Source organism: Canis lupus, chromosome 29, assembly GCF_003254725.2.
Source record: "Canis lupus dingo isolate Sandy chromosome 29, ASM325472v2, whole genome shotgun sequence".
NCBI classification, from domain to species: Eukaryota; Metazoa; Chordata; class Mammalia; order Carnivora; family Canidae; genus Canis; species Canis lupus.
Window position 1 is genome coordinate 10760292 of NC_064271.1, and position 288358 is coordinate 11048649.

The 288358-nt window shown below is 39.2% G+C and overlaps 1 protein-coding gene and 3 long non-coding RNA genes across 5 annotated transcripts; 2 read left to right on the forward strand and 2 right to left on the reverse strand.

Annotated features, from left to right (window-relative positions):
- Positions 1 to 3661: 3661 nt before the first annotated feature.
- On the forward strand, positions 3662 to 16909 carry LOC118352740 (uncharacterized). The gene is made up of 3 exons (XR_004810382.2): positions 3662 to 3759; positions 15714 to 15893; positions 16780 to 16909. It is a non-coding gene; the product is annotated as an uncharacterized LOC118352740 (long non-coding RNA).
- An 80442-nt stretch (positions 16910 to 97351) lies between these two features.
- Positions 97352 to 182285, reverse strand: CA8 (carbonic anhydrase 8). Its single transcript, XM_025477803.3, has 9 exons — positions 182127 to 182285; positions 180980 to 181171; positions 170788 to 170912; positions 138936 to 139031; positions 133256 to 133318; positions 130783 to 130831; positions 129269 to 129381; positions 117877 to 118046; positions 97352 to 98374 (listed from the first exon to the last, which is right to left on the reverse strand). The coding sequence occupies exons 1-8, from the start codon at positions 182224 to 182226 to the stop codon at positions 117912 to 117914; spliced, it is 873 nt and encodes a 290-aa protein (XP_025333588.1). The 5' UTR covers positions 182227 to 182285; the 3' UTR covers positions 97352 to 98374; positions 117877 to 117911.
- On the forward strand, positions 182079 to 230550 carry LOC112678495 (uncharacterized). Of its 2 annotated transcripts, none has more exons than XR_007407076.1 (3): positions 182079 to 182217; positions 202078 to 202207; positions 230428 to 230550. It is a non-coding gene; the product is annotated as an uncharacterized LOC112678495 (long non-coding RNA). The 2 variants fall into 2 exon arrangements; XR_003147614.3 differs by lacking the exon at positions 230428 to 230550 and adding an exon at positions 220030 to 221194.
- Positions 206610 to 217862, reverse strand: LOC112678494 (uncharacterized). The gene is made up of 3 exons (XR_003147613.3): positions 217699 to 217862; positions 207132 to 207379; positions 206610 to 207041 (listed from the first exon to the last, which is right to left on the reverse strand). It is a non-coding gene; the product is annotated as an uncharacterized LOC112678494 (long non-coding RNA).
- Positions 230551 to 288358: the final 57808 nt, after the last annotated feature.

Here is a 288358-nt window from a genome sequence, read left to right on the forward strand (position 1 = left end):
TCCCCAGAGCCAGGCATGCTCTCTCTCTCTCTCTCCTGACAATCCCCGTCACAGCCTGTATTTTCCTAATTCAGGGCTACCCATTAGCCTGTGTCTAGCTATTGGGATTATTTGGCTGATCTCTGAATTTGCGTTTCCAAAGGACAGGCTGTACACCTTGCAAAGCTCTGGAACAGAAACAGTTGCTGACATTTATGAAGTCGTTCAAATATGATGGACCTTCTGCTCAGTGCTTTGGGTGGTGTATCTTGCTTGAGCTTCATCATAAATCTCTGAAGTTACTTTAATCACTATCTCATCGTCCAAACAGATAACTGAAGCTTAGAAGGGCTGAGAACTGGGCCCAAGATCTCTTGGCTGGTGGCAGCAGATTTTGAGTACAGATACCTTTCTACCTGCTGTACAATACCACCTCTACATGGTACCTGCTGTTTGTAGACAAGGCTGCATTCATAATGGTGTTCAAGTTCCTTGCAGGCAGAAATTACAGGGCATCAACTATCACTGAGCAGAATGACTCTAAAGCAAACTCCTAGATTGAGTTAGTGTCTTCTCCATCTCTTACTATGTAAGTCTAGGTGGGCCAGTGAATCTCTCTATGCCCCAGAGTTTCCTTATCTGTGAAATTAGTATTATTATTATATATTAGTATTATATAACAACCTCTATCGTACAGTGGTAATATGAAGATTAAATAAGTTAGTGTTGGCCAGTGCTGAGAACATGGACTAATCTGACATAATAAAGATTAGCTGTTTTTCTTTTAACTTTTATTCAATTGCCCAATTATTATGAAAGTGCCTGTATTTCCATACATTACATATGTGTGGGTTTGTGTATGAAATTAGATAACTAAAGTGCTTTTTGATGGAGATGAGGGACACACAAACTCATTCACAAACAGTTCAGTGAGGATTAATACACAAAACTATTATAGTTAACTTCATAGTTTCTGGATTAAATTCAAGTTGAGATAATACACATCTTCAGGAGTCATGTTTGGAAATGCAAGTAGCTTGCATTTCCTGAAGGGCAAAGAACTCCCTCTTTAACTTCTGTTTGGGTTATAGCTTCCTCACGGAAGCTTTCCATAGTTATATGGAAATAGATCAATTGAAGAAAAAATGGTGATATTCTTAGTCTCTTTCTTTTCTTCAGGCTATTGTTCCTTCATTATTTTACTCATTAGTGACCCCCCATCCTGCCTTGCAAAATCAAATTTTACCGTCCAATATTGGTTCTCTTACTCACCATCCAACCTCCTTGCTCCAAAAATTGCCTCTGTCTCAATAAAATTGGAAAGTTCTGGATGGCAGTCAATTATAATTCTTCACTGATTTAAAAATTATTTTTCAGTGTGAATAACTTTCAATATATAAGTTTATCCAAACCATCAGTCTTAACTAGTAAAATGAAGGCTTCTTTTTCAGATTAAAAGAAATTCCAAAAAATGACACCATAGAGAGGAAGCATAATCAGAAAATTTTTTCCAGAAAAAGTAGTCAACAAAGTACTCTGCGTGTTCCCTACAAAAACGAGATGGTTGAGTGGAATTCTACCAATTCTTCAAGAACCAGATGACCTCAATGTTTCTTAAATTGCTCAAGGTAAAGAAAATAAAGGAAATTTTCAAGATTTACTGTCTGTGAAATAAGTACAACATATATACCTAAAGATCCTGACAAATATCACATACACATACAGAACAATCTCACAAATATCAGTGAAAAATTACTAAATAAAACATTAGCAAACAGAATCAAAGGGCACATTTTTAAAAATTATAATACTCCACGACCAAGTAAAATTCATTCCAGGAATATAAGAAATCATATTAATGTAATTCACCTTATTATAAATCCAAGTAAGAAAATCATCTAATTATCCTCATAAATGCTAAAATATCTTCAAAAAATTCAATGCTCATTTTAAAAATACATTATATATATATGTTTACATAAATAAGAACAAACTAGATGCCTCCCCACTAAGCCAGGAATAAAGCCACATCCCCCACCACTACTACAATATTTAGCTGCACTAGAGTCATGAGCCATGGCCATCTAAAAAAAGGAAAACAATTAAAAGCATAAGAATTGAGGGGAAATGAACTAATATTACCTCTATTTTGTAGATGACATTATAGTGGACCTTTAAAACCCAGAACCTAGAGAACCAATGATAAAACTAACACAAATATTAAAGAAATTAAGCAATCTATTAGGACATAAAATTAGTTCACCAAAAGTAAATAGCCTTCATAAAATTAAAAATGATACCATTTGGAAGATATATTGAAAGAGAAAAATCCAATTAAAGTAACAAAAATAAACTTGAAAAAGAAAATTCTATTAAAGGAAGGAAGGAAGGAAGGAAGGAAGGAAGGAAGGAAGGAAGGAAGGAAGGAAGGAAGGAAGGAAGAAAAAGTAAGAGAGACTAGAACAAATGGAAAGACATTATCTCTTGTAGGACCCGGCAATTTAGTATCATTAAACATTTGCTAATTCTCCCCAGGTTAGTATACTAATCAGTGAAATTCTAAGAAAATTATCAATGATTTTTTTTTTCCTGAAAGCTCCATGGATTAATTCTGAAGTGTACATGGGAAAAAAATCCCAGAATCCTGAAGAGGAAGAATAATAACAGGGGGTTTCTGCTACCAGATAGTAAAATTATAAAGATCAATAACTGAAACAACAGAGTTCCTGTATATAAATAGATAAAGCAATGGAAAATGAAATTTACAAATTTAAACCGGAACATCTTGTAACATAAGCAAGAAAGTACTCAGAAACAAATGGGACAGACCAAAACAACAAAGAAGCCAGTTTGCAAGAGTTCCCATAGATCAATTTTTCTAATGATTGGAGCACAATAAAGAATGATTCTAATATAAGAGTCCATAAGAATATTAGAAGGTCATAAGGGGCAGTTAAGGAAAGATCTTCTTTACATAAGAATTTGTAGTTTGCCAACTAACAAACTCAAAAGAAACGATAAAATAAGAAAGCTGCCATTTTCCAGCTCAAATGTAATAATTTATTTAGGTTCATTAGTGGGTACAAAAATCAATATGTAAAATGTGATTAAGGGACATAATATTCACATGTTCTCAATGTATTATCCCACATTTTGACAATTGCAAAACAAAAAAATAGATTGGTTCCACTAATAGACGCTACTTTAACCAAGTGATCTTGGTTAAACTTAATACAGTAGTCCCTTCATTCATTATAAAGTTTTAACTTCTACTTTATTCACTTTAAGGTTTTTAATTTTTATAAAGTATTGCCTTTATAGTTTTATCCAAGATCCCCAGTGGATACCTGAAACAGCAGATAGAGCCAAACTATATATATATATAAAATATATATATATAATATATATATACTATATTTTTCCTATATATACATACCTCAGATAAAGTTTAATATATAAATTAATTACAGTAAGAGATTAACAATAATCAAATAGAACAATTATAGCAAAATACTATGATAAAAGTTATGTGAATGTGCTCTCTCTCAAAATATATTGTACTCATCTCTCTTTTCTTATGATGATGTGAGATGATAAAAGGCCTTCATGATGAGATGAAGTGAGGTAAGTGACATGGGCACTATGACATAGTGTTTGGCTTCTATTGGCCACTGGATGATATGTCAGAAAGAGGATCATCTCCTTCTGGACCATGGTTGACACAGATAACGGAAACTGTGGAAAGAAAACTTGCAGGGAAGACTATTATATCACCAATAAGTAGGTGACAATTTCCCAGTTTATCTGGGACATGCCCTATTTTCACCTCGTATCCATTCTTTTTTTCAGTCTTTCTTTTTTTTTTTTCTCTGTTTGCTTTCTTTAGGATTCTAGGATTTCAAGTTCATTGATATGTCCTTGAAATCTGTGGATTTTTCATATCATCCAGGACAATCTTTATTTCAAAAACTGTATTTTTAGTATCTGGAAATTTTATGTGGTGGTTTCATTTGTCTGATTTCTTATTTCTTTTCCCATCATATGTGTATTTTCTTTTAAATATTTATACATTGTTATCAGAGTTGTTCTATCATCATTCTCACTTCTGGAGCTGTTTCTACTGACTGATTTTTCTCCTGATTTCAGGTCATTTTTTTTCCTTCTTCCTGGCCTATCCAGTAGTTTTATTGGATCCTGGCCTTTGTGAATGCTATGTGGTATTTTATTGTGTCCTTTAAAGAATTTGTGGCTTTTATTTTCACAGACAGTGCTACCTGTACATCAATTTTCTCCCTTCAAGACTTTTTTGTAAAATTTTCTATGACAGGTCTAGAGTAGACTTTACTCCAGGAATAGTTCAGAATTACTAAATCATAACCTATCTAGGGTCTGTACTGAATGTCCTAGTGGAGCAACTCTACTTTGATTAGAACATGAAATTCCCCTGCATTGATTTTTTTTTCTTTTTAGATTTTATTTATTTATTCATGAAAGACACAGAGAGAGAGAGGCAGAGACATAGGCAGAGGGAGAAGCAGGCTTGTAACAGGGAGCCCGATACAGGACTCGATCCCAGGACCCCAGGATCACGCCCTGAGCCAAAGGCAGACGTTCAATCGCTGAGCCACCCAGGCACCCCAATTCTTGTGATTGTTCATCTTACAGTTATCTGGTCATGTTTGGTCAGCCCTGTGAGGCATAGTACTCAGCCAAGTGTTAAGAAAAATCATTATACATATTCCTGGATCTCTTTTTCCTACCTTTCTGCAACTTCTAGCAGAAACAGTCCCGCTAAACTCTAATCATCTCTTCAACTCAGCATGTTTGCATGGTTCTTTTTAAGTCCCCCCTTCCTGTGTCTTCTGTCCAGAAATTGGTTGTGGGCAAAAGAAACCCGGAGTGATTATAGGGCTTATTTTGTTTGTTTCTTCATTCTATAATAATATTCCTGTGCTATCTGTTGCTCAATTTTTGAAAGCAGTTGTTCCATATATTTGGTCCATTTTTTAAGCTTCTGTAAAAGAATAAGTCTAGCCCTTGTTACTACATCATGACTGAAAGTGGAGAGCTATGTTAATACGCTTAGGAATGAAGTGTCATGATAACTGTAATTTAATGTCAAATAATATAGCAGAGAAACAGAGTACAAGAGGGAAAAAGCAAATGTAACAAAATGTTAACTAGTAAATCTAGGTTAAGACTACAAAAGTAGAGTGCCTGGGTGGCTCTTGGGTAAGCATCTACCTTCAGCTCAAGTCATGATCCCAGGGTCCCGGGATTGAGTCCCACATTGGGCTCCCTGCTCAGTGGAGAGCCTGCTTCTTCCTCTCTCTATGCTCCTCCGCCCTGTTCATGCTCTCTCTCTCTCAAATAAAATCTTTTTTAAAAAACTGCAAAAGTATTCATTTTATTATTATTTGGTTCATTTTATAGGCTTAAAATTTTTCAAAATAAAAATTTGGGGAAAGAAATGACAAAGCTATGTTATTGCTCCTGGCAATAATCTGAAAATTTTCACAAAAATATTTTAGATTTTTTTCTTACTACAATTTATTAGCTCTGTACAGAGAAAAACATAAGGAGAGTTAACTATGGTTTTCCTCATCAAATAATACCACCTCACTTGCCAACAACAATATAGGAAAACATTTTACATATAGATTATTGCCTCTTCCCTGATAGAGGCCCAGGTCTATATCAACAAGAAAACCTTGAAGCCTTATTGCCATTTTGTAAGGGGAGAGGGTGGAGGGAGTGGGAGTAAGTGTAAGTTAGAGTACTCCTTTTTTTCTTTCTCACCATTCATCTTTTTACAGCAATTCAGTAATTACAGCTCCCCAAAACAAAAGGAGAGCAACAAGGGAGATTTGGTAGGAAGCCTTGCACTGAATTTCTCAATACTAAAGCATTTATAGGCAAAAACAAAAATGAGGCCAGTAATGCATGATGAAAAATACAATTTTTAATAAACGTATTGCTTCTGCATGCCAGGGAACACGGATGTAAGGATCAATGCAGAGAGTTGGTGGTGATAGATAAAGATCTCATATTTGTACAATAGAGCTCTTTCAAAGAAAACTAGAAAACTAGTAAACCTAATATCCTGGGATCTAAGCTGTCCTGCTGGCCATCCACCTACAAAATCCTAGAAAGAAGTTCATCCTGCAGTCAAGAAGATGAATAGAAGACAAGAGAAATTGGAATGATAGTTTCATATTTTTTATTGCTAAATATAGAATAAATCAAATGACCTATGGAAAAAAAAAAAAACATAAGAAGGAAAAAGAAATATCATTATGAAGGTCCAGAGAAGAAAATGTCTTGTAAAAAACTTTATCGGGCAGCCTGGGTGGCTCAGCGGTTTAGCACCGCCTTCAGTCCAGGGCGTGATCTTGGAGACGCTGGATCGAGTCCCACGTCGGGCTCCCTGCATGGAGCCTGCTACTCCCTCTGCCTGTGTCTCTGCCTCTCTCTCTCTCTGTGTCTCATGAATAAATAAATAAAATCTTAAAAAAAAAAAAAAAAAACTTTATCACAGGAAAGAGAAGTATATACTTTCCTTAACATATAACATCTTCAATAAAATACAAGCAGACATCACCTCCATAAAGTGGTAGAAAGGGCCATAAGGGACCAATAGAGTGAACTGATTGGAAAGCAGGATGAGATTAAAACAGTAAGATCTAGAAAGGAAACAGAATGAGATGAGATAAAGATGTGTTTAGAGAACATTAAATTCTTGGGCTTTAACTCACATTGGAAGCTGTTTGGAAGAAAACAAAAGAAAGTCATTATTTCTACAGAAGACAAACCTTAGAAGTGTTGTCAAAATATAGAGAACAAGAAAAAAAAAGAAGCACAATAAAATGAAAGACTAGATATTGAGGAAAATAACTAGGACAATAGGAAACAAATAAATGGAAACAAAATGAAATAAGACTTCAAGAGAGATCAAAAGTGTTCATTGTGATACAAAGAAAATGAATGTAAAGAAACAATACCCTGTCATAACACTGGGGAAAAAATTAATTTCAAGAATAGGAATTATTCCATAAGCATTGTTTCAGGTGAAAAAAGTTGCCTAAAACCACAAGATAACTTTTTACATTTCAAGAGAGGAAAAATTTTATGATGCCCTGGTCAAGGGCATAAACTTTAATGGAATGTAACTATGAATTTAGATACTGGCTCTGCCATTTTCAAGCTGAGTGATGGGCAATATATTTGTATCCTTGTCTTGGTTTCTTCATCTGAAAAATGGGGCTAATATAGTGCTAATTACATACAGTTGTTGGAAAGAATAAATTAGATATTTTTGTCAAGTGGTGGTGCCAGTTTATAGGAAGTCCTCCATAAAAGGTAATGATTAGGGTTATTCTACTTATTCCTGATGAGGTTGTGGTAAAATGGGCCTAACCATTTTTTTTTTAAAGATTGATTGATTGATTGATTGATTGATTGATTTGAGAGAGAGAGCCTGAGTCAAGGGATGGTAAGAGGGAGAAGCAGACTACCCACTGGGCAGGGAGCCTATGTGGGGCTCAGTCCCAGGACCCCAAGATCATGATCTGAGCTGAAGGTAGCCACTTAACTGACTGAGCCACCCAGGCACCCTAGGCCTAACCATGCTGTCATCCAATTCTGAAATGTGGGGTTGGGGAGCGTGCACCACCAACCAATTCTCAGATACTAGCTGGGTGTCCCACCACTCAACTCAATTCTGACACTGTCTACCAAGAGACAGCATCTGATCCCATAAGCAAAAGCTTAGGGAAATTAAAATTAAAAATTAAAACTGCTCTCTCCCTCAGATGCCAACCAAAAATGTAGTCTGTTACCTGTGCTTCTGACAGAATGGCTATAAATCAGAGTTTCCCACACCCCCCTCCGTGGATTCCATTAATTTGTTAGAGTAGTTCACAAAACTCAAGAGAAACAGTTCACTTAATAGATTACCACTTAAAAGGACATAACTCAGGAACAGCCAGATGTAGGAGATGCATAGGGCAAAATATGTGGGAATCAACACAGAGCTCCTGTGCCCCCTCAGGCATGCCACTTTCCCCACACCTCCACGGGTTTACCAACCCAGAATCCCTCCAAATCCATCTTCTTGAGGTTTTCATGGAGACTTCATTACCTAGGCATGATTGATTACATCATTGGCCATTGGTGATGTAATCATTCAACCTCCAGCCCTTCTGTTCTCACAGAAGTTCTGGGGATAGGAAGAAAGTTCCAATCCTCTAATAGAAAACTGGCTATACTGGCAACCAGCCCCCATCCTACCTGAGGGGCTTTCCAAAGCTACTAATTAACATAACAAAAAGCACCTTTATTGCTCAATCACTTAGGAAATTCCAAGTCTTTTATGGAGCTCTGTTCCAGAAACAGGACAAAGATCAAATATCAATATCTCATTATAAATCACAGTGTGACAGTCCTAACATACCCTAGCGGTTAATGACAATTTATTCATAAGTATCATGAACTTCAGAGTCTTTGAAGTCTTAAATCTTTCAGTTCCTGGGGTGCCTGGGTGGCTGAGTCAGTTGAATATCTGACTTTTGATTTTGGCTCCAGTCATGATCTTAGGGTCCTGGGATTGAACGCATGTCAGGCTCCTGTTGAGCATAGAGCCTACTTAGGATTTTCTCTCTCTCCCTAGGCCCCTCTCCCTACTTACTCTCTCTCTAAAAATAAAATTTAAAATAAACTTGTAGTTCCTTTAAAACATCTAGCCCAAGGAAGTAATGGAAAATGAAAGATTCATGTACAAGGATGTTCATCACAATATCTCCTTTTTAAACATTTTGATGTATATTAAAAGTGCATACAAGTTAAAAATACTCTTTCAATAGGTATTAAATATTGTTATATTTTCTGATGGATTTTGTTTTATCTTTCATTCACCATTATGTATAGCTAAAGCTCCCTAAGTTTTTTCCCTTTCCTACCTCTCCAAAGGTATCACTATCCTAAGGTGGCTGATGATCACGCCCATCTGTGTCCTAGCTTTCTTAATAGATAATATATTCAACAGTATTGGTTGGGAGTCTAACTGTTGCTGCTGGGGCTTGTTCTAGGTGTCTGAGATAGGTCAGTGAACAAAGAGACAGCAATCCCCACTCTAATGGAAGCTTACTATCTAGGTGCCGGAGGAGGCAGAAAATAAAAAATGCACATTAACAAATATATTCAACAGTACTTTAGAAGGTAATGGGCAAAATACAGCAGGAGAGGGATCTGGTGGGTTATAGACCTAGTTAGAGAGAAGAGTGTATTTAAAGTGAGTGTCACTAGGATGATAACATTGAGCAAAGACTTAAAGGAGGTGGAGCCATGTAGGTATAAAGGGAAAGAGTGTTGCACACAGAAGGAATAGTGAGAGCAGAAGCCCATACCTATGTGTTTAAGAGGGGCTTGGTGCAGCTGTACCATAGGGAGCAAGGAAGTCAGTAGTAAGAGAATCAGAATGCAAGAAGGGGCAGAGGGTGGAAGGGCCTTAAAGCCCTTGTAAGATACGTGTCTTTCAATCTTAGAAGGACAAAAAGCCATTAGAAGATTTTGAGCTGATGTGATAGGATCTGGCCTATACTTTAAAAAGATCAATCTAGTTTCTTACTGTGGAGAGGCAGGGTGGAAACGAAGGTGCCAGATGGGAGGCGGACCAAGTCAACCAACAGAGAGATGGCAGTGAATTGGAACAAGATGGTAGTAGTGAAGGTGGTGCATGTGGTCAGACGCTGGATGTATTTTAAAGGTCAAATCAATAAGATTTCCTGCAAAAACTGAATACGGGTTATAAATGAACAACTGGGAAAATGGACTTACTGGTAATTGCAATGTAAATGACCATGGGTAGAAGATATCTTGGGGAGATCAGGGAAACTTTTTAGACATGTTCAGTTTGAGATGTCCTTTAGCCATCTGAAATGTCTGGTAGGAAGGCAGACATACAAGTTTTCAGTTCAGGAGAGATGTCTGAGCTGGAAAGTCCTTTTGAGCAACATCATCAGTGTAGAGACAGTAATTAAAGCCACAGAACTGGAAGAGAACAAAAGGACCAAGGCAGAAGTGAGAGAGAGGACCTGGGATTGAGGATGAAATCACTCCAACCTGGAGAGGACTGTGAGTAGAGGAGGAACTGCAGAGACACCAGATCAGTAGGGAGAAAGACAAGACAATGAGGCTTCTTGGAAGCCAAGTGAAGAAAGTGCATCAAGGAGGCGAAATGATCACATGAAGCTGATAAAGCCAACCATGGGATCTGGCAACTGGGAGGTCACTGATAGCCTTGAAAAGAGCTGTTTTAGTGCAATGAGGACAGTGAAAACATGACTAGTCAATGGGAGGAAAGAAGTGAAGGTTTCTATGGATTTTGCCTCAAAGGGGAGCAGAAAAATGAAATGTTCGCTAGCACGGCAGTGGAGGGAGGAGTAGGGTAAGCAGAACTGGGTTTTTTGTTTTGTTTTGTTTTTATGTTGGCAGTGGTCCAGGAGAGCAGGAAGCAATGATGATGCAAAAGAGATTGGGGAGAATTACTGGAGCAGACTCCCTGAGGAGGCAAAAGAGTTCAGGTCTTGTGTACAAATGGGAGGACTGGCTTTATACAAATCATACACATTTCATCTCTAGAATTAGTCAGGAAGGCTATTAAATATCCATAAACAAGATACACTGTATTTGTGTTTTAATTTTTTTAAAACATTTTATTTATTTATTCATGACAGAGAGAGAGAGAGAGAGAGGCAGAGACATAGGCAGAGGGAGAAGCAGACTCCCCATGGGGACCCCGACTCGGGACTCCATCCCAAGACCTTGGGATCATGCCCTGAGCCAAAGGCAGACGCTCAACCACTGAGCCACCCAGGTGTCCCTAAATTTTTTTATAAATGATATACTAGGAATTCTTTGTCACTTTCTTCTTGATCCTAAACTTAAGTTTTAGGGATTCATCCACATTAATTCACTCATCTGATTTGTTAATTTTATATGTACTGTACTGTACTACTGTACTACTGTTTCCTATACTCAGTAAACAAGTCTATGCATTATCCCATGCTATAAATAAACCCTAATGTATTATCTATACCCTATTGACAGGACAATTATACTGTAAACAGTGCAGCAACTTTTCCTTCTACAACACATAGGCAAGAATGTCTTTCAAGTATATAATTAAAATCACACTACAAAGCTCTAGGATACGCACAGCTCAGATGTTATTAGATACTGTCAAACTCCCACAAAAAGATGAACTGGAGCATCATTATATACATCAAAAATTTATAAACTTTGTAAGTTTCCCAAAACAACAAAATTAATTGAAGTTTATACATTCACAGAATGAGATGTCACATAACCATTATAATAATTCTTTTAAGAAAATAGCTAATTAGGGGATCCCTGGGTGGCGCAGCGGTTTGGAGCCTGCCTTTGGCCCAGGGCGCGATCCTGGAGACCCGGGATCGAGTCCCACGTCGGGCTCCCGGTGCATGGAGCCTGCTTCTCCCTCTGCCTGTGTCTCTGCCTCTCTCTCTCTCTCTGTGACTATCATAAATAAATATTAAAAAAATTTAAAAAAGAAAATAGCTAATTAGAATGTTTATTATATCACTTTATATTTAAAAAGCAGAAAAGGAAATAACATGGTAATTTATATCATTAAAAATTTGATTTTTTAAATGTAGCTTTGCATAGAAAAATGAAGGTAAATATTATCAATGTTTTAACAGCCGTTATTCCTGGATGATGAGATAATGAATAACAACTTTTTCCTTAATTTTACTTTTCTGTATATTCTAAATTTTCTGCTCAAACATGTATTCCTTTAAATAAAATAGAATGGGGGCAGCCCGGGTGGCTCAGCGGTTTAGCGCCGGCCGCCTTCAGCCGGGGGCATGACCCTGGAGACCCCCAATCAAGTCCCACATCGGGATCCCTGCATGGAGCCTGCTTCTCCCTCTTCCTGTGTCTCTGCCTCTGTGTGTGTGTGTGTGTGTGTGTGTGTGTGTGTGTGATGAGTAAATAAAATCTTTTTAAAAATAAACTTATAAACTAGAATGTTCATATTGTTATTAAAAGAATTTCACAACAAATATTAAAATCTTTAAAAACAAAACGAGTATAAACTAAGGCTTATAATCAGGAAAATTTCAATAAAAGCTCCTTTTGAAAACTCTGAGGGGAAGCCTCACCCATTAGCTTCCACCACCTTTGGGTGCCATACTGTACCATGTGAATATAACATAGCTGGTCAGCTTCAAAACTTTATAGTATTAGAGATCATCCACATTAGATCTAAGAATAAAAAAAGCACTTTCTCTCCCAAGATATAAACACCAATTACAATTATTCTACGCTTGTACCAACTACTACCTCCAACGACATTTGTACTAGCTGTGAATCCTTTTTGTAACCAGTGACTCCTCACCATGTCAAAACATTCAGGTGGCAAAAATTATGTCAACTTGTTTAGCACTTCAGAGCTTCACTAGAAAATAGAAATTGGTCAAAATATAGCTGATTCAGGAGGACTTTGTGAAAATCTTGGGTGCTAATGCTGTCTCATTTGATATTCTTCAGAATCAAAGTCATAGGGTTTTCATTCTGTTCTCAACAACAGAATAACATCCTAAATATGAAATGATACCAGGGAGTTGAGATATTTCAGCTGTTTGCATCTTTCTAAAGTGTGTTCTATCCTTTAGTTCTTTATGAAAAGGTCATACAAACTCACCATCTACCAAAAAAAAAAAAAAATACAAGTACTACTTGTATTTCAATTCTATTTTTGATATATAGAATTTAAACTATTTTAAAAATCATCTGAAGTTTGGCAATGTTGTCTCTTCACCTTTATTTCCCAGCTTCCATGAGATAATAAAAGGAAACCTCTCTATTTTTATAGAAATATTTACATACAATTTTGAAGTGAACAAGATGGCCACAAAGTCTATTTCCATTACAGCAAGAAACAAAGAAGTGCTTTCAACCTAGAAATGTCAGGCACCATTACTTTCTGTATGGTATGAAAATGCTACATCTGTTGATGTCAAAGATAGCAATATGTCTATCTACATATGAACATTGATGATTGTGGTATGCTTCAACAGACTCCTGGCAGGCCACAGATAGTAATTGTTTTCATAAGTGGCCAGCATAAAAGTCAGTGTAACATGGACTTTTAACAACAAAAATCATCTAACCTGACTTTGAAAAATTTACCATTGAGCTTGTATTTATCATTAGAATATTTTACAAAGAGCCGGTGATAAGTGGAGATGATTTAATTTCAGTAATAGCAAATTGCATTATTATGGATTGATTGCAGGAGTGCGTGTGTGTGCGCACACGTGCACGATGTAATATATATTTTATGTTTCTACATCACAACAGATATATGTAGCACAATAAAATGCCCAAGATACAAGTCTAAATCCTTGTTGGTTATCATAACAGGAATTCTCTGTATCAAGATAAAACTATATAGAATGAGAACTGACAGACCAGAAATGCACAATAAAAAATTTAAAGGTCATATTTTAAGCTGCCTTTCATACAGCTTGTTCATTTGTGATTTCAGCTTATGTCTAAAATGCCTACTACGTAGATAGCATATTAGTTGCATCTGAATGTAGACAAATATAAATAGATACTTTAAATCATCATGAATATATACAAATAAGCAATTGAAGTACGGAACTTGACCTGAGAAGATAAACTTACCTTTGAGTTTTTCAAGATTTCTAAATCAGTATGAAAAACAACAAAATGAATATTGTCCAGCCTCTGCAATCAGAGATGAGATGGATGCTATCTTATCTCAAGATCTAGATTTTAGGCCTTGGTCATTGGAGCAAGAAACAAAGAAAGGCTTTCAAAAAGCCCTCAGCCAAAAAGACAGTCCCAGCTTCAACTACCTGAAAGAATGTGGAAAGGACTGGATTCAAGGACAGCTGGAACCAGGAGCGAGTTCAGGATTCTCACCCTGCTTTTCTTTTTTTCTGGATATTCATTATCTTCTATGCAATCTTACCTTCCACACAAAGTATGTGGCCTCCTACAATTGTTGGCCTTCAAGAAGGACTACTGTTTATTACTCCAATTTTTTTAAAAAATGGGAGGAGACTCTGATTTGAGTTAATTTGGGTCAATATGCCTATTCCTAAACCAATGCCTATAGCTGTGAGATTAAGTACCAAGGCTGTCCCAATTTGAAACAGTTGCCTCCTCTTCATCCAGACCCTGTGGCCAGAAAGAAAAGGTTCTTTAAAAAAAAAAAAAATTAAATGGCAGCCTCCACTAAATCTCATAGCAAAGGAAACAGTAGAGGGAGGAGGGATGATACTTTCCTAACAAGAGGGTGAGTGCTTCCACCAGAGGTTAGGAGAGGTATTGGCAAATCTAGTCATATATTCCAGTAGATAAATATATCCCTGCCAAGCCAACTTCAACTCATCAAAATAAATATTCATACAATATGCTGAATTATATTTCCTTCCAATTAGTCAGGCTTTTAAAAAAGTAAGGAAATTGAAAAATATCTAAAATTCATTGAACACAAATTAGTCTTGCCTAGGCAACTCTTATAGGACCAGTTTTCATAGAGTCCAATTTAAACGGAGTCAGATCATAATTATCTGGTCTAGAAAAGTATAAATCTCATATCTTCCCTGCTCCTTAATCTTATTTACTTCAATTTTCTTCTTTATCAATCTATTTCAACAAATCTCATTCTCACAGTTACCTTGAAAATACAAAATCATAGATGCATTAGATACTTTTTATGATGTTTCATAGACATTACTAATAAATGTGTTTATTTTGAAAAAAGTAAACTGTCTTTGATTTCAGGGATGTTTATTCCCATTTGTTGCAAACACATTTGATGAATATAATTGGCACCATGACCACTAGTCATATCATAAAAAGATTATTTATAGCTGTGAAATCCATCCTCTCCAAATGAATTGTAGATTCTTCATTTTAAATATACTCTACACCCTGAAAATTCTTGTAACACAGTTGTGACCAAAAAGTCAATAGGTCTTATTATTTTGCAGGTAAGGGAGAGAAAAGTAAGTGTTCGAGAGAGAGAGAGAGAAAGAGAGAAATATGGTATAGTATTGATGAAAACATAGCTAAACTTGATTCCTGTTTAGAAGCTTGAGCAATCCTTAACCAGCAAGACTCTAGTTCTGACTAGCAAGTGTCAGTTAAATGCCTTCCTCAAACAAAAGGAAAAACAAGAAAGCCACATTTTACTTCACAGCTGGTTTTTGTTTGCTTACTGTATCAAGGGAGATTTTTAAATCATTGTTTTGAGTAGTGAGAGCTCATAAATGAGCTCCAGCCTTACTTTTCTGATTTTCTCAGAGATGAGTTGAGGTAGTTAGGAACATCTGTGAACATATTGGGTGTGGGAAACTCACTTTCAACATTATGGGCCAACTTCCCTCCCATTACAATTCTATCTCAGGATCAAGGTCATATGGGAAACCCAGAAGGTGTGACTCTTCCTCTCTGATCAACTCACTTTGTTTTTCTATTTCTATGCTCTCTTGAATTCTACATAATTAACTTCCTTTAAGGTTCTAAAACTACTAGGTAAATAGGTTTAATGAGCTCCTACTCATTGATAGGAAATATAACAACTATCAGATCTGTTCCCAGGAATTATTATTATACTAACAGGTTATTGATAAAACTATCAATCTACTGCATTGCAGATTCTAGGCCAGTTTTGACCACCCGCTCTAGCCTCTTAAAGAAACAAAGATGGTGATGAAGGAGGAGCAAGCTGCAGCCATTTATGAGAAGTTCAGAGGCATTTTTTTACCTCATGTAAAGATCATAACACAGTGTAACCATGGCCCCAACCTTTCATGCTCTGCTGAAAGTGGAAGCAGGTAGGTAAGATCAAATCCTTGATTCTATCAGCAAGCATTTTTTGAACACTGGCCATGTACTAGAACTGGTCTAGGCACTTTCAAGGAATTTGTTGCAAAACCCTCCATCAGTCTTCCATCTCATTCACAGAGAGGATAAGATCAAAGTCTTTTCTGGGACCTAGAAGGGCCTCTGTGATCTTTCCTCCACCTCGCTCCACTCCAGCTACAATTCTGTCCTTTCTATTTGTCCAACACACCTTGCATGTTTCCTTCCTAGAATCCTGGCAATGGTCCTCTCTATTTGGAAAGCTCTTACTCCAGATATATGCCTGATTTGGCTCGTCCTTCCTTCCTTCCTTCCTTCCTGCCTTCCTTCCTTCCTGCCTTCCTTCCTTCCTTCCTGCCTTCCTGCCTTCCTGCCTTCCTGCCTTCCTGCTTTCCTTCCTTTCTTATTTCCTTTTCATCTTCTCCCAAATATAAGCTCAGGAGGTCTTTCCTGGCCATAATTCCAAAGTTACATCACTTCCTAATCCTTTCCTCCACTTTATTTTCTTCCTTAGCATTTGTCATTGTCTTACATAGTATATATATTTACCCATTAAGGCCTTTCGCGATCATTAAACAATAAGCTCTAGGCAGCTGGAGATTCTGGCTTGTTTTGCTCAATGTGTTTCCCAAAAGGGTACCTTGCAATAATAGTCACTTAATAAATGTTTTTAAATTAATCAGCTGATGAATAAAGTTTTATTGCTTAACAGCTCTCTGAGGTTGGTATTGTTTCTTCATACCAATGAGTAAAAAAAAGCTCAGAGATTAGTCTACCTATGTTTCCAGAACACATAAATAGTAAAGCCTCTTGTTATCTCCAGATGTCTGGTCAAAGACTCTTTCCTCTCTGCCACAGCTTGCTGGGAAATACAGCCCAAAGTCAAGGTGGAGGAGGTGAAGACAAATGTTGGAAATGAACAACCAGTAGTTTTCATGTCCTGCAGAGAAGGTGGGCCTTCACATATCATGTGGTAAGATGGAAAGGTAGGCCTCCTGCGCTTAGATCTTGTGCTTATTGGCAAATGGCTGCTAATGGTTTGAGTTTTAATCTTATAAATTAAGTATATTTTTAAAATTATAAGTGATTAGCAACTATCTGCATATAATCTAAGATTGCTCCCATGGGGGGAAAAAACTGTTTTGCCTCTCATCTATCTTGCATAGTATGAACTCCACTGTGGTATGAAACAAGTGCTTGCTTGAGTAACATACCAGTTGCGTTAAATTTCTTATGACTACTGGCACATAAGCCTTGCTTGAGTTTTGCACCAATTGAAGAGTTTCATGTGGCAGGATAGGGGAGGGAGAAAGCTGAAATGAATAAAATATTAATCTGGCACATGTAGCAGGCTTTTTAATTTAATATTTTTTCTAGATCTATACAGCACATTCATACAGACACTAATCAGGTTTCTAATCACACTCTTACTGTGTATCTAATATTTCTCAGTGTAGCACTCCACTCAAATAGGCAGGCCAAGTTTTTTGTAGGAATGCAAGCTTTTTGCTTTAACAGAATTGACTTTAGGTGCCTGGGTGGCTCAGTCAGTTAGGTGTCTGCCTTCAACTCAGGCCATGATTCCAGGGTCCTGGGATTGAGTCCTGCATTGGGCTACCTGCTCAGCTGGGAGCCACTTCTCCCTCTGCACTACCTCCCCTTCCCCACCCAGGCTAGTGCGCTCTCTCTCTCAAATAAATAAATAAAATCTTTTAAAGAAAATTAACTTGTTTGTTCTAATACTTCTCCCTAGTGCATATTTTTCAGACAATGAATCAAGACTTCTTTGCTTGAAAGTGACAGAAACCCAATCAAACTGGCTTGCGCCAAAGAGGAATTTATTAGCAGACATGTAGCAATAGAAGGATCGAAGTATAGTTAGGCCTGAGGTGTAGCTGGAAACAGAAGTTCGTACCCTTCAAGGCTCTCCCATCTCCTGTCTGTGCTTCTCTCTACAGAGGATATGTTGGATATGTGTTCTCTCTGAGCAGCATCTTCCATATTTTGAAAATATAGCCACCAGCTGCTTCTGTACCTAATATGTCATGGCTTTGCTACCATCTAGGGACCCATCTCTTCCCCTGTTTGTGTTTGTAAAACCTCCAGGGAAGGATTCTGATAGGGCTGGGTTAGAAGCCTGTGCCTAGGTCTCAATCATCTGTGGCCAGGTTGGAGTTAATAATAAAATGGCCACATCATTCAGACTCCACAGTTGGGAGCATTTCCTAGAGGAAAGGGTGGTACCATTACCACAGACCTCAGGAGAGGGAGGAGCAGCAGAGAAACTTACTGAGTTACACAGTAATTGATGTTGCCCATAAAGGCCTTCCTTTCTAAGTCCCATCACATGCTATGAACTCTCTCAGTATCATTAAACTTTCCCCCCAAATTTCCTACAGTCCACTAAATTATTTTTCCATTAGAGTACAAAAAAGGTTTTATCAGAGCCTATTAATAAATTGTCATTAATAAATTGAGTTACTGCAAAGATGTTCAACAGCTGATATTCAAGGATGTCAATTTTACTTGAGGCCAATTAGTCCATTTTTGCCAACCTTTGGCACAAGTTAATTAGAATGAAGTAGACATGACTGAGTCTAAACATCTCACCAAAACAATCCTTTTATGGAATTAATTCACTGGGATGTTTTTATATGTCTACTCCTTTACACTGTGTGCTTCCCTGTATACACAAAAGCAAACCCAGCTGGTCTCCTGACATTTGCCAGTACAGGATGTCAGTATCTTAGTGGCATACTTTCATTTCTCTGGTACATATTGTAGGCTGAGAGTCACCAGTGAAGAGTTTAATAATCACCACCTCTTTGGAACGCCAAAAATGTGTAAAAATTGGCCCTTGCCTTAGTATCATCTTCCTTTATGACTTGTGTGGACAATATCTGATCCAGAAAATTGAAAAGACATGCAAAATTGCATTTTATTTTTCATCAAAAATAAGCCACAAAGTAAATGGCATTCATATATACTTACACACACACACACACACACACACACACACACACCGCTACCTCTCTGTGTGCTTCACAATAACTACATTAAGAAATTTCAGATTAGCTTGGAAGAAAATCACTGTTTCCAAGCAGAAGCTTTGAGAACTTTTTTCAGATTAAAAAAAAAAAAGTCTATGAACATGCTCAGCTTCTGATAAAGCTAGAGTTGATTCTATTCAATAACGTGATTCACCTTATCCCAGTACATATAAGAAAAATCACAGTCCAACAATAGCTACAGGTTTATAGAAGATGGTATAACACACCAACTGCACACCAATTTTGCACACCAAAATTGCACTTGCTGTGCTACAAATGACTATTCTTCAGAATGCAGTAACTTTCCAAATAATGGCTAAAAACAAAACAAGGAAAATTCCATTTGTTAATAAATACCAAAAAAATGCATTCCATGTCCATCTTAGCCACAGAAATCCTTCTATTAGAAGGAGACAGACACAGTCATTGGTGAACCCATCACTATTCACTAGTATTCATTGTCATTCATTAACCTCTGGACATGATACATTTGCTAGAAATTGCACAAAAGAAAGTCTGACACAGTTCCCACACTATGGGCTTTCAATAAAAAAAGAAATGGCAAGGAGATCTTCGGTGAGACAAAAAAAAGAGGTAAATGGCACAAGGAGAAGAGAAATTCAAAAAGAAAATCTAAACCATGGAGGAAAGGGTCACCGAAATTTGAATTACTATTTGGGGTTAAACACACCATCAAATATTAGAAAATAGCTCAAATGCTTTAGGAAGTATAATATTCTGGGACATCTGGGTGGCTCAGGGGTTGAGTGTCTGCCTTTGGCTCAGGGCATGATCCCGGAGTCCCAGGATCCAGTCCTACATCGAGATCCCTGCAAGGAGTCTGCTTCTCCCTCTGTCTATGTCTCTGCCTCTCTTTCTCTCGGTCTCTCGTGAATAAATAAAATCTTAAAAAAAAAAAAAAAGGAAGTATAATATTCCAGTGGACCAGAAAGAAAACGAAAAAAAAAAAGAAAAAAGAAATTATAAATCTTTTCAGATCAGAAGAGATAATTTATTCTTTTTATTCTCCACAATCCCTAACAGAAAAGTAATCAAAACACATAGTAGCATCACAATAATACTAAATAAAAGAATGAATTAAATCATTTTTTGAATGAATTCATTCTTTTTTTTTTTTAAAGATTTTATTTATTCATAGAGACAGAGAGAGAGAGAGAGGCAGAGACACAGGCAGAGGGATAAGCAGGCTCCATGCAGGGAACCCAATGTGGGACTCTATCCCAGGACCCCAGGATCAAGCCCTGGCCTGAAGGCAGGCACTAAACTGCTGAGTCACCCTGGGATGCCCCCCCCCCTTTTTTAAATATTTTTTTTATTCATGAGAGACACACACACATTGAGAGAGAGAGGTAATGAATTCATTCTTTAAAGCAGGGTGGCTTAAAGATTTCTGTAAAGTACACTATACTAGCTGGAAGGTCCTTACATGAAGGGTTTCATGGTCAATTAACTCACCAGTGCTGTAAGTATTAGTTACAAGATGCATAAGGCCCATAAGTAAAAACCCTAGAAGAAAACTTAGGGAAACAGATCCTTGACATTTGTCTTGGCCATGATTTCTTGCATAAGACACCAAAAGCATAGGCAACAAAAGCTAAAATAAATAAGTGAGGCTATATCAAACTAAAGAGTTTCCATGCAGGAAGGAAATAATCAAAACATTGAAAAAGCCACCTGTAGAATGACAAAAATATTTGAAAACTGTATATAAAGGAGGGGTTAATATACAAAATATGTAAAGACCTCTTACAGATCAATAGCAAAAAAGTAATCCAATTTTAAAATAGGGCAAAAACATGAATAGACTTTTTTTTTTCAAATAAGACATATACGTGGCCAATAGGTACATGAAAAAGTTCTCAATATCACAAATCATCAAGGAAAGGTAAATCAAAACCACAATGAGATATCATCCTACCTTTATCAGTGTGGGTATTGTCAAAAAGATAAGAGATAACAAATGCTGGTGAAGATGTGTAGAAAAAGGAATCCTTATACACAGTGGGAATATAAGTTGGTTCTGCCATAGTAAGACAGTTCCTCAAAACATTAAAAATTGAACTATCATATGCAGCAGTCTTACTCATGGGTACATATCCAAAGAAATTGGAATCGGTATCTTGAAGTTATGTGTATATTCCCATACTCATTGCAGCATTATTCACAATAACCAAGATACAGAAACAACTAAATGTCCTTTGACAGATGAATGGATAAAGAAAATGCATATATACACATGAACATTTCATAGAAACAGAGAATAGAATAGTGGTTGTCAGAGGGGAGGGAGAAATGGGTGATGTAGATTAAATGATACAAATTTTCAGTTATAAGAAGAAACAAATTCTGAGGATCTAATGTACAACATGGTAACTATCTTACTAATATTGTATTCTAGAAAGTTGCTGAGAGTAGATCTTAAGCATTCTCACCAAAAAACAAAAGAGAGAGAGAGAGAGAGAGAGAGAAAGAGAGAGAGAGAGTTAACTATGTTATGTGATGGATGTGTTAATTATCTTGATCTTGGTAATCATCCAACAATGTATACATATATCAAATCATCATATTGTACACTTTAAATATATACAATTTATATTTATCAACAATTCCTCAATAAACTTTAAAAAAATAAAATAAATGCTCAGAGAAATCCAACAATAAGGAGAATGTTTAAATTTTATTAATCCTATTTTTCTCAACTCAAATGATCTCAGAAACTTTGTTTTGCTTTGTTTTTGTTTTGTTTCATTTAACACCTATTGGCAACCCAAGACTATTCCTCTGTTCTAAGGCACACAGTTTGGGAAATACTTAAAACGTCAGGGGAGAGAAATATAAGAAATGGGTGGGGTGGGAAGAGACTTGAGTCCAAGAGATTAGGGTTTATTTCCATTTGACTTAATGATTATATCTCCAGAGCCTAAGGGAATGGCCAGACACATAAAATTCTAAAATTCATAATTCAATTCCTCCATGAATGAATGGAGGGAGAAGGGGGAAAGGTTAGGATCATTTGTTTAATCTCAGGAATCCTGGTTCAGTTGGCCAAGATAAGGAAGATAATGAGTCTAGTATTTGACAGGTTGAGGTTGAGTCAACCAGGAAAATTATATGGAAATTTCCAGCTGGATGGCTGGAATTCAAATCAAACTCAAGATCTGGGATGAATCTAATGTTTTAGGAGTTATCAATGCACAATTACTGTCTAAAACCTTAGAATAGATGAGATTACCCAGGAGAAAAGAAAAATGAATGAAAGAGATGCCTAAAGAAAACTTTCCATTAGGTGCTAAGAAGTGGTTAATATCATAGGAAGGGATCCATGCATTGTCTTCCCATATGTTGTCCTACTTCTAGCCCCCATCTCCCCTTCTGCTTTTAATCTGTTTCCCCTAGCTCAGAAAATGGTCCACAACCATCCTGTCCAATAGTGCAGAAACTTGAGAATCATCCTCACTGATCAGGCCTCCCTCATCTGGCCTTCCAGCCAGAAATCTGTTCGACATTGAATGAATGAGAAGAACCACTAGATAGAATAAGTAATACCCATGACAAAATCATTCTGTCTTTACATAGTACTCTGCAGGGCATTTTCAAAGATACCACCTTATTTAACTCTCACAACAACCCTGTATTTTCCACCATTATCTCCCAGAGAAGACAAATGAGTATAAGCCATGTCACTCAGATCACAAACTAATAAAAAAATTTTAGGGATGGAACCAGGGTGGTAGGTTATTTTCTCTTTCAGAATTAATCACGAGATGTCCACTTAGCACTTGTATCATAAAAAACAAAGGAATGAAAGAAATATAATCACATTAAAGAAATTTAAATCAAAGAAATATAAGCCTAACTAACCACTTACTGAATCCCTAAAAACATCAACAAACCAACCTGAAGTTAAGGTAAATAGAGATGATTGTCTACCATAGCAGAGCTGAACACAACCTTGATAAAGTTATAGTAGCATCAAAAGTCGGGATATTTATAAAGTTTTGGAATCTAGTTTAAGACAGATCTTTCCATGTGGGGGCTTGGAAGGAATTAGGTAAAGATCATCCTATAACAGTTTAGGTTTGGTGGACAAAGCTAGAAGAGGACATTGATGCAAAGTAAGAAAGTCTAGGAGGAGTAAACATTTGTTTGACACTATTCAATAGTTGAACAATGTGATGTTCATTTAAATGGACTTTTTCACAATGTCCCTGCTGTGACCAATAAAATTATTTTTTTTTCTACCTGGGCAAGAGTTTCTTAGAATAGTAAAGTCATGTTGAGGAAAGCTGTGAGATGATAGTTAAGTTCATGAGCACAGCCAAATAGTACAATCATGTTAATATAGAGAGCAAGCTATTTGAATATAGATGGTTTTGGTTCTCAGCACCAAAACAGTATTGTACAGTGAAAAGTACAAATATTTTGGAGTCATCCAGACCTTAGGTTTGGAAGAACAATAGTCACATGTTAACTCTGTGGGCTCAAACAAGCCGCTTAACCTCCTTGAATACCACCACACAATGTAATCATCTTATGTAAGATGCTTTGTAGAAAAATATAATCCATCTGAAACTAGCAAAGGAAGAAAATAATGAAATCCTGGAGTATTTTGAGACAAAGGTGGAATGCAGAAGCTGATTTCATTGCACACTGTGGTGAAGGAAGCATAAAAAAAAAACTTTATCAATAAATCACAAGTTTATTACTAGATATCCGTATCTTTAATTTTGTTCCTTTTGATTCCATTTTTTGGTGGAATAGATTAAGAAATAATCCTTTAACTATCATCAAATAGAAGGAAGGGGCAGGCAATTCATCAATATTTACTGATCAACCATTTTTTACCTTTTTTGGCAAGGTTAATATTTTAAATCAAATGTTGAAATTAATTATAATCATAATAAGGACCACTTAATTACTACAGGGTACTGAGCCTCTAAACTGAAAAATAAAGTTCTACACTATTGAGAGAGCCAAAGTTTAGACAGAGATTCACTGCACTGATTGGGCAAAAACTCATAGTCTTTGTCACAACAGTAAGGTCATTAAAATGGAAACTGATTGGAATTGAAATAATGCAGGTCCCAAGAATGAAGAAAACATTATAGAAACTAAGAACCAAACTTTTCCCTGGAAGAAGTGGAATTGAAGTGAAACAATGAGAGAGATTGATGTTTGGAAGTATGTTCAAGGACCTTTTTTATCCTAAGGAAAAAAGGTGGGTTTTTTTTTTAAGAGTTTATTTATTTATGAGAGACACACACAGAGAGGCAGACACGTGGGTAGAGGGAGAGGCAGGCTCCCTGTGGGGAGCCCGATATGGGACTTGATCCCACAGCCCCGGGATCACAACCTGAGCCAAAGGCAGATACTCAGTCACTGAGCCACTCAGGCATCCTGGGAAAAAAAAAAAAACAACAAAGTTTTAAAGACTGTTTAGTAGACTAAAAACATCAATTTACTGGAAAGAGATATTCCCTGAAAACCAAAACACGTTTTTTATGGCAGTCAAGTGTTGATTAGCAGTAAGAAGTGATCACCTGAGCTGCCAATCTGAATAAGGGTTTTTAAAATTTAAGTCAAACAGAGACACCTGGGTGACTCAGTCAGTTAAGCATCTTTTTTTTTTTTAATTTTTATTTATTTATGATAGTCACACAGAGAGAGAGAGAGAGAGAGAGAGGCAGAGTCACAGGCAGAGGGAGAAGCAGGCTCCATGCACCAGGAGCCCGACATGGGATTCAATCCTGGGTCTCCAGGATTGGGCCCTGGGCCAAAGGCAGGCTCTAAACCACTGCGCCACCCAGGGATCCCAGCATCTGACTCTTGATTATGGTTCAGGCCATCATGATCTCAGGGTCATGAGATTGAACTCACATCCCAGCTCCCTGCTCAGAGGGGAATCTGCTTAAGGATTCTCTCCTGCTGCCCCTCCTCCCACTCACCACTCTCTCTAAAAATTAAATCTTTAAAAAAATTAAGTTAAGCAAAGTTTCAAGAGACATGAGAGTGAATGCTAACTTACTTCACACATTGGACAGTTTAAAAGGAAACACATTCTGTTTCTCCCCATGGAGTTAGTCTTGCCCGGGGCTACCCCTATATTAGCAGAATTGGTGCCCAGCCCCATGATCTAATCCAAAGAATAACCGAAGTCCATCTGACAAAATAGCCCTACTGTCTGCCATCACCTTGTTTTTCCATTTTCTTTGGCCTACAATTATTTCCCTGACATTCACAGCATAAATTCATTGATTTTATGGCTTTTGGGGGACATGTGAAATCATTTTACGTAGGTAACTCCAGCAACAGAAGTAAATGCAAAAGATGAAGAATGTTAACAGTGTGTGGTTGCTCTCATCAACAGTGCTTAAATATTTGAGTATTTTATGTCTTTGCACAAGATACTCTATCCTTCTCTGTCCTTTCCATGTTACTAGCCTCTCATACCCATCTCTCTTCTCCTAGATGACTGTGCCACATTCCGTCCTCTCTCCTCGAATCCCCAACACAGGACAAGCTTCAGAACAGTTCTAGAGTTTTTAATTGGCTGTGGTCAGGTTCTAATGCAATGAAAAATATGATTCCAGTAAAATGTATGGAAGGCAATTTGACTACCACTATTATGTCATCAGACAACAGCAATGTTTCACAGTTTCCCTGGAGGAAGGAAATTTGCAAGAATTCTATGACTGTTATTAAGAAGGCATAGTCTTCATGATGGTTTTTACAAATGTACCACTTTACTGGGCCTACCTAGAAATGGTTTGAAGGTCCAAATCATCACAGACTAACAGCAGGGAACACAGTGACAGTCAGAGATCTCAGACATCTCTATAAATACACTTGAAATCTTTGGTAACCTCTCTGGATATCATCATAATCCATTTACATCAACATAAGAATGATCTGAGAATTGGTTGTAGTAAATCAAATCTGTAGTATCAAATTGTAGGGACTCCTGTATTTGACAAATCTCCCAATCTTTAATTAGAGCAAAGTAAGAATTATTTAAAATTGTCATTTCTCTGGCAAGCTTTTTAAATTCAACACAGGTGCAAGAATGTAATATATATATGTATATATATATATACACATTTATACATACATACATATATATGAAATCATAGCTATGCCAAGAGAAACTATTTTCTTGGCAATTGAACATAAAGAATTCATTCTGAAAATTGTATCTGTGGAAAGTAAAATTGTATCTGATATAGATAGTGTAAGTGAAATCTTGTGAATTGCTGTCTAAATTGTACACATAGAAAAATGAAGGGGACAGGCATAGGATTATTTCCCAGCAAGCTAAATGCACAAACATCAGGAATAAACGAGGACAGGAATAGAAATATAGTAGGTAAACACATGCAATAAAGCCATACAGAAAATAGCTTTAGGTAAACCAAATTATATGGTTATAAAATTGAATTCTACTGTTAAGAAAAAATTTTAAACTGATAGCAATAAATTTAAGGAGTAGTAGAAGAAAGTCCACCTGGAATTACCTAAAGCCAGATCTTTAACTTAAGTGACCTAATTTTCAATTAAAAATATTTAGTGTTTATTGGATAGTCCCAATTTTAGTCAGTTGGGAATAGAAAAAAAAAAGATACTATTTTAAAGCACAGGTTGCTAACCCTCGAGGACTTTACCCACATAGAAATACTGAAAATCTCTGCACAAGAAGATAGAATTGGTCTTACTTGTTTTCACATTTATTTCTAATTAATTCTTGAGCTATTCTTTTCTTCCATATTGGAAAAAACTTTCTAGAAAGAGACTACTAACAATGTTAGCAGGTTAGCATTCCAAATATCTCATCTTTAACATTTTTTATAGTGCACAGTAAATCAGTATGGACTGACCAGCCATGCTCAAACCAATATTTTTTATGACAGCATTTTAGAAATGGTAGTGCAAGTCTCCAAGAGCTGGCTTGACACCACAGACAACATCATAATGTGCATTTTATGACAAGAAAATCGACATTTTCGGGATCCCTGGGTGGCTCGCGGTTTGGTGCCTCCCTTTGGTCCCGGCATGATCCTGGAGTCCTGGGACTCTGCCTCTCTTTCTCTCTCTCTCTCTCTCTCTATTATGAATAAATAAATAAAATCTTTAAAAGAAGAAAATCAACATTTTCGATGCTTTTGACACTCCACAAAACTGATCACATACCTTTTCCTTAGAAATGTTAGGAACCAATGTGCACTCAGTGGTTTATTTACCCTGAAATTAGGAGAACTTCTCTTTTTTAATTGCAAGTTTTATGATTTTACTTAGGCTTTGGTATTCTCTCCATTTGGTTGCAAGTTCAGGAAAAGTATAACATTTATAAGCACACACACAAAAAAACATTTATAAGCAAGAACAGCAAAGTTGGCATTGTGAAACCAAATAGCCACTCACTCTGATACTTGATAGAAGCAGGGTGTTAATATAGAGCAGTCTGTATGACTATTGCTGTGAAAGCAACCAATCAGAAGAAAAAATAAACTCAGAAAACTTTCAATTGCCGTTCTCATTCACATCCACTAGGGGGGAAGGTACATTAGATAAATAGACCATTGTCTTTCTCTGCCTCTGGAAATATCCTCCCGGGAACCAAAAGAAAAAAAAGGGCCCCATGGAGCAGCTGATGTGTTATATGGCTCATAGCAAGTGCCACCGCAGCCCAGCTGGTGACTTCTCAGAGTTTTCGAATCAGTTTCACAGACCAGGGAATTAACCCATAGCAACAACAGAGAGCAACTTTAGACAAGGGAAGGACCTAGAAGCTGAAATGCCGAGTCTTTTATCCTTCAATAACAGGATGCTGGCGCTATAGTCAATTCAAATGGAAAGCAATCCCCCTGACCAAGATGAAAATAAATACGTAAGCAACACACATCAAGATCATTTTTGTAATAGACGGATAAGCATCCATGACAAAATTAATCTTTGTGAGAAAGAGCAAAAGAACTCTTTCTGTAAGAGAATGAATGAGAGATACTGAAGAAAACACTTCCCACAGCATTAGCAAAAGAAAAATAACATGTAACAACATCAGATACAACAATGTATGAAAGCATTTATTACAGTCACCTGGAACCTAGTAGATATTTAGCAAATGTCATTAAATCTCCACACCAAGGTGAAAGATATCAATGAAAGTTGACATGAGCCAAAAGATATCAATGAAAGTTGACATGAGCCAAAGGACAGTTTTTCAATCCTTACTCATTTGTAATTGTCATTCTATCTATTTAAGTCTTTCTTTTAAAACAAAACTCTGTAGGAAATACAGGCTTCCCTTATAACTCTTTCTCAGCTCAATCTGCATCAGATTAAAAACCCATTGCCAAAAATAAAATAAAATAAAAATAAAAAAAAAAAATAAAAACCCATTGCCAAGTATGATGAAGTTCTAGAACATAAGCCAGTCCTTAGCAGGTACTACTGAAGATGATAGAAGCAACAGACACTCTGGATTACTGTGGATGTAACACCATGATGATTATTCATTTGCTCACTCACTCATTTATTCAACAGAATACATTTATTGCATGGTCATGGCTGGCTGGTAGCAAGAAGAAACATAGAACATATAATGAGATAACAGAAGTGAAAATCCTTTGAAAAGTGTAAGGCGCCATAGAAATGACAAAGTTGATGGTGATGATGATGCATCATAGCCTATTGGAGAAAAAGCAACATAGTTTCTTTAAATAAAGGAAAATCATGTCTGTCTACTAAGTATAGAAAAGGAATCATTTGTTCTCATAAATTATTTAGATTTTCAAATACAAATTCTGTAAGAAGTCAATTTTTTTCATTCAAAACATTTAACATAGGATTGATTATGGGGAATGTTTTGTTTGAGTGAGAAACAGGTAAAAAGAAGACATTCCTAAGGGCATCTGGTTGGCTTAGTCAGTTGAGTATCCAACTCTTGATTTCGGTTCAGGTCATGATCTCAGGGTCATGGGATCAAGCCCTATATCAGACTCTGTGCTGAGCATGGAGCCTGCTTAAGATTCTCTCTCTCCCTCTCCCACTGCCGCTCCCCACCAACCTCCACTTACACGTGTGCACTCTCTCTCTCAAAAAAAAAAAAAAAGGAGAAGAAGAAGAAGCCATTTCTTGGCATAGAGAAATATTAATTAGAATCATCTTAAATCATCTTATTTAAGAGTTTTACACATATTCAGGAGAAGATTTCAGAGTAAAGTTTTCCCATCTGCAAACACTCTCAACTTCCAGGCAACTAAGTAACAAGCTGGCTAGTATCAATTAGATCCTCTGAAGCTAGGGCATGGAAAAAAGTCTAATTATCAGGAATGAAAGGGGACGTGTAAAGAGAAAATCACAGAACAATAGTTTTGAGAGGATGGGTTTCATTGAAAAAAAAGACAGAAAAGAGCCTGTTGTGACATTATTGTCTTTGCTCATTTGTGCATGAACTTGGTCATGGCTGTTCACACTGTCCTTTTTCCATGTGAGTTATCCACATTGTTGTTTTGACAGATGTTGTCAAAATGTTTTTAAATGTTTTTGGTTTGCCATCAAATGAAGGTTCTTTGAACTCAAAAAGACACGGAAACATGGAGTGCTGAGTTTGACAACAGTGGAACCAGTATCTCTTGTTGGATGAATGACTACAACTTCATGTTCCCTGGAAAAGCAACAACAAAAATGCACTTTGCAACATAAGAAAGGAAGATACTCACAAGTGGCTGAAGCTAGGATATGTTTTGTAACTGAGGAACATGGGAAAGGTGGTTCATCACACACCAAGTAATGTCCCTAAGGGGACCAAACACTACCTAATCCTTTCCAATGTAAGAAGTTTTAGTGCAGAGGTAGGCTGAGGAAGTCTAATGTTGCATTATCCAGATGTATTAAGATACCAAGTAATCTTTTAATAGCCAGCTCTTTTCCTTTCTTGGGAAAATAAGGACATTTCTTACAATCAGTTTATTAGATTTAATGAAATTCAGTCTGTGAATATTTGGGGAGAAGAGCACGTGAAAAGCATTGCAAATGTGCAGAGAGAAGGCCAAGGCAGGTGGCATAGAGGCCATAGATGAACCGGCAAGAGTGCAAACACACATCCAGCCCTGCAGGGCCACATGGGAGTATCATTGTTGTCCTCAGAGCAATGGGAAGTCATGACATGTTTCCTGCAGTAGTGGGTGTTAGGGTGGAGGTCATTGTTAAAGCTTATTCTGGTTGCAGTGTGGAGAAATGGCTCCCATGCTGTACAATGTCAGTTACAAGCCAGAGATGGGATGGTCATGATTTGGGAGGTGACAGTGAGGAGTAGATATTGTCAGGAAATATTAAAAGTATCTTACTATGTGTATGTAATAGTTTGGGTTGTTTTGTTTGTAATAGTTTTTTAAGTTTCTATCTTGACCCACGTTTGAGACCCTGACCAAAGGCTGGCCAGTTCTTCTTAAGCCTGCTAAGTCCACATCCCCAGTCACTCCCTTTACTGGGTTCTCACAGTCCAGGCCACTCACACAGCTGCCCTAATCTCCCCAAGGTAGGTACCAGACAACCAGGGACACCCTTAGGCCCCAGAACTCACTGAAATGATTTACACTGGCCAATCCTAAACCTGCTTGCCTTGCCTCACCTGCTCCTTCCTGCAGAAAACACAATAAAGGCACCTGCCCACATTTCCCCACCCCCAAACCCTCCCTCAATGCTTTCCCAACAGATGCTGTGTTCTCCCCAGGGAACTGTGGGCCTGCCAAGCCATAAACCCCTTCCTAGTTTTTCTCCCTTGATCTGCATCTGGCCTCAACACATCTCAGTCCAGGTACTTTGGTTAAAATCACATGACCCTGCTACAATCCAAAATGTAAATTTAAATAAATAAATAAATAAATAAATAAATAAATAAATAAATATTTGAATTTAGAAAGTCAAAATATTAGATGATGATGGGGCAGGGAGGACAGTAGAAATCTAAATGTTGCTTATTTACTGAGTCAGACATCAAACTTACTAAAAATTCATTAGAAGGAGAGAACAGCAACCACAAACAAAACAAAGCAAAACAAAAAACAAAAACCCAGTTACAATGTCCTTTCCTACCAAACAAACTTGCACACAAGTAGCAGTCACTTGATCGAATTTTTATTTCATTTTTTTCTCCTGTCCATCATCTGGTAGAGATGCTATAGAACAATGAACATTTACATGTTCCAAAAGCAAGCAGAGAAGAAAAGAGGAAGAATAAAAGCTCTGTTTAATCCTAAAATTAGATAAGTAATATTTGAATAATTGGGCTTTGACTAGAATAATAGCATAGCTCCTGTCCATAACAATCCTTGATAAATGTTTGCTTGAGTGAATAAAAGAACTGACAGGATTCTTTAATTGCAAAAAGTCATTAAATTAATATTAATTATAGGGTGGAAAAATTCACATAAAATATATAACTCAAAAATGTATTGCATTCGAGAAAATAAGACATGTCCCTTTGACATGTGTTCATCTGTTAAGATTCCTAGAGTGTGTTCACAGTTTAATCCAACTGCCTGCATAGATCTACATATATACATATTCATACAGTTGAATAATTTTGCACATATTCAGTTTGGGATGTATTTATCCAGCCTGATCATATTGCAAAGTCTGAGGTATTTGATGAGTATAAACCCAACAACAGCACATGGAAGATAAAGCCCATATTTCTAAATCTGTTTGCGATTCCAAGAAGTTCTGGTTAGTTCAAAAGAGTTACTTCTGTTGACAGGGATCCAACTGGGGATTAAGATATTATGACATATACACTCTTAACAGATAAAAGCAGGAAGAAAGACAGCAGAGCTAAATAAGAACGTCAGGATGAATTGCACACCATTCTTTAGGATAAAATTTCGTCTTACCTGTGGGGAATCATCTCTAATGTACAAGGCAAGAGAGATATGATTCAAGATTTTAAACTAGAGTTTCTATACATAAAAGAAAATAAAGCTAAAATTGAAGTACCTCGTGTTTTGAAAGAAACTCAAAAAAAAAAATGGCACAATTAGCCTGATTTCTTTTTATAAAATGTTTAAGTGTCAATTGGTACTTAGAGTGCTCGTGCAAAAGGCAATGACCCTGGCCACATCGGATTATAAAATCTGCTTTTAACTTCATCATCAAAATTAAGATTTGCACACCTGTTGGCTGATACTATAGGTGCCCATCTCCAGTTAGCTCAGTTGAATAGACTACCCTGCTAATAAGGGCCAGGGGGCGGGATCTAATTTCCTTAAGCCATTTAACCTTACTGTCCTTGCCACAGACCATAGCCATCCCATAAACTCAGGCCTTGGGTCATAAGCTAGTTTGGCTAGAGTCTAGATAACAACTCTACCAACCAATCATTAAAGCAGCTCAGAGTTTATCTCTGCTGATAACAATGATATCACCTAACATGTAGAAGACAGCTCAGCATGGCAGCCGCTCTTGTCATCCATCCCCCCAGGAAACTTTGCAGGAGGTAAATTGGATCCATCTCTGCTTTAGCCCCTCAGAGACTTCCTATTGCTCTTCAGATGATGAAGATAAGAACCACGACCTTGCACCTTCTGCACCTCAGCTTCATTTTCCACCATTTCTTCCTGATTCCATTTGACACCCCCCCCATTCCTTTCCACCTGAGCCCCTTCCCAGCCATAATTGTCTGTCTGTGCTCCTTAAGCACATGGAGCCCCACACTCTCACTTCCAATGTGCCTACTTCCATGTCAATGCACTGTATGATTTGGGGTTTAGCGTTAGCTTCCCAGAGTAGCCTATAACCCCACTAAGGTGCGGAAAGTGTCAAGATCTGTCTCTGCCATATTTCCAGGACTAAGCAGAATTCCAGAAATTTAATAAAAGTTTAATACATATTTGTTAAATGAATGAATGAATAAATGACAACAGTTTCTTAGGAATAAGCATCACTATTAAATTCTTGTTTCTCTGTGAGGCGTGTCTTCAGGGCAGAATGTAACATGCAAAACTGTCAAAAAAAAAAAAAAAAAAAAAGGCTTGCCTCTCGAGGTCTTGTCCCTGCTTTATCCAGACTTATTTCTCACCACTCTCCCATTAATACTCTATATTCAGCACCCACTCCCCCCAGACACACAACGGATAATTCCTTTCTCTTGATTTTACTCATACTCCACTTTCTTCACCTGGCTACTTTTTACTTATTTTTCAGAACCTTATATGAAATGTCTTCTCCCTGGGGAAACCTTGGACAATCTAAGGCCCCTTCTAGCTGACTCCATATCATGTTGTACATACATTTATTTTATCACTTACCAAAAATTATTGACGTGGTTTATTTTCAAGTATAATTTCAGCTATTTTATGGGTAGGAATATATTTCATTTCCCAGAAAAGTACATGGCAACCTTTCAATAATGCGTATATAGCTCTTAATAAAACTTTAAAAAATTCATATCTTCTTATAGTCTATTAATACTAAAATATAAAATACAATCTATAATACAACATAAAATCTAAACCACTCAATAAAACTGGGTCTTTGAAATGGGTTTCATGGCATTTGATCCTATTTGTGAATAAATAACATCAAAGGCTCTACATTGACATTAACATAATCAATCACACAGTCAAGTCATTGACATCCAGTAGGTATGGAGATGACCTGTCAACAGCTTTCAATAATCAAAAATTTTATTAATAATTATTAATGTAATTTATTAAGATTAGTCATTAATTAAAATATTAATAACACTCAAAACTTCAGTCAGTAAAGATATAAATAGCTCCTTCATATCTGCAAAAATCAGATAATCAACCATTCCACATGAGCTGGCATATGCCAGCAGATAAAACATCCAAGTCAACTCCCAAGTGATATTTTTCATTTCCTTGTTAAATATACAGATATGACGTGGAGTAACAGTGTTCAGAGCTTTCCAATAAGACCTGAGGGATAATGCTCATATTTCTGATTATTGGGTCAATTAAAATGTTTGTATACAACAAAAGTTAAAGTTATGATAAAGACTAAGAGCCATTAAGTGGAAGAAAATAATACAAAGATAAAACAAAGTATAGCGTATGAAAACTTTTGAATAGGAAATAACATTTTGAACAAACTAAGATAAGACAAAATTTAATAAAAGGCGGTAGTTTAAGACAAATATGCTGAGCAAGCAGGATTGAAACCACCCCAGATATCCAACAGGTATGACTTTTCTCTGCCAAGATTCTTTTAAACTATCCTTGTTAATTGAGGTCCCCACAGACAATCTCAAAGCAAAGATGTGATGTATAACTTCATGTAATGGATGAGCAAGCATAGTTTTATTCCCTTTTCATAGCAAAGTCATCCCACTATTCAAGAGGTATAGGGATGTGGTCATAAGCACCACTGCTCTATCCGAGAATATATACTTATAAAAATCTCACATCTTGGGACGCCTGGGTGGCTCAGGGGTTGAGTATCTGCCTTTGGCTCAGGGTGTGATCCTGGGGGTCGGGGATTGAGGCCCACATCGGGCTCCCTGCATGGAGCCTGCTTCTCCTTCTGCCTGTGTCTCTGTCTCTCTCTATGTGTGTGTGTTTCTCATGAATAAATAAATAAAATCTTAAAAAAAAAATCTCACATCTCTCACCAACAGCCTTGGGACAAAGTTTAGGCAAGACTTCCAACACATACTAGAAATTAATCTCACCTTTTCTTTCATTGATATTAATGTTGATAACTGCAATGTTGTAATATAAGAAATAATACCTGTTAGCTTAAGAAACTCAAAATTCAATTTATTCTTTATTTGGAAGCAAAATAACATATTTGTCAAAGGTCTCAGATAGCATAGTCTTTTTCTAGCTTTTTGGTTTGGAAACTTCGGGTTTAAGAAAATGTTTAAGTAAAATGCAGCCTTTGGCATGACTCTTCTTTCAATTTCAAAGTCTATAGACTCTAAGGTTTTAGACAAAATTACCTTTTCATGGGGTTAAGAAATTGATAGGTTCTACCCCAGCTTGAGCTGGCTGTGCTCAGAGAGGACTGATAAATATACCCAAGGGTGGAGGGCTCACAGCCCGGCAGGCACAGCCCCACCTCCCACCCCCTGGGATGTGATGGCACCGTTTTCAAAACACACTGGCTCTATTAAAATATGTCATGTTTCTTCCCTAAGGGTCTTGGTGATACAATACAAAGAACAAATATATCTCTAAACTCAGCTGATTAGCCTATTTCAAATCAAGATGTTCATTTGCAGAAAAATACACAATAATTTCTGTATAATGACTTTCTTGTTTAAGATTATCATAGCAATTTCCCCAACAGTTCATTATTAAGTGTACATACCCATACCAGTGGTTAAAAGGAAAAATGTAACAGTGTGAACATTAGATCTCTTACCTGCCCTCCAACCGCCTTAATTTACACAACATCAATGATGCTGAAGACTTATTATTTCTGAAGAAGGGAAATAAAGCCATAAAATAAAAATATCCATGTTTGTTTAAGCCACTTAAAGCCTTAGCCACTTAAAGTGTCTTTAGCTCTGACTCTTGCTGGCTTTCTCTACTGCCTCTTCGTCCCAGGCAGCCCCTCCCACCCTACCTTGCCCAGGCCAGCTGGCTAGCACCCAAGATGTTCTACATCTTGCCCTATCGAATCAAGCAAGCATGACAGAAAGCCATGGCCTCCTCCACTGACACATCTGGGGAGACAGTGGTCAAAGAGCCAGCCAGGTGGCCTACATGTGGCAGTAGAGAGGAATGGCAGGAGACGGGGACTCCAGTAGCACAAACTGGTGGCAGCAAGAAGTTGAAGAGGATCACTAGAAACTGTGAATTGAAAGTGAAAGGAGTATAATCCCCAAGATCAATGAATGGAAAGATAAATGGAGCTAATCCAGATGGGATACTCAAAATTCAGCAATTGTCTTCCTTTGTTTAAATGGTAGATTGGGGGGCATCTGGGTGGCTCAGCGATTGAGCTCAGGGAACTTCAGGGCATGATCCTGGGATCCTGGGATCGAGTCCTGCATCAGGCTCCCCATGCTTCTCTCTCTGCCTATGTCACTGCCTCTCTCTGTGTGTCTCTCCTGAATAAATAAATAAAATCTTTTTAAAAATAAATAAATAAGTGGTAGATCAGTATGTGTATGCTCTGTGTGTACACCGTTGTCTAGCATTTTTAGGGAGTAATCTGTTCTAAATTAGTAACTTTCCCAAATAATTCAAATTCTACCTCTTCGATCAGCAAATTTTTTTTGTGTTAACCATTTGAAAAAGTATTACACTCTGTTACCTTTTTGAACAAAGCACATGGAAATACCCATCTTTTTGAGGACATGGGGCAATCATCATTAATAACACTGGACCTCTGCCTCTAACATGAATAGACCTGTGTCCTCATTGAACCTGCACCCTAACGTGGCTTCTGCACAAGAAGCCCAGCCTGCCTTGCCTCTTTTGTCTCCCTGGTCTTCCTTCCACTTGGCTCTGCTCTTATTTGGGCCTGACAGCTACTACCCTACTCTGTAATTACATACCTGAATCTACATCCCTGGTTCTGAAGACGATTCTTGGCCTGATATAGAAGAAAGAGCAAGGTGATTTTGACAGATATTCTCACTATGGCTTGGCTTTTTCTCTTACCTCTGGGGTCACTGCTGTGTCCCAGAGACTTAGAACTAATGAAATTCCCAATGCTCCACATCAGTCTATCTGTAAGCAAAGTTCTACTTTATGAAACCCTCAATAATTTGGTTTTAGTTTAAGAGAATAAAAGTAGCCTTTTTTCTAAAAATATTTTTCCAGTGGCCTAAAAAATCCACCCTTGGAGACGTTCATTTAGGTCAACGCGTTCTCTCGTATCAGGTTATTAGCTCAGAGCACTGCCCACCATCAGGGAACAAAGTTCTGAAGGAGAGAAAACAGGACAGCTGCGTTTGAGGGGAAAGATCCACAATGTTCTAGAAAAGGACAGACAGAGAGAGAATCTGAATGGAAGCCTTTAAGGGGTGAGGGCAGGTGCTGTGCATTTGGGAGGAAGTTCAGCAAAAGGGTAACAGGAAACAAAGAGTCAGTGAGGCTGACCTCTCCCCATCGCCATGCACCCATGTGGGGTTAGTCCTGGTTAGGAGGAGCAGACACAGAGAAGGGATGTCAGAGGAAGCCAGACCATGCATGCCTCTCATTGAGGCTCTGATATTTGCACTCTATCTCGACAAACAAGTAAGCGGGAAACAATGGGTTAAAAGATGATGGGGTTGTTTAAGTCTATGTCTGTGTTCACCCCAATGGACTGGAGGCAGATGTAGTAAGAACTTTGTAGCTGGAAGCATCACTAATAGTTCTCTTTAGGAGAAATTATTGCTTAATTTCAACCACAGTTTATTATTTAAAAAAAATCCAATTCACTCACAAAATATAAAGTCATATTTTTGGCCTTGTAAACAGCTAGGTAAATGTTGGGGGAGTGCTGGCAGCAAGAACTTACCTTCAGTATTTTGATTAGTTCCGCTTGGCTTGTGCAAAATTGCACACGTTAAATAGAGCAATGCCTTCACAGTGACTTAGCAATTACTCTGCCATTATAGTGGTCCCCCCAACCTTCAGGTTTTACCAAATAAATATTTTAAAGAGATCATCATTAGATCTTAACAATTTTATTCCCAGTAAGTGCTGTGAAGGCACTGCTGTGAATACACCTCTAAAAACATTGCATGGCTAGAGATCATAAGCAATATAATTGTTCTTGGGCTCTCTGAATAGAAATTTTCCCCCAAAGATCACACTAATCCAAGGAGGCATAAAACAAAATCATTCCAGACTGAAAATTGGAGATTTATATGTTTAAAAATGAGCGCAGGTATGGGAATAAGTCTGTTAAGGGGAGAATAAAATTAAAATCTGATAGATATACAAGTGGACTAAAGATAACACATTGTGTGTATGACTGAAAGCCTGTCCTCATAAAATTCTACACACAGTTTCTTAGCATTTCATAGTTTCTCAATGAAAAACATACAAATACAATCTACCTGAGTGTTCCAGTTATCAATTGCTGTGTAACAAACAAACCTTCCCCCAAAACTTAATGGCCTAAAACCAAAACTGATCATTGAACTTGATTTTGTGGCCGGCCTGTGTTTCTTCTCTCCCATGTTACAAAGGCTACTGTCACTCCTGGGCTGGAAGGTCTAAGAAGGCTGGGATCTCCTCCATATGGTATGTCTCCCTCCGAAGCTTCTTCAAGTGGCCTGTCTCTCCAGTAGGATAGCCTGAGCTTCCTCACAGCATGGCATCTGGGTTCCTGAAAAATAAAAGCAGAAATTTTTAGATCATAAAAGAAATGCACAGCATTACTTCTGCCACAATATGGAACTTGCAGATTAGAATGCAGACTAATGAACTCTTTTTTTTTTTTAATGCCTTATACAACTGCCTTCTGGTATATAAGAAAGCAAACTGATGGGAATCAGGAATCCACAATAACACCAAAAACCAAGGACAAGCAATGTGCTTTCCTCAGGATCAAAGAAGGGTTGTAGAATGTCAATGGAAGTAAATGAAAACAATGCCAGAGATGGCTGATGCACCTTCTACCTCCTGGATCAAAATGATGAGCCAGGGAAATGAGAGATCCTGATTCTTAGTGCCAACCCCTAAAATGGAAAGAAGAAAGCTGCACTAACCTGGAAACAATAAGAACAAAACACAAAAGAGAGAGAGATAAATCTAGTGAAGTGGCATATTAACATAACTCAAATTAAAGACTTTTCTTTTGTTTTCCACTATCTTTCTCTGTGTCAAATTTTGCACAGTGCACCGAGCACGTGACAAGTGGACACGGATTATGGAGTTGTGGGAGGAGTACATTTTATTCAGGATAGCGTTCAAGATCCTCAGGAACGGGGAGGGGAGGGCAGCCACGGTATGCTGAAGACTCCTCCTGATTGGATAGGCACCGCAGAACATCCCGTGAGGACATTCCTGCCTGAGATGAGGCTGATTGTCTGGTTTTGGAGCAAGACACAGGAGTTGAGGCTGAGGACTTGACCCTTGAGTGGAAGGGAGTGATGTTAGAGATACTAAGAAGATAGAACCCATAGGACCTGGGGACGATGCAGTAAGAGTTCATGATCACCGGCATCATAACGATGGTGGAGAACTCTAATAATTGTCTGGGTAGCCCCACTACACCAGTGAGGAAATAGAGGCACAGAGAGATCACATAAGATTTTGGTTGCACAATGTAAAAGTGCAAAAGGCAGAGCAGAATCGTGGCAGGTAGTCCAGAATCTTTCTCAAGCACCTCATGACTTTGTGTGTAGGTAAATGGCCTTGACCCACGGCATATGCTTCAGCTGCACTGACTCACGGATGCTGAATTCCATTGATAGCAGGTGTTGTCACACTCCTTCCTGGTACTTCGGATGTTCTTCTTCTAGAATGTTCTGACTGCCTGGCCAGTCTCACCCATTGTGCAGGGCAGCTGCACTTTCCTCTCCCTTCTGCCACCTTCTGAGCTTTAAGCCCGAGTTTCCTCCTTCCTCAACAGACCTCTGTTGAAGCAATGACCAAACTACTGTGCAACTATTTGGGAGAGAGGGGTTTTTGATGTTTAATGGTGAAATATTTTGGCTTTCTGGAAACACAAGGAAATATAAGTAACAACCGTCCATGAATGTATCACTCACAAATATAACTGAGCCCTCCTGAGTGCAGCTCCCGGATCCCATTTCCTACCTTCTACCACCTTTCCCTGAGACAATGGCTATCCTGAACTTGACATTTACCCTTATTATGCATGTCCTTATATCTTAGCTACATACCCATTTCCAAAAATAATTGAGTGATTTTACATATTAGTAACTCCATATAATTGGCATGCTATAAAAATACTTTTGCACCTACCTCTTTTTTGCTCAGCACTAGGTTTCCACATTGATCTATGATGATTCATGTGATTCTACCTCATTCATTTTTTTTCTTTCTTTTTGGGAACAGAGGCAGAGGTTCACTCTGAATTTAACAGATTCAGTGTGAGATAATGCAAGCTTCATTAATAACAGCTCAATATTCTATGATCCGTACACTCATAGATGGACCATCTCTCCAGAGTAAGCCACAGGATTTGTCACGTATATCCTATTTTCAGTGTATTGGCATTCCTTGCCTGTTAAGAGTCTACAAGACAACTTTCTTCTTTTTCACCTGGGGCAATGAACTCCAGAGGTTGTAGGAGTAACAATTAAATAATTCACCTCTTCATGAATATTTAGATATTTTTGTTATTACAAACCATGAGAATGACTGGCCTTGTTAACGGCTTTTTGTGAAATTGTATCAGTATTGTTCAGAGCTGTCTCATTCACTTTAACGGCTGCATAGTGTCCCATCATGTTATGCTGCCACAGTGTATTTTCTCTTCTACTGATGGACAGTTCCACTGTGTCCAGTATTTCACTCTTCCAAACAATGTTGAAAGGACTTTTTTTCATGTTTGGTTGTGCTTGTGGGAGTTTCTCTGGTTGCATGCGTAAGTCACAGACACTGTGCTAGCAGCCCTTAAGGTTCCCCATGGCTTTACCTACTTGCCAGCTCTTTGTATTCTGGAACTTTACACTTTTTTCAAAATGATAAAATTGTATTTTGTGGTTACTTTAATTTTCATTTCTCTGAAAATTGAGTTTGGAGGCACCTGGGTGGCTTAGTAATTTAAACGGTTAAGTGTCTGCCTTTGGCTCAGATCATGATCCCAGAGTACTGGGATGGAGCCTCACGTCAGGCTCCATGCTCTGGAAGGAATCTGCTTCTCCCTCTGCACCTCCCCCTGCTCATGCATTCTCTCCCCCACCCCCCCCGCAAATAAATAAAATTGTTTTTAAAAAATTGAGTTTGAGCAATGTTTTGTCCATTTGTCAATTACATTTCCTACTGTATGAATAACCTGTACTGAAACTTAGCCAACTTTTTGATAGAGCTGTTTGATTTTTGTTTACTGGTTTGAAGGAGTCCTTTATGTTTCCTGGACAATAATCCATGAAGTTATATACTTTGTGAATATCTTCTGGCAGTGTTGGGGGCTTTTTTTTTTCAGTATTGGTGGACAGAATTTTTTATTTTACTTATCATTTTCTGTTTTTGCATCTTGTTTAAAAAAGACTTTTCAAAAAAAAAAGACTTTTCAACTTCAAGTCCGTAAAATTACTCTCCTATTTTCTTCTTGAAGTTTAATTTTTTTTTTTAATTTAAATTCTAAATCTACCTGGAATTAGTTGTTGCCTATGATATGCAATGTGGATTCATCTTTTCCCTTAAAAATGCTGACAGCAACATTCATTGAATAGTCTAGTTTCTCACCACTGATTAAGAATGCCACTTATGACCATTATATTATTTTAACTTCTCTCTCTCCTTACTGGTTAACACTTACATGTTAACGGTGTAGTAGGTACCATTCTAAACACCAAACAAATACTAATTCACGGAGTCCTCATTCAAGTGAGGAAACTGATCATCAGAGAAATTAACTGAGTCGCATGACCCACCTACTAAGTGATAGAAATGGGATTCGAATCCAGTCTGTGGTTCTAAGTTAAGAGTCCATACTCTAAGCCAGTAGGATATTTATGATATTATACTATAAAGGCTTTTTTTTTTTTACTCAGTGATCAATTTCTTCTGGTTTCAATTTTCTTCTTCAAATAATGTTCTCTAGTACTGCCTTCAGCAAAAGCCTCCTCATCTCTCTCTCTTTATCTCTACCCTCACCCCTCATATTTGTTAGACTGAAAATGTCTTCATTGTCTTTCATACTCATCTCTTTTTTTAAGTTTTTTATTTTTAAGTAATCTCTACACTCAGTGTGAGGCTCGAATTACAACCCCAAGGTCAAGAGTCACATGCTCTAACAACTGAGCCAGCCAGGCACCACTTCAGATTCACCTTTTGATGAAAGTTTAGCTGGTGCAAAATTCTAATTGGACTATTACTTTCTCTTAACGTTTTAGCAATATTCCATTATCTACAGTTTTCTTGTAATACTGCCCATACGTCATTCATCAGTTTAAGTGTTTTATTTAAGAGAAAAATATTTCTCTTTATCTTTGAGGCTATACATTTTTACCAGATTTGACCATGTGTGTGTTTTTATCTTCTTTGCAGTTCATTATGATTCTTGAATATGGAAATCTGTATTGTTCAGAAATTTACAAAAAAATCACATCTTAAAATCTACTTCCTCCAATTCTCTCCAATCTCTCTGGAACTCTACTAGACATATTTTAAAGTTTTTATTCATCTTATCATGTCTCCACATATTCTCTGGAAATGTTCTTTAGAAAAGGGTCTGGTGGGACGCCTGGGTGGCTCAGCGGTTGGGTGTCTGCCTTTGGCTCAGGGTGTGAACCCAGAGTACTGGGATCAAGTCCCACATCGGGCTCCCTGCATGGAACCTGCTTCTCCCTCTGCCTGTGTCTCTGCCTCTCTCTCTCTCTCTCTCTCTCTCTGTCTCTCATGAATAAATAAATAAAATCTTTAAAAAAAAATAAAAGGATCTGGAACTTTCTTATAAAACTAAAAGAACATTTGCTCTATGACCCAGCAAAAGAAATAAAAATATATATCCACAAAAAGACTTGTACAAGAATGTTCATAGCAACTTCATTCATAATAGCCAATCTAGAAACAACCTAATGCTCATAATAAGAAAATAGATAAATACATTTTGGTATATTTATACAATAGAATGATGATATAATCAATATAGATGAAATCTCAAAAATATTACTAAAGTAATCTACATTAAAGAGTACATACCATAAGATTCCACAAAATGATATTTTAGAATATAAGTAAAATTTATCTATACAGAAAAACAGAACAGTGGTTGCCTCTAGGGCTGGGGTTCAAGGTGGGAGTACGATTAACTGGGAAGAGTATAAAGTAAAGGAAATATTCTATATTTTAGTAGGAATTTGAGTTTCACCGATGTATACATTTGTCAAAATGTGTAAATGTGTCAAATGTGTCATTTAAAATATATTAATTCCACTAAAGGTACATGTTACTTCAAAGAACCATAAATATTTCCACTTACAATATAGTTAATGTTATTTACAAGAATGAATAGAGTTGATTTTTTTTTGCAATATACTTAACAATTATGGTTATATATGTATATCAAATTATTAAGGTATGAAGATATCTACAACTCAATTGAAAACACCAAGGAATAAGATAAATTGATGGATAGGTAAATGAGACATGTTTTAAAGCAAATGTAACAAAATGTTTACAGAGGTATAGTTTTAGATACTCATTGTAAAATTCTTTCAACTTTTCTCTGTGTTTGAAAATTCTTATAATAAAATGTTGGTGAAAATTTGATTGCTTTTTTTATGGCATCTTGTTACTTTCTTGTTTTAATTCCATATTTTATGTCTGCAAGCATTTTAAAATGTTTTCTTTCATGTTTTCTATCTGAACTTCTAGTTGAAGTTCCTAAGGATCAAATTCAATAGTTTACTATGTCTGATGACTCTCACTCACGGTGAATTGTTTCCTTGTGTGTTGTAATTATGTATAGTAAACTCATATCAGATGGGCCTGGCTTGAGGATGTTTTCTGGGAGGCAGATTTCCCTTTTATTTCAGTCTCATGTGTGAAGATTATGTCCAACTTAGAATGTTTTTTTTAAATGTCGATTTGCAGTATAAGATCTTCAAGATCAAGCAATCTAAGTTCTTACCCAAATCTTAACTAATTTATTTCTTCCTATCTCATCTCTATGCTCAGGCCAAGAAGAGCTTTCATCTTCCTGTGTGGCAACCCTTTATTTCCCTGTTCTACTCCTTAACTAAGATATAAGACACCCACAAATTCTTAACTTTATGTTGGGGTTTCATCCCAACACCCTACCTCTTTTAGACACAGTGGTCATTCCCTATCTCCTAATGGACATAAACCCAAAGCCTTTGGTTACCAAGCCAGACAACATCCTACTGGAGCAAAGAATTTCATTTTTTGTACTACACTTATTTGGGGCCCCTACAGATTTAGTTTACTTTTCTATAAACTCTAGAATTTCTAAATGTTTTATGGCAGGAGGATTTTTGTACTTTTAATCCCTCATATTGCCAGAAATTGAAGTCATTCATTGTCCACATACTGTTCATCACTAATGTGTGTTCTTAGATTGGGTCTGACTGGTGTCATTGAGAGCTTGCATAACAGTATAAGGCATATGATCAATAAATACTTAGTTATTTGATTGTAAATTATAAATATATTTAGAAAATGTGAATTAAGTATTACTAAAATATATAATTTTTATATTTAGGATCTCATTTAATCCTCACAACTATTTGTTACATAACAGGAATCTAATTTAGAAACTTGAAAACTTGGGCTTAACTTGGGAGTTAAATAAATTTCCAAAAGGCACATATCTCGCAAACAGTAGAATTGAGTCTCAAGCAGACAGTTCTTTGATTCAAGTCTACACTATCACATGTTATTTAAAAGCACTAAAACTAGAATAATTGAATAAATGAATAATTAAGATGTAAATTAATGCAATTATTAAGATATCCATGAAAGACTCCTGGCAAAGATGGTGTTTTCAAACTCTCTAGTAACAAGTAATTCCCATAAAATGTAAATTGTTCTTTTATGTTTCTCAAAAGGGCAAAAAGTCATTTGAACAAAATATTTTCAGCAAATATCACAGACTTAGGGAAATAGATGTATTATATAAGGAACCTTATACTCATTAAAATAAGTAAAGCTTTGTACCTAGCAATCACACAAAGGAAAACAATCTCAGATATGGGGTGAATGGTATATTAAAAAAATTAAGATGTCATTTATAATTTCAAAAGTTTTTTAAAATCGTTTAAATTTTTTAATTATATTTTTTATTTTTGAGAGAGAGGTTAGGGTCAGAGGGAGAGGGAGAAAGAGAATTTTTTTAGTATTTATATTTTGGAGAAAAAGAGAGGGAAAAGGGGCAGAGGGAAAGGAAAGATTCTCAAGCAGACTCCCCACTGAGCACAGAGCCTGATGTGGGGCTTGACCCCAGGCCCCTGAGATCATGACCTGAGCTAAAATCAAAAGCTGGCCACCCAACCAACTGAGCCATCCAGGAGCCCTCAAAAGTTGTTGTTTTTAAAATAACCTAAATATCAACAACAGAGTAATAGTTAAGGAAACTGTGATATGTCCATTCATTGAGCTACTATGCTGCTAAAATAAGGGATAAATTAAAAATAAAAGAATGTTGGAAAATTCTTATTGAATTAAAGAAGTGCAACATAAAAATCCAGAGAAGGTTTACAATCTGTAATATAATGTATGTGTCTGATTCTCTTGTTTGGTCATGATCGCCTTGTTTTATCTACTCTTACCCTTGGCAGAACCATTTGTGCTGTTGTAATAGCAAGGCCCTACATGAATCTGGCTTTGAAGCAAATAATATTCTTCAAAGTCACCGGGGTTTTTTATTTGGTTGGTTGAAATTTTGTTTTGCAACCTCAATGCAAATTTCTGCCTTTGTCATATTCTTTCCCAGTCAACAATTTGTTTGTATTTGGGATAAGTGTTCTACATAATATTCATCACTCTTTTTTCACAATTCAATTTTTTGATTGATCTCTGTTGCTGTTATAGGCCATACCCTCTATTCATACAGTTCCATTCCAGAGGTCATCAGAGGTCTGGACATGTAGCTCCCCATATCCATGCCAGATATCCCTCTTTTCCTCTCCCTGAAATGCATCAGTGGGGCACTGATCAGATTATCTTGTAAGGGCCTGAGCACTTGTCTGCATCTCCCTCTGAATGTGGGATATGGAATTTTCTCACTCACTAAAGTATCTCAAGCATGAACGCACAGAGAAAATGTTTGTTAAACAGAAAAATGCACTTATGGCCACTATGAACCATAGTTGAGTTCAGATTAGTTGAAACTCTTGATTATCTGCTTGGTCCAACTCTACCTAACCCATGTTTACAAGAGTAAGGAGGCACAGGTGATGCTCTTGCTGGGAAGTGATGCCACGGGCATGCCACTTCCTTTACAATCATTTTTTTAAAAATCTGACATCTATTTCAATAGCGTTTTTATATCATGTGTCCAAAATACAATTTCTAACTGTAAAATTCATGTTTACATATCTTGTATGGTTTTCACAAACTGTATTTGCTTAAACTCAAAGCAAGAATGAGCTTATAAATAAAAGCTAAGTGCTCTCCATTCTATAGTTCTTCTGGGGGAGGTGTTAGTTCACAATGGGAGGCCAATAGTCTTCTGTAGCACTTAGGCGTGGAGGAAAGCCCTAGGGGTGGTGCAGATAACTGTACAAACGACAAAGCTGCCACTGTGTCCTGTCTAACCCTAGCTCCTTTTCCCACTGCCCCTTGTCCCTTTGATTGTCTGGCACGTGGTGCATTACACATAGGAGGTACTCAGTGTGTGTCAAACTGCATTTTTCATAAACTGAACTGGGCAAAGATCACTAGCAAATTCCGACTCTTAGCAAAGCAGAGCCCTTAAAATTAGAGATCTCCTAAGATAGTAACTAAAATACTAACACCAAAGTCTTGAAAACAATAATTTTTAATTAGCTTCATTTTTTATTTTTAGGTTTTTGGTTTTGGGTTCGCTTGTTTGTTTTTTGGCATGTTCACTGAATGGAAAGGATCCCACAGAGAGTCAAGAGGCCCAGGTAAACTGCCATCTAAACGTGGCCAGAGTAAAGCCCCTATTTCTGTAACAGAGCCACACTGCGTGAGGGTAAAGGCCATGTTTAAGTGTCATAGCAGATCCCATTCTCTTAATACAATCTGTCCATCAGCCAAATCCGTATTCAGGATGCTCAAAAATGGCAGTTTTGGGCTTCTCAGTAATCAAAGTGTCTGCAATGTACTTTGTGCAATGAAATAAAACGTATTTTTAATATTTGGCCGAGACTTACATCCTCAAGAGCCAAGATTCAGAGCAAATATTTCCACATTAATTGAAAATTTTATTGTCAAATATATTTCATGGTTTATTCATGCAGAGTGGTGCTTCTTGTCTTCTCCCATTCATTCCAATGATTTCACGGAGAAGCCAGAGGCTATTTTCAAAATTGGGGTGACATTTAAAATCAGGGTGACATTGTTTTTCTCACATGCAAAAGTAATGATTTCTTCCTTTATGCTACAGATTCTGCTGATAATAGTATCTTTCCTTCCTAGCTCACAGGATAGTTATGAGGATCCAAAAAGAGATAACACATGTGAATCTGCTCCATAAACTGTAGAGGGTTTTATAAATATTGTAGATTATTATCATCATTATTATTATTCATCCGAAGTAAGACTCAAGCATCAAGGACTCAAGAGGATATGGAACCCAATTGAGGAAATTAATTTTGAAATGTACACAGAAAGGAGAAAGAGAGAGAGAGAGAGACAGCCCTCTGATTAAGGCGTTGTTCTGGGATAAGATTGCCTGTGTTCAGTTCTGCTTTCACTCATTAACAGCATTTTAATCTTGTGCAACTGATCTAAGACCCAATATTTTTAATTTGTAAAACAGGGTGCCTAAGAGTATTTTATCAGATTTCTATATGAGTTAGATCATTTATATGAAGTATTTCCTATGTGGTAAATGCTCACTTGTTACCTATTATGGTTTCACTAGGATATAAGAACACTTTTTTTTCAGGCACTCACTTATTTCTTCTCTAAACAAATGCTTATTACCAGGTTCTGTTCTAGGCATTGAGTATCCAGCAGTGAAGACAGACAAGTTCCTTGCTCACAAACAATAAACAAGTAATTAAAGTCACTTTGGGGAGTGAAAAATACTACAAAGAAACTAGTACAGAGTAATTGCATAGAGCTACAGAAGCGCAGAGCTGGAAGCAGGTGCTTTAAACAGGTGTCAAAGAAGGCCGTCCAAGATGATGGCAGATGACCGAGGCCCTTGTCATCATTCAGGTGTTAAACAATATGTGGCAGGCCTGGGAAGATCTGAGGGAAGAGAACTTCAGACTGAGGAAATAACATTTGCAACACGGCTGGGATACGAACTAGCTTGTTGTGTTCAGAAGGCAGAGGGTCCCCAGTCTGTTCTGAGCGTGATGAACAAGAGGAGGAAGTAATGACAAGAGGTGGAGACATCAAGAGCAACCACATCACATGGAACCTGAAAGGCCATATTTATTTATTTATTTTTGTATATTTTTTTTATTGGAGTGCGATTTGCCAACATATAGTATAACACTCAGTGCTCATTCCATCAAGTGCCCCCCTCAGTGCCCGTCACCCAGTCACCCATCCCCCCGCCCACCTCCCCTTACCCCCCTGTTCTTTTGGAAGGCCATATTTAAAAAGCTGATCTGTGTTCCAATTGCATTATGACTTGGAACCCCATGTCTCCTTGCATATATATTTTTAATAATGTAACTAATATATGCACAAAGTATTTTTTAAATAATTAAACTAATAAGGTATTTAGGGTAGTTAGGGACTTTGAAGCTCTCAAGAGAGACTTTGTCTCAAGGAAAAATCAGAAATTAGCCATGCCATCCGTTCTTAAAAGAGTGATATCTATTTAATTAGGCAGAGGGTTTTTTTTTATTTTATTTATGTATTTATTCATGAAAGACACATAGAGAGAGGCAGAGATATAGGTAGAGGGAGGAGCAGGTTCCCCTCCATCTGCAGGGAGCCCGATGCAGGACTTCTGGAACCCTACCCGGGATCACACCCTAGCCAAAGGCCGATGCTCAACCACTGAGCCACCCAGGTGCCTCTGTTTCTCTTAATTCAACATCTCTCCTTTGTCCATCACTTTCAAGAAAAGTGGCTATTCTGACCATACTTCACTGGGCAAAGGTGAGATTTTGCTTTGGACCTGAAGCAAAGATTATCACATGGGAGATTATAACCAGATGGTTTATATCCATAATGATATATCTATGTGTGTACTGTCCAAAGCGTGGGTCTTGAACCCTTAATACATGGCCACTGTGATTGAGGAGCTCATCTTTAATTTTACTTAATTAATTATTAATTAATTCTAATTGAAAGAGCCCTCTGTGGCTTATGGCTACTGTGCAGGGTGAGTAGCGCAGGATGTCTTGTTCTCTGCTTTTGCCATTTACCTTCTGGAAGTAGCCCATCAGCCTCCTACAGCTCATCCCTCCCAATGTGTCCTCCAACTCTCTCTTAGCATGTGCTGTGGTCCATTGGCTGAGCTGTTTCAAAGTCTAGTCACAGATAGGGTTCCTATGGGAGCCAGTTATACTCCCCTGCTCTTTGGTCCTTATTCTGCCCCAATCCATGGCCATCTCTCATGTCTGTGGGACCTCATGTGACAGAAAGCATGCTCACCTCTTCTGTTCAATCAGTAACCCTCAACTGCTAAGGGGCATTTCCCTCTTTTGGCAAGGGCAGCTTTATATGTCATGAAGTTCTTTTGCCTGGTATAGGAGGCACATCTATTTCAGATCAAAACAAGATGAGAGATGTTCCAGAACTAGCCTGAACTTTGTCACTCCAAAGTTCAAAGAATTCTTATATTCTTTTCAATCATATTCTCAGTATCCCTAATGGTGAAACTACTGGATAATGATTCTTTTAAGAAATGAAAGAGCTGTTTGAATTTAATTGCAAATAAACCATCTCACTTTTAAATATAGCACTCCATTGTAACGTCAGTGGCAAGGCAGGAAAAGAATGCAGGGTTTTTTTGGCTTTTGGACTCAAGTTTGCCTCTATCCCAGGAACGAGTCACTCACAAAGATGATTACAAGGAACCTCGCAGCAGATTATCGAAGCAATATTCAAGGCAGTTCAAATTGGCTTGTTCATGTTTTATTTTGTGCTGCAAACACTATTTCCAGACTTAAACATTTTTTACCAATGTTATTTCGTTTCCTTGGACATCAAAGAACACTTTCAAACAGATTTTGATGAGTCAGGTGTAAATAAATCAGAGGCATGCAGATTAACTGTCTATGAAGGAAACAAATCTAGAAGAAATGTGCTTGAGGGGAAATTCATTTGTGATCATCTTGAAACAGACCATTTAAAAAATGTTTATTTTTCAAAATTCACCTATTATAGGATCTAAAATTAAAAACTTCTTTAGATACTCAGATAACAGATTCCATTGTTCATACACAATAATCTCAAGGCACCCTGCCTGTCGTAGCAAAGCTCTTTTTGGTATGTATAGAACCCCTAGTGACTGAGTTGATAACATTGCTTTCCAGAATTTCTATGGCAGATGTGATTACTTCATTCAACAACACTAAAGCCATTCTTATCCAGTTAATCTCAATAGCAGCATCTTGAAGCATCTATGGTGTTAACAATTTAAGTTTCTTTTAATGAATCTTTTCTCTTCACAGAGTAAGCAGTGGATAGTGGTTCTCTTACCTAAGAGGATTGAGGACTTCTTCACAAGTGCTCTATTCTAGAGTGATATTTTTCAAGTTCATGTATTGAGGAGCAAGTAGTGTAGATCTCCAGAGGGGCAAGATTATTGGTGTGGAAATTTTAGTGTTATTTCAAATATAAGTATACTCACAGACACAGAAATGTTATCTAAAAGAGCCTTATGTTATTATTTTTGCTTATATTTTAAATATCTTCGTAATACAAACACAAAATAAGAAATGTCTTAGAGGAGTATTGGACCTTAGGAAAGAGAACCAAGACCCCCCAGTTCAAGAAACAACATTTCAGAAACTACACATTAGTCAGTTACAATTTAGTGAGACTCCGCCTTATCTTAGGATAAGATAATGTAAACTTATCACTGCTGTATCCTCATTAGTTATCATAGAGACTGTTAAATAGCAATGAATTTTTGTCTCCATAAACTAATAAGTTAAAGAGGTAATTAATTTCAAATGTATAGTTAGGAATAAACCCGCTGACAGTCTGTCCATCATTAACCATTTTGCAAAGATACAATAATCTAATCATCACATAGTTCTTAGCACAGACTATCAATGCGCTCACTGAGTTTTCTGACTTGTGAAGGTGTGTATGATGTCCTTCTCTTGCCCGGTAAACAGAAGGCAATGTTATTCTATTAGAAGATGTTTTGACCACAAGGAAATCTTATCAGGAAATTCAGATCTATGTGGTCCAATCTAATTCTCCACAATTTTTATCATGGAGATTAACACATTGACTCTGAAGATAACTAGGGTCAACTCTGTTGACAGAACGAATAAGTTCATATACTTGTGGAATCTTGCTTTTCAGCCAATTCTTCAAGGTAAGACAATGGATTCATTTAATAAGAATTTGTTGGGTGTCTATTATGTGCAAAGCAATATGCATGGATACTTAAAGGATGTGAATATGTATGAGATAGCACATAGCCACAAGAAACTCACTAAGTGATCATGAGTGATTAGAATTCTAGGCTAAGACATGGACAAAATACCTTCAGAATATCTCCCAGATGCCTCTTGGTAAATGTGTGACCTTTGGACCAAGTAACTATATAAAGTTAATGCTTGATGAACTCTTTCTGGAGAAAATTAATTAATTGTACCAAACACAATCTCCTGAAAGTTGTCCTTCATTAGACATAATTTTCTTTTTGTTTAGTCCTATTATATAAACCTCATATTAAAACAGTTCAAAAACAGAGAGCACTATATTTCATTTTGAGTAATTAACTCAATAACTTCTGCTATTGAATATTGTTGTTCCATAATGATACAGATACTGAAAAACTATGAATAATCTATTCTATAGTCTTATAGAGGTTATTTTATCCAGAAATATCAATTAGCCAAGGCTTGCATACATGTACAGTACAATGGAAATTGATGTTCATAATTATGTCCTAAAGGCACCTGGAGATCTCAAAATACCTTCTAAAAAATGTTATCCAAGTACAAAGTAATTAATCAGTCAGCAAATTTGTATTAGTCTCTATTATTACAGATAGAGACAATACAAAAATGAGTTAAGATGTGGTTTCTGTTCTCAGGAAGCTTAGAACCATAGAGAAACTTATAGCTCACCCAACAAATCTTTAATAAAGACAATGCAGAATATTAAAAAGGAGGATGTGGGCTCCTATACCAATGTCATTTCCTTGCCCTTCTGCCCTCAAATGAAAAGAAGTTGCTGTTGGCCAAAACATGTGACTTTCATTGGACTTTGTTTTCCCAATGGGAAGGACCAGCACCCATGCAGTGAGGCCATCTTTCATTTCACTCCCTGCCCCAATGTGGTAAGTGGATTTCTCAGATCCAGTCATCCAAGATTCTGAAGAGAGATTTCAAGCCTGAGCCATGTTCTCCTGCATAGATATTACCAAAGAGGACAGTGTTGGAAAAGAGGGAATGATGATCAGCTATTAGTAAATCTGTATTTTATTAAGAATTATTATGTATAAGTCTCTTTGCTTGAAGCCATGAAGGAAAGAAGAGTAAGTAAAAAATCTACCAAAATTGTACTTTGAATTGTAAACATGGTATTAGGCCAGAAAGCAAAACTAAATTTATATTTATTTGTGTTATCATAAAGTTACTATATGCATTTAATTTTTTCCCAGCTTTACTGAGATGGGATGGACATATAACATTGTGTAAATTTAAGATGTACAACGTGTTGATTTTATATACTTACATGCTTCATTATGATTAACGCCATAGCCTTAGCTAACACCACCATCATGTCACACAATCACCATTTCTTCTTATGGTGAGAACATTTAAGATCTACTCTCTCAGCAACTTTCAAGTCTGTGGTACAGTATTATTAACTATATTCACAATGTTGTGTATTAGAGCCCCAGAATATATTCATCTTCTAACTGGAAGTTTGCAGCCTTTTATTAACAACTCCCCTATATGCATTTAACTTTACTTTTAGCATTAGTTGGAAAATATGTGTGATTTCTATACATTACCTTTGTAAACAGTATGTATGTGTGCTTTTATATACACACCTACCCTATATATCTTAAGAGGAAATGCTAGAAAATGAAAGTAAGATTGCATGACAAAACATGAATGCTTATGTAATCCTACCTCTCTTATTCTTTCTCTTTACTGTGGGCAGCTGGAGGGCAAACGTGTCATTTCAGTACTTAACTTAGTTGCTGACAATTAGCAGTGCTTAAAATGGCTTGTTGAATGAATGAATGAATTTCTTCTAACCAGGGTTCAGAGAAAATTAGCTGGGGTGCTTGCTACCCAATATCCACTGTCCGGGTAATCTGACCATCTTTCAGGGCCTATTGATGAACTAAAAATTAATTACTGAGGTGTCTTGGTATGAATGCATCTGCAGCGTCTCCTTTCATCAACAAGTGAAAGATGATGTTACTAGATTCCAAGATGTTTCTGACTTATAGTAGCTCTGTGGTATAAAAATGGCCTTAATGCATACTTCCTAATACCACCTCTTTCTCTCTCTCTCATTCTCTCTCTCTCTCTCTGTCTCTCTCCCCCCTCTGCACATGAATGTGTCAAACAGTTATCAAAATCAAAAATTTTAGGATTAATATTATCTCATTGTTAGCCCATGTTCAAATTCTCCAATTGTTCTAATGGTGTCCCTTATAGTTTTGTCTTCCTTGCCAGTGCCCACATATTACATTTAGTTTTCCTGTCACTAGTTTCCTTTATTCTGAAATAGTTATTCAGTCTTACTTCCTGCTTCTTGACTTTCAAAGTGGAAGGGTATAGGCAGTTATTTTGTAGCATTTCCCTAAATTTAGGATACATGTATATCGCCAAAATCAAACATTGAATTTTAGCACATGCTTAAAATCAGCCTCTAATTCCACCTGCTGTGCATACCCAAAGTCCACATCTGCTCTTAGATAAAAGATGGAGAGTGGTTCTGTTCTGCCAACTTCTAAAATGTGAGCTTATTCCACAATCATTTTGACAAATTTTCTTCAGGGAAAATTTGGAGCTTTGGAAATGGGCCAAAATGAAGGGTCACATCCATGAGTACCCAGCCAAATGTTTTGCCAACAGCAATGATTTAATTGACAGGCCATATTCAAATACAAGCATGTGGCTATTGATGATATTACTGACTGATGACTGAGGAAAAGAAAATCTTCTACTTCTTTTTCTTTATAGGTTTTTATTTTGCCATAACTTTAAACTTAGAGATTTCTGGTTCCGATTCACCAATTGTTTACATTTCACTCCATTTTGCTTTCTCATTCCCTTCTCTCTCTTTCTGTGTGACATGTGGTATGCATGTAATATATGCATGGATTTGTATATGTATATATACATTTGTATATTTTTTTAGAACTTTGAATAAATTGCAGACATCATGATGTTTTATTTTATTTACTTATTTATTTATTTATTTATTTTAGATTTTTATTTATTTATTCATGAGAGACACAGAGAGGGAGAGAGAGGCAGAGACACAGGCAGAGGGAGAAGCAGGCTCCATGCAGAGAGCCCGATGTGGGACTCGATCCCAGGACTCCAGGATCAGGCCCTGGGCCGAAGGTGGGCACTAAACCACTGAGCCATCCAGGGATCCCCATCATGATGATTTAAACTTAAATATTCAGTGTTTATTTTCTAAGAATAAGGATATTTTCTTATATAACTACATCACAGTTATCAAAATCAAGATTTCTAGAATTGATATATCTAATGGATGGTCCATGTTCAAATTTTATCAGTTGTTCCAATAATGTCTCTTATTGCTTTTTATCTTGTCCATGACCCGACATTGCATTTAGTTTTCTTGTCGCTTTAGCTTCCTTTAATCTGAAATACTTTCTCAGTTTTGCTTTGTGTTTCTTGCTCTTTATACTTTTGAAGTATACAGGTAGTTATTCTGTAAGTATTTTCATACTGAGTTTGCTGTTTATGAGATCGCAGTTTAAAAAGTGGTATAAGACCCCAGTTGCCTGAATAGGTCTGTTCTATGAACATACCTGGATATCTGGGATGTATAATATTGGGATAATTGCTTTAAATTGAGCCATTTTTTCCTGAATATTCCTAAGTCATTTATATAATCTTGAATCAATGCTTTAGAACCCAGTATAGCACTCTGTAATTATATTAGTTTCAGAATAGGCTACACAACTATAACAAGATGCAAACATGGCTTAAACTGAACTTTACTTCTTGCTTATATAGCAGCCCAATGAAGAGTTTTCTAGAGCTGGTTGGATGCCTCAGCCATGTTCGGTGCACAGCTTCTATCACACGTCCAGAGCAGTCACTCTAGGTCTTGCTATTGCCCAATGGTGGAAGGGCCAGAGGTGTGCACAAACATCCTTTTTTAGGGACATGTGCTGGAGATATGACTTCGCTTCTGCTTATACCCCATTGTGCAGAAATCAGTCACATAGAACACACCAACCTATAAGAGAAGCTAGGAGATGAGGTCTCCAGTGAGTGGCCGTGTATCCTATAGTCCTATTACTACAGACAGGGAAAAGAGTGCTGGTGGGCATCTGATAGTCACCTATCCAGAGACTACACATTAACACTTCCTGATTAGCAGACTGTCATTGACAGTATCCAAAGGTACAATATTAGGAAAGGGGAATTTAGTGAAAAGCCCAATTTATATAAAGTCTGCCTGTCCCCAAATGAGAAAATGCAAAGGGAATACCTTAGATGAGAAACTTCTTTGAGATGCATTAGATGCTTGGAAAAAGAGTTCAGTTGGCCATGTGTCTTGTGCTTCTCAGTCTTATTTCTTACCAACCATGTCCCTTGTACATCATACTCCAGTGATACAGTCACTTGTAGCTTTCCCTACATGCCTGTGGCTTCATGCTCTTTCCGACTTAAGTCTTATTCAGACCTCTGTGTGGAATGTCCTTCTTGCTGCCACTATTATCCAGCTGGCAAATATCAACTCATTGTTAAGCAGGCATTCATATCTTACCTCTGAGAAAGCAGTCTTGACTCATTGACAGCTTACCCTTACAGCACTGAAAGTCCCAGTGCAGTTATATAGTTTGTCTCATAATACTGACCTCTAAGCTTCTTGAAGGCAAGGCTGTCTTCCTACCTTTGCACCCTTGTGTTCTGCAGTCCTGATGGACAGGCCCAGGTTATTTATACTGCCAGCATGTTGGAGGGTGACCACAAGGAGTAATCTCGGAAGCTGCAAGACCAGTGGAAGGCATTCTAGGGCATTAAGACAGTAAGTTTGAGAATAACTGATGGCTGAGGGAAAGAAACCAAGGATGACAGAAGGACTATGGATGTAGAAGAGAGAGAAAAATTCAGTCAAGAAATGAGAAGGCAACAGAACAAGAGTGTGGGGCTTGTCAGAGAATATCTAGACTTGAAAGTGAGAGTAAAGGAAGAGGTAATAGAGGAAGTCACAGAGAACTGCTGAAGTAGAGAGAAGGCAAACTGAATTATTCACTGTGTTTTTACTATATATATTATGAAGCCATGTACCAAATTCCTTTCTGCTTTATGTATTTATGTTAAAAAATCAGGTTTTAGGCTTGATTCCCTACAAAAATACACTTAAACAAAGTAATGTCTGTCCTTAATTTGAGACCCAAATTATTTTACTGTAGCAATTTAATTGGAAACGACCTTCACATGGATTTCTGGCAAAATCTAGCAACTTTTGGTTGCAGTGACTTAATTGGCATAATTTCAGGAAATAAATTAAAGAAGGATGTGACATGAAAGACTTGATAAATGCCTTTGTTTCTAATAAGTAGTGACAAGGTTCAGATATTTTCTCCAGATGGCTTCTTAAATACTTTTTTTTAGAAAACTGAGTTGTTGGGATGCCTGGGTGGCTCAGCAGTTGAGCATCTGCCTTTGGCTCAGGCGTGATCCTGGTTCAGGGATCAAGTCCTGCATGGGGCTCCCTGCAAGGAGCCTGCTTCTCCTTCTGTCTTTGTCTCTGCTTCTCTCTGCGTCTTTCATGAATAAGTAAATAAAATCTTTAAAAAAACTGAGTTGTTCAATAATAATAAATATCGGCACCACAGTCTAGTTGGGATACCAATTCACAATGGGCAGAGGGGAAGTTTATTCTATTATTTCCCCCTTCCATTTCACTCCTCCTACAACTCCTATCAAGTGCTCTGTCATTTAGCATGTTTCCTAAAATCTGTGCTGCCTGACACCAGCACTTCCTGGATGATCCTCATTCAGGCCTATTTTGCCATGGACTGCCCCCACTGGCCCTAATAAACCAAGATTTTCTGCTGTTAGTCACCTTTGATAGAGAGATTGAGGGATGTTAATATCCCTTTGATTAAAATCCACCTATCCTGAATCATTAGGGTAGTAACAATTAAATGATACTATCAGTGATTCTGGTGAGATGTGCTCTAGGAAGGAGACCAGAAAGGTTTCTCATGGGACTTTCCAATTAATTCACGCGATTCTTCAAATTTTCCAAAGATGAGGGTTTCTGTTTCCCTTCCAAACTCCATGGAATTTGGGTTTTTAGTGTATAACTCTGGCTGACAAGAAATAGAAATAATGAAATAATATCAGTTGACATTTATTCAATGCCTACTGTGAGCCAGGCATTGGCCACTCATATGACATTTTCTATTTCCTTCTATTCCCACATTAATCATGTGAGCTCTGACAGTCCCCTATTGTCTGCATAGTCCATGTTTACATAATAAAGAAATGTGTAGGAGGTAGCTAGAGTGGCAGTGTAACTCCAGAGACTATATTGTTTACCTGTCCCCCAATATTTCTAAGAAAGTATTTGCAATTCCATTCAAGTCCCATAAGATTGCAGCCATGATCTTGACTTGTACACAAAGTCCACCTGCCTGTTATGTTCCATGCCTATGGGAGTTTATTTGCCAATTATTTTTGTTATACAAATAGTAGCTGTCACTACGAGTTATACAAATTATTTCATTATTTTACTATGAGAATCTTATAAAAAAATAAATCAGAATGTTATAATAATATATATATATATTGCAGCTCTGTTCACAATAGCCAAGATATGGAAATAACTTAAAGGTTCATTGATGGATAAATGGTTAAAGAAAATGTGGAACATGCATACAATGAAATACTATTCAGCCTTAACAAAGGACACCCTGCCATACGTAGCAACATGGATGAGTTTTGTGGACATTATGCTAAGTGAAACAAGTGAAATAAGCTCAAAAGGGCAAATTCTGCATCAATCCATTTACATAAGGCATCTAAAGTAGTCAAATTCATAGAAGCAAAGAATAGAATGGTGTGTCAGGGTCTTGGAGATATGGGGAGATACGGGAAGTTGCTAATCAGCCAGCATAAACTTCTAGTTATTCAATATGAATAAGCTCTAGAGAACTGCTGTATGATATTGTGCCTATAGGCTATAACAACACTATACTGGGCCCCTAATAATCTGTTAGAGAGTAGATCTTAAATATTCTTACCACAATAAAAAATAAATGTGAAAAAAAAATATTTTTATTAAAAGCAGAGAATGAGCTTTAAAATATTATATTAAATCACCCTTAAACTTGGAAAACATTTTTTGGGCTTTTTAGTGTTATGTATGTTCATGCACACATATGCACACAAATAAATGATTTACTTTTAACAACATATTACATTTTATATTACATATTTTAATTTACATCACATATTCTCAAGTATTATTGAAGCATGTAAAAAGGATGTAATTTCTATAATGAAGTAAACTGATGGGAAACACATTGCTTTTCAACTTAACTATATATCCTTTGAGCTGACATGAGATCAACTTCTAAGTAGTTTTTGACATTTGACATTTGATAGCAGACCTTGCTAAGATTTCAGTTTTTTTTTTTTTTTTTTTTTTTTTTTTAGATTTCAGTTTTTAAAGCTCTTATCTACAACAGGTGCTCTCACCATTCTTTTGATAGTATTTTATAGGTGATTTTTCCAGTGAATGTAAGGTATATTTCTCTATCCTTACCTCTTCTATCTAAGGAACACTACACTAAAATTCCCCTAAAAACATATTTTTTCACTTCCCTGTGTCTCTTCCTACCCTGATCTCCCCACAAGAATTACAGTAATCATCATCATCATCACCATCTAACCACCAAAATGGCTGCTTTCCCAAAACTCAAAAGAATTGTAATCTGGGTAGCCTAGCTATTTTCTCTATTAACCATGTAGTCAAGGACTAACTCTGACAGATTTCTCAGGAATATCTCTGCTTATCAGTATCATGGTAATGATTCAAGAACAGTTAGGCTAAATGCCTCAGACTTTTCTAAACACAGTGGATCCCATGTTCTTTTCCATTTTATAAGCTGCTGTTGACATTGAGATTTTCCACATCCTCAGAGCTGTTTTGCTATTTCTGTTGGAAGGACTGGCTATTTTAGTCAGTTGTTGCTCTGACAAAAACGTGCCTAGAACATCCTCTGGTGGTGATAGTGTGAATCATCAGCTTCCACACAACTAAAGGTTCACTGCCAGCCCTATTCCTCACCACCAGCACTTCCCAGAAAACATACATAATGACAGAGAAATCTGCTGCTTTCAACACATTTCAACTACCCAGCCACATATTTTAGTCACTCTGCTGTCAAAGTTCTTAACACATGGTGGCATCATCCTGCCACAGGGCTTGCTTTTCACTTCTTTCTACCACAGGTATAAATCTGTAAAGAGATTTTACAGGTCTGTTTTTAGAAAGGCAAATTCTCATGTGATACTTCTTTACAAATCTCCACAAAGATACACAAATTATTATTCTACAAAAGTTAGTATTTAAAGTTATTCTGTACTGAAAAAAAAAAATTCTGGGATGCCTGGGTGGCTCAGGTGTTGAGCCTCTGCCTTTAGCTCAGGGCACGATCCTGGTCCCGGAATTGAGTCCCTTGTCGGGCTCCCTGCAAGAAGCCTGCTTCTCTCTGCCTGTGCCTTTGCCTCTCTGTCTGTATCTCTCATGAATAAATAAATAAAATCTTTAAAAAAAAAATTCTAACTCATGAAAACAGCAAACAGAATGATGTTGCCAGGGCCTTAGGGGATGGGGAGAAAGTGGAGACACTGGCCAAAGGGCATAAACCTTCAGTTGTAAGACAAATGAGTTTTGGAGAACTCAGCATGGAGTGTATAACTATACACTGCATGGAGACTATAACTAAAGAGCACTATAACTAAAACACTGTATTGTCTACTTGAAATTTGCTAACAAAGTAAGTCTTAAGCATGTTTATCACACTCACACACACACAGTAGCTATGAACAATTTCATTACAGTTATCACTTCAAAGGTATACATATATCAACCCACCACACTGTATATTTTAAATACATACCATTTTATTTGTCAATTATATCTCAATAAAGCTGGAAAAAAACTAAATTTTTATGAATAAAAATGAAAAATTATTCCACAGAAATAAACAAAATACATTATTTGGATTTCCTTGTCACAAAAATGAAAGTTTAATAAAAGCTGTGCAATCATCACCGTTGGGGATTCAAAAGCTGCAAAGTGACATTTCCTCACTTGATGATTGTGGTCTTGAGTGCATTGCTTCAAAACTGCAAACCCCACAGAGACTGTGGGGTTTTTTTCCCAAGAGTAAATTATAGAAATCAGTAAACAATGACAGTCTTTCCAGGAATGGGAGGGCTAAGGTGTCAATTATGAATTAATTAAGCTTATGTGGCAATTGAAACCTGTGAATTAGGTGAGAAGCAGCCTTATTTAAACCAGGATGAGAGCTATTGGGATCATCAGGCCTCCTGATGCAGACCACGTGTTCTTTGTATTTTATTACACACCATAGAATGAATTAGAACTAATGAGGCTGGCTTGTGTTGCTAATTTCATTAATGACTTTGATTAATGTAAAGTTTAAAGGATGTGGCACATGACTAGCTGTTGAATGTCATGGCATTGACAACATTTTTTGGGCCTCTGGCTCCCAGAGATGTTGTCATCCAACTGAATTACTACTTTGTAAATGTTTCCTCTGTAAATTCTTTAGGATGTAAAGAAGATAAATGTGAACATGTGTTCCTGATTCACGGACCAGAACATTATTAAAGTAATCATTGGTTGAAAACAACAATACTATGACAGCAAAGATGGAACTCTCCCTTGCTCTATTTGGAACAAAATAGGTAAGTGACAGTACATCCTAGACAACACAATGCCCCCTACCACTTATGCTTTCTACTGGTTGGCATTTCTTCAATCTCAAGCAACAAAAGTTGAACTCTGGCTAGATGCAGCAAAAGGTAATTTATTAGAAAAATCTGGGAAATCTCCCAAGTCTGGAGGACAGACTGAAAAACCCAGGTTGGAAAAGTCAAGAAAAGGCAGCTCTGCAGTTGGGCTTTTGGGTTTACCTTTGCCATGTCCAGGTTGATGGTGACAAGGACTGGAGGAAAGAGACACAGGGACCTCACTGGCTTCCCTCACAAATGGCAGGCACCTGAATTTATCATCTCACTCAGACAATGCATACTAAGGGAGAAACATTTCTCTAAAGAGAAATTGAGTGAGAAAGGGTAATGTATGGCAGAAAAGATGGCAACTGCCCATCACCCAAGCCATGGTGACCAGAAAAGATGGCAACTACCCATCACCCAAGCCATGGTGATCCCACCTTAGCATGTGCCTTTCCACTCTTCAACTGGTATTAGATTTGGAGCACCATGTCCATGACTCTACTGAAAATCCTTTGTGTGTACATTTTCAATGTTTTGCCTTTTTTTTAATTGTACATTTTCAAAAATGTAATTTAGTTTTTAATCCTAGAAAGAAAAAGATAAATAAAATTCTCAGCTAAGGCTTGCTTCATAATTCAGGGTGTCAGGAAGAAGTAGATAGGACAAAGATGACATCTCCCATGATTGACAAAGCCAACCAGTCCACAGCACGTTGACCATGCCCCTGCTTAATCACAGGGATGATACACAATTCAAATAAAGAATTGAGCCTGGCCTAGGGTCCCAGGCAAGAAAGACAGGATTTATGAAAAGATGCCCAATCCACCAGAGAGCCAGAGTACATACCATAACAAAGTCTAGGCACTGAGCACACACAGAAAGCCAAGAGAAAAGGACACACCTTTCATACCAGATACTGAGACCAAGTGAAGAACATTAAAGTTAGAGCACCCCTGTTGGAAGGACTGCAATTGGAACACACTTCACAGTGTGACCTATAGTGGCTGGACAGGACTGCTCAGAGCTGAGCTTGTGGAAGGCAATTCTTTAATGTTAGTAGCTAAAAATAATTAAATTTACAAAGTTATAATTCCCCATGTGATAACATCTCCAGAGGTAGGTGACATATCAAATGGGTGCTATCATCTTGCCCGTTCACTAGTTATTTGTGTGGCCTGGACTGATGAAGTCATAAAAAAACACAACCATGGTGTCTCTTTAGCCTTACTCTCCCCAAGCCTCCCATCACCCCCAACCCAAGGAACAAGAAAAGCATTTTAAGTCCATTGAGGGGAAAGAGATCTCATAATTTTCTAATAAGTAAGAGGTAGATGTGGGAATCAATACCTATCCACCAGTTATTACTAGGTTAGAATGAATTAAGTGTCTTTAATATGTCTTTCTGTATTACTTTTTTATTATTATTATTCCCTTAATAACCATAAATAATATTTATAGGGGTCAGTACATTTAATCCAAACATTGATTCCCTTGTCAAGCCTCATGGACATTCCTTTGTGTGCCTCAGAAAATTGTCCCTCAAGGCTGGGGGCAAAATTGTTGTATAAATGTAAAGCAAAGTGATGGAAGAGGTTTGCCATGGAAGAAATGAAGAAAATGTTAGGAAATAACCAGAACTGACCATATTAACTTCTGGTGGGCAGAAACTATGCCTATTGTCCTTAGTGTTATTTATCATAATCTGCCATTGGGCCTGATAATAACACAAATGTTCAGCAATGGTTATACTTTATCTCGATCTAATTAGCTAGTTGTCCTCAATTCAGATCATCCAATATGTATGTACCCCCAATCAAATAGGGGCTGTAAGGATGTAGAGATGAGGTCACATGATTCATGTCCTCAAGAAGGTTATAGTCTGGAACAATAGGTATACATCATAACTACGAAGTAGAATGCCACAGGTTAACCCTTTAACTGCAAAGTGTTAAGGGAACAAAGAGAAGATGAGCCATATGGAATATGATATCCTCAGAAAACAAAACAGCTTGTTACAAATATTCCATCTGGTAGGAAGCCCTTTTTAATTGAGAACTTCATGCCTCATTCTTATTCTCCTTCACATATTATAAATAAAACAATGGTCTTCATACTAGTGGACCTTGAACTTTGGTTTACATAAGCTAAGGAGATGGTAAACATGCAGACTCTGCCCCCCATTCCTAAGCATCTAATTCAGTGGGTCTGCATTTTAATGTGTACTCAAGGTGATTTTGATATGGATCCTTGGCCTATACTTTAATGTCATCCACATGTTGACATTTTGTTCAGTGTCCTTTGAAGTTTGTATTCCTTTACCATTGCTAAAGTGAATGGTAGGGATATGGGAGAGTTTTATAAAATATTTTATACAGGTACTGCCCTTCCCTCAGGTGACACCCATGGGTCACAACCATGCTAACTTGGCCTACTCTGTACTTTAGGAAAAAATGGGGCTGCATTTTAATGGGGCTATAATAAAGAATTCTAAGGTGTGTTAAGCAACAGAAGAGCAAACGTCATACACTATTAAGGCCTACATATCATTTGCCTACAAATCATTATTTAGAAAGAAGTAGACATATCTGACATAACAAGATTTAGGAGAGACCAACACAGACATTTTCACTTCTTTGCATTGCAAATTTTATGTCCTACCTTATCATTATATTGAAAAAAATATTATCAGGTTTATATGACATTGATTTGTTCTTAATAAACCCATGCTGTTTATGCCTCAATTCATTTGATTGTAGAATTCTGAATAGACTATAAAAACAAATTTCTAGAGTTAATGAGCTAAAAAATTGCCATTAATTGAAGTACAAGCATTTATTTCAATTAAAGAATGTCACAATATTTAGTTTACATCTCATAGCTACCACCGTAAATCTAATCAATGGAGTAATTTATACCGAAGAGCAATTTGAATAATTTAATACACTGTACTTAATGTTGGTCATTAGATGTAATTGCAAATTTATACTATTATAAATGCAATATGTACTGTTCTTTACTTTGTTTATTTCCTGTCATAGTACTTATTATTACTATTAATAAACAACACATAAGAAACCATCTCTTTTTACCAATAGCCTCAGAGAGAGTTTAACCAGTGTAATCCTGTGGGCAAAATCCATCTTTTCTAAATAAACAAACAAACAAAAAAAAACCTCCGACTTTATAAATATTAAACATGCAATTACTTGGGATTATTCAAAAAACAAGTATCTATATTCCAATTTCTCCTTTTGTGCCAATTAGTTCTTGCTAAGGTGAGTCTCAATTTCTATAGATGGAAAGTGAAAAGCAGGCTTATGGTTGCAAGTCTATGATTCACCTAATACCTCCTACTTAAAACACTCCCTCCTCCAGGAGATTAAGGGTAAATCATAATGAGAGCCTGCACCATTGAGAGGATGTGGTGTGATGACACTTCACCTCCGTGATCTTCTGTGATCTTCTTCCCCAAATCACAAGCCAGCCAAACTATGAGAAAACACCAGAGAAACCTGAACTGAAGGACAATCTACCGAACACCTGACTAGTCCTCCTCAAAACTGTCAAGGTCATTAAACTGTCAAGAGACACATATCAGAGGAGGCTAAGAAAACTTGACCAGTAAATGTAAGCTGGAATCCTGAATAGAAGCTGAACCAGAAAAGGGGGGTTTGCAGAAAATTTTTTTTTAAGATTTTATTTTTTACTTATTCATGAAAGATACAGAGAGAGAGAGCCAGAGACAGGCAGAGGGAGAAACAGGCTCCCTGGGGGAGACTGATGCAGGATTCGATCCCAGGACTCCGGGATCACAACCTGAGCCAAAGGCAAACGTTCAACCACTGAGCCACCCAGTAGCCCCAGTTTTGGAGAAAATTAATAAAATGTGAATTTAGCATGGGCTTTGATTAATGGTGATGTATCAACACTGGTTTGTTAGTTGTGACAAACGTACCATAACGGTGTCAAATGTTAATAGGAGGCGGGGTTTAAGTGAAGGGGGTATGGGAACGTGTATTATTTTGGCAACTTCTCTGCATATTAAGCACTACTTTAAAATCAAAAGATCATTTACAGATGAAAAAATAATAATAATATTAAAAGACGACCTGTTAGAAAATATTTGTAGCTTGATAATAAACAAATAATTAACATCCAGAATATAGCTTCCCAATTGATTAGAAAAGAGACAAAAAAAAAAAAAAAAAAGAAAAGTGAGAAGAACACCAGGAGAGGTAATTGCCTGAAAATACATAAAATATCCAGTAAACATAAAATGATGTTAAGCGAAACACAAATTAAAATGACTACTTTTTATCCATTTTGTTGGCAAATGTAAATTAACTACATCTAGGTCAAAATTAGAGAAACTCCATTGCCACACGCTGCTGGTAGATCTGTATATTATGACCTCTTTGGGAAACAATTTGACAGTATATATAACAATTATAAGTGCTCATGCCCTTAAACCCAGAAATTCCAAATGTCATTATTTATCTTAGGCACGCAATATGGCCAGAAAGCAAGTACAAGGCCATCCACTGGGGCAGTGTTTGTAGTCGTAAAAAATTTAAAACTATGCACATATTCATAAATGGAGCGATCATTACATAAATTAAACAATGTGATAGTATATGCAGCCTATGTGTATGCTACATGATCTATCATGATGTAAAAAATGAGGCAGACCTATGTAAACTAACATGGACAGATGTCCAAGATCAGATCTTGCTGAGGGGAAAAAAAGCAAACTACAGAACAGCAAGTTTATCATGACACTTTAAAAACTAAAGAGGAAAAATGCCAACAAAATTATATGTTTTACCTGGAACCCCCAAATACATAAATACATGGAAAGTAATCTGGAAGATTCATACCGTATTGATAGTGGTGATAAAGCTTAACACTGACAGGTATGACATTTGTTAAGGAAGCTTGTCCAAGAGAAATCTAGTTGGTGCTGTGCTGATAGAGGTTTGTCACCAGCTCTCTCATGGTAGTGTCTGCTGATTTCTGAGGAGTAAATACAGACTTCACAAAATTCCTAAAATGTTAGCTGTTTCTTCCTAGCCAGTCCAAGCCTGCTCTAGCACATCACTGACTCCAGACCTAACCTCTTTTTTTTTTTAAACTTAGAAGTTATGTAGTTTTCTCAATAAAGAGAAAATATTCTATTTGAGTTATTCAAGGACTTTCCAAAGGCAGAAATTTCCTGAATTATATTAAAACCTCTAAATGCCACAAAGTACTCCGGATGTCATTGAAAATTTCTGTGCCCACAAACAATGGCTTTGGGGTGTTTTGGGTGGTTGTCTCTCTCACCTAGTATTATCTGCTTTTCATCATTAAGCTTCATGAATGACAAGATACTTAAGGCTGTTGTGTTAGTTTCACACTTCCGCTGTAACAGATCACCACAAACTTAGTGGCTTAAAACAACATAAATTTATCTTATCGTTCTGCAATTCACAAGTCTGAAATGGGCCTCCATGGGCTAAAATGAAGGTGTCAGCAGGGCTGTATTCCTTTCTGGAAGCTCAAGAGGAGAATCCACTACTTGCCATTTTCAGCTTCTAGAAGCCACCTGCATTCTTTAGCTGGTGGCCCCCGTCCTCCACCTTCAAAGCCAGCAATAGCAGCCCTTCTCACCTTGCATTCCTCAAACTTCTCTCCAGTCTCCCCTTTCCACATTTTAAGGACTTTAAGATTGCACTGGGCCCACTTGGAGAATCCAGGATAATCCCTCCATTTCAAGGTCAGCTGATTAGCAGGCATAATTCCATTTGTGACCTTAATTCCATTTGCCATGTGACATAACACATTCATCAGTTCTGGGATTAGGACACAGACATCTTTGGGAGACTATTGATTTGCCTAAAGAGTCAGGAAGAGAAGTGTTGGAAGAATGCCACCAATGATCAGTATGACCTTCCTGCCTCCTATTCCAGCCAACCTGACAGTCCACAGATTTGCTGCTTCCTTTTCAGTCTTGGATGAAGGGTTACAAAAGTGATTGTGCAGGGGTTGCCGACCATTTGTAATGAGAGGATTAGTTTCTCTGGGAAGATGAAGTTGGTTGGAACTTTGTGATACAAGGTTTCAACCAGACATGGATAGCAATGGTAACCCCAACAACCAAGACTTTTGTTTCTGATGAAAGCAATGATAGCAATGCAACAGCAGTATCAGAATTATCTCTGGAGTCATTTGGTACTGACATTTTTTTGGTTAATTCACTCAATAATACTTAAGAGTCAAAGAGAAGCAGTGGTCTTGGTCTGGCTCCCACAGATGCTGGGTTGAATTAGCGGGCACTTCCCACCTTTGAATCTATCCTATGAGCACTTAGACTAAATTGCTCAGTGGAGATCTTAAGCCAGTGAAGTGTCGAAGCCTGTATATTCCCTGCCTGTTAATTATTCTTTAACACAATAGAAAGAAGGAATGTTTTGTTCAGATTTTAAGTACCAAAGGCATTATGATGCTATTAACAATGGGCTCTACAAAGACAAAAATTAAACAACAAAAGCTTTAACTGCATGAAATAGGAAATCAATGTTGTATTTATGAAAGCACCAAGGGGAACAGGATATAATTGAAGGTTTCAAGACACGTTCAGTACCAATATGATGAGTACACACTGACTTAGACAGTAGGTAGGATACAGGGAGCTCAGTCACATAAGAAGGAAAAACCACTAATATTATTCCTTCCACAGAGAGAAGGAATTTGGTTCTTTAAAATACTACTTTAGCCGGCTGTGTGGACGCGTTCCTCCCAGGGTGGCCGCAGCACAGCCTCTGTGCTGTGCCCAAGGGGCTGGTGTCAGCCCCGAGCCCGCTGCTCCACCTGCCGATGCCCCGCGCGCTCCACTCCTCTGCAGGAACCCCTTGGCGCTGCAGGTGCCGCTGGTGCGAAGTCCACGGTGTGGGGGCTCATGGGGCCCTTGCCCCTGCACGGCTGCCTCCTGCCGGGCCTGCAGCCTGCTCTGGGGTTCAAGACCAAGGGCGTCATCAAGGAGAACTGTAGGGACTGTTACCCCATGAAGAGGCACAGGCACTGGTGCATCTGCTGCAAGACAAACCCAAAGCACAAGCAGTGACAATGTAGCTTCCAGTACTAAAATAACATGCAGCACTGCATCGCTTCTTGAGTAATGAAAGAAAAAATTTATACATTGCCTAAAAAAAAATAAAATAAATAAAAATTAAAAATAAAAAAATACTATTTGATATTTTTGGCTCATTGGTACATACACCATAATATAATCTAGGCCTTCTGATGAGTTGTTTGTTTGTTTGTTTGTTTACCTAATTTAGTGTGGTAGTAGTTTGGCTAAAATACTCAAAGTGTTTTCAGTTTAGTTGTTGGATGGTGAGGATCAGATCATGAGCTCAGGAGCTGTCACATGGTGCTGAGGCTCAGATGCTTGACTTGGCATCTACTCTGCCGACCCAGGGCTACAGGTGTGGCTTTATCCCAAATACTCAGGGAAACTTACACAGTTACAGAACCTAAGAGAAGGGCACCTGGGTGGCTCAGCGGTTGAGCATCTGCCTTTGGCTCAGGACTGATCTCGGGGCCCTGGGATAAAGTCCCGTATCAGGCTCCCCACCAGCAGCCTGCTTTTCCCTCTGCCTATGTCTCTGCCTTTCTGCCTTTCTCTCTGTGTCTCTCATGAATAAATAAATAAAATCTTAAAAAGAAAAAGAAAGAAACTAAGAAGACTTATGAAATATCATCTTAGGTTAAAATGATTTGGATTTGTTCTCTTATTCCCCCTCCTTTTTGTACCCCTTCAAGCTTTCTGGGGAATCCTTGTTTTGGGAAAAACTAAAGTATTAAAATTATCTTAAAGTACAAACTTTGCAACAACAAAAAAAGTACTTAAATGTTTGAGAAAGCTAATGCGAAGATGTTGTGACTTATCTCTACTTTAAAAAAGACCGTTAAAGTCTAAAAAACACTGAAGTGAGAAATTTCTAGACTATACTTCAAATAAGGAAATATAATCAAAGAAAAGCTAAATTGCTTTCTCCCCAAAGCAGATCAAAATACAGGGGGTTTCGTGTATGATTGAGGGGAAAATGTATTTCTGCATCTACCATGTCATTTTTCTTTTCTTTTCTTTAAACATAGAGTCTCTATGAAGAAAAAAAGTATGGGGCAAAAAGGTAGATAATAGATTCAAAATAACTTTAATTCCCTCGTGTATACTTATTCTTCTATCTAAGTCTGAGTATGATTTTTTTTCCCCTGTGAAAAAAAGAGAAATAGATCTGGCAATCCAGTTGTAAATAGAGCAATATTTATCCTCTCATTTCAGAAGATATAAATTTGAAGTAAACCGATATTCATATTACTTATTTGAGTAACATTATATTCCTAATCCTGGAAGCATTTGGAAAAATAGTATACTTCAAAGCCTCACTTTCCCCAAAGGGACAATGTTAAAATCCGAGGGATAACTATAAGATATTTATGGTTAGAAATGAGGGTGAGAAAGGAAAAGGAATTCTTATGACTTGCTGCAGTTTGGTTTTATCTTCTTGTTGGAATGAATATTGAATTTAAGAAAGTACAATATTAGAAGCTCTTAGAAAAGAGTGAGTTCCATACTTAACAATTAATGTACTTAAATTATTTCAAAGTAACTTTTAATGCTATTTTTTAAATCTAGTTTGTAATATCAGACAGGTAGCTATTGGATAGAGCTTTTCAGGGACCATATTACTGTGATCAAATCTCTCAGATTCTGTCAATATAATCAGGACAAATTATAGTGTAGTATCTGTGTAGCTATTCTTGTGCAAAAGCACTGCTAATGTTTCATTACTTGTACCCCAGACTATCTTCTGAAGTAGTAGAAACAAATAGAGATCACATATAGAGCTTTCTTAAAAAAAAAAAAAAAAAAAAAGATATTTTTAAACTCAGGCAATATACATATTAATCAATTAAAACTCTAAAAGTCATATGACTCAAAATACTAAATCTAGAATAATTTTATTTAATGTTTAAAATATACAACAAGGAGCTTAAATGGACATTAATCAAATAAGTTTTAATCAAATACACAAAATACAGGACTATAAATCCCTGGCCCAAAGTTAGCTATAAGATCAAGTTAGCTTCCCCAAATTAACAGATTAAATAATATGAATAGATATAAGCAGATGCACATATACATTTCTTAACATCACAATGGAATCTCAATTTGTAGTTCACTAATTAATTCAGATAAATATCACAGAATTTTTTTTAAGATTTGTTTATTTATTTGAAAGAGAGCAGGGAGAGAGGCAGAAGGAGAGGGAGAGAGAGAATCCTCAAGCAGGGTCCTCACTGAGCTCAGAGCCTGATTCAGGGCTCGATCCTAGGACCCTGAGATCATGACCTGGGTGGAAATCAAGAGTCAGCCACTTGACTGACTGAGCCACCCGAGTATCCCGATACCACAGAATTTTATAATCTATAAAGACCCTAAAGATATTCAAGAAAATATTTTATCATCTGGAGTCTCAAATTATTCCTATGACTTTGGTGTCCAATAGAGTCAAAGACAACTAAGCATATAAAAAATAAGACCCCATAAACAAAAATCAGCAGAAGCAACAGAAAACTGAAACAGATCCACAAGAATTATAGACAGTGGAATTATCAGACTACAGAAACAACTAGTATTATAATAAAGCCAAGTTTAAAATTATCAGCACCAAAATGGAACTACTAAACAGTGACATATATGATTTGGAGAAAATCCAAATAGAAATTATAAAATTGAAAAATTAAGAATTCAATGGAAGAGTCTATCAGATTACATTCAGGGAGAGTGAATCAGAAGATGGAAGAAATTAAAAAAAAAGAAGATGGAAGAAATTAGCTGAAAGAAACATGAAGAAAAGATAGAAGATATTTTTTAAGTGTGGGATACACAAAAGTGTATATACTATGTGTTTAGTTGGAGGCTCAGGAGAGAACAGGAAAAATGAAGCAGAAGCAATAACCAAAAAAAACAATGGCTAGGGACACCTGGGGGGCTCAGTGGTTGAGCATCTCCCTTTGGCTCAGGTTGTGATCCTTGGGTCCTGGTATTGAGTCCCACACCAAGCTCCCTACCGGGAGCCTGCTTCACCCTCTGCCTGTGGCTCTGCTTCTCTCTGTGTGTCTCTTATGAATAAACAAATAAAATCTTTAAAAAAATGACTATAAATTTTCCATTTTCTGATGGCAGATATCAGCCCACCTATTTGTGAGACCCAGTGAATGCTAAGCAGGAAAATATAAAAGAAATAAACATGTATACTTATAGTGAAACTGGAAGAAACCAAAACAAATCTACAATTTTTAAGAGAAGCCAGTGAATGAAGGATAGGTTTATTTATTTATTTATTTATTTATTTATTTAAGATTTTATTTATTTATTCATGAGAGACACAGAGAGAGAGAGAGGCAGAGACACAGGCAGAGGGAGAAGCAGGCTTCATGCAGGGAGCCCAACGTGGGACTTGATCCGGGGTCTCCAGGATCACACCCTGGGCTGAAGGCGGCACTAAACCGCTGAGCCACCTGGGCTGCCCATAAGATAGATTTATTTAAATGACACATACAAAAGAACAAATAATCAATGACTCTCAGTTTTTATTGGTCTGAGAAGTTCTTTATTTTGCCTTTATTTTTGAAGACTATTTTGCTGGGTATAGAATTCTGGCAAAGGTTCTCAAAGGTGAAAATGCTTCTGTCAGGAATACAGCAATGACATCACAAAAACCTCTACCTGGCCATTTGGGGATCCTTACATTAATGAGCCAATAGATAAAAAAAGATGTTGGTTTACAAGTTGAAGTAATTATTCTCAATCACCAAACGAATATTGAGACAGTGGAGGCAAGGACAATTATGTCAAATTATGTCAACAACCCAGGGGATCCTCAGTGATGCCTCTCAGTACTTCCATGCCCCATAGCAAAAATTACTTAGAAAATGCAACAAGAAGCAGAATGGGTGAGGTCAAGCCATTCAGGAAAGTTTGTTTGGCTCACTTCACCTGATAAAGAACCCAGGGCAGCTGAGAGTCTGGCTGAGAGCAAGGGAGATACAGAACAGGCAGTTGAAGAAGGAAGACATAGCTAACAACCACAACCTTGTGACCAATTACAGAAGTGATGACTGTCAGAGCTTTACATATTTTCTCTTTGTTGTTGTTGCATAAATTTGTATAAACTCTAGCCACCTACTTCTTTCTTCCCATTCCTATTTTATATATGTTATTAGAAATTGCATTTAGATTTCGGTTTTTCAAGAATAGAACCATCTGTAGTTAAATTTGAGGAGGAATTAATATAGTCAGCAACTGATGCAATGATTATTGGGACTGTGAGGTTTTTCCTTTTCAGGAAAGGATAGGAACTTTTATGTGTCAGATGGATGGAGGTATCTTAGGTACAAAGAATCGTTTTGATGATGTAAGAAAGCTCATATGTACATAGAAGAGTGCATATGAAAGCTCAATAGGTAGTCAATAGGTGGACTGTGCCAGTTATCAATTATTGTCTCTCAGCTCCAAATTCACATTTCACTGTCTACTCTGGAAAAGAAAAGGGATCTGGACCCTTTTTTTTTTTTCCTTTGGCAATGGCTGTTAAGTTTTGTCTATAAAGGGTGCTAGGAAAGAGGAAGGGGCTTTCCATCGGGTTCTGGTGTGCTCATTTGGCAAGACTCTGCAGTGCACGAAGGCGGCAGCAGTCCATTGCCAGCAACTTCCCCTGGCACCTTACTCAAGTGGTTTTGTAGCAGAATGCCTTCAGTGAAACACCTCCCCATGAACAGCTTTCCCCAGTGCCCTGGAGTATGGAATTTTAGCAAGTTCTCCAGAGGGCACATTTCCAGTAAGTTCCATAGCATGGCACCATGGTGACTTCTCTGCCATCAGTGAGCCACAGCTGTGCCTCTGCATCAAGATCTAGATCTCTATAGATCTTGGAAACTAGCCCTTTATCTGATATGTCATTTGCAGATATCTTCTCCCATTCTGTAGGTTGTCTTTGAGTTTTGTTGACTGTATCCTTTGCTGTGCAAAAGCTTCTTATCTTGATGAAGTCCCAATAGTTCATTTTTGCTTTTGTTTCTTTTGCCTTCGTGGATGTATCTTGCAAGAAGTTACTATGGCCGAGTTCAAAAAGGGTGTTGCCTGTGTTCTTCTCTAGGATTTTGATGGAATCTTGTCTCACATTTAGATCTTTCATCCATTTTGAGTTTATCTTTGTGTATGGTGAAAGAGAGTGGTCTAGTTTCATTCTTCTGCATGTGGATGTCCAATTTTCCCAGCACCATTTATTGAAGAGACTGTCTTTCTTCCAATGGATAGTCTTTCCTCCTTTATCGAATATTAGTTGCCCATAAAGTTCAGGGTCCACTTCTGGATTCTCTATTCTGTTCCACTGATCTATGTGTCTGTTTTTGTGCCAGTACCACACTGTCTTGATGACCACAGCTTTGTAGTACAACCTGAAATCTGGCATTGTGATGCCCCCAGATATGGTTTTCTCCAAACTGTGGAAGGAGCCTCGGTGTCCAACGAAAGGTGAATGGATAAAGAAGATGTGGTTTATGTATACAATGGAATATTACTCAGCTATTAGAAATGACAAATACCCACCATTTGCTTCAACGTGGATGGAACTGGAGGGTATTATGCTGAGTGAAGTAAGTCAGTTGGAGAAGGACAAACATTATATGTTCTCATTCATTTGGGGAATATAAATAATAGTGAAAGGGAAAATAAGGGAAGGGAGAAGAAATGTGTGGGAAATATCAGAAAGGGAGACAGAACGTAAAGACTGCTAACTCTGGGAAACGAACTAGGGGTGGTAGAAGGGGAGGAGGGCGGGGGGTGGGAGTGAATGGGTGACGGGCACTGGGTGTTATTCTGTATGTTAGTAAATTGAACACCAATAAAAAAAAATAAATAAAGTAAAAAAAAAAAAAGATGAAAAAAAAAAACTGATTAAATAAAAGAGAAAAAAAAAAAAAAAAAAAAAAAGATCTAGATCTCAACCCTGGAGAGCATCTTCCTTGAGCACTCTACCCTAGGGGTAGCAGCTGCTCCTTACACTACTGCTCCTGTATTCCTTAGAATCCTCTTTATTCCTTCCTAGTGAATCTCTCATTATGCCAATCCCCTATTACAGTTCCCTTTCAAACTCTTTTTCTTTTCAAATTACCATGTGGTTTCCTTCTTCTAATTGGACACAGACTGACACATGTGGTTTTCTCTATTTTCATTTTTCCTGGGGTTTGTTGATTTTCTTGGATTCTAAAATACTACTCTGTACCACCCTCTATTTCCTCTAACTCTGACACCCTAATTGAACATACATTACACTGCTTGATATTCTCTCTCACGCTTTATTCTGGATCCTTTCTATTGTTTATTCTTCAAGGCCATTGATCTTCTGCAGTGTCTGATCTCATGTTAATCTCATTCAGTCTGTTTTTCTTTGTGGATATTGTATTTTTCACATCCCAGTTGCTGTTGGTTCTTTATCATATCTACCATTTCTTTCCTCATCTTTTTCATGTTTTCTTTTACATCCTTGAGCATACTTAAGATTTATAAATGTTGTCTTAAGATCCTTATCTCCTAATTCCTTTATCTCTGTCGGTTTTGATTCTTTTGTACTGATGGATCTGGGTATCAGGCATATTTTTCCTACTTATTTGCAAGCAGAGTGATCTTTTTAAATCATTTCCTGGCCGTTGTGGATTTCATGTCACTGGGTGTTGGATTTTGTTGTTTTTCTTTAGTATTTGGCTTTGATGGAATTTTACTTGCACGTCATTTTGATCTTTTCAAGGCTTGCTTAAGCTTTATCAGGGATGGCCTAGAGCACTTGCTTTAGAGCTAATTTGCTGGAAACAATATTATGACTTCTCTGAGGTTTCTGCCTAACTCCAAGTCTTATCAGATTTCTTCACCCAGGGTGGTAAGAGTGCAAACTCCCTCAGACCCATTTGAACTCTGGGAATCATTTGGCCCACTGCCTTCAACTCACATTTGAGTGCAGACTCTGCAGATCTCCAGAGCTCTCTGCCTGTGCGGCACCCTCTCTGCCTACAAACTGTGACTACTTGCTGCCTCTCCAAACTAGTCTCTGTCTCCTCCAGTCAGCAAACCACCAGAACCACTTGGGTTCTCTGTCCACGCCACAGCCTGGAAACTGGCCCTGAGCAGCAACCTGAAGGTGGTTGTAAGGCATGGCCCACTCCATTGTTTTCATTCTCTGGGGATCACAGTTCCATTTTCTAGATTTAACAGAAGGACAGCAATTTCCAAAAGCATTTGACTCTTCAAGGGCAGAAGTGGAAGTCCTGCATTAACTAATATTTTATGCTTTCTTGGGAGTTAATAGTGCAAATGCAACCCACACTTAAATCTAGTTAAACAACATACACCAACAGATATTTAGTTCCAGGATTATAAAAGTCATCACAAATCATGTTTTCCATCTAGCAAAGCATCTCTAAAAAAGATATCAGACATATTCTGTTATTTGTGTAAATGTATTCATCTGGATTTTTTAAATTATCCTACAAAGCTTTCATTCATTCACTCAACCCCAACTTTTCTAAATACCACTGATTTTTATGCCTGAAACTTCAACTACATTTGCTACTTGTTGGAGTTCTATAGGGGGAAAAAAAAGCCAGAAGAAAGGACACTGATGTTTGGCAATGGTGAAATCTGAGAGTTTCGTGTGTGTAATACTAGCTCACTTATTGATAGGGAAAGAGGAGTACTTGCCCCAGACCACCTGGCTAATTAGAGACCATGATGATTCTGACTGCAAGTTCAAACTCTTTCTAAACCATCATGTTGTCTACACTGAGTGCTCTGTGCTCCTGTTCATGCAATGACAATTAGCACTTAGAACGTGCTCAGAAAAGTGAAGTATTTCTCTTCTAAGACAACTGCTACAGCCCACGTAGTCATGCAATGGGGAGAGCTCTGAACCTGGAACACTCCCATGCATTCAGTGTCATCTTGTCACTGGTGAGATCTGTGTGGCCTCTGTTCAGGCCTTGGTTTCTACCTCAAGAACCATGCATAACCAGAGAAGTGAAATATAAAAGTTCCTCATATGTACAATACTGCTTCTAGTTATGTCATAAGAGCTTTAAGCTAATGAAATTCCAGGACATAAGATGCGAGCATCTAATGCCTCTTTCCCTCCTCCTCATCCTGTCACTTGACCCTTTTGCTCCTTCAAATATTTGTTTAATTACCTGGCTATCATCATAAAATATTCACAGGTGAGGCTTGATATATGGAGGAATGACTATGCATTGTACTGAGTAGGCTGCCTGCTGCCCTCATTTACAGACTAACAAGGAATCTTACCTGTGATGATCTGGCTGGTCAAGGGTTAAGGATTAGTAATTTCTGTTTCAAAAATGACAATACATTCCTTGTCACTTCCTAAATCTGAGTCATTCATATCACCCTGAGAGGTGACATTTTAAAGAATAGATCTTTCTCTGTGATTATTTTTTCCACTGGACTTATTTTTGCTATTTCTAAGGAAAGTGTCACAGGAAAGCAATATTATGTACATCCTCTGAGCCACCACACTGGATAAAGCATTAATGAGATGTTGGCTTATGAGTAGATCTGTGAGGAGAGGCAGGAGATAGGTGGAAGGGTGCAGATAATCAAGGGGGAAGAGAGAGAAAGAAATTTTGAAAACTTGGCAAAACAAAGCAATGCTATCAATGTGGAAAAAGTAAGAATTCTGGCATCAATATAACTCTATCACAGAAAGAATTCTAAGATTTTAACACTGCGCCACAGTCTTTCCTATAGTACAAAATTTACAAATGCTATATGTTAGGGGCCCCTGAATGGCTCAGTTGGTTGAGTATCTGACTCTTGATTTCAGTTCAGCCCATGATCTCAGAGTCCCGGGATCAAACCCCACATTGGTCTCCCCACTCAGCTGAAATTCTGCTCAGGGATTCTCTCTCTCAATCTCTCTCTCCCCCTGCTCGCGCTCTTTCTCTCTAAATAAATCTTTTAAAAAGTCCTTTAAAAATGCTATATGTTAGAAAAGTCTCATACGGTTACAAAGATGGATATTTCTGACATCTTTAGAGAGAGAAGCAATCTAAATGGCCACCAAATTGTGAACAAATGAACACAATAGAGACATAAGATAGAACACTCTACAACATGCAGAGACAACAAAAACATAATATTGGGTAAAAAAAAAAAGGCAAGATAAAATGATACTAACATAATAAATGTGTTAATAAAAACATGCAAAAGTAATATTATGTAGTGATATATATCTATATATATAGATATATGCGTTGAAATGAATTGGAAAACTACATACTAATTGTAGCAACTGCCTCAGAAAAACAGGTCAGGTAGTGGGACTGGTTACGTGGTCAAAGGAGATGTTAGCTTCATGTTATGCTTCACATCTTTAACAAGCGGGGAACACAGATATGGCAGATTTTTCTTTTATAAGAAGTTGGTATTCTTGGAGCAGCCTGGGTGGCCCAGCAGTTTAGCACTGTCTTCAGCCCAGGGTGTGATCCTGGAGTCCCAGGATCGAGTCCCACACATCAGGCTCCCTGCATGGAGCCTGCTTCTCCCTCTGCCTGTGTCTCTGCCTCTCTCTCTCTCTCTGTGTCTGTCATGAATAAATAAATAAAATCTTTAAAAAAGTTGGTATTCTTAATTTTGTTATCATTGTTTTAGCTTTTTATAAATTTTAAATTTATAAATTTATTGTCTAAAATAAAAGCAAAATAAAAAGAGACTGCAAGCCTGAGAATAAAGCAGTAGTTTTCAGCAGCTTGCTTGGAGTGGTGATGGAGACAAGACACAGGAATCATGAGTGGATCAGAGGAAATGTGACTTTATACCATCTCCTTCTCAAGCTGTGGTACCATGTACCCTGAAATCAAATCAAATATATTTGTCTTATATATACTATACATAATATATAATATATTTTATATATATTTATGTGTATTATGTGTACACACAAAACCGGTATGCTGAGATGTGCACTGTGAACCGCCAAAGAAAATCTTGGCTAAGGGGATAAAAAGCCATTTAAAAACCAACATTTCAGTAGTGCGGGATGGAAGTATTTGTACAATTTATATACTTCAGCAGGGCTCTTTAAAAGAAACTCCAGGGATCCCTGGGTGGTACAGCAGTTTGGCGCCTGCCTTTGGCCCAGGGCGCGATCCTGGAGACCCAGGATCCAATCCCACGTCAGGCTCCCAGTGCATGGAGCCTGCTTCTTCCTCTGCCTCTCTCTCTCTCTCTCTCTCTCTGTGTGTGTGTGTGACTATCATTAAAAAAAAAAAATAAGAAATCCATTTAAAAAAAAAAAACTCCAAGGAAAGCAGCAGCAGCCAACATTTGTTTTACGGGGGGCCTATATTTATAACACTGACCAATAGTAGTTTAGGACACAGAAGTTAGACACCCTTAGTTGGAGAGAAAGAAAGGTGAGAGGAGGAAGGCAGGAAGAACTACAGAACTTGGAAGTGGTCAAAACAATCAGAACAAAATAAATAGAGGGAAAAAATATTGTAAATGTTCCTAACTTTTTAGACTTCCTTTTGAAGTTTAAAAACTCTAATAAGTCATATATGGTATTATTTATGCACTTAAAATCCACTGATTGAAAAAAATAATTGCAAAAAGCTGTTTTGAACTAGGCAATATTTCTAAAGAGGATTTATTTAATTAGTAATCCAAAATTATCTTTAGATACTTGAAAAATAGCATACTATTTTTGCTTATAGGTAATATTTGAAGTATCTCTGATTCTGTGGAGCCCTATAACAATTTTGTAGAGCCTTTCCTCCTTCCTTCAGATTGTGGCAACATTAATCTGAATATAACCTCTGGTTTAGGTGTAAAATGATTAGAATAAATGGAAAAACAACTCTACAGAAATTTGTGACTTGAGTTCAGCCGAGATTTCTGTGGACTTAGAAATGGATTAAGAAAGCTTAGTTGCTAAATGCTAAGTGGCAGGGCCAGGACTCAGATTAATCTGATTGATTCCAAAGCTTGTGCTCCTTCTACCCAACACACAACACTACTTTTTGAACACTGCATTTTGTACCCAACACTAGAATGAGTAAAACACAGTTAAAGCCAACCTCGACACAAGTCCTAAAGTGAAGACTTAAACTTTAGATAAATCAGTTGATATATTAAACTGGTAGAAAATTATTTTTCATCAATCCAACCAAGATCTTTCCTGGGAATATATGGCTGAGCAAACCAACCTGGTACATCAGTGAGGCAATCTGGCAATGTAGGCAGGGCACTGCGGAATGGGCAATAATCCTTGTCTTACTCTTCTGTATCTATGGATGCCTCACTCATGGATCCTAAGACCCACTGTAAAAACTGTCTTTCCATTTTTCCAATTTTAGCAAAAAAGAGAGTCAGGGTAGACCTGGATCAAATGTACAAATATTTAACTGAAGAAAGGAATCAAGTCACCCGGTGTTTAACATCCTGACCAGGAACATGAGCAGCTAAGCAATGAAAGTGAAATCCTTAGTCATATTTCCAGGATCCAAATGCTGACTCTCATTTGGAGTATGGGTACAGTCCTGCATCTATATTGAAATGCAAGCACCATGGGATTCACATATCCCTACCGCTATATCCCCAGCACCAGCATGTGGAACAGTGCCTGAGACACAGAGGCACTCAAATATTTGTTAAATAAATGGATACTAGTAGCTGTGGGGATTTTATTCCTGTCTTGTTAGTATAAATTATAAACATAATTCACTTGTAATAATGATAATACCTCTGAGCAGAAGACCAAGATCCATCTTAAGAACTGCTAATCTCACTAGAGTATCTGAGAGCTTCAGGATTAGCGGTCACTCCCTTACCTTTTCCATCTCAAGGCCGAGGCCTTTCCGAGTCCTTCACCTATGGTCAGTGATGCATACCATAGGTAATGTATATGTTTTGCTTTCACCTACCTTACCTCATTCAATTATCACAATGAATCTTTAAGAAGAAAAGCATCACTCCAATTTTACCAATGCAGAACCAAAATGTTCTTGTCAGGACTCAAACTAGTCTAATCAAAATGAAACACAAAAAGGTTAAAAGAAAATTGATTCCAAATAACTGAAACATCCAGAACTGGATCCAAGTGAAGTTTAGAGTCTGTGACTCAAAACATATCAGGGATCTCTCAGGTAAGCTCTCTCCAGCTCTGTGGGCTTCCTTCTCTGTGGGTTAAAGTTTATTCTTGGGTAAATTCATATCTGGAAACTAAGTTAATACCATCCATTATAGCTTATGATCCTGGGGAAGAATAACTCACTTATTCCTCTTTCCAGGAAACTCCAGGAACGTTCCCAGGTGGCCCACTTTGAGCCACGTGTCCTTCCATCCTATGCTAATCACTGTGGCAAGTAAATTGAGTGTTTAGATTGCCCCATCCCACATCATATTATGGAGGAGGTCAGATATTGGCAACCTCGTTAGGCATGCTACTTACGAGCTCATAATTAACTTGCATAGGTAGAACAGAGTTCCTACAGAAAACTGCTGGGAAGACTAAATGTGATAGACTATCCAACATACCAAAGCTTAAAAAATTGAGTTCCATACACAAAATTCCATAGCCACTATGAGGCTGAGCGCCTGAGTGCTTAACATGTATTTCCTGAGTAACGAAAATAAATATGAGCCTGTGTTCTAACCCCTAAACCCATAACCTTCCACTAACTACACAGGGAGTCTCCTGTATTTTTTTAATATTTTATTTAAATTCATTTTGCCAACATACAGTGGAACATCCAGTGCTTATCCCATCAAGTGCCCTCCTTAGTGTCCATGTCTCCTGTATTTTAAGCAAAATACAGAACTATCCCCAAATTCTCAAAGTGAATAGGATTCACCTTGTGGATTGACATAGAAAATCGAATTACTGTCATTCTTAGAAGAACAATGTTACATAATATTGCCCTATGGTCCAATGTTTTCTATTACTCTTGGTTTGTAAGGATTTGCTAATTGATCTAACACTTTGAAAATGTTTCATTTTCTGTGAACCTAGTCAGCCAACATCAGAGGTAGTTTAGCTCGATAGGAATGATAGACAGCCCTCCTTTAAGAGAGGAGGAACAGGACCATCGTGTCACTACTATTTCTTTCATCCATTATGTCTTATCTCTTCTCCTTTTCTGATTGATAAGACACTTGATTTGAATTAGTGAGAAAATGAGTGGCTGGTGTCTGTAAAATGTCTTTAAACCTCCCCTTTATCTTGCAAAAATCAAAATTATTTTTATTTTCACTTCAAGGAGAAAAAGAGAGACAAACTAAAAAGCATCAGGCACAGGTGGGAGACATTTGCATTTCTGTTCTGACACTAAAGTATTTTTCTAGTGTCAACAAATGGAGAGCTCTATTTTAAATATTGCTGAAATTCTTCCTAAACTCCATTATTCCATTCCACTCCACTACAAAAAGGACAGATCTTCTTTCTTTATACTCTAGGATTCCTGGGGAAAGATTGAGGCATCCTTTCTGGCTTTGAGGTAAATGTGTGACTTTTCATTAACATTAACGGGAGTGCTTCACGCTGAAAAGAACAGACTCCATGTTTTTAAATGCTTGAGTGATGATTCACACAAAGCTGGGAAAAGCCTTTTTGTCTTATGCAGCTATGCCCACTGTTGCAGGACCAGGATTACGAATCACGGTAGGCTGTCCTTTTAAGACAGTTCATCCATCCAGGGTCATTGCAGAATGCCCCTGCAGAGAAAGATGTCATGGCAAAGCAATGCAATGTGCCAGGCATGGCTCTTCACTGCAACATTTAGGTGACAAAGCTTTCAGGCAACAACACTCTTGTTAGACAATTGTGAAAACAAAAAACCTAAGTTAATTGAAAAACTGCTTAGGGCTCTATATTTTCTCTGGTAGGTTTAAAGTAAAAGAAAAATAATAGCATTGCTCCTGTAATTGCAAAGGCTGAAGAAAATCCACTGAAGGACACATGGACACAACAAGCTAATCCTGGTAATTTTTTTTTTATCCTGTATTTACCACATAAACAGAATGACGCTGTTTTTTTATGTTTCACTTCTAAATGAGGAAAGAAGCATAACTTTATAACCTTCTAAGTAAAATAATTATGGAAGAGGAAGAGATATTAATGGTTTTTTAAAGATCCAATAAATCATATAAACTAGTCTTTCCAGGGAATGTTTGCAAGTTGCTAAAGATATGAAGAGACGAAGAAATGACTGAAATTAATTCTGAAGACAAATCCCCATCAAAATGAGAAATAGTGCACTAGCTTACATTAAATGAAAAATCACTCGTGTGGCATAAAGTAGATAGAATAAATCTATTTTTAAAGGAATACAAATATGCAAAGGAGCCCTGTTCAAAAACAAGCAGAAAAGAGAGTAGAAGATCGGATGTTGACCAGGTAAAGGATGGGCCTATGAGACCACCACGGTGAGTTTACCCATCCTTTGGGTTTGCTTTCATCTCCCTATCCAGTACCCCTCAGCTTGGCACCACTCGGTTCAAGCAACCTGCCCATGGACCAGCAGAGGAACGCCCAGCACCCACCTCCTCTGCTTTGTCTGGTGGATGCCCACCTAAAGTCTTTTTGGATTTGTCCTCTATAGCAGGGATAAGTCTGCTGGGTCTGGAGAAAATGGGGAACCTACGGGGTTATAGGATGCTGAGGAGGAGCCAAGGGGGCCGGGCCTGTGCATCCTCTTAGAGAACACTTTTAGAAAATAGAAACAAGGTCAGAAGCTGATAGAACAACCACATGTCCATTAGCTTTTATCAAGAAGACACGCCCATCCTGAGTGTACGACCCTGAACAACTGTGTTGCCAGCAAGGCAAAAAGAAGAAGGGTGATGTGGTTTTAGGATAATGTGAAAGGCCAGGAAGCTGCTGGGTGTTTTCCAGATGGCAAATATTTTTACCATGAAATCATGGATTCAGCAAGGATTGCAGGGAAGAGATGGGGGGCGGGGAGGAACACACACACACACACAGAGGTTATGCTTTACATTTCCGAAAAGATAAGTAAGTTAAATAAGTTTGTATTTAGTTGTTACTGAGGTTTGTTTGCATCTGGTAGTAAGTTCAGAATCTTTACCTCATTGGAGAATCTGTCAGGAATCAAAGTGTCTGGTACAAAACACGCTGTGGGAACCCATCAAAGAGGTTGAAATAGTCCTTATTTTTGAGGACACGCTGCCTGAGAGGAGCAGACATAGACCCAATACAATGTTTTGGAGGGCAATTTACAAGTAAGACATTGAAAGCACATGAGAGAGCTAGGTTCTATTTCTCGGAGTCTAAGGAGTAATGTAAAATGTTTGCATGACTCGCCCCACAAAGTCAGCTGAGGGGTAGCAGCTCACTTACATCTGGACTCATCCGCTTGTTAGATGAGTGACTCATAAGGACATAAGCTTGTACATGTGAGGAGGCAGCCTCAGACCTCAGCTCGCAGGCCAGGAGGTGGAGCAGGCACCTGTCCTACCTCATCTGCTTCTCCATCTTGCCTCTTGGCTCTGATCTGTCTTGGCCTGCCCCCATCTCTAGGGCAGAGGCCTGCCAGTCCCCAGTTTCCCCCATTCCAGACCACCACGAATAATGTGGGGTCTAATCTCCAGAAACATCAAGCCAGTATTCGAAATTCTTCTGGGCCTTGTTGCTGGCTCTGGATCATTTATCCTCCATTGTCTCCAGTGCCTATTATAGTGCACGCTACTTACGAGCTCATAATTAACTTGCATAATGAGTCCATTATCTCCAGTAGATAGATAAAGGTCAAATTTCATAATCTAGCTCTCAAAGTACTCAGTGTGATTCCTTCACCTGCCTTTTATTGTAAAATTTCTCCACATTCTTGAATATATTTAGATACAGCCAAAATGGCCCATCACCAACTCTGCACCCGGCCACCTGTTCCACCCTCCTCACCCCTCTCTTCCTGCTGGTCTACGTCCCTGGATGCCTTCCCACCTGCCTCTCTAACCTTCCTCTCCAGCTTTCAAGTCCTGTGCCACCTTCCCCATGAAGCAGTCCCTGCTCACCTCAGAATGTTCTTTTTTTCTTTTTTGAACATACTCTTTGCATCATCCATCTGGCTTTAGAAGATGCTCCGAATTATATTTAGATTTGTTTTGGGCAAGAATTGAATTTCCCTTAGCACAGCACTCTAATTGACACAAGTAAGAACTCAGTAAGTATTCATTGAATAAATAAATGATATACTTGCATGCTGTCACTCTCAGTGCCAAGGGAGAAATGTCAGATGTTACCAATCATGTTTAATTACAACAATAGAAGAGGAGAAAGAAACAGAAGGAGGAGCCTAACCACTGCACTTGATGTTGCCCACGTTTCCATGCCATCCACAACCATCTTGTCTATTCCCTTCCTACCGTGCAACAGCCCTTGCCTTTGTGCATAGAGATGCCAGCTCACCAAAACACAAAATCTGCATCAGGACATGCATTATATTAAAGATAACTATAGACTATATGATAAGCATTAAATTAATCATCATTAATTAATCATCACCTGTCTGACCCCAACAACATGTAAACCTTATTTTATTCTACCTTCAGCTTCAAAGTGAGTCTGGCCCTCATCCCAGGAGGCATCTCAGTGAGCAGTACCACTTACCCCAATCAGTTAGGGGCCCCTCTCTAGAAAGCTCTACATCTCCAAAAGAGATAATGCATCATCTAAATGCCTCCACAAAAAATAACTTCCTTTAGGAATAGTTTTCACAGTATTACACAAGGCATTTGTTAAATATTTCTGATGAGTGAAAGTTGAGAAGAATATAATAATGTACTGTTACATAAATTTCACCAGTCCTGACTACAGAGTGGGCATGGAAAAAAATGGAATATGTACCTCAAGAAAACTTAACCAATGGTGATATCATAAATTGGGGTTTTGTGGTAGAAATTTATAAAGGAATACAATAAGGTAGTGTTCTAATAGAGTGGGATAATTAGAAATATGGAAGAATGGAATTAAAAGGACTACTGTTAACTCACACTTATATTCTGGATCACCTCCCACAAACTGACATCCTGTCCAAGAAGGGACTTGTCTATTGTGTAAGTGAATGAGACTTTTAGTCCCAGGGTGACCCTCAAGTCTCCTTGTCACTTAATTCTGTACTCAATGTGCTACTGCAAGAGCCCTGCCCATTTCCTAACTGTGCAATTCAATAATTCAGTAATTGCTGATTTTTTTTAGAACCTTGTCTAAAACCGAGTTAAAACAAAGCTATTAAAATTGTAATGTACTAGAACTAGATCAAATTCAGTAGCTTCAAGTTCACAGGTATCAAATGACCATCTATTTTTATCTGCTTCAGATTCTCTTGCTAGACTGTTTTCAGGCAGAAACTTAAGAAAGTTCTGTTCGCATTTTACATTTCCTTGGTGGATGAAGAGCAACTGAAAATCTACGTCTGTGCAGGTTTGTTCACTTTTTTGCACACACAAAGATGAAGCAAACAGTCCAAGCATTGCAGCTGTTTGCCTTTGGTGCTCTATCATTATGAAGAAGTCTGATTTATCAATGTAGATGGGCAATCGAGGAGTTTACTTTCATTCAGGCATTTGGCCCCAAGAGAGGCCTCATTTATGTGGGCAATGAACAGACCACAGACAAAACAAATGTTGACTCACCACTGGAAGGAAAAGCAATGAGTGTTGATATTTAGTGAATACAGAAGTTCTTCAAATAACTATTTCACTTACCTTCACAGAATTTTCAATTCTCTCATGTAAGTGGCTCTTGGATATTAAAATTCTACTTCCATTTGAGATAAGACAAGCTAAAAATTCTTAACCTAACCTTTACCTAGCACACACCAACCTGCGAATTAAGGGATTAAAAAAATCCCCATGCTACCCAGACTTCATGTTACTGCATAGGAAGTCTGGTGTGCTGTGATGGAATGTGGGAGATGATTCCAGTCATATTCCAAGCAGAAAGTCACTTTTTCCAACCAGACTGGTGCTAGGTATGATATCTATCACGACATAGTGGAGAAAGATATCAAGAGAGAAAGAAGCTGCCATAGAGGACACGAAGAGCAACTGTGAGATGGGAGGAGCAGAGAGCTGTGGCTTCTAGTGGCCACATTCATTAACAAGTCTGGGTAGCAGCCATCATCTCACAGAACATTATGGCGGGAAGACAGCCTTCAAAAGAATCTGCTGAAAAAGACTCAGAACTTAACAACCGCACTTTGAGCAACTACATAAGCAAAACTCTAAGAATTGTCAGTGCTGAGGAAAAAATTATAATGAGGGAAAAGGGAGTTGGCTTGGAAGAGAACAATCTGCAACACAAGGGCAAGATCCAGAGAGGATGATGTCTGTTCTTTTTGCTACCCAGCTTAAGGACTAATAACACTTCCTTCACGAGGAGAAACTGCAGATTTGCATCTGAGTCCTCAGTATCTTTCTTTATAGTTTGTTGTGTATAAATACTGAGCAGGACTTCCTTTACCAGCGTGGGCATCAAAACTCATCACATAACTCGTTTTGTAATGTGGCACTTTCATCTCCATATATCCTAAGTACCCCCTTGAGGAACGCTGTCCCAGCAGCCAGCATTTGCATTCCAAGAGAACCAGTCTGGACACTTCATGTTTCTCCCATAGCCTTCAGGGTCACTCACATTCCGCATTGTTATCCAAGGCTGTGGAGAGTGGAGGGGTCCTGAGAAGATTCCAGCCTCAGCCCCCAAAATACTGCAACCAGTCCTAACCTCCAACCCTTAGGCTTTAGCTTTCATCCAGTGTCCGCAGATCAGCCTGGTCCTCCCCATGTGCTGCATTGCTCTGCTGGGCCTCGGGGTGCCCTTCCCAAACAGTGAACTCCCATAGGTTTCGCTAACTTTAACACTCACTTGAGACACTTAGCTTCTTCCCTTCCCAGAAGGACCGTAACTCTATGGAAATAGTGTCAACTCTACCCCTAAGCTCTCCTTACAGAAAGGAGCCTCCCCCTTGTCACACTCCCCTGTGCCCTTCTGCCAAGTGATGGATGCCTAGGTGTCTATGTTTGCATCTCTGAGAGGGGGTTCCTCAGCAACTCTAAAACACAAAGAAGCTACCCTTGGGAGACTGAATCTCTACCTAACTATACAAGAAGAAGGCATGGCCAGCTCTTTAAATTATGTGTCTGTGTCAACAGACAAGGACCAACCGACCAAATTACACTTTTTAAACATATTCACTCTTCATTCCAGAGTATGGCTTCCCTCCACAAATTATTTCATCATCTCCCTTCAAGTATTTTGATATTCAGGCACCTATTTGAGGTTGATCCTTCCTAAGGACTATAGCTACTTTTAGTGCCCAGGATGTGTGAAGGTGAAAAATGATGAGAGGAACCTCAGGAGATTTTGCCTTAGGAAGTAAGAGGTCCATGACTGTCTGTGCGGAAGCCCAGGTAGAGCCAGCCGCCATGAAACTGGTGATCCTTCCAAAAAGGCAGAAGTGAGTGATAAAGAAGAGAAGGAAGGGGACTGCATTGGGCAGTCCTGTTCCAGTGTCCCAGGGTTCTTGGCCACTGGTGGTAGAGTGCCTCTTTCATCCATGGACACACAGACCTGCCAACCATCACTAGGAGAGCAGAACCATAAGGATGGTCCATTCCAATCTCATGACAGAGTTAATATATATCATAACAAGACAAGACAATGAAAACACTAGTTTCTTTAGCCTTTATATTGTACTCAGTGTCATGAAAAGTTTTTATTTGCTAGTTTGTCACAGGAATATTAAAGGTTAGAGAAAACCCACCTCTTCGTGTTCTGACCGAGAAATGAAAACCTGGAACTGGTTATCAATCATCTTGGATATGAAATGGGATCTGGAGAGATCTATGTAGTCTTGGTATGCAGAGAGGCTGAACACAGAGGTGTATACTCTGCAAAGTCTCCAGAAAGACTGAAGAATGGATTGGCAAGCTGAGGTTGCCAGGCAGCCTTTGCACTTAATGCCTGTCATTCTACAAACACAAGGATTGTTCTGACCCATTCATCACTATATCCCTATCACCTAGCACAATGCCTGGAACTTGTAAAATGGCATAATAAACAGTTATTGGACAAGTAGATACATCTTTTATATACTATCAAAACAACTATAGTGTAAAAGGGATTCTCTAATGTCTTAGACATTCCTGTAAGTGATGCGTAAGAACACCAAACGCCCATTCATATATTCCCAGGAGCACCGAAGTCTTAAAAACGAACAATTTAAGATTTAAATCTTGAGACCCAAAGACAAAGAAACTGATACCCAATGAGATTAAGTACATTGCCCAAGGTCACACATCACTGGCAGGCTCAGACTCAGAATTCAAATCAAGGAGCCTGGCTTTCGTCTATGCCTTGAACCTCTTGAATGCCTGACCATCTGACCACACGATATGATGTGAGCACATAACTTGGAGTCATTCCAAAACCCTGCCCAGAGAATGGTGTTATGAATACCACCTTGAATTATCTAAGGTACTGACCCGTATCTACTACAGCCATTACTGTGGGTCTAGCTTCACTGAAATTCTTTGTTCTTCTTGTGAAGTCTTCACAGCTCCTCTCATTCATGTACCTGCCCCAGGTGTGTTATCTTGTGAAATGTCACTTTCTACTTGAAGGCCCTGTTTTCCCTCCCTTTGGCTATGCTGGGGCTTCCTTTCCACTCATCAACTGGAAGACATGTGCCACAGCTTCCTATTCCTGACTTTCCCATCTCATAGAGTAATGGTGGGAAATAATGCTGTTGAGGCAAGTCTGTCTTGTTAAGAGTATTGTGCAACACATTGGAAATATTCTAAAGGAAATCAAAAATACAAAAAAAAAATCTGCATTAGATGCAGAGGTCTGACCATAGGTACTTGACATATTTTTTTTTCTTTCTGGTCAAAAACAGGAAAGAAAGTTTCTCTTGGCTAAATCAAAGGATAGAATCAAGAAACTCCAGAAATCAATTATGTCATCCTCTCTAAACAGTTTTTAAAAGGTGATTTATAAAGAGAGAAAAAAAAAGTTTCTTCTGGCTTCAACACTGTCTGCCTACTTTGAACTAACTCCTATAATAGAGGGATTACAATGTAAGATACATTTAATACAAATGTATGAGAATATAAAAATACAGACCAATTGTCAATAACCCAGAAGAAAGAAAACTTCTCCAAAAATAGTACTGAAAATATGTATCATCCTGCCAAAGATGTATAAGTTAGCAACTATGTATCCTATAGTCTCAAGGAGGCTCTGAGAACAGAGGGACGCAAGACTGGAACCCAAGGGTCAGACCTGCAGTGAGAAATATAATAGGAGTAATCAATTTCATAAAATACTCTCAAATATGTGGTTTTGTTCAAGGACTAGTAGTAATAATGGTCCTAACCTATGTGTGATGTACCATTCCTGGAGCTAACTGCTCACCTGCTACTTGTCTCACACAAGACAGTACCACTTAGGACATTTTCTCACACTTCCATAAATGAGAAAATCACCTCCTTGGTGCTCTGAAGTATTAATTTCTCTTCCTGGGAAGACCAATCTACTCACAAGAAGAACTATAGTTACATTTCCTTTGCGGGGACTTAGAAAATAAAAACCTCTGGAATTATAGGTTTCTTTGACCTGGTCTCTGCTTTTTCCAGACTGCCTTACATTTCTGGTTATGGGTGAAGGCTGAGCTTGGTCATCTTGACTATTGAGCCTAAGACCAGAGGCCACAAAGCCATCATAAAACCCTTCAGTAGACTTGCATATGAATTATTTTAAGTGCTTCAAATGTATTTATTGAATATTTGTAACTATTTCATATGAAAATAATTTCTAAGTATGAATAGAAAAAAGCAGAAGAAATCACGTATATTATAGGAGTTTTTTTGTACTAAGACCATTTCATTCAAATGAGATTCATTCAAAAAAGTATTCATAAGGAAATTTATTTAATATGACTAAAATTTGAAGGGATCAATTTTCATCTCTGTCTTGTGCTACAATAATACTGTAGTTCTCCTTTATGCCATAAAGAAGCATCTTTATGTTATAAAAGATAACATGTTTTTCATGCAATGTATAGACTTTAATCTGCATTTTAAGAAAATCCCTTTGGGCCAGATTCTAATACAATTTCACAGGAAAATTCCTATTGAGGCTGACTGAATTCCAATATAATTTGAAAGCAATTAAAGTTTATCAAAGGAATTATGCAGTAGAGTTATTCTGGAAATGAATCAGGCCCAAAGGCAGTAAAACAAGCATATTAGGTCTTTGGAGTAGCTGAGAAATTTCTTAAGTTCTATTCACTTACTAAAACTATAGTGTTCCAGTGGAAGGAGGGAGGACAAAGGCTTATAAGGCAGTTTTATACAGATTCATTTAGTTTCAGAAACTGAAAAGTTTCTTAAAACTCGATAATGTCATTTCCAAATGGGCATTCCTGTACAACATGAAGTAGAAAAATTCTAGTATGCTTTAATAAAACACAATCTAAGCCTGATACAACACAAAATTTCCAATTAAAATCCTTTATTCTGCGTTGTTTTTATCTTTCTCAAAAATGTCTGAAGGGTCATGTTTCACCACCTCACTACCTCAGTGAGTGCCAGTTAAGACTTTCACACAAAAGTAACACCGGAAACAACTCTAAACAAAGGAAGGGAACATAGAAAAGAAGGAAAGAATGTTTCCGAGTGCATATCCTTAGGGGTCGCATTACATCATTGGTGTACAATACCTCATCTTTTCATAACATTCTATATACTATTAATTAAATTTAATTAATTATAGGCTGCTTTTTATCATAGAAGTATTTGCTATATTAGTTATGTTCTAAAAGAAGAATAGATTCTAAGGAAAATGAGATTTATCAGGAATCTATGCACATCCACCCTAGGATTAAGTTTGTAGAGTTAAAACTTGAAAATCATCAGCACATGCTAGTTACCTGCTTTTAATTAGTCGGATAAATGGAGAAAGAAAATCTCAGAGTAATTAACTCAATAAGTTAATGACCAATATTATGTCCATCATTTCATTTTAAGAAATTTTACCAAAAACCACAAGTCGACCCTCAATCACAATGATGATATTTGACACAAAATTCTGAAAAATATGCTCCCTCAAGTGAAAATTCCAAAAGGGAACTGATAGCCAGACATTTCAAGCAATACACTATCTTAAGTGAGAGAAAATTATATACAGAATGACAACATGAGGAGCTCCACAGACCTGCTCTCCAGCAAAACAACCATAACTGATAGAATTGGGGGGGAAAAAAGAAAAGAAAAAAAAAGAGAAAGAAATTAAAAGTCTCAAAAATTTTCTAAGGACATACAGCAAAAAAAGAAGCATTTAATCAAGAAAATCTACATCTCAGTAAGAACAGTAAGAATATTTGGAATTTGAGCCATAAACCCATTCCTTCCCTTCCCTTACACCAGGCTTAGCATGATTAAATTTCCACTCATGGTGGAGATGAGCAGGAAGATGGGGCTCCCTCTCAATTCCCAATCAAGGAACACCAAAAAAGTTGCAGAGGCTAAGCCCTTGAAGACTCCAGCCAAGGGCTCACAGGCCCCTTTCTTCTACAGCCCCCACTAACAGAGCAGAGGTTCTACGCCAAGTAGAGCAAAGTGAGAATCCTGCAGCCTTTGTCATCTTTGTCCCAGCTCACACATACACTGGCAGTTCCATTCTGGGAGAGGCAAGCCACAAAGATCAGAGGCTACTGCCCCTACCCAGAGCCCTATTTGCAAAGCAGGAGTGTCACTCCAGAAGCAAGCCACTGACCCACCCACAGCTCAAGAGCTGAAACTTAAAGATTTTGCCTAGGGCAAGAGGCAGTTGGTAAGAGCAAAGAGCACCAAAACTTTCTCTCAAAGAACTAACTTGATTAGTAACAGAGTCTGGGGAAGTTCAAGCCTAAAGCTGTCTAGAAAACAATGGAGATTCTGATGGCAAGTAATTAAGAGGAGACTATTAATTGTATGAGGATTACAAGTTCAATCACTAGCTAGTTTATCAGAGAGAACCATGGAAAGTGACAGCCAAGAACCCTCCTAGGATGGGAACAAATCTCAAAGCTGACTCAAAACCATTCCAAATTTAATTGAACCAGATGTAAAGAAACTTATATCCCAGGGCATTGTCAAAAACAATGAAGTCAACTAGGAATTAGTGGACCTAACAGCTAGGTGTGTTTGTGAGGCAAAGAGCTTACTGGAGAGATCAAGGAAAGAGACCACAAGAGAGAGTCCTGTTACATCACTGTCATCCCAGGATCACTGTACATATGCCCAGAGTTGCGGTTCTCTGAGGAGCCACATCATAGGCTTCACAGTGCATGGAGTAATAGATGTGATAAAAAAAAAAAATAGTCCAGTCAAGTCATTAAACAAATAAACAAAGCAAACAACAAAAACAAACAGGGGATGGAATGGATGGAAAGGGGAGAAAGTGAACATAGGATCAGAGAAATATGGGACACTATCAAGTGCACTAACATTTATAGAATGGGAGTATTAGAGAAAGAGAAGGGAGAGACACAGAAAAAAAAATTAAAGAAGCAATGAACAAAAACATCCAAATGTGATTAAATACTAATCTACATACCTAAGAAGCACAACAAACTCTAAGTAAGATAAACACAGACAGATCTACACTCAGACACATCATAATAAGAATAATACGTAGGGGTACATGGTTGGGATCCTGGGGTCCGGAGATCAAGTCCCGCATTGGGTTCCCCACAGGGAGTCTGCTTCTCCCTCTGCCTATGTCTCTGCCTCTCTCTGTGTGTCTCACGAAGAAAGAAAGAAAAAAAAAAAGAAATAAAGAAAGAAAAGAAGAAAGAAGAAAGAAAGAAAGAAAGAAAGAAAGAAAGAAAGAAAGAAAGAAAGAAAGAAAGAAAGAAGAAAGAAGGAAGGAAGGAAGGAAAGAAAGAAAGAAAGAAAGAAAGAAAGAAAGAAAGAAAGAGAAAGAAAGAAAGAAAGAAAGAAAGAAAGAAAGAAAGAAAAAAAGAAAGAAAGAAAGAAAGAAAGAAAGAAAGAAAGAAAGAAGAAAGAAAGAAAGAAAGAAAGAAAGAAAGAAAGAAAGAAAGAAAGAAAGAAAGAAAGAAAGAAAGATGGGTAGGAGGAGAGGGCAGGTAACAGGAAAGGCAAAAAAAAAGAATAATTTGACAGTAGCAACATAAAAATGACTTTTCATATAGAAGGGAACCCCATTAAATTTAATGGCTGACATCTCATGAGAAACAATGGAAACAGTGGAGGCCAAAAGGCAGAGATATCATATTCAAAGTTCTAAAGGAAAAAAAAATTGTCAATCAAGAATCTTATTTACAGCAAACTATATTTTACACAAAGGTAAAATAAATACATTCCTACATAAGCAAAAAGAATTTGTTGCTAGTAGGCTTGCCTTACATAAAATTCTTCAGTGTGAAACACAGTGACCCCAGACAGTAATATGAATCCACACCAAAAACCAAAGACCACTGGTAAAAGTAATTAGGTAACTATAAAAGACAGTGTAAGTGCATATTTCTTGTGTCTCTTATTTGAAAAGCAATTGTATAAAACCGTATTACATTTGACAATAACATAGCTGAAGACAAAGTAAGAAAATGACACATGGGGTCCCTGGGTGGCTCAGGGATTGAGAGTCTGCCTTTGGCTCAGATCATGATCCTGGGGTCCTGGGATCAAGTCCCATATCAGGCTTTCTGCGTGGAGCCTGCTTCTCCTTCTGCCTGTATCTCTGCCTCTCTCTGTGTGACTCTCATGAATAAATAAAAATTAAAAAAAAAGAAAGAAAATGACACAGATGGCAATATGAACGCACAAGGCCAAATTAAAAGAACCAGAAATGATAAATAAGAAAGCTAATATAAGAAATTGTATGAATAAGAAATTCTACTTGTCCTTCCTTTGCCTAACTGCTTTAATAGACAATTCTATAAAATGATGATCATAACAATGTGTTGTTCGGCTTGTAGCATATATTTATGTAATATATAAAACAATAGTAGCACAAAAGGAAAGGAGAGAGAATAGAGAAATATAGAGGTGATATTTCTGACCTCACTGTAATCAAGTTAGTATAAATCTAAAGCAGATTCTGATGAATTACATGTATATGGTAAGCTCTATGGGGTGCCTCAGTGGCTCAGTTGGTTAAGTATGAGACTCTTGACTTTGGCTCAGTTTGTGATCACAGGGTCGTAGGATTGAGTTCTGCTTCAGGCTCTGAGTTCAGCATGTAGTCTGCTTGGGATTCTTACCTCCCTCTTCTTCTGCCCCTCCCTCTGCTCACACTCTTTAACAAACAAACAAACAAGCAAACCTTAAAAATATGTATATGGTAAGCTCTAGAGGAAGCACTAAGAAAATAAAATCCAAAGAAAGTAAAAGAAAAAAAATCATTAAGGCAATTGAAATAGTACAATGGAAAATATTCACTTAATGAAAAAAAAAAAAAAAGAAAAGAGAAAAAAGACCATTAAGGAGGGCTAGAACAACAACAAAGACATGAGACCTACAGGAAACAAAAAGTAAAATGGCATGGTGGGCACATATCTAACTATATCAACAATAACACTAAACGTAAATGGGTTAAACAATCCAATCAAATATCAGAGCTTGTTAGGCTGCATGAAAAAAACAAGATCCAACTTTAAATGTCTACAGGAGACACACTTTAAATTCAAAAATACAAATAGACTGAAAGTATGAGAATGGAAAATACAAATCATGCAAATAGCAACCATAAGAAAACTGCAATGGCTATACTAATATCTTACAAGGTACTTTTTAAAGGAAAAAAATGTTTTTAGAGATAAAGAAAAACATTTTATAATAATAAAAGGATAAGTCCTTCAGAAAGATATAAAAATTACAAACATGTATGCACCTAACAACAGAGTCCAAAATGCCTAAAGAAAAAGTTGACAAATGAAAGGAGAAGTAGATAATTCAATAATAATAGCTGGAGCCATCAATATCCTATTTTCAATAATAGAAATAGGAAGATCAACAAAATATAATACTTGAACATCACACACCAACTAGACTTGACAGACATCTATAGAACACACCAACAGCAGTATATTACACATTCTTGCCAAGTGCACATAGAACACATTCCAGGATAAACCATATGCTAGCCCATAAGACAAGCCTCAACAGATTTAAAAGAATTGAAAACATGCAGAGTAAGTTCTCTGACCACAATGGAGAGAAATTACAGATCAATAACAGCAATTTGGGAATTCATAAATATATGAGAATTAACCAACACAAACCTAAATAATCATTAAATCAAGAAATCACAAGGCAAATTAGGAAATACTTTGAGATAAAAGAAAGCAAAAACATAGCTAACAAAACTTATAAGATGCAACAGAAAGCAATGCTTAAAGAAAATTTTACAACTGTAACTGGCTTTATTAAAAAAAAAATCTCCAACCAATAACTTAATTTTCTACCTTAACATACTAGAAAAATCACAAACCAAACCCAAAGCAAGCAGGAAGGAAATTAAAGATTAAAGAAGAACTTATTGAAATAGAGAATAGAAACACAGTAGAGACAACCAAGAAAATCAAACGCTGGTCAGTCTTTGAAAGGATTGAAATTATTGGCAAGCCTTTCACTCAAATGACCAACAAGTGGAAAAAAAAGTCTCAAATCCTCTTTTTTTTTTTTTTTTTTTTAAGATCAAATCATCTAAATTGACAAACCTTCTGAGGACAGTATTACTTTACACAGCATCAGGTACATTAATTACCATGAATTAGAGGCGCTTTTAGATGTGTAAGCTATGTGGAAAAGCACTTCAGTTTGTTGCTTTTTTTCCTGTTAGGTAAACAATTCCACCCTAAATTACATTTCAAGATTCGTGAAATGTGTCATTTATCCCTAGTTAACTCTTTCCCCCAACACAGACACACACACACACACACACACACACACACACACACACACACACACACTTTGGCCTCGGGAGGCTCCCTCCTCAATTTCAGGACCCATGACATACCTTTCACTATTCTTTCGCATGACACCATCAAAACAGAATAGATTGGAGACCAGTTATTTGCACTTGTGTTGATTTACAAATTACGCTTTCAGATTTATTCCTACATAAGCATCACTCTCACCAGCATTCATATTCTGAGCCTGAGGTACGTGTTTCCTAGATTAAAGCTTAGTAAATCTCCACACACACAACCTTACCAATAGACGCCACAAGCTGGATCAAGTAGTTCATTTCAGTCTTTTGACTCAAAAAATACATGGTAAATAAAATTGATTGCTTCAATTAAAAGACAATGGAAGGGAGAATATGGGCAACTAGGTATCTCCCTAACGGTCACTTTGAGTTGTTATGTTTATTCTGTGTTTTTCAGGGACAGCTGGTTGGAGACTCTAAGAAGCACCAGAAATCAAGTCCAAGAAGATCCCTTGGATGCTCAGTACCAACTGTATCAGAGCAGAGGCGGGGGTGCATACTGCTTTCAAGGACCGAATACAGGCTCTCCCAAAAGAATGCCAGGGCATCTTTTGACTGGCTTCTCATCCACAAGAAAATTAAATCTTCAGAGGTCATCTTTGGAGGTCAGCTACAACTGAGGCTAAAGCTACAACCCATGTTTGCATGTGTGTGGCATGCTTTAGTTTGGGAGATAGAAGTTTTTAAATATGCTTCAGTTTTTGCAACCATGCTTTGCCATTTCTTCATTTTTGTATACAAGAAACTATGGAAAGGATGAATCCAGGGCTTCTCTCCGCTTCTCAGGGGCTCTGCCCAATGCTGCCCTCGTGATCCAGGGCTAAGGGCAGACCCCAAACCTTTGCAAGCCCCTGCTTTTCCTCACTCTGCTACCATGCCAGTCCTTTCTCTCCCTGCTCAAGGCTCTACCAGGATCTTCCTTTGCTGCTATTTTCAGGGATACTTGGTGTCCTTTTTATTTGTGTTTAATGCTTTCATTATTACAGCCTCTACCCAACACATGTAAAATCTCACAACACATACTTATTGTACCTGTGTTATCTCTAACTTAAAACATTTTGCATCACAAAATCCCTCCAAATTAGGACTACGAAGTCTTTAGTTTTAGAACAATAAGTATAACAACAAATAACATTTATTAAGTACTTGCTTTGTGCCACTCTACTGCTTTACATAAATTATCTCATTCTGTCACATCTAACTGCTTCTAAGCATATGCTTACATTTGCCAGTAGCACTTAAAATTAATTAAACTAAAGATATTGTTATCTTAGAAAGCAAGGTCTCAATATACTAAAGTAAACTCCATAGAATAAAATATTTTAAGGTCTTACAAAATGTACAGCACTAAATTATTATAGGTTACTATTCAATTTATGTTACTATCATGGAAAATAAAGCATTTCTGGTATGTTGTACCCACTTATTTTTTTTTCCAATTTTTATGCCTTTCTCAAACTCCTAGAAACCAGAGCTTCTAATATGTCAAATAAATACAATTAGATTCATACATTCAGTTTGATCCTTTGAGAAATATATAAAGTGATTTTGTTCTTGCATTAACTCCCAAATTCTTTTGCATAATAACCAGCCTGACATTAATTGTGGTATGAGGGCTGAAAAACAACATGAGATACGATTTTTACTAATCTTTCACATTCCATTTTCAAGTCATATGCCGTTCCTGATCAAAACTCTTATTTATTATCAAGAATTACATTATTCTCCAAATGAGTGAATTTTTCTCTTGGAGACAGGAAATGAAGGATCGCTAACACTGGGAATGTATTTTTCCTGTCTCAGTATTAATACATGATATATATTCATATTAATAACAACTCTGAAAACCAGTTTCTTTTCTTCTACACATAAGCAATAAACAGTATGTGCAAAATCTGAATCCTAGCAGTAGTGGTGTGGATATAGAATATTGGGTTTCCTTTGAATGTACAGCCATTTCTAATATTTCATTAGAGCAAGTGTACAGGCAACTGTCACAGATGTCCATCAAAGCTGGATTAGATGAAGACAAACAATGCAGGCTTTGAGGATAAACTGAAGCTGCAGCTCAAAAGTTTCCGTTTCTCATCGAAGGGCACTGTGGAATCATTGTCTTCCTCCTTGAGGCAAAGAGAATGAATCAATTATGTTACTGACATCCCTTCATAGCCAACTGAAAAGGCTTTCTTGCAGTCCAACAAGAGACAGTGAAAACCAAAGATTTCATAAGACAATGTGGAAATTTCAAAAATATCTTCACACTCAAGTTTGTAATCTCTGCGTTTTTTCCATAAACTCTGCCATCATTTTATTTCTGTGGCAGAAGCTACTAGGGCAAAATTTCACAGAACTGAGTGTTTTCAACTGAAGGCAATGCTTAAGCTGAACAAAAAATGTATGGAACATGTTTAAGGATAAAATTAAGTTTTAAATTATTGTCATTAATTTCATGTGTATTAATCACAGATGGTAACTGCTTGCACACAGACTTCTTCTTGCCCCCCCCCCAAATAACTTTGCAGTCCTACTAAATACATGGATAAATAATAAATACAAAATAATACATGAAACAATGAGCTTTTTTGAGATAGTGCATTTCCCATTTAGGAAAACAAAATCTGCTAAGATTTTAGTTCAAGAACATCTATTCATGTTGCCAACGATGGGAGTGGCAAATCCAACTTTCATACAGTTGCTGCATGGGAACTGTCCAATCCTTTGGACAATAAATACCTATTAAAATTCAGATGCATATATTCTCTGACCTGAAATTATATTCCTAGAAGCTTATCGTACAGATAGAACCATCCATCATACAAAGATTTTATATGTAAGGATATTCACTGAAGCAATTAAATGACTTTTCCTGAATAAAGAGGGACATAACAGAGTACTTGAAAAATGGCCACATGTGGTGTGTGTGTGTGGATATATTTCACATACACATACATGTGTCTGCCCATGTATGCATGTGTACATATAGATACAGGCAACTTCTGGAACAATTTATTAGAAAGTATTTGTAATGCTGGGGTATATTTTTCCAAACTACATTTCAAAGATAGTTGAGTCATAATCAAATCTTTACAATCTCAGAACTTTAACGGTAAAAATAGGACTTTGTGTGTATATTTGACAATTACAACCAAGCAAATTGTAATTCAAGGTGACTCACATGAAACTGATGACCAAAATTGTGAGGCCACAGCATTTTGAAGCTAAAATAAACCTAAAGGTCATGATGTAAGCATTTTCTGCAAAAGAAAAATAACCTGGAGTCCCCCATTTTGTAAATGTGTTCTGCATAACTAAAAATCAGTTGGAAAAAAATGAAAGTATGTTCAAAAATCTGTGGAAACCGTGGTCAAATACAGTAATATATGGTTCTTCCATACAAGACCATCTCCGAGTCTTGACATGCTTATGTGCACTGTAAATCTCCAAGAGGAGACTAATAAATCTATGAATCCCCAACTCTGTTGACAATCAGCTCTTGACTTAACAGACACCTTAATGGCTATCTTATTGGCTCTGCAGAACACATTTGGAAAAGGCTAGTCTACAGGCACATATATTCCCAGTTTATGAAAGTAATGAAATTTCATTTTAAGAGTATATGAAATCATTCTAAAAATTTAACTACCGTGGTTCCAAACATCAATTAAACAAAAGATAGTTAATATGCAGTCTCCCTAATCATACAAATGCAAGTCTTAGCCCAATGCATTTTAACACTGTACATCCAAAATGCAACAGATGCACATGCTCATTGGTGTCTCATTCATTCTGAGGTTCTAAGGGTCTGATGTAAATGGTTCTCAACAGGTGCCAAGTGAATTCTAATCTATCAGAGTGTGGACTCTCCTGGTGAATTTAGTACTCACTCTGCTAAAATCTCCCTTAAGAAGAAAGTAAAGATAATAATGTCCCATGCTTACTGGACTTTTTCTCCTCTATAAGGCACTGTGAGGATGATCTTTCTATTAGCTCCCCCCAAAAATGGATGTTTGACCTTGTTCACTGCAGAGACTGAGTTACTTGGGGAAATATTTCAATCAATCACAACCTGGAGTATGGATTTGGAATCAGAGAAATGGATGTTCAAATCCCAGCTGCCACAAACTTTCTGTCAGATTTTAGGTAACCTACTTGCCCCTTCTGAGCTTCAGATGATAGCTGAACCAGATACAATCTTCATAAGGTTCATATAGAGATTGTAGTGAGACAACAAATAAAACATGACAACAGTGAGTCCCAGGCACATAACTGAGCTACTAATGAGGATTTCAGCTGATTTACAACATTTTACTAGCTGAAAATTGAACTACACCATGGCCTATTATTTTCCATAGCATGTGTTCAAAATTTACTTTTCAGAATTTCAGAGAAAGTTTTTATGGGATGAAATTATATTTGATCTCATTTGCACTCTGTTCCCAACGTCCAAAGCAGTATCTGACCATAGCAAACATTGCAAAAAATGTGTGTGTATGCACTTGCATGTAAATACATTAAAAAATATAACAAAAGGACAGTGGCAACTTTATTATATAATTTTATTTAATTTTTAAAATCCGTATCAAAATTACACATTCATATAATAGGTTAAAGAGCTCTAAAAGGTTTCTTATGAAAACTAGCAGGCCCCTGTCTCTTATGCCACCTATTTCCTCAACTCTTTTAACTGATCATTTTATTAACACCATAGAGCTAAATAATGTGATTCAATTTTTAGGATTGTTGACTTTCCCTATGGAGAATGAGGAGGAGTCCCTTCTTCCTTCTGTCAGACACCCTACACACATACACACACCACCTACATGCATATAAACCCTTCCTTCATTCCAACTTTCCAATATGGTTATATAGAATTTTGGCTGGATCAGTTTCTATTATTTCTATTATTGTGATAATGTAAATATTATTCAGAGATGAATTGTGTGTACTAATGTATCATTTTTTCTCTGTACTTTTTTTTTCTCTGGAGTGAATAATTATCTTGGGTTTTTTCCACTATAGTTTTCTATGTATTCAATCCAAAACTACTTCCCAACCATCTGACTCTCAAGACATTAAAGGCATATCATGCAGTCTATCAATTTCATCTTTCTGGAGGAAGTTCTAGAACCTTCTCATTGCTCACATCTGGACTCACAACCTCTATTCCTACAACTCTACTTCTCAGTCATTTCAGGCATCTCCTTTGCTGGATCTCAGTTTCTTGAATCCTCCACCCGTTCTCTCTACTTTGGTGAGGTATATTTTCTAGTACTCCCTAGGAAATAATTTTCAATGACCTTGATTTTAGAAATGACTACTTGAAGTTTGGGTAAAAAACTCTAGGTGAGGTATAATTTTCCCTCAGAATTCATGTTTGACATTCAGCTTCCAGTGTTGATGTTTATTTAGAAGTTCAAATTCCAGGTTCTTTGATTTTGATTTTTTTTTTCTCCCTGTAATTCCTCCCTCAGTGTCTAGAAATTTCACAGTGACACCGGGTGTATTTTGATTAACCGTGCTGGAAATTCAACAGGTCTTTTCAAACTGTAAATGTATGTCCATGAGTCCTGAGAAAATGTTTACATGATTTTGTTGCTGCTACCTCTCCTCCATTGTCTCTGTTCTCTATACTGAGTTTTCCTATTATTCAGATAATGGACCTCTGGACTGCTTCTTTAATTTTCTTAATCTCTGTTTTTTTTTTTTTTTTTTTTTTTTTGCTCTACTTTGAGATTTAAGTTCTGCCTTCTGATCCTACCATAAAAGTTTTCATTTTTGCTATCATGTTTTCGATTTCCAAAAGCTTTTTAGAATATTCCTTTTCTTCATAACATCCAATTCTCATTTCATGGTTGCTGTTTCTTCCTTTACCTCTCTAAAGATATTAATGATCACTTTTTTAATGTTTTTCTTTTCCTAAATATTTATTTCTTATATCTTGTCTTCTTCAGTTTGTTTTGGGCTCTTACATGTTATCCACCTTCTTCAAATGTCCTTAACTGACTGTACCTAAGAATGGGAATGACCACATCAGTATCCTTGGGTAAATACCCAGTAGTGCAATTGCTTAGGAGGGCACTTGATGGGATTAGCACTGGGTGTTATACTATATGCTGGAAAATTGAATTTAAATTTTAAAAAGTAATAAAAAAAAAGAATGGGAATGGCCGCTATTAAAGCAACAACAAACAAAACCAGAGTGGAGGCTCTAAGCACAGAGCAGGCACTTATTCATCTGTCCTGCCTTCACCATAGAATGCACCAGCTGGGCCATTTCATTAAAGAAGTCCCTGGAGTTGCTCAGATTCTCCAGAAAGACCCTTCCATGCCCCTGTCTAAAGAGTAGAGGCCTTTCTGCCAGGGTCCTGAAGGCCAAGTGGGGGAGGAGAGAACATAAGATATAAGGATGTTATTTAATTACCTTATTTTTCAGTGAGGTATCTTGATACTCCATTGCTCCTATGTCCCCTAATAGGGAGACTCTCTCCTCATCAGCTTTTAGCCACTACATATGATTTCAGCCTCCTCTCACTCCAACTTCTAGAGATTATCCATTGCCACCAATTCCTGAGACTTTGACTTTGTCACGTAAACAGGCTTATTCCTCACATCTGCTAAATCTGTTACCTCACAACCATCTGCTTCCAGCTTCCAAAATGTTTTTGCTACTGTCTCTTTTGTTTCTTCTCTCCTTGTAAGTCTGTGCACTTAAAAAAAAAAACTTTCCTGTTATTTCAATGCAATTTGTGGTAGAAACAAAATTAATTGCCCATGTTCAATGGATTATCATTATTTGATACAAAAGTTCCTTTTTATACATTTGTGGACTTTCTCAAGCTTCTACCATAAACTGCATTACTTGATAATCAGAATATAAACTTAATCAGAAAAGAAATAAGACTTGCAATATACCAAGGTAATCAGGCTGACTCACTCCCCTTTGGGACTTCCTCCAAATACCCATTTATGTGTGTGTGTGTGTGTGTGTGTGTGTGTGTGTATACACAATAAGAAAGCTTAACTCTAAAAAAGAATGTTCTATTATACAATAATCACTGTTAATAATGAGAACCTGAAGTATGGCCATGTCCTACGCAGTCCTCTAAATCATCTGCTATTTCATTATAATTGTAACAGATGCTATCTTTCACATGTGACTTTTTCTGAACCTTAAATTACTTTCTGTGAAGAGACCCTTGGGAATGGGAATGAGTGCAAATCAAATCACTACTGGGAGAATTTCCTGAAAAGCTATCAAAAATAAACAAACATTTAAAATTAAAAGAAATGATAACAAATAATAAAATAATAAAAAGATACGTATGCACACATGCTCTACTTCTCAGAGGCCACAGCAGGTCCCAGGGCTGACCTAAGTTCTAGTGAGTCTGGCTCAGCTCACTGACAACCCATTAAAGTTTCCCTCTCTAACTAAGATAACTCAGGATAAAATCTCCAAAATAAGAATCTTGTAAGAGGTGATCTCTGGGTGGCTCAGTGGTTGAGCATCTGCCTTTAGCTGAGGGTGTGATCCCAGAGTCCTGGGATCGAGTCCTGCATCAGGCTCCCTACAGGGAGCCTGCTTCTCCCTCTGCCTGCGTCTCTGCCTCTCTCTCTCTCTCTCTCATGAATAAATAAATAAAATATTTAAAAAAAGAATCCTGTAAGAAATAGGGATATGGGGGTTCCTGGGTGGCTTAGTTGGTTGGGTGTCTGCCTTCAACTCCGGTCATGATCCCAGATCCTGGGATCCAGCCCTGCATCAGTCTCCCTGCTCAGTGGGTAGCCTGCTGCTCCTTCTTCTTCTGCTTCCCCTCCCTTGTGCTCTCCTTCCCTCTCTCAAATAAATAAATAAATAAATAAATAAATAAATAAATAAATCTTTAAAAAAAAAAGAAAGAAAGAAAGAAAGAAAGAAAGAAAGAAAGAAAGAAAGAAAAGAAAGAAAAAGAAAGAAAGGAAGGAAGGAAGGAAGGAAGGAAGGAAGGAAGGAAGGAAGGAAGGAAGGAAGAAAGAAAGAAAGAAAGAAAGAAACAGGGACATGTCAGACATGAGGATTCTCTTTCAGAATGGTCTCTTTGTCCTGTACATTAGAGGAACACCTTCTTGGGAAAGTTTTCACATGCTGCTTTAATTTGGAGTTAGCCATGTACCTGATTTACTCCCAACTCTAGGCTGGGAGAGTCTGTGTCTGATTATGTTTATATTTTCACACAGCCCCTAGAATAACACCATACACAGAACAGAAGGTTAAAAATAAATGTCCTTCTATGACAAGAAAGGGTGCATGGCCACCTTTTCTTCCCCCCCCCCCCCAACATACCCATTGATAACAACATCAGGTCATGAGGAAGGAAAGTAAAGGGAGAAAAGATGAAGAGAAAGGAAGAGGTCAGGAATGTCCAATGCATCTGAAGATTCAAAGAAAAGAGAGTGAGGAAAATGCCACTGTATTTGGAAAGAGAAGTCAAAGCATATCAGAAATAAGAAAAGGGTGCCAGATTCTTCGACATTATTCTGAAATTACTCTATGGTGCAATAAGTACTGAAATTAGAAAGGAGAAGATTGTCATTATTTACATATGTGATCATGGTCTGCTTAGGAAATTCAAAATAATCAGCTAAAATGTTACTGGAAACTATGTGAAAGGTTAGATAAGAAAGCCAAGGACAAGGGCAGCCTGGGTGGCTCAGCGGTTTGGCGCCACCTTCAGCCCAGGGTGTGATCCTGGAGACCTGGGATCGAGTCCCACGTCGGGCTCCCCTCGTGGAGCCTGCTTCTCCCTCTGCCTGTGTCTCTGCCTCTCTCTCTCTCTCTCTCTCTCTCTCTCATAAATAAATAAATAAATAAATAAATAAATAAATAAATAAATAAAGTCTTTAAAAAAAAAGCCAAAGACAAACCTAAGCAATTATTTGATCAATGAAGGAATATTAACCCATAGAAAAATATAATGGAAAATAGCACTAGTCAATATTGATAATGACAGCAGTAGCAATAATAATAGTAAAAAAAAAAAGAAAAAATAATAATAGTAATAGTTCACATTTGTTGAACGCTAACCCTCTGCTAAGCACATGCTGCCCATCTACCTTATTTCATTTCACCTGCACATTTCTAGGAGGTATTACTCTTAGTATCTTTACTTCATAGATGAGGACACTGAGGCTGATAGAGTATCATAAATTTGCCCAAGTCGTGGAACAGGTGGCGCTGCCGTGCTCCCCACCCAAGGCTGATTCTAGAGCCCAAATGCACATCCCGTAGTAAGTCTAGTGATAAGAGAGAGCCATCCAATGAAAGAAGAACATAAAAATTTTAATAAATACTGACCTATGCATTGGTCCGTGATAGAAATATTCAATACTAAATACTGAATACTATATATTCAATGCAATCCAAATGAAATATTCTGGCAGGGTTTTTTTCTTTTCTTGAACTCTCTTTTTTGCACCCCCTCTTTCTTTTACTCTTTATTTCCATCCTTTTGATAGAATGATCCTCCAGTTTATCTGGAAGAATTAATTGTGTGCATAGCGAGAAAAATTCTGCTGAAGGGACTAGTAAGGGATATTGACCCACCAAATGCTGAAACATACACTAATGTCACCAACACTGTGGGTCATGAATAGGTGGACCCATGGAACAGGAAAGGGACTTCAGGAATAGAACCAAGTAGTCAAGGGATTTAATGCTGCAACATATTTTTTTCCTTTTAGTCAGACGGGTATGGATGAAAAATGTGAAAAGAGGTTATGTTGGTGAAGGTGAGGAGAACTATGGTTAGTGGAAGCATAAATGGACATAACTCCTGTGAAGAGCAATTTGCATATATACATATACATACTATATACTATATATATATACACACACACACGTACACTATAATTGAAACTCTCTGACGCAGTAATCTCATTACTAAGAATTTTAAGGAAATAGATTTATAAATCAACCACAGTAGCATTGATGATATCAAATACTGTAAGTAACCTAAATGTATAATAATAGAGGAACAGCTCAGTAAAATTTTGGTACATTCTTAAAGGTAACTTATTTAAAAGGTAATCATTTATAAGTATGGCATAGATCTACTCAATGGCATAAAAAGATACATTAGTAAGCAGATACAAAAACAGCCTGGGGCACCTGCCTGGCTCAATTGGTAGGGCATGCAACTCTTGATCTCAGGGTTGTGAGTTCAAACCCCGCACTGGATGTAGGCCTACTTAGGAACAACAACAACGATGACGATGACCAGATTCTCCAGGCTGCCTGCCTGGCTCAGTCGATAGAACATGTGACTCTTGATCTCAGGGTTCTAAGTTCAAGCCCCATGCTGGGTATAGAGATTACATAAAAATAAAATAAAATCTCTAAGAAAAAATAAAAGAAAAAGAAAAATAGCCTTAGTTCCTTATGGGAACTTTATATGTCTACATATCCATAGGAGATAAATGTATAAAGAGAGACCGAAAAGACAAAAAAAAAAAAAAGACTAAGTTTTCACTGAATACTTACAATGTAGACCAAAAACATGTTAAGCACATTATATCCTCTCATTTTACCTTCACAATCACACTATGAGGTACTTATGGACATCTTTTAATTGATGAAAAAAAATAACTTAGAGAAATTAGTAACTTTTCCAAGATCACACACTAATTTGGTGGAGTCAAAATGGAACCTGAAACATCCCCACTATGCAATGGGGCCTCCACATGCACCCCAGAGCTCGTGACAGCTGTCACTGACAGGAGGGTTTGAGAAATCGCTGCTGCTTCTTTATTTTGTTCTATATTGTTTGAAGTTTCTGTCATGAACGTGTATCATTAAGAAACATGGGAACAATGAACAGAAAAAGAAAGAAATCAAAGGTGAGTCTTGCCACAGCAATTTCAAGAGGTAGATGGAGATGAACACATTTCAAGAAATTGAGGAAGAAAAAGATGAGGAGGAGGTAGAAAGTATATGAGTGATTTAAAAAAAATGGCAGAAAGACCTTCTATAAAATATTTAATCAGTGGTGCAAGCATACATACAGATATACATAAAGGGACCAAAAAAAACCTGCATTTTTTTTCTCTTGTCCTGCTTTTATTCTTACTAAGCCCTATACTTCCCCCTGCCCACTACACAGTTAATGTATGCTACCCTTGCAGAGGTCAAGGAGTTAGGGATTTCTTTGGAGTCTTCCAGCACAATAGATAACATCTTAGGAGTGACCAAGCAGGGTCATCATGAACGTTTTCCAAGACCACTGATTCACCAAGAGCCCTGGTTCCAGGGCATTCAGGACTAAAGGGGGACACCTGAACACTCATCTTTGTTCCTGGATGCCGGGGAAGACATGTGCACTGGACCACAATCCCCAGTAAAAACCCCAGGCCCCAAGCAAAGATGAGATTCACTCTCCTCTCTTCTCCTTTTCCAGTTTCCCAGATACTCCGTGTGAATCTGCACTTAATCTTTCTCCAATATACTCTGCTCTCACTTCTTCTTGGCTCGAGTTTGATTTCTATCCTGCGCTAAGCCAAAAACTAGGTTGGCTGGTCCTGCAGGAGCCACTCTGGGTCCTCAGGGATCCAGCCAGCCTCCATCATTAGCATAACCCTTATTATCATAACCCTGTATTTAGCAATATGTTGCCAAATATGAAAACATATGTGTCCTTTCTTCCCAGAAATCTCATTTCCAGGAAATTATCTGAAAAAGATAAGGAGGCAAATATATACAAGGACTACATGACTTTCTGCCCTTTGTTATTTGAAATGTGGTTGTAGTGACAAGAGCTCCGGGTTTGCAGTGAAACCTACCTGGGTCTGAATCCCTGCTCTGCACTTTACTATGACCTTGAGTATGTTACTCAACTTCTCTCAGCCTCAGTTTATCTCTAACATGTCAATCAAAACACAGGCCTCACAGGATCCTTGTGGGGATTAAATGACATAAAATACAGCATCGTGTCCAAACTATAACAAAGCACTCACTCTTTTTCTTCCCACTACTCACTATTATGTGTAACTTAGAATGAATACATAAACTTTAATCAGAACTCTAAGATAAATCATACAGCTTGGTAATTTCTACATTATTCTGCATCAGAGTATCATAAAATATTAAACTTAGCTTTTAAGGTTGTTCAGTAGTAAACCTATGTTATGATACTTTGACACTTTCTCAATCTCAATTAGCAGTAAACCAATTAACAAAACTTTTATACACTACAGTGAGTCACATTTTTCTTTCTTCTTCTCTAATCCCTGGTGTGTTGTAAGGGTGATTGAGTATCTAATTACTTCTTAATTGAATGCACATATTATACATTTTTCACTAGTTCAAGCTTAATGCTTTTAGTCTAGAAATCAAAGTCAATGAAATTAAGTTGAATTGGGATTTGGGCAACTATTATAATGAGAGAAGGTTTGTATTATGTCTAATTATAAGTAAATGTGGATTTTAGCATTATTTCCTATGGAAATATTTCAGGTACAGGAATGTGCCATAACTGACTAATTTAGATGATTAATAACATTGTTATTCTTATTTACAATCTTTTATTCCTCATTACAGTGATTTTATTGTTGGAACCCACTAAATATAATCATTCTTTAAAGAAAAGATACCATTAGAGAATCATTAGTTGTACCAAAATCAGAATGAACATTCACATCTGTAAAAAACGAGATGAGTTTCTCTGCAGCATAAAAGTTATAGGAATTCTCACACGCTGCCAAAAGAAGAGAAATACAAATCTTGGAATATAATTAGTTACATTAACAAAAAAATACTTATTTATGGCAAGCCATAAAAATTTTAGTATCAAAATGGCATTCCAAATTCAGTTAATACGTTATAGAGAGACTATTTCATAAGGAGTTTTTTTTCCCTTTTTGCATTATACAGAAGTAAAAAAAAAATCTGAAGTAGATATTCTCCAACAACAAAGGTTTGCTTGCTTCTTTATATAGATGAGGAGACCAACTATCTGAAATAACTGAGTTGAAGACTTCTTCCGGCAGTTGACTGACTGGATTAAGCAATTTATTAAGGTTCAGTTCAACTCCGTGTTTCCAAGATGTCCTAAAAAGATTTTCTGTAGACAAGCCCTAAAGACCTTTAGGAGTGTCTAACCACTGAAAGTACAAAAATGCAGAAATTTTGAAGGGGGTTAAAGAAACATTGTAATAGAAAATGGACTTATACAAAACCAATGTGGTTTTCTTGTTTTAACAACTAATTTATTTTGAGAATGTGTTACCAACCTAGTGGCAAATTTCTTGACTGGAGAAACTTCCCCATCACCTAAGAAAGACATCAGGTTCTGCCCAAGGTACTGGGTATTATCTAGATTATTTAGCTTTATATGTTACCAAAACAAGTTTTAACCGTACTGTTTGTCCAATTAAAACTGAAATAGCCAAAAAAAAATAAGGCAAACTTAGACACACACACACACACACACATCCAAGACCTTGCAGTTAAATGAATAACTTTTTATGGCAAATTTTTACTAGAAATATTTTAAAATATGTTGTTTCTCACATTTTTTAAAAAAGATTTTATTTATTTATTCATGAGAGACAGAGAGACAGAGAGGCAGAGACATAGGCAGAGGAAGAATCATGCTCCCTATGGGGAGCCTGATGTAGGACTCAATCCCAGGACTCTGGGATCATGCCCTCAGCCAAAGGCAGATACTCAATCACTGAGCCACCTGGGTATCCTTGTTTCTCACCCTTTGAGGGTCATGTCAATATCCAACTTTCTCTTGCATGGTTTCTTCTCTATTTTACCCTTTTCCCTTCTTCAAGAGATGGCTTTTATCCCTAATAAAGAGGTCTGGGGTAGATTCCTCCACATCATCATGCCATAATTCTTTCCTCACCCTCATGCCATTTCATTTCCATGCTGAGATTTCAGATTCCCTAGGTTTAGCTACAATGTAAGAAATTTGCTATATATAATCATCAGGACCATAACTATTGCATAAAGAAATGAAAATATTAAAAAGAAGACTTCAGGTATCCCTGGGTGGTGCAGCGGTTTAGCGCCTGCCTTTGGCCCGGGGCGCGATCCTGGAGACCCGGGATCGAATCCCACGTCGGGCTCCCGGTGCATGGAGCCTGCTTCTCCCTCTGCCTATGTCTCTGCCTCTCTCTCTCTCTCTCTGTGTGTGACTATCATAAATAAATAAAAATTTAAAAAAAAGAAGACTTCAGTCATTCTCTCATGCTTCTATATTAAGTATCAGTAGATCTAATGCAGATAGGTTTTCCAAACCCCATTTTCAGGAGACTCTGCACCTTAAGAGTGGACATTTCAATCAGATGCCAAGAAGAGTAACTTTCATTATGGATGGCAATAACAAACTACAATACCATCATCAAACTCCAATGGCAGATGCTGCCAATTAGTCATAGCACTCCATCCCCCTATACTCATAGGTGGATTCAGTATTCTTTTCAACCAAGCACAGCTAACAGACAAGTTTGACTTCACCACATCTTCCAGGTCTTTTATTTTTATAAATCTTTAAAAAATAATCCTATGTAGAAGAGAGGGGGGATGCTCTTGTGTCAGTCTATGTGAGAGACAGGGCTAACTTCATGGGATGTGATGTTGGGGATGGAGACACAGAGACAGATTTGGGAGTTATCAGAAGGCAAATCTCAAAACCAGATGATAAACTGGAAATGTGAGGTGAGGTGAGGAAAAGAGTTGTCAAGTATTACTTGTGTTTCTAAGAAAACTGGAAAAGAGCCAGTTCTGTGGAGCAAGATCATAAATTCACTCTTTTATATACTGAGTTTAAGATGTCTCTGACACATCCAAAGAAAAAGTCATATGTATTTAACACTAGAACTTAATACAGAGACCTAGTCTTGGCCTATAAATGCATGGGTCATCTGCATTTGGTGGGAATAGAAACTGTAGGTATGGATAAGACCTATAAAGAGAGCATGCCTCAGGCTGAGCTGTGAGGACTCTTAACAGTAAGTGGCCTCCATGAAGGTCCATTTGAGTGCTGAACTTTTATACTTCCCCAGGTTGAGGATGACTGCTTTCCTAAATCTCTGTAAACTTCATCATGAAAAAAAAGAGAAACTTGAGAGAATAGACAGCAAATAAACGAGGAGGAAATGGAAATGAGTGCCTCTTTATGAATATGGTTTTCTTAAGAACTAGTTTTCTTAATAACTAGTCAAGCTAAAAAATTGATTTGAGGAAATTATCAAAAATGAGCACCAAAGGCATGATGCCAAAGGCATAAGAGAAAATGTTTAAAGAAGATAACCTGCTTTTGGTAGTTTTCTTATGAAAAATATAGCCTCTAGGTTTAAAATCGTGAAACCTACCATATTTAAGATATCAGATATATGAATGTTGAACATACAGGTTGACCCATGACTACAAATAAAATGTTCTCTTTTCTTCTTCCCAAAAACAATTTTGTTTGAATTCAGAGGGAGAAAAAAACTAAATCATTCTGCAATTTTTATCCACAATAAATCATTAACATTTCTAAAACATTAAAAAAAGGAAAAATATAGAAGTGGTGATTATTTTCCTTGTTGAGTAATCTTGAAGAAATGCCTATATAACTTTGATGTTTTTCCTTCTTGGGTTAATAACAATTTTTATATCACATAATCAAAACATAATATAATACGTTGAGCACCCTTGATATTTTGGCCTTTTCCTGAAATCATTTTGAAATCCTTTAGGAAATCCATTCCATTTTCAAGAAATTCTATATGATACAGTAAATAGAAAACAGCTATATCCATCGAGTTTTCATTTCTCACCCTAATGCTGTGCATCAAGTTAAATTATTAGAGTGAGGGAAAGTCCAAGTTCTATTGACTGAAAATATGGCTTTGAGCTTTCCATTTGTTTGGGAAGGATAATAGCTTTTCCCTACTTGGTCATTCAGAGTTGACACTCTCCCCCCCTCCTTTTCTAGAATGCCTTATCCTTTTCTAACCTGTAACTCTTTAGGTTATAAAAGAGAACAGATAAGAAACTGATGCTTGCGATAGCGTTATTAAAGCTAAAAAAAGTTTTAATTGCAAAAGTATATTAGGGGGTGGGGAGAGTTCAACACAGTCAAGGATGGCTTCAAAGACCCAAAAAGAAAAATGAGGGCAAGCCTAACAAAGGGATCTATCAGAGCTGTTTAGTTAATAACCCTCTTTTTTCTTCTTCCTTTACTGTTTTATTTTTTCCCCAAATTTACTTGGGGGCATACTTAGATTTTTTCCCCCCTTTTAAGAGGGGAAGAAAGGAAACTATTTAAAGAGCCCCGTGGCATTGGTTTTACAGAAAATAAATAATTATAATCAAGTATAGTTACTGTACACATGTTCAGCTTAACAATATTTGAGTTACAGGGGAAACAGATAAGTCTTTGAACAGTCAGAAAAGCTTTAAATAATGGGCTAATACTTCATGAAACAAACAGGCAAGTAATCATGTCATCAGAACATAAGTACCAATATTCAGATACCGAGAGTAACAAATAAACTGGACCAAAATTTTGGACTTGTTTTTTGTTTGTTATTATTAAGATTTGGTTTTCACACAGAAAATTCAATGGGTAAAGGATCATTTCATGTCCATTAGCTCCCAGAAATCTGAACTAGTGCTGCCAAACTAAATAATTTCTAGCACCTGGATGAGTTATGTCCTAGTTCTTTAAACAAGTATAAAACCTTACTTCACACTTCTTAAATGGTAATATAAAAAGTCACAGATTATTCATGGAAATAATAAGTCTTGGTTATCAAAGTCCTCCAGATGTCTAGACATGTCATGCAAAAAAAGGGAAAAAAAAGTCATTTTAAGTCCAAAAACTAAAGTTATTTTAGTAAGACATAGCTAAAATAAATCTGAATTATTTTAAACATTTTTTTAGAGAACCACCAGAATTTTTTTTTTCCTTTTGAGTTCCAAGAGCTTAAATGAAACATTCATGCATTAAACTCAAAGTCTGACTGTCAAATCATTTCACTTTAATAAAAATTTGAATTACCTGCCTTAGGGCATTATTAAATATCAAATAAAAAGCACACATCCATAAGTCTGATTTCCCAATATAATTTTTATGTAGAACTATGACTAGATTTGTATTACACATTTCAAGATAAAAGGGTCAAAAAATGTGTTCATAGAAGGATGAAGTCAGAACTGGAGTTGCCTTTGAAAGAATTCCTGCATCGTTCTTAGGAAATTTGGGGGAAAGTGACCCCTTTTAAGTTACCTCAGGCACCACGGTAAGGACACAAATCCTTCCTCCTTTTAAAAGACCTAGATCATAATTTAAAGCTTTGAAAAATTATACACTATCTTCCTATCATACAAAGAATATGAGGCATCTGAAATACACATCATCTCACCAACACAACATTTCAGTCTGTGTGCATGTGTGGGAGAGAAAGAAAAGAGTGATGGTTATTTAGATAGTTGGAGAAAGGCAACTCTGGTCTAGGACTAGATATAGATCAAAAATTCAAGATAATAATCTGATTTCATAAAAAGTGTCATTTACAGTTACTGATATTCACAGAGTACACTAAACCCAGACTGGAGGAATTAATAAATTCACATTCACCAAACCTCACTGCACCTCCCCGCCTGCCCCTCCTACTGGGTCTACTGGGTCACTACTGCAAGCCCACCCTCTCCCCCTTGTCTCCTCCTGTCACCTCTCCTAGCTGTAGCCCCATTCTTCCTGAAATAATAAAAGCAAGTAATGGAAATACTAAATCCATAAACCACCCCGTTTCCCTTCCTAGTACAGCCCAGAAGGTGACCATTCTCATAACAAAGGCAGTCTTAACATTTGCTCAGGATTTTGTTGCCTTTCTTTTTTAGTAATCTCTACACCCAATGTGGGGCTCATCTCAAGATCCCCAGATCAAGAGGTGCATGCTATTCCAACTGACCCAGCAAGATGTTTCAGATTGTCCCCTTCCAAGTCTTTAGAGACTTCACTGCTAGGATTAATTTCTCTGAGAAATGGCACCTTCATCACTTCCCATCTCTACTGGCTCATTACCCCAACATACAGACAAGTGCTAGTGGGGTTTTTTCAAAAAGAAGTGTCCTGGGATGCCTGGGTGGCTCAGTGGTTGAGCTTCTGTCTTTGGCTCAGGATCCTGGGATTGAGTCCCACATCAGGCTCCCTCGGGGAGCCTGATGTCTCTGCCTTCTCTCCCTCTGTCTCTGCCTCTGTCTTCTCCCTCTGCCTATGTCTCTGCCTCTCTCTCTCTCATGAATAAAATTTTTTAAAATCTTTAAATTAAAAAAAGAAAGAAAAGTGTCCCTCAATTCCCTATCCCCCTCACTGCTGCAGCCTTCTGCTCTCCTACCACCCAGCTCATCAACAGCTGTCATCGCAGGGTTCTTCCCATCCTCCCTTCCCACTCAACTTCAGCCTGTTGCCAACACGCATGCCCCCGTATCACACCAACCTCACCGTCAGCATGCTGATGCTCTCTGGCCTGTGCCAGGCAGTGGATAAGAAAAAGGGCTCTACCAGTCAGGCTGCCTGGGTCCAATTTCCAGCTCTACTGCTCTATGACTGCATTATTTTGGCCAGTGATCTAACTTCTCCATGCTTCCATTAACTTATCTATAAAGTCTCACATTAAATTTTGTGAATGCTTAATGAGATGGTCCCATGCAGCATTAGAACATGACACATGTATATATAATCTCCATGCCAATGACTCCCAGATTCAGTTCAGACCTCCTTTCTGATCTCCACTTTTGAAATTCCAGCTGGCTGCATGATGGGTCCACTAATTGACAGACATCTCTCATTCAATAACCTCCAACTCAACTCTTTAACTTTCCAAAAGTCTCCTCCCACTTTCCTGCTGTCATTCAATGATGGCACTTCATCCACACAGTTTCTAAAGCCCCCAAATCCCAGAGGTTATCTCTGAGATTTCCATCCCTCTCTGCCATCATCCAATTTGTCAACTAGGTATCACTTTTTCTTTAAAAAAAAAAAAGAGAGATTTTATTTATTTGACAAAGAGAAAGAATACAAGCCGGGGGAGCTTGAGGTGGGGAGCTTACAGAGGGAGCTCAGCAGGGAGCCCAACACAGGGCTCAATCCGTGGACCCGGGGTCATGACCTGAGGCAGATGCTTAACTGACTGAGCCACCTAGGCACCCCTAAATATCACTTTCAATGTCTATTTAACATATTTTAACTTTTCCCCATCTCCACCACTCCTATTCTGACATCTGAGCTTCTCTGTCTTTCATCTTGGCTACCCAACAAACTTCTAAAATATCTCCCTACTCCTGCTCCTGGCCCATTATAATCCAATCTGTTCATTCCAAAGCTACTGTGATCTACTAAAAACGTACATGAGATCAGGCCACTCCCCAGAGCAGAAGTCTTTATAGGTTCTCAATGCACTAATGGCAAAATAAAGATGCCTTAATGTGGCTCACAGGGCCTCCAAGATAAGAGCCCGGGTTCTTTGATTACTACATCCCACACTCACAGGAGCTTCCCATTGACCTCAATGCATCAAATTCTTACCTCCTCTACAGGGCATAGCCCCTCAGGATCTTTGCAAAAGACATTCCCTCTAGCTGAAATCTCATTCACTGCATATTTTTGTTCTTCTCATTCTAAGTTGTAGCTGTAATGCTTTGGAAGTATTTATTTTTCCATGGTCAGGCTCCCCACATTAGATTCTACGTTTTCTGAGAGCAGAGACCTTAACTGTCCTTCTGACCGTTGGATACCCCGAACCAATCACACAACCAAGTAATGATTTTTGGTCAAATATAATTTTATTATTTGGTTCTTCCATTATAAGGCTTAGCTTAAAGTAGTCTTGGATTCTCTGTCGTTACCACATATGAATTACTAAAAGTCCCTTCTCATTCATACCAAAGCAACTTTGCCTGGCCCTCACCATCTCCAAAATCTTTTTTTTTTTTTAAGATTTTATTTATTCATTCATGAGAGACATAGAGAGAGAGAGAGAGAGGCAGAGACACAGGTAGAGGGAGAAGCAGGCTCCGTGCAGGGAGGCTGACATGGGACTCGATCCTGGGTCTCCCAGGATCACACCCTGGGCTGAAGGTGGCGCTAAACCGCCGAGCCACCAGGGCTGCCCACCATCTCCAAAATCTGAAGAGGAAGAACCATACTGGCTAGCTCAGAAATGGAGAGTCAGGGAATGACCAGCAGTGGCTGGCTGACAGACACTATGTGTAGCTCTGAAGAATTTCTAATTGACCAGCAGACACTCAAGACACAAAGTGTGATGTGTCATGACAGATTCAAAGTTACAGATTTCAACCCTTTAAAAGCTTGACCGTAACACAGAAAGAAATACACAAATAGCTAAATGGAAGAGACAGTGTGATTAGAGAGGTACAATTTAAGGGAGAAGAAGAGAATTCATGCTGAGAACTGTATTTGAGTTGGGCCTACAGGGTAGCAAAGATTTTAACAGGCAATAAAAGGGGTGGGAAGGACTGAATGAGCAAAGCACATTCATATGAAAAAAAAAAAGACAGTTTGGATGGAGTACTGGGTATATATGGTATAGTAATAATAGAGAAGCAAGAAAAATGGATTGGGGAACACATGGACAAAATGGTCACCTTTTAAAATTCCCATGTCAACTGTCTAGCTCAAGAGACTGTGAGTCTCTCAAGGCCAGAGATTTCTATTCATCTGTGACTCCTAGTCTATACTGTTCCACTCATACAGTATGTGAGCTCATACTCACCAAGACCCATTAAACCAAGTCCAAGCTCTGTCCTGTATACCTATGTAACTTCCAATAGATGCTTTCCTCTAGTGGAAAGCAGTGGGTGGCCAGCTATGTGTCCTGACCTATATGCACTCTTAGGCAATTCACAAGGTAAAGAAATAATCCAGTATTTCATTTTCCAGTCATTTATTCGTATTTGATCTTTCCCATGTCTGTGGTGTTTTATTTTGTTAGCTCTTTAGGGAGAAGGTATACATATATTGAATTCAATATATTAAAATGCAGAGATCATATTTCAGTCAATAAAGAAACGTACCATACTCACATACTTAATAAGTGCTTCTTGATCAAATAAAAACACTTCCGTTGGACAAGGATTTTAATACATGTCAGATCTACCCTCACCTACCCTAATAAAGAAGATAGATCGAATCTGCATTAGACAGGGGTCAGCTCTGAGGCTCCAGTGGCTTTCTTTATGTTCCTTATGTTCCTCAATCATCAGGAGGTGACCGCTGCCATTTCAGGGGTGAGTACTAACAAAGACTTTACCTCTTTACCTTGAATAAAGAGGGGCTGCCTCTCTGCCTTGGGGCTCCCTACCATATAAAGGCCAGTATTAAAGCAAAATGAGAATTAAAGGCTGCTCTGGTAGGAAAACGTAAGGATTGTAGGTTCTTTATCAACACTGCATGAAACTTTTAAAGCCACCTGACTGGTAATTAATAGGGCTTGAGAATGTGTCATCACTTTTATCAAAATGAAGTACATTCATACTGCTAAATTATCAGGATCACCGTGAGAATAACTCTGGCATGACAGGTATATGTAATTGTGAGCCCCATTTCCTTACATAATCTGCACATACCCAGATGAAGACAGTCTTGTTCCTGTTCTCTTTGACTACTGAAAGGCAGCTCTAATGACTCTGTCACTAAGTGGCTGAGTAGGTCTAAAATTGTCTCCCAAAATCCCATCACAGCCTTCCACAAGTTCTGCCCCCTTAACATGTGTCCTCAGCCTTCGAAACTCTTCAATCTGAAAAGAAGAACAGAACAAAACAGAGTCATTATTTACTGGACATGAACAAGACTGGAGTTTCATAAGTGGCTTAAAATATGCATGAATTATAACAATTTGTAAAAAGAAAATTGAAATTAATCTTCAAGAAGAGTAAAACAGACTTAATTCTTCCAAACCCAAGACACTGGACAGAACTGTTGCTCAAGAAATGGAGACAACAGAAGTAGAAATACCAAGATCTCCAGACAACTCAAACAGCCACAGAAACCTGCTGGATGTGGCTCATGCAAAAATGAAATACATCTCCCTCCAAAAGTTTGTATGCCTGTCTGTAACATAGAAAGAAGTGAACAAATGGGTAAGTGCTCCAAGCACAGCTTTAATTAATGAATTCTAGTCTAACTGTATGGTAACACTGATTAGATGTCAGATTTATCAGATGGAGGTGTCCTTCATCACAAGACCCTCTCCGCTGCTCCTCTAGACTTTTGGAGATCACAGGTCCAATGAATACTTCTGACTTTCCAAAAAATGTTAAGCGCAACTTCCTCCCTTAGCAGTATCAATTTTCAAGTTCATTTCCCTTTCTCAGGTGGCCTCCCCAGATCCCATGGATTCTCCTTACACGTGAACTTTTTCACCAAGGGTCAGTTTCTCTGACTTGCCAGGTCCGTGCCTCCTAAGAACCCATAAGCCTCTACGATCCTCCAAGCTGTAGTTGAGCAACAAGCAAACATGATGAACATTCGCCAGGCTCATTCCCATTCATCAGTTTATCTACAGGACTCATCGTCTGGCATTTTGCTTAAATGCCACATAGTCATATGACAGTCTTCATTCCTTTCACAAAAGAAGAAACTGAAAGATTTAAGAAAGTTTCCACATTAGCGAGGTCTGACAGGCCAAGTCCACTCTTCTCCCAGCTTCACTGCTGCCACTTCAGAAATTCTAATCAACTCAGTATAACCTGTCGCCTCCATATACCCCAGAATGTGGAACAAACGTGCTTTAAACAGCACCAATCCACCAAAAGTCCACCAAGTGTGTATCATAGAGTTTTTTTTTTTTTTTTAGGATTTTATTTATTTGTTCATTCATGAGAACACCGAGAGACAGAGAGAGAGGCAGAGACATAGGCAGAGGGAGAAGCAGGCTCCCTCTGGGGAGCCCGATGAGGGACTCAATCCCAGGACCTTAGGATCACCACCTGAGCCAAAGGCAGACACTCAGCCACTGAGCCACCCAGGTGCCCCTATCATAGGGTTTTAAATACAAAAGTGCTTCATACAGCACAGCCACAGAATTTTGCTGTTCATGAACTAAAATGAAATGCAAATCAATTCAGGGGGTTCTAATCAAAGTCTAGAAACCCCTAGAGACTTTAGGGGCTCATGAAACCCCCAAATGATATGCAAAATTTTACATGTGCATTTCCTAAGAAGGGGTTCCTGGATCACAAAAGAACTGAATCACACAGGATTCCAATATTCCAACCACTCATATATATGTGGGGAAACCAAGCTGAGGGGAAAGGAAGTCACTTGTTAGATCAGCACACAAGTTAGAAATCTAACATCTAAGGCCTTATTTTCTTGTGTCTCCACATGTTTTCCCTAAATGGGGTAAGACTGACCCTAACCTGGCGCTGTCCTGTTTGTTTGCTTTTTTATAATACCTACATTCTGTACTTGTAGCAAGTGCCAGTGACACAAGCAATTAGCTGTTTAAGCGACACAGTGGTTTTTCCCTAGACCTTCTTGGGATCTTAGGTTGGAAATATGGGCATCACCTATCGTTTGTTGCACCTGGAAAATTTCTATAGCCAAGGTTGCAAGAGAATCCCCTGTCATTATTTGTTGAATGTTTTTTTACTGACTTTTTCTCTAAGTCTGGAGTAGAAAGGAACCTAGTCAGGCTTTTTCAAACGGGAGACTTATGAAGGTGAAGGCAGCTGGGCTCTTCATCAAAAGTGTTCAGCCTCAGACACTTAAGACCCAAACTGGCCAGCCTCAGTTTTCACATGTGTAAAAGAGATGATAGTAACCATATTTGCAAGGACAGTTTAAGAAGTGAGATAATTAATGAGAATCATTCAGCGTCCTTGCAGCACACAGAAGTGTTCAGTAGGTACTAACACTTCTTTTGAAGTCAAACCTTCAGCACCTTGAGATAAATATTTAGCTACAATTTTCTACACAAAAAGTAGACTGGAAACAATAAACCAACTGACTGAGAAAACAGACAGTCCTCCCTCCTCGCACCCATTTTACATGTAATCACACGTAATGGCAGCAAGAAGAATCTACAAACCGTGCATGGGGTCACTGCTGAGCAATGCGGACTATAAAGTGTACTGCCTAAGCAGAACTTAAGAAATACTGCATTTTGGAATGACTTTGAAGCTTATTTTAAAGCCAGGTTAATTTTATATTTACATATTCTGAACTGACAGTAAATCTTTCAAGCCCCAGACCTCAGCCTGAAGCAAATTCTGTGAAAACTGCTTCTTCTAGAACAGACGATCTGAATCCACAGCCAGCCAGTCTCAAATCGCTGCATTCTTGGAGAGAACTATTTCACAAGAAATGTTTTTCTCTGATCATAGCAACACTTTGAAGACTTCAAACATCAACAGAGATCGAGGGAAGAACACGTCTTTCTGAAATGCCAATTTTTCTGAAGTAACCACCCCTCAAAACCTTTAGTCACTTCAAATGGTTTCAAGCGCGTCCTGCATTATCTCCCACTGAAAAGAGAGGTAGTGAGAAATGAGCAGAATAATATTTCAGGATAAAAGTCTGCAACGAAATTCAAATGTCAGGGCAGTATAGAGACTATTCACTATCACGCGGATTAGTAGGGATGATTTTGTCAATTTTTAATGCTACTCTACTTAAACATGGCTATTTGTTTTTAACCAATATAAAAAAGAGAGAGAGAGAGAGAGAGAGAGAACAGAGACCCAAGATTCAGGGAGAAATGTTGGTCTTCTGAAAGGAGCAGAGTTGAATAGCTACTGTTCTCTGAACCAGGCATGCACTCTAGTTGGTCTAAGGCACTGACTCCAACCTTCACTGACTCAAGAATCAGGTTATTCACTCCAAGTTCAGCTTTAAAACCACTTTCTTTAGGAGTGCATTGAAAGTGCTAATTTAAAGGGCTTGGGGTTTGGCACTAATTAATTTTAAAAATTCCCAAGTTCCTATGCATATCCTTTTAACAGATTTTTTTTGACTTGCATCTCTGTTACCATGTTAAAAGAGAAAAAAGGACACATGAAAGTTAATGTTCTCATTTTATTTTCTTTTATCATCAGGCAATGACATTACATGAATTAGAGCAATATAATTCCTTATGGCAGCAATCAAGTAAGCATGAAAAGCAAGCTATGCTTAAATAGCCCATAAACACATGTATATACACTGAGATTATATGTCATTTATATGTCTCTCCACCTTTCATATATTTGGTCTTATCGTTTTTATTTCATCTTCTTCTTCAGCCCAGTATTTCACTTCTTTTCTAAAATCACTGCTTTTTTTTTTTTTTTTTTTTTTAAGACTTTTCATCCATAAACCAACTCATCTGTCATTGACTCCTAGTCTGGTCTTTTCTAATTCTTCTGAGGAAGAGCTTGGAGAAGACAATACCCTCTACCCAGTAAGACTGATGTCAACCCTCCCTTATTCCAATCCCAAGTCCTGGTCTCTTCCCATCTTCACAAGAGAACAGTTACTGATGAGTTACACATAAGCAAACGTAGTCAAAAATTACAGTCCAGACTGGGTGACAGGCACTAAGAGGGCACTTGATGCAATGAGCACTGGGTGTTATACTACATGTTGGCAAACTTAATTTAAATAAAATATTTAAAAAAAAAAGAATTACAGTCCAGAGTTCGTGACCACAGGGCAAGTGCTCTCTATCAGGGAAGTCACTGAGGAAATACATCCAAAATTCCCCACAGGAAAAAAAAAAAAATCCCCACAGGTGCCTAAAAACAACACATTTTAAGAAAGGGAAGAGGGAGCAGTCCCAGAAGAGAAAATCTAGAGTTGCACTATCCAGTGCAGTAATCACCAGTCTCCTGTGGCCACTGAGCATTTGAAATGTGGCTGGTCTGACTGGAGATGTGCTACAAGTGCAGGACACACACTGGAAGTCAGACTTAGCAAGAAGGAACAGTATAAAAATATCCCACCCAGGATTTTTTATATTCTTTACATGTTAAAATGGTGTTTGGGGTACATTAAGTTAAAATACAATCTTTAAATCAATTTCATGGGGTGCCGGCATGGCTCAGTTGGTTAAGCATCTGCCTTTGGCTCAGGTCATGATCCCATGCTCCTGGGATCAGGCCCCACATTGGGTTCCCTGCTCAGTGGGGAGCCTGCTTCTTCTTCTCCCTCTGCCCCTCCCCCTCGCTCATGCTCTCTCTCTCTGCACTCTCTCAAATAAATAAATAAAATATTTTAAAAATTAATTTCAGCTGTTTGTTTAGTTTTTTTTTTTTTTTTATTGTGGCTACTAGAAATGTTAATCTTATATATGTGGCTCACATCATTGTTTCCACTGGATCGCCAATGCTTACCTTGAGAAACTTGGCATTCTGGTGTTAGAGTGCTGCTCTAAATTATACATGGAGGGAAATACAAATGGACAAGAAATAAGGGTACTCAAAGTGTGCTTCCTGGAATAAATCCCTACCCAGTCCTACAGAATCAGCAACTAGGGGCAGGGGGGTGGGGAGTGGAGGGGTGGGGCAGCAATCTGTGTTCTAACAAGCCCACCCAAGTTTGAGATTCATGGATACAAAAGAAAATTCACAAGTGTTCCAAATCACTTGAAATCATTTTCAGACATGACCATGCCATGGTCCCACAACAACTTGGGTCTTTAGGGTTAACAGACCCTCAAAACTCATGTGGAGCACACAGACAAGAAAGGCCCTACTGCTGAGTCCTGGACCTAATGAGACCTCATTTGTCAGTCGCTCAGGACCAGGTGGGCTCCCAGGTCCCACCAGCCAAGCACACACCATGCCCTTACTGGGGCTTGGAGCTGTGAAGAGTCACACTTTTCAACCTCTAGGAAACATGGAATGGGGAAGGATGAAGAGGAGGCAAAACTGAGAAAAAAAAAATTAAAAGTGGTCTTCCAAGTTCTAACAGACATAGATCCACATGGCATAAAACAATAAACATAGTCCTTTGCTTCACTGGTGTTACTTACTGAAGTTGAAAGAGAAAGAAAAAAACAAAGACAGGCGCATCTAACCTGAGAAAGCAGGTAAATTAAGAAATAGGAATAGATGAGTAAGAGGGGAACAGAAAAAGAGAGAAAAAAGAAAAGGAGAGTAAAATTTAATCATTTCTCTGTATGTGTGCATACTTACACATGCCACAGTACCAAAATACCACATTTTATCAATTCTGAATATTGTTCACATTTTAATGTCTCCAGAAATTAGGATGTATCTTACAATCTGTTGACATATTTGCTGAAATTTGGTATTTTTCATTCTGTTCTTGGAATCTCATCTCCAAACATAACAATTCAACTGAGAAAGCTTTTTTCCTTCAGCTTCCTCATACTTGGACCACCGTTTAACGAAAAGTAATTTAACAGGGATGATAGCAAAATAAAAGAAAATTATACTCATTCAAATCTATCTGATCGCATGCTTTTTTTCTCTAGCAAATGGTATGCTAACCAAGAATAAGACGAAAAATTCAACTGAGCAGAGGCTTCCAGTTGCATACTCTAGAATTCTGAGTACCCAGGAAGATGTAAATGTTCCAGGATAGGCTTAATCATCAACACTACACGTCAACAGAAGACTCCTCCTGAAATTAAGTTGCTGTGCATTTCATTAAAATACTATGATGATTTAGAGCCTTTTCTTTAATGTGGCTACTGCCATTTCCTATGGCAGATGGTATATTCCAGGATACCAACTGTTTCCATAATAATGCCCAGCAGCTTAATTTACGTATGTTAACCTTGTGATCTAAAAGGAAATGTTTTTCCTTCAATATAAAGTTTTCTATTTCTCAATCTACTCAGCTATGCAAAGACTATCTACTGTTTGCCATACCTTTTGTTATTCTACATACAAGTAATATTTTATAATTGACAGACCGCCTCTGTCTGCTCCTCTTTAAGGGCAGTAATAGGAGATGTCTCAATTTTTCTTGGTCTAGATTCTAGAATCCCATCCCTCCCTGTGGTCCTTCTCATTTTTTACTGCCCTCTCTGGACCTTTTCTATTTTTGCTCTGCTTTCTCTGAAGTTATATGAGCAGCAACAGTGAAACATTCAAGGACAGACTAATTTATATTCTCCTAAAATTAGATTTTTTTCCAAGACCATTCTAAATTGCATTTTAATATGTGTGTGTGGGCATTTTACCACTGCTGCCCTCTGAACAGATGCTATAATGGAACTTTGTGCTAATAGTTCCTAAATATTTTTTTCTTAAAGTACCTAAACCTTTTTTTCTTAAAAAGCTGTAGCTAGTTGGAAAGTCATCTATTCTCAAGAGCAGTTGATGTTATTCCTTCCAATACACATTCCTTTGGTTTTGACTCCCAATTAGGAAGATATGGCTTTTCCCAACAACAATGAAGAAACATTACTTTTGGTGGGTCAGGGTTATTAGAGTTTGTCATTGGCTTTACTCAGAGGGATAACAGAAAGCAAGTTTCCCCTTGAAGACAGCCAAACAGACACAAAGGCAGGCACAGTGATTTGTCTCTGAATTTTAGCATAGTATGCTAGTCAACAGGGGAGTAAAAACATTATTTCTCACATTTACAGAATATCACTTAACATTCACGGTATAGTTCAACTGTGACATTCCCACGCTTTAACATGCTAGCAAGGGAATCCTTAATGGAATTCTAAGAGGAATTGAGAATCTTCTCTTCTGTGGCTCAACAAGGTTAATCCCAGCTAACTTTCAATAAACAGAAATTTATTGTGGTAATAAAGTTTTATTTTTCGCTAAAAGGTTTGATCTATTTTTAGAAAAATACTCCTAAACAAAGCAATGCTGAACAAATGGGACTGTAGACTCAGCTGCTCCTATTTCATCTCCATGTCTGAGATACCATGTCTCTTTGTGGCTCAATCCAATTAATACCTCTCCACCCTTCACTTACTGTGTGCAAAATCTGATACTTTTCATCTCTCCACTCCCTCCTCCTTAAAACCCATACTCCCCTTGGCTTCCAGACATTACATCCCATCAACCTCCTGACTACTCTTCCCACCCTTGAGTCAGTCCATGGAGACAACTCTCCCAATGCATGCACCTATCAGCTGCCACTCTCCATGCTCTGCATCCTTTCTTTTCTCTCCTTAAAGGACCTCCTCTTCTACCTGGATGGCTTCTACTATCACCTATGTATTATACTTCTTTCTTGGATGTCTTAGAAGCATTTCAAACTCTCAGTATTTAAAATCATAAACTCCTAATACTCTCCATAAAGCCTGCTCTTCCATTTTTATTCTGTCATGGTGAAGAGTGATATGTTATATGCACCAATCACTCAAGCCAAAATCCAGGGAATAATATGCAGGTGTGTCCTCTCTGGAACTCCTCCCATGTCGTCAGTCACCAATTGTACTGATTCTACTACTTTAGTATTTCTGAAGCCATTCCTCTCCTTTCATCTCACTGTCACAATCTTAACTCAGATTTACATCTTAATGTTGTAGCTACAGAGAGGTTTCTCAAACTCAGACTTGGCCTTGTTTCTCTCTCACTCTTTCTCACAACATTCAGTAATTCCTTGCTGCCTTCAAGAAACCTCCACAGCACAACATCAGGCTCCCTGATGAATGTCAGGTCCATGATTACCTCTCCAATTTTATTTCATGACACTGGCCCTTTACACTAACAGTGGGCATCTTCAAATGCCTCTGTACCCATGCAGACACTTCTTCCCCAGATGGTAATGCCCACTAACACTCACACCACACCCAAATTCTGGACTGGTGAAGGTCTACCAGTTGGCTAAATCTTATCAGGTGCCTGTCCTATGTGCTAGGACATATTCATGTTATACCAAGGCAGTGTTCACATGAAATTACTGTTCTTTAAATGTGAATATATTTGCCTTTCCCCTAGATGATGAATTCCTTGAGATGAGAACCATATTTTATTGGTCCTCCCACTTTCAGTGCCTACTACAGCCTCTGGAATATAGAAAATTTTTTTCTTACCAAATTAATTACCAAATCAATCAATAAATGCATTCATTAATGAATAAATTACCCAAATTATTCTCAAAGGAGAAATTCCACATACTAACATCTGCCTATGGCAAGGGTAAAGGAAGACAGGACTATGACAACATATTACCTTATCATTAATTGCTTGTGTTAATAGAATCAGTGACATATAAAGGCCAATGAATGAATCCTCAGCATCACAAAACATACTGCATATTAAGCCTCGTTGCTTTGAAACTTAGTCATCTAAGATTCTGTGCTACACACAGCAACAATGAAGAAATATGCATAACGGTCCTAGAAGCAAGTTGTAAGAAAAGTAAATGCAAATGGATGTTTGATCTTTGATATAGGTAATTCCGAGAACAATCACAACTCTCCCACCCCAGCTCAGGGTGGCCAAGGTTGCAGCTTCTCTCAGTTTTGAGCTGGATGGGGCAGCCAACAATAAGCACAGCCTTCCCATGCCCACCTGCTAATCCCACACGTTTTTCCCTGCTTGGAAATGTGATGCCAGTGAAAGAAGGGATCTGGAGTAACCAGATGGCAAATGGGGAGTAGTAAGTCCTGTAGGACCCTACCAGCTTGGAAGAGTTCTCTTATAAAGGACAGGATGCCCTCAGGAAATCCTGGTTCCCAGAACAACTGCAGAGAGAGAAGCCTTCACTGTGAATCAGAAACCCACTTGCTGGATTCTGAATAAAAAATAAATTTCTTCTGGGGCACCTGGGTGGTGCAGTCAGGTAAGCATCTGATTCCTGGTTTCGGCTCAGGTCATGATCTCAGGGTAATAAGACTGAGCCCCACATTGGACTCTGGACTCAGCATGGAGTCTGCTTAAGACTCTCTCCCCCCCACCCCACCCCAAAAAAAGACTCTCTCTCCCTCTGCCTCTGCCCCCACCAACCCCCCCACACTGGTGCAATTGTACACTCACCCTCTCTAAAAAAAAAATAAATCTTTTTTAAAATAAATAAATAAATTTCTTCTGTGATAAGTCACTGAAATGTTGAGATTTATCTGTAACAGCAGCTACCATCTTTGTGGTCAGAATCCAAACCCATAATCATTAGTCCAAACATCTATTCCTAACATTAAACTCAAATTTCTCGGGGATCCCTGGGTGGCTTGGCAGTTTAGCGCCTGCCTTTGGCCCAGGGTGTGATCCTGGAGACCCAGGATCGAGTCCCACATCGGGCTCCCTGCATGCAGCCTGCTTCTCCCTCTGTCTGTGTCTCTGCCTCTCTCTCTATCTGTGTCTCTCTCATGAATAAATAAATAAAATCTTAAAAAAATAAGTTGAAAACTCAAATTTCTCATTTCCTCCTTCTCCTTTACCAGACTTATTCCCACTATTTATCAGGAATTATTTCCTGTCCCTCCCAGGCCAAGTTGAGTTTCTTTCCTATGTGTTTACTGGAGCACCTTACTTCTCATAATTAACATAACCATATGATTGTTTGCCTCCTCAACTCTATGGTCAACATTTTGAGGGTAAAGACTGTGTTTTAATCTCTGTATCCTTTGTGTGTCTGCCTGGCACTCAGGAGGAGTCTCTTATAAGAACATAGGGATGAATGAATAAATAGGGATTTTTCATATTAAAAATATGAAGGCCTAAAGGTGATGTGATCCAAGTCTTTAAAAGGATGGAGAAGCTAAATTGGGAACTTTTAAAATTAATCCTTAGAAAAAGAAAAATAAGAAGAAACTGTTAAAGGTTGAAAGGGTTTTGAAGATTTAAGGACAAGCAAAAGAAGGCTTTACTGAGTAGTTTAATAAACTTAAAGTTCTTAGAAAGTGATAGGGGATATAAAAAAAATTGGTAAAAAGTCACTAAAGGTAACTTGGTTTGTTTAGAGTATAGCCTAAATCTGCTGAGGCTGATCATAAAGAAAAAAATTGAGCCTTTTAGAACACATCCCTTAGGAATGCCTGGGAAGCTCAGTAGTTGAGCATCTGCCTTTGGCTCAGGTCATGATCCCAGGGGTCCTAGGATTGAGTCTTGCATCAGGCTCCCCACATGGAGCCTGCTTCTCCCTCTTCCTATGTCTCTGCCTCTCTCTTTCTGTGTCTCTCATGAATAAATAAAATCTTAAAAAAAAAAAAAAAGAAAAGAATGTATCCTTTAGATCCCTGGAGGACAGGAGACATTTAAAGGACCTCTTTTGGGCAGCCTGGGTGGCTCAGCGGTTTAGCGCCGCCTTCAGCCCAGGGCGTGATCCTGGAGACCCGGGATCGAGTCCCACATCAGGCTCCCTGTATGGAGCCTGCTTCTCCCTCTGCCAGTCTCTCTCTCTCTCTCTCTCTCCCTCTCCCTCTCCCTCTCCCTCTCCTATCTCTCATGAATAAATAAATAAAATCTTTAAAAAAAAATACTTTTGTAATGATATCATATCATTACATAAACATATTATAATGATGATGTTGCTTCATATTCCACCAGTTAACGTCCCATGACAATTCAACTCAGTGCCCCCACCCACTGTGCATCAGCATTTAGAGCACCTATGCAAAGCCCGAAGTGGGAAGTAGGTGACCAAAAAGGGGGCTAGAGAGCCACCCAGCTCTTTGCAGAGCATTCTTTTTACCTACTTCACCTTCCTGCCTCCAGAACTTTCCTGGGCAAGCCAAAGAAGTATTACAAAGCCTACATGACTCACAGAAATAACCAACATTTTCACTTCCAAAACTCTCTCCTCTCCAATCCTGGGAAATCCCACATAAAGAAATAACTAGACTAATCAAAAGTCTGACTATTTCAGTGACTTCTATTTACTCTATAAAAACTTTTAAAATACAGATCATAAATGACAGCTGGGTTTTATTCATCCCTGACCTTTCCATTGCTTTCACTGGTTCAAAACATCTAACTTTCATCTGCAAAGACATGACTGATCTAAAGGAAACTAAAGCATACAACAGACGTTTCCCTTTTGCAGAAACAATATTTAACCTTTAACTCAGAACTTCTGAAAGATTTAAAGTGCCGTACTCACCTGCAGCTGGGATATAGTTAAAGGGTATCGGAATAATATCCAGGTAACACCTTCGCTGCAAGGTGGAATGGTAAGAGAACCTTCATACACCCAATAATCCCGCAGCAAAGGATCTGTGCAACCATGTGGACATGTCACAGAAAAGTTAGTTAATTAACAATAATTGTGAATATTTCAACAATAATTCTCAAAGTTACAAATTGTCTGAACAACACTTTTCAGGATGAGGTCATTTTAAATTACAGCCTCACACATGAATTCTTAAACTAATCATCACTGAGAAAATAACCAATGGGAAAATGTGATAAACCCTCTATTATTTATAGTGACTTCCATCTAGGTATCACTATGTAATCCAAAGGTGGCTATAAAACTTGATATACACATATATATGTGTAAGTATGTATCAAGTTTAGTCACTTTGGAAAAAGTGTATCTGTGATATGTTTTACTTTATTGAAGGATTTACTTGACTTATTCACACCTAACCCAATACTTACTACATGTGAGGCACCATTCTAAGCATTTTACATGAACTCATTTAACCCTCACAACAAACCCACAAGACAGGTACTATTATCAGCCCCATTTTTCAGATGGGGAAACTGAACGACAGAGGGTTACATAACTTACCCAAGGTCACTCAACTAATAACTGGCAGAGCCAGGATCCAAACCCAAGCAGTCTGACTTCAAAGTCTGTTTTTCTAACTATTCGGTTCTAGTTATCTCTGAGAGAATTAAAACTAATTAAAATATTAAAATAATATTTTAAATATTATTAAAATATTAAAGTCCTAGTATGATAGGACAAAAGAAAGCATTCCTATGAAATCTTTTAGCTCTGCATTAGAGGCATTCACAATCCAGTACGATGGTTAAATGTTCAACACATGACAAAAACTGGTTTGTTCTAGAGCAATTAAACATAGGGCATAGAAGATACAATGCATCAGCACATTTGGTTTTGATCAAAAAACTAAGTAACAGCACATAATTTAGACAGAACAAAGTGAAGACCAAAATCTTGCACAAAACAACCTTTAACTACAAACTATGTTTCGAATATTTTATACATAATTCTTATATGTTTAGGTATGCCGAGGTAATTAGACTAACACTTATATGATAGTATCACTGCAAAGGGTTTACCTTATAAAATGATATAAACTTTATTTCACTCTAGAGATTAGTAAGAACCTCACTGACCAATCCTAGAAGTATATCAAAGTATTGTTATTACGTTCATGCTCTACACAGAGGTAGCGATTTTTGCAAATGAAAATCCAAAGGAAACTCTTCAGAGAATAATGGCAAAAGTGACAAAACATTTATTACTTCAAAATGTTTGCTCTCATGTTTAGACCAATCAGAAACTGATACTTACTACAGAGAAAGCGAATTGTAAAGAAACTTTATTAACTAATAATATATCATTACATGCATTTTGAGGGAAACAATGCAATCATATTCACCCAATTACAATTGATCTTATGCGATAAAGATAACACGTACCTGGTAATAAAGTGTTAGGATTAAAGCAGGGTATTGTTTTGGACTTCCCCTGAAAAAGAAAAAAAAAATCACCCTATGTTAACATAAAATTTCTTAATTTTAGAATAAAAAAAAATTACTAGCACTAAAAACCCAGATTGATGCCTTTTCTGAGTAACATCCTGGACCAGATGGGTCTGTAGGTATCTCACTCTGTCCTCTCACCAGAGCCAAAGCATCTGGTTCCAACAAGACACTCCTGTTCTGAGTCTGTGGCTATTTCTTTGCTACTACAGTTTGATTTTCCCTATAATTCCTGGAGTAAAACTTCCAGTTGTCTGCCTAGTGTCTATCTGGCCCACGCCAGCTACTTTTCCTGCTCTGAGCACATCCACACCAGAAACTTGGGCTTTTGGTGTAAAATGCCTGAACCCTGGTTCAGATAATTCTTTTGAAATAACCTTCCTCCTGCTACTCTGACCTCCACTCTTAACCTTCTTGGCATCACAACTTGTCTCCTAAATTTGCATTTTGTTTCATTTGCATTTGATAACTTGTCTCTATGTTCTAGATGTCCTGTCCTCCAGAGAGTGAAAACTAACACCTGAATGAAAACATTCCATTCTAAGGGCGCCTGGGTGGTGCAGTCGCTTAAGTGTCTGACTCTTGTATTTGGTTCAGCCCATGCTGCACTGTGCACTGGGCATGGAGTCAGCTTGAGATTCTCTCTCCCTCTCTCTGCGCCTCCAGCCTGCACTCTCTCTCTCACGTAAATAAATAAACCTTTAAAAAAAAAAAAAAGAAAATATTCAATTCTAATCAACTTTTATCAAAGCTGCTTTTAAACTTCAATAAAATTAAAATAAATAACTCCAGAGGCACCTGGGTGGCTCAGTTAAGCGTCTGCCTTCGGCTCAGGTCATGCCCCGGGATCCTGGGATTGGGCCCCACATCAGGCTCCCTGCTCCTCACAGGGCCTGCTTCGCCCTCTCCCTCTGCCTGCTACTCCTCCTGCTTGTGCTCTCTATGTCTCTCTTAGAGATAATATCTCTAGAAATAATATCTTAAAAAATAAAAATAACTTCAATAAAATATTTGTGCCATTACTCAACAGTTCACATTTGCAATCACTATTTTAAATAGTGCCACTTAAATTGCTCAGGCCCTTGAGACAAAAAGATTTGTCACGGTAGTTGGAGATCTCTTTTAAGATTACTCTATCAATGCAGACATAACAGGGCAAGTGAATGCGTAACCTCGTAGTCTCTTTCTCACTTCCACTTGACACATTAAAGAATCCAGCTCACTTGCTTCCCACCAGCCCCCTATATTCCATAAAAAAGAATGTCGTATGAGCTGAAGGAATAAAAGAACGTTTCTCAAGCCATTAAGACAAATGTCAGTCAAAATGTACCCTTCCGCCTCCTTACCAGGTTTTTGACTAGTCTGTGCCTTCTCTTGGTAGCTGGATTTATTCTAAGCCTGCCTGGGAAATCTATGGTGGATGTTCTTGCCTGGTCCAAGACGCCCTGGGCTTGTTCTGGCTTAGAGCTAATCAAACTTCATTCTCATTGATTTTGGGATCGGCCTTGGGTCTTTGGATCTCTGCACTGTATCTCTCGTAGCCATTCAGGATTAAACTACTGCCCTCCAAGGCCTCTCCGATTCAATCCATCCAATAAAAGCATAGAAAGTACTGGTTGTAACAGAACTGGGCTTCCAGGCAAAGCTGGGCTGAATCACGCCAGAGTCGCATCAAACCAAATCACTTTCTCTGAGATATAGGATCTTACAGCTTACATGTATTTGTCTTTTTTTCTTTTTTTAACATAAATGCTTTGAAGTATAGTTGCCATAATTTTAATTTGTTTCACTTACACAACTTTCCTATAACCAGTGGGCAGGAAGGGTTAACTCAGCAGACTGAGTTGTTCAAAAAGATGTCTGTCTTGAGGACTGGCTCCGAGGTCTCACAACATTCTGTCTGACAAGAGTGTTTTTGTATCCTAAGGCCTTGGGCTATGCTTGGGCTATGTTGGACCAGATTGGTTTATCCTGACAATGTGACTTATGATGACAGCTTGGTTTTGCTGGGGCTGGGAGTAGGAGGGATGGCGTCGGAGCAGCTGAGGGTCATTACACAGACACTGCGTGCTCTTATAGCTGACCCCTAATAAAATCCCTGTACACGAAGCAAGGCTTCTCTGGTTGGTAACATTTCACACATATCATGGCATATCACTGCCAAAAGACTGAGGTTCATCCCCTTGTGATTCCACTGGGAGGAGACAGCTGGAAGCTCGTGCCTGGCTTCTCTTGGACTTTACCCCCACGTACTTTTGCACTGACCTCATTTTTACACGTGGGTCCTTCCTCTGGAATAAATTACAACCATGAGAATAGCTACCCTCTGAGTGAAGCATCATATCTGAGAGTGATCTTGGGGACCTCTTTCAAGACCAGTGTTTCTATTTGCTTTTAAACAATAACTTACCTTGTACTGAATATCCTGGAGGATTTCGGTCACAGCCTTCAAGCCTACGTGTTCTTTTCCTATCTGAAATGCATAAAGTATAAACCATACCACAACAATTTTTAAATACTTAGCTTTCATTCAAAATAACTAACAGAAAGTGAAGCTCAAGTCTCCCTGAATTGCCTTCTCAGGGAATAAGTAAATGACCATTTTATTAATAACCACATCAATAGCTACATAAGGCAATTGAAGGTGTAAGAGAGGCTAATATAAGAACGTATTAGTTCTTAGACAGCTTTAAGAATTCATTGTAAATACACCTTGCTGTGTATAGATTATCACCCACTGTGCTATATACAGTTAACTCCTGACCGATGAGGGAGTTAGGGGCACTGACTCCTGTGCCATTGAAAATCACATATATAGGGATGTCTGGGTGGCTCAGCGGTTGAGTGTCTGCCTTCAGCTCAGAGAGTGATCCCAGGATCCGGGATCAAGTCCCACATCAGGCTCCTTACAGGGAGCCTGCTTCTCCCTCTGCCTATGTCTCTGCCTCTCTCTCTGTGTCTCTCATAAATTAATAAATAAAACCTAAAAAAAAGAGAGACAGAAAGAAAATTACATATATATAATGTCTGATTCCCAAAAACTTAACTACTGATAGCTTATTGTTGACCAAATGCCTTACTGATAACACTAGTCAATTAACACATATTTTGAATATTATTATGTATCATATGCCACATTCTTACAAAAAAGTGAGATAGAAAAAAAATGTTATTAGGAAGTTCAGAAGAAGGAGAAAATACATTTACACTACTGTAAAAAAATTCATGTATAAGTGGATCCATGCAGTTCAAAGCCATGTTTGTTCAAGGGTCAATTGTGTATCCGATGATATAATACTGTGATATAAACATTTCAAGGCTATTTCTGAATTAAAATTGCTCATCACATTCCAAATCCTTTCATTTTTACCTTTGGCATTTCTAGACCATTGTTATAAAGACTTTATCTATGCTGAAATATTTAATAATTCAGAAAAGTAAGATTGTGATTTCATATGTTAAAGTCAGCAACATCAGGACATCTCTTGATTACTACTGGATATAACTGTATAATTTTATTCTTAAATACATCAGAATATGCTGTTCATAGCCTTCTATTTTAAAATACTATATACCCTTACATATTTTTAGCGTATAAAATGCTCCAAAGTGTGTGAGACTTCAAAGAAATTTGACACTAAGTATTCTTGACTTTAACTGTGAAAATTCTAAAGGCCACCTGATTTCTATGTTTCAACCAGGTTTCAATGGTCCCTGACAATGGAGGACAATAATAAGAAATATTTTAAAATCTCAGATAAACAATGTTATCATTTGCTTTTTCTCTTCCATATAAATTTGTGCAGGATGACCTATAGGAGCTAGAAAAGCTGCCAACGTGTCCACACTCTCAGTTTCTCTCCACATGCACCAAATGTGAAATGTGCCAGCCGAAGGGGCAGCAGAGAGGAAGGAAGAGAGACAAGAAACTTACATAATCTAAGACAAGCAATTCAAAAACAGTCAAGACTTCTACTGTTTCTCAAGTGTCTGCAATTCCTCAGACTGGCGTGAAAGATGGAAAATGAATTCTCTGAAGTTAAAAAAGTAACATGTAAGGCAAACGTACTCTTGAGTGCAGAAGCCTAGGCATTAGCAGAAGCCTCTGCCAATCTGCAAGGGCAACGGACCTCTCTTCATTGTACTGCTTTAACCATGATGTGGCATTTGGAGGATGACGCCTCAGTTGGCATCTGTTTTCCTTTCATGTATCTTCTGTCAGATTACAGCTCTTTGAAGAATCCTTATCTGAATGTTGTAAGGCCACATACTGTAGTAGTTTGGGGGCAAGGCCACTTACACTGGATGCCCAGGGTTCTGATCTGGACTCAAGTTTTTAGCCTTAAGCAAGTTAACTTCTATGTCCTTCTGCTTCCTCATCTATACAGTGGGGGAGAGCAGGCAGGCGGGTAAAGTGACAGGGGTTGAAGGTAAGAGACTCTAACAAGGACCTTAGAAGAGGGCATGGACCTTCCTAATTCAATTAATATCATCCATTATTATCCTTACTTGGCATGCCAAACAGCATCAGGTACAGTTTTTACATAGAGTAACACTTAACTATCACTGGCTCCTCCTTCTATAAAGATTCCATACTTTGTGGGCAAGAGTTTTAAACCTGCAACAAACTCCAGCTATTGCTCCATCTCTTCTCTTTCCTTCTTTGCCAGATTGCTGTAGGAAGAGGTTATAAACACCAAAGAGCAAGTACAGATGAAACTCTGTACAGCCCAGTCCCCAGAATTCTAGAGCAGTCCAGGTGATAACAGCCTGGAGCCAAGCGTGTGCCAACAACCATGAGACCAACACCTCCTTCCCTCTCACCTTGGCCATCCTTCGCTGCCATCCAAAACACAAACCATCAGCCCTGCCCAGCCCTGGCCCTGTGTTTTTCAACTTCTCACTCTATCTCACCTCATTCCGCTGTGCCCTCTGGAACAGGATTCTGCCCATCTCTGCCAAGCTCTACCACCACCTGTTGGTCTGCGCGAACCCCTCATGTCTGCTCAAGGCACAGCTCTCCCGGGCCTTAAGAGCGGACACTGGGCCATTTCCTCCAGGGACAGGGCTGAAGGCTGTGGTCAGTGGCCTGCTGTCACCCACTGGTGGATACTCTGCCCCACGGGCACAAGGCCGTCCTTCTCTGGGTGGACCATCCTCCTCAGATACCACCACGCTCTACTTGTTGCAAAATAATGCTGTCACCAAGTTTTTTAAAAATGACCTGCTGGCCACTCCCTGATAGTCATCACCTCCCGCTGCTACTATGGAGGACTTCAACACCCTGGAATGCAGCTTGACCGCCCCTCAGTTCGTGGCTTTCAGCTCCATTCCACCTCAGCACCCAACCTGGGAACACACCCTGAATTTGTTTTCACTCTGAAAACTTCAGCTCCAAAGACCATTCCCTCTGAGCAAAGCTTCTCATGCATCAGCTCTTACCCTCTTTTCTCTCTCTCCACTCACTAATCTAAGGAGCCACGGTTCAGGAGCATCTGGGCTTTGTCTCCTTCCCTTCCCACCTACCTGAACGACACCTCTCCAACCACCCTCAAGTCTCTAACCCTGTGTCTTCCAAAATCATCTGCTCTACGAGAGATCAATGCAACAATCTGCTAGAATCTTCTACTCTTTAACTTGGATAGAGAACAATCTACAGTATCCTGTTCTGTATAGTCTATGATGTTCAGTCACAAGTGGGTCTCCCACACTGACTGTCAAGTCTATCATCGTTCCCTTCCTGGGCTATTTCAAAACCCAATCCTCCACCCATGCTTCCCCCTTACACTATAAATATTTTTGCTTTGTAGGTCTCACAGATAAGGCCATCAGGCATGAGCTCTTCTAATTTCCTGCCTTTCTTCACCTTTAAATTCATCCCATTTCTACCCATGTTTTCTTCCTGACCTTCTATTTTGGAGAAAGGGTGGGTGCCCCCTCCTATCCGGGGTTAGGCTAGCCACAAAACTCTCCATTCAGCATCCTCCTGTCTCCTCCAGGACTCTTTCACATCAACTATCCCTTCCCCCCCCCCCCCAGTATTTTTAAACTCTGAGTCTGCACTAGTGCTTTTTGCTCAGAATAAAAATACAGGCAGATCGCAGATTTTTAAAAAAAACAAAGAGGACATTCCTGTACATCAGCACGAGCTATTACCCCATCTGTGTTTCTTTTCTTGAGCCACGCTTCTCAAAAGGGAAACCTGTGCACATTGCCTCTGCCTCCCCGCTCCCATTCCCCTGCTCCTGCCCAAGTGTGAGAGCCCCAGATGGACGTCAGACCCACTCCGCTCTGCTTCAGTGGACCCTCCTCATCAGTCCTCCTTTCCTTCATGAACTTCCACTCTCAGGTTTTCTGAAACCTTCCTCTCTCCTAGATCACTGGAACGTCTCCTCACAGCAAACCTGGGGCCAATTAGAACAAGTGTGCCTGCTCTCAGGCTTCCCCTTGCCTACAATGATGTGCTTCTTCCTGGACTAGTGATGCAAGTCCCCAGAATCCTGGCTTTCCAATCTAGAGCTCCTTCAGTCCCCACCTGTAATAGGCTAAGGATCACTAAGTGAAAATATTTTAATACTTAATTCCATCCACAAATATTTATTGAATACCAACTCCAGAGATGAAACTAACATGTTTGTGTTCCTTCTAGATATGACTGCTCAGTTATTTGTACTATTTTATTCTTATTTTATTATTTTTAAATAACAAGACATTGCCTTCTACTTCTATAGCCTCAACTTCTCAATTTTGGGTGCTTTATTAACTTCTTCAGGTCACAAAAATGGACTTCAGCAGTTACTACTTTTGTGCACTAAAGATTATCAAAATGTATGTGTATATTTAAAAACATTTTTACCAATATCTTGATACTGTGATTTCATTCTATTTATATAATGCAGTTATAAAATAGAAGGAATATAGGCCCTTGCTTAAAAAAAAAAAAAAAAAGCCATGAAATGAACATTAAAAAGGCTCATTTAAAACTCTAAGAATTTGCTTTTAAATTCTATGACCTGTGATACTTTCAAGATACCGGTTGTAAAATATTAAAAGGCTAAAACCAGGTGACTGCTTCCAACCATCAACAGACAAATACCTGAGAAAGAAATTTATAATGGAAAATTGTTGTACTTAATAATACTATTGAAATATGTACCACACAAAAGAAAGCAGGTTTGCAAAGGCCCAATTCCCTTTGGAAAATTAAGTTACTAATGATCACTATGCTAATATTACTACTCCAGGCCCACGTTTTCCAGGAAGCAGCCTGGAACCAAACAGAGTTACAGAGTTACAGCAATGGTTTCTGACCCTTGACAGTGACTGTGTGTGACTGTGAACAGTGACTGACCTCTCTGGCCCTTGGTTTCTCTCCTGTAGGATAGGGAAGGCAGGGGGAAAGCAGGGTCTCTTCCATCTCTTCATCTTTTAGGACATCCAACAGATGATAAGACAAAGGTAAAGAGATTCACGATGGGCGGTGGGGGGTGGCGAGGAACTAGATTAAATTTTTACTTTTGAAAGTATGTGGTCTGTTTTCGTATGTTTCACAAAATTTAATTAATATCCTCTGCCCAGCACAGAGCTCAAATCTAAACTTTAAATTGACTATATCCACCGAGATCTTTGCCAGTCTTATTTTATCAGTGTTTTCTATTGGACACTTCAAATCATCTTAAGAGTGAAAATTATTAATAACAAAGAGGCAAAAGAATCTGCTACATGATTACATTATTGATTTTTCTTCAATTTTGCAGTAAGCCAGAGTCCAAAAACATTTTCAAAAATTCTTTTTCATTAATAAAATGAACTCCTACCTTCAGGAGACATTTTCGACATCATTTCTCCAAAGACCCTAAAGGCCAGCATGAAGAAAATTTCTACTAACTAAATAAACCATTTTCTACCAATGAATATGGCTGCTCTCTCACCAGCCAGAAAAATCAAGTTTTCTGTTTTTAAATTATCTGTGTTCTCTGTACAGGAGTTTAAAAAGTAATAAAATGGAGAGAGAACAGAAAATATTCTGCAAAGGAATTAGAAATAAGCATCTCTGAACAATACAATAACCACAGGAGGAGACCATTTACCTGAACAAACAAAGCAATGATGGCAATGCCATGCGGCTTCCCCACGGCCTCATCAATACTGCCAAACAGGGTCGAGTTCCAGTGGATAAGATGGAGCTGAGTAAACAACAGACAGGTCACCTCATTATTAATGTATTTCCAGTTAGAAAAACAAAGATAGATTAATTCTCCTTAATTGTATCTATTACATCTCTATGGTATCACATACAACAAAAGTATCCCAAGTCAACACAAACAGACCACTGCTTTTTGTTTTTTTTAAGATTTTATTTATTTATTCATGAGAGACACAGATAGAGAAGCAGGCTCCATGCAGGGAGCCCGATGCGGGACTAGATCCCGGGACCCCAGGATCACGCCCTGGGCCGAAAGCAGGCGCCAAACCGCTGAGCCACCCAGGGATCCCCCAGACCACTGCTTTAACACAGGTTCTCTGTATGAGTTTTTTTCCTTATTTCTGAACAGAGGTGATGCTCAGTGGATCGCTGCCTCTTGCTTTAGGGCCTAATCAGGAGCATAACTAACACGACTGGCAGATTTTACATTGATTTAGTTGCCTTTCCTTAAATACTATCCCATCTGGCTCTCAATAGAACAAAACTCTGGGTTTGGGCATAAACACCAGCACTCATGCCAGGGATTAGTACCTGCAAAATTGAATACTGTGTCACCCAGTATTTCCATCAAAAATAAGACAAAGCCAGCCTCAAATTCTGGTAAATTATTTCAGTTCTCTAAGGATATACAGAGATAGCTCCCTATAATGCTGCATCTTCTTAAAGTCATGGTAATATAATGAATGTTGATGTAGAGCCCTAAAAGAAGGCCATTTCCTGCACCGGAGATAAAATTTTATCTGTGAAGGAATGACAAACAATGCTCTAGAGGACTCCCTCACTCCTAGCTTCATAAAGCTTTGTAGCTTTCAAGTTTATCTAGAATATGCACTTGCTCCTACAGCACTGATAAAACACTTGCAAGAAGGCAAATTCAATTCCCTGGTTAAAATCAAATGCCCACTGAGGTTCTTAGTAAAACAGTAGCTAGGTAAACCTTCTGCCTAGAATGCTATCTTCATCACTATAGCTTTTAATCAAGTTATAATTACTTACCACTCCAAAACACTGCCTCATTTAAAAATTAGTTCTAATCCAAAAGGACATAGCTAAAATTCAATCACCATGTCATTTTAGCATCCGTATTAAAACGTGGAGGAAAATCATCATGAGAATAGTCACTAATTTGATTCTTCTACTACTGAATTTCTCCAATTAGAACTCAAAATAGCAAAGCTGACCGCTAGAGGGAGGTAATGAAGTCCTCTGCCTGTAATAGAAACCCTAACCTAGAAAAAGACCACATTCAAGGCCAAGCTAGGACAGGCTATGGAAAACCAACATGGACCGTGACCACCCACTAAATGTAACTGTCAAGGCACTGCCTTTGAGAAAACAATGCTCTATAACATTTCAATTAATAACGAAAGACAGACCAATTTTAATCTTTCCTCTTCTGGCTGCAACAATAGCACGGAGTCCCAGTGGTAGAGATAAGTGTACAGTGTACAGATAAGAACTGATTGCCTTAATTAAATAAACAAAGGAGGCCCAAGGTTGAAATCTATTTTTATTTGACAAATCACAAGGTTCAAATCAACATTTTTCTTACTTCTCATAGCAACATTATGGGGTATTTTTTCTGAAACAAAACAACCCAAAAATACCCATGATTTGTTTTTGTGTTTTGCCTTGCCACTCCTTATAATTGAGCAGCATCATTACTCACACCCAATCTTCAAAACCTGCTTCATGATTCTTTTGTGTTTAAAAAACTGAGGGTCCTCACTCCTTAAGTGGATGCTGCACATGGTAACTTTGTCTGAGAGAGTAAATTCACAGTGGAAAAAAAACCAGACAAACACTCCCTGGGCCAGGTGTGCAAAGTCGGCATCAACAGCCCTAAGTCGTGTTGATCGACTGCACCCTTGACATGATGTGGTGAAAATGACATCTTATCCCTGTAGTCTTCCCCCCCAACAACCTATAACCCCAGCCTAATTATGAAAAAACATCACACAGATCTCAGTAGAGGGGCATTCTACAAAATACCTGACCAGTACTTCTCAAAACTGTCAAGGTCAACAAAAACCGAGAAAGCCTGAGAAAATGTCACTGACAAAAGGAGCCTAAGGAGACATAAGAACTAAATGTAACAGTATCATGGGGAGCTTTTGGAAAATAAGTTAGTTTAAAACCAAGGAAATTAAATAAAATTAAAGCTTAATGTATAATTTTTGGTCCACTAATTATAACAAATGTAACATGCTAAGGTAAGATATCAATAACAAGGGAACCAGGTATGGGTTATATGGGAACTTTCTGTACTATTTCCACGATCTTCCTATAAAGTTAAAAGTATTCTAAAGAAACACTCTATTTAAAAAAAAGGAAATGCTGGCACTCAGCTAAAAAAGGATAATTGGAAGATCGCTAAGACTCTTGTGTGACTAGCACATAACACGAAACGAAATAGAGGTCCTCTACCACCTGTTTTCCTTCTACCATCTGGGTCTTAAATGATCACCTGGGACTTGGCAGTTCAGTGGCAGAAGAGATCCCCCCCTCACAATCAACAAGGGACCCAAAATTTGGAAACACAGCTCTGTTCTCCTACTTACTGGAAACCCTCTTCGTGTGGAGGCTCTTGCTCTCACTTTAAAAAGGCCAAATATCATTAGAAATCCCCTTTCCACGTCATTAGAATGGGGTCTACTCAAGGACCAGGCAAATTTCCAACATGTTTGGAAATCAGCTGTAACCTAGTAGTAGTAACTGAGAGGCACAATCCACTAACCTTACACTCCACATTTCTGGGGCCTCTCCGCTCCAGTTCACTCTGTGCTCCCCAAGCCCCCACTCCATCTGTATTGGTTTGCTAGGGCCACAGTAACAAAGCACCACAGACCAGGCAGTGCAAACAACAGAAACTTATCTTCTCACAGTTCTGGAGGCTGTTAAGTCCAAGATCAAAGTGCAGCAGGTTTGGTTTCTTCTGAGGCCTCTTTCTTTAGCTTGTAGATGGCCACCTTCTCCCTGTGTCCTCACATCATCTTTCCCCTGTGTGTGACCATGTCCAAATTTCCTCCTCTTATATAAAGACACCGGCCATACTGGATGATGGCCCACCCGAACAACCTCATTTTAGACTAATTACCTTGATAAAGATCCTGTCTCCACAGAACATAAAGACTCCTAACTCTGGGAAACGAACTAGGGGTGGTGGAAGGGGAGGAGGGCAGGGGGTGGGGGTGACGGGCACTGAGGGGGGCACTTGACGGGATGAGCACTGGGTGTTATTCTGTATGTTGGTAAGTGGAACACCAATAAAACATTAATTTATTTAAAAAAAAGATCCTGTCTCCAAATATTACTTCCTGGTGTAGCAGGAGTGAAGACTTCAACATATACGGGGAAGGAGGGCATAATTCAGCCCATAACACCCTCTATCTCATTCTTTTCTCTCCCCTGACCTCAAAAAAGTTTTTTCAGATCTCAAAATTTTGAATTACTCATATTGATTCTCCCATACCCCCTCCTTATTCCTATCATCTTATATTTTGCCTCATATTAATCTTGATTCTATTTCATAAAGCAAAGCCATTGAGATGGGAAATTATCAGTGTATACAAAGAACTAAAAGTACCTCTTCCTCGGAGGGTAGCTAGAGTATATGGGTATCTGACTGTGATGAGAAAGATGAAGCTAGAAGCTAGAGAGGTTCAGGTGGCACATAACTTTAAATTTTTTCCTAACTATATTTTGGGGAATACTAAAGAATACATTAGCCCAGTGAATAGTATTATTATTTTTTCTGCTTAGAATCAAATTCGCCCATGCCACTGTCTGTCCTTCTAAGGTCCTGTGGCAGTATGAGGGTGGAAAAGAAGTGGAAGACAGGCATAGGAGGCTGGAAGATAAGCTAGGAGGACATTACAAAAGCTCTAGCTGTAAAATCATGCCAGATGTACATGACGGTTAATTTTATGGGTCAACATGGCTAGGCTATGGTGCCCAGTTGTTTTGTCAAACACCAGTCTAGATGGCTGGGAAGGTAGTTTTTAAAGATATGATAACATTTAAGTCAGATTAATCCCCATAATGTGGGTGGGCCTCATCCAATGAGGTGAAGGCCTATGAGCAAAGATTGAGGTCCTCTGAAGAAGAAGAAATACTACTTCCAGATTATGACACTTACAAACTCTACCTGAGTTTCCAAATTTTGGCCTGCCCTGCAGGTTTTGGACTGGCCAGTTCCCGTGATCACATGAGCCAGTTCCTTAAAACAAATCTTAGTTTCTCTGTCTCTTTCTCTCTGTGTGTGTCTCACATATGTATTCTCAATATATATTTTGTTTCACTAGAGAATCCTGACCAATAAACAGGTTGTACAAACAAATGAACAAACCAAAAGTGTGAAGACAAATGGAGGTTGAAATATGAACAAGACTAGTAGCAACAGGAATAAAGACAAGGAACTCTAACAAAGTGACAGTATTTGGAATTTACTCTCCTAAGCCTAAGCATGGTTCCTGTAGGGAAGGGGAATGGAGATACAAAACAATTCACAGGTGCTCAGAAAATACATAGCAGAACTTCTACTCTTTTTTTTTTATCCTTTTTAAAATTTCAGTTTCCCTATGCTTCACAAAATAATTATATATACAGAAAAAGACAGAAGATAAAATACGTATTAGTGCATGATATACTATACATGCACAGGAGTAAAATTATATATTCCAAAATTTGCTGAGGGACAAATGAGTTTGAAGGGAAAGCCTTCTGACACTAAAGAACATGGTTTTAGAAAATGATGAAGCAACCCAACAAGTCAAAGGGAAGTTTTAGTAGAAGTCCAAGCAGATAATTGTTACCACTGAAGGGAACTCGGAAGCTAGTTTCAAAGTGTGACAGTCGAGACAGGCTCTGGGGGCTGTGTCTGGTCCACAGGACTTTACAGAGTGCAAAGGCAGGGACACAGGGCACTTTGGCAACCCTACTGATAAATTCTTAGAAGCAACATGCTTTCCTAAAAGGTCTCTGAGCCAGCAATCCCAAGTTTTATTAGACTCTTGGTTCAGTTCATAGCTCTTTAGCTCTGCAAACTTCACAAGTCACTAACTCGTCTGAGCATCAGGATCTGTAACATAAGGAGAGCTGGATCTTCCCAGCTTGGCTTCTTCACACCTCTCTCTGCCCGCCCCAAGTACTCTCACTATTCCTAGATTTCTAGCACGTTTTGTGCTCATTAGCATTAATTATATGCAGGCAGCAAATGCAGAGAAGCAGGGTGAGGAATTCTGAGAATGGAGAGCAGCTTACTTGATAGTGAAGCTCAAGTATATAAATGCCCCTTAGCGTTTCCAAGGAGTATAGTAGGGGTTGGGCAGCATTATCACTACATCTGCTGCCTCGACTCACGACAGGCCCACTCTGCACGGCTGCCTTGCTCCATCAGGGTCCATGGCACTGAAGGGGACTGCAGACCTCAGCCTCACTATGGCCTTCTGAGGCCTAAACACACAGCACGGCAGGTGGCAGACAGCCTGCCTCCTGCCCTTTGAACCCCAACTCCTGCTACGGTTCCTGAAGACAGTAGTTGAAAAAGAGAGGAGAATTCTTCAACCAAAACAACAGGGCAACAGGGCAGTTCTCAGCTCTCCCTTCAGAGACTCTCCCTCAAAGGACAAAAGGTGTTGGCTTTCTCCCAATTTGGGTATGTCTAAGTAGAAATGGCTTTCTCTATCAAAGCCGAGTCTTTCCTCACTTCTCACTGTTCTCCCCCCAGCCCTCACCACTGCCCAACCACGAGGCCTCCATGTATGTGGCCTCATGTGAGTTAACAATGTACATATTATAGAGAAATAAAAAAACAAAGAGCCGTTATTACTCTTATCAGCATCATGACTATCATTCCTTCCTATTAAAAAAAAAGAAACCTAACCATATGATAACTGTAAAGCATCCTTTTATAGTTTCAGAGAAAAATCTTTAAGCTTTTGCTATAGGGCTCACAAATTCAAATTTCCTGCAATTGATTATGCCACTATGCCATTAGTACCCGTGAAACGTTAATCTTAATGTACTTAACTCACAGCAACAGATAAATTTGTCCAAAGTTATGAAACTGTGACAAGCCATAGCCTTATAATCACTTATTTGTCACCGAGAAAAATAAGTTTGAAGATTTCATGGCAGCCTAACAGAAAGCTATCTTCAAGATAAATGAGGTTTATTATTAACATAAATAACACGACAGCATTAAAGTACAAAAGAATGAATCACAAGGAATGGAAAAAGCAGAAAAGGCACTTATGACTCACAAAGTTCGTTCTCCAGCCCTATGCACTGGCTCACCCAAGTTCTATGAAATCTCCTACCCTCAGATGTTTGATGGACAATTCCTTTCAGATGGCTTCCTGTCAGCTCAAGCTAAGTATCTCTAAGAGCCGACATCAGCTCCCTTCTGAGGTGCCCTCTTACTGTCTTACCGCGGAGCCCCAACCTCCTGGGCTTGAGACCTTGAACCCCCCCACTCACCCCTTTATCTCCAACTCACCAACGCCTTTCCTGGCTCCTAATTGTTTGCATTATAAGCTCAACTGAGGTCTATTTCATGCAGCTTCCACCACATTTCCTCTGTTCCAAAATGTCTAATTTGCTTTATTTCCTGCCCACACAAAATTACATTTCTCTTACCCCATCCCTCCCCATCCTATCTCCAAAATACTCAAGTATGACTCCTGACCATTCACAACAGCCTCCCTACTTTATGTTCCATTCAATTGGAATGCCATTCCCTATCCTATCCTGAGACTTAGCCAAACTCTACCTATCCTCCTGGGCCTCCACATGCATTTGATAGGCTGAAGACACAGATGATGGAGATGGAAACAGATACAACTTGAACCAGCAGATACAAAGGGAAAGGAAGAACTGGGTTTCCATCTTGGACCACCTACCAAAAGAAAGAGGAGTTCAGTTGTAGAGAAGAGTTGAAAGTTACATCACAGTGGTCCAACTGGTTTCCCTTGAGTAAGTGATGCAGAATGAAGAACTGCCTTAAAAAAGAGGGGCTGCTGGTACTGAGTGCAGATAGCCTTAGATATCTAGAGAGCTAGACCTACAGAGTCTATTCACCCATGGATCCAGTCACAAAACAGAGTGACAAAAGTATGAAGACTGAGCTTTCAGAAATGGTGAGATGAGAAAAGGAGGAACATCAAATATGCAAGAGGAAACCCAGGAAATTTCAAAGTCCTGTTTGGACAAAAGAGAAAAAGCTTTCTAGAAGAAAGTGTGGTCCACAGTGTCAAAGCTCTGCTCCCAACAAAGCTACAAAGAAACAAAATAAAATGAGGGAAGGAAGAGATTTGGGATTTCTTTCTCTTTAAAGATTATTGAGAAGGCGGTGGAAATAGAGAAAAGAAGCAGAAAGAGAATATAAAGACATTAGGATAAAACCAGTCAGGCAAGGCCACTCATCCAAGAAGGTGAGCAGGGAGTATCAGAAGACAAATCAAAATCAAAAGGTAGCTGAAGTGAGCGCTCAATGATTCCTTTATTTTAAATAAGGCGACACAGTGTGCTCAAATTTAAATCAAAGTCATATTGCGCCTTTAATATTCTTTTAATCCATTCTTGCAATGGGCAAAAGTAAACCTGAGAGAGAGAATCACAAGCTGCTGTAAGTTTTGACAAATCAGAGAGAATCACAAGCTGCTGTAAGTTTTGACAAATCAGTGCATCTATGAACTCAGATGCAATTGTACCTGAAAACCATTTTTCTGCCAAACCATAGTCATCAAGTCTGTCCTCTGAGCTGGGCCACTACCTATTGTAGATTCATCAAGAAAGGATCCTGGTTTCTGTGTCCTGATTTTGCGTAACTGCTTTCCTTGGTCCCAAAGAAATTTAACTGTGAAGAGTTGTAGCCCATTTCCCACTAGATGCTGAGTTTCAGAAGCCAAGAATGTCACCTCACCAGTGCTCTACTGCACTCTGAACATCCATTTCCAGAGCACTCAGGAAGAGCCATGAAATGAGAAAAAGTTAAAGAAAAGACAATGTTCCAGCTACACTTATACTGAGAGGGCTGAACCAAAGACTGACGTTAAGTACTCAAATTTTAAAAACAACAGGGAAATTGGAAGTGAAATGTTTTAAGTAACAAAACTGGAGCAGTAATTAACTGAAGAGCAAGAAAGCAGCCCCTCTCTCCAGATCCACTCCTCCTTATTTGAAGCGGCCATTCATCTGCAGATAAACTGAGATTTAACGTGTATTATTTTCAGGTGCTGCTGCACTTTAAGATGTCACTCTCAATATATTATGCAGCTATTATTCAGAGGACATCCAAGGTGCAGACAGATATAATAGTGACAAAGCGCTGTAAAGCATGAAATGGAAAATAAATTATTTCAAATTCCATCTCTGACTGTCACTTACTTGTTATGTTTGCCTAAACTTAATTATGTATCCTCTTACATAGGTAGAAGAAAAATAGGAGGGTCTGTTAAAACATTTCAGGGCAACTTCATCTATTAATATATTAATATCAAAAGCTATTTATAGTGTTCTTCATGTTCAGAATTCTCAATTCAAAAGGCACTGGAATTCTCTGTAGTTTCTAAAAAGATTTTTTTTTTTTTTAAACAGAATGACCTCCTCTTTGAATGCTAATTTCCTTTTGTTTGCTTTGATACTGCTGTCCTCTTTGGAAGAGGGTATGTTGATGCTGTGAGGGCTCTTAAAAATGGAAGCTTCCTTCAGGAAAATCACTAGGAAAGGTTGGAAAAGGCTTGTTGGGGCAGTCATACAAATCAAAGAAAACAAACACATCATTTTGAAATAATTTCTATTTAACAAAAGATGAAAAGCAATTAAAATTGATTCTTTGACATTGGTCTCTTTGTTTTCCAAGAAATATCCCATCTTTTTTTTTAATTTCCCTTTTATTTTACAAGGGAAAAAAATCTGAATTGTGGGTTATGGCTGCAATTAAATTGCTGTAACTAAACCTCTATATTTCATTTGTTATTCTATATAATAAAGAAGGCAAGGAGCTGTCAAAGGGTCTTGGTGTTACAGAACAGAAGTCATTTAATACTTGCATCTGTTCGCTCTGTATGGTGGATCAGAAAATAATGTCTGTGTTCTTTCCCCAGAGCCCCGAATAAAAAACACATTTGACAAAAGAGTTCTGAAGTCACGGCAGCATTCAACAAAACGTTTACTGAGCACCAGTAATACCTGGGTTTTAGTGTTCACTGCTTTCAACACTGGAAGCACAAAAGACCTCAAATCTTTTTATAATACATTAGGGTATGAATAAATAAAAATATAAAACTTCTAATTCAACAGAAGGAAAAGATGAGTGAAAAGGGGCAGCTGCAATATAAATTATGGAGGAGGCTTTGGGTATCCGTATTTATTTAATATGTACTACCGGGACATTCTGCACCAGGCGCTGTTCGTTACAAACATGACCTCACTCCAGTCCTTGCCATCATCTTTATCATGACAGATGCTATGACTGTCACCAACACCCCATCTTAATGAGAAGGGAATGGAGGCACAGAAGGTAAAGTAGCCTGCCCAAGGGCACACAGCTAACCAGTGACAGAGCCAGGATGTGGCCAGGGTGGCTGGGCTCCACGACCTCTAGGACAGCTCTGTGATCCAAAGAGGGAGGGTAGAACAAGACTGGTCAGGGTAGCTGTCACAGCATAAGTCCTCACACAGTGCGTGGAAGAATGACACACGACGTGCTCTCCTGAGACAAGGGAAACCAAGGAGAAAGAAGGAAGAGTGTACAAACCAAGAAATGGTTTGCCGGGCTGTGCCTGATGCCAACAGTGCACACAGTGCCAAGGTGCACACCCAGTGTGAATGAACACTCTTACTCACTCTGAGCTCCTGGGGAACTTATCTGAGCTCTTGGAGTCTCTGCTACAAAAGAGAGATCATATTATCTACCTCTTAAGGCCATTACAAGAACAAGAGATATTACCTGGAAAGCCCCTGGAAAATATCAAGTGCTGGCCAGAGCCAATGAGACTGGGGAGAAAGATGAGGGGCCAAGAGAAAGGTATTGTATTAAAATTGTATTAAAAGTCTTAGAAGGGGTGCCTGGGTGACTCAATCAATTGAGCATTTGCCTTTGGTTCAGGTCATGATCCCAGGATCCTGGATCGAGCCCATCGGGATCTTTGCTCAGCGAGGAGCTGGCTTCTCCCTTCCCTGACACCCCACTCCCCCACTAATGCTCTCTCTCTCTCTCAAATAAATAAAATCTTTAAAAAAAAAAGTCTAGGAAAACAAAGGGATGCTCATCTACCTTCCTTTTGGTTATTTTCTCATTATGCTGCTGAACTCATCTATTTATTTTCTATTATAGAAAGCTGGATCACTTCTATCAGAGTTACAAATTCAAATGCTTCCAGGAAGCAGGCTAATCAATGAGAGAAAGCATGTGATGAACAGGGAGAGAGAGCTAGAAAAAATATCCTCTTGTCTCTTCTCTCCCCATTGAGCATATTGTTGTTGGGTAATTCTATACACTCCCAGGTCTTCACTGGCCATCTAGATGCCCATGATTCCACAATCAACATCTTTCACCAAAATCTGTCCCAAGTCTAGATTCCTTTACTAAACGGCCTACTGAAATATTATAAAATTAGCATTTCATCATTGAAGTCCCTCCACCATTCCTTAGAGCTATGTCACCCTCTCTTTGCTTCTAGCTCTGTTAATGGATCCACGCCAGAAATCTCTTTCATCATCTTCTTCCCTTACAAATAACCAAGAGCTATGTCCTGCCATTTTCTACTTCCTTAAAATCCATCCACTTGACTTATTCCCAAGCTACTTTAGTTTAAGATATCCATAATCTATTGCTAGAATTATGGCCCAGGTCTCTTAATTAATCTCCATGCCTCCAAAGTTGGCATTTCAAATTCATTCCCCACCTTGCTGTTATAAGGTGCAAATGTGATGTCATCCTCCTTAGGAAAGCTCATCTAAGTTTTCTAACTGCCCCCAGCATACAGCCCACACTCTTTAAAACACACTGCATTACAAGAAGGTCTTTCTATAATCTTCAAAGTGTGCCAACTTTGTTTATTATATATTAATTGTTCACGTATGTTGGTGGTAACAATTATAGTATTAAGCTTTTTTTAGTAATAAGAATGAACATAAAATGATTTTAATTAGGCTTAAAACTCACACTATTTCATTTCTCTGTAAAATACCTGTCAATTTCATATTCCAACTTTATATGCCTACTACATTGCCTATTAACCTAATTTTCAGGAAATATATTTTAAATCCAATTAAAATATTCCAATTCACAATAAAATGCATTTATCTGAAAATGTTAAAGAAAATCCACTCTAATCCTCAAAAGGTACTTGTCTATTAACACAGCATATTCAGAGGCTTTCACTTTTACTTTTGAATTGCAATTATCTAGAGCAAAAATCAGAACCATTCTATTAGAAATATGAGAAGGCATATATCGTAGAAGGTAAAGAATGCTACTTGGTCTGAGTCTTTAGCCATTACCGACATACCTGGGGCAACTTATTTAACGCCTCTTGACCAGATCATTCAGTTGAAAAATACACATAACATCTTCCTCTAAGGGATATTTTAATGATTAAATAAGACATAGCATATGCCTGACACATGGATGGTCTTCACAAGCCTTAATGCCATCTCCACAATTCCCTGAGGATTGCAGTAAAAACGAATCCTGCATTAACTCCATGGACGTGAGATGATGCAAGGGAACATCTGTGTCTTCGAAATACTTTGAGAAAAGTGAACTTCAACAGGCTGAAGAAATAAATGTATACATAGAAACGCATGTCACAGATTTTCAGCAAAACACTCCCCCCGATACAGGAATGTGGCTCTACAGCTAAATGAAAACTGAGGACTGCTGTCATCCTTAAGACAAAATGCTCTGCAAAAATCTGCACCTAGGCTTTTCCCACAAAGTACTTCCTTATTTATGTAAGTTTTTAATTCACTTTAATATTATAACAAACTAATCCAACTCACTTGTTGCTCAAGAGAGCAGCACAAAGAACCATTCTTCAAGAAACTCACTGTAAACCACATCACTTCTAGTGCTAATGAAAGGGGACCACGTTTCCCTGAAATGTGTTAAGACTCTCCAGTTAACACAGGAACAACGCTACAGGGAACCAAATGTGGATCAAATTATCTTAAAGGGCATTTCAAAAAGTGGGTTTTAGCCTACTGACCTAAACTATGGAGTCCAAGTTTCTTTTCAATGCTGTGACAAGGTAAAGTATCACTCTGTTTGACTGAGATGGAACTTGTACCATCTCGGGTAAAAAATTAAAAATAAAAAAAAAAATTTAAAAAAAGGTCAACTAGGAACAGGAAAGGCATGAATGGGTGTGAACCAGAAAAAGCACAACAATTCAGATAGGAAATTTAACCTACGTTTGTATGGCAGTGCACTTCAATTTTGTACAGCTCACACTGACTTAGGGGAAAAACATTTCTAAAACAAGATGATTAAACTTTGTACATAATCCAAACTGAATAATCACCAATGACCACAGTGCTTTAAGTAGTCAGAAGGCAGATATGGCAGATAGGGGAACACCAATCAGAAAAGGAAAAACTGGGACACCTGGGTGGCTCAGTGGTTGAGAGCCTCCCTTCAGCCCAGGGCATGATCCTGGAGTCCCTGGATGGAGTCCCTCATCAGGCTCCCTACAGGGAGCCTGCCTCTCCCTCTGCCTGTGTCTCTGCCTCTCTGTGTCTCTCATGAATAAATAAATAAATAAAATCTTTAAAAAAAAAAAAAAAAAACCAGAAACCTTGCCTATGCCTGAATTTGCCTACCAGTGGGGCCTGTCTCTCCAGTACTAACCAGAGTCTCTGTTTTACACTTATTCCACTGATGTGCACAATCACAGTTGTCAAATTCCTACTTTTACTGGACTACTCAGTGCCTTTATCATCTTGGCCATACAAAACCATTCTCAGAAAAACCTATATAATTTCAAATAGAAACAAATTTTTTTGTTTCTATTTTTTTTTTAATTTTTTCTAGAAGTCTTTATTATAGGTAGCATATTTGTCTTAGACAACTGAAATATGTGAGTAAAACTATTTTGTGCGTATATGCAGTCATAGAGATGGGCCCCTTAGAAAAGCAAAGACCCTCCGTGCTCCACAGTAAAATATCTCAGAAGATAATTTTGCTATCTAAAACTATTTGACAGGTGTACAGGTACTTTATTATTTTTGCCTTTATATAATACCGTATGTGATATTTTTAATTAATTTGCAGTTAAGCCTTAAACTGTAATGAAAACTTAATGGCAATCCTGTTTCTGTGGGTTTACAGTGAGCACTTCCCAGCACATTTTCAGTAAGGCTCTGAGATGAAGATAAGAGGACTCACTACCCTGTGCAAAGGTCGACTTCAATTTATTATAGCAGGCCTAATGAAAATGTAATGTTAGAAAAATACAAATTAAAATGAGAAAAGCACAACCACTGTGGAAAATACTTATTGAGACTTGCTATACTGAGCTACCCTGAACCAAAAGGCCTGTTAAAATTTGAAAGTAATTCCAGAAGAGCTATCTTCTGGAGCAAAAAGCCACTTTACTGATGCATCTAATTGGTTTGACTAGATGTTCCTACTTTTGGCAGACACAGCTGACTTCCACTTGCCATCTGTTCCCCTCCCCTTGCCTCCATGAGGACAGAACTTCAATTGTATTTATGTTATCAGGAGGCCAAGGGCTTATGGGAAGGCTACATCCCTCCTCAGCCCCACAGGATGTACCTAATGAAACTTACAGCCTTGTCATTTCAAGGGAATGGAACCTGCATGTCCAGAAATTCTGGACAATGATACACGAGGTGAATTCGGCTGAATGGTAGGGGTGAGGATGACTTCTGGAAAAACATCTCCTGGTTATTAAAAAGAGATTCCTAAGACTGGTAATGATATTAAATAGGGCAAATATTTTGGTTAATTACTTGGCATCATCCACTATAGCCAAACTATGCCCTTCCTACTACTCATGCTACCCCTCTAACTATGCATAGCAAAAGGCTAGAATATTCACAGAAGCTCCATTCTAACAGACCAGATCTGAATGTGATCCAAATGTCTATCAACAGTAGAAAAATAAACTGTGGAGAATTAATATAATGAAATACTATGCACGAAGATAAAGTAGACAAACAAAAAGTACACAACATGGCATAATTATATAAAGTCCCCAAACAGGCAAAACTTCTCTATGATGCTAGAAGTCAAGAATATGGTTAACCTTGGAGGAACCATGAAGGGAGCCTTTGGGATACTGGTTATTTCTGTTTGTTAATCTCAGTGCCAGTTTTTCAGAAGTATGTTTACTTTCTGAAAATCCAATGAATTGTCTATTTGTAGTTCGGGTACCTTTCTCTGCAAGTTATTTACCTATAAAAATATTTTTGCTGTAAAAAAATAGAAATGGGACCAAAAGCACAAAGGTAAGAATAAAAATTGGTGAATCAGATTTCATCCAAATAAAAAAGTTTTGGACATCAAGCAACACCTTCAACAGAATGAAACATGATACATATTCATATTTGTATTTGTGGGTCAGCAACCACATGAAAAGATGCTCAACATCACTAATCATCAGGGAAATGCAAATCAAACCACAATGAGATGCCACTTCAAACCCACTGGAATGGCTATATAAAAAGGCAGACAATAATAAGTGTTGTCCAGGATGTGGAAAAACCGACACCTTCATACAGTGCCAGTGGGACTAGTAAAATGTTGCAGCCCCTTTGGAAAACAAGTTAGCAATCCTAAAATGTTAAACCCAGAGCTACCATATGACCCAGTAGCCTCACACCTAGGTTTATGCCCAAAAGAAATGAAAACATAAGTCTCCACATAACCTGTATGCAAATGTCCATAGCTACTTTACTCACAACAGCCAAAAAGTGGATACAAACGAAGGATCCATCAACTGGCAGCATGTGGTATATCCATACAATGGAACACTCTCCAGCAATAAAAGTTATAAAGTACTGATTCAGGTCACAACATGAATAGATGCACCTTGAAAACTTTGAGTGGTTCCATTTACATGAAATGTCTAGAATCAGAAAGTCTATAGACAGAAAGCCAATCAGTGGTGGCCTAGGGCGAGGGGCTGAGGGTAGGGGATGGGGAATAGTTTTTTCTTTTTGGGGTGATTGAAGTGTTGTGAAACTAGACCATGGTTAATGGCTATGCGACACAGTAAATATGCTCAAGCCATTGACCTGTACACTTTAGATGGGTAAATTTTATGGTATGCAAATTTTATCTCAGTAAAACTATTTTCTGATGCAAGAAAATACAACTTTAAATCATTAATTTGTGAGGATGTGACACTTAGAGGTGATATGGCCGTCTTGCAACCATGAATCAACAAAGGTGAAAAGCCAGACTCCTAAAATGACTTAGCAGAAAACAAAGCAACTGGCCCTTAGAAACATGGCTTAGCAATTCAATTACCAACCCTGGAACTGCCCTTTGGGACCTTCTGTAATGTGGAAGGAAAAGCATCTGATCATTTCTTAGTTATGTCTCCTATTACTTGCCTGAAACTAAGGCACTCATCTAAAAGAACTGCAGGATGCTAAATGAAAGCACTCTTGGTTTCTCACATCAAATCTCTTCGATGCATGCATAGCATAATAACTCAATAAATAAAAGAGAAATTTTATTACAATGCAAATTTGGTCTTCTGGTAGACAAAATGCAATATTCCCTGAAAATAAAGTTAGGTCTAAAAACGGACAAAAGTGGATTGAGCTTTTTGCTCTGACATAGAGCTTTTCACAAAAATATTCCAAGAGGCATTTTCTATACCATCATTTTTAATACCTTGCAAAATAAAGACATGAAAAATGTAAACCAGTTATCAGTGAGCAGAAAATGTATCATCAGCTGAAGCAATTTTAGGAGTATAAATCTAGTCTTAAATCTCTTATGCTTACATTAGTATTTCTTAATAAAAGCACTGGATTTTATCACTAGTTTATTATTGAGGTGAGTAGCTTAGTAAGTTTCAAGAATGGATTAATTATTGATGTGGATGAAGACAACATATGCTACTACGGCAGCTACAATCATAATATGTAAACTAAGGGCATAAATAGCCATTACCAGGATTAAGAATATTATTTCCCCTTGGTAAAGTATCATTAGGCTTACTCAGGAACATTACATACTCCTGTGATACCAATAAGCAGTAGTGATAGGATACCAAATTAAAATTGCAACTGTTTTCCCAGGACTTTGCAAGAAGAAAAGATACAGTGTGTTCTTATATTAACTCATTTACCTAGAGCCAGATTCAAATAGGTACATAAAGTAAATAATATCAGCTGCTGCAATAAATCCTGGTTGGTGACCTCTCTCCTGAGTTTCAAATCTGCATTTCCAGCCCCTTCCTGGGCATCCCCACTTGGAGGAAAGGCAGTTATCAATTCAAGACCTATCAAAGTATACACCACGATTTTCCACCACAACAATCCCCCAGATGTCAAATTCAACACACAACAAAGTATGCACCACAACTGCCCACCAAAATAGTCCTCTTTTCTGACATTCCTTAAGATGCCCACCATTTTTCCAGTTACTGAGGCTCAAAACTTTTTTTTTTTTTTAAGATTTTATCCATTTATTCATGAGAGACACAGACAGAGAGGCAGAAACATAGGCACAGGGAGAATCCGGCTCCCCGCAGGGAGCCAGATGCGAGACTCATCCAAGGACCTCAGGATCACAACCTGAGCCAAAGACAGATGCTCAACCACTGAGCCACCCAGGTGCCCCGAGGCTCAAATCCTCAAGGAATCAGACTCCCCTCGTTTCAACTGATCTCCAGAAAAGCTATCAAAGCCATTGGTAAGCTCTGAATGTTCTTTCTCCACATTGTTCCTCACACTTCCTTCTTTTTCCTATCAAGGCCATCATCCCAGTTGTATCACATCTGGTGTTTAAAACGAGCTCCCCAAATCAACTTTCTGATCAATGAAAATGATTACATGTATAATTTTATCAGGGAAGCGATTTTTGCATACTTTGCCATTGGTGTGTTCCTACTCCCTAGGACAGCCTGCCCCATGCATAGTCGGTGCTCAATAAATATTTAGGGAGTACATGAAAAAAATGTATAACTGTGAAAATGTAGAACAGTGATCCTTTAGTGAACTGCTACATAGACATCATATACCTGACCAAAGAAGAGCTTATCAATATTAACCTGACATTCAAAATTTATCTCCAGAGACTTGATTTCTAGATCCCCTAAATTCCAGCTGCAAGAGATGACTGCAAAATCACTGTAGTTATATGTTTATACATATGGCATATATATATACACACACACACACACACACACACAAATAATTATATATACTACTAAGTCACTGTGAAATACACTGGAGAAAAACACAGCAGGCTAAGGAAAGCTAAAGCTAGCCTCACTGATTACATGACATTGGAATAGAGAGGCCAAGGTGCTGAAGGAGCAAGCTACATGGCGGCTCTGCAGTAGGAGAATATTCCAGACAGGGGGACTGCAAGGACAAAGTCCTCCAAGTGGGAGAAGGTCATAACTGTCCTATTTACATCCTCAGAACCTGGCCTAGAACTTTCCCATATATTCTTTCACACTCACTTGTCTATATTTATATACAGCCCTCACTAAACCAGGAACTGAATTAGATTTCTATTAGAAATCAAACTTCCCAATGTGAAAATTCCTAGAATTTATCTTTGAGTTTAATTGTATACAAATCTCAACCAATCTCAGATTCAGCATGACATCAGTCGACCCTGACAACTTTCCTCCAAAATTCCCTCTTGCTCCAGGCATCCCTATGTCATCTCACAACGCACAGTGCTCCCAAGCCGCCCCCCTCCGCCCCGCTCAAAATGTCACTTTCTTTTTGACAAACATAATACTATGTACGTGCTTACTGAAGATTTTCCACCCCCTCCCCAATTATAGTATTTGGGCAGCCAATTTTATACCATCTTCCCCAACTCCACCCCAAAAAAAGAATGCTGGGAAGAGAAAGGCAAAGCCATTATCTCAAATCTTTGTCCCTACAGGATTCAATATTTATTCAATGAGATGCAACCAAGATGTTTTTGGCATTAGACTCAAATAACCAAGGATAATTATTCCTGTAAAGGCAGTTCAAACTTGACCAGAATTTAGCAGCACAAAGTCTAGTTCTCTAGAGCCTTCTGACTCACCAGAACAGTAATGCCAGCAACGCAAACCCTAATAACCAAAAACAAAATTCTGTGTTGTTTATGCAAATATGGTTTTCACACCGAATTCAAAATAGTCTCTAATAAAATTTAGACATACGGAAATGTAAATATCAGTGTAACTTGATGCACCTTCATTTATGCTATTCCCAGTCGCTATTCCCAATCACTATCCTTTCTTTTTTTTAAATAATAAATTTATTTTTTATTGGTGTTCAATTTGCCAACATACAGAATAACACCCAGTGCTCATCCCGTCAAGTGCCCCCCTAAGTGCCCGCCACCCAGTCACCCCCCCCCGCCCTCCTCCCCTTCCACCACCCCTAGTTCATTTCCCAGAGTTAGGAGTCTCTCATGTTCTGTCTCCCTTTCTGATATTTCCCACTCATTTCTTCTCCCTTCCCCTCTATTCCCTTTCACTATTATTTATATTCCCCTAATGAATGAGACCCTATAATGTTTGTCCTTCTCCGATTGACTTATTTCACTCATCCTTTCTATTTCTACCACTTTAATTTTTAAAATACAGAAACTTCTAGAGCCATCAGGTGCACTGACAAGGCATGGATAACCATGTTAACAAATAACATGGCCAGAGGAAAGGTAGGATGAGGAGACACTCCAGAAACAGCAACTGAAAATGACAAGCTGTAGCAATTCCAAGGAGCACTGATATCAAGAGAGTCTTCAAAAACACCACCAGAAAGGAGAGGTTCTGCTAGGGTGTTGCCTAGGAAACCCAAGGCAGAAATACATGTTACCTTGCAAAGATCAATACATTCAGAGCATCAAACTAAAAAGAGGGGATGAAAATCCCAAAGCTGAAAATTATTTTCCTTAGAAAACAAATCACCTCCAATTAACAATAAACACAAACTAAAATCTGACAATCCTCCATTTAATGCACTTTCCTGTTGTGTGGAGAAAGATTAGCCCTGCTTTCACTAAGATTCTAATTGTACAAGGCTTAGGAGAACTTCAAACATTTTTCTCTCTTCATCTTACCTACAGCTGAGAGCATCTTTACAACATTTCAAGGTACGGCAACCCCAACTCATGCTGTTTTTTACCTAATTTGAGAGTGTTCTGGGATTTAAAACAGTATGGATGGAAGTAAAGTGACACTTCTTAAAATAGTATCATTCATTGGGCAGCCGGGGTGGCTCAGTAGTTTAGCGCTGCCTTCGGCCCAGAGTGTCATCCTGGGGACCCGGGATCAAGTCCTACATCCGGCTCCCTGCATGGAGCCTGCTTCTCCCTCTGCCTGTGTCTCGGCCTCTCTCTCTTTCCTCTCTGTGTTTCTCATGAATAAATAAATGGAATCTTTTAAAAAGAAAAAAAAAAGAGTATCATTTATTAACCCAAATTCATCAGCCTCTCCCCACCATGGTATCTCACTTTCTGACTCCCTCATTGTCCTACTAATCGTCCCATGACTAATTCAATTACTCACATTCCATTTCTCAGTATTGTATTGGCCTTTTAGAATCACTCATCAAGCCCTATCCCACTTGTCCTTTATGACAGGCCTTGCATCCACCTTTCTTTTTCTATATCACTTTTTCCTGCAAAATTCCTACCCAGTTGTCAAGTCCCAGCTCCAAAATCCATTCTTTCCACAGCTTTCTCCAAGCTTAGCAGAAATCCACTATTCTGTGATACGTGTTCCCTTTTTATATTTTATCCCCTAAAGCTTTTTTCATATTATAGCCAATTTTTAAAAGAATTTATTTATTTATTTGAGAGAGGAACAGAAAGAAAGCTCGAGCACATGGTGGAAGGGGCAGAGGGAGAATCTCAAGCAGACTCCCCACTGAGTGTGGAACATGACGTGGGGCTCCATCTCACCACCCTGAGATCATGACCTGAGCCAAAATCCAGAGTCAGCCACCCAACCAAATGACCCACCCAGGCACCCCCTAATAGCCATTTTTAATAGGTCTGCCACCCTATTGGGAATACAAACTTCTTCTAGATCTGGATTATTTTTCATTTATTGTCATGTATCAGCACCACACACAACAGCAAACACACAGTAGTTGCTCCCTAAGTGTGGTTTGAATCATCTTACAACTAACCCTCCAATTGTTATCTCGTCACATGTTTCTACCTTAATCCCACTTCTTCCAACCACACTCCAGAGTCATTAAACACAAATACCATTGTCTTATGGGTTGTGTATCTCACAGGCTTGGGCTTTAAATACAAACACTTAACAAACGTTTGTTCACTGAACAGTATATACCCCTCCACCATCTTGCCTTCCTGAGAGACTCAAAATCCAGTTGTAGTTTTCTTTTCACTTGCTCATGGGGCAAACAGCCTCTAGAAGGGAAAGCCTCACAGGAGGTAACCCACTGGAGCTCAGCTAAGGAAAAGGTAGCACAGCACACATTACTACTGGTACAGCCAGCCTTTCTTCCACTAGACCCAAGCCACTGACCGACACAGGCAAGCTCTGGATCTTCTGGAAAACAGCAAGATTGGGAGTACAGTTACAGCATGTCAGGGCAAATAAGGTAATCAGAAACAATGCCTGCTGATAAAAATCTGTGATATTTGTTCTCCATGACAAGGTGGCTAAGTGACATTTGTTCTTAAAAATTATTGCAAAATAGTTTCAGCACAACCCCAGGATTAATCATTTAAGCCCTGGACTCAGCTCACAATTTTTGCAAAGTGCAACAGTTATTTATACATATAAACACAATTATATCTTCATTTTAAACAATGAGTGGCCCAAGCTGAGATGCTGCACTGGGCAAAAACCCAGCCAAGTAAATTAGAAAGGAGAAAAAAAAAAATTAAAGCCTGCACATGCATCAGAATCCTTACTCACTCCATCACCTAGCTCCTTCTAGAAAGTGGGAAACTGTGTGACTATCTTCAGTACAAAAGAGCAGCAAGCAAAAAGAGATTTGGTCCCAGATGGTTAAAATGAGCAAACCTGCAATAAAAGGAAACAGAACTTCCTCCACTGATTCCCAAACATAGTTGGTCTCAGGCAAGCATGTAGTGCCATCAAATTTTTAAGGGTACGTGGGAGAATTTTTTGAAGAGTGTATCTTATTAACAGGAAATGCCTCTTCCCTGTTCCCGGTTCCTATAAAGAGGGATTTTCCCTAAACAAGACTGGCCTTCCTCTATACTCTGTCAACTAACTCCTCTTTTTTTTTTTTTTTTTTTCTCTCTTTTGAAATCTGAGCTACCCTTAGACAGCTGGCTAACCAACCCTACCTGGACCTCCCTACGGAGATCAGCTGGGTCCTCCCCCTTGCCCTACCCCCCTGCCTATAACTAAGTGGGCAGAGCCTTTTCTCTCTCCCACAAAGCTACTGCGTAGTTATAGTCACAATAGAGGTGATGTTTTTGTTCTCTATGTGATATGTAATGACTCCAATAATGCCCTATTTCCTCATTTGCTCAAAATTCAGGCTGGAGAAAGGGATCCTTTTATGGATCTCAGAGAACTCATCAATTTAGAGAACTTATCAAGGAATGTTCGGGAGAAATGCATTAACTCTAAGGCCCAATCAATTGGTTCCACTGAATAAGCTCTATCATCTGGAGCTCTAAGTGACTTGTTAAGCTGGGTTTAGAGAACGTACTGCTTCAGGGTCCCTGAGAGAAAACACTAATTGATGAAAAAAAGGTCCGTCTTTCATCCGTCAGGTCTTAGAAGCATAAATGTCTTCCTTCTATTTATAATGTTGATATTCAACAGTTTAAAATCAGGATTTCTTTTCTATTCAAGGCTTCTAAAAAAACAAAAACAAAACAACTACATGGCCATAAATTGCAAGATTTACACCCAATGCAGCTAATTATGCCCTTAAAATGCTTTTACAAAGTACTTTAAGTGAACACCAGATTGTGTTTAAACCACCATAGGAAACACTTAGTGCATGGTGTCTCCAATATTACACCATTAATTTTTACGGCCTCTCCCTAAGTTTCATAAGGGTAGGTACAAAAGTATTCTCCTTATGTACCAGCGAAGGAATTAAACTTAAATGGCTACATGTTAAGTCCCACAGCAAATACGACAGTGAAGTGAAATCAGAGTGGCTCCCCCTGACCAACCGTGCCTGCCTGTCACCAGGACAGGCTTCCTCCTGGAAAACCATGGCATGCCAAATTCCAGTTTCCCCTAGGGTTCCAGGCATGTGGTTCTCAGTTTCCACAGTAAGCACCTGCTGTGTGCAACCCTAAGAAGCTGAAAGAAAAAATGTATCCAAGCACAGCAAAGCTGTGACCAGGGCACAATTATCTTACCAACATCACTGTGCCATTTCAAGCTGTCATTCTTAATTAAAAAAAAAAAAAAAAAAAAAAAAAACAGAACAAGGGGCACCTGGGTGGCTCAGTGGTTGAGTGCCTTTGGCTCAGGTCATGATCCCAGTGTCCAGGGATCGAGTCCCACATCAGGCTCCCTGTGGGGAGCCTCTGCTTAGGTCTCCGCCTCTCTCATGTGTCTCTCATGAATAAATAAATAAGGGCAGCCTGGGTGGCTACTCAGTGGTTTAGCGCTGCCTTCAGCCCAGGGCCTGATCCAGGAGACCCGGGATCGAGTCCCATGTCAGGCTCCCTGCATGGAGCCTGTGTCTCTCATGAATAAATAAATAAAGTCTTTTTTAAAAATTAAATAATCTTTAAAAAAAAAAACAGAATGAAACATGCTCACATAGTTTTTATACTAATCAAGATCTTACAGAGTTAAAAATCTCTTAATCCTCTTCTGTTTGATTAGAAGTTTTATCATGTCACTCAACTATCTTATACAGGATATATCTATTTGATTTTCACTGCAAAATAAGTATAAATTCTGCTGTGTATCCACACACCATAATCATAAAAATTTTCCTATCCTGTGTCTCACTGAGTCTGGTTTTAAGTTATTGAAGTTAAATTCACCCTGTAGCAGGGTTACACCTGACACAGAACCTTCTACATACTAGTTTATAAATATTTTTTTTTGGTTGACAATCATTTACATCTTAAATAATGTATTTGCTTTCTAGTAAGCATCTTCAAAACCTTACTCTAATTAGCTTCTGACAGCCAGAGTTTGAATACTACATAGACAGGATAGAGGGGATGAGGCCGTTAACTGCCATGGAAACACTCTATTTAAATGCTCATCAATTTAGGGGAAAAGCTGGGAGTTGACAACTTACAGTGCATTTGTACTCCCTCAATGTAATACGCCCCACTGGTTGTCTTTCCCACTCGTTGTTGTATCGCTATCACTTAGCTCAGAGTCTGAACAGTGGATTCCCCAAGAAATACTTGATCAGATGCATGGATGCATGGATGGATGGACACATGGATGAACAAACAACAGATGGAAAAATGGATGAATAGATGAAAGTGAGTTATTTTAAAGATGACCACTTCAGGGCACTCAAGAGGGTTAAGTGTCTGCCTTCAGCTCAGGTCACAATCCCAAGGTCCTGGGATAGAGCTCCACATGGAGTCAGGCTCCCTGCTCAGCGGGAAGCCTGCTTCTCCCTCTCCCCACTACTCGTGTTCTTATTTGCACATGCTGTCTTTCAAATAAATAAATAAAATCTTTATGAATAAATAAATAAGTAAAGACAGCCTCTTGGTTATTGACTATATATTTAAATCAGAGTCTATCTTTTATCTGAAGACATATATTTTTTTTCTAGAGGGTAAGGAAGCAATAGAGGGAGAGAGAGAATCTTCAGCAGGTTCTATACCCAGCATGGAGCCTGACAAAGGGCTCATCTCACAAACCTGAGATCACGACCTCAGCCAAAATCAAGTCAGATGCCTAACCAACTAAGCCACCCAGGTGCCCCTATCTAAAGACATATTAAGAGGAGATATATTTTATTGTAGAATTTAGATCTGTTAGAACCCAATTTAAAATATTTTCTACCTGCAAGTCTATAATCACCTATAAATTTTTTTAATCACCGATAAATTAATTACACATCATGCACGTTTATAGAAACAATTTTTCATTTCATACAAATTTGCCTTAAACTATAAAAAAAATATAAATGATCCTTTCAAAATTTAGTTTGCCAAACACATTTTATACATCTTCAAACAACAAAGAATAATCAACAACAACAAAAAAAAAACTTACAAATATAAAATCAAAGGTAGGTTCAAAGACTACTCAAAGGTCAAGTTGGCCTTATACACTTCTATTTCTAAGTGGGAATGGCAGATTGCCACATCATGTGGTACCAGCTAAAAGAACACTTCTGTTTGTTCAACACTGTAATTTATTTCCTACTCAGTAAACTGTGAAGTTTCTACACTAAATACATTTTCACAAATGAGAAAATAAACATGTTAATTCAAAGCAGGAACTGTGATTTTTATGAAGTAAAAATGCAAGTGTTCATCAGAACTCAGGAAACATAAAATTTGTTGTTGTTTTTTTTTACCCAGACGTGAGAGGGAGTTTCCGCAATTATGACCACAGCAAGGCCATAGCAAAGATTCTAATTCCTTCATCTGTTTATCTATGAGACTCAATCTGCTAGCCCTGTGGAGGATTCCAGGATGCCAAACTGTAATCATAATAATCATTTTATTGACAATTTGTTCCTTTTTCTGATCAAAATAATAAAACCTCCCAGAGAAGCTGAACATTCAAATTTCAAATCATTTCCTTTAGTATCAGTCTTAACTCTTCTTCTTTTTCTCCTCAAGCTACCTCTATCCACAGTGGTAACCACCACTGCAAATAAAATCTCAACATTATCATTGATTTTCCTGCTAAGAATTAGCTTTGGAACGTGAAAAACAAAGCTCTCCTTGGAGAAGTCAGTTCACAGGTCTTGTATGGTCCCCGACACTTCCTAGGTGTACGACCCTCAGCTAGTCTCCAATTCCAGACCATGGTGAGCACCTCACTAAAGTGGGGGGAGACTACAGAATCCATTAAATCCACCCCACTTCCCAGGGGGCAGCAGGAATTCTACCTTCGTGACATCACACTCCTGTTATCTTCACAAAGCCACTGAGCTTTGTCTTCACAGCCTGTAAAGACAGGGCACTATGCCACAGCGTCCCTACCATCCTCCACAAAGGCTACAGCTTGCCCATCTCTGGATGGGGGTGCACGCAGACTGAAAAGCTCCTCACAGGGGTGTGGGGGTCGGGGGAGGTAGGGAGACAAAGACTGTTGTATTATCTCTTTCAATCTAACTCATTAGGGAAAAGACCAATATTAAAGGATAATTCTTGGGATCCCTGGGTGGCGCAGCGGTTTGGCGCCTGCCTTTGGCTCAGGGCGCGATCCTGGAGACCCAGGATCGAATCCCACATTGGGCTCCCGGTGCATGGAGCCTGCTTCTCCCTCTGCCTGTGTCTCTGCCTCTCTCTCTCTCTCTCTCTCTATCGTAAATAAATAAAAATTAAAAAAAATTAAATAAAGGATAATTCTTTCTTAAATGGAATATTTAATTAAGCAAAAAAAACCTTTCTCTACCCAGGCCATATACATTATGGCTTCCTTGAAGTTTCCCTGTGACCCTTAACCTTTTGGAGCTTCAGATTTCTCCTCTGTTAAACAGAAGTTTCTGCTGGGTGAGCTCTAAAGCTCCTTTTGAAAATAAATGATTTAATCATCTATCTTATAAAACATAATAATAATGATGATTATGTATCTTACAGATCTAATCTCATCACATTCTCACACCAAAGTCAAGGAAAGTCAAAGGAAGTCTCTACTTTGGGAGCCTTTCACAAACATGACACTCTACTTGAGATACCTGTGGAAATAAAGTAACTTGAAAAGATCCTCATTTCACTGTTAACCAGGCAAACTCTTCCTGGTATCTCCCCAGAGTAAAACAAATGAATACACAATAAATGTCCTTCAGTGAGTTAAATATGCAAATGACTTGGGAGGCAGTGAAACAAAAGGCCAGATCATTTTTACTAAAAGAAAATTTAAGTGGTAGACACTAGTATTTGCCTGAAAAGGAGAGAGAAATATAGCATAACTTGGAAGACCTGAGATTTGGAGTGTGGGGAATGGGATATTCGAAACTGGCACAGCATTATGAGATACATTCTTCACAAGTGTTCTGTTGGCCTATTTTGCAACCAAGGCCTAGATTCTTCACAACTGAAGAATCCTGCTCTGCACAATCAAACTTACTTTTTCTTTTTTTAAATATTTACCTAATGCACTCAACTTCCCACAAACAGCTGGTATGTGGCTCGGTTACCACTGAGCCCTTTCAGAGTACACAGAGCAATAGCTGCTCTTTCAATAACAATATAAAGATAAGAATGTGTCCTACGACAGGCTCCTTCTGGGTCATTCACTCGAAAATTATAAACTTTTAGCCCCAAAGGGCAAGAAAGCCAGATCCACTATGCATGATCTCCTGCTGGTCTGTGGGCAGGATCAGTGTCCATCCTGACAAGACTATCATTCATCTAAGAAAACAGAAGTAATGTAGTGAGTTTTTTAAATACTAAAATCTGTTCAACTTACAACTTTATGTTTATTCTCAGACTGTATCCTTCCTACATTTAGCTAGTAAAAGATGCTCTCTCTATAAAATGATGGGGTCAGCATAGTTAATGTGTTCTTATTGGAAAAAATAAAACTTGGCCACACTATTGGTTTCCTCATCCTCTAATTTTTTTTAAAGAGTTATTTATTTATTTGAGAGACAGAGAGTAGAGGGGTGGGCAGAGGGAGAGAAACTCAAACAGATTCAGCGCTGAGCATGGAGCCAGATGTGGAGCTCAATCCCATGACCTCAAGATCATGACCTGAGCTAAAATCAAGAGTCAGACATTTAACTGACCAAGCCACCCAGGCACCCTTCTAATTTTTTTTTTAATTTTACTGCGCCAGCATAAAATCTGAATGCCTGGGAAGTACTCTACCATAGAAGTATGGAAGTAGCAATTCAAGTGTAGAGATTAATCATAATTTCTGAGAGTTATACAGACCACAGAGTAAGGCAAGGCTACCTCGAAGCAGCAAAGAAGCTGACAGTCTTCTGAGACAAGTGACAAAAACAAAATATACAGCCTGAAAGCTCAATGTGAACCTAAATACTTAGAAGTTCCTCTATCAGTTAGATTTGTAATAAAAATCAATATGAATGGAATAAATCCAGTGGGATGGCAGATGCATGCAGCACACTACTGTGAGCAAAATGGCAAAATTCAGAGAGCATTAAAGTTGGATGTCATGAGCTATGGTATCTAATGATGTCCAAAGAAAATATGAAGCTTCTGCAGCCCCCAGAAGGACCAAGACACAGGAATTAATTTGACTGGATCTCAGACTTATCTTAAATCAACAACCTTCTACTCCTCTTGCCATCTTGATTAAATAGCTCAATGCAAAATATCTGCATGTTAAATAAGAGAATTCCAGCTGGTAGACATGACTCAGACATTTGTAAGAATATAGTTAATACATGCAAACCCATTAGGTTTTCAGGTTAACAGGAAGAAAAATGCAGTACAATTTATTCTTCTCTTGCTAAGGCACTGTCATGTAAGCATAAACCCGGAATATTAATAATAGGATTCAGGTTTACAAGATGAAAGCACAGTGAGAATGTCAGATGCCGTGAAAGCTTGTGCGTTTCTCAAAACTAAAAATCGCAGGAAGAAAAAACAGAAATGGCACGTCTAATCCATCTTGCTTAGCAAAAGAGCAGCAGTTTAAACTGTTTAAAGTCATAAACTGTGTTAATTTTTTTTAATGATGTGGGTGCTGACTACTAGCAGTATCAAAATTATATTCAGGATTGCTTTTACTGTATTTACAGTTTTAAAAAGTTGAGGGAGGTTGATGAATTACTACCAATAGCCATTCCTGTGCCACATATAACAGACATGGTAATTATTTCTCTGCAGAGTTTAGTAAGCCATTCATTTAAGTTTAGGTGAAATCAGCAAGTGAAATACGTAGAGGCACCCGGGTGGCACAGTTAAAGCTTCTATCTTTTGGTTTTGGCTCAGGTCCTGATCTTAGGAACGTGCGATGGAGCCCCACGATGGGCTCCGCACTCTCCAGAGAGTCTGCTTAAGCCTTTCTCTCCTTCTGCCCATCTCCCACCAAAGGAATAAATAAATCTTTAAAAACAAAAAGGAAATATGTATACATATGAGATTGGAAATAGTAGAGTTAAAATGTAAATAAAATATGGAAACAGTCTTAAAAAAATTTTTTTAATCACATTCCCAAGGAGGTACCTACTTGATTCCCCTCACTCTCCACTATTCTGTTGGCAATGTCCCTGTGTTCAGTGTGACCCTCGAGGGCAGTTCAGACCAGGGGACCAGTGGCAAGTTACCTACTTAGCTCCATGTCAGCCATCTCATTCCCTCTTGGACTACTCTACGGAGAGTCTGTCTCTTCTCTGTCAGCACACCACGTGAACCATCTCCTCCCTAAAACCCAGCCCAGGGGCACCCAAGTGGCTCTGCCTTTGGCTCAGGCCTTGACCTCAGGATCCTGCAATCAATCCCCATGTGGGACTCCCTGCTCAGCCAAGAGTCTGCTTCTCCTTCTGTCTCTTCTCTAGCCACTCATGCTCTCCCTCTAGCCCTCTCTCTCAAATTAATAAATAAAATCTCTAAAATAAACTAAAATAAAACCCAATAAAACTCAGTATTCACAGCATCCATTAAAACAAAACAAAATAAACAGAAAACACGTGCCTATAGATCTCTCCCTGTACTTCTGCAAAGCCCCACATTTATGCACTCAGTACGGCACTAAACAAACCTGGGATGATGATACAAGCATTTTCTCTAGGACTGAATCGGGGATGATCTGGGATAACGAAGACCACAAATATGATTCATCACTTATTTTGGAAAAATTACAGCCAGTAATTCCATTATCCTAAATATAAATATTTCTGCAGAAACAAAGCCTATCAGAATCTAATCTTCACTCAAAACAAACCATTGCCTGTGTTTAATGGACCAGAGCAGTCAAAACGCCACCAAATAACAGGACCAGCCTGAGCATGTGGTCTGGAAACTCTATTCAACCACAGAGCAAAGAGCACACACCACTGACTCACGTAATCTAATTAAGCTTTCCCAAGGCTGTAAACTCTGTGTGTTGCAAGCAAAGCCACTAAATTCTCATCCGGAAGTTGTTGCCTACCCGATTACTCCCATCTCTCCGTAAATTTTTTTATATTATAGTAGGTCTTTGAAGACCGGTTTAGAGGAGATGAGATGATGAAAGAGTCTTTCAAATCCAAAGCAGCCCTGCCCACCCAGTGTCCTCCTCCCCCCACCCTGCCCTCCACTACCCTGCAAGTTGAACGGTTTGGGACTGTTTTGTGTCCTCTCTCCTTTCTGACACGTCCTGGTGTGCACTTTTCCTTCTCGTGTTGGTGGGGATGGCGCAGTCGCCAGAGGTGACACAGAGATGGGATAGAGCTGTTTTAAGTCAGTGCAAGTGAGACGATGCCTATAGGCACTGAGAAAGAACGCCCCCAGGGTGGTAACATGTGAAGGCCCAACCTTCCCCAACAAGACCTCAATCCCAATCACAAGGCCACAATCACATACTCGGGTGCTCTTCAACTTAATGCACTGTTTCCCCTCCTTCGCCCTCCTATAAGACTCCTATGTAAGACTCTAGTCTTGAGGCAGCCTGAGTGGCTCAGTCAGTTAAGCATCTACTTTCAGCTCAGGTCATGATCTCATGGTCCTGGGCTCCCTGCTCAGCAGGGAGTCTGCTTCTCTCTCTCTACCTCTGCCCTGGCCCCCCATTTGTGTTTGCACGTGCTCTCTCTCAAATAAATAAACAGAATCTTAAAAACAAAGACAAAAACAGACTCGAGTCTTTTTAATAAAAGGGATATCCTGAGATTTCAAAGGGACTTTCTTAAAGTGTAATTAAAGTAACATAGAGAAATACTTCCTCTATCTTCGTTCTGTGAAGTATATGTATCACTCCTGTGAACTACACAGTGATTTCCAGTTCCTGAAATGGAACTGGGCATGGTACCTAGCCATGCTCAATCCCACGCTTCATTAAGGATATGGGTACTTGGGAACTGGGAAGGAAGACAGGCACTCCAGCATCCCCCCAAAATACACTGTCAAGTGTCACCAAAGTGCTGTTTCCTGGAGAGAACTGCAGGTCCTTACAGAAAGAGGTATCAACATAGCCTGGACCAACAGCAACATTGTCTGAAGTTCACCAACATGGATAGTCTCTGAGGTACCCAGCTATGGACTAAATGATGGGTGTAAAGAGAAGAACGGGAGGGAGACTCATCTTAAGGAGCTGTTTTAGTCAACGTCAACCACTATAATAAACTACCACAGATAGAGTGGCTTATACAGACATTTATTTCTCACAGTTCTGGAGGTTGGGTGACCCAAGATCTGATGCTGGCACAACTGATGTCTGGTGAGGACCCACTTCCTGGATGGTAGGGAGTCACCTTCTTGGTGAGTCCTCACATGCAACGAGCAGGGAGGAGCAAGCTCTATCTGGACTCTTATAAGGGCACTAATTCCATTCACAAGGATTCCACCCCTGTGACCTCATCTAACCCTAATTACATCCCAAAGGCCCCACCCTCTTAATACCATCATATTCAACATATTCATGGAGGGAGGGGTACTAACACTCTGGTCCATAACAGGAACCCAGAGGATCAGTGAGAAAGACACTGGAGACACTAAAAGTTACAATCCATGAGTGCCAAGGCAACAATCTGTCAAGCAGACTGGGCAAAAAGAAGAGAGAGAAATTAATTCTGCTTAGGAAAAGGACTCAGGAAAAGTCCCACAGAAGAAATGATACTTCAGGTAGGTATTGAAGAAAGAAAAGGAATTGACTAAGAAGGTAAGCAAGCAGTGAATTCTTAGACAAAAGAATGACTCTCTTAAAATTTCTGTTTCTTTCTCTCTCTCAAAATCAATCTCTCTCTCTCTCTCTCTCTCTCTCCTCCTCCTCTCTCCCTCTCTTTCTCTCTCTTCTCTCCTCCCCTCTCCCTCTCTCCCTCTCCCTCTTCCTGTCCCTCTCCCTCTAATTGCCTGGGGTGATTCAAACCAATTTACCAATTTTAATCAGAGCTAAACTAGACTTTTCACTAATGTTGACATTTGTCTAAAAGTTACTGGTTTGCAGTTTATCATCTATTCATAGCATCTACAAAAATGACCTACTGAATTTGCAAAGGCAAATTTTTAGAACAGTAACAATATTGAAATGAAACTTAATAGTGTAGATTACCTTTATGACCAATCACCCTTGTGCATTCTCCAAACTCAACAAAGTCAATGGGAAGTGTCATCTGCTGCCCAAGCATACATTTCCTTAAGCATTTGTTATTTTAATATAAACTGGTAAAATGTAAATGCTGTGCTTCTACTTCTAAACTAAACCGTTCTCAGCAGATCGCTGAATACTGTACATGAACAATAAGATTTTCACAAGATGATTTGTTATTCTTACCTCCATGGGAAAAGCTTTGAAATTAACTGTGTGCTCAGAACCACGCTGGTTTTCTCTCCCCCAATGAAATCTAACTTCATACAGTTCAAATTCATGCCCTTGAGGCAATGGACCTCCTGATAGAACTGAAAAAAGAAAGTAAGTTCTGTTTAATTAAGAGAAAACATATTCAGCAGTACAGCATTCTCAACACGGAGGACATTTTCGGCCAGAAAGATCTCGTGAGCTCTATAGATTACATTTATGTGCCAAAATAAGAAACATATTCTAACTGTGGGATGCGTTTACACTGTCATATTGATACAGTAGAAGTTTAAAAGCTCTGAAATACTTGCTAATATTGCATACCATCAACCTCCTGTGTGTTACAGGTGAAGGAGTGGTCAGAAAACACACAGCACTTAATTCTCCCTGAGGCTTACACTTAGCACTGCTCAGGAGACAAGAACAGGGTCTGTGCCTCAGACTGACTGGTAATTTGCTATCGACCTATCATTGACCTATCAATAAATTAAATTTTGTTTATAGATCCCCCATGTGTACCATACTCTCAGTTTAGAGAATAAGTGTAAGCTAACAAAGTCACCCATGACAAGAATGCTTACACCAATACGATTTTTAGACAAAGAAATCACACTTAAAAAGCGATTTCCCACTTAGTACCCCAGAAATGCAAATGGAATAAAATTACAGTAAAATATTAACAATACTTAAAATGTTAACCTTTGGGGGAAAAAATGTTAACATTTTGTCCGACAGGGCCCTGTCTCGATTTCTTAATTCCGGATATGACCCAGAACTTTGTCCCAAACAAGAATAACTCTAAAGGATGATGAAAAATACATTTGTGTAAGAACCTGTCTTGAAGCAATAAAACACTTTCCTAAGTTAAACACTTGCCGATGTCAAGGAGAAAAACCTCCTTTATGACGGATGATCCACTTTGACACAAATAAACATTGTTTGTGTTCTTCCTACAAAAACTTCATTCCAAATGGCACCAGCTAAGAATTGTAAGTTCTTTTTAGCCAAGGAGCTGACAAAATTTATCTCCTCCCCCAAGAAGCAGTCTCTGAAAGAGATTAGCATTCGCACTTGGGCCACCAGTGTGGAGGAGGCAGTGGTACCCCAAGCCGAGCACTACCCAGAGGGACAGTCCGCCTGTCCATCCCTCTTCTAAACCTGAGAAGACTGGAAATTGGTGCAGCAATATTTATTTGTTTGCCTGGTTCTTCATCTCATTCCTTGTTGCAAAAAGAATTTAAGGTTTCTTCTATCAAGTACCTGTCATACAGCCAGAAGACATAAATTAGAAGAGCAGAGGGAAAAGGCAGACAAGAGACAGAAACAGATGGAAAAGTGAAGTCCTTACAAAAAGTACCCTCCAAAAGTTTGGTTTGAAACTTTCTATCAGCCCAAAGAAGAAAAATAGTACCAGCAGCAAAACACAATTAAAATTTTCCAAGGGTGTAAACCTCACATCTAAGCAGAAAGGTAGTGAGACATGTGACTTTTAGGGTAATACTATCTCACACGATTTTTATGTTTTCTTAATGCTTGGTCTTATTTTAAGTTATACAACAAATCAGAGGGGTCAGGGGCACCTGGGTGGCACAGTCGGTTAAACACCCAACTCTTGGTTTCAGCTCAAGTAGTTGATCTCAGGGTCTTAACTTCGAGCTCTGCATCAGGCTTGGTGCTCAGTGCAGAGTCTGCTTGAGATTGTTCCTCTCCCTGCCCCTTCTGCTTGTATGCTCAGTCTCTCTCTAATAAATAAGTAAATCTTAAAAAAAAAATTGGAGGGGTCAGTCAGTCACCATCCCCACAGAACGGGGAGGAAATGTGGCTGGGATGGGCTAGGATGGACTTCAGGAGCCTGGAACTCCAATCTTCTCACATCTCACACTTAGGACATGGAAGTTCAGATCTCCGTATCTGTGAGCAGATGAAAACCAGTGAGTTCTTTAAGCCTGGATTTCTAAATTACAGTCCCTCCTTTGAGTACTACACTTCATCCTATTTCCCAAAACAATAAAGGAAAAAAAAGTAAATACATGGATCACACAGGTTTACAGATATCCCAAATTGCAGAGCAAAGGCATTGCATCTTCTCCAATAATCATCCATACGGTGGGTAAAATGCTTTTATTTCAACCAACATGCCACAGTTTGTGAATAACCTCAAAAATCACTCCTTTCCCCTGGCTGCCCAATGCCGGTCTTAAGAAAAACCAGGAAGGAAGTCTGGACTGTTCCCACTTCCAAAGGTGGAATGTACCCCACCTCCCAAACCAAAAAGAATAAATGGGAAAAAGCTTCTTATACATCCCATGCCACACCCCAGCCTGCATCATCAGAACTCGAAAACACACCCCTCCGCATGGCAGCCAGGCCTGACCTGGGGCTTGGGGGCCGGTTGTCCAACACTCTACTTTCAAAAGAAGTTGGAAACTGTCTTAGAGGAGGCTGAGCTCCACATTACTGAGGAAAGAGAAAGGAGAGCATTGTGAAATGAAGCACATGTTAAATGGGAAAGAGGATTTTAAAAATCTTTGCCCCAAACCTCTTTGTAGGGTGCACACACACACAAGCACACAGTATTTCTGAGCTGTTAGAGAGCTGTCTACCAACACCTTCCTATAGAGATGGAGGAAAATGACCTTGACAGTGATTTCAGGAAACCAAAATACAACCCCTATTTGACTGGTGCCCAATATTTCTTTCCCAGGAATGAAGCCTTCAGTATAGAACTTGAGGACCGAGCTGATATATTCACTGCCCTAGAAACTCAAACTGGACCGATCTGTGTGTTGACAGGAAGCAGTGCCAGGCCCATTGGGTTTCCTGTACTCATCCTTTCAACTAATATTTCTATACCAGGTACCGTATTAAATGTGTAAGATACACTGAATTTGATAAAACCAACAAAATTCACTAGCCTTATGGATCTTACATTCTATTAGAGTGAAATGAAAATTCGCACATTTATGAAGATCAAGGTTTTGCTGAGCTGTATTTGGTCACTACCTGGCAGATTTGTCAGCCATAATGCCATTATGTTTAATAAAATTATAATGAAATAAGATCCTCACGGGTCTTACCCTCTGTCGGGTTGAAAATAAACACAAAGAAGGCAAGCATTTTGCCTAGGCCTGGTCCGCAGGGAGAGGTGACAAAGATGCAGCCAGCAATCAAGGCTCTAGGTACCTTTCCCTTTGCTGCAGATGCACACTCCAAAGTTAAACCACACCAAAATCGCAAGGCTGTACAAAGCCATAAAAAATAACAAAATACTGAATTCAAAATTTTATGAGGTGCCAGCTAAAAGCATTACCTGTTCATCTCCCAAGAATGATTGCATTTATAGACCTAAAATAAATAGCAGCTCTGTTTTACCCTTTTGGCAACATCCTCTTAAAGTATTATTCGCCCTTTTCACAGCTTATTTTTTTATAGGGAAACAACTAATACTAAAAGGGGTACAACTTTTCCTACATTTATGAGTATCAAATTTTGCTGAGTGATATTTTGTCACCATGTGGCAGGTTTATTAATTGTGATGTCATTGTGTTCAATAAAATTACAATGAAACTCCCACTGATGACAACGCCACATTTCCTTAGAATAACACACTTGTGAAAAGAATATAAAATAAACTGATGCCACTGCCACTGCCTGCACTTTCTTTAATGTTCTTTAATAGGCATGGCTATTATGCTTGTACATATAAAAAGAGCTCCTTTCAAAAGCCTCTGAAAAATCTGAGAACCCCATAGACACAAAATACACGCATTACCTAAATCTAGCTAAGCTTCCACAAGCCTTTGCCGAAAACAAATTTGCCAGGTAGTTCGAAGGCTGCTGATCAAGGCTTATTCCCCTCATTTAATTTGAGTCCAACACGCATTTTAAGATAGACTCCATGCCCAGCCCTGTGCTGTCCACCAAGGATTTTTGTAAAAAGAAGGACACAGTCTCTGTGTTGGCAGGGCATTCTCAGTGCTTAAGAAACTTAATACTGTAGTTTAAACAGATTACATTGGGAGCAGTAAGGGAAAGTGCCAAGGAACCAGGAGGGCACCCAGCAAGGGCCATGCCAAAACCAAGGGGGCATTGGAAAGTCAGAGAGGACTTTCTGGGAGGAGATAACTAAGCAGAGCTTGGAAAAGTAAGCTAAGAGAAGTGATTAAGTACAATCATCACAGAAAGAAGGGGCTGAGAAAGGCCTGAGTGTGCTTCAGGAAAATAAAGGTAGGCTTTGAGATGTGAGCACCAAGATAAAGGACTTGTAGGCTATGCCTAAAAGCTGGAGTTTATTACACAGGGAATCACCAATAGCTTTTAATCAGACAACTGATATTTTTTGCATTTTAAAATATTATTCCCATATCTTCATGGACAGTGGACCATCAAAGGGCAAGCCTAACTGGTTGGCTGTCATAACCCAGGCATGGATGGTAAGGCCAGGAGACAGAGTCCTCCAGAGCCATGTCTCCGACATGGAGGGAAACTGTTATTGGTCTGATGTGTCCCCTAAATGATCTAAAGACCCAAACAGGTCATTCTTGATGGATCTAAAGATTTTATAACCTCAGTTTAACTTTTAAGGAATCCAAAATGTATTCATAAAACATTCTAAAAGTAGTATAAATTAGTCCTTCTAAAAAAGCATTTGAGATCTTAAAAGCAGAAATCAATTGTTTTACTGTCTTTAGTTTTTAACATACAGTTTCATTTCATATTGAAGAACAAATATCATCAACTCCTCCCCAAGAGCATGGGGAGGAGGCCAGTTAGCCTGAGTCTATATACACAAAGTGAAGCAGATTAAGGCACTTGTCCAAGGAATGCAAGACCCCCAAAGTTAGCTAATAATAAGGACAATCATAAAGAAATTCAACCCTGATATCTCATATAAATAAGCAATACAGAGCTACTTCCTAAGTGAAAATAATTTTAAGATATTTTTTACTTCATCTTAAAATCAGCAAGGCTATTAAGAAGCACTATAAAAAGTTGTCACGTTTTGGAAAAAAAAAAGGTATGATTAATAATAAAAGTAATCTAGCCTAAATTTAATATTGAGAATTATAAAAGACCCAGAAGTAAAATTGTCTAATTAGGGTTTCTATAATAAGTCACAGTGAAGGGCACAAATGACCTATCCTGATTAGCAATTTCTCCCATTCTGATGGGTCCATTAAAAATGGCATTACCCTTAACACACTGATGGTAGTCATATGGAATGACATTCCATTGCAGAAGCTTGGCCAGTCTCACACTTTCTCGTGACTTAAGTATCGAAACCACTCAGACTAGAAATCTATAGTTATAGCTTTATATTTAAGCTATTCTTTATACCACTATTATTTATACCACTGTAATAATGTTTGATTTTTTTTAATGATAGTCACACAGAGAGAGAGAGAGAGGCAGAGACACAGGCAGAGGGAGAAGCAGGCTCCATGCACCGGGAGCCCGACGTGGGACTCGATCTCGGGTCTCCAGGATCGCGCCCTAGGCCAAAGGCAGGCGCCAAACCACTGTGCCACCCAGGGATCCCAATATGTTTGATTTTTATTTGAACACTTAATGTTGAGATTGCAGTGGTACAGCGATTCACATCTTGCAGAGAAAGCAAATAATTTGGCAGCCTTCATAACATTTCTCCATACTCAAGGAGACACCGGCACCTGGAATGTGATGCTTGGCTCAACTCCATGTTAAGAGGCATTCTTCACCTTGAAATATGTTCAGAGCAGAGGGTGAAGCACAGTGACAGGATGGTTCCGGTCACAGGGGCTCCACCCCAGTGCATCCCTCCAATGGTTTCCTCCTCTCCCCTGTTCCACATAACCAATCACTGACTTCCTGTGGATAGCATCTCAGAAGTCTCACTGTGTCATCCCTGCCTTTCCACAGCACTGCCAACACAACAGCTCCCACTCTCTCCCAGATCCCACCTTATTCAGTAAGGCCAGGTTAATTTTCCTAAAACAACATATTTTACAGGAGGAAAAAAAGAAAGGTTATACCTTTCAGACTTGATTCAAGATCCCTCATGAGTTTGCTCCAACACAACCTCTCCATTTAAACTTTGTGTAACATGAATCAATCTTTTCTTCCAGATATACCTCAGGATTCACTTTTCCTCATCCAATGTTTAGACCTTCCCATATTTGTGTCTTTCTTGCTTATTGCCCTCTCTTCCCATATATTCCAATATTTCCAATCCAAATACTCTTCACTCTTCGGTGATCACTGCAAATGCTACTTCCTCTGTCAATCCTCCCCTAATAATGTCACCCAAAAATAATCTCTTCCCGTACACTTATCTTTCATAGTACACCACTGTAACCTTCTTGAGGGCAGGTTGTGGGCCTGATTTCTATTTACCTGATTCCAAAGCCAGTAACACCTTACAGGAGGTAAAACAAAGATTGCCAACTGAATCTTGCAAGCCAAAGAAAACCAGTAAAAAGAGCCAATGAGCATTTCTAAGTGAAAGAAGTCAATGTATGCTTCCAACTATATGACATTCTGAAAAATATCAAACTATGGTGATAGTAAACAGATCAGTGATTGCCAGGAGATGGAGAGGAAAGAAGAACCGATGAGCACAGAGAATTTTTAAGATGATGAAACTATTCTGTAGGACAGTATAATGGTGAAGACATGTCATTACCCATTTGTTGAAGCCCATAGGATGTACAACACCAAGAGTGAACACTGATGTAAACTGTAAGTTTTAGGTGACAATGATGAGTCAACACAGGTTCATCAACTGTAACAAATGTACCACTCTGATTAGATTCTTTTGCCTGTGGCTCAACAATCAGAATGCTGAGAGCCAGGTGTGAGGCACCATATCTCTTTCTCCAGAAAAATGGATAAACCTACAAAAGTTCCTTCTACAACATGGCCAGATTACATAATCACGTTACTGTGACATCCACCAGACCTCAATCCCTGCCCAGGTGCACAGAGCCTCTAATCCAATTTTTAGACCCATTCCTAAATATGAACAAAGAGCCAAAGATAAGCAGACATTTGAAAAGAATAGAAGAAAAAACCAGAATAAACAGAGACATAAAGAGAAAAGAAAAAAAGCAATACAGAAAAGAATGGAGAAAGAGTCTGCATTTATGAAATAAATACCAGAAGCTGTACTTGAAAAACTAAAAAAAGAAAAAAAAAAAAAAAAGAAAAACCATAGAATAAGCACAACTTTTTTAGAAGTTAAAAATGTAAAAGCAGAAAATAAAAGTTTAATAGAAAGAAGCTAAGGAAATCTACCAGGAAGTAGAACAAAAAGACAAAAATCGGAGCTATAAAAGAAGAAAAAAAAGGAAAAACAGAAAACTATCAATAAAATAATGCTAGAAAATTTCTAAGAAATGGAAGACACAATTTTCCTGAGGAAAAGGCCCACTAATCACCCAGCACAGAGCCATATTAGGTATCCAAACATTAGCCCTCACATGCCTTTCTTCTCAGTGAATTACTTCAAGATGGATTATAGAAGGGAATAAACCAAGAAATTCCCTGAAATGAGGGATTAACCTCAAGAGTGGCTGCACAGCATCCAGGAAACATGTGACTGGACTCGAGAGACAAGCAAAGGGACTTCCCAGGCATAAGGTCCAGGGAGCTGCAGGTGATAGGGCTATTGGGCAGGCCTAGAGATCAAAGGGAGAGGCCTCCAGAGGGAGGTGGGAAGGACCAAGCAAAGGAAGGGAAGGGCTTCTCCACGTAGCTCTGCCATCTGTCAGAGTCTGGAAATAAAATCATGATAGATAAATAAGAAATTAAATAAAAATGCATTCACTCCAGAGAAGAAAAACTCCATGTCATTTAATAAAGGCAGTAGAATATAGTCCCAGCTGGAAACAACAGCTATGTCATCATAATGATAAAAGTACTATTAATTTAAATAAAAATTGTCATTTAAGTATACAGGGACAAGAGAGGCAAAACCACAGTGGGGGAAGGTAATAAGAGAACCAGCCTAATTTTCCATAGCAAGGAGTTATGACATTTAGATACCCTATATGTCAGACATAACAGTATGAACATATCCATAAGGGATGGAGACAGGAGAAACAGCTCAGAGTTGAAAGTGGTTGTCACCAGTGCAAAAAGTTTTTTTTTGGGGGGGGTGGGTAGGAGATGGGGGTGGGGCCTAACCAGGATAGAAAGAAACATATAGATAGTACTTACCAGTCAACTATTTAAATTGTGTTTATATTCTATTTTGATAAAATTAACACTTGAATTAAATAAATGAAGGGCAGGATATTCAGGGCTTGCAGACTACTCCTTTGAGAAGCTTAAATATCCTAGGAAAATAAATGGTCCAGACACGGTATTTTTTGTTACTCATTTTTTAAGTTTGAGAAATACTGAAAAGGCGGAAACAACAAAGAAGAAATTATTCCAGCAGCATGAGGGAGACAGGACATCTAAAGGGGCAAGCTGTCTAAGGAGGCAGGAGTAAGGTGTCTGGAACATGTGTATCCAAGTTAGGCTGAGACAGACAAGAGACCTCTTCCCTACTGGTCAGGGGTGGAGGATAGAGGAGACTGCAAGGGAAAACCATATGATCAGAGAGTCGAGGCACTGCTAGATAGTCTGTTTTGGGGATGAGAGAGGGGGCCGAGGAAAATCATGAATGTTTGAGAAGGTACCAGAAGGAAATGTTAAATTCAAGTTGGTCGAGTTAATTGGATCCTAGTGCAGAGAGTATTTGTACTCAGTCATTCCTCCATGCTTCCATATTTCATAACATTTTCATAACATATTTACACTAGTATTTTAAAGGATTGTATTTTCACTAAACTATGACTCCTCAAGAATAGTCTTGTGCATTTGTATGCAACCAATACCCACTCACCATGGTGCCTGATGTGAAATGCATTTTTGTTTTATAGATACATAAATGTTTATTTCCAGAAATACAAAGGCATGTCAACACAACAGTACACATATATTACATCAATATGCTTTTTATAAGCCAAGACAGCCAATATTTAATAATTTAACTATATAGTTTAAAATAAAGCATAATGGTCCCTGACTGATAGCTCCCCCACAAAAAAAAAAAAAAAAAAAAAAATCTTATTTGAGTTCAAATTTACAACTGAACGGGTCTCTCTCTCTCTTTGACTCCATAGAGTAACACCTAGAATCTGTTTTGGATGATGCTCATACTTTGACTAAACTCAGAACATCAGGGAAGACTACATGATTCTATGACTAGCTTGTGGATTCTAAATTAAAGTTCAGGAACATTCACAATGAATTTTGTAAGAAAAATTCCATAGTTGGAAATCAATGACTACTCTGTTTCAAATAATAAACCTAAAGATTTTATGGTTTGAAATATCAAGTCATTGATTCAGAATTAATTTAAGCATAGGTGATCTCTGGTTCAATTAGTACTTTCTAGTATTTCAACATACTCTAATTTTATATTCTGTCCAAGAGAGAAATCCCACAATTCACTAAGTATAACATTAATTCTAATTTTTAAAAAATTCTTCTTTCTTCTCCTCTACATTTATGCCAATTTCCAACACCTTTTCCACAAAACATTTCAAATCCATCTCAAACAGGCTCAAAAGAGAGGAGAGCTAAAAATAAATAAATACTAATATGAGTTCTGTTGGCCATTTAAATCTTTAACCAAGTTTAGAGGAGATTTTTGATTGCTATTAGTTAAAATTCTTCTTGCCACGTTAATACAGTAAAGAAAATTAATTTGAGAAGTCTATCTGGAATGCCAGATTATGTCCGTAAATCCTGATCTTTAGTTTCACAAAGTAGTGAAACAGAACATTATCATTTTCTGAATGAATTAAACTAATCAACAGTTTGGGACAAAATACAGATTAGTACATTCGCATATACTTTTCCTCAAATCCCACAAAGTTTAAGTTGATCAACTAAGGTTGTTCCAGCAACATCATATAACACAGAACCACCAAACTACCACCGTCGTAATTTCATCCTTTTATCCTTTCAAAAATGTTTTAGAAATTAATTCCAAAAAATGCACCTTATAGTACATTAAGCTATCCTGATATTGGTACCATGTTTATTCTACCTTTAAAGTCATACAAGCCAAATCAATTCAACAGCTCCAGGAGGACTTCTAATTTACAAAGACATGCAAAAGCATCTTCTAATATACCTGATTTTGACTTCAGGATAACCTGAATGGTATGTCCATCGTTGGTGACTTCGCAGTCTCGGCAGACCACATAATTTGGGGAAAGGCGGACATCCAGCAGTGAGGGGTCATATCTAGCTTCTCTTGAGTTTAAGTTAATGGGAGACTGGTATTCCCCATTAGCATCAGGAAACACCAAGCCCCACTCAACACCTAAGCACAAAATGAAGCAAATTTAGAACAGGTTTTAGAAAGTTCCAGTAAAGTTTAACATGTAGAAGCTAGTTTAGACACTGTTTATGATCCTTGACATTGTTAAAAGTTGTGACTATTGTCTGTTTATAGATGAAATGTGCCAAATGGGTATGAATTTCTGCATTCATATTTTCAGCGATCTAGTACCATATACAAAATCGTGTACTAACAAAATATTCCATTCGTATTTGTCCACGTGGACGTAATAATTTACGACCCTGGGAAATTTAGGTCATCTTTAAGGGCTCAAAAAAGAATTCATAGTTCCACAACAATTTCCTCTGCTCGTTCGTTCAACTACTGGGAAATAGCTGAAACTCTGAATTTGCTTGATAAGAGCCAAAAACCGTAAATCTGTGGCTAGTGCATAAACACCTCTTATCAGAGATGCAAATTTTGAAGCGGGTCTATGCATATGTACGCACACCGATATGTTCTTGAAGCGTGTACGTATATCCTCTTGCCATATTTTATGACTAAAGTCATAAATTCCACATTCGTGCCTGCAGCAGCACCAGGGGCCAAATCTCTCAGGAGTCCTACATCGCCCGGGGTAAATGGAGCCCAGAGAACTTTTTAAGAGTCACCCCCCTCGGGCCAACCCCACTGATGCAGCTTGCGATTCAGGACTCCTCTGGAAGCGGAGCGTCGCCAGCATCCTCGGCCCGGAGCCGCGGCCGCAGTCACCCCGGGCGCCCAAAGGTGCGGGCGAAACGCGACGCCGCCTCCGGGGCCCTCGGTGCGGGGCCGGCCCCGAGCTCGCGGCAAGGCCGGGCTCCCGGGGCGAACCGCCGCCTGCGATCCCCCACGGGCCGGGCGGGGCCGGGGGCGCACGTGGGGAGCAGGGGCGCGGCGGCGCACGGAGCGGGGGAGCCGCGGGGACCCCGCCACCCCGCCTGCCGCGGCCGGTTACCTTCCTCGTAGCCCCACTCCACCCCCTCCTCCTCCTCCTCTTCATCCTCCTCCTTCTCCGGGAAGGCGACGGAATCCTCGATGAAGCTCAGGTCAGCCATGGGCAGGCCGAGGGTCCCCGGGGCGCCCCCGCGGGGAAGCGTGCAGGGCTGGGGGTGCGCGCGGGCGGGGCGCGCCGAGCGGAGCCGCGGGACAGCGCGGGCGGGGCGGGGGCCGGGGCCGGGGGCTCGGGGCGGGGCTCGGGGCGGGGGGCTCGGGGCGGGGGCGCGTCCCGACTCCCGGGGAGCGCGAGCCGAGCCGCGGCGCGGGCAGCGGCGGCCGCGGCTTATAAACCCGGCCGGGGCGTGTCTGGCGCGGGAGGACCCGCCCCTGCGCTCGGCGGCCCCCGCGCGGGGCTGCACCGGGGGGAGCGGCCCCGGGCTACCGGCTACCCCGGCCCGGGAGCGCCCCGCTGCCCGCTGCCCGCTCCCGGCTCACCTGCCCCGAGTCGCCCGCCGCCCGCCCCCAGGACCCCGGTGCGCGGGCCCTCGACCCGGGGCTTGCCACCTTATCTGCTTTCGGCTTTACTGCAGGAAATACAAAAAAAAAAAAAAAAAAAAAAAAAAAAAGCCGACGGGCGAGTCCGCGGGGAGAGAGATTCATTGCCACGGGTAGGAGAAAAGAGAGGGCTGGAAGGACCCCGTAAGTTTTCTACTCTGGATTTTTATCACTGGCTACTTACTTTATAATTCGTCCTTAGAGGACAGTGGAAAGGAGCATGGAAAAATTTCCCAGAAACTTGTCCTTCCTAAAACATGTAAGACAAAATTGTTTTAGAGAAGTAGATACTATTTGGGTTTTGGCTTTTTGGATTTTTTTTTCCGTTAAAAAAAAATTTGTTTTTTTTTTACCTGAAAAGCAAGAGGAGTGGAAAGCAAAACAGAAAGGGCGTTTGGTTTTAGTTGCGGAGTCTGGGTGCTGCTGCAGGCACAGCTTGCTGTGTACACAGTTCCCAAAGGCCTAGTGAAATCGTGTAAATAATGAAATGCACACATTGCATAACAAACAGGAACTTTCCTGATCAAAGAGGTCGCATTGTTACCTCTTAAACATGTACCCAGTGACTTAATGCCTTCTGCCCCCTGTTTCAATGCGTTTTAAAAGCCCCAAGCTGAAAACCCCTGAGCAAGTTTACTCTGCATTTTTAGAAGGTGTATATATGTAATAAGCTCAGATTTGGACCTTAAGCGAAATTTGTTTTTATATGCTCCGTGCACGCACCAAAATGTCTGTTAGCAGTTCGAATAGCCAGTTCCTAAATCACACCATCTGTATGAATGCTTAAATCCTTATAGAAGGATGGAGATTCTCCTCCTGGGGATTTTTAGGTTCTGTGCTCCTAATCTTCACTGCCTGCTCAGCCCTCCACTTTTTAAAAAAGCCACCTAACAGGTTATTAGAAATTAGCCCAGAAAGAGAGTTGGGATTGAAGGGGGAGGGCGGGGGGCAGCTCAAATCACTCAATTCTGACACTTTCTGGAACATTCAGCAAAATAGATGAAAACTATTGGTCAGCTTTAGCTTTGAGGGTTCGAAGCATTGATTAAAAAAAAAAATGTTTCCCCTTAAGATAGAGACTAGAAAGTCTACCATTATGAGGACTTGAGCCACAGTCTAAGGGAGATGAAATTCATTCCTCACTCACTGCCTTTTGGGTGTTGTTTAGTGGATACCCTCTCTCCTCTGCTCCCTAATAAGCCTGAGATTGACAGAAGGGTAAGTCTACCCTAAAGCTATCATTTTTAAAAGTAATAAGCACTACCCAAAGTATTAACCATTTTTATTGAAGTTCTTCTAAAAGGAACATTTCACTTTTCCCATTGTTGAAAACTTTTTCACAATCTTGAAATGTTCATTAAAGTCTCTTTCTAGAAGGATATTCACACATGAATCAAATGCTGCAGCTAATGGAATCTGTAGAAAATAATAAAATCATTTTGCCACCCCTGAGCTCATAAGCGATGTCCATTCCGCTCTGCCCAAACATGCATAGATGCCAAACTGCAACCATTGTGTGACCACCAATTTCATTTAAAATATCACATGAATTATAGAGATGTTTACCAAACCAGAGGATAGCAAAATTACCCTGGCAAAAAAACTCACCGTTCCATGAGTAAATGGTGTGCCATGTTTATAGCAGACAGGCAGAAAGATTGAATTATCAATATTGAATTTTGCAGCTAATGGGCCATTTTGTATATAGCCAACAATATATCACTATTCATAAATTCAGTTAACTACTAGACAAACATATGTTTACCCATATTTGTTCTTTCTAAATTATTCACCATCATGTGTATAATGTAGCTCCCCACTGTAAGGCTAGGATATCCTACCCAGCAACATATGAACCATTCCACTATGCATCCAAGTATTCAATTAACAGCCTTAATTGCTTTGAGACTGTGTGCTTCAGATTTCTGCTAATTAACAGCACCTTAAGACCTTCTCTTCTCAGGTCCCTGTACTATATTATCACTAAAGATGGAATTTCTATTTCTAGTTATTATAAGGTATCTGTTGCTATAAAACCTAAACACACAGACCGAAGATATAGGCCAATTCTTTGATTTATAAACTAGAACAAGCACACCTAAATCTAATATCAGAGAATCTAAAAATATTCGTGCTCTATATTATGAACACAAGTACTCCACATATCCCTGTATGTAATTTTTAAGATATTTCAACCTAATATCATATTCAATTCCTTAAATTCACTTTATATTGCTCACTTTTAGTGTTTGCCTAACTGAGGTCAAACCACATCAGCAGAGGGATACTAAGAAAATAGAAATACCTAAAAGGGACAGACTGATCTAGATGTCACAGGGACAAAGAGACACTAAGATTGCTCCACAGCACCCCTAACTTACACACCTCTCTCCTCCCGATCTTTTCCCAACCTTATGAAGGCTTTCTTGTGTTGGTGAGTTTCGGCCCTACAGTAGTCATGAACAATTATTATTTTCTTCTTGTGTGCATCTTATGCTCTGGGAGGACCTCAAGACAGAGCTAATATATGTATGTCAAATGGCTTCTAACCAGATTGCAAATTTCTAAATTTCAACAATGAACTATATTCCTTCACATGCAGTGCTCTGCATTGTGCACTGTGGGAGACCCCCAAAATGAATAACACCCCTTCTGGCTGCAAGGAATTCACATTTCTCTTGGGATTGGGAAGGGGGGAGTCAATAAGTAACTATAATAAAGGCAATGTGGTTAATAGAGATGCAAGCACCATTACGTCTAAGGAAGATGCAGTTCATACAGATGGGAATGATCAAGAAAAGTTTCTTGGAAAAGATGACTTTTAAGGCAAATGCAAAAGGATGAGTAGGATTTAGAGGCCAGTGAATGAGCAAACAGCATTTCGAGCACAAGTAATGATGCCAAATCATGGAAGTGTGCTCACTGTGGATCCATTTCTCCACAAAGTACCTCCATGACCTGCCAAAACTAACCTAGATTATTCAAAAAACACATGGGCTTCAGTGGGATTATGTCTGAACTAAGACATTTCTTTGGTTTTGTTTGTTAGTCTGATTTTTGTTTTGTCAGTAAACACATTGTTAACCTTAAAAACAAAGCAGTCAGCAATTTTTACAGGAAAAATAGATTTACTCAGGAATATCAGAGAACTGCAATTCAGAACATGTAAACTACAGCAAACCATAGACAAATCCAACACATAAAGGAGAGGGATATTATTTTATGGAGAAGAAGGAGGTTGGCAGGGGTCGTTCATCAGAGAAAAGCAAGAGTTCAGGGTGATAATGGTTTCTCATTAGCAGAGTTGCAGGGGTGGCTTATTTTTTGTAGGAGGTACAATGGACATCATTCTCTATTGGGAGGGGATTAATTAATAATTATTTGCTGCTGACAATTCTTCCTATTACAGAGGTTTGAGAGATTAGGCTCCCTCTGCTGTCTCCCCCTCCGGCCTCCCAACTCCATCTGAGTGAGGTTTCCCTTTATTAAATTTCACAATGTCAAAATTTTCATTATGTACATTTTGATTTCTGAAGCTTTCAAGCTTTGCTTATAAGGCAAGACATTCTGATTCTTTTGTATTTTTTTTTCTTATCAGATGATCTGGTCTCATACTTTGCCTGCTTAAAGTTTTGTTTATGAATCTACTTTGGTTTGACCTCTTCTCGGGCTTTGTCTTCCGAACACCAGCTTTTAGTTTTCAGGCTTGGTACAGCTGTAACAGATTGGTTTTATGTTCCTGCCATTTGCTACCCCTCTCTTCGAGATCATACTTCACTGACTGACCATAGGACCCACTTTGATCAACTAAATATGGGTACCTATGCACAAGCCACTTCTTTAAAAAAAAAAAAAGATTTATTTATTTATACATAAGAGACAGAGAGAGAGACAGAAAGAGAGAGACAGAGAGAGAGGCAGAGACATAGGCAGAGGGAGAAGCAGGCTCCTTGCAGGAGCCAGATGCAGGACTCGATCCCGGACTCCAGGATCACGACCTGAGCCCAAGGCCCAACTGCTGAGCCACCCAGGCATCTCCCCCACAACACAAGCCACTTCTAATAGAAGCCTCAGGAGTTGTCATGTGGTTCTGCCATCATTATTTGTTCCTCTGTCCCCAGATTACACAGTCCAAGAAAAGCACAGCTTCTTCAGTCAGTGTGGATCCTGGCATGAAGAAGACTCCTTGATCCAGAGCCACAGGCAACCAGGAGTTGACATGTCAATGAGAAGTTTGGTTTTGTTTGTTTGTTTTAATTTATTTATTCATAGAGACACAGAGAGAGGCAGAGACACAGACAGAGGAGAAGCAGGCTCCATGCAGGGAGCCTGACTTGGGACTCGACCCCGGGACTCCAGGATCAAGCCCTGGGCCGAAGGCGGCGCTAAACCGCGGAGCCACCCGGGCTGCCCAGTAAGGCTTTGTTTTATAACCTGCTGAAATTTTGGGATCGTCTGTTAAAGCAGCATAACCTAGTACAACCTAGCTGTTACAGTAGCTCATCAGGTAAAGGCCAGTTCAAGGGTAATTTTCATTTCCTCAAGTGCTTTTTTAATCTGTCTTTTTCTTCAGCTTAAAAGTACCTCTCTGGCCTGCAAGGAAATGAACAGTCTTAGGCAAGGCCCTTATCCTACCTCGTGAAGTTTTTAGAAGCCCTTGTGCTAGGTAGGATCCTCACAGCCTTACCACAGGGCGAGAAAGCCCTTATCCATCAGAAATCCCCGTCTGCTCTAAGTAAACACGTGCCAAAACTCTCTTCACTTCTCTGAGATCATACCACTTATGTACGGGGCCCTACATCTAGCACCAAAATGACAAAGGCTGCCATTGGAACATGGGATCATTATAGTGAGGCTTCTTAAATCTACTTTTATTAGGAACCAAAACCTCTAGAGGACCTTCCTAGTATTCTGACAAATGAAACCCATTCTCAAGTGATTAAAGTGCTTCCACATACCAGGTACAGATCTCTAGTGCCAAAATTAAGACCGTGTTTGAAAAATGCATTTTATAGTCATCCCCTCCAATCGACAATGAGCAAAGGATTCCTCTTATCCCTCTTTGTATCCCCCACATAACACATGGTAGGCACTTAGGAATTAGTTTCCCTGTGCCAGCAGCCATATGGTGACCTGATTAGCCTTTATAAATATATTAGTGCAATAAAAATTATGATTACCAAGATAGAAGCTTTCAGGGTGCAGTGAGACCAACAAAAAAGAGGGAGTGATCAAGTTTACTTGGTGGCAGGTGTGTCAATAGGGGCTTCATTAAGGAAGTGACATATAAACGGTTTTGAAAGATAAGTGCTCTTTTGCCCACAGAAGGCAGGAGGCAAGGAGGGGAAAAGGACGTACTAGTCAAAAGGAAAAACAACAAAAACTCAACTACAGAAGCCAGTGTGGCTTCAACTTTTCTTCTTCTGTGGTGTTAGTAGTAGGTTTTCGGGAAGCCTGGGTGGCTCAGCAGTTGGTGCCTGGCTTGGGCTCAGGTCATGATCCCAAGATCTGGGGTCGAGTCCCACATCGGGCTTCCTGCGAGGAACCTGCTTCTCCCTCTGCCTGTGTCTCTTCCTCAATCTCTCAGTCTGTGTCTCTCAGAAATAAGTAAATAAATCTTGGGGGGAAAAAATAGTAGGTTTTCTATGGTATTACCAAAAATGTAAAATGTCACATTCAAATAATGTCTATGTTTGTGTTAGTGATCTCTTATTTAAAAAGCCTCAAAATAATCTCATGACAGAAAATGAAATACACAGTAGATAATATGCTTAAGTGAGGACATAGTATTGACAGAACAACACTAAAAATGTATTGAGCCCTCTTTGGCATAACAAGGAAATACAGTGGCCAAGTTAGAACAGTGCCTTGGCCACACCCATACTTTAGTTCCCACAGCAACTAGACTACCTCTCTCTGCCTTGCAGCATGCCATTTAGCTGTAGAAGATAGAAGGATGCCTGTTAGGCAAGATGACAAACAAATTCACAGGAAAGAAATAATTTGAGCACTGTGGTTGTCTCCAAAGATGGCAGCCACAATTCTTACTCACCTGTAGGCACAGGCCACTCTTCCATTCTAGGAGGAGGCTCTTTCCCCTCCCCTTAAATCAGAGCTGGCTTCGTGACCTGCTTTGTCCAACAGACTGTTGGTAGAGTGACCCTGTGCAATTTGGGACTTAGCCTTAAGGAGGGCTGGCCAATTCCTCTTTTGCTCTCAGAAACCAGTGGTCACAGATGAAAGCCTACTGCCTTGAGCCCACCATCCTGCGAGGAAGAGCAAGGTAGGCAGGTCATGATGGGTGGAGGAGCAGAGAGGCCCAGGCACATGCATAAAGCCCTTTGGGACCTTCCAACCAGCTTAGCTACCAGCTGAATGCAGCCAAGTGAGTGACCCCAACTGATACTATGTGTAGCAGAAAGACCCTGCCTGTATTTCTGACTCAGAGAACTGTGAGAAATCATAAATCATTGTTGTAATCCAGGAAGCTCTGTAGTGGTTTATTTAGCAGCATGGATAACCGAGACAAGCACTTGGCGATGTAGCAGATACTTTGTAAAGCATGCATGTCCCATGGTGTCCATTTGCTCACTTTCTCAGAAGAGTTTCAATATCATCTCATTTTCAGGTGAGAAAACAAAAGGCTCAGACTTGTCTGTAGCCACAGAGGTGGTGAGCGACCTGAGGTCTGTCTCAAAAACCTATGCTCTGAGCTGCCAAATTAACTCCTTTAGACTTGGTGAACTCAGCTAATTTGCCCCATCACCATTACTGAAAACATGAGTTGTAGGAACTGTTAAGAATCAAACACCAACTGAAGTGCACACTCCAGCCATGTTGCAGCCTGCCTCTGAGAAAACTGGGAGATATGCTGGACCAGTCTTGGCAGCTGGGGTCAGGAGGGTTCAAAACAAGAGCAAAGGGGATCCCTGGGTGGCTCAGCGGTTTCGCGCCTGCCTTTGGCCCAGGGCGCGATCCTGGAGTCTCGGGATCGAGTCCGGCATCCAGCTCCCGGCATGGAGCCTGCTTCTCCCTCTGTCTGTGTCTCTGCCTCTCTCTCTCTCTCTATGTCTATCATAAATAAATAAATCTTTAAAAAAAAAAAGATCATTTCATCTATAACTAAAAAAAAAAAAAGAGCAAAGGAAGTGAAAGAAGAAAGCTTGGTATAACTGAAACTTTTTTTAAATGTAATAGATTTTATTTTATGAACCCTTCTTTTTGTCCCAAAAGGATCAAGCAGAAAGTATAAACAATTGCCATCTACTGGCCTCCGCAGCCCAATTTCCCCTGTTCTTAGCATCTTGCATTCCCTATGGTACATTTGTTACATAGACCATGAGCTAATAATACTGATATGCTGTGATTAACTAAAGCTCATAGGTTACATTAAGGTTCACTGGTCCTATCCTACATGCCATGTATTCAAACTGTGCTTAGGTATAGAAAAGGGAATCAGGGGCTGGAATTCCAGGTTGAAGAGATTTGCTCCAAAACCAGCCCTTCTCTGCAGCCTTAGTCCTCTACTTGCTCCTCTGACCTCTCCCTTCTCTGTCCTTGTGACCTCTGTTTCTACCCCTTCCCTAGCTTTTTTGCCTTGTGGCACATGGTCCACAGCTTGGCTTCAACCTCAGGTTTGCCCTATTCAGACTAAAAGCCCAGGATCTGAGGTCTCTTGGTGGACTGCAGAGTCCTCCCTCCTTGGCTGGCAATTTATGAATCACCTATCATATATTGAGTATGCAATGTGATTTAGCTTACTAATTTGTAATATGACAAAGGTATTATTTTATGGATGAAGAAATTGAAACTCAGAGAATTAAGTGCTTTAGCCATGATCACACAGGTAACAAATGGAAGAATTAAAATCTGAACCAAGTCCAACCAGCAATACAGCCAAAGCTTATTATTCCATAACCCTCTCCCACCTTTCACTCAGAGCCAAGTTTTAGCCACTATTGTAGCAAAAAGCCCATTCAGAGTGTCATTAGTTATTCATCCTTTCACGTTTGCAACCAACTCTCAATGGGATATGAATTAAGTGCCTACTTAGCAACCTAAAATGCTACTCCTCAAAAACAGAAAGCGTTCAAGATGTTTTATATTAAATATTTCTACTTCATAAAGAGTTTGTGTAATGAGGAGGAACCAGGGACACTAATGAAATACACAAAGCAATAAACATTTCTAACGCTAATGGAGCACAGCATGTTTACATTATGATTGGAACCCCATTGATTAGACTTCACTGAATATTACTTTTAGCATAATTATCAGTGATGAAAGAGAATGTGTAGCCTGGTGCTGAGTACATGCTAAGCACTAAACAAGATTGACTGCTCTAGTTTCCACTGGGCCTTAATTACTTAAGGGGCAGTAACATACAACACTATGACTTGGTATTCCCTACCCTGACAAAGGAGATAACAGAAAAATAGACTAAAACTACAACATGAGAGATTTTGGTGAGACACAATGATTATCAGACAGTAAGAATTATTTAAAATGATCCCCTCCAAAAGTCTGATGGAAACACTGCTCTCATTAAATGTATCATTAACATTTAATGTTGAAAGACAGTGTAGTATAGTACAACATAATGGCTTTGTCACTCAATAAGTTTTGATCTTGATCAGACTGCTCAACTCTCTGCCTCAGCCTCCTCATTAATGAAATGGGAACAATAATAGTACCAAACCGATGGGATGATTAAATAAGTTCATATAGATAATGCACTTAAACTAGAATAGTCAGTTCTACTGGAGTGCTTGTTTTGAAAATGCAAATTCGTGCTGATGCAATTGATATATGAGGAACAATTTGAGCACAAGACTTCCCTGCTGCTTATGCACTTTTGCCAGTGAGAAACACCAAACTAACACAGAAAACTGCACCTGGTTGAACTCAGTTGTGCAGGGAATACCCTAGATGCACACACATGCACACCTCAGACATCTAAAGTTATGTCAGTTCGCCACGTGTTAGCAGCCAATCCAGCTTCATCCGATGTGACAACTGTTCCTAAGATTTCAAGGAACCTTCCTCCTGCCCCTTCACAGTAACCCACAAGCTGCAGCCTTCTAATACCTGCTTCTACCAGCAAACGTCTTTTCCAAGTTAAAAGCCACACTTACTTTAGCATTTAATGCATCTTTGAAATGTGCAAAAAACTACCATTTTATTACATTCCCTTTTTTTCTTTAATGTGTCACTGATGAAGTTTTTGAGTGTTGGCCCCTAGACTCATTTTCTCCATGTGCCCTGTGATTTTTACTGCCAATTTTGCATAGCACATTGGTTGTTGTTGTTTTTTTTTAAGATTTCACTTATTTATTTGAGAGTGTGAGAGAAAGAGAGAACATGAGCAGGGCAGGGATGGACAGAGGGGCAGGGAGAAGCAGGCTCCTAGAGGGCTGGATCCCAGGAACCAGAGATCATGACCTGAACCCAAGGAAGATGTTTAACGGACTGAGCCATCCCGGAGCCCCTTGCACATTGGTTTTTAAGAACACATGTGTTGGATTTTAAGAACACATTATAGCAAAACTGACTCTACCTTTCATGTAATAAACACTCAAATGATGTCATTATTATGGTTATAATTATAAGAAACTGACATTTTGTGTGTATGACCTGGATATTTTCTTAGGTCATTTTACATTTAAGTTAATTTGATAATTACCAGTATTAGTTTGATTACTGTCTATATTATCATCATTATTATTTTTATATTCATAGTCAGAAGTGGTCTTTAGGTTTTGCACATTTGTGAGATTGCACAAAGTATGTAAAACAATACAAGAACAGTCCATCACTTGAGGATTTCAAATGTATTAAAAGCCTTAGGAAATTGACCATATCCTTTTGAGACCACAGATTAAAAATAGGACCTGCTGACAATCAGTAGGTGACTCTAGGTATTTGACTTCAAGATAGTTTGGTTTTAGACAACTATATGTATTCTAGACTGGTTTTTCCATAATCCTCTTTAACCAATGATCACATAGATGGGGGAAGGAGTGTAATCTTTACGTTTCAGATACAGGGAAGTAATTGATAAGTCTACCAGAGGAACTGAGGTTATAGGAAGAAGGCAAGAAGATGATTTGAGATGTGAATTTTTGCACACTTTGTCCTACTTCTTATGCACTTTCAAAAGCCAAAGTCACATGTGAGCAACCCTCAAGGACATGATGAAGATACAAATACCAAGTGCTGACTTTCTTTCAGGAGGTCCATCAGTACTGCAACTAAACTGCTCTATCTAAGCTTTGATGACTTGAATGTGGCCTTTCATGCAACCATCCATTCATTCATGCAGCATTTATTGATTAAGTACTCTGTAGTAGATACTGTCTAAAGGCCTGGGGTACCGTGACAAATGGTGTACCCATACACAGAATGCCTCTGGTACTTTCCTTGAGAAACAGGCCTTACAAATCATGGTGTGACCATTAGGGAAAATTCCAGAGATGAGGAACTGGTAGATTTCCCAGAGAGCCATCACCAGGAAAGTCCAATTTACAGACACTCCCAACTACAAATCAAAGGACAACTGCATGTGCTTTCATTGTGAAAAGAACCACTGACACACAAATTACTTGATCCATATTCATGCATTCATGATGTTGATAAGAATAGCATTGCCCTCTATAAAAGACAAAAATATGATACTATGCAAGTATCATCTCACAATTATAAAAAACATATGAAGATTATTGAAGATTATAAATAATTATACAAATGTAAATTTGCTTCATAATCACTGGTAAGTTGCTAAGTTGCTACTTCAATCATGTCTGTAGCTAAATTCATTCCTTACTTACCCCACCTGTTTTCACAACTTACTTTTCTTACATTCTTTACCTCTGGTATGATATAGAAAGCTCATAATCAACCTGCACTATATTCCTTCTCACAAATGCAGTATTCCTCTCTAATTCAATCCTGTTAATTCCATTTCAAAGCATAGCTCTCCACCTCTACCTTTCTTTTCATTTGCACAGCTACTTTCATTGTTCAAAACTCTGCCAGCTTTCACCTAGGTAGTCCTGTCTCCACTCTCTCGTCATTGGTCATCTTCCATATCAATAGTGAAGGTAACATCCTCTCTCCTGCTTAAAAATCCCTACAGATGCCCTGACACATATAGTATATAAGATTCACTTTCATCAGGCATAATGTTTCTTTAGTATGGAAAACAAAGCTCTTAAAAAAGCTGGTCAAATCTTACCATCTAGCTTCATTAAATTCCCTCAGTAATTGGTCCAAAAGCTTAACCACACACAACTTGTCATTAACTATAAAATACTCGCAATTGTTTTAATGCCCACCTTACCCTTTTGCATAATGTTTCTTTGTTGCCCTATTCTCTATTCCTGGGCAGATCTGAGGATGGGGAAGTTGGTAGGGGAACAGGTAAAGGATGACTGTACAGTGGGGGGTATGTGACTCTTCCTAGGCTAGGAACTGACTGGAAACCTATCTCATTTCTCTGTACTTGCCTTGCTAGGGTCTAGTGGTTTCCCAGCTACAGTTTCCCAGCAGCTCAATAAATTTATAAACTAATGACTTTAAGGCCCCATTTCTATTGCTACAGAGTTACAAAATACAGCAAAGACAATGGAAGACTTATGGCTCCAGAGAATCTGACTCTCTTGGGAAGGCCCCTGACACAATGGCCAGATTCCCACTAAAGGACATCCAGACATCTCCTTTGCCCATTTCAAATGTCTTTTCACAACTTTTCCTGATGGAAGAGCCCCTGCAAATCCCTTCATTTAGAAGGCAGAGTTCAGGGGCACCTGGGTGGCTCAGTCCTGACTGAGCCTCTTGATTTTGGCTCAGGTTATGATTTCAGGGTCATGAGATCAAGTCCCACGTTGGGCTCTGTGCTAGATGTGGAACCTGATTAAGATTCTCTCTGTCTCCCTCTGTCCCTCCTCTGCTCTCTGTCTCTCTCTCTCTCTCAAAAAAAAAAAACAAACAAACAAAACAAAACAAAAAACACAAACACCTGCAAAAGGCAGAGTTCAGAGAGGTCATGTGATTCCCCCCAAGCTTACACCCTTAGTGGCTGTCTAAGATCTCCTGTTAATGCTTAACATTCTTTCCACTCTCCATAGTGAATTTGGCAGTTCTCTGTATCAAGAAATTCCCAACCTAGAACTCTAGTGATCTTCTCTTCTTTCTTCCCATTAATTCTCCCTAGCTTTTCAAGTTTCTCTGACAACACTTTCTTGGAATCTTTTCGCAGGGGCTCTGTAAGAGTTCCCTTTAATTGGTGGAGTTATCCCAGATGCTCACAACACAATGAAAGATCCAGATGCCTCCAGCAATGCCTCTAGTAGTTTCACCATCAATTTTTTGGATAGACTCATGTATTGCTAACATCTCCAGAGCTGAGTCATGTCCTACTATAAAGAAGAGTCTTCTAATCTGAGTCCTTAAAGTCATACCAAGTGAACAAAATTAAATAATCTTAGTATGTTATTTCTGCCAGGAAAAAAAAAACCCTAGCTCATTTTGTGACCCAGAAAAGGAATCTTTTATGATAAAATGAACTTAGGAAAAAGGTACTGGAGAACAATCATGTGACAACTTAAATGCTATTCTAAACTATCAACATGATTTTGCAGATTGAGTATGAATTATGAAAAAACACCCTTGTGAACCTCATTCAGAATACTCAAAGCAGTGACTGTAGTCTGTGTGAAAAACTAAAATAACAGCTCCAGATCAGATGTATCTTCAGAAGAATTCTTTTAAATGAATTAACAGCAGTGGTTCTGAACTATGGGAGAGGTTCAGAGCCAAGAATCATAATTTTTAAAAGCTCCACCAATTAATATCAATATACAGCAGAACTAAAAATCACTGGGCTAGAGCAAACCTTCACTAAACCAATCCACAAGTGGCTCCAGTTTCTCCAGAGATGCTACAAATTTCAATAAATTCAATGTTAAACCTATGGACAGACCTAAGAAAAAACACATTTCACACCAAAGTAGGGGAAGGGGTTAGGACAGGAGCAGCAATGAGGACATTCTGAGCACCAAATTCGAATCAAGTACTATTGATATGGGAGAGCAAAGTTCTTGTCCCGTGGAGTCGAAGAATGAATCTTGTGGACAACGGAGGGTGAGTAAAGTGATAGAAGTTTATTAAACAGAGATACAGAGAAAGCTGTCAGAAGTGAGAGGGGTCCCAACAGGGTTGCCACAGAGGGCTTTTAGTGGCATGGCAGTGTTTTTCTGAGAACCTAGCCAGGGAACCCACCGCCTTGAGATTCTTGTGCAGTCCTGGTTTGAGCAGGGACTACTGGTAACGCCTTAATGACCTATTTCTTTCTGGCCTGGTGAGTTTCTGTGATTACTTAGTAATTATCAAAGTGAGATACTCCCTAACATTTTAGAGCAAGGGAGCCAGGTTTATTATTTTTCTCCATTTTTACTATCTCATCTCTGTTTTCTTGGGATGAGAAGGAGCCTGACTCTGGGCCTTTCAGTGTCCTTGGGGTTTATGGGAGCCCACAAATTTCTGGGAGCCTAACTCTGGGCCTTTCTCTTATCTTCCCCTGCCTAGCCCCATCTGCCCCTAACTCATTCCTACATCAAATTAGACTTATTGGCTCATTTAATCCTCATGACAACTCTGAGATGTATTATTATCTCTGTGATAAAGAGGAGGAAACTGAGGCTCAGAGAGTTCATGTAACTTATCCAACATGACAAGCAATAAGCAGTGAAATTAGAATATGCACGCACAACCTGCTAGCTTCAAAGATGGTATGGCTTTCATTAATCCTGTAAAAGAACATTGTAACTCCAGAAATATGTGGATAATGAATAAGTAGCTGCTGATTGTTGACAAGCTCAAATCTGTTTTTCAAAAATACGTTTGACATTCAAAATGTACAAGATGCTTACTGATAGACACAATTGAGTAGCAAGCAGGATGCTGGCTAATTAGACATGGTCATTTCTCATCCTGTCTACTGCAGTCACCTACTAGCTGTTCTCCCTCCCTCTCGATTATCTTAATCTCGAATGCCACATGCTCTCAAAACTCCCAGGCATGCCACCCAGGGTCTATCTCATTTGGGTTGAATCAACCTCTTTTATAATTCCTACAACACCAAATAATTTCTAGTCCCCAGATGTAATGCCATGTATTTCCTATTTTGTATATTGCTTATGGTGCTCCCTCCATCTGAAGGGAGAACACCTCTTGCTCCTTCTTCTGTTCCCTACCTCCAAACCCCCCTTACTCCCTCACTGCCTGCAAAACTCTACTCAAATTCTTTCTCCCTGCGAAACCTTCCCCAACTCCCACATTTTGCAAAAACAGGTGCTATTCCCAAAGCATTTGCACCATAATTATCACTCGCATGTCTTTCTCTAGCGCTTGAGGATGAGCTCTCAAAAGTCAATGGTCACATTTTATTCATCTTTGAATCTTGAGGTCCTACTGAGAACCAGGCTCCTAGTAGATGGTCAAAATAAATGCTAGCTGACCAATTCACATGACAATATTTTTATCTTTTTTTAATAACCTGTAACATGTTTTGGAAACTCCATAATTTAAAATGAAAATTCTGGGTCTGTTGAAAATAATTTAAACACTTCCAAGAAAAAATAGCAAATATATTGTTTCATGGTACATACTCTGAAGGTCAAAATCCTATTCTCACATGGCATCTCTGAGCCACAGCACACCTAAAGGAATTCTTTTTTATGAAAAGCTTCATAAATCTTTAATTTACATTTTAAAATTCTCTATATTTAATATTTTTAAGCCATTGATTTTGGTCCTCCCTGGGAATTGCTCCAGCTTGAATAAGCTTTTCCTCTATAACAAAAGCCTGATGGGAACCTGGTGTTCCTGACTAGCATGCACATCCAAGCCCATCTATATTTGGATTTGATGGAAACCTTGTGCATTCGTGAAGACCATGAAAAAATGGCCCCTGTTGTATTCCCAAACTTCCTAAGAAGGAGAAGAAACTTTTGTTTCTTGGCTACATGAAAATAAAGGTCTGTGTATCTGCTGAGAAGAAACTTTTGTCTTCTTGGCTACCAAGAATATCCAGGTCTGTCTCCTTTCCCAAAACACTGAGATGCAATTCCTCCTCCTTTTTTTATTTTTTTCCATTTCATAACTGCTTTGGTCCTAACTGATCATTTGAAGAGGCCAAACCAAAACACTCATGCAAGAAATGTGGGTTTTGATAGCATAAGTTGAAAATGGAATTCCTTATGGATATAGATGGAGATAGCCATTGGATAAGCATCATTGGATAAGACCCGAACTAAACTTCCCAAGGAGATATCTAGACACATTCTAGTTGGGAAATGATGTGGGATCAGTAAGTTAGATATAGATGTGATTGCCAAATCCTATAATAAGAAAATTTAAAAAGCTCCTCTTGGAAATCAAAAGATAAAATTCTAAGAAAAATAACTAGGCTTACTTTATATATTTACTAAGCTTCAAAATTTTGATATAAAATTATTATTATAAAATTATTATTATAAAATTATAATATAGTTTAGCAAATTTATAGTTTCAAGAAAGATTTAGATAAATTCAGTAGCCTACAGATATGTTACAAAAGAAAAACAAAGAGATTTATATCTCTGGGGTCTAACACATTGGGAAATCATACCCCATCATTAAATGCTCTTTATAAGAATATAAAAATCTTAAACTCCCCTTCCAAATCACTCTTATGTTAGTGTTTATCTAGTTGCAGTGAAATTTGTAAAAGTACCTCTGTTGAAAAATGAATGCTGAAAAACATTAGGAGCTCAAGATGATATGAGAGGCAACTTTCAATGAAGACTGAAAAAGTCAATCATTTTGGGGTCAAATTTGAGAAAAATCTCAATTTTATTGCACAAAGATCATCATTTAACAAAAATAAGTGACAGATGTCCAAAATGTATACCCATGTCAAGAGAAGCATTTCTCAACTTATAGTGTAAAGATTTTAGGTTTGTCTAAAACAAAAGTTTGTAGTGCACGGTCCCAGAAATCATTAGACATGCAAATTCATGGGCTCCACTCCAGACTGAAGAGTTGGGGTGGAGCCCAGCAATAATGTCTTAACAAATCCTCCAGGGTAAAGTTTGAGAACCAGTGGTCTAGACCTGTGCTGTCCATTAAGATCACTAAGATCACTGATGTCCACATGCTGTTGGACATTTGAAATGTAGCTAGTCCAAACTGAGACATGTTGCCACCTGGAAAATACACACTGGATTTCAGAAACAGCCCAAAAAATAAACAAAACTTTTCATTCATGGTTTCTGTATTGATCGTATGCTTAACTAATAAGGATTTAGATGTATCCGGTTAAACAATGTATATTATTGAACTCAATGTAATCAGTATTTATTTTAAATCTGGCGACAAGAAAATTTAAAATTCCACAAGTTGCATTGTATTTCTAAGACAACACTGCTGTAGAACAAATTTCTGAAAAGTGTAACAATTAGATCTATGGGACGCCTGGGTGGCTCAGCAGTTGAGCATCTGCCTTGGGCTCAGGTCGTGATCCCGGGGTCCTGAGATAGAGCCCCACATCGGGTTTTCTGCAAGGAACTTGCTTCTCCCTCTGCCTGTCTGTCTCCCTCTCTCTGTGTGTCTCAAATAAATAAATAAATAAATAAATAAATAAATAAATAATAAAATCTTAAAAAAAAATAGGTCCATAAAATTCCTTAAAAAATATACATATATAACCTCTGCTTGAATATTTCCAATGGCAAGGAACCCAAAAATTAGCCCTTTCATTTCCGAACAGGAGTTTCATATATTGAATTAGGATCTGCTTTGCTGTAACTTCCTGGGGTTTTTTGTTTGTTTGTTTTCCTTTTATCCTGTTCTGACCTCTTAAACCATAGAGAATGATAACCCTTTGCTTCATGACAATTCTTAATACTGTATAACTTGAATCACTGTCAACAATGTATCTTATCTTTGCCAGGTAGAAAATATCCCCAGTATAATATACTTTGTCTTCCCTGGGCTGAAAATATCCCACAGTTCCCCCTGCCCTCCCCAACATCATTTGTCCATATAATGCCTGATGTCAGGAGTTTCTGCTTTCACAGTTACTCCACACTAAATATTCTCCTCCTCGGTAATATCTCTCATATAGGAAAAATTGTCCAAATCCTTGGAAATGGGCCAAGGTGATTTCTGGTATTCTTTCAGTGGAGTTCAGAGCATTGGTAACAGACCCTCTAGAGTTATCTAATTCTATAAAGGTGTGCACTTCTGATTGCTTTTGATTGACTTGGCTATTTTACAAATCTGTAGAGAGAGACTTTAAGTCATAGAAATGGGTAACAATGCAAATGTTCACCATAGCAAGGCAAATGATTCCTGTCCTTGGCAATGCAAATGGGTTTTGTCTGGTAGAGTACGCAAGTCTCAGTAAGTCAGAATCTCATTTTAAGTAGATTTTAATTAATGAGTTAAATAAAATACTTGACACCTGTTCATTTTATTTTTGATTTTCTCTTTTAGAAAATTATGCTTTAACACTTCTGAGATAGGATTCCCAGAACACACTAGGACAGACATACTAAATGTGGTCTGAGTACAGTGCTTGCCTGGTTACTGCACATCCCATAACTCCAGAGCTTTCTAATAACCTCATTACCACCTACTGACACACTGAGTTTGTAGTGAAACAGAACACTTAATTCTTCTCTTCACAGATGACGCTCTAGCCAAGTTTCCCCTATCCTGTACTTTTCGTTTTAGAACTCAAATGCTAGATTATTTTTTTAACATTAAATCTTTTAAATTTAATGTTGAAAAGTTGAGCACATTATTCCAGCCTGAGGATGCCACTGTCACTTCATAGATCTCTTTATCAAAATGCAAAACAGATGCCAAAACCTCTCAGAACTCAGGGAGGCTTTTGGTAATCAAGAGCTAACTCTATGGTTAGGATGGGAGAGATGGAGGGAAAAGTTCTCTCTCTAGAGACAAGTTTAAGCAGAGGCTGAGGCACGTTTTCTGGGGCCTGAAACCTACTCAATTTGGGAGTGTGGGATCCTCTTCAGGAAGAATAATGCAAAATTATCTACCCCTCTTTTACATGATGTCATACTTCAGTAAAATTACGTCTTTGAAAACAAAAAATTAAGAACATAAAACTACTAGAGCCTCTCCAAGGTCCTTGCAAGGGACCCCAGGAAAATGAGGGGTCCTGAGCCCAAGCTTCTCCTCTGAAGGTCAGCTAATTTACTGGCATAGAGAAAGTTCTCAGTAACCAGTACTGCTGATTTTATGCATATGTCACAAGTTTTATGTCGTTCATTTTTGTGGCTCCCTACCTCTTTCAAAAGATATGTATAAGACTCCATGCACCTATTTTTTTTTTAGAATCACTTAAAAACTATTCTAAGCTTATTTTGTTTTCCCTTTTTTTTAAGATTTATTTATTTATTTATTCATGAGAGACACAGAGAGAGAGAGAGGTAGAGACACAGGCAGAGGGAGAAGCAGGCTCCACACAGGGAGCCTGATGTGGGACTCGATCCCGGGTCTCCAGGATCACGCTCTGGGCTGAAGGCGGCACTAAACTGCTGAGCCAACTGAGCTGCCCTGCTTTCCCTTCTAAATGTGTCATAGACAACTATTTCTTAGTACCTGAGGTTTACTTAGGTTTTTCCCCAGTGTAAAACCATAAGGAAAATGCTCTGAAATTGACAGATAGGTGAAACTGAGGTAAAATGTATCAAAACAAGATTTTTATAATAAAGAACACTCAGGAATTTTCAAAAGACACAGATTCAGGGCCCTCCAGGGAGGCCAGTAGCAACACCCTAGTTCCTGTGGAGGTCACTCCCCATGCAACATTTGCTGGTGATGATGAGCCCAGCAAACCCGGATTTCTCACACTGTCCTGTTTTCAACTTCCAATTCAATATTTATAAACACATTAAAAGAAACATCCAAGGACCCTGAAGGTAAAGACAAGTCACAAAAGGGGCAGGCTAGAGGGGCGCCTGAGTGGCTCCGTCAGTTAAGTGTCCAACTTTCAGTTTTGGTTCAGGTCATGATCTCAAGGTCATGAGATCTGGCCTGTGCTGGGCATGGAGCCTGCTTGAGATCTTGAAAGTCTCTCTCTTCGTCTCCCTCTGCACCCCCTGCCCCAGCTCATGCATGTTCTCTCTCTCTCTCTCTCTCTCTCATTCTCTTTCTCAAAAAAGAAAAAAAGGGAGGCCAGAGAGAATCAATGAGGGTATAAGATTTCCACAGAAGAGAAGCTCCACGTGCCTCAGTGCTCACTGAGTCTCAACATCTTTTTAGCAACAGGAGGGAAATCTCCTCCTATAGCCCCTTTTCACCTGCTATTGTCCCATCCTAACTTCATGAATGTTTACTTTCCACAGGCTGGGTTGCTTTGTAAGAGCTAGGACGTGATGCTGAAGATCTCCCAGGAGCTGAAGGAAGAGCATGGTCTTACTCTTATGCCTGTGTGTGCTGCCAAGGTTTTGGGTAGGATGCTATCATTGCCATCGGGTATGTGATCTCACCGTACCTGAATCTGTGTTTCAGCTCAGCTCACTTCTAGAACATTCTGTGACTCAGATGAGCCCCCCACCCATTCCAAGTCCAGTCCCAAACCTCATACCAAGGGAAGCGGCCTATAGAAGTCCACAGAATTATAATGGCATAAGGACTTAATAATCAAAGCATGTGTTCACTAACAGCAGAATTTGGATGGTCCTTCCCCTTTACTCCCACTGTACGTTGTGGCTTGATGGTATTCAGGACCAAATCCCACCTTTGCCACTTGTTAGTTGTATAACCTTGAAAGATCACTTAAACTTTCTAAGCCTCAGTTTCCCTATCTGTTGAATGCTGTAAAATAGGGCTAATAGCAACATTTCCTTTATATGCGATGATGGAAATATGTTTAAAGAGTTTAGTGCACTTGCCAGTATGCCCTGGGTGCTTAGGAAAAGGTTAAGGCCTGTTACAACATTTGTCACTTGTCATTTTGTACTACAGTGACTATTTAACAGTTACACTGAAATATAATTTACATAACATAAAATACACTTGTTTAAACTGTACAAGTCAGTGGGGTTAGTGTACTTACAGAGTTGTGCAAACATCACAATAATCAAAGTAGGGAACATTTTTATCAATCTCAAAAAGAAATCTATTAGGAGTCACTACCATTTCCTTTGCCTGGAAGAACCTCTAGTACCATATTGAATACAAGTGGTGAGAGTGGGCGTCCTTGTCTTGTCCAGTCTTAAGGGGAAAACATTCCATCTTTCATCTTTTAGTATGATCCTTGTTGACAGTTTTTCTCAGATTCTCATTTTCAGTGGGAGGAAGTTGCCTTCTATTCCTAGTTTGCTCTGAGTGTCTATCATGAAAAGGTGGTGGATTTTGTCACATATTTTTCTGGGTCTATTAAGATGATCATGTACTTTTTCGTCTCTTATTCTATCAATAGAATGTATTACTAATTTAATGTATTTTCTGATGTTAAACTAACCTTGTGCTTCTGCAATAAATCCTTCTTGCTCATGGTGTATAATCATTTTTATATGTTGCTGGATTTGGTTTGCAAGTTTTTTGCTGAGTATTCAAAGATAAGAATGCCTTAATTAGGTCCAAATATCTAGGTGCATAACACGAGTTGTAATGTGTGTCCAGGGGAGCTAAAACTGAAAGAAGTCACATCCTATTGTTACTAAAGGATACAAGAGCCAAACTTTCTTAGAGCAAAAATTCTCCGTGGAATAATTGTGTTACAGAAATATGCTGGTTTTTACATTATCAGAACTAGCAGGCACCACTTTCAAACCTGATATAAATAATGCAAAAACGTATTTAGCAAACTTAAAAAATATATACAGCCATGTACAATGGGTTCTCTGTGAATATCAATTGATGGTGTTAAATAATATAAAGAGAAAAATGCATAAGAAGAAGAAAGAAATGTGTAGGCCTTGAGAAAGATTAAGAAATAGAAATAGTGATGAACCAAACATCTATTCATTCATTTTAAAAGCATTTGTTGATCACCTACTTGTGCCATACTCAGAAAGGATAACAGAAAGACCAAGATAGAGACCTTGTTCCAAGGGCTCATAGTCTAGTGTGGAAGGCAGAGTGATAAACAAATAATTACATTACAGAGTAATAAGTCCAGAGTTGAATATGTACAAGGCTCAGAGGCAGCCCAGAAGAGGAAGTAAGAAAATAGTAGGGGGGCCGGCGGGGAGAGAGATGTGGAGAAATGAGTCAAGTAAGCCTTGCTAATCGTTCCATGAGTTTATTATTGAAAGAAATTCTAGAACTTCTTGACTATGTTATACTGAGCTTTATAAAAGCATATTGAACCAGTGCTTCTATGGTACTGAATTGCTAAGTGCCAGTTACTGTTCCAAGCATTCTGTAATTATTCATCCAATTACAATCCAATGGGGTAATACTATTATCATTCCCATTTAATACATGAGAAAATTGAGTCTCTGAGATGTTAGAAAGTTGCATGATTCGTGTTGTTCATTGGTGAACCTAGGCATTCTAGCTTTAGTTTTCATGATTTTACTGCTATGCTATGCTGTTATAAGAACTTGAGTTTTGGGCAGCCCCAGTGGTGCAGCGGTTTACTGCCGCCTGCAGCCCAGGGCGTGATTCTGGAGACCCAGGATCGAGTCCCACATCGGGCTCCCTACATGGGGCCTGCTTCTCCCTCTGCCTGTGTCTCTGCCTGCCTCTCTCTCTCTCTAAATGAATAAATAAATAAATCTTAAAAAAAAAAAAAGAACTTGAGTTTTAATCTAATATGTTTCCTAGGAAGTACTTCTAAAATTAGATTGCTAACAATCTTGTTAAAAAGCACATTCAGATTTAATAGGTCCAGTTTGGGGTCTGATATTCTGCATTCCTTTTCTTCTTTTTTCTCTTTCTTTCTTTCTTTCTTTCTTTCTTTCTTTCTTTCTTTCTTTCTTTCTTTTTCTTTCTTTTAATATTCTGCATATATAACAAGATCCCAGAGGATGCCATTGCTGGTCTTCCAAGAGACTAGGATCTGCTGTAGTTTTTTTTTTTTAAATATAATATACTCATTCATATATTTTTCCCCATGTACATTCCTGTGCTTGTGGGAAAAATATGTGCCAACTTCACATCACCAGCATGAATACTTGTGGCTGTAACCAACAGCCTCTGGCACCTGCATGTCCTGTGTTTAAGCACATAAACGGAGCAAGCTAGTCAACTGAGGGAAAGATCAGTTAACTAGGCATAACAGCAAACAGGTCAAGGACATGGGGACATAATCGGGGGAGCAGAAAGAAGGAAAGTCTGGGAGCAGATATACCCAAGCCTCTCATGAAGGTTGTAATGTGTGGGTGTTTCTTTTTTTTTTTTTTTTTTTTTTTTTTAATATATTTTTTAATTTTTATTTATTTATGATAGTCACAGAGAGAGAGAGAGGCAGAGACACAGGCAGAGGGAGAAGCAGGCTCCATGCACCGGGAGCCTGATGTGGGATTCGATCCCGGGTCTCCAGGATCGCGCCCTGGGCCAAAGGCAGGCGCCAAACCGCTGCGCCACCCAGGGATCCCTGTGTGGGTGTTTCTATACCTGTATACATATATCACCTTCTGGGTTTTAATTCCAAAACAGATAATTATATGTAATATAATTTCCAGGCCTTACAATCCAAGCATTCTATACTCACATGTTCCTTAGTCTACCGGAAACTATCGCTATTGATAACATCTATGGGATGAGATCATTGTGAGTATCTGTGCATCATCACTGGGTACATATTCATCTCCTCTGTAGGGATTACTGAAACTTTGATCACGATTTCCTTTGACTAAAACTGACTTTTCCACAATACCTCGGTTATTTTACAACTGCACTTCTTCCAAAGTTCCATAATTTTTCTACAGTGTCCTCATCTCACCTATTAAACAGGCAATTTTTCTTTTCTTGGAGTAATTCAAATCTACCCCCACCCTTTGACTGCAAATGACTTCTAAAGGCTTTGCATGAGGACGACTGACTTCTATTGAAGAATCTGAGTCATGGACCACTCTCTAAGAATCCAGTATATGCCAATGGGTTATTTCACAACTCATGGCAAATTCCCAAAATTTAAATGAGGGAAAACAGTTCTAGCTCAAGAAATCACTTTGATTTTTAAAAACGGTGGCTTTACATTTATGCCAAGTGATATCATGATGTTGTGGGTGAGGTTCACAGAATGCTCACTCAGAGCCAGGTGGTTTTTTGCACATGTTAACTTCCTCATGCCCAAGCACCCTGTAGGACCGTCCTCCGTGTATTCCTTTTTTTTTTTTTTAATTTTTATTTATTTATGATAGTCCCAGAGAGAGAGAGAGAGAGAGAGAGAGGCAGAGACACAGGCAGAGGGAGAAACAGGCTCCAAGCGCCGGGAGCCCGACATGGGATTCGATCCCGGGTCTCCAGATTGCACCCTGGGCCAAAGGCAGGCGCTAAACCGCTGCGCCACCCAGGGATCCCCCGTTGTATTCCTAATTGTTTGCTATTCTGAAACAGCTGACCAGCTCTAGGCCTTATAAATAAGGGACACACGTTCACAGGTGCACAATAGCAGTTATTGCCATCCAATTTTTGTTTGAGTGAGCAGATGCACAGAGAAGTAAAGCAAATTACCCAAGGTTGCGCAGCTGGTAAATGTGAGACCCAGAACCTAAAGCCAGGAAGCTGAGATCCAGAGCCAACCTCTGAACCAGCAGGTTTTGTTATCTCTCAAGAGTGAACAGAGAAGAGTCTTTACCAAAAAAATAAATAGTGGCCCCATTTATAGGTAAAGCATGCTTTAAAACCAATGAAGTAAAATGTGCAACACAGCCAAAACATTTTACTACAAAGTTGCAGGAAATGGAATCATTGCTTTTCAAACACAGTAAGGGCAAGAGCACCACAGGCTGAGCCTTGGCCTCTGCCCCCAATGAAGGGAACTAGAAAGGCTAGAGTCTCCCAAGGAAAAAAGCAGGTGAGTTGTCCCATTGCTGGGATGCCGCTCTGTAGAAGTGGAAGTGAGTGCATTGAGTCCAGATGCAGCCTTCATACACACAATAGAGGCTGTATGGGTTGGAGAGCTTAGATAGAGAATAAGGCAAGGGCTGCCCTGGGGGAGGTTCACCTGGATGAAGCCTCCCCTGCATATAAATCCTTTCACTGTTGCCATTTCCCTCAAAACCTGTTTGCATTCCTGCCCTCCCACTAAACGGTAGGCATCTGGTGACTGTTGTTTCATGACAGCCAGTTGTGGAGTTTTTGCTTTACTCAGGTTTGGTCAGTGGGAGGTGGGGAAGCCAATCCACGAACTCTGCAGGGGAACAAAAAAGGTGCTTGTCTTAATTATCTATTGCTGATTCACAGGTTACTCTAAAATCCAGGGGGTCAGAAAATTTACCACCTTATGGCTTCCATGGGTTGGGGATCTGGGCACAGCCTGGATGGCACCTCTGGTTCTCGCAAGGCTATAGTCTGGGTGTGGATTGGGGCTGTGGTCATCTCGTGGCTCTACTGGGCCCAGATCCACTTCCGGCCTCCCTCCCAGGGTGGTTGGCAGCCTCAGTCCTTGCCAACTGTTGAGTGGAGACATCAGGTCCTTCCCCACATGGACCTCTCCACAGAGAGCTTCCAACGTGGCAGGCAGTTCCCCTGAGAGAGAGAGAGAGAGGGGGGGGGGGGGGGAGAGAGCACCAAGATGAATCCAGAGTCTTTTCATAACCTAATCTTGAAAGAAGCATGCCATCACCTCAGCCCCATTCTGTTTGCTAGAAAGGAGTAAAAAAATCCAGCCTGCACTCAGGGAGGGATTAACAGGAGGTCATGAATACCACAGGGGCTGCCTTCAAGACCAAAGAAGGACAATGAACCTGACGGATGTGATGAGGAAAATCTCTTATCTAAGCCTAAGACCATGATTTATAATACAAACACACTTCTCTGCCTCCCTAAGCTCCAAGAAGTCTATCAAATCATACAAATAAGGGGCACCTGAGTGGCTCAGTAGTTGAGCGTCTACCTTTGGCTCGGGTTGTGATCCCAGGGTCCTGGGATCGAGTCCTAATTAGGCTCCTCCCCACAGGGAGGCTCCTCTGCCTATGTTTCTGCCTCTCACTGTGTGTCTTTCTTGAATAAATAAATAGATAAATCTTTTCAAAAATTATACAACATATAAGAAAAATGCAGTGGCATTTTATTATTTCTTGTCTGAGTTATCCACAAATCCTCAACAATTTTCCTACCCTACTGCACCACTTGACCCTTTAGAGTCCCAGGGCTGGTGACCTATCATTAGTTGTGCTACCAGTATTTGAGGCATGCACGTATGTAGGGTAGTAATTTATCATCCATACTGGAACGTTTTGAGAGGAAGGGATACTGTTTCTAATTATACGGGGACAACCAGCTGACCGGAATGCAGAGTCACCTCCTCTAAAGCCAAGGCAGTGATTTAAGGGATGTCTCTCCCTCTTCTGCTCCCCCTACCATCCTTTTCTTCCTTCATTCCCTCTTCACTGGCTTTTTCCATACCACTGATTTTAAAAGTGATCTGGGGGGATGCCTGGGTGGCTCAGTGGTTGAGCATCTGCCTTTGGCTCAGGTCATGATCCCAGGTCTGGGGATCTATTCCTGCATTGGGCTCCCCGCAGGGAGCCTGCTTCTCCCTCTGCCTATGTCTCTGCCTCTAGTGAATAAATAAACAAAATCTTTAAATAAAAAATTAAAATAAAAGTGAGCTGGGGGCAGAAGCATCATCCATGAGCAGCACTGCTAATATGCTCCCCTGGTCTGTTGCTCTCAGCCCTCATGGAAATCTTTTTTCTCCAGCTCCTTTGGACAATGAGACAGCAGCCCACTCAGCGGTCCCTGCCATGACTTGAGTTCCAGGCACCACTCAGTCCTGTCACTGTCACGTTTACCTGACACTTTTGCCACTTCAGTATGTGTCCTCCTTCCCATGGCCAATAATTCAGGGAGTGTGTGTGTGTGTCTGCCTATGGTGTGTGTACATGTGTGGAAGGGGTGCATCTACATGTATGGTGTGTGTGCATATTTGTGTGCATTATCTATATGCAAGCATGTGTGTAGTGTGTGCATGTGAGACTGTGTATGTGTGTCTGTGTACATAGGACTGTGTGTGTATGGAGTGTTCCTGGTCAGAGTATCAGATATCAGAAAAGATTAAGAGTCCTACTGTCAGTACTGCTGGGTTGATTTTTGTTGGTTTTTTTTTTTAATATTTTGCATTTTTATTTTAGAGAAGGAGAGAGAAACAGTGTGTGTGTGTGTGTGTGTGTGTGAGGGAGAGAGGCAGAGGAAGAAGGTCTACACTCTACTCTCTGCTGAGTGTAGACCCCAATATGGGACTTGATCCCAGGACCCTGAGATCACAACCTGAGCAGAAACCAAGAGTCAGGTGCTTCACCAACTGTGACACCCAGGCACCCTGATTTTTGTTTTTATAAAGCATTTCATAAGCATCTCCTTGTACAGAATATCCGTTAGCTATTGTACCATCCTTTTTTTAAGATTTTATTTATTCATTCATGAGAGACACAGAGAGAGAGACAGAGGCAGAGAGAGAAGCAGGCTTTTCACAGGGAGCCCAATGTGGGACTGACTCAGTCCTCAACCCTGGGATCATGCCCTGAGCCAAAGGCAGACATTCAGCCACTGAGCCACTCAGGCATCCCATTGTACCATCTTTTTATGGTATTTTTTAAATTATGCACTTAAAAGTTAATACATCATTAAAAATACATACTCTGGTGTTTGCTCCTGACCTGGAATAGGAACTTCGTTACTAAAATTGAAGATGAAAATGAGGAACCATTGACATCACTTATTATCCATTACGGCCAAGTCTGTCCCCTCTTTATGGAAACAATTTTTTTTCTAGTTCTTTTAACCATCACCCATGGATAGACATTAGCCAGATTGTTTTTAGATAGATAAAATGTAGGAAACTACATCCATCAACTGAATTATTCATTCAAATAATACTATTTCCCATGTTTTGTTACTCTCCCATATTTCTTAGTAACCATCCTTAAGCTCATTCTAAGAAAGCACATATATGAACAGAAGAATATTTTCTTAAGACTAAAAAAGAAATTTCATATGCTCTTAATAGCAATCATTTCTGGATCATAAACTCAAGAGCAATCCAAATTGAAATTAACAATTACAGTTTCTAATGATCTGAAGAAGCCATATGTCTTTTTAACTGTTCAGTTGTTAAGGACAAATGAGCACAAAAGTGGGTTTTTTTTTTCCTTTTTCTCAACTCATCCAAATTGAATTGGCAACAAATATGAAATCATTTTTCAGAGCTATTACAGAGTGCATGTACACTATTATCAACTATAGTCTAGGCTGCTATTAGTTTTGCAGCAAGGAAATATTTCTATCATATGGTCCTTATCAAGAAAATTAAATAGAAGGATTGATAACTGGTGGATAATATTCTCTCATAAGCTAGCTTTTAAATGGGTCACATTGTTCTCCATTGCATTGGAAACTGAAAATAGATGCTCTATCAGCAGTGTTTGTGAAAAATAGCACATTATCTGGAACTGACTGGTAGGGGTAGGGGGACAATATATTTCTTTATAAATTGAGCCTCCAGCAGAACCATAAAGTTTTAAAATCTGACAGGGGCTTTACAGCTCATCCATTCCAAGCCCCTCATTTTCTATCTAAGGAAAATGACATCCAGAAATATTAAGGGACCAAAGTAAAACAACTATTTCATATAAGAATTATAATTTCAACTATCAAAATTCCTGTTTCATCCTAAATTCATTGTATGTCATTTTTTTTTCTGTATATAGGTAGAGAGTGGGAGAAAAAGGGAATTTTTCCTTGGATTATCTTCTGTAATAAACATCCTTTAAGATTCTATAGATTTGGGGGCACCTGGGTGGCTCAGGGGTTGAACGTCTGCCTTTGGCTCAGGTCATGATCCCGTGGTCCTGGGATCGAGTCCCACATCAGGCTCCCTTCAGGGAACCTGCTTCTCCCTCTGCCTGTGTCTCTGCCCCTCTCTGTGTGTCTCTCATGAATAAATAAATGAAATCTTTTACAAAAGAAAAGATCCTATAGATTTTTATGCCTGAGGATTCTTAATTATAATAAAAGTTGAAATGGAAGAACAAGGCAGAGCAACCATTCTTCCTCTAAATAAAACAGAAGTAGCTGTTCTACCCCTCTCAGCAAACAGGACTTGGCCCCTGCAGCGGTATGGGGCTGTGTCCTGTCCACTGAGCGCTGACAGGGCTTGCTACCCCTGCCCACGGGGGCTACCACAATTGTGCCTTCTGCGTGGACTCCAAGGGACCTGTGTCCTCAGCTTCAGCCACTTCAGTCTCCCTGAAGTCAGACGTTAGGGGGCGGAGAGAGGAATCAGGAGAGGCTTTTTCTTTCCCTGCTTCATAAAGGCCTGTTCCTGCCGCCCCAGAACCAAGGTGATGGGCAAAGCCAGCCTGCAAGAGCAGCTGTTGAGCAAGATCAAGTAGTCCTCGTGCCGGACTGCCTCTGACCTCTAGGCTTACTCACCATTTTCTAAGTACATTATAGGTTGTATTTCATGTATTTGGGGCCTGAAGGGGGCTGAAGAAGTGAAAGTTTTGTGTCCAGAACACATTAAATCAAGTTCCAATTTAGGACAACCTTTTTCCTGTCTCTTGCTTGCCATTTTGAAAAACAAGAAAATGAACAGCTGGAAGGCTAAGCAATTAGTATTTTTTTTCCCTACATACTTGGTTTCCTGCATCTCAGCTCAAGGACATACAGAGAGACTCTGGGCTCTGCTAAATTAGTAGCTAGTGGAAGTCCCTTGATAAATTAAAAAGAAATGAATTAATATCAGTGCTTTGTAAGGTGAGGCCCGAAGCACCTCTCTGGCAGAGATAACTTAGGGTGACCCAGTTATGATTATAATGAAGAGCTGAACAGGATGATATTCCCAGCAGAATCTTACAACTTAGAAGACTGCACAGTAATGGTAACCCACATATAAACAACAGCTTACATTTGCAGAGCACGAAATGTCTGCAGATACTTTGCGAAGCCATTTGCAAACATTCTCTCATTTATCCTCATGGCCCTGAGAGAGAGGTTTGATTACTAGCTCCATCTTAGAGATGCTGAAAAGGAAGCTCAGATAGGTTAACGGACTTGACGTAGGTCACACAGCCTCCATATAGTGGAATTGGGCTTTGAATCTATGTCATCTGACTCCTGAGTCCACACACTTAACTGCCATTCTAGAACTGTGAAAAGGAAGACATTTCCCAGGTTGTGATATGGTTGAGCACTTTGAATACACACAAAATTATTTAAAGACCAGAGTCAAAAGAGTTATAGTGGCTTCAGAGTTGAAATGTAAAAGGTTTACACAAAACGGCCTCATCCTAAGTAAGAGGGACGGTAGAAAAGCCTGTGCAGGCCCAGAGAGGATGATCCTGGTAGGTCATTTAGGAGAGAAGAAAGCAAGTGTAACACTCTGGGTTTTGTCGTTCTCAGAGATAGAATGACTTTCCTTCCACCAACAGGCCCTAATGCCAAGTAAATAAGTAAAACAAAATAATTTCGCACAGCGAGCTCTCACTGCATTTCAACCTCATTATTCTCATCCTTGAAAATGTAAGAAATGATTAAGAAAGAAATGGAAAGGGGAAGCCTGTGGGCCTCTGTCTCCAAAGTTCAAAATAAGTGCCTGGGCATGGGAAAATCTCCAATCTGGGTTTGGATCTTTTCACTGGAGTGAAGGAGTCTGAGCCTTTTGTTCGGGAGAACGTTCCAAAGATATTATGCAGCTGGGAGAATAGTGAACATATGTTAGGAACAAACAGCAACCTTAAATTGAAGTGAACCCAATTTTAACTTAGGGATGTGTGTAAAAAATCACCTATTTTATTTGCCTGAAAAGGCCTGTTTCAAAGAAGAATAACAGCCTTTACTCCAGACTGTGTCATTTATGTTGTTTAATCTTGGTTTTGTGCATCCGAAGAGTTCTAACAGATTTAGTGTTATTTTATGTAAATAGTTTCCAAACTTGAGTCAAATAGGGCTTCCCTGTGGCCGAGAAGATGGAACCCCCCACACTTGGGCAGTTCAGCTGAAGAATTCTGGAGTTCCCCATCCCTCTGCAGAACAGCCATTTGGTTTATGCAGCAGTGTTTGGACTAAATAAAACATGTTGCCAGCTCTTATACCAAATACTGGCAGTTTTATTACAGATTGCAAAACCAGAAAACCACAGGTATAAATTTTACACATTCTTAACTTATTTAACGTCATATATGCTAGTTGTCAGTTTGCCACAATTTCTTATTTCTACATGTTGAGAAGTTATAGGGGCATACGTTGGATTACAGGTTGCTTTCTAGTGATCCCCTTGTTAAAGGAAAAGCTATGGCATTGGAAACATACCCTGTGTTCATTTGCACCTTCTTTTCAATCGTACGTTGTGGCTTTTGCTGATTTCAGAGAGGCCAAGTACCTACAAAGTTCAATCTCGACTACATAAAGTCTGGTAATCTTCCAAAGCATTTAAGTCATGAATAACAGTGCCTGAACTATGCTTTAGAGGAACAGAGCTAGGCTTAGACAACAATAGTAGTATTTCATTTCCAAAAGCACTTGACAGATTGGAAAGGTTTATTAATAAATACAGTTTGACCCAAATGGAGAAAAATTGTATCAATTTAAATCCACCATGCAAGAATTTGCAGAAGGCTAATACAATGACAAATACATGTTGAATGCCTTCTCTGGGTCAGGTGCTCTTCCAATGATGTGGACGCTGGATACAGTGGCTTTCAAGATGCTTCCAGAAGGACCACCCCTTCTAGAGTTTATGGTCTAGCTGAGGGCTGTTAGAGGGTGAGGGTGGGGGTAGGTGGACAATTATGCCTTCAGTGGCAGGTATCTGTGTTGAGTGTCATCCTCTGAGAAGCACAGGCCTCCACAGAAGCTGTGTGCATAGCAGGGAAGGGGAGGAGAGGGGGAGAGTCGGGGGAGGCAGTCCCTACCTCAGCTTGTGATGTGGAGAAGTATATACACATGTACTTATTAGGTTTTGCATGTAGGAGTGATCTTAGCGGAACTGATATTTGAATCAGGGATGACAGGGAAGGATCTCCGACAGAGCCAAGACTTGGAAGCATTAAGACACAGAGAGAATTTAGGGCAGAGCAGGTAGCAAAGATAGAGAGCTGAGAGCATGCTGAGAAGCAGAACTGGCAAGCCAGGTGTACAGGATTTCACAGAGGTATCAGAACCCTGGGAAATGCAAAGCTAAGTTTTCCCTTAAGTGAAGATATAAGTCCCTAATATGACTAATCTCAATTTTAAACCATTAATTCAATATGAGAAAAATCGATTATTTTGCTCCTGAAATCTCTAAAATCAGAGGTCTCCCAAAGGCACAATTAGTATTTGGAAAATGCCTGAAGCGATTCCCATTCTCTTTCATGTTCTTTTTGCCATTGGATTATTTATTAGGCATTCAGAGAGTTCAATTGTTTCTCCTCTGGTTGCCTGAGGTAAGAGGATGTAGGCATCTCTTCTGCCATTGGCTCCCAATATTACAAGACGATCATTTTCTAGCAGAGAAAAGAGAAGAAGCCTCTGTCCTGTGTTGTAGCTACACCATATGCCAAGAGGTCAACATAAAATGCTATCTCTCTAAAGCAATCATGTAGAGACTTTTCTGGCTGTGGAACTTATGAAAATGATCCACAAGGTCAGGCAAAGTTTTACAAATCTGGAAGCCTCATAGCAAGTTTATCCCAAATAAGCAGGCTTTATCTGGATGTTGAAACCGTAGAAAATTCCATAACTGGTTCAAGGATTACTTTCCTCAGTTGAAATTACTCTGCTGTCAAGAATAGATTTCTCAAAAGCTAGACTTTTATTTTTTTTAAGATTTTATGTATTTATTCATGATAGACATAGAGAGAGAGAGAGGTAGAGACACAGGCAGAGGGAGAAGCAGGCTCCATGCAGGGAGCCTGACATAGGACTCGATCCCGGCACTCCAGGATCGCGCCCTGGGCCAAAGGCAGGCGCTAAACTGCTGAGCCACCCAGGGATCCCCAAAAGCTAGACTTTTAAATACTCACCATCTTGACAAATTATGTATGTTACAAATACATGACCTTATGTTTTCCCAGCTATAGAATTGGTCTTATATATGACCAATGGTTTCTGTCAAAGATCACTTTGTTGTTTTCCTCTCAGACATATTAGGCTTTTAAAGTACATCCTGTAAGATTTTAACCCATTATTATGAGATACTGTAAATTGATTAAAGGTAATAATGATGCATTTGAGTTTTCCTAACAATAATTGAGTTAAATTTGATTTAATAGATGAGGGAATTCAGGGACACCTGGGTGGCTCAATTGGTTAGAAGTTTCCAACTCTTGATTTCAGCTCAGATCATGATCTCAGAGTCATGAGATAGAGCCCAGAGTCTGGCTTCTTACTGAATACAAAGCCTGCTTGAGATTCTTTCTCACCCTCTCCCTCTGCCCCTGACCCCAGCTCACCTGTTCTTGAGTTCTCTCTCTCTCTCTCTCTCTCTCTCTCTCTCTCTCTCACACACACACACACATACACACAAATACACACACCCTCACAAAAATGGAAGTAGTGGGTTTTAAAGAAAATCACCTTCTCCTTCATAGCACTTTGCATGAGCCCTCTACCTTTTCTTTCTTTTTTTTTTTAAAGACTTATTTATTTATTCATTCAGAGAGAGAGAGGCAGAGACACAGGCAGAGGGAGAAGTAAGCTCCTTGCAGGGAGCCCGACGTGGGACTCAATCCCAGGTCTCCAGGATCACACACCCTGGGCTGCAGGCGGCGCTAAACCGCTGTGCCACCGGGGCTGCCCATCCCTCTACTTTTTCTAATAGATTTCTATAATGCTGTTTTAGTGTTAGTAAAACTGATCTCGTCTATAAGTATATTAACTTCAGCCAACCTCTAAACTGTCTAAAGATAACCAAAAGAATTATAAGTCCAATCATATTTCTACTAGGACTAAAACTGGATTTGTCCAGTTTAGCAGCTCAACAAGTGAGAAGTTTTAAGAATTCTAAGTGTTATTGTAATATTTCCAAAGTGAACAAGCTCTTAGATCTTTCAAGAGGCTATTCTAAGAATGAATCTGAGACCTCTTTGATATAGACTGAAGCCAGTAACTGGAAGTGCATCAAGGCAGGGTTCCAGAGAAGATGGAAGGTCATGGTGTTCTCTGAAGCCAAAAGTTGGCACATTCTATGGTGGCAGTGGTTCCATGGGTCTTGTAAATAGGAATCTGTGCTATCTGGCCCATGCATAGTCACCATGGTGACTGCATTCATGGGTTCACCATGTCCGCGCCAAGGTGATTAATAATAGAGGTTGGCTGATATAGACTTGCTGGATCATTCTGTCTGCTCAGTTGTTTTGTGCTTTTTCTATGGATCCTCTTCATGGGTATTAACATATGATACAAAGGTCTTCACATTCAGGCCCACTCCATATTTCCATCCACATGCATCTATATAATCTTCCATTCTTTACTCCCACACCTCTGACCAGCCAACCAAGCCCTTTATGATGTCCCAGAGTTCTCATTATTTCCTAGCCATGGGCCACTTCACTGGCTTTATAAAGTAGGTTACTAACTACATTGCCCATTGGGAGACTCTTCTCTCCCCCTACTCTATCAAGGCCCCCTCTGCGGGAACCTGCAGCATGGCTGTCATCCATTTACAGTTTGCACCCATATATCAAGCTCCCCCTCTGTAAAGCAAGCTTGGGTCTTTTCTCCCATCTATAGGATCCTCTATAGAGCCATAAGACTAGCAGAGGGAGCACTGAACAACACTTGTAGATGCATTGAGACCTGGACAACTGCTCACACCATTTGCTTATGCCCGCTCGTGTTGTTCGTGCTCAATCCTGGATGCAGCCAGTTCACCACCCGATACAGTGGACTGTTGCTGGGTCAGTCTGACCTTATGATTTCCAAAGTCTGCCCATGATGGACAGATTCAGTTCAATGATCACGTGGTGTTACTTGGTCAGTCATTCTGTCTCTACCAGAGCCCACCAACATACCAGGAAATGTTTCTTCAAAAAGCGTATAATTCCATGCTGCTGATGAAATGGCATTACTCCAGAACTCTGGGGAACTCCTTTTCAATTCTCCCACTAGGGCTCACCACAAATTTCACATAGCCATCTTTTCCCACCACTGATACCTCCAACACCTGCTGCAGAGACCTTTCCTCCTCTGGTCATATTCACAGCTGGCAGGTAGCCTTTTGATCCACTCAGTATTAGAGCTGGAGCAATATTCCCAGGTGTGGAATATGCTGCTCTGGAGCCCAAAGAAGCCCTGTGGGTATTGTGATGCCTTTTTCGTGGTAGAAAGAGCAAGAGGTAGTCCTCTGGAGAAGATGTCCTAGCACATCCCTAACCACCAGATCCTAAAAATCCTACAAATATGGCAACTGCTCAGTCAACTGCATTCCTGGATGTGCTTGCAAAAATCTCTATATTCCATTGTGGGACTGGCTTTATTCAGGGAATATCCAGAAACCCTTGTCTTTTCTCCATACCAATGGTTTTCAACTATAGAGTGCACAAGAATACAATTGCATTCTTGCTAAAATTCTTAAGCCCTGCCCATGAGTTTCTAATTCCAAATACATCTGCATGAGCACTGGAATCTGCATTTTGAGAAAGCACCACCCCCATCCCCTGGTGCTTCTGATAGACTTTGGAAAGCTCTGCTTTATGCCTTTGAACGTGCTGTTCACTCTGCCTGGGATGCTCTCCTTCTTTCTGCACCTGGCCAACTCCCACTCACTCTTCAAGACTCAGCTCCAACAAATGTCATCTCTTTTGTGAAGATTTTCCTAACTCTCCCCAGGCTAAAGTTAGTCCATCAAGATACCATAGCAATACCTCTTTTAATTTCCGTAGTTATTTATGTGAAGTCTTATGTTCCCACAAGGCTGTAAACATCTTCAGCACAGAGATTTTCATGCATCTTTTAAATTCAACAGTTATCCTGATGACAGGCACATGGTAGGCACTCACCGCATATTTCTTAGATTGAAGAGTGTGTGTATCCTGAGGATGTAAGCAAGAAAATTGTAACTGTGAATTGATTTGGTTCCACATTATAAAAAGTTTGCATGCCGACATTCACCCCTTTAATTTTCTCACCAAATGACTAATATATGCTTTCTCCAGAAATCTCATCATATACTTTCTTTAATCCCTTTATGGAGCTATAAGACAATGCCCTAATCCCTTAAGGACTGACATTTGATGAGCACCAAACAGCTCTAACCAAAGCATAGCTTTTTCCTGGACAGTTCTAGGAAAAGTTTTCTATGAGTTTCCCCTCCATTTCATGGTGAATTGTTTTGATAATTAATTATTAATTTGCTTGACCTGACCCATTTCTAAAGTGCTGCAAGTTCAGTCCTCTGAGGATCCATGTTTTTAATAAAGCACAGCATGACTAGGAGTTCCATCTTTGCTCCACCTTTGCCCTCTGAAATCACACAAAAATGAATTTCTTTCAGCCCGAGCCATATCAAATTGTTGATGGTGTTGGTTGTGTTAATGCCCTTCCTGAACACTATGATCCATTTTATTTTATTTTATTTTATTTTATTTTATTTTATATTTTATTTTTTAAAAAGGATTTTATCCATTTATTTGAGAGAGAGCATGAGACAAGAGAGGGTCAGAGGGAGAAGCAGACTCCCCACTGAGTGGAGAGCCCAACACAGGGCTCGAGGCCAGGATTCTGGAATCATGACCTGAGCCTAAGGCAGATACTTAACTGACTGAGCCATCCAGGTGCCCTGCTATGATCCATTTTAGAAAACAGCATAATGCCGACATGTTAATGGAAGTCCATATGGTGAATGCTATTGGTATTAGGAAAGAATGAATCAAATGAAACATCAGAGCAACATTGGATGCAACTTGAGAAATTAAATGAATTCTTCGGGAACAATCAAAGAAACTGAGAACCCCTGACCAGATCCTTGGTCTTGTGTGATATTTACTACTCTCCTGAATTGTGCCAGGTACATAAACAAAAGCTGTAAGGCACATTCTCTTTAATGTCACTAAACTATTTTCTCATATTGAAGAAGAACCCTGATAGTTTAATTCCCCCTATGAGAAGCTTCTAGTGCATTGAAGTAAAATAAAGTCATTAAAATTGGGTAACAAATAAAATAAAAATATATATTAAGCTTTTACTGTACAATATATACTAACAACTGTCCTAAAAGAACAAAGAAATAATAATTATTTTAAATTATTTTCTGAGTTTACTCCTCTAAACAGAATTAAAGACATAAACACATGAAATGCTTCCTGTACATTTGAATGTATACTGCCTATTACCAAAAGGATAAAGTAAAATTTTCCTCTTAATAAACACATTCAAAATAATTTAAAAGATATATAATGTAAAATCACACTAGAAAAGCTCCTCTTTATTTGCATAGTCTCTTCAATCTTTCCTTGTTTTTTATGAGTGGATACTTGTAACTGAAAAGAAATTTGAATTCCAAAAGAACAGGAAGTGTTGCAGTATGAATAGAGGATCAGATATATTTATCTTGTTTATCACTGATAAACTTCAATATGTTCCAAACAGTGAGTAGGAATTGTAGCAAACTTTTCCTAGTTCAGAAAGAAAACAATGAGCTATAGAAACATTTCCAGGATAATCAAGCAGAAATTTGCTGAAAGGAAATGTGAAGAATTTTTTTTAACAATACAAGAAAATAGTCAATATTTTAATATTTATCAAATCTTTACAGCTTCTAAATTCTGCTCCTGTAATAGTAGGTGAATGGATGGAATATATAGAACTATAAACTTAAAGAGAATGAATCTTCCATTAACCACATGGCCATTTACACTGACAGTTTTTCAAAGTAATCAACAATCTCTTGGGCTGAATAAAAATAATTTCATTCTAGAGATATATTCTCTTCATGATTCTGACATTTTTCACCTTCTTACCACCAAAATGATTATATCTCTTTATAAACTTATACATAGCAATGGCAATGAAGCACACATTGTAAATTAATTATTTTTTTGTTAAGAGCATCATCCTTGTGGACCCACATTAAAATTAAAATATTCCTAGGAAAAAAAATAAAAAATAAAAAATAAAATATTCCTAGGAGGAGTAACATATGTTATTATCATCTTACTGAAAAGTTACTTATCACATCCTTCTTCTCTGTGACCCAGGTTGCAAGAGAGGAAGTGGGAAGGAGAGAAATGAAGTAAGTGTGCAAGAAGGGGAAGCAGTAACCTCGAAGACAAACAGCCCTATGGCATAATGTTGCCAGCTCTGACAACCATCATTCGGGGTGCTTGCCATTGCTTCAATGAGTTTTAGTTGCAAGCATAGTTCCAGAGTAAATACCATTCATTGCCACCATCAGCTACTCAGAAGACAAAGGAAGGACCAAATTCTTGTCTTTGTGACAAATTCGGGCATGCATAAACTAATGCTGTGCACAGTAAAAATTTTCTTGATGAAACAGAAGAATGCTATTGCTCTCTGACACCTGATTTTTTCAAATCCCAAAAGGAACTTTTTGGTCTGACGTATAGACTGTGTGTACCATTTAATGGCATTTCATTCACTTCACATGCACATCATGGAAGGGGGAGTTGAGTGGGCCCAACTGTTTCTTTATTGCTGGATGTGAACAATACATATCCTGTCCCAGGAATTGATCATTAATTACTCTCTAAGTGGAAAGAATGATGTAGTGATGACGATGATGATTTTGGTTTTCTCGACGCACAATGGTCATGAATTAACCCGTGATATTGTACACTGATGACACAATAGTTATCTATGAAAACAGATGCAGGCAGTCTTTCGTACTAAATGATTTTATCTCATCGCCAGAAAGAGCTTACCCGATGGAGTTTTGCCCTGTAGGCAACTACACCTACTATTTACTTTTCTAGAAGGTGTTCCAAGCTCTTGATGAGTATTTTGGGGGAATTTCACCAATTAAAGGAGAAAGGGCGGTTCTGAGTAGAAAATCAGAAAGAAGTATTCAAAAATCCCTATCCCATTTCAGCAGCAGTTTCAGGCCAAGTTCAAGTATACACCCTGAGTCAGAATGGTCCAGAACTTGCTGTGGGAAAATATGGGCCCCTGATGACAGCTACCAAACAGAGTTCCCACATATACACATTAAATCTGGTTCTAGCGTGCCCCTATCATTCTGCCATCAATACTTGGAAAACTTAAAAGGTAGTGATTTTTCTTCTAAAACACTGTCCTTGAAGTATATTTCTCTAAGCCTCACCCTGCCTGTCCCCCATACCACTAATATGTTTGCTGGCATAGAGGAAATTCAAAGGATGTTTGAATCCTAACCAGTATTTACACTGCTGCTGAGTGTGAGTCTTTCAAAGGCCTCAAAAATGTGCATAGTGTTGATGTACCAATTTCATTTCTAATAATTTTTCCAAAGAAAATAAACAGAGATTTGTGCAAGGGTTTATTTAGCTACAAGGGTTCTTATTGTAGAGTTGTTTTATAATATAAAAATAAGTTAAAAACCTGAATGAACAGCTATGTAAAATCTTTAAATAATCTGTGGTGGATCCATACACTGGAATATTTTGCTAACTTTTAATAGCATGAATCATATCTAACCAGATGGAAAAGTATTTCTAGTATAATATTACATGAAAAAGCTTAGAATGCAGCATTTTGAACTGTATAAAACGTAAGATGGGACAAGAAATTGGAAGGACACACACCCAAACACTGAGTGGGATTATACATGAATAATGAACTAATCAATATCTTCTAGGGTCTTCTCTTTGCTTTTCTGTATTTCCCAAATAATCTACAGAACAATATACATTAGCTTTATATTCACAAAAAAGAAATTTCCAAAACAATAAAGTGTAGATGCCAGTGATTGGAAGCTCAGAGCTTTGGGAGAGCCAAGCTGTATGTGTCACACATAAGTTGCAAATGTGTGTGTGTCAACTTTGTAATGGGTTAAGTGGAGATGTGTGCTGTTGCTACTTTTATGTTAACAAATTACAATGCCTTGATTCCCTTCAGGGAATTTTTTTTGGAGGGAAACTTTGGATGAGTGTCTAATGTTACTAGTGGGTCGAAACAAAAAAGCTGAGGAATATAATGTTGGCCAGGGAATAAAATGTTGGGAATAACACTAAACTTCCTGCAGGTGCTGTGTTTAGAATTTCTGGGAATGAGAACAGAGGTTGACAATTTCTCTGGCCCTATACATGGACTGGTTTTTCCTCTGCCCCCAGCACCCCATTGCTTACACTTTCAGGTGCTCTAGGCCCTCTGCCCTTGGGCTCAGGAAAGTGAGTGATGTGGTGGCTGAGAAATTCAGAATACCCAGCACTAATCTGGTAGGAAGCACCAGCCCACATGGCTATGGGCCCGCGCAGGTAGGAGTTGAAGCCATTTAAGCTCAGAGTGGAAGAAATGTTCTTCAGAATGCAAGTGGCTGAAGTAGATAATATAAACAACAGGAGACTGTGGGAAGGAGCAAAAGAACAATTTTAAACTAGGTCTTGGTGACTGCCAAGCATTGAAGTCATTCAACCCCACTAAGTTGGGGAGCTCCTGGGTGGCTCAGTCGGTTAAACGTCTGCTTTCAGCTCAGGTCATGATCCCAGGGCCCTGGGATAGAGCCCTGTAGTGGGAAGTGGGGAGCCTGCTTCTCTCTCTCCTTCTGCCCCTCCTCCCCACCCATTTTTTCCTCTCTCCCTTTCTCTCTCTCTCTCTCTGTCTCTCTCTCTCTCTCTCAAATAAAATCAAGCAATCAATTCCAACAAGTTGAATCCCATCTATACCACTAACCTACAGAAAACCCTTCTGCATATGACCCTAGGCCCCAGCCTCCTCGTTTGTGATACAGAGACACCAAACTGATTTTTATATTCTCAGGAGTTATGCTCTATAAAGTTGCTATAGATGCAGTGAACACTGAATCACTGTGCCATTGTCCCCACGGGAAATACAGGGTTAGGTTCCTGCGAAATTCTTGTCGTGATATTTTTGTCAACTTATCAATACATAAGGCTTGTTTTATATGTATTTTTTTAAAGACACATTGCTAAATATTGACTCATTAACCTCAGATTCACAGTCAACAGCCTATATAATCCATGCCCCTGAACGAAGCTTATCTAGCACATCCATTTCCTCTACAAGGCACATCATGGCCCTCTTGTTCTTGGGAACACTGGACAGCATGTCAGGACTTTTCACAGAGGCCATTTTAAACAACAAAATGTCCAACATAAAACACAAAAATGCAAAAAAGGAGTGCTAAATAGACCACAAAAGGACACTTGTTTACAAGTGTTGCTTGTTACCATGTGAGAACTGAAATAGGAAAGCAGAACATCACCTTGTCTGACCTCATCTGGAACACGTGCATCAAGCAACTCAAATTCTTGTTTGCTCTGCAAGTGTGCATGTCCACTAGTAACTGCAAAAGTGCCACAAGTATTGACTTGTGGTTACAAATAAATTTTAGCAAGTAGATGAATTTCCAAATACATAAGCCCCACACACTGAAGACTGATGGTAATAATTGCACCTACATGAGCAAGTTATTGTAGAGGTAAATGAAATATTTCATGTCACATAACATTTGGTACATGTATACCAAATATCTGCTGGGAAAAAAAAATGACCTTTTTTTTGGTAAAATATTTGAAGTTCCTGTTAGAGTATTAAGTATCTAACTATGCATATTCCCATATACTGTAAAAAAATACTCTAGAAAGAGGACTACAAAACAAGTTAATGTTAAAAATCACCTAATAAACTGGTACGGTTTTTTGCCATGACTTTTTTCGAATGCACTTAAAAAAAAAAAAAAAAACACTTAAAATAATACCATCTATATGTTTTCTGTAATAGGTTGGTTGCGATATAATTAAGACCTCTGGGAGATCTGAAGTGGGGAAACAGGGGAACAAATTAATTGTTTTGCAAGAAAACCTGCCCTGACACAGATAATTAACCCTTATTCAGAAGTAAATCATGTTATTTCCTCAATAAAACATGAATAGGAGTCAGTAAAAGATGCTTCAGTGTAATTTTTTTTTAACTGTAAGAACCACCTTCTTTGGGATTTATTTCTACTTTGTCGTGATAATAAACACAAAGGATCCTCTCTATCTGGCATAGAATTTCCTTGCCAGAAAGCAAATATTTGATAATAATGTAAGGAGCTGTAAACTCAATTTCTCTAGAGGTCTTCTAGGAAGAAGTTTACCTGTCCGGCCAAATGAATCGAGAAGATTTAGAATCTAACCTTCCTGGATGTGACCAGGTGGCCATTTTCTTCAAATTCATTCCTCATGACTCTACAGCACCTGAACCTTTCTTCTCTTTACGGCTTGGAGCTCAAAACTTTGTCAAGCTTTTTCTTGCTGCTGTCATTACCTTGTAGAGTTCTAGCTATCATATCTGTAATATCTGCCTCAGTTGTCTCAACTTCCAGACCCACTCATCCTGCATTCCTGGCTCTGTTTATGGGATCACTGTCCTTGTAGTTCCCTGGACTTGGGTTCAGCATTTTCTTCTTCCACTTCCTTGCCACATGCCAGGGCCATCCAGTGACTTCATCCTGAAGGGATCAGTTTGCAGTGTTTGTAACATCCACCCCCATCTCTCCATCCCCATGGCCTTTTTCCTAGTTGAGTCCCACAGTCTTATTGCCTGAGCCAAGGCAATCAGTTTGTAACCACCTCTCTGTGATCTCTTACTCCAGGCCATTCTACCCATGGCTACCAAATTCCTTTTCATAAATGTGTTTTAGGGGCACCTGGGTGGCTCAGTGGTTGATCATCTGCCTTCAACTCAGGTCATGATCCCTGGGGTCCCTCTGCCTAGCCTCTGCCTCTCTCTCTCTCTCTCTCTCTCTCATAAATAAATAAAATCTTAAAAAAAAATTTAAGAATAAATAAATTAAAAATAAATAAATAACCATTTTATTGCCACACCTGGACAGAATTCTTTAGTGACTCCCCAGCACCCACAAAATGCTAACTCTCCTTTGCTTGGCAGAGACAACCTTCAGGGACCTCTCCATGAGCCTCCCTTGCAGCCTCTGCTCCCATGATTGCCTTTCAGGAAGCCCAGACCAGGCCTAAACCTCCTCTTGCAGCAGTTGGTCCTTCCCTCCAGAGATCCCGTGTTTGGTCCTCTCCTGGTACATTCCTTCTGCTTCCAGTTCCCTTCCCTCCCTCTTGGGTACTCTGCTGCTAAAAGTTACTTCAGGTCCCCCTCAAATGCCACCCCCTCCCTGCCACCTTGCCTAATCAGGCCACCACAGTCACCTTCCTCCTGAGGTCACAGTGCAGGCTTTGAAGCACACTAGAACCTAGCTTTGCTGTAATGCAGATATTTGAGGGCAAGGTTCTTCATTGGGTGAACTGAGATTTTTCTCTACATTTTGGGAGGGTAATGGGAATGGAGACATCCAAGAAGAATGAAATTTGAGGTGGGAAAAATACCAAATGTATCCCAAGAGTGTTGTGGAGAGGAAAAACAGGGCTTTTTCTAGAGTAAACACCTTCAAACCATCCCTAAACAAAAAGGATTCACGGCTTGAGGTCCCTCAGCCAATGGACCAGCCCACATCTCTCGGTTGAGCAAAAAGTTTGTGGTCCTCACAGCATGTAAGGAGACAGAGAGATAGTTCTCAAAGTACTATGTCCTTGGGGTGAGTGCAGGATGATTTTTTTCAGTGTGCCCGGGGACAGGGGCAGGGAGCTTGACAAATAAGGAACTTCTACATATTTTGTTACTTAGACACTTCTGTTCCAGTGGACGTGCCTAGCATTTCAGCAGGCTAGTGCATAGGTTGTATGTTCAAAAGAATGATGGAGAACTCCACCCAGAGAAAGCGATCTTAGTGTTATCAGGAGCTAATGGTAACTTTAGGGTGACTCAAGGGGCTTCTGCTGAGGTCCTCAGCCCCAGTCCTGCTCAAACTGGCTTATGCAAGGGGACATTCCGTGGAACACCTGCCATGTCTCCTTGGGGGGATGTGTTTGTTCTGTGGTCACATTCTTTCCCTGCTTTTGTCCCTTACCCCTCCTCCCCTTCGCTGATAGTTTTCAGCCCTCTGATCTGAGTAACTCCCCATTAATTAGGTCTTAGCTAGCAAAAGAAAACCTTTTTTTTTTCCTTCCAGTAATCATTTTCTGTAAGGGAACAGAGGAACAATGCCCCTTTTAAAAGGCATTTCTCTAATCCATAGGAGGGAGATCCAGCCTTATCTAATATTTTAGATAAAACGGAAGACTCCCTTGGCTCTGAAAACAACAGTGACAAAGCTACAGGATTTCTGATGAAAGGGTTGGTGGTTTGATACTTGGTGTGGTAAACCGAACATCTCCATCCCTAGAGGGAACCAATGACTTGGTATAAAGCAAGGCCCTGAAAAGCCTCAGGGCAAGGTAGCCCTGTGCATACCTTAGAACTGAAACTCTAGCTGCTGCCTGGCAGGCAAACATTCTACAGAAAAGGACAAGATGGGGCAAGAATCAAAATAGAAAGCAACCTGTTTGAGAGGTTTCTGGGGTCGGAATGTTTGTGTCCCACTAAATTGGTATGTTAAAATCCTAACCCCCAAAGGTGATGGTAGTAGTAGGTGGAATGGTTCAGAGGGTTTTTGACGGGTAGAGACCTCAGAATGGGATTAGTGCCATATAAAGGAGGCTTCAGAGAGCCCTCGTAGCCCTTCTCATCATGTGAGGACACATGGTGCCAGGTGTGGACCAGAAGAGAGCTGTCACCCGACCCTGCTGGCGCTCTAGGACTTTCTGCCTCCACAACTGTGAGAAATAGCTGTTTGTTGTTGATAAGCTTCCCGGTCTGTGCTATTTTGTTATAGCAGCCCACAGATCAAGACAGAGGTGTTTTTCCATTTTTAGCTTGGGAAGGAATCACGTTCGGAAATAGAACAAGTTATATAAGAGAAACTTTTTACATGTACTGATTACTAGGTTGCGGAAATTAATTCTTCACATTGTCTTAATGTATCTCTCAGATAGAGATCTAGAAATAAAGAGCATAGTAGCAGGGGTCATTATTTTGGGGGTAGTGGAATCACTGTTTTGGCCTGACTGTTGTTTTTCACTCTTTCGGGACAGTTCCTGTTAGCCTCTAGAACCCTGGTTCTCAACTTTGGCTGTACCCCATAATCACCTCAGAAGCTTTTCTTTAAATGTTTAAGCCCCACCCCCAGGGATTCTGGTTTCTCCGCGGTAGGACCTAGGGGGCAGTGTCCTTTAAATGTCCTCTAATGAGGGATGCCTGGGTGTTTGAGCATCTGCCTTTGGCCCAGGTTATGATCCTAGAGTCCTGGGATCGGGTCCCGCGTCGGGTCCCTGCAGGGAGCCTGCTTCTCCCTCTGCCTATGTCTCTGCCTCTCTCTGCATCTCTCATGAATAAACCAAATAAATAAATAAATAGCCTCTAATGAGCAGATGGGTTGAAGACACTTCTCCAAGAGTCCTTTCCTTCCCATCCAACCTCTTCACTGTATCATATGGAAGATCGTTCAGATTTTAGAGAAGGAGACAAGGGGGTTTAAATGAACAAATCTGCTCTCTACTCTCCTCTGGCAGGTGCAGTGGCTTCTTGTTCTACTAAAATGCAAGTTCCCAGACTTCCATGTGTACAGTGGGGCAAGTTAGACTGCGAACAGGATGCTTTGTTCCCAGGCTGGTCATAGTAAGCAGCCTCGGGGAATCCTGCCCTCCAGGGGGTTCGAACCAGCTCCTGCTCTTCTGCATGGGTCTTTGGAGCTAAAGCCCAACGAAAGAGAATGTAATTCTTTCCAACCTGATGCATCTATTATTCCTGGGAGTTAGGTCTCTCTTGATACTCTCAGGGGAAAATGAGAGAGCTTGGATCAAGAATTCAGAAATTGTGTTTCTTAATTGAATATAGGTCTCCTGTTCTCCAAAAGTTTGCCTTATGCCACTTTGCTTTTATGAAAGACCTACACTGGCACCTGTTTTCACTAACCCAAGGAAATTTGAAGAGGATTTTCACCTTTACAAAGCAGTATTTACTTCTTTGCTTCACGTTGTTTCGGTTTATGAAAGGTTTCATAGGAGCTTCACTTACAGATAGCAAGGAAGACCTGTACCATCTAGTACCAACCCAATGGAACCTTGACTTTTCACACATATGTTTTGCTTATGTAATAAAAAAATAATTTTAAGGTAAAAGAAAATTGCTGCTCATTTGGGGAGTGATTAGTACTGCTTATTTCAATTACCAGCAAATAATCCAGGGGAAATCGGCCATCCCCTGACTATTGATGGTGTTATATTCATTTCATTGGGCAGTTTTTCTATTAGATAGATTTAATGGAGATAGTACCTGAAGGAAGATGATGGAGGGAATGAAAAGAAGTTTCACTGATATTGGTAGAATTCATGCTAATGAGCCGATGAGTGTGAAGGATGGAATAAAACAGGTAGGAAACTGTGCTTTCATCAAGAGAATATTAAAATATGGGGGAGGGGACCCTCCATTAGAATAATTATTACAAAGAAGAAAACTCCAGACCCTTTGCTGACAAGTAACTGTATGGGACGTGGGGCCTGTTACTTAAACAATAAGCCAAAAATTGCCTAGTTCTCTTTCAATACCAAGGGCCCAATCTACTCTACCAAAATCTAAAAGGTTATGTGAGGTTTCTGTTTGCCTCAAATTTTGAGTCACCAAAAATTGCTTAAAATAAGTGAGCCATCAGCCTGAATTTGGGAATTTTCCTATATTCCAAATATCCAATGAGTATGTTTGACCTGTGTATGTGACACTTACGTGACTTCTTTCTACCATTTATATTCTTCAGGTTGATCCATTTTCCTCCATATAATTTGTAGAAATCCTTTAGATATTTTTATGTTCAGTAAGAATAACTAAAATAATATTACCACTTATTAGAAATTTGTATACTTCCGGCGCTATCTAAAGTACTTTCAGATACTATTTCATCTGCTCTTATAGGAGCTTTGTGAAGTAGATGCTATTTTCTCCATTTTGAAGATGAAAGCCAAGTTAGTTCAGTGACATACCCCGATCTGTGTATCTCTAGTAAACAACTATGGATCTTATTAATTGCCAAAGTCTCTGGATTACATTAATAATACAATTTTCTCTAACATAATGGAATCGTAATCTACAGAAAAACTAGAAAGTAACCCAAGATTTCCCAATAAATCAAAAATTCATAGAATAGTAGCAAAATCATTTGTTTTTGGAAAGAAAATTGAGAACTCAGGAGAAAAAAAAATAACTTACCATGATGTTGCATACAAAATTACATATGTTAGAAATAGGCAACTTTTAATCTTCCCAGTGACCTTATGGGATAAATATTAATATCCCCATTTTAGAGTCTCTGGAGAGGTTGAATAAACTTGTCCAAAGTCACAGAGCTATTAACTGTGGGAGTTTGTATTCAAATCTACAACTGTGGAACTCTCATATTTGAGTCATTAACTTCTATAATGGCTCCCAAAAAGTTAATGACAGAGCAAGTATTAGAATTAGGGGAAAGATCATGTTACTACCAAATCAAGGTCTTGTTTATGGAAAAGATGAAACATTTAGGGAAATGGTATTTCTCTTCTCTATACCTGGTCATAGGAGTAGCCCTGCAGATGTGGCGGGATCATGATCTGAGGTTCACCAGCCGCAACCGCCCTATAGGATATCCCTGAGATCAGATGAAATGAGATGGGGAAGATGGAGAAGAAGAAACTCATTGCTCAATAGATTTCATTATTCACTTCCTAAAACTAATACCCAGGGTCTAACCCAATGAACTCATAAAAAAAAAAAAAAAAAAAAAGAGGCAAAAGCTTCATGCCTTCAAATAAGTCAGCCTCTCTATCTCCACTGCATCCAAAGAGGAGTCAGAGAGGCTTAAAGGGGTGTTGTTGTAATTTGATATCATTATTTTTATTTGGTGGTTATTCTTATTTTTAAAACTCTATGCAACGCAGAAAGTAATGATTAACTAGAGCCAAAATACAGGGCACTGTATTCTTCATCAGTTTCTATTTTGAAAATTTAGCTTCCATCCCAAATTAGGCTTTGGTACAGTTCTGTGAAGAATAATATGAATGCAACCTGAGAAGCATGTATCAGAGGAATCAGATTTTGTTGTCAACCCCTGAATGTCTGAATTCTGACAGAGACCAATTTGGATGTGATTCAAAGAAAGTTCATGGTGTTGAGAGAATATAGTTCTGTAATAATGGAGGGCAGCCCTAAAAACCTGCTTCTCAAAGAGCTTATCTCCCTTTGGAGGCAGGGTTAAATGAGGAATTGATGAAATTCTGTGACTTTAGGACACTGAAAAAAATAAAATTCAGACTTGGCAGTTCTTCCTATTTCCATCTAAACTAAATTGGCTGCTCTTCTGGGTGCAATAATTTTGTTTTAATTTTAGAATTTAAAAAAAAGAAAACCTTAATTGTATATAATAAAAACAAAGACTTTAGATAGATGTCTGTTTTCTGTGCTCAGTTGGTGATTTTTATATATATTTCTTTTCAACCTCCTGCTCTGAATTTTTTTAGGCATTCCATCCAACTTCACTATATTGGAAATTCTCTAAAACGGAAAAGTAGAAAAATAGCAAAAGTTGCCCCTGATTCAAAATCCTCTTTGAAAAGCTGACAGTAAGAATACTGAATCATTTGGTAAGTAGAAATGAAATACCATGATCTCCATTACCTGCAAGATATGATGTATCCTCTGAAAATGAAAGTGTAGCTAACTTGACCAACTTGAAACTGTTACAGTCTATATCAATTCTCCATTACCCCAACTCAAGGCTGAATCAGTGTCTTTACTTCAAAACTAAGTACAAAAAAGAGAGAAAGGACCTAGCCATTTGAGTGTCTAGACAAAGGGACAGGAAAGAAATTGCTCCTTCCCTAATCTCCCAATACTGGTCCTCAAATGAAGGAGTTTTCATGACCTAAGACTTAGTCGTCAGGATGGATAGAACTGAACACCCATGGGAAGTTATGGTGGCTCATTCTTTCCTCTTGACTTAGAACCTGACCAGGGAGACATATTCAGTCTTGGCTTATTCTTTGTGGGGAATATTAGTGTCTAATTGGATCACAAACAGAATGTGAGCAAGTCAGTCATGCAAGAAAGAAACCCACCTTCTGGCCACCCTTGTAAGATTTCCTACAGTGCATCCTCCCAACAGTCCATGAAGGCAAGAGTAGCTTTCCACTGGTCTTTATTTCCTAAAGCGGAAAGCTTCCTTGTATACTTAGGAAGAAAAGATTTGGCAATAGTGGAAATCAAAATATTTCTTTAGCCAGTGCAGCATCATCTGTAATCCATTGTACCCTTTTAAGCCAAAGCACACTTGCTTAATAAGCACTATGCTTCTCTTTTTTCATTTTAGAAGAGAAAATATAAAAGTATTCTCTGCTGGAAAAACTTCATACACAGTCTGACAATTGCTACAGCTTTTTCTTCTCAGCCCACAAGCTTAGATAATGATTAAACAGAATTTTCACTTCTGTTTGTCAAGAACTTTTGCAAATACGTCATGATTCCTTTTAATGATCTTATTAATCAATTTATAACTCCAGCCATAGCTTCATCATGTCCAATGTATTTTGCATTTGTAATGACACTATATAAAGTATCTCTTTTTTTAAAGATTTTATTTATTTATTCTTCATGAGACAGAGAGAGAGAGAGAGAGGCAGAGACACAGGCAGAGGGAGAAGCAGGCTCCATGCAGGGAGCCCGACGTGGGACTCGATCCCGGGTCTCCAGGATCAGGCCGTGGGCTGAAGGCGGCACTAAACCGCTGAGCCCCCCTGGGCTGCCCTATATAAAGTATCTCTTAAGTCTACTAGGTTCTATTTGTCTCTGAGACCAGGTATTGACCTCATATTTATTATCAATATGTCCTCACTAACATAAGCAATGAGATACAATAACCAGAATGCTTCCTATTAGCCCCAGTGGAGAAGAGAATGTATAGGTTTTCAGTACTAATATAGGAGAGCTGGACTAGCATAAAACCATGTAAGAGATACTCTTTTAATTTACACCTGAGTTTTGTAACAAAGGTAAATAAGTAAACCATGCTAAGCTGAGAATGACTACTATCCATGATATTTGGTAATAAAGAAAAAGGGTGAATTGGGGCACCCAGGTGGCTCAGATGGTTAAGTGTCTGCCTTCAGCTCAGGTCATGATCTTGGTGTCCAGAGATCGAGCCCCACATTGGGAGGTCTGTTTCTCTCTCTCTCTCTCTCTCTCTCTCTCTCTCTCTCCCTCTCCCTCTCCCTCTCCCTCTCTCCTTTGCTCATTTTCTCTCTCTGTTTCAAATGAATAAATTTTTTAAAAATTAAAAGAAAAGGTAAGGGAAAGTTGAAGTGGGGATGAATCTCAGAGTAAAATGTGTTCAGGATATGTGGGGATGGATGGGGAATACATGAAAGATGTCATTGATCACTAATATGGTATCACGGTGAGGGGAGGGAATCGAGGACATGATACTGTCCAAGTCACACTGGGGTGTTGGGGACTTTTCAGTTTGAGTGTGAATATGCCTTTTTGTACTCTCAATATCTTTTTTTTTTTTTAATTTTTTATTTTATTTTATGATAGTCACACAGAGAGAGAGAGAGAGAGAGGCAGAGACATAGGCAGAGGGAGAAGCAGGCTCCATGCACCGGGAGCCCGACGTGGGACTCGATCCCGGGTCTCCAGGATCGCGCCCTGGGCCAAAGGCAGGCGCCAAACCGCTGCGCCACCCAGGGATCCCTGTACTCTCAATATCTTAAAGAAAATTGAATGTCACATTCTTCTAACTATTGCTTCTTGGGAAGATTATTACTAACTACTTTTTCCATTCAAAAACTGATAGTTAAACAATGCTCGTTGAAAGAACTGTAAGAGGGGAAACTGGGTGGGTGGCTCAGTGGTTGAGTGTCTGCCTTCTGCTCAGGGTGTGATCCCGGGGTTCCAGGAATGAGTTCCGCATTGGGCTCCCTGCAGGGAGCCTGCTTCTCTCTTTGCCTATGTCTCTGTCTCTCTCTGTGTGTCTCTCATGAATAAATAAATAAAATCTTAAAAAAAAAAAAAACTGTAAGAAATCCAGACCAGCATTGTTCCCAGCTCCTCTTCATTTCCTCCCTGTTTTCTCTTCTTTGACATTCACTTCTCAGTTTCTTTCATTGCCATGTTCAAGTCAATCATGAAGAGACTATGTATTTTATACTTTATTTTGATGTGTCACTCCTATTTCTGTAAAGGAAATAACTCAGTGAAAGAGAAAAATTCAAAACCCAAACAAGACATATCCGAATAAGTAAAATAAGTAAGTGACAAAAACCACAGAGTTGGTCTTAGGAATTTTCTTTTGCTATCTAATCTCGAGAGGAAAATTAATTCACCTTTATATATCTCATTTGTCCATTTGTAAAAATCTTGAGTATTTGTGTGTGTTTCCCTTTTTTAAAAGTCACAATAAACAGAATTATGTAACTGGTATCTCCCATTTACAATGCAATTAATTGTGCAGAAACATCTGGAGAGGAAGGAGTACTTACTCTCCCATTCAAGAGGTAAGCAAACAGGTTATAGAGATCATGGATCTGCCAGGGTCACTTATTCTGATTACATATCCTGGGTTCTTGATCTACAAGATACTGCTTCTAAGGAACGGTTATTAATCAGCACTTTTTTTTTATATCACTGAGGCACCAGTATCTATTTTTTAGCCCAATAGGCTATAGGAAAATGCATGGAAGATTTGTCTTGGCATCTGAAGTAAAAAAGAAGAGATAGGTAGATAGATATCTTAGCTTGGGCTGCTATAATAAAATACCATAGACTGGGAGGCTGAAACAACAGAAATTTATTTTTCCACAGTTCTGGAGACTAGAAGATCCAAGATCAAGGTCCATCAGGCTGTATTCCTAGTGAGTCCATAAGGGTGTATTCCTAGTGAGAGCTCTCCTTCTGGCTCGCAGATGGCTGCCTTCTCCCTGTATCCTCACACACAGTGGAGAGATAGGGAAGTGGAGAAGCAGAGAGAGAGAAGAAGAGAGAGTGCTCTCTCTTCTTTTTAAAGATTTATTTATTTATTCATGAGAGACACCGAGAGGCAGAGACACAGGCAGAGGGAGAAGCAGGCTCCATGCAGGGAGCCCGACGTGGGACTCGATCCTGGGTCTCCAATATCACACCCTGGGCTGAAGGCGGCGCTAAACTGCTGAGCCACCTGTGCTGCCCTCTCTTCCTTTTCTTATGAGACACTAATCTCATTATGTGAGTCTTCTCCCATGACCTCATTTAAACCTAATTATGCCTCAAAGGCCTCACCTCAAATAGCATCATATTTGGGGTTAGGTCTTCAATATTTGAATTCTGGAGGGACGCAAACATTTAGTCCATAACATAGATTTAAGGCAAATGTATCTCCATACTAGATTACAGAACACAATAATTACCAAAAGTGTAGTATTATAAGGTGAACTCATGTCATCTGACAAGTTTTCTCTTTACAGAGGACAGATGGGGGGGGGGGGGGAATTCAGTGATCTGCCCAACCATGGTCAATTTATCATTTGTATTTGGTTCTTTCCCATTTTTGTGCTACAACTCATAGCTAAACTCATACCTACATGTGCTTTCTTCCCTCTATGTGAAATCTCTGCTTCCAGCAGCCTGACTTACACCTTCACCATTGTACCGGATCGCCTACTTAGCCAAACCCATTCTTTAAGAAAGAACCAATGAGTTGCTGATTACTCCAGGAACCATTCCCCGGACCCCCAGACTAGTTCTACTTGACTAGTTCTACTAGTTCTACTAGTCAAAATCTCATTTAGAGGCTACCCTCTCCTGAAGGGGAGATGGACTCAGAGCCCCTGTGACACATAATGGAAATTCTATCCACCACCTCCCACCCCAGGGATCCCTGCAAAGTCCAGGAGCACTTACGTTCTAGTCAGCTCCAGCATCAAGTTTCTGGAGCCACTATACTAGCTCATCTTATAGAGTGCCTCACTGAGCTATGTTGCTCTGAACTGTGTTAGCTAAGTCCTGGCACTGAGATTTCTTCCTCCATATCCATTAAACACCACCTCACTCAAGACCATTGTGTGATTGGTAGTTTCCAGAGACAGATGGATTTATTTGGTACCTTTAACAACAGCTTAATATCACCTATTGACAGTGCCTCATGATGAGTCCTCCTGCCCTCTTCCTTTGCTCCCTTCTCCCAGCCACCTACTCAGCTACCAAGTGTACCTAGCCACATCCCCCTCTGGAAAGTTTATTTATCTTTTGTTTCCTTGGCTTTTTTTTTCTTAAGATTTTATTTATTTATTTTCAAAAGAGAGAGACAGCATGAGCTGAGATTAACCTGGAAAGGGGAGAGGGAGAAAGAAAATCCCAAGCAGACTCAAGCCCGACATGGGGCTCAATCTTAGGACCCTGCGATTATTACTTGAGCTGGACGCTTAACCAACTGTACCAATGAGGTGCTCCTTTTTCCTTGGCTTCTGCTAAGCCATATCCTCCTGCCACACCATCGCTCACCATCCACTTAAAGACAGTTCTTGGGATGCATGGTGGCTCAGTGGTTGAGCATCTGCCTTCAGCTCAGGGCGTGATCCCTGAATCCTGGGATCGAGTCCTGCACTGCGCTCCCTGCAGGGAGCCTGCTTCTCCCTCTCCCTCTGTCTCTCTCTCTCTCTTTCTCTGTGCCTTTCATGAATAAATAAATAAAATCTTTAAAAAAAAAAGTTCTCTCTCTAAGAGCAACTCTGGTGCCTGCTGTAAAGAAATAAATGCTCCACCCCTTTTCACCAGGTTCAATTTTTGAGCAACAGCAACTAGACCCTCTGATCCCAGCCACAGCATTTCTGGCATCTCTACTTCATTCAAACTTCTAAAAGCCATCCCACAGAGCATTAAGTATTCTGGGTCCCTTGCCAGGGTGCCATTTACTGTGTCACCGAAGAGTATCCCTATGGTGACAACCTCACCCCTACCTAGATTTCTCGTTTGACCCTTTGATTCAGCATTCCTGGGCTCCACCTCCAGGCAGACGCTTCTGGTTCCTGCTGGTACATGTTACCAGACACTGTTGCTCTTTTGGAAAATAATCCCTTAGCAGGTCCTGCTCATCTGCTGTCAGGATACACTGAGATTTGATACTAAATATCGATGGACGTCCAAGAGAGGAGGTAGGGGCAGATCTTTTTTTTTTTTTTTTAAGATTTTATTTATTTGAGAGAGAGAGAGACTGAGTGAGCAAGAGAGAATGGGCAAACACTAGTGGAGAGGAGCAGAGGGAGAAGGAGAAAGAGACTCCCCGCTGAGCAGGAAGCCCAATGCAGGGTTCAATCCCAGAACTCCCAAATCATGACCAAAAGAAGACACCTAACTGACTAAGCCACCCAGGTGCCGGGTAAGGGCAGATCTTAAGGAGGAAATGCATTGTTTTTAAAGTGCGTGCCCCACTGAAGACTTTTGCAGTCTTCAAATAAAGAGGAGCGTGGTGGGGGGGTCTATCTCCCAACAAGAGGCTGTGGGGAGGAAAGTTCAGGAGACTCCAGCTAGACATCTTATCTCAAATTTCAGAGCCTCATCCCTTCCTTATCAGCACCTTGACCTTGGTGTAGAAAACTGCCTTAGTTGAGAATTAAGTGTCCTCCGAAGGTCTGTCATTCATAATGCAGTCCTGTGCCTGACCTTGAGCTTTCTCTGCCTGTGGATGAGGGTAATTGAAGGTAGGGCTCGGTGTGGTGGTAGAGATCTCTTTAATTGTGCACTGAAGCTCTCTGATCCTCGCACTTCCCTATAAAAGTTGAGATTAACCTGAGCCTGCTATTTTCTTTCTTCATGCATTAATAGTGTTCAGCAATATCTACTCAACTCCACCAAATTAAGAGCTTGAAAATAATTAGCATACTCATTTTAAATTCAAAGTTTTCCTTGAAAGTTAAGGTTTCCAAAGCTTGATTCTTCTATTATTCTATTGATATAATGTTATATCATGTGAATAAAAATAAGAAAGAGAACTATAAGTTATGATCTGGTATGCAATAATGAAAGCCCCTAAATCTCTGGGTACAAACATAAATGATTCTTTAATGCTTAATTTTATTTTATTTTTTTAAATAGACTCCTCGCCCAGTGTGGAGCCCAATGCAGGGCCTGAACTCATGACTGTGAGATCAAGACCTGAGCTGAGAACAAGAGTCAGATGCTTAACTCACTGAGACACCCAGGAGCCTTGATATAACTCTTAATTTTACATCAAAGTATTTTCCATAAGTAAATTTATAGTCCAACTACAACTCATTAACTACAGAATGGATCCTGTCTGAAGTATCATGGGCACAATTTCTTATATGTTTTGTCAGCAGTAAATGAACAGAATGATTTTAGTTTATGGTCTCAGTACAACATTTAAAATTGAGGGGCGCCTAGGTGGCTCAGTGGTTGAGCATCTGCCTTTGGCTCAGGTCATGATCCTGGGGTCCTGGGATCAAGTCCCACATCAGGTTCCCTGCAGGAAGCCTGTTTCTCCCTCTGCCTATGCCTCTGCCTCTCTGTGTCTCTCATGAATAAATAAATACAAAATCTTTAAAATAAATACATACATACATGAAATTGAATAATATAGCCACAGACAATATAAACCATTATATATTAATGCCTACCAAAAAAAAAAAAAGAATGTCTTTTGTTAAATGTTGACAGACTTGTGCCTGAATACTCAGTCCTATATCTTGAAAGGTGTCTTGTTCTAAATTATAACCTTAAAAAAAAAAGAATCACATCCCAAAACATGTAAAATGGAAGTTTCAGAAAGAGACACAAGAGAGAAGGAGAAAGAAGAATATTTGAAGCAATAATGACCAAAAATGTCCCAAATTTGACAACAAAAACATTCATCTACACATCCAAGAAGCTCAATCAACTCCAAATAGGATGAAATCAACACTGGCAAGGAATTAACTCTGTTGGGGATTTATTGTTTAACTTTGTGTGAATAAAATTTCAAACGGAAGATTTTTTTTCCAAGAAATTCTTATCTGTAATTGAATGGCTTGGTTATTTTTGTCTTTACTATGTCACTCCAGGAGGAAAGATTATATTCTGATAGTGCATGGGACCGGGAGAGGCTGTAGAAGCTTAGCTCAATCTAATGTCGAAAATTTAATGTCATGGTGGGGAGAGGTGGAGAGAGGAAGAAGAAAAAATGCCGCCTTCAAAATCTGTATGTTATTAACAGTATAAAATGAAAGTCAATGAAAGCATTAATGTGCATGTGTATGGAATAAAAATCTGAGTTAAATTCAGCCTAAGGTTGAATTTTCTTAATATTCTGTAAGAAAGCTCATGGACCATGTCTCATTTGCTTGGCAATATTTCTATCAAGCTTATAGTCATGTCCTAGAAGTCTAATATTTTGTTAAAGTTTTAGAAGACCCTTTATTAGGACAATTTTAAGGGTAATAAATTTAAAAGAGCACGAAGTTAGAAATTTTGATATTGCAAACTGTTTTGAAAAGGGTTCATAAATCTTATATGTTGTAAGACACAAGCAGAGAGCCAAAAGCCATAAACTGCCTTGAAACGTTGTGATTCAAAATGAGATCATTCAAATCAAAAATCAATTTTCCTAAATTACAAAGAATATTTACAGAAGCTGAGTGATTACTTTTTAGCTTTTGCTGATTTATCTTGATTTTTCTTTCACCAAAAAAAAAAAAAAAAATGGAAAGCTGTGGAGAATATTGTAGAAAATATTTTTGTTGGTTTTTTTTCTTAAAAAAAATCCAACTTATTAAAAACTTAATAGCATAAAGATTCCTATATACCCTTTGTTTGGTTTCCCCAACCGTAAATAGTTTATACACTTGTTTTCTCATTCTGTCTCTCTGTTGCAAGTGTGACTCTAAATATTTTAGTGGATATTTCCTAAAATGCAAAGACACTATTCTATATAATCACAGCACCACTGTTTATATAATGAAATTAACACTGATATATTATAACCATCTAATCCACAGAACACATTCACATATTGTAAAGTTTTACAATAATTCCATTTGTAGAAAAAAATTTCTAAAAATCCAAGACCAAATCCAGGATCACGTGTTGCATTTAACCATGAACTCTTTAGAATCCTGCAATTTAAAACAGTTCTTCTACCTTTCTTTTTTTTTTTTTCTTCTATCTTTCTTTGACTCCCTTGAACGTGACATTTTTTTTGGTGAGAACTGACATAATTTGGTGATAACTTGACAGTTATTTTCTGTAATATTCCCTAATTTTTATTAACATAATAAAATAAATATTTCTAAAAATTAGCAGATAGAAATTTCAAACTATTATGAAATAATCAGCACTCTCTCTATGCCCTAATATCTCACCTCAGTGCTACAGTTTAAACAAGAAAGAGAAGATGAAAGAAAATCAGTAAGAAAATCTTCAGAACAAGAAAAATAACTTCCTATAGCTACAACATTTATTTAAGCACAATCATCTCTCATATGTATTAAATCCTAGATATAATTTAGTAACAAAATAGCAAATATCTATGCATAAATAAGGCACTCTAGTAAATAGTACAGTGTAGTCAGGTATCTAATGTCTCTTTCTAAACTTGAAATGCTGGCTTCCTCTTTGCAATTTGCATAGCCTAAAGCTTTTGCAAAACCAAACTGTGAGTGTCTCTCACCCAATTACCCCACAGAAAAGTTTTCACTTTATTAGAACTCATGTCTTTTACTTCTTCACTGTCTGATTTTCAGCTGGTGTCTTAGCAGTTTAACTATTGAGCATCTCAGTTATTTCATGACTGTAGTATCATTCTATCATTCTGTTATTTTGTTACTTATTTCTCAATAAATGTAATTCAGTCAACAAGTAAATGTCTCTTCCATGCAAACATTAAGCATTCATAATTACAAAAATTATTTTCTGGATGAAATTTTCTATTATGTATTTGTAGCATCAGCCTATAAATTTTTGGGAATTATATACATAAAACCTAGAAATGCATTTGCATCAATGATTTTATCATATTTTCCTCATGTAAATATTCACATTTGATTATTCTTTTAAATTACACAATGATTTGGGGCACTTGGGTGGCTAGGTCTGTTGAGTGTATGACTCTTGGTTTCAGCTCAGGTCATGATCTCAGGGCTGTGAGATAGAGCCACATGGGGCTCCACACTGAGCAAAGAGTCTGCTTGAGACTCTCTCTCTCTCTCCCTCTGCCTCTGCTGTTTGTGTTCTCTCTCTTTCTAAAATACATAAATAAATATTTTTTATTTTAATTCAGCTAATCAACATACAGTGTATTGCTAGTTTCAGAGATAAAGTTCAGTGATTCATCAGTTGCACACACATCAGGTGCCCTCCTTAATGCCCATCACCTAGTTACCCCATCTCCCTACCCACCTCTTCTCCAGCAACCCTCAGTTTGTTTCCTATAGTTAAGAGTCTCTTATGATTTATCCCCCTCTCTGATTTCGTCTTGTTTTATTTTTCCCACCCTTCTCCTGTGATCCTCTGTTTTAAGTTCCACATGAGTGAAGTCACATAATTGTCTTTCTTAATTGACTTATTTCTCTTAGCACAAAACCCTCTAGTTCCATCCAGGTCATTGCAAATAATAAGATTTCATTTTTGGTGGCTGAGTAATATTCCATTTTATATATAAATAAATAAATATTTAAAAATAATAAAAATAAAATTATACAGTAATTTGATCAACATGGCAATGATTGATTAGGTTCTCATTTCTTTCATGAATCCTGTGGTTTGTGATACATTACTCACTGATTCAATTCACCAAGATTTTGTAAAAAATCTTTATAAAATATTAGCATTGAATCACATGGAGTTTTTATAAATCAGAATAATATTTTCAATAATCTAAAAAATATAAGCAAATTCCTTGGGATTTCCCTTGTAACAGAAAGATACTCTCCTTTTACCTCTACAGATTTATCATAAACTCCATATACCCAGAAGATGGAATGATATAGCAGACAAGAATTTTTAAGGTAATTTTATCCAACACTCTTATTTGGAAGGTAATTGAGAGGAGCACAGAGAAACTAAATGTCCAAGTTTCTTGACACCAGGTCTGCAATCTTGCTACACTACACACAAAGGGACCTGCCATCTTCATAAAGGTGATGTCTTATGCAAAAACAAAGCAAAACAAAAAACTGGCATAGAGTATGTTCTGTATGGCTTTGACATACAGAGCACAAAATAGACCCTTTGTTTGAAAAGGCTGAACTCATTGTGAATACTGTTTGGAGAGGACTAAGATGATAGCTGATTGTAATAGACATCACAGCCAGATCAGGCTTGTATACAGGTGAGCTGCCCAGGTGTCACAAACACCCTTCTATACCTCATCCTTAAATAAATATGTAACAAATACTTCATGAATATCTATTTGAAAGATCAGCAAATGATTAGAGGGCTCACATGTTTCCATCTAACCTTGTGATATTTGAGACCATTTCCTGTCCCAGGGGGCAAAAATAGACATAAGATGCAATTTTAACTATCCATTTAAGAAATTTTTAAAAAGATTTATTTATTTATTTATTTATTTATTTATTTATTTATTTATTTATTTATGAGAGAGAGCATGAGTAGGAGGGGCAGAGGGAGAGAATACCCCAAGCAGACTTCAAGCTCAGTGCAGAGCTCAGTGTGGGGCTCGATCTAATCAATCTGAGATGATGACCTGAGCCGAAACCAAGAGTCACACATTTAACAAATTGAGCCATCCAAGTGCCCTGCTATTTAAGAAATTCTTTTTTCTTTTTTTTAAAGATTTCTTTTTATTTATTTATTCATGATAGTTACACAGAGAGAGACAGAGAGGCAGAGACACAGGCAGAGGGAGAAGCAGGCTCCATGCAGGGAGCCTGACGTGGGATTCAATCCCAGGCCTCCAGGATCGCGCCCCGGGCCAAAGGCAGGCGCCAAACCGCTGCGCCACCCAGGGATCCCTAAGAAATTCTAATCAGGGAGTGGGCAGGATAACATTAAGGAGGGCAAGTGGTGTAATGAGTACTTGGTGTTAATATAAGACTGATAAACCAGGGATCCCTGGGTGGTGCAGTGGTTTAGTGCCTGCCTTTGGCCCAGGGTGTGATCCTGGAGATCCGGGATCAAGTCCCACGTCGGGCTCCCAGTGCATGGAGTCTGTCTCTCTCTCTCTCTCTCTCTCTCTCTCTTTCTTGCTCTGTGTGTGTGACTAAATAAGAATTTAATAAATTCTTAAGAATGAATAAATAAATAAATAAGACTGATGAACCACTGAGCTCTACCTCTGAAACCAATAATATATTACATGTTAATTGAATTTAAATAAAAGTTTAAAAATATTTACATTTAAAAAAGAAAGAAATTCTAATGAAACTTTCCATAAACTTCAAATAAACAAATCTAATATGAATTTTAAGAATTGTCTGAGAATTTAAAAGACAAGGAAAGAAAATGGGAGACCAAATAGAATAGGGATATAAGCATAACACAGAACAATCAGATAAGAAATGGAAATTTTGGGCAGCCTAGGTGGCTCAGCAGTTTAGCGCTGCCTTCAGCCCAGCGCCTGATCCTGGAGACCTGGGATCGAGTCCCACGTCAGGCTCCCTGCATGGAGCCTGCTTCTCCCTCTGCCTAGGTCTTTGCCTCTCTCTCTCTCTCTCTCTCTCTCTCTCATGAATAAATAAAATCTTTTTTTTAAAAAAAGAAATGGATATTTTAATCAAGTAACTTGCTGTTTTGTACAGCTGCAATTTGTTCAATTAACATTTACCAACAGATGAGGCTTGCCTTTGCTGAATTGATGTGAATAGACCATTTCCTTCTGTGTCACACAGACATGATATACAGAGGAAGCAAAATCATAATTTGCTTATAAGAAGACTTACATTAGCATCATGGTGGCAAAAGATGTCCTTCATTTTTGTCCCCCTTCCCAACAACAAAACTCAACATCCATGAACAAAGGTGTCTTTGAGGTCATTGTGGGATCCAGCACCATCTGCCAAGGGATCAAGGAGATCCCTAGTGCATCAGGCAATAGGCAGACAGATCATGGTCCTAGCTGTGGATCCTGTAGTAGTACATGGTCTGGCATCAGCCCCTCTTGGCTGTGGTCCAGAAGCCCCAAAGAACACTGACTTAGACAATTTCCCAGGTATGAGAGAGCCTTGGTGGAAGTCCAGGTTTACAGAGAAGAAGTGCCAGCACACTGCCATAGCAAAAAAATAAGAGTTCCACTGCCTTTGAGTTGACAGTTAGTGAAGACTAGAGGAGATGACTACTACTACTACTTCAGTTGTGAAATTGACAATGCAAAATTTGAAGGAACAGGAAAATCAGGGTAATCTGACATCATCAGAAGATCACAATAGGCTTCCTGAAGCCAAACCCAAACACACCAAGATCTGCAGTTTACCAGGTAAATAACTCAAAATAGTTATTTTAAGGAAATTCAGTAAGCCACAAGAAGACAAAGACAAGTCAACAAAATCGGGAAAACAATATAGGATTACAATGAGAAGTTTACCAGAGAGATAAAAATCACAAAAAAATAACCAAACAAATTCTGGAGCATGAAATGAAAAGTGTAATAGAAAGCATCAACCACTTGATCAAGCAGATAAAAGAATCTGCGAGATTGAAGACAGGGACTTCAAAATTACCCAGTCAGGAAAGAATAAAGAAATAGGAATCAAGGAGGTGCAAGATGGCGGAAGAGTAGGGTCTCCAAATCACCTGTCTCCAACAAATTACCTAGAAAACCTTCAAATTATCCTGAAAATCTATGAATTCGGCCTGAGAATTAAAGAGAGACCAGCTGGAACGCTACAGTGAGAAGAGCTCGCGCTTCTATCAAGGTAGGAAGACGGGGAAAAAGAAATAAAGGAACAAAAGGCCTCCAAGGGGGAGGGGCCCCGCGAGGAGCCGGGCTGAGGCCGGGGCGAGTGTCCCCAGGACAGGAGAGCCCCGTCCCGGAGGAGCAGGAGCTGCACCGACCTTCCCGGGCGGAAAGGGGCTCGCAGGGAGGTGGAGCAGGACCCGGGAGGGCGGGGATGCCTCGGGCTCCCGGGGACACTAACAGGCACCTGCGCCCCGGGAGAGTGCGCCGAGCTCCCTAAGGGCTGCAGCGCGCACGGGGGGACCCGGAGCAGCTCGGGGGGCTCGGGGGCGGCTCCGCGGAGGGGGCTGCGGGGCGGGAGCAGCTCGGGGGGCTCGGGGGCGGCTCCGCGGAGGGGGTTGCGGGGCGGGAGCAGCTCGGGGGGGCTCGGGGGCGGCTCCGCGGAGGGGGCTGCGGGGCGGGAGCAGCTCGGGGGGGCTCGGGGGCGGCTCCGCGGAGGGGGCTGCGGGGCGGGAGCAGCTCGGGGGGCTCGGGGCGGCTCCGCGGAGGGGGCTGCGGGGCGGGAGCAGCTCGGGGGGGCTCGGGGGCGGCTCCGCGGAGGGGGCTGCGCGGCCCCGGGAGCAGCTCGGAGGGGCTCGGGCAGAGGAAGAGGCTCCGTGCGGAGGGGGCTGCGCGGTTCCAGGAGCAGCTCAGAGGGGCTTGGGCGGCAGCTCCGCGGAGGGGGCTGCGCGGCCCGGGAGCGCGAATCCACCAGCGCAGGCTCCGGAGCACAGGGCGCCGGGACACAGCCCAGGATCCCGCCTTCCCCGGGACAGGCAGAGGCCGGGAGGGCCCAGGACAGCGAGGACGCTCCTGCCCCAGCTGAGCAGATCAGCTGCCCCGCCCGGAGCCTCCAGGCCCTGCAGACGGAGTTCCTGCCGGAGCTGAATCCAGGTTTCCAGAGCTGCCCCGCCACTGGGGCTGTTCCTCCTGCGGCCTCACAGGGTAAACAACCCCGACTGAGCCCTGCACCAGGCAGGGGCAGAGCAGCTCCCCCAACTGCTAACACCTGAAAATCAGCACAACAGGCCCCTCCCCCAGAACACCAGCTAGACGGACAACTTCCAGGAGAAGCCAAGGGACTTAAAGTACACAGAATCAGAAGATACTCCCCTGTGGTTCTTTTTTTTGTTTTGTTTTGTTTTGTTTTGTTTTGCTTTTTGATTTGTTTCCTTCCCCCACCCCCTTTTTTTCTCCTTTCTTTTTCTTTCTCTTTTCTTTTTTTTTTTTTTTGTTTTTTTTTTCTTACCTTTTTTTTTCTCTTTCTCTTTTCTTTCCTTCTTTCTCTCCTCTCTTTTTCTCTTTTTCCCAATACAACTTGCTTTTGGCCACTCTGCACTGAGCAAAATGACTAGAAGGAAAACCTCACCTCAAAAGAAAGAATCAGAAACAGTCCTCTCTCCCACACAGTTACAAAATCTGGATTACAATTCAATGTCAGAAAGCCAATTCAGAAGCACTATTACACAGCTACTGGTGGCTCTAGAAAAAAGTATAAAGGACTCAAGAGACTTCATGACTGCAGAATTTAGAGCTAATCAGGCAGAAATTAAAAATCAATTGAATGAGATGCAATCCAAGCTAGAAGTCCTAACGACGAGGGTTAACGAGGTGGAAGAACGAGTGAGTGACATAGAAGACAAGTTGATAGCAAAGAGGGAAAGTGAGGAAAAAAGAGACAAACAATTAAAAGACCATGAAGATAGATTAAGGGAAATAAACGACAGCCTGAGGAAGAAAAACCTACGTTTAATTGGGGTTCCCGAGGGCGCCGAAAGGGACAGAGGGCCAGAATATGTATTTGAACAAATTCTAGCTGAAAACTTTCCTAATCTGGGAAGGGAAACAGGCATTCAGATCCAGGAAATAGAGAGATCCCCCCCTAAAATCAATAAAAACCGTTCAACACCTCGACATTTAATTGTGAAGCTTGCAAATTCCAAAGATAAGGAGAAGATCCTTAAAGCAGCAAGAGACAAGAAATCCCTGACTTTTATGGGGAGGAGTATTAGGGTAACAGCAGACCTCTCCACAGAGACCTGGCAGGCCAGAAAGGGCTGGCAGGATATATTCAGGGTCCTAAATGAGAAGAACATGCAACCAAGAATCCTTTATCCAGCAAGGCTCTCATTCAAAATGGAAGGAGAGATAAAGAGCTTCCAAGACAGGCAGCAACTAAAAGAATATGTGACCTCCAAACCAGCTCTGCAAGAAATTTTAAGGGGGACTCTTAAAATTCCCCTTTAAGAAGAAGTTCAGTGGAACAGTCCACAAAAACAAAGACTGAATAGATATCATGATGACACTAAACTCATATCTCTCAATAGTAACTCTGAATGTGAACGGGCTTAATGACCCCATCAAAAGGCGCAGGGTTTCAGACTGGATAAAAAAGCAGGACCCATCTATTTGCTGTCTACAAGAGACTCATTTTAGACAGAAGGACACCTACAGCCTGAAAATAAAAGGTTGGAGAACCATTTACCATTCGAATGGTCCTCAAAAGAAAGCAGGGGTAGCCATCCTTATATCAGATAAACTAAAATTTACCCCAAAGACTGTAGTGAGAGATGAAGAGGGACACTATATCATACTTAAAGGATCTATTCAACAAGAGGACTTAACAATCCTCAATATATATGCTCCGAATGTGGGAGCTGCCAAATATATCAATCAATTATTAACCAAAGTGAAGAAATACTTAGATAATAATACACTTATACTTGGTGACTTCAATCTAGCTCTTTCTATACTCGATAGGTCTTCTAAGCACAACATCTCCAAAGAAACGAGAGCTTTAAATGATACACTGGATCAGATGGATTTCACAGATATCTACAGAACTTTACATCCAAACTCAACTGAATACACATTCTTCTCAAGCGCACATGGAACTTTCTCCAGAATAGACCACATATTGGGTCACAAATCGGGTCTGAACCGATACCAAAAGATTGGGATTGTCCCCTGCATATTCTCGGACCATAATGCCTTGAAATTAGAACTAAATCACAACAAGAAGTTTGGAAGGACCTCAAACACGTGGAGGTTAAGGACCATCCTGCTAAAAGATAAAAGGGTCAACCAGGAAATTAAGGAAGAACTAAAAAGATTCATGGAAACTAATGAGAATGAAGATACAACCGTTCAAAATCTTTGGGATGCAGCAAAAGCAGTCCTAAGGGGGAAATACATCGCAATACAAGCATCCATTCAAAAACTGGAAAGAACTCAAATACAAAAGCTAACCTTACACATAAAGGAGCTAGAGAAAAAACAGCAAATAGATCCTACACCCAAGAGAAGAAGGGAGTTAATAAAGATTCGAGCAGAACTCAACGAAATCGAGACCAGAAGAACTGTGGAACAGATCAACAGAACCAGGAGTTGGTTCTTTGAAAGAATTAATAAGATAGATAAACCATTAGCCAGCCTTATTAAAAAGAGAGAGAAGACTCAAATTAATAAAATCATGAATGAGAAAGGAGAGATCACTACCAACACCAAGGAAATACAAACGATTTCAAAAACATATTATGAACAGCTATACGCCAATAAATTAGGCAATCTAGAAGAAATGGACGCATTCCTGGAAAGCCACAAACTACCAAAACTGGAACAGGAAGAAATAGAAAACCTGAAAAGGCCAATAACCAGGGAGGAAATTGAAGCAGTCATCAAAAACCTCCCAAGACACAAGAGTCCAGGGCCAGATGGCTTCCCAGGGGAATTTTATCAAACGTTTAAAGAAGAAACCATACCTATTCTCCTAAAGCTGTTTGGAAAGATAGAAAGAGATGGAGTACTTCAAAATTCGTTCTATGAGGCCAGCATCACCTTAATTCCAAAACCAGACAAAGACCCCACCAAAAAGGAGAATTACAGACCAATATCCCTGATGAACATGGATGCAAAAATTCTCAACAAGATACTGGCCAATAGGATCCAACAGTACATTAAGAAAATTATTCACCATGACCAAGTAGGATTTATCCCTGGGACACAAGGCTGGTTCAACACCCGTAAAACAATCAATGTGATTCATCATATCAGCAAGAGAAAAACCAAGAACCATATGATCCTCTCATTGGATGCAGAGAAAGCATTTGACAAAATACAGCATCCATTCCTGATCAAAACTCTTCAGAGTGTAGGGATAGAGGGAACATTCCTCGACATCTTAAAAGCCATCTATGAAAAGCCCACAGCAAATATCATTCTCAATGGGGAAGCACTGGGAGCCTTTCCCCTAAGATCAGGAACAAGACAGGGATGTCCACTCTCACCACTGCTGTTCAACATAGTACTGGAAGTCCTAGCCTCAGCAATCAGACAACAAAAAGACATCAAAGGCATTCAAATTGGCAAAGAAGAAGTCAAACTCTCCCTCTTCGCCGATGACATGATACTCTACATAGAAAACCCAAAAGTCTCCACCCCAAGATTGCTAGAACTCATACAGCAATTTGGTAGTGTGGCAGGATACAAAATCAATGCCCAGAAGTCAGTGGCATTTCTATACACTAACAATGAGACTGAAGAAAGAGAAATTAAGGAGTCAATCCCATTTACAATTGCACCCAAAAGCATAAGATACCTAGGAATAAACCTCACCAAAGATGTAAAGGATCTATACCCTCAAAACTATAGAACACTTCTGAAAGAAATTGAGGAAGACACAAAGAGATGGAAAAATATTCCATGCTCATGGATTGGCAGAATTAATATTGTGAAAATGTCAATGTTACCCAGGGCAATATACACGTTTAATGCAATCCCTATCAAAATACCATGGACTTTCTTCAGAGAGTTAGAACAAATTATTTTAAGATTTGTGTGGAATCAGAAAAGACCCCAAATAGCCAGGGGAATTTTAAAAAAGAAAACCATATCTGGGGGCATCACAATGCCAGATTTCAGGTTGTACTACAAAGCTGTGGTCATCAAGACAGTGTGGTACTGGCACAAAAACAGACACATAGATCAGTGGAACAGAATAGAGAATCCAGAAGTGGACCCTGAACTTTATGGGCAACTAATATTCGATAAAGGAGGAAAGACTATCCATTGGAAGAAAGACAGTCTCTTCAATAAATGGTGCTGGGAAAATTGGACATCCACATGCAGAAGAATGAAACTAGACCACTCTCTTGCACCATACACAAAGATAAACTCAAAATGGATGAAAGATCTAAATGTGAGACAAGATTCCATCAAAATCCTGGAGAAGAACACAGGCAACACCCTTTTTGAACTCGGCCATAGTAACTTCTTGCAAGATACATCCACGAAGGCAAAAGAAACAAAAGCAAAAATGAACTATTGGGACTTCATCAAGATAAGAAGCTTTTGCACAGCAAAGGATACAGTCAACAAAACTCAAAGACAACCTACAGAATGGGAGAAGATATTGCAAATGACATATCAGATAAAGGGCTAGTTTCCAAGATCTATAAAGAACTTATTAAACTCAACAGCAAAGAAACAAACAATCCAATCATGAAATGGGCAAAAGACATGAACAGAAATCTCACAGAGGAAGACATAGACATGGCCAACATGCACATGAGAAAATGCTCTGCATCACTTGCCATCAGGGAAATACAAATCAAAACCACAATGAGATACCACCTCACACCAGTGAGAATGGGGAAAATTAACAAGGCAGGAAACAACAAATGTTGGAGAGGATGCGGAGAAAAGGGAACCCTCTTACACTGTTGGTGGGAATGTGAACTGGTGCAGCCACTCTGGAAAACTGTGTGGAGGTTCCTCAAACAGTTAAAAATATACCTGCCCTACGACCCAGCAATTGCACTGTTGGGGATTTACCCCAAAGATACAAATGCAATGAAACGCCGGGACACCTGCACCCCGATGTTTCTAGCAGCAATGTCCACAATAGCCAAACTGTGGAAGGAGCCTCGGTGTCCAACGAAAGATGAATGGATAAAGAAGATGTGTTCTATGTATACAATGGAATATTACTCAGCTATTAGAAATGACAAATACCCACCATTTGCTTCCACGTGGATGGAACTGGAGGGTATTATGCTGAGTGAAGTAAGCCAGTCGGAGAAGGACAAACATTATATGTTCTCATTCATGTGGGGAATATAAATAATAGTGAAAGGGAATATAAGGGAAGGGGGAAGAAATGTGTGGGAAATATCAGAAAGGGAGACAGAACGTAAAGACTGCTAACTCTGGGAAACGAACTAGGGGTGGTGGAAGGGGAGGAGGGCGGGGGGTGGGAGTGAATGGGTGACGGGCACTGGGTGTTATTCTGTATGTTAGTAAATTGAACACCAATAAAAAAAAATAAAAAAAATAAAAAAAATAAAAAGAAAAAATAAAAAAAGAAAAAGAAAAACATTTAAAAAAAAAGAGTAAAAAAGAAAATTGACATTTTTCCTTATGGTTATTTAGATGACCAAAAGATACATGTAAAGGTGCTTAACATCACTCATTATCAGGGAAATGCAAACCAAAACCATGGTGAGATTTCACCTCGCATCTGTTAGAATGGCTACCATCAAAAAGACAAGAGCTAACAAGTGTTGGCAAGGATGTAGCAAAAAGGGAACCCTTGTGCACTGTTAGTGGGAATGTAAATTGATACAGACAGAATCATTCTTACTGGTGAAAGTTTAAAAGCCTTTCTTCTAAAATGTGAAACAGAATGGAGGTTCCTCAAAAAATTTAAAAGAACTTCGGTATGATTCTTCCATCCCATTTCTGCATGTATATCCAGAGGAAATGAAAACAAGATCTTGAAAAAATACTTTCACTTCCATGTTCAATTCAGCATTATTCACAATAGCCAAGATATTGAACAACCTAAGTGTCCCTCAGCAGATGAATGGATAAAGAAGATGTAATTGTGATATATCACATTATTATATTATATTGCAATGTAATATATAATGGATTCAGCCATGAGAGGGAAGGAAATCCTACTATTTATGACAACATGGATGAACCTTGAAGGCATTAGGCTAAGGAAGATAAACCAGAGAAAGACAAAGACTGTACGATATCACTTATATGTGGAATCTAAAAATACTGAATTCACAGAAACAGAAAGTAGAATGGGGGTTACTACTGTTGGTTGAGGGGTGGGGGAACACAGAGTTGTTGGTCAAAGGGTACAAATTTCCAGTTACAAGATGAACACCTCCTGAGGCTCTATTGTATAGCATGATGATTATAGCTCATAATTCTTTACTATATATTGAAATTTGCTAAGAGAACTAAATCTCTTAGAGTCTCATGGGCAAAAAAAAAAAAAAAGTAACTATATGACACGTTGGAGATGTTAGCTGATGCTATGGTAGTAACAATCATTTTGCAATATAGAAGTTTGTCAAACCAACATGCACGTCTTAAACTTATACAGTATGTCAGCTATATCTCAATAAAGCTAGAAAATAAATAAAAAATTCATTGAGCAATTTCACATTCAGTTAACACTCCTTGATGACATCATATTACTGAGGATTCTGCTAAATCCTTTTGTGTGTGATTTTATTTAATCCTCATAGTCATTTAAAGAAATATGATTTCTGTTGTGTGTACAAACCATCATCCAGATTGCTACAGAGGTTAGGAGTCAGGAGTCAGCAAAGGAATGAAGATGAAAAAATATCTACACATGAACTCTCATGCACATTTGTATTGGTTAACCATTTATTGGTGCATAAATGAATTCACTTAAAACTTAGTGACTTGGGGATGCCTGGGTGGCTCAGTGGTTGAGCATCTGCCTTTAGCTTAGGGTGTGATCCTGGAGTCCTGGGATCAAGTGCCGTATCAGGCTCCCTACAAGGAGCCTGCTTCTCCCTCTGCCTGTGTCTCTGCCTCTCTCTCTCTCGGTCTCTTATGAATAAATAAATAAAATTTTTAAAAATAAAAAAAATTTTAAATTAAAAAATAAAAACTTGAAGGAGTGCCTGGGTGGCTCAGTCAGTTAAGCATCTGCCTTTGGTTCAGGTCATGATCCCAGAGTCCTGGGATTGAGCCCCACATCAGGCTCCCTGCTTGGTAGGGAGCTCCCTTTCCCCCTGGCGCTCCTCCTGCTTGTGCTCTCTGTCAAATAAATACAATCTTAAAAAACACATACACACATACAAAAAACCAAAAAACAACTTAGTGATGTGAAAAATAGTAGTCCTTTATTATTTCTCATAGTGTCTGTGCATCAGGAAATCAGGCAGGGCCTGGAGGTTGTATCTAGCTCTCCTCCACAACGTCTGCAGCCTCAGGTAGAAGACTCAAAGTCTGGTGTCTGGCGTCATCTGAAGATTTATTCACATGCATCTGAGTGTTGATGCTGGTCTTGGGTCACAGATCTAGCTGAGTCCTAAGCTTCCTTACAGCACAGCTCTGGATTCTGAGGTAAGTGTCACGGAGCGGGTAGAAAGAGAGGAGCTTTCTCCTTTCCATGCCTCAGCCTCAGAAGTCACATGGGATCCCTTCAGCCACACTGAAGCAGTTGGGACATCACAAACCTCACCCTGATTCCAGAGGAGGGATTATGACCTCATCTCTGGGTGGGAGGAATGGCAGTCAGACGATGAAAAAAGTCTGTGGGATGTGATAAATACATAGGAGCAGCCACCAATGAGAAATACAATTCCCACAGCCTTAAACTTTGTTAAAGACTTCAGGGTGGCTTTGGAGTTAGTCAACACCAAGAAACATGTGTCCTACAGGGCTCCGTGGGTGGTCAGAGAAGGGAAGCATCAGAGACGAATTCTGACCAAGGATTAAGGCGGGCTTCATAGAGGAAGCAATATTTGAATTTTATCCTAACTGGGTAGAATTTTGCTTTATTTATTCATTGAGTGCCTACTTGGTGTATGGATAGTAATGTGCTAAGTGGAGAATGTAAAGGAAAATTCTACTACCAAAAGCACAAAGCTGAAGGTGATCTCTAGGGAGGGGCTCAGGATTTCCCCAGGATGAACTATTCATTTGCATCCTTGCTTCTCTCCTCTCACTTTCATGTTCCTTCTGGTGTTGCTGGAAGCGCACAGTTGTTCAGAGATCATGAATCATACTTCTTTGGCTTTCCTTTAGTCTTTATGCCAATAGAGAGCAAGACTATGGGAGACACGGCACTAAGGAATTTGAGGACCAAGCTAGAAATTGTTTTATATTTCTTTTTTAATTTTTTTTAAGTTTTATTTATTTAAGAAATCTCTACACCCAATGTAGGCTCGAACTCACAACCCCAAGTTCAATAGTTACATGCTTTACCAACTGAGCCAACCATGCTCCCCTGTCCTATATTTTTCTAAAGGGAAAAAAATACTATAAAAGACTGAATGGAATGAAAATCTATTTGTAGACCATTGAACTGCCAGTTTTTAAATCTTCAAAGAAATCAAGTTTCTTATGATGTGTGAACTTGACAATTTAAAATACATAGAAGCAAATATCTTTATAATTTCCAGTTTATTTCAATCTTCCCTATTTCTTATCTCTCCCTATCCATGTGATTCCACATGGAATAGAGATCAAAAGCTTTTACTTGCTGATGAGGAAATGCATAGAAAAATCTAAATGACATTTATAATAATTAACAACTGGACCAAAAAAACTAGAAATATCAAAGCCATGACTGCGGTTTTTTAAATCCCATCAACTGTTCTGTTCCTAGTGAAACTTTCAAAAAATACTACGGCATTGTTTTTTTAATAGTTCCAATCCTTGTATTTTACTATAGAACAACTTCCTAAAGTAGGATATGCCCCACGTTTATACATCAGCAGTTCAGTAAAATGTTCAGTGTTTTTAAACCCATACATATAAATAACTGACTTTGGGAACTCAGTGTAAATTCCAAGCCTCTTCTCTGATAATGAAACATTGACCATAAATCAACTGTGATTTCTTTCCTCATATATATAAGATTAGCTTATAACTTTAGACTTATCTTGAAAGTAGATCATCAAATACCTTCACAGTTAAGAACTTTGCAAATTTTACTTCTAATAGAGGATCAAGGCATGGTTATTCAAAACCACAGTGATTTTGAAAGGCTAAGAGTTTCATAGGGTAAAGACATTAATTTTCTAGTTTGGAGAATATTTTTTTAACGCAGAGATGGAATGATCCTAAACCCCCAATTCTCCCTTCTGAAGCTCTTTAGAACTGGCTCAGAGATAAAGTTCAAATACAATAAAATTTAGATAAACCGGCTCATCAGGTTTAGGCAAATTCAGAGGCCTTCCCACTGTGAACGAAATCCTGGATAGTCTGTCTGTTATCTCCCCTCTGCTTCAGAAGCAGCATTCTGTGATTCACATCAAGGTTTAAAAGTACAGAATGATTACTAGGTGTGGTCTGAGAAGCCCAAGGGTGCCACATATTTATTCACAGGGTGATCTCTGGGGTAAAATCACACTACCAAAAGGATAAGGACCTAAGAATAGTAGGATATTTTATAAGAATATATCAAAATAGGGGTGCCTGGGTGGCTCAGTTGGTTAAGCACCCAGCTCTTGATTTTGGCTAGAGTCATGATCTCAGTGTCATGAGATGGAGCCCCAAGTCGGTCTTCCTACTCAGCTTAGAGTCCCTTTGAGGATTTTCTCCTTCTCCCTCTGCCCCTCCCCCTACTCACACTCTCTTTGTCTCTAAAATCTAGAGGTGCCTAGGTGGCTGGGTGGGGTAAGCATCTACCTTCAGCTCAGTTCATGGTCCCAGGGTCCTGGGATCAAGCCCCACATGTGGGCTCCTTGCTTAACAGGGAGCCCCCTTCTCCCTCTCCCTCTGCCTCTTTCCCCAAACTTGTGTGCCCATGTGCTCTCTCTCTCTCTCTCTCAAGTAAATGCAATCTCTAAAAAAAAAAAAAAAAAAAAAAGTTTAATAAAAAAAAGTTTAAGAAATAAAATAAAAATATTTTTTAAAAGAACATAAGGATCTGCAATAAAACTAGCTGATAAGAACCCTAAAACCCTAAGGATGAACCAGCAACAGAGATAAGACCTACTTGATGTCTGCTCTTATGTGGGAGGAAATGGAAAGAGGAAAATGGGGCATCTGAGTGCCCTGAGAAAAGGGGAATCCAAAATCACCAACGGTTACTTACTCTCTAAGCATGAAAAGACTGCCAGGGGATTCTATGAGCTCTCATTCACAGGTAAGTGCAAGGTAAACTGTGGAAAGGTCTGCAGGTGCTGAAATGGTCTTGGTCCTTGGAATTACCAAAATTTGTAATCCTGAACTCACTTCTAGAGCAGACCTCTCACTAAGGAGAAATTGATGACAATCTAGATTGTAGGACATCAAGGCAAAGAAAAAAAGAAATCCAGGTAAATATGGGGAAAGAAAGCAGAGGAACAGGAGCTCAGAAAGAGACCATGTCCACAACAGACAGTGGAGCTTTATAGAGTTACAAAGTTAGAAAACATATTTGGGCCCACCCCTACCTCTTAAAAGTATAGTATAAAACCTTTCTCTTTGCTCCCCCTGTCTCTCTCTTCTCTCAAAAAATTAAAAAAAAAAATTAAACTAAAATAATTAACATAATCGTGGAAAGTATTAAAGAAGATCATAAATCAGAACTAGAAAAACTTGGAAATAAAAGTGATTGGAGAAAAGGAATATTTGAAAAAGGTGATGGAACTAAAAAAAATACATTTCTTATTTATTTAGAAAAATTTTCAAAAGAAAGAAAAATCATGCAAACTTCAATAAATACAATACAAAATGCCCTAAAGAGAGTTATAAAAGTGAAAGAATATTTTCAAAACAAAAATGTAATTTTTGAGGACAAAAGGAGGGTCCAATTTATATATAAGGAGTCTCCGAAGAAATAAATAATGGACGAGAACAAATAAATCTGTAATTTAAGTAAATTTTCCTGAATTAAAAAGGATTTGAGATCTTGGGTACTTGAGAAAATTAGCCCACATCTGTCAATACTGACACATAGTCCAGGAATACAGTCTTCAAAAGCAAAAATAACTTTTGGGGATTTAGCAAAACTAGTAAGTCACTAATAAAGTACAGAAAATCAATTGTCATCTCACTTTTCAAGAGCAACACTATACTCCAGAAGACAATGGAATATTTTTAAATATGCAGAAAAAGAAAGTGCAAGCCAAGGATTTTGTATTCCATAAATTGATCTTCAAGGATTTTTGTTTTTGTTTTTTAGAGATTTATTTATTTTAGAGAGAGAGAGCACAAGCGAGGAGAGAAGGAGGAGAGAAGTAGATTTCCCACTGAGCACGGAGCCCAAGGCAGGACTTGATCTCATGGCTTGAGATCATGACCTGAGCCAAAATCAAGAGTAAGATGCTTAACCAATTGAGCCACCCAGGCACCTAGATCTTTAAATTCAAGAACCATATACTAATGGCTTTGAATTCCAGGAATATGGTTTAGAGAAATCCTCCCTAAGAATTTATTAAACAATGAGCACAGACAACCAAAATGGAAGAGATACATTGATGTAATACAGAATAGTATTTATAATATGATCTGATTATGATATAAAACAACTATCAAAACTTGGCAGAAGAATGGTCAGAGTATGAAAGTATAATAATTTTGTTTACTGGCATTAAGTAGTAAAAGGACACAACATCACATCGGATGACTTGATGATGAATAGAAGGGAAAATAAGAGGACACCAGCTAATTTCAGTATTGCTCACAGTGGAAAAAAATGGACAATAACCAAAAATGAGAGGACTGTTTTATATGTGGTTTAAAGACAAGCATGAGAACAAAAATGCAAACCTTTCCAAAGAACATATTCATATATACACTTAAAAAAAAGAAAGAAGAATATTTTAGTGATCCCCAAAGAATGAAGGTTAAAATAAGGTAGAGGAATTATATGTTGGCCCTCTTCTGAAGATATCTTGTTTTGTAGATTTGACTTTGGAACCATATTAATATTTTATATAATCCTAAAGCAAAATTAAAATTCTAAAAAGCAATTTCTGGAATTCCACTTCTGGGATGAAAACATGAGGACCTCCATGGACCCAATCTTCAGTGAAACAAGATAAGTTCATGAAAATTATTATTTTTTTATTCTTAAATCTCTGAGAATCTCCTAAGGGCATACAACAAGTGAATCATAATTTAATCAAGAAAATCTAAAACTCGTAGGAAAAATAAGAATGTGCACCTGAGATATAACCTAACCACCCCCACCCCTCTGGCAAATGAGTTGGACAGAAGCTCCACTCTGGGCAGATGTGGCCAAGAAGATAGGCCTCCCTTCCTCCTCAATTCCCAACCAAAGCTTAGAGTATCTCACCAGGAGAGGCAGTCAGCCAGCATTTCTCATCCCCACCAACTATAAGATAAAGAAGCCAAATTCGTGGTGAAGACAGCTGAGAGGTCAGGGCTCCCTACCTCCCCTTAGTCCCTACCCATAGGGCAGAGGCTAACTCCCAGTCATAGCATGCCAAAAATACTGGTGCTCTGACCACCTTCACCCCAGCTCACGTGTAGGGTAGGATGCTGGGGGGAAATTCATAGCTGCAAAGGCCTACATTAAAACAAGAAGAAAGGTCTTAAACCCACAACCTTACCTTTCACCTTAAGTCACTAGAAAAGGAAGAGAAAACTGAACACAAAGCCAGTAGAAGAAGGGAAATAAGGATTAGTCATGAAATGAATAAAACAGAGTATAAGAACAATAAAGAAAATCAATAAAACCAAATGCTGGTTCTTTGAAAAGATCAAAAATGTTGGCAAAACTTTACCTACAAGTAAGAAAAAAAAGGAGAAGTTTCAAATTATTAAAAACATAAAAAGGAAAGATTGCTACCAATACATAAATAAAAAATGTTTAAAGGAATACTGTGAACAACTGTAAGCCAACAAATCAGATAACATACATGGAATGGACACATTCTGGGAGATATGCAGACTACCAAAACTGACCCAAAAGAATAGAAAATCTGAAGAGACCCATAGTAAGTAAAGAAATTGAATTAGTAATCAAGAAAACTTCCCACAATGAAAAGCCTGGGACTAAATGGCTTCACTGATGAATTCTAGCAACATTTGAGGAACTAGTACCAATTCTTTACAAGTACTTTCAAAAAAACGGAAGAGGGAACAAAGAAGCACTCTTCGACCTGTTTTACATAATCATTTATCAGATAAAAGACTTGTTTCCAGAACTCATAAAGAACTCTTAAAACTCAATTTAAAAAAAAGCAACCTAATTTAAAATTGGACAAAGTTTCTGAAAGAACATTTCTAAAAGAAGATACATACATGGTCAATAAGCACATAAAAAGATGCTCAACATTACTAGCCATCAGGGAAATGCAAATCAAAAACAAAATTAGACACCACTTCACACCCACTGGAACAGCTATAATGAAAAAGACAGATAACAAATGTTGGCAAGGAGGTGGAGAAATTGAAACCCTCATATGTTGCTGGTGAGAATGTAAAAGATGCAGACACTTTGGAAAACAGTCAGACAGTTCCTCAAAATGTTAAGCACAGAATTGTCATGTGACCTGGCAGTTCCACTCCTGCTATATACTCAAGAGAAATGAAAACATATGTCCACACAAAAACTTGCACAGAGACGCAAGAGACAATAAATAATTACCCGACATAATTAAGTGAAACACACTTCAACATGCTGAACTATAATAGAAAATATAACTTGTAAAGATTTGATAACTGGAAAAAATCCACAAACTCGCAAGCTCACTGCGGGAATACCAGAGTAACAGTCTTTCTCTATACATATATGTGTACATTTTTTTTTTTTTTTTTTACTGTTTCAGGCTTTGGGTTTGGTTCAGGATCCAGGAGGCAATATTTTTAACACGGAAGGCAGGTGCAGCTCCGATGAAACAGGAAAAGGACTTGCGGCGTCGCAGTGTGCTCAGGGCATCTCGTGCCGAGGAGAGCAAAAGCAGAGCCGGAATCCCCTCCTGTTGGAAGTACAACCATCGGGGAGTCAAAATCATAGGCTGTAATCCAATGTCGTAGACGGTTGCTTCATTAGGACGCTCCTTCGTGCATGTGCATGTGCATGTGCATGTGCATGACCTTTTTGAGGTCTGAGGCAGACCTTCTGGAGTATCTGACTAGCCAGTTTGCAAAAGCAATTCTGAAGATTTTAACTGGAGAAGCCCAGTTACATTTCAGGTCCAGAAATACTGAGCAACGCCGCGCGGCTGCAATCGCAAGCGCGGAAGGATGAGGCTGGCGGCCCAACCCTGGCGGCCTCCAGCTGGCGCCCCATCGGGCCGCAGCGGCCACACTCAGAACAAGGAGGGCAATCTACCGCTTTCAAGGGGCCGCCGGGGGCACCCTCCCCATAGCCCAGGGCGAGGACCTCCGTCTCACGGGAGAGGACAAAGGCAGAGCTGGACCCTGGGCAGGCAGCACCGGGGACGGGAGGGCTGTGCGCCCATCTCCTGTCTCCTTGTCTCACTCAGCTGAACCCCGCCACGGGCTGGAAGACGAGGGCTGTGTGCTGCTGCTTGGGGGTCACGGGGGGCCCTAGGACCTGTGCACCTTATTTCTGCACTGTGGCTTCAGCTGAGACCTGTGTACTGCTGCCCCCCACACACCCCTCACCCCAAATGGACCTGCTCTGCCTCCACCATCTGTGTACATAGGTTCCTTATCTTTTCTTCCTGCCGCTGGGCTAGGCTGTTTAGTTTCATATTTTATATAAATATATAGAGACATATATAATATGTAATAACATGTAATGGTATCATATAATACATAACCGTATATGTAATATTAAATAATTATATATAATATAAAAACCATATGTATATGCTTTCATATATATATCTATGAAATATATGTATATATATTTACATCGTGCAGTGTTCCCAGAGCCAAGAAGTTTTAGAAGAGGCCTGAATTTGGAGGGATGCAAGAGGCAGGGAGCCAAGGGAGAAAGTGTTCAGATAAAGAGACAGGGCTCAGTGCTGTGAGTACCACCAATACGCTTCAATCGAGAAAGCTCTGTTGGTGCCTATTTTATGCATTAGAGTCCCGAATAAGATTTCTTTTGAAGAAAGCATTTCCTTGCTTTAAAAAGAGAAAGTCCAGGGACACCTTGGGTAGCTCAGTCAGTTAAGGGTCTGACATTTGATCTCTACTCAGGTCTGGATCTCAGGGTCGTGGGTTCAGGCTCTGTGTTTGGCTCTGTACTGGACAATGGAATCTACTTTGAGAAAAAGAGAGAGAGAGAGAGAGAGAGAAGAGAAAGTCCAAAGAATGGATATGTTTTCCTTACAGTAGAGATCATAAGAAATTTGTAGTTAGTGGTGTTTAAGAAAATTAACTCTAGACTTCCCTGTGAATTTAGGTGGGGGATTTTTTTTTTTTTTTTTTTTTTGGTTTTGGTTTTGCTTTTGTTTTTTTTTTAAGATTTTATTTATTTATTCATGTGAGACACACAGAGAGAGGCAGAGACACAGGCAGAGGGAGAAGCAGGCTCCATGCAGGGAACCTCCCTGTGAGTTTAATTCCACTCTGTCTAAGCCATTCTGGTACCCACCGCTTTTTGGAACAACCTCTTCATCTTACACTGCCCAGTAAACACACACCACACAAACATAGAATCATATGATTCCTATAGCAGATTTAGGGTTCTGGTTTACATAAGTATTGTGTATCCCAGAAACACCTAGGATGCTATCTCGGTGGGTACTTTGTTCCTTCTGATTCTAGATTTAGGTGGTCCCTTCTCATGTCCTATGCCTGCTAATAATGGGAAGTGCAGTTTGACAGGCTGTCTTCTTGAATATAATACTGTCCCATATAGAAACAATCTCAGCTTCTCCCATGTCACTAACAGACCCCTACACTACAGTAACACACTACAGTAACTCTGTCTCCCCTTCAATCCTTTGGCTTTCTCCATGGACCAAACCTCCTGAATAGCTCATTTCAATCTAAAAGTTATGTCTCCTAGTTCCAGTCTTGAAAGTGTCCTGGAATACACGTGTCAATCTTTCCGTCCCTCCATGGGTATGTGGATGGTCTTCCCTTGAGACCTTTCTCGGATCCCTTTCCACACCCTGTAACCATAATGCCAGGTCTTCACATTTCTGCACAAGGTTCCATGTCCTGTTGGTGAGACATGCCAAAGTGCCAGCTGTACCCCGGCATCATTTCTTTTTCTTTGTGCCACCTTCATTTCTCAGCTCTGTAGTCTCCACAAGTGCAAGAAAAACTGTACTCCGACTGAAAACATTACTTAGCAATAGAAGTTTTTCTATTGCACAGGAGAAATGGAAGAGAGAGATCCAGCCAGCCCACACTGTAAAGTAAACTACTTTAAAACTCTTTGTGGGGTGCCTAGGAGGTTCAGTTGGTTAAGCATCTACCTTCAGCTCAGGTCATGATCCTGGAGCCCCAGGATCAAGCCCCACATCAGTCTCCCTCTTCATCAGAGAGCCTGCCTCTCCCTCTCCCTCTGCTACTTACCTGCTTGTGCTCACTCTCTCTCTCTCTCTCTCTGCAAAATAAAATAAAATAAAATAAAATAAAATAAAAAGCCCTTTGTTGAATAGATCAGTCTCCAAGCTCCAGTCCTTCCCACTGGACCACTCCTGGCTTCATGCCCCAACCTCAGCAGCCTCCCCACTTTGTACTGAGAAAATCATCCTTGCCCCATCTCCATCTTTTACCTTCAAACATAATCTTCACAATGGTTAGCAAACAAAAGGCTTTCTGGAACCCAGAAAACCCTACCTGTCCCCCCAAAACTGTGAGATCATAATTCTTTTTCTAAGTCACCCTCCGGGGTAGAATTTGGAATGGAATCCCAGTATTCACATGATGTGAATACTGATGCATCTAAATAAACTCCATGTAACAATAAGTTACAAACTTATTACAGTTAATGGGTTTGTACTACATCAAATCCATACATGTCTTCTCATTAAAGAAAAACATATTACAGGTACCTGTAGAGAATTCCTGATAAATGCCAACTATAAAAGAAGTGCTAACTGTGCAGTTAACAGATGGGATTTTAGAGATAATATATCACTAACATCCCACTAATATGCTTTTTTTCTGCAAATAACACACAATATTTTCCATTAGTCAAGAATGACACACGAGACTACGTCCACAATTACAGTCAGAAGATTGAAGGAAGCCCAAAAGGGTGCCGAATGACCATTCCTTTACTTTCAGGCAGCTTTGTCACTTGACAAACTATAATCAGCTGCTTTCCAGAACATCCCAAAGGTAAGAGTCCCATAGAGTCTTTACATAAGCTCTGTTGTCATTTGAGAAAGAGTCTGGTGCCCTTTCACAGAGAAAGCCTGGCTTCCCTGAGCCCCAGCAATGTTGGCAACCCGTGTTCAAATTCAAAAGATGAGGACGCCTGGGTGGCTCAGTGGTTGAGGATCTGCCTTCAGGTCAGGTCGTGATCCCGGAGTCCCGGGATCCAGTCCCACATCGGGCTCCCCGCAGGGAGCCTTCTTCTTCTCCCTCTGCCTGTGTCTTTGCCTCTCTGTGTCTCTCATGAATAATTAAATAAAATCTTTAAAAAAGAAAATTCAGAAGAGGAACTCCTAAGATTTTGAGCACTCTACTCTCTGCATCAGAAGAATGAGTAGCTGGACAAGACATCACCAGAGATTTAGGTATCAAAAGAGCAAAAATAAAACCATAAGCATTAAATACTAATGACAACTTAATTACTTTCTCTGAGAAGGAGAACCATTTGAGACCATCGGAAAGCAAGTGAGATAATAATTCAGCAAGAGCTTTCATTATGTTAGATTCATTATGTTAGATGCTAAGAGTATCTAGCAGATGTGCCCAACCTCTGCCCATTGTCCTCTAAAGCTAAAATATGCCAGAGCCCTTTACAGGACATCTGGGACTCATTTACAAATGATTACAAATAAACAGATTCCTTTTCTCAACAGTTGGCCTTTGACACTACTTCTAGAACTTCTGTATGACCTACATATCAGATTGCTAGAATTCTAAGGACTCTTGACAACTTAAGTATCACACTGGATAATAAATCGGCAAATTGATTTGCAAAAAATGAAAACCAAACGTAGGACTGGCTGCATATTGAGGAACATTGTGGTCAGTGTCTTTGGCCAACATCAGCCCAACAGTGCAGGACCAGAAGTACACCCCTCTTAGCGCTTGGGAAGATGGAGCTGCATGTGGCTTGGATTCATGGTTCAGATACATCCTCCAGAGATGGGCCTATATCCTGTAGTTAAAGCCTCAAAGGGAAATCCAGGTCCTTTATCAGGAAGAACTGATTGTGGAGCTCAGGCTTTTATTTGGAGTAAGATCTGTGTCTGTTCTGACATGGGTGGTCAGCCTTCATGGAATAGTATCTGAATCTCAGGGGCAAAGGGCTGAGAGCAGAAAAGGCAAAAGGCAGTGTGACCCCAAGTCCTCATGGGGCCTTGGAGCATTCTTGTGGGACCATCCTGACAAGCATAGAGTTAGGTGCATGGGCAGGGCTGAGACTCATGGCATCCAGGCAGTGGCACAGGATGACATCAAGGAAGACCCAGGGTACCAGGCCCACAGCAGCACGAGTAGGGATGCCCCCCCCCCCCCTCAGCTTCTCAGGCAGGGAGGCCTGGGTCTTAGATCCCTTAGAGGTGGCCATTTACAGAGACAAAACTAGAAACTACTGTTGCTGCCACCGGGGCAGGTAAAGGAAATTCTTGGGCATGTGAGTTAAGCTCCTTTTGAGAAGAACCACAACTCATATGGAGACATGGTGCTTGGTACAGAGGCGGGAAAGGCATCTTTCTGCTTGGGCTACTGTTAGTGTTTGTGTGGGATCTTAAAGTGTTGTCAGTAGGGACAAAAAAAAAAAAAAATAGCCATGAAGTCTCAGAAGAGGAAAAAGACAAGGCAGGGAGTGTAAAGGAAGGGCGGAAGAAAGTAGGAGTTGAGTGGAGTGAGCATTGCCATCAGTGAAAGCAATGTTGAGCATCGTTAGCAGAAAAGTCAAAATTGAGGACTACCTTCCCTGACATACAACTCTTAGCTGCCTTGTCTAGGTTTTTAAACCAAATAATAAGAATTCTGTTCTGTTATTGTGACATTTCTCAGCTCCTCCAATGCCAGGCTGACTCCCACCTCCCCTGCACTGGCCCACGTCCCATAAGAGGGAAGATTCACACTTTCCTCTATATTTTCTTTCATGGCCCCTTCTGGACATGAAACAGTCTGATGGGCTGGTTGTTTCCTGATTCCCATAGCAAATCTGTGTTACCTCACACCCACATGATCTTTAACAAAGGTCCTAAAAATTCCGGGGTTTCATTCTCGGGGATGAGTTTGAAGCATGGCATTTCAGTCTCTGTAGCCGGTTGATGAAGAGAGGGTTTCTCTCAAAATTCATCGCGAATTACTTCATGGGTGACCCTCACCTTTTTCTCCTTAGGCCATCTCAATTTTGAGTTTAAAATAAATCTGTGTAGACAGCAATTATATGTGTACCCCTGATTTCTCCTCCCATCTGCATTTATAACACCTTCCATTAGAAAGCCCTGCCTCCAATCATTTCTAGAAGGAGGAAGGCTCTTATTCTATCTGATATCACCCAGCACCTGTCATCTTATTGTGCTTCTATGCCTGTCCCCTTCTGTGAGGGCCACAGTCTGCTGTCTGCCAAGCTGTTGAAGGCCCCACCCACTGCCACGAATGCTGGCGTCATCTCCTGCCACTGCGATTACCCCTTGTGCACATTTTCATTGGTTCTAAACAAACAAAAAAAAGTAATTAGTTCTGTGTTATATCTTTATTTGTGTTTAATCTAGTTCCAAAGGATTTAAAGTCCAAAAATAAGTACAATGAAACAACATAACAAGTGGAGATTGAGTTTATAGAAACATAATAGTAGGAAGATAAAAATAAAGCTATTGGGGGCACCTGGGTGGCTCAGTCAGTTAAGTGTCCAGCTCTTGATTTCAGCTCAGGTCATGACCTCAGGGCCATGAGATTGAGCCCCAGATTGGGCTCCACACTGGGCATGGAGTCTGTTTGAGATTCTCTCTCTCTCTGTCCCTCTGCCCCCCTACTGCTTGAGCACATACACACACTCTCTCTCTCGCTAAAATAAGTTAATTAATTAGTTAATTAAGCATAATTAATTTAAAAAATAAACCTATTGAGGAAATTAGTGCATAAAATATGTGCCATAAAATCATGTACACACACTTGAAGTGACCTTAACATTTGACTCTGAGCTTTCTAGCAGCCATTACAAAAAGGGCATCGTTTTTTTAAGATTTTATTTATTTGAGAGAGAGAGAGAGAGAGAGAGAGCAAGCATGAGCAGAGAAGAGGGGCAGAGAGAGAGAGGGAGAAGCAGACTCCCCACTGAGCATGGAGCCCAATGTAGGGCTCGACCCCATGACCCTACATTCTACATGGGATCATGACCTGAGCTGAAGGCAAATGCTTAACCAACTGAATCACCCAGGTGCCCCAAGCAAAATCTTTTTAATTCTCAGTATCTGAAATCCAAGACAAATGTCTCCTATGGATAGATCTTTATAAACAAGTTTCCCTTTAATTTAATACCCTATTACCTTCATCAGTGTTCTTAGAGTAAACACAAGAATATGCATCAGGTCATTTGTAGTATTCCTTCAAGGTGTATCAATGGCATGTTATATAAACTGAGTTCAGAAAAGTAATTTCAGTGTAGGAAAACAAAAACAATGTGGTTTAGGTTTGGTGCAGAAATAAAAGTGAGAGTATCTAGAAAATAGGCCAATTAAAATCGAACGCATAGACTTCTACAGTCAGCTGTGTGAAGGATGAGGTTGATAGGTTTTTCTAAAAGCTGAGACACCCAAAAAAGTCTGTATGCAATATCAGTACTACTCTGTGATGCAGCAAGATGAGAGTACAAGTGGACACAGGCAAGATTTTCTGCTCCAACATGCAGAAAAATGAGCAATTGAGTCTCAAAGCTCTATTATTTAGAGTGTGAAAACAATCATCTTTGTATGGAACACTTTATGAAACTGGGCAAAAACAAACAAGCAAACAAACATAACCCAGACTGAGGCACCTACTGAGCATCCACCTTTAAGCAGGGTAACTACTTACTGAACCCCCCAACATAATTTCCTGAATTGACCCTAACATGATTGACTGGATTTACCTGTTTCATAGGGCTGTTCACTATCAGCCAGTTATAGGTTGAGAAAGTCTAACAAAAACTAGGAGATTTTTGTTTCTCAAGTCCTTCTTTCTGGAAATATTTGCAAAGGATAGTCAGTTGCCAATTAAGGTCACTCTTTGTTCATTGAACTAAAACATGTGATCTGCTTATAATAAAAGGCTAATATTTATTTTCATATCCTCGGGATGGGAATTTTATTGAGTCCTTTTCAATTTGGGTATGTTCAACTGAAAAGTAAACATTTCCTTCTATCCAAACTTTGAAAAAAAATGCAGACCCCTTTCCAAACTCAATTAAAAGAGTCTGTACTTTTTTCAAAAGGGTGCATAATAATTCAAATGTAATATTTTCACATTAAAAATAGTAATAAATCTTATTAGAAGGTGCTAGTAAGATATTGTGGATGAATTTGAGTTTAAGAAAACAAAAGAACTGCCTGGGGCTGTTTATTTATTTATAACAGCTTCAGCAGGCAGGAATGTTTTTTTTTCAGAGAAGACAATGACAGAGTCATGACAATCTACAATTAAACACCTTCTCCTCAATTTCATTTAATTAGTGGCCCAAAGTAAGAGATGTGAGAACTCCTATGTGGAGTTCAACCTTTAATCTATGAACTTGCTGAACTGTCTGAGGAGAAACTATGTCAGCTTTCCATTATTTGGCCTATTTCACCATCTGTCTATCTTTACCATTGCAGAACAAGAGAAATGCCTATTTATTTTTAAGGGCTTAAAATGCCCTGAGACAATGTAAAATAGAAAAGATGGGAATTGACCATCTATGTTTTGTAACTGCAAACTCTTTCATTCTGATATTAATTGTGAAGCCAGATTTCTATTCATCCTACACAACTCTACCATTATCTCATTATCATTTGTTATATGACTAGGAAAGCCAGATATTCAAATTATGAAGCTTTGTTTCCATAATAAGTGATTTCAACATCATTTATGGTTTATGGCTTATGGGTTATGGCTTAGAAGAAAATCACATAATTAAGTTCCACTCCTAAATGTTCAAGCATCGTAGATACAATCCTACTTTTGCCAATAAAGGTATTAGGAGTGGGGTGCCTGGGTGGCTCAGTTGGTGAAGTGTCTGACTCTTGGTTTCAGTTCAGGTTGTGATCTCATGGGTTGTGATATTGAGCCCCATATTGGGCTCTGCACTCGGCAGGGGGTCTGCTTGAGATTCTTTCCCTCTGTCCTCCCCCCACTCCCATGTGTGCTCATTCTCTGTCTCTCTCCCTCTCCTAATAAATAAATCTTCAAAAAACGATATTAGGAGAGAAATTCAGGCCTCTTTCTGAACCCTTAAAGAGGGAAAGTATATCCCAAAAAATCAAAAACAAAGCCACCAAAATAGTCCAAGAAATACTGAAGGTACAGTGACCAAATAGAAAAGAGTATTGTTCTTTAGAAGAGGTGAGTTATAGAACTATAAACATCAAACTAATAGTTTAATGTAGCTATACATGTGTTTCACAGATGAAACAATAATACTGGCCTAAAAAAAAAAAAAAAACAGATGAAACCTGGACACATAATCAACACTTGAGATTTTGCAGTCATTTTAGTTCAAGACCTTCCAGAACTATAACTTTCATTCTTATAGTGTCATTAAGAATCCCTGACAGTATGAAAGAGAAACCAACATTAGCTCTCACTGCCAGAGTTCAGATTGATGTTTAAAACCCAAGACTCTAATACAGTCTTCTCTGATATATCCCAAGTTGAAGAAATAAATGTCAAGAGAGCAGAAGGCCTTTCAACTCGATAGAACACTGTGCTAGAATGAGAATTAAGGGAATTTGATTCTGACATGACCCCATCAAACCCCAAACCTCATTTTGCTGATAGAGATCGGAAGGAAAAACAAAAAGGTTGAATCTACACGTGTATGCCAGTAAAAAATGTACTGCAGGTTTTACAGAGAAAACTGGGTGTATGGGAGTGTATAGGGAACGTGGTAAAATGCCAAATAGAAGTTGGCAAGATTAAATTTGTACTTCCAGCAAGTATTTAAGCAACAACGACTAGGAAAAAAAAACACAGGAAAAGCTCATTATTAGGAAATCTTTTGTTCCTATTAGCAGCATATCTCAACCTGAGCTATTGTATTTGTTAGTGGGAATACACAACAAAAAATACCTGTAACAAGCAAGGTCCTGCCAAGGTCTGCTGTTTCCATGAAGACTTTCTTGTTGGTGATTGTGCAAAAGACAGTCTTCAAAATGAGGTAACATGAAATAACAAAGGATCATGAACTTTATGAATCATTTTGTAAACTGCACCATATTCCTGTTAATGTGCTCTTGGGTCTTTGTTTAAAAACGTTTCAAGAATGTTCTAAAAACTTTCCATTTTGCAATACTGGTAACTCAAGAAAAATAGCAAATTCTCTTATATACAGATTGCTCTTTGGTCCTATTGAGTCCTGAAATCCATGTTGGAGTTGAATAAATAATTTTACAGGGGGTATCTTTTCGGATCTTTCATAGTTACCATGATTCCTAAGTCTTTTACCAAAAGAAATAGTTGCCAAGGTTTGTGGTGGGAAATATACATGTAACACCCAGCAAACTTGACTACACAGCTATAATGGATTAGGCCCTGGAGATCAAAAGATAAGCCCCTGCCCTCAGATGCCTTGGGAGGTAGCTTGGAGACAGACACTAACCATATTTAGTGGCAATTATAAGACAGTGTTGCATGCTTCTTGTAATCAACCCAATCCTGTCTCTTGTGAACAACGGTTAGAGAACAAATGCAGTTAAATAGGGATGTCCTAGAAATGACAGACAGAAATAGACTTAACATGGTTTCCATAAATAAAACTGAGGACATTGAGAGCAAGATGCTGAATCTGGAGTTTCCTAGAAAAAGGGTGAAAATGTGTGCTATAGTCTTTTGTACAACCCCGTTATCAACCAATATTATGTGAGATCCAGAGATTATGTTAAGGGCTTAGACCTACACTCTCCAATGTAGGTTATGTGAAGTGGACATTTGGAATGTGGCTACTGACCAAATTAAGATGTAATTTAAATATAAAATATATACCAGATTTCAAAAACAGTGTGAAAGAAAAAATGTAAATCATCTTGTTAACAATTTGCTTTATGTAGATGACATGTTGAAATGATACTGTTTAGGATATATTGGTTAAATAAAACATATTGTTCAAATTAAGTTCATTTATTTCTTTTTGTTTCTTTAATACAGACACTTAAAATTTATTAATTTAATAGATGGTTCACCTATTATTTTTATTGAACAACACTAGCTAAGACTCTTGAACCAGAGGAAACGGAGTTCAAATCCACATGTTGTTAGTTGTGTGGCCTTGAGCAAGTTACTTAGCCTTTCTAGCCATTTGCCACAAAAGGATACTGTTTGAATGAGTAGGGATACCTAAAAGAATTGTTTAGGATGAAGCTTACCAAATGAGTTGTTCAACATAAGTCTGCAATTTCAGGAACCATTTTCAAAAAAATCTCAACTTTGCAGTGACCTTTTTTTTCACTTTACTACTGGTCTTCACTTTACGAATCCCATGATCTAAGTCAACCCAGGATCTTTACAAAGAAAGTGGCATTTTCCAATGTCATTTGGATTATTGTTTTCTACCTTCACCGTTTGATAAATTTCTACTCAACCTTCATGACCTAGCTTAGATACTTCTCCTGTAACAACTTTCCTGTCCAATGAATTATTCTCAACACAGTTCATCTCGTATTTAACAAGTTTTTATTGAGCGCCTACTATGTGCCATCTCTGCTTTGTAGTCAGCATACAGAGCAGTGAGCAAAGTAGTGTTTTTGCCCCAACAGTGCATACCTTCTTGTGGAAAGGATAGACAATAAACAAAAACATACATAGCATAATCCCAGCTAAGGAAAAGGTTAGGGACAAAATTAAGTTAGTAAAAGAATAGGAAAGGACAGAGTCAGAGTCTAAAACAATGTTTTCGATAGTGTGGCCCAGCACAGCCTTTCTGGAAAGTTAACATTTGAGTGAAAGCATGGGATGACCCACCTGCCACACTCAGCATGTGGACAAATACCAAGAATGGAGACAGCTCTCTCATTTGGAGAGGTATGAACACAGCAGTGTCCTTGGACACTGGCTGGAAATGTCACTGAAAAGGAACTGAACAATTGTCTAAAGTCTTTATTCTCTGCAGTCTTCTAGAAGAATTAACAGAGAAATCTGTGAAAATGTCTTGCCCTTGAAAAAACTGCCCTGTTGGCTAATCATGAGGACATTTTCCTGGATTTATCAAAAATCAGGGACTGACTAGTGGTGCCTGGGAGGTTCAGTCGATTAAGCATCTTCCTTTGGCTCAGGTCATGATCTCAGGGTCCTGGGATTGGGCCCCATGTCGGGCTCCCTGCTCAGCGGGGAGTCTGCTTGTCCCTCACCCTCTGGCCCTCCCCATGCTCATTCTCTCTCATGCATGTGCATGCACGTGCACTCTCGTTTTCTATCTGTCTCTCAAATAAATAATTAAGATATAAAATCTTAAAATAAAAAATCAAGGACTGACTAAAGCCTTTGAAGACCCTTGACAAAGCCATGTGCTTACATTAATATATATTTCTTAGTGTTAGAAATGATAATTTTTGTATAATTTAGTTATATTGCTGCCTGAAAAATGAAAGAATTAGCAAACTCAAAAAGCATCATTTAGGAACACATGAAGCATGTTGGGAGCATCATAACATATCAGAATTCCATCATGTTAGAAGAATCTACAACTGGACGGAATATTAGAGACCGTGTTATCAAACATAATCATATATATGAAGCAACTGACTTACCAGACTAACAGTGAGCAACTTTCATATCAGGGTCAACCATGACATCTACTAATATAGTTCAATTTAAGTATTATCAGAAGACCCATCTTACCTCAAAGTAGCCCCATCAGTGTCTGTTAGGATAGTTCAGATATTCCTGCCATTTTTAAGTAAAGTTATTGTGTTTCTAGAAAGTACACATTAAGAAAAAACCTGGGGCACCTGAGTGGCTTAAGCATCCGCCTTCAGCTCAGGTCATTATCCTAGGGTCCTGGGATAGGGTTCCCTGCTCAGCAGGGAGCCTGCTTCTCCCTCTCCCCCTGCCCCTCCCACTGCTTGTGCTGTCTCTCTCTGTCTCTTTCTCAAATAAATAAATAAATAAATAAATAAATAAATAAATAAATAAATAAACCCTTTTTTAAAAATTAAATTTAATTAATATATACTGTATTATTTGTTTCAGAAGTAATATGCAGTGATTCATCAGTCCTATATAATACCAAGTGCTTATTACATCATGCGCCCTCCTTAATGCACATCACCCAGTTATCCCATCTCCCCCACCCCCTCTTCTCCAGCGGCCCTCAGTTTGTTTCCTACGGTTAAGAGTCCCTTATGGTTTGCCTCCCTCTCAGTTTTTCTCTTATTTTATTTGTTTTTTTTTCCTTCCTATGACTTTCTTCTTCCTAGTTTATGCCATGTTTGGCTAGACCATACCCTCTAAGCAACTTCCTCAAAAACTATATGTAACAGATGAACTATCTAAATCTTTACATATCTGAAAATGCATTCTATCCTCATTCCTGATGTGGTAGCTTTCCTGAGTATAAAATATGAGATTGAAATAGTTTGCCTCATAATTTTGAAAGCATAGTCCATTATAAGCTGACCTTCCAGAGCTGATGAGGGGAGGTTCAAATTTTTGTTCTTGTTTGTTTTTTTCTGTCTCTCTCTCTATAAATTTTTTGATGTCTTCTTTTAACTATTTTCTGAAACTTTATAAGAGTAAGTCGAGATGATTCTGTTACCTGTTCAGTATTCTGGGATCATTCAGCTCTGGGAATTCCTTTTTTTTTAATTTCTTGAATTCTTTTCTGTCATTCATTTTGGTTTGTTTCTGTTCTCTCTTCTGAAATACCTGTTGGTCAAAATCTACTTTGGGTTGATATTCTAGGTCTCTTTCCTTTTCATTCATATTTTTCATCTCTTAGCCTTTATGTTTTACTTCTTAAAAGAAAGAGTGAAGGGATAGAAGCTGGTCTTAGTCTAGAGGACCACCAATGCCAAAACTGCTTCAGGGAAGAAATGCTCATTCTTATGGCTCTGAATTTGAATTTGTTCAATTTGTTTGTAGTAACATGCTTTGGTTTGTTTGGAGGTAAATGACTGACCATCAGGTGTTTTGAATATAGGTCTAAGTGGAGGTGGAAACTTTCTAAACAGATTTTCAATGACCCTCTTGGTTTCAGCCCAATGACTCATTCTTGGCCCCCCAATAAAATTGGTATAACTGAATCCCAAATTCCCCCAAAGTCCTACATATGCTACGATGTAGTTTACTCTTCCTTGCAACACTTCATCTACTTTCTGCCACCCAGAAGTTTCTTAAAATCTCTCCTTCCTTTGCTGCTGATCAACTCCTATTCTTTTTGATTTTGTAATTAATACCTTTAAGACTTTTACAGTAGTTTTAATAGAGGTTTTAAAAGGAGCAAAAATAAATGAAGATGGGCAACCACTCATTTTGGACCAGAATTCTATGACTCATTTTAGAATAAGCCACATTTTGTTTGTCTTGCACATCATGCAATAGATTCTTTTTTATTTACTGCATCTCAAAGAGCATCACTTTGGAGCATGCTAAATCTCCTTGAAAAAAATGAAAAATAATAAAGAGAAGCTTCCTAAAGGAACTTTTAGAAGAGTAAAGATCATCAGGGTCTGATGAGTAACCAACCTAACCAGAAAGGCCAAAAGAATGGAATTATAAAAATCATGCTCCAGAGTCTAATTGATTTTATTTCCATTTTAATTGATCTATCCAATGACTAAACATTTATTGATTACTTAGTGTTTCAGTGTTCTTTAGGCATTACTATAAATTAATACACACACACACACACACACTTGTCTTTCAGAGATTTAAGTCTAATAAAGGGCATGATGCCCATTCTTATACCATATGATGACTTACAGTTATAGTAAGGGTTAGAGAATGACCCTTGTGTGAGCCAGAAAATCCTAAAATAATTTATTAACTATTAAGTGGTTATTATATTTGTTCACAACTGTGTAAGAAATTAGCCATGGTTTCCACCAGAAGGATTTATCATCCAGCAGTGAAAGAGATTCATGCATTCTAAGCTTTGGCTTTGGAATTACACAGACCTGAATTTTTATCAAAATTTTCCACCTCTCACTAACTTTGTAAACTTATGGAAGTTTTCTTGCCTCTCTGAGACTCGATTTTCTCTTTTGTTATATGAGTTATAAAACTACAATAAGAGTTCTCTTAACCAACCTCCACTTAACCAACTCTCCAGATTCATGAAGACTCTTCTTTCTCCTTAAGACATATTGACTGTTGCTCAATCACATTGAAAGCACACAGTTTACAGGCTACATGAGATTATGCCTCTCCAGCCAACTCACATCTATGAAGATACAATTATGTTTATTCTTAAATATATCTACACTGATTTTAGTTATTTTAAATACAAGAAGATTAAAAATTTTACTACCAATGAAGGCAAAGAATAAAAGGTAACTTTTAAAAATACTATCAAATTAGTTGGTAAAACAACACAACAATATGGTGTGGAGAATTTGTAAAAATCTAGAAATATTCTATACTCAAAATGTTTTGCAGGTGCAGCTGTATCCTGGACATTTCAGATGTCATAAATAAGGCAATAAGTGTAGTTTATGCAAAAAAAACTAAGGGAGTTTAATCAGTGGACTCATAATCTAAGATAAACCCTTGGTCTTATGTATGACATGTGAATAAAGTGTTATATGTGTAGGAGTAAAATAAAATTTTGTGGACTCATGGGGTGAATTAACTAGAATAGGTACAGCATTTACTATAGTACCTGCACATAGACATTCCATAAGTGATAGGGATTATTGTTGGTAGCTAAGGACAGGTATTATTTTATTGACAGAATATTAAGAGTCTACATTGTGCCAGATTCTGAGTGTAAAAAGGTGAGCAAAAAACCCTGGATGCTGCCTTTGTGAATCTTACGGTGTAGAAGGAGAGTGTATATTTGATGGAATCATCACAGGAAGCCATTATCACAGTGTAAGAGTAGGGCTATAAAGGAAGAATACAGTAGGCAATGACAACATACAGCAGAGGACCTGATTTATGTTGAGGGTCACCAGGAAGTATCCTTTGAACTGAATTCTGCAACATGAATCAGACCTAGCCAGACTAATAAAGAGCAGAATTCCAGGCAGAGAAACAGCATGTTCAAATACCCTGAAGTAGAAGAGAACTTGACGTAGTAAAGAAACTGAAGAAGGCCAAGGTAGTTGCTATTCAGAAAAAGAGAGCATGGCATTGAAATATGCTGAAGAGATCAGCAGGACCAAATCTAGCAGTGTTTTGTGGGCCATGATAAGAATTTGGGGCATTAGCATAATGCAGTGCAAATTCAGAGGTTACAATCTACTTTAAGATCAAATTGCATAAAACATCTCCATTCCCTTTGAAATCATGTGTTAGTTACCTTCTGTAGTAAATAAACACCAAAATTTCAGTGGTCTGACACAAACTGAAATTGATTTCTTACTCGGTAATACCCTTATACAGATATTCTTGGCTGGTGGGAAGCTTTCTTCCACATGGTGATTCAGGGACTCAAGTTCCTTCCATCTTATGACTCTGCCGTCCCACTAGACTTCATCAACCCCTGCACAGCTGCATTCAGCTAACATGAGGGAGAGAAGAGCAAGGGGTAGGTACATCTGATGTACATCACTTCTACTGACATTCCATTGATGAGAGCCAGCCAATGAACACATCGGGTAAAGACAGGAAAGCAGATCCACAGCTTCCCAAGGACATCTGCTTTCTGTGGTAGGGGAGGATGACCCAACTCTGCCACAAACCAATAAACATGAATTAACATTTCTGCCAAGTAAGTTTTCCTTTTATCTTAGAAAATCTCCTTTACCCCAATCTAAGTACATTCTCTCAATTTGAGTTAGTGTTCAGTAATTCATGTGGCTATTTTTTTTTAATTTATTTTTTATTGGTGTTCAATTTACTAACATACAGAATAACCCCCCGTGCCCGTCACCCATTCACTCCCACCCCCCGCCCTTCTCCCCTTCCACCACCCCTAGTTCGTTTCCCAGAGTTAGCAGTCTTTACGTTCTGTCTCCCTTTCTGATATTTCCCACACATTTCTTCTCCCTTCCCTTATATTCCCTTTCACTATTATTTATATTCCCCAAATGAATGAGAACATATAATGTTTGTCCTTCACCGACTGACTTACTTCACTCAGCATAATACCCTCCAGTTCCATCCACGTTGAAGCAAATGGTGGGTATTTGTCATTTCTAATAGCTGAGTAATATTCCATTGTATACATAAACCACATCTTCTTTATCCATTCATCTTTCGTTGGACACCGAGGCTCCTTCCACAGTTTGGCTATCGTGGCCATTGCTGCTATAAACATCGGGGTGCAGGTGTCCTGGCGTTTCATTGCATCTGTATCTTTGGGGTAAATCCCCAGCAGTGCAATTGCTGGGTCGTAGGGCAGGTCTATTTTTAACTCTTTGAGGAACCTCCACACAGTTTTCCAGAGTGGCTGCACCAGTTCACATTCCCACCTACAGTGTAAGAGGGTTCCCTTTTCTCCGCATCCTCTCCAACATTTGTTGTTTCCTGCCTTGTTAATTTTCCCCATTCTCACTGGTGTGAGGTGGTATCTCTCATGTGGCTATTTTAAGAGGCATAACAAATATTAGATTTTTCTTTCACATGCAATGTACCACATAATAAATGTTAATGCATTTGGTCGGCCTACTAGTCTGGAAACATAGTACCTACCATTTTTGCTAGACCACAGATGGGTAGTCTGAATTCTAAATTTCTGATGTTCTACCATTAATGAAAATCTTTACTGCATCCGACCAAACATCATTCCTGGCTATTACCAAATAAGGTTATGGTGTCCTGAGTATGTCTTCCATCTGCTATACCAAGTATACTTTAAAAACTTCCACCAATACTCAGACCCCCCCACATATATACACAACTACAATCCCCTCTTAAAAAAACAAAAGTAAATTTTAAGCCTGTTGTCATGTATCTTTTCCTCTACAAATTTGTTACCCAATTTTGAATAGATAAAAGAAAAACAAAAAGCTGTCTGTAAAATCTTCTTTAGATTCTCTAAACTCAAGCCTTCAAATGAAGAGGTTCAAATCTATAGTTCCTCTCTCAAGTCTAGTTCTTTCTTCAAATAGGTTTTGCTGGGTTTGCATCCTATATTATTCATAGACATATGAATGTTCATAGACGATATGAATATACATTCATAGACATAATGAACTCTAGCATATACCATATGTTCCTTCTGTAGAGTAAGATATGACCCTTGAATATGATGTCAAAAGTACAGGCAACAAAAATAAAAACAGATAAAACTTTTATGGATCAAAGACACTACCGAGTGAAAAGGCAGCATGTAGTGGGATAAAATATTTGCAAATTATATGTCTGATAAAATATTAATATCCAAAATATATGAAGAACTCCTACAACTCAACAACAAAACAAACCAATTGAAAAATAAGCAAAGGACTTGAATAGACATTTTTCCAAGAAGATACATAAATGGCTCATACATACATGAAAATGTGCTCAACATCATTAACCAATAGGGAAATGCAAATCAAAACCACAAGATACCACTTCACCTCTATTAAGGTATTAAGCAGAATGGTAGTTACCAGAGACTGATGGGAGGGAGAAATGGGGACTTACACTGAATTATCATATGAGTACAGAATTTCAGTTTGGGAAGATAAAAAAGCTCTGGAAATGGATGGTGGTGATAGTTGTACAGCAACTTGAATGTAGTTTTTGCACAGAACTTTTACTTAAAAGTGATTAAAATGGGAAGAAATGAAGGAAGAAAGGAAAGAAGGAGGGAAGGAAGGAAGAATAAAAGGAAGGGAGGAAGGAAGGAAGGAAGGAAGGAAGGAAGGAAGGAAGGAAGGAAGGAAGTTAGTGAAAGAAATATATGATATTTGAGACAAAGCCAGGTGGAAGCCACGGCCCCAAACAGAACTTGACATCCTAAGATGATGTCATCCCCTTTGCTACAAAGAATTTTCAGTCGGAAGCCCTTGGATCCTTTTGTTAACCAGTAACAAGGACTTGTTTTGTTGTTCAAGCTTCCGAGCTGAGCACAGGGCATCTGGAGCATCCCATAACCACCCACTCACATGCTGAAGCTTGAGTCGGTCTGTAAAAATGGTTAGCTCAGTAGAGTTCATGCCAGTCCTTTATGTTTTTTTATCTCTCTGACCAAAATAGATAAAGAATATATAATATTTAAGTTGAACAATATATGTATTTTTATATATTTGGCAGATATAAAATATATATAAAGGTAAAGGGCATATAATATTTAATTTAACTTAATATTAAGTCTGATCTATATTCTTATTCCCAGCATAGTTATTAAATCCAAGAAGGCAGAAAAGAAGGAGAAGAAAAAACAAAGCCACGGATATCCCAGATGTCAAAGGGAGAGTCACAGTTTGTTTCGTACCAGGTAGAAAGAAGTCTGTAAACTGTAGTTGTGTGGTTTGTAGACCGAAGAAGTTTCCATTTTTACTCATTTCTTACTGATGTAAGTCCAGCCCAGTTTGTACTCTTCCACAGTGGAATAATACACCTTCCATGCGTGCCCTTTCTGTGAGTTGCCACTGTTTTCCTACTATTATTTTATTTGTGTAATTAACACACTGATTTGTTTTGTCTTGACAGCCTAGGGCAGTAGAACAAAGGGTACACATTTTTAAGTCAAACAAATACACAAACCTTTTGAAAATGAATCATGCTAGATGCCTTTCTTTTCAGATTCTCTTGAAATCAGATAATAGGGATTCTAGGGACCACCCACTCAAGGCCAAAAAAAAAGGTGTTTTTTGTTTTTGATTTTTGGTTTTTTTTTTTTTTTTCAAAAAAAAAGGTTTTATAGCCAACAATGATCTGCATAAACTTGAATGCCCTTTAAGATCATATGCTTCACCGTCAGCTAATTTTTCTCAGAATGCCTCTGAGATGAATGTATGTGTGTGCTCGTATTTCAACCAGCCTTAAAGGCTAACAAGATGTGACCCTGAAAAATACATTGACCAGGGTTCTCTGCTGTCAGGTTACGAGGGGGAGGATGTTGGATTGTTCACAAAATGCTTTTGATCTTGGCTGAGAGTACATTGCTAAACCAGCCAGACTTCAGGATTCAGAAAACCTACTCTGTAAAGCCAATCTTAAATTCACAATGGTCTTGATTAAGGACCACTGGGTTAAATTGGGTACATAGAGGCCAAATTTTTTAAAATAAAGAACATTTATTCAGAGTGATGCTGCCAACAGGATTTTTACTCATGTGAAGGTCTCCCTTTTACAACTCTACCCAAGTAAAGTGGCCAAATCCCTGCAGTCCATTTCAGAACCTCACCAGGAATACCAGCATGACTTAATAAGTCTGAATTACAAGATAATTTGTAAATAACACTTCCCTAATTGCCATCAAGAATTTGAAAAAACAAAACAAAATAAAACATACCACTAATGGCCAAGGAAAAACACTGATCACTGGAAATGCAAAAGTTGACACCAACATATTCAAAAGGATACTCTTCAGGAGGGAGATGGCTTGAGTCCTCATTCTGTTCATTCTGTGTGGATTTATACAGGTCAGTTGAGCTTCTTATTCTTCTCTTTTCTCATTTTTTTTTTTTGAAGATGTTATTTTTGAGAGAGTGCAAGAGCTAGAGAGCATGAGCAGGGGGAGGGGCAGAGGGAGAGGGAGAAGCAGACTCCCTACTGAGCAGGGAGCCCAAAGTGGGACTCGATCCCAGGACCCTGAGATCATGACCTGAGCTGAAGGCAGACGCTCAACTGACTGAGCCACCCGGGCGCCTGGTCTCTTTTCTCATTTTTAGGATGAGGGTCATGTGCAAATAATTTCTATATCCTTTCTGGCTCCCAAATTCTAATTTTACATCTCTAAATCATTTAAAGTAATACACTACCTCTACATAAACTACTCTTGCTAAACTGATTCCAATATAACTTTAGTTGACTTGTTTAAGTAGGTTAAACATCCCCACATTAAGGGATCTGAATCATGGCCTCCCTATTAATTTTCTCATAAATAGCACAGAAGTAAGTTGCAACCCAGTTTTGCCTGCAATGTCATAAAACCTAAATTAGTTGAATTTAAATTGGTGAAGTGTGAGGATGTGTTAGATTAAAACCCAGTATCAACTAATTGTGCATATTCTTTCCTGGGTCATTTCCTCCTCTTCTGCACTATCTGCCCACAGCTTCCCCAGACATGCCCGACTCCTGAAAGTCTGACTCCAGACAGTTTCTCTCCTGAACCCCAAACTGGAATCTAATAATAATCTTCCCCATTCACTAAGCGCTTCTTACAGGTCTGGTGCTGAGCTATCATTTTAACAACATCGTCTCTACCTAGACAGTTCCTCTGCAGGGCAGACATTGTTATCTCTCTTCTAGATGAGAAAATGGAGTCTCAGAGAGGCTGCATAGCTGATCAGAGTCACACAGTTGGTTGTTTTCAAAGCCATGATTCAAATCCAGGTCTTGCTGGCTCAAAAACCCATGCCTCTTTGACTATTTTACTAGATTGAACAGTATAGATTAAAAATGCAAGGGATCCCTGGGTGGCACAGTGGTTTGGCACCTGCCTTTGGCCCAGGGCGCGGTCCTGGAGACCCGGGATCGAATCCCACGTCGGGATCCCGGTGCATGGAGCTTGCTTCTCCCTCTGCCTATGTCTCTGCCTCTCTCTCTCTCTCTGTGACTATCATAAAATAAATAAATAAATAAATAAATAAATAAATAAATAAATAAATAAATAAAAATAATAAATAATAAATAATAAAAATAAAAATGCAAGAGGCTAACTCATGATAACTGTTCTGGATCAAAGTTTCTTTCATGGCATAGAGAGGAGCAGGTTGGCAGGAAAGGCACTCATGCCGGGAAGACAAGCTCTGGAATCTGAGGTTGAGAGAAGAGGAAGGTGGAGTGGTAAAGACAGGTCTGGCCCAGATTAGGAAAGGATTCGTGGTTCAGGACAAGGAATGTTCTAGAGAACAGCATGGGTCATCACAGGATTTCAAGAGGGAGCAGAGAGTGATGTCTATCATCAGTTTCATATTTTAGCAGAAACATTCTAGAAATGCTTGAGCATTTCAATGCTTGAATGTTTGAGCATCTACCTTTGGCCCAGGTCATGATCCTGGGGTCCTGGGATTGAGTCCCACATAGGCTCCTCACAGGGAGCCTGCTTCTCCCTCTGCCTGTATCGCTGCTTCTCTTTCTGTGTCTCTCATGAATAAATAAATTTTTAAAATCTAAAAAAAAAAAAAAAAAGGAAAGAAATAGAGATGAGAAGTAGATAAGTAGGTAGATCATCAAGGAAGCTATCTACTAGACCAGAGAGAGGAGATTCAGCCAGAACTAGGACAGTGACAGAAGGAAGGGATTCAAAATAAATAAATAAGATAAAAAGGATGCAGAGCTTGGCACACAATTAAATTGGGTAAGTGGATAAGGATGAGGTTCTGTGGACCCCAAAGCAACTCTGATTTGTCTTTATCTGGCCACCCAGCAAAGTACACCCTCGTGGCACCCCTATTGCAAAGCCTATCACCTCAGTGGAGAAATCCACTGCTCTGGATCATACCAGACTCAAACATGCAAAAATAGAATGTCTGGATCTTGCTGAATTATTTCTGTGTCTTTTCTCTATTTTTAAGAAGAGAGTCCATAGTACATGATTTCCTGTCATTGAATGTCTGTGTCTTCAGACTAAGGATAGGATAGAAAAGGAGTACAGAAAATGGAAAGACATCCTGGGAGTGTCCTAACGCATATCTAAGTCCATGAGCTTGGGAAATGATGAGATGGCCTCAGTGAGTGGGAGCTCAGGTCTCACTCACTCCAGAATCTGACCTCAGCTTCTGCTTCCATGTGCATGAGCCCAAACTCAGTATTTCTAAATTTCTCACCACCCAGGTCTAGACAATCTCTGTCTGTTACTTAAATTCACATAGTTACCTCTTAACTGGTCTTTCCACATCCCCAGACCATTCTCAACACCTAAACCCCAAACTTCTTAAAACCTAATCGGACCATTTCACTCTTCTGTCCAAAATAGTTCCATGACTAAGGTCCTTCCAGTGGCCAGAAGACCCTGCATGTCCCGGCAGCCTGTAGTCACTGACCTCATCTCCTCCTTCCCCTCCCTTGGCTGCAGCCTCAGTGGCCTCCTCACTCCTCAGACCCACCAGTCACACTCTAACGTGATGCCCTTGTGCTGTTTTCTTCACTCTTCCCCCAGGCGTCTGTGAGCCTCACTCCCTCCATCCCCTCAGGGTTTTGTCCAAATGTAGCCTCTGCAGTGAGTCATACCCCGGGCCACCTTACAAAATATTGCAAACCTCCCCCAGTACCCTGCCTCATGCACAGATGCCTCCGCAACACACTTCCACATTGCATTATTTTGCTCCAAGGCATTACTACTAGTTAACATACTATTATGGGTTGAGTTATGTCCCCCTCCAAAAGGCGCTGAAGTCCTAATTCCAGTATGTGCATTGTGGATGTAGCTTTTTTGGGAAAAGGGGCTTTGCAGATGATTGAGTTAAGTTGGGGTCTTCAGAGCAGGCCCTAATCCAATGAGGCCAGTGTTCTTATTCAAAGAGGAACTGTAGGGCAGCCCGGGTGGCTCAGTGGTTTAGCACTGTCTTCAGCCCAGGGCCTGATCCTGGAGACCTGGGATCGAGTCCCATGTCGGGCTCCCTGCATAGAACCTGCTTCTCTCTCTGCCTGTGTCTCTGCCTGTGTCTCTGCCTGTGTCTCTGCCTGTGTGTGTGTGTGTGTGTGTGTGTGTGTGTGTCTCATGAGTAAATAAATCAAATCTTTATTTAAAAAAGGGGGGGGGCTGAGTGAAGTAAGTCAGTCGGAGAAGGACAAACATTATATGTTCTCATTCATTTGGGGAATATAAATAATAGTGAAAGGGAATATAAGGGAAGGGAGAAGAAATGTGTGGGAAATATCAGAAAGGGAGACAGAACGTAAAGACTGCTAACTCTGGGAAACGAACTAGGGGTGGTAGAAGGGGAGGAGGGCGGGGGGTGGGAGTGAATGGGTGACGGGCACTGGGTATTATTCTGTATGTTAGTAAATTGAACACCAATAAAAAAAAAAAATAAATAAATAAAAAAATAAAAATAAAGGAATATAAAAAAAAATAAATAAATAAAAAAAAATAAAAAAAATAAAAAAATAAAATAAAAAAAAAAATAAAAAAGGGGGGGGGATGAATGTGGACACTGACACGCAGGGAGAAAGCCATAAGAGGATGAAGGCAGAGATTAGGGTGATACTGCTAACAGACCAACCGAGCACCAGAAGCTGGGTAAGAGGCCAAGAGCAGATTGTCCCTACAGCCCTCAGCAGGAACCAGCCCTGCCAACCTCGTGAGGTTGAACTTCTGTCCTCTAGCACGTCGAGACAAAAAAATTTCCATTGTCTACACCACCCAGTGTGTGGTACTGTGTTATGGCAGATGATCTGTCTTCACCCCCCAAGGTAAGCTTCGTGGGAGCAGGGGCTTGTTGATCTGTCTTCACTATCCTATCACTAGCAGTAAATGAATGAATCGCCAGTTGCGCCCTAGTCCACACTTCTCGACTTTTCTCCCATCCGGCTCCAAGACAAAAATCCTTCTGACCTTCGCCCCAAATACCATGGACTTTGATACCTTCTTAACTCTGCTTATGCTGTTTCCTCTACCCGGGCTGCCCGTCTGCCCCTTGTCCACCCCCTAACGTCTCCTTATCAGTTCAGACACATCCATGTCACCCCTTTGGTGATGAACTCCTTCTGCTCCCCTCTTCTGCTTTATTATTCATGTGGTTGTGCCTCTCTGCCTGTAAACCATGACCCCTTTGAGTTCTGGAATCATATCCTATTAATCTTCCCATCCCCAGAACCTGGCCCGGTGACTGGCACACCAGAGGTGCTTAGTAAATGTTTGCTAGATTGAATTAAATCTGTATCCCGCAGCTTTTGCTCTTGCTGCCCTTCCCTAGACTGCTAGCCACAGCAGGGTACAAGAGGATTAGACAGGACTTTGCAGAGCAGAACTCAGATTAGAGCGTCGGAGCGCCACGGGGCTGCGCCTCTCTGCAGCCCCTTTGTCTCCGCGCCATCTCGTGAGAGCTTCTTAAATTGGAACAGTGGCGATGTGGTACCCAAACCACTCAGCTAAGCCCTGGGAGACGTTTGCCAGAATTCACAGCAACGCAAACAGCTCAATCAAAGGAGGTGTGCGCATCCTCTTCCTTTTTATAAACTAGAGCAAGGTATTCTGTTGGGAAAAAAAGACAATTCTTTGAGACAGCACTTCCCAGGTCGCCTAGGCAAGAAGATACTGGCTTTGATTCCAGGTAATGGGCTCATCTCTGTTTTCCTTTCTGCCCATCATTCTCCCCAGTGGGCGAGCGTTGTAAAGGCCACATGTGTCCACTCATCTTTGCAGAGAGGATGAATTGGAGCCAGCTCCAGAATGAAAAGGTGTGTTTGGAGTGGCCAACGCTCATTTAACCTATTTGAATACTCAAAGGAGTGTAATCTGAAAAGACTCCGCCCCCCGGAAACTCAAACTGAATGGATTTCAAATATCAAACATGCATTCTAAGGAATCACTATTGCTTCTCAGAAGGTTCTCTGCCCCCTGTGTTTTCTTAAAGGCATTCATTCTCAGAGTCCTGCAATCATTACCAAAACAGCAGAGTGGGCCCCAGGAAATGTAGGAAACCCCAGACAGCATTATTGAAATCCTCTCTCCTTGTAGGTACCATCTTGATTAGGGTCAGCTTCAGATTCATGAGAATAGACGATTTCCTCACCCTAATTACGCACATTTGACACTCACATGTTTCCAAATGTCCAGCTAATTGTGTTCATTCAGTCGTGGGTCCAGACTAAATGCCTAGGCCGTGCCCAGCCCTGTGCTCTTCTCAAATGCATCAGAACAAGGGGCTCCTCTTTTTCACATTATGCACAAAGTTGTTTAAAACAATAACGCACTAAGCAACTCCATTATTGCCAGCACAGTATAATACTTTGTGATTTTAGCTAAAGAATTTGCACTCACATTGTTAATAATTCAACTCAGCCCTGTCTTTCATCCCCCTGAATTCATTAGAAGCAATGTTTTTGGTGGTGGCGGTGTTTTTTGTTTGTTTGTTTGTTTGTTTGTTTTTAAGATTTTATTCATTTATTCATGAGAGACAGAGAGAAAGGCAGAGACATAGGCAGAGGGAGAAGCAGGCTCCCTGTGGGGAGCCCAACACAAGACTGGATCCCAGGACCCCAGGATGACAACCTGAGCTGAAGTGCCCAGGGGCAATGTTTTGATCGTTATCTGTACATGATCCCATAATACTGGGAGCCATTGTTGTTGTTGCTGTTGTTATTATGATTACTGGTAGTGGAGAGGCTCTCATCCAGGGAGAGTAGTAGTTTTAACATTTTGGTGGTTACATTCCCTTTTCAGAGCAAAGAATGTCGGGTGCCCTCTCTCCAGAAAAATTCACATGTCTCACACACTCTTAAGTATAATTTCAGGGATCCCTGGGTGGCGCAGCGGTTTGGCGCCTGCCTTTGGCCCAGGGCACGATCCTGGAGACCCGGGATCGAATCCCACGTCGGGCTCCCGGTGCATGGAGCCTGCTTCTCCCTCTGCCTATGTCTCTGCCTCTCTCTCTCTGTGTGTGACTATCATAAATAAATAAAAATTTTTTTTAAAAAGTATAATTTCAGAAGTTCTAAAGAGTTAGCAGACCCTCTACAGCAGGAGTCAGTAGACTTTTTCTGTAAAGACCAGATAGTAAATATTTTAGGCTTTATTGAGCAACAGACAAAAGAATGTAGATGTAGTTTTCTACCCCAAATCTATGGGGCATAGGTTCTAAGACCCCCAATGGATGCCTGAAATTACAAATAGTACCAAATCCTATAATACTGTTTTTTCCTATACTTACATACCTATGATAGAGTTTAATTTATAAATTAGGCACATATTATAAAATGATTATAACAATATACAATAATAAGGGGCCCTTGGGTAGCTCAGTGGTTGAACATCTGCCTTTGGCTCAGGTCATGATCCTGGGGTCCTGGGATTGAGTCCCACATCGGGCTCCCTGCGGGGAGCCTGCTTCTCCCTCTTCCTGTGTCTCTGCCTCTCTCATGAAAAATAGATAAAATCTTAAAAACAAAAAAACAATATACCATAGTAAGAGTTATGTGAATGTGGTCTCTTGCTCACTCTTAACATATCTTCTTGTCTTGTATCCATCACCCTTCTTGTGATGACGTGAGATGATAAAATGCCTAAATGATGAGATGAAGTGAGGGGAATGATGTAAGTGCTGTGATGCAACATTAGGTTCCTACTGACCTGATCACGTCTCAGAAAGAGGATCATCTGGCTTCCTGACCACTGCTGACTGTGGGTAACCAAAACCGTGGGAAAGCAAAACCGTGAGAAAACAAAACTGTGGATAAGGGGTGGAACTACTGTACTTAGATTACAGGAGAGAAAACAAATTCTTACCATTTTTAATTAATTAAAATCCAAGCTGTAATAATTGAGTACGTGGTTTTTGGCTTGTGTGTGTGTGTGTGTGTGTGTATGTGTGTGTGATGCAAGTCTATTAATGAGAAGAAAGGAGCTTGGCAAGGGGCAAAAGAAAAATATATCACCTAATTGTGGTTCAAAGTTAGTATTCCCTATCATCAAATCGATTGAAAATATTCGACTGTAAAAACCATACCTAGGGGGCACCTGGGTGGCTCAGTTGGTTAAGCTCCTGCATTTGGCTCAGGTCATGATCCCAGTGTCCTGGGATTGAGCCCAAATTGGGCTCCCTTCTCTGCAGGCTGTCTGCTTCTCCCTCTCCCTCTACCTCTCCCTCTCCCCCCTTGTGCCCCTTCACTCCCTCTTTCTCTATATAAATATGTAAAGTCTTAAAAAAAAAAATCCTTAGCTTGAGGACAGTAAAAACTCAAGTGAGCTGGATTTGGCCAGCAAGCCATAGTCTGCTAATCCCTGCTTTAATGTTCACCCACAGTAAAATACCCAGGTCCAGATTATTGGGAGTATGGATCAGCGCAGCCAGGACCAGCATTGCTGTTCATGGTTCTCCACTGGAGTGGCAGGAAACAAGTTCACACAGTGGCCTCACTTGCAGCCAGCAAGGATTCCTGGTTGCAGTGCTCCCATGGCGGGACTGGCTGGCAGCTGAATTGGGGTCGCATTGCTGCTGCACAGAGCTGCAACCAAGAACGCATGGCATAGTAAATTCTATTAACCTACATTCTGTGACCTCAATAAAACTTTCTCAATAATCAGCAAGAATAACAATGCCTATGAAAAGAAATTCCTTTGCCCAGTGTTTGAAAATTGAAATGTAAAAAGCACATCAGTGGATAAGGCTTTTTAATGAATAAAATTATTTTCTTAATCTGCAGTTATCTTTCAATCAATACTCACTCCCAGAATTCAAAAAAAAACACCATCTTGCAAATTTAAAAGAGCTTAGAATAAATCATAATAAACTAATCAAGAGGCAGTGTTCAACCAAACTGATTATGCAGAAATTTTAGCCTTGAACTCACGCGGTTAATCTTTTTCTACTAAAAACATTCCATAGTAACAGTCAATCACAAGAGAAATGTAATTCTATATAATGTTTTCAGGCCTATAATGTCTAGAAAGCTTAGGCTACTAAGAAGAGCCATAAATGCATTTCATTGTCGGTTAGAACCCATCGTTTCATTTCAATAATGGTTAAATAAATAAATAAATAGATAGATAAATGCGGCTCCCTTGACTGGCTAGCGGAGCCCGCACAATCTGAGTAGCAAACCTGATGCAAGTTCTCCACCTAGCGGATGCTTCGAGAGACGTGCAATAAAATAAAAACTGTCTGTACTTGGGTGTTCTGTAGACACAGAGACCGAGATACACAGAGAGAAGTGGAAAGCATCCTGTATAGCGATCGGTGATGACATCTGACATGTTCATATTTCTTCATTTGTCTTCTTCCTCTTCCGTCTATGTCTACTTACAACCTTAGGCCAGGTTCCCCAGGAATGATTCATCAATACTTGCAAGTGGGACCTTAATTGGACAGCACTTTCTGGAAAGACACCCAGAAGGGAATGAAGGGAGCAAAATTGGAGGGGCATGGTGGGTGGAGCAGTTGGACTGTGACACGTGCCAGAGTCCAATGTACTCTACCTCCCCAAAGGGCCATTGGGAAGGTGGTGACATACTAGAGCTCAGCACTGCCCTTGGTTGGACATTTGCAGCCCAGCAGCACAGCAGAATGGCCTCCATGCTGCTGGACCGACACATTGCCTCCAGTCCTGCCACCTTAGGTCTTCCATCTGCAGGCCCATGTGGCCAGGACTGGTGGCCAGTGATGAAGCTGGTTGACTTCAGCTAAGTGAGCCATTCCCTACTTGTTGAGCACCTCGTGTGTGGTGGATGCTCCCTGGTAGGCTCTCCCATGAGAAACAAAACCCGGTGCCCACCCACCTGCTTCTACCGCAGACCCATTTGCCCCTGGATAGTTCCGGCTTTCTCTCTGAGGCTTCTGACCGGCCAGCCAAGCCATCTGCCACTGCTCAAGAATCCTTGTGCCTCTAGCCACTCTCCTTCCACACTAAGTGGATGACTAGATGCATCATCAAACTCACTCAACTGCCCCTTGGATTTCCTCTCACTCGGTCTTCTGGGCCAGCCCGAGGGGCAGCAGTGGGTCTCCTGTTCAGTCTTAGCTTGCGTCTTATTCCACTCTGACCCATCTGGGAACTCTGCTTGGCTCTTCTCCACCTCCATCAGCTGCTAGAAATGGACCGCTGTCCCCGCCATGCAGCTATAGGTAGGAATGAGGGGGAAGGATGAATTTACCTGTAATGGATGAAATGAGAGTCAGAAGTCTCACCTTTGATACTGCAATGTGAAGTGACAAAATGAGGAACACAGTGAGAATTGGAAGAACAGGAAAGTAATAAGAATGGATCAAAAGGAAGAAGTAAGAGCGTTAGAAGACACATCCGGGAGGTGGAAAACAAACAGAGAATCAAATACCTTTTTCACTTGCCTTCCACGCTTCATGTTGTCTGCCTTTCCACTTACCTCTACTCTTTCCCAGATTCCTTTGGTTTCTCTTTTCCTGGACCTATAA

What these genes read in the sequence shown, in the direction of transcription:
- CA8 (XM_025477803.3), bottom strand. Translation starts at nt 182,226, where the DNA reads ATGGCTGACCTGAGCTTCATCGAGGATTCCGTCGCCTTCCCGGAGAAG. An exon ending in GGAGTGGGGCTACGAGGAAG is followed by an intron (nt 181,172 to 182,126) that starts GTAACCGGCCGC and finishes TTTTGTGCTTAG; the next exon opens with GTGTTGAGTGGGGCTTGGTG. An exon ending in TAACTATATCCCAGCTGCAG is followed by an intron (nt 118,047 to 129,268) that starts GTGAGTACGGCA and finishes TCTTCTTTTCAG; the next exon opens with ATTGAAGAGTTTCGAAGGCT.